The 249,521-nt window shown below is 33.2% G+C and overlaps 4 protein-coding genes across 44 annotated transcripts; 3 read left to right on the forward strand and 1 right to left on the reverse strand.

Moving 5' to 3' along the window:
• The first annotated feature begins 8,119 nt into the window (after nt 1–8,119).
• Nucleotides 8,120–50,168, forward strand: LOC143256260 (acetylcholine receptor subunit alpha-like 1). 3 transcript variants are annotated; one of them, XR_013031220.1, is made up of 7 exons: nt 8,120–8,550; nt 27,443–27,487; nt 28,819–28,928; nt 42,308–42,488; nt 43,860–44,687; nt 46,455–46,717; nt 50,087–50,168. XR_013031220.1 is itself a non-coding variant. In XM_076513231.1 (6 exons), exons 1-6 carry the CDS (start codon nt 8,341–8,343, stop codon nt 46,650–46,652), a joined length of 1,572 nt encoding a protein of 523 aa, XP_076369346.1. In that variant the 5' UTR covers nt 8,120–8,340; the 3' UTR covers nt 46,653–50,168. The 3 variants fall into 3 exon arrangements, 2 of the variants coding, with proteins under 2 accessions (XP_076369346.1, XP_076369360.1); XM_076513231.1 differs by having other exon boundaries at nt 46,455–50,168; XM_076513245.1 differs by lacking the exons at nt 8,120–8,550; nt 27,443–27,487; nt 28,819–28,928 and adding an exon at nt 29,589–29,762 and having other exon boundaries at nt 46,455–50,168.
• Nucleotides 36,820–74,690, reverse strand: LOC143256269 (regulator of nonsense transcripts 1-like). 15 transcript variants are annotated; one of them, XM_076513319.1, is made up of 12 exons: nt 74,553–74,690; nt 68,173–69,788; nt 67,819–67,894; nt 65,563–65,636; nt 62,208–62,380; nt 61,788–61,882; nt 61,454–61,596; nt 60,916–60,993; nt 57,787–57,989; nt 46,406–46,656; nt 45,439–45,521; nt 36,820–36,919 (listed from the first exon to the last, which is right to left on the reverse strand). In XM_076513319.1, exons 2-4 carry the CDS (start codon nt 68,243–68,245, stop codon nt 65,564–65,566), a joined length of 222 nt encoding a protein of 73 aa, XP_076369434.1. In that variant the 5' UTR covers nt 68,246–69,788; nt 74,553–74,690; the 3' UTR covers nt 36,820–36,919; nt 45,439–45,521; nt 46,406–46,656; nt 57,787–57,989; nt 60,916–60,993; nt 61,454–61,596; nt 61,788–61,882; nt 62,208–62,380; nt 65,563. The 15 variants fall into 15 exon arrangements, 11 of the variants coding, with proteins under 11 accessions (XP_076369434.1, XP_076369442.1, XP_076369405.1 ...); XR_013031234.1 differs by lacking the exon at nt 36,820–36,919 and adding an exon at nt 40,536–40,554; XR_013031231.1 differs by lacking the exon at nt 36,820–36,919 and adding an exon at nt 71,565–71,694 and having other exon boundaries at nt 44,898–45,521; nt 74,553–74,684.
• A 12,774-nt stretch (nt 74,691–87,464) lies between these two features.
• LOC143256306 (uncharacterized) lies at nt 87,465–183,573 on the forward strand. 23 transcript variants are annotated; one of them, XM_076513516.1, is made up of 18 exons: nt 87,465–87,505; nt 91,885–91,998; nt 102,269–102,396; nt 106,953–107,085; nt 111,504–111,559; nt 116,914–117,928; nt 120,558–120,606; nt 126,130–126,244; nt 138,907–139,071; nt 152,227–152,334; nt 153,015–153,170; nt 162,983–163,093; nt 163,996–164,197; nt 172,985–173,083; nt 173,387–173,520; nt 173,900–173,996; nt 174,873–174,994; nt 180,280–183,573. In XM_076513516.1, exons 6-18 carry the CDS (start codon nt 117,190–117,192, stop codon nt 180,511–180,513), a joined length of 2,331 nt encoding a protein of 776 aa, XP_076369631.1. In that variant the 5' UTR covers nt 87,465–87,505; nt 91,885–91,998; nt 102,269–102,396; nt 106,953–107,085; nt 111,504–111,559; nt 116,914–117,189; the 3' UTR covers nt 180,514–183,573. The 23 variants fall into 23 exon arrangements, 22 of the variants coding, with proteins under 22 accessions (XP_076369631.1, XP_076369511.1, XP_076369606.1 ...); XM_076513507.1 differs by having other exon boundaries at nt 87,473–87,631; XM_076513431.1 differs by lacking the exon at nt 111,504–111,559 and adding an exon at nt 88,929–89,031 and having other exon boundaries at nt 87,483–87,505.
• Nucleotides 183,574–209,637: 26,064 nt separating this feature from the next.
• On the forward strand, nt 209,638–231,160 carry Tim8 (translocase of inner membrane 8). 3 transcript variants are annotated; one of them, XR_013031333.1, is made up of 3 exons: nt 209,638–210,028; nt 224,903–225,545; nt 230,646–230,809. XR_013031333.1 is itself a non-coding variant. In XM_076513544.1 (3 exons), the coding sequence occupies exons 1-3, from the start codon at nt 209,921–209,923 to the stop codon at nt 230,817–230,819; spliced, it is 378 nt and encodes a 125-aa protein (XP_076369659.1). In that variant the 5' UTR covers nt 209,772–209,920; the 3' UTR covers nt 230,820–231,160. The 3 variants fall into 3 exon arrangements, 1 of the variants encoding a protein (XP_076369659.1); XR_013031334.1 differs by having other exon boundaries at nt 224,918–225,545; XM_076513544.1 differs by lacking the exon at nt 224,903–225,545 and adding an exon at nt 210,689–210,784 and having other exon boundaries at nt 209,772–210,028; nt 230,646–231,160.
• The last annotated feature ends 18,361 nt before the right edge of the window (nt 231,161–249,521 follow it).

Raw genomic sequence — 249,521 nt, forward strand, 5'->3', positions numbered from 1 at the left:
TACACCGGAAAGCACTGTTTCATTCCTTCCCAAAAGTGATTAATGTTTCAGTGGCATCACACAAATATTTTCAACATCTAAACACGCCCTCTACATTCCTACACTAAATTACACAACCGCCTTCAAACGTGTGGTCAGTTGTCGGTCAGTAACCCTTTCTTTCTTTGTGAATCTAACGATGACCAAAGAAGGTTGAAACGTTGTCCACTTCTCTACATAGTGCTTTTTCTATCCATACCAACCGTTTTTACATATATAATTTTCTCTGCAAGTGGGTTTTCTCGCCATCACGGATTATTATTTCATCACGGCGATTGTACGAGAAGTGTAATTCTTTGTATTTTCTTTATGTATTTGTATTATGTAATCATAACTATCTATGTAATCGTTATGTCTGAACTAACATACCTTACAACACTATTAACAGTACATGCTCATACGATCGTAAAGAAACTAAGAAACTTAAACCAAAAATTATCAACAGAAGAAATTACATCTATCTCATTCAACAATGTAGAAAGGAACAACTAACTACTAACTTTGTAATGGTAAAACTATCAAAAAATTCTAATCAATGCACTAACATATCCAAAATTTAAAGAAAAAGCTACTTAAACCCATGTTGAACACGAAATACAAAGAACTACATGACTTACAAAAACCAAAAATGAACCCAGACCATCAACTGGCATGCTGCATCAAACCAGAGATCTACAGACTTATACAACGAACCATAAACCAAATCAACACTAGGAACGACAGAGACAAAAAGATCTGCCACAACAAAAAACTAGAAAAACTAAGATGCAAACAACAGAAAAAACACCAAAACGACAAACCGTTGACTAACCTCATAATTAACAGATCCGACCGACAATTAAACACAGACGAGATACATCTACTTAACAAAGGACTCAACTTCGCAATAGCACCTAGGTACATCCCAACCTTAGAAATAAAAACATGTTTAGATGATCTAGCCAGGAGGCTTGTGATACTTTCCACAGAAAACAAAAACAAGAAAACAACCAACAGAAAGAAGACAACTTAGACAATTTTATTGACATTCAACAGCCAAACTTCCCAAGAAAAATTAAAAATTTATATTTTCGTGCAACACCTAAAAACAACATCTTAAACGATTTTTCAAAGAATTTTCTCACAAAACCATCAACATAATTTCACAAAACAGAAAACTAAAACACAACCTTACAAAAAGAGACATTAATTATATTAAAAACCTAAAACAAAACAGAAACATTAAAATTCTAAAAGCAGATAAAGGAAACGCTAGTCATAATGAATACGAATGAATACATCCAAAAAATGAAGAACATTTTATCAGACACAAACAAATTTAAACCAATGCACACAAATACAACAAAGACACACGAGACGCAACTAAACAAATTACTACTAAAAATGAAAAAAGCCAACACAATTTCAAAAACACTTTGTTCCTACCTACGCAAGACCGATTCACGCACATCACAAATATACGGCATCCCCAAACCTCATAAACCAGATTGTCCATTATGACCAATAATGTCCACATATGAATCGTTTAATTACAATCTTGGTAAATACATAGCATGGGCATTCTCCAAATATGAAACATCAGTCAGCTCATTCATCAAAGACTCTCTTAATATCAAATTTAACTTTAATCAACTTAATCATAAAGCCTTAATGGCCAATTTTGATGTCATATCCCTCTTTACAAAAGTCTCAACCGCTGAAGCCTGCAAGGTAGCCTTGGAACTCTATATCTGAGACCCTAACCCATCAATAGACATTCCCAGCAACCAATTAGCAACCCTCATAGAATTCACCACGATGAAGACAAACTTCATGTTCAACAACCACAACAATATACAAATAAATTGCCTAAGCATGGGCAACCCAGTATCACCAGTTCTAGCCAATATTTTTGTGACACAAGTTGAAACACAGCATTACGTCCACCACTATACTGGTACAGATATGTAGACGACACGATTGCGGGATTTACATCTACAGAATAGACACTTAATTTTTTCAATCACATTAACTCTACACATCCCAACATTAACTTCACATGTGAACAGGAAGAAAGCAGTCAAATATCATTTCTTAACCTCAAAATTACAAGAACCGACACACAATTTAAAACAGGAATTCACCGAAAAATCACCCATACTGGACTATACATTCCTTGGTAGTCAGCACACGAAACAAAACAAAAACACAACATACTAAGAAACCAAATAAACACAGCCATAAAACTATGCTCATCAGATAAAATTAACGATGAATTGGACAAAATAAAAAATATACTTAATCAACATCAATGTTTCCTCCACAAACCGTAGAAAACATTATACTCACACACCTAGACAAAAAGCAAAATCAACTAACAAAAGTAAATATAACCCATGATTTAAAAAAAATCACAAAACCATTTACTGCTGCATACCATATATTCCTGACATCAGCAGAAAAGTAACCAACATTTAGCAAAAACTAGTGATAAAATACGATATTCCAGTTAATACCAAATTTATTCCAAAACCAGGCACAAAACTAAGGTCTATACTGTGTAAAAACTACACTGACAAACACAACATCAACATTATTTATAAAATACAATGTGATAACTGCCACGACTTCTATATTGGAAAAACAAGTAGAAAAATGGAAACCAGATTCCTTTGAAAGTCACCTTCACAACATAATCATAGAAAACACCCAAATACTAAATAAAGAAACAAGCATAAACAAACGCAAAATTAAAGAAGCCTTACTTATATAACAACTCAAGCCCAAAACAAACCAATACAAAGGAACACCTTTGTACCTATATTAATAAATATATCCAAAATATGAGCACGCCCTCTATATTCCTACACTCAATTACACAACCGCCTTGAAACATGTTGCCAGCTATCGGTCAGTAACCCTTTCTTTCTTTGTGAATCTGACGATGACCGAAGAAGGTCGAAACATTGTTTGCTCCTCTACATAGTGCTTTCTCTACCCATACCAGCCGTTTTTTACATATATAAATCTCTCTATAAGTGGGTTTTCTCGTCATTACGGATTAAAAGGTTTTTCGTTCTCCAACTGGGAATTTATATTCAGACTCTTACCAACAAAATTCTGCATTATCTTTTGAATATTTTTCTTTTTTTATTTAATGTAACAAACATTCGTTTCCACAAACGCTTCTCGTAAAGATACAAATAAACTCGCTAAACTAGGTGACACGTTTGATATCATGATCACTTCGTTTACTTGCTCCCAAATCTTTTCATCAAACAAAAAATGAGGTTATTTAGAATTTGTTTGTTTGTTTTTTAATTTCTCAAAAAGCTACATGAGAATTATCTGCGCTAGTCATCCCTAATTTAGCACTGTAAAACCAGAGGGAAGGCAATAGTCATCACTTCCCACCACCAACTCTTGGGCTACTCTTACGGACGAATAGTGTGATTGACACTTACATTATAACGCCCCACGCTTGAAAGGGTGATAAAATTTGGTGCGACAGGAATTCGAACCCGTAACCTTCAACTTACGATTCAAGCGTCTTAACCACTTGGTTATGCCGGGGCTGGTTGCTTAGGAACTATTCCCAGTAACTTGATAAATACGTATTTGTTAAATCCATTAAATTACTGACTAAGAACTAAATATGTACTTACTTTAATAACCTCACTTAAAGTGTTTCAGTGAGTACAGAAAACTCAAAACTATCTTTTCGTTGATAATCCATGAACAATGTAGGGTTTAAACAATTAACAGAGAAAACTGTATGACTTGAGAGTATGAGTATCATAATTAAAAACATGTGGCAAACTGAAGAAAACACTACTGTGTGACCCAATCTGTCTAATTTGATTACGTACTTTTTAAAATATATATAATATCACCCCTTTTTTTAAAAAGGTAATAACAGTGTATTTATTTTATTTATTGGTTTTTGTAAGATACAATCTAACTGTAAGAGGGCGTGGCGATTAAAGAGCTCGACGACTCACAGTGTGAGAGTTGCGGGTTGGAATCCCTGTCATCGAACATGCTCGCCCTTTCAGCCGTGAGGACGTTATAACGCAAAAATCAATTCTACTATTTGCCGGTAAAAGAGTAGCCCACGAGTTGGCAGTGGGTGCTGTTCACTAGCTATTTTTCTTCTAGTATATCACTGTTCAATGATGGTTGACTAGCGTAGATAGGTCTCTTGTAGCTTTCAGCGAAATTCCAAAACAAAATAAAAAAAAAACTGACTCTAAAATTTAAATCTAAGTGAATCATTCGGATCTTACGTTGATACTTTTCGAAATAAATTGAAAAGAAATTATTTAGAGCTAGTTCCAAATTTTCAATGATAATATTATCAAATTTAGCTTGTATGTTGCGTAAAGTAATTAATTGAAGACTTACTGCTAAAAGGTGAGCCCGACATTGCCAAGCGTGTTAACGCAATCCGAGGGTCGCAGGTTCGAATCCCGATCGCACCAAACATGCTCACCCTTTTAGCCGTGGGGTATTATAATGTGACGGTCAATCCCACTATTCGTTGGTAAAAGAGTAGCCCCAGAGTTGGCGGTGGGTGGTAGTGACTAGCTGCCTTCCCTCTAGTCTTACACTGCTAAATTAGGGACGGCTAGCACAGATAGCCGTGGAGTAGCTTTGTGCGAAATTCAAAAACAAACACAATTGGTTTGAATTTCGCGGAAAGCTAAACGAGTGATATCGGCGCTAGCCGTCCCTAATGTAGCAGGTAGCTAGTCATCATCACTCACCGCCAACTTTTAAGTTACTCTTTTACCAACGAATAGTGGGATTGACTGTCACATTATAACGCCCCTACGGCTGAAAGGGTGAGCATGTTTGGTGTGACGGGGATTTGAACCCGCAACCCTCAGATTACGAGCCGAACAACTTAACCACTTGGCCATGCCAAGCATGGTATGAATATAACTTGCCAGGCTCCCTTTTTTTTTCGCTGACAATGCATTTAAGCTTAAATCCATCCCTGCTTATAATTTTTCAAATAAACGTTAAAGCATAAAATTATAACCAAAAATATTAAAAATAAAACAAGGCTTATCCACTACTTATGTGGAGTAATGAAGCTGTTTAATATAATGCGGAATTACTTTATTCGTAAGTTTCAAAGTTTCGGAAAGAGTTTATACATTTGTTGTTCATTTACACTTTTACGTATAGAGTTAACGGTCATGGTTTTCAACAATATAATTTTATTGCTATCCTATATTGGCAATAACTATTTGAAAACTAGTTACAGTCAATAAGCTTTTTGTTACAGATTATTTCAGTTGTACTGTGCTTATTTGCTCTCACCACTTGCAAGCATAACACTGGAGTTACTAACCTGTGCTGTTCGATGTACGAATCAGTTACATGATTGTATACACTGACCAAGAAAGAACGGGGGTAACGTACTGCATTACTGGAGTAAAAATGTCAATTTTGCTTTTTTTTATGTAATAAGTATTAGTGACCCAATCATCTTAAGTATCTCTTTGCTGTTCATAAAGGAATATCAGCATTACTGTGGCTGAAATACCAGCTTGAGGAAAATATGTTTGACATCTTTATTGGAAAGCTTTCAATACCTTGTTTTATCTCATTATTTTTCTCATTTTAGTTGGAAGTAACTACATTCGCAAAATTGGTTGCATTTATTAAATAATGATCTTAGATTTGGGACACTTTAAGTTTGATCAATTATATTGATTGCTAATTTGAATTAATTTTACACTTGCGAATAAAGGTTAAATTCTATAAATGGTATATCCCCATTGTTTTGTGGGTTGCACCTTTTCTAATACATTACGTTCTGCCATTTCCACTCTTGACATAGTTTGTATTCTACTTTTATTTGACTCTTCTTAGCAAATATTTGACATTATATGTTTTTATCCTAGTTACTGCATATTAAAAGTCGCCGAAACCATGAAGATGCTATTGCATTATGCTTTCTCTCTCTCTTTTTATCAATATGATCTAGTTATAATCCATATTTATATTTTATCTTTTAAGCCATGCAGTACTAAAACACGCGTAAGATCAAGGTTATAAACAATTAGACTTTAACATTTTTAATAATCAAGATGTGGAATGGAATTTTTCTTTAAAGTTGCTTAAAATTCTTTAATATGCAACATTTTATATTTTATATTTAATTTGCATTCAACAATAAGCAATATGGGTGTTATTAATTTAAATATCACTTTTAATATGGTTAGTTCATCTGTATTTTTCGTTTTTTACTTTTCTATACAGTCTAATTAAATTATGCACCAAATGTACGTATTATTAGTCATAACAAATGTGAATTAGCTTGTATGGTTTTTTTCACACCTATAATTGTTAAGTATGATTTAACTCAAATCTCTTTGGTTATTAGCAGAAATTAATTGTGTACCTTTTCAGATTATTCAAATGACTGATATAGTGACAACAAAAACATATTGATTGGCCAAGTTTTCGAGTATTTTTGTGTTATTTAAAGGACATTATAAAGGATATACTATAACTGACAGCTATGTCAGTATATTTTGTTTATTATTTATTACTAATACCTTTACAATTAATATATGTGGGATAACAGAGGACTATACTGGTGCACTGGACTGTAAATAATGAAAGGGCCTTTGAACTCAATAAAGGAGCGGGAATTCTGTGCAAATCAGTATAAACACAGACTACGAGATTTAAAGAATCAGCTTGTTTTGCATGTTGCTATTTTTTACGTGTTAGCACAGTGGTTCAACACAACAGAAAAGTTGATGGTTTATAAACGTTGAAAATCAGGTTTTTGACTCCTGCTATGGACACAACTATTTGAAAAAGACCAATTCATATTTATTCTGATTAATTATTTCAGTAACATTTTATATGTTTTAGCTTTTCATTTTAGTTCTGTGTTGTAAAATTATTTGTTTGTTTGTTTTGAATTTCGCGCAAAGCTACTCGAGGGCTATCTGCGCTAGCCATCCCTAATTTAGCATTGTAAGACTAGAGGGAAGACAGATAGTCATTACCACTCACCGCTAAATCTTGAGCTACTTTTTTACCAACGAATAGTGGGATTGACCGTTACATTATAATGCCCCGACGGCTGAAAGGGCGAGTATATTTGGTGCAACCGGGATACGAGCCCGCGACTCTCAGATTACGAATACAATTATTAATTCTAATGTTTTTCTTTCACTTTTAAAGTTTCTTTAATGTACAGCGCCATGTTTTTTGGGCAAGTCTGTAGCAATATTTATTTCACTTTTCTTAACCTTCTTCCTTTCACTTAATAAATAAACGATGTAGTTTGTTTGTTTTAATAATTTCGCGTGAAGTTACAGCTGTCCATAATTTACAATAATAATAGACTAAAAGGAATATAGTTAGTCAACACTAACGAATAGTGGGATTGATCAAAACATTATAACTCTTCTCTCTTCCCTCAGCTACAACTTTAGTTCGTCCACACTAGAAAAATTTAATTATGCTTTTACTTCAATAGCTAAATTTCCCCCTCAGTCGCACAGCGGTATGTCTGCGGTCTCAAGCCGCTAGAAATAGGGGTTAGATATCCATGGTGGACAGAACACAGATAGCTTTGTGCTCAACTCCAAACAAACGAAAAACAAACAGTAAGCAAATGAAAATTTCCTGATATACGTAATCAAAGTAGACTGATATAAGTTCAAGCTTTATAATTATAGTGCAGAAATCAAATACTCATAACTGAGCGAATTGTTAGAGAACAAAATCAGATAACTAAAGTGCGGAGAAAGAGAATAGCAACATTAAGTAGAATGCTTTACTCGAAAAGTGATCACATTCGGAGTGCATTTTTCGATAGTGAGATAGCCAATACAAGTATAACTCACCGGAGGCTATGAAATCGGTGAAAATTGGATCAATAAAGTATTTCGCTTAAACATAATCTATGAAGACAACTCTTTAATTATTCTTATATATAGGAATATGTAATTATATACATTTAAGTATGTATATATACATACCCTTGTTTTTGTACATTTATTATTTTTGTTTTTTATGTTGTTCAAGACAAAAGAAAAATCATGGTTCTCTCAACATCAATAACTAATAGAGGGCGTAGCAACAAATTCAGTTTACAATGCATTAACCGAAGGTTTAGTTATAGAAAGGTATCTGAAATGTGTTTTTATTACCAAATCAACAAAAGAAACTAGCAACATTTGCGATTTTAAACTTTGCTAAATAATTGCTATTATATAGGTACAAATGTGAAAAAAAATCCATCACTTTGAGTGAAAGATAACAATCGGAAAGTATCCCCACAGCAAGATGGCTGTTCGATTTGTTAGGTTCGAACAGATCAACCTAATACTATGGTTCATGCGAGTAACGCCATTTCTTACGGCAGGAAACCCTGACGCCAAAAGACTATACGACGATTTGATGAGCAGCTATAACCGGCTTGTTCGGCCTGTCAGAAATAACTCGGACACTCTCACTGTTAGGATGAACCTCAAATTATCACAACTAATAGATGTAGTAAGTATAAGTAGTTTAGCCGTTCTGTCTATTAGTATTAGACTGGTAAAGATGAATAGAAACACTGTTTTCTAATTTAATCACAATAGAACGCAACTAAGCTTTTCAGGAAACATTCAGCTAATAAAAGTACAAGTATTGAAATGTTATTTTATTAAACAAAAAATGGTGGTGTTTTGCACTTATTATAATTCTCGTATAACAAATTTCTGCTGGAGTGCTATATATCTAGATACTGTTGTTTACTAATTAAATTAGTTTTCAATAAATGAACATATATGTGATATACTTCAGAATATAAATACGATACTTTTTTCTTACAGTCGTCATTAAAACAAAAATCAGAATTTAAAGTCTGAGTTGAGCAAAACGCCTTTCAAAAACCTTCAAAATTTATACGACACTTATTATTACGATAGGGGTATAACTGGAAATTAGAATTTGAGTGTGTGTGTGTGGTTTTTTTTTTTTTTTTTGTAGCAAAGCCTCATCGGGCTACCTACTGTGTCTACTGAGGGAATCGAACCCCCTCATAACCCCCCATAAATCGGTAGATTTACCGCTGTCTCAGCGGTGAACAATTATAGAGTTTGAAGCATTAACCTTTCTACTCATACTCAAGATAGGAATAAGTGACAATGAAGGATCTGAAACAAGAACTTAAAAAAAGAGAGAAAACCATTATGTCATTGCATAATATATGTAAAAACGGCTCGTGTGGGTTGAGATTTTTTTTTTTTTTTACGTAGAGGAGCGAACAACGTTTCTACCTTCTTCGCTCCTTTACGTAAAAAAAAAAATCTCAACCCACACGAGCCGTTTTTACATATATTTTTCTCGACAAGTGGGTTTTCTCGACATCCCTGGTCATTGTATAATGTAATATTAATGTGTTTGTAAACTCACGACTCGTATTTAATATATTTATATGTAATGTTTGTTTTTGCGCAAGTGCTAGAAAGACTAACATTACAGTAGTATCTTCACTGTCGGAAACAATAAGTAAGCTTTCATCAGTAAGCACAGTTTGTGAGTATCTATATTAAAAATTGATTTGGTTAACGCATAGAAGTGACTCATTTAAATGTGTAAATGAGCTGAGCCCTTCTTTCTCTGAACATTAATAGTACTAACGTTTTCAATGTAAAAAGTTTTATATAAATACGTGTGTGTATAGGCGCTCAGTACGGGAACACCGCTTGCTCTGTTATTCCTACGGTTGTGTTAGAATGATATAATAAAAATACTGCGTCTAGGAGGCTCTTATAAACTAAATATATGTTTGATCTGAGTAAGCTTTTATATTCTTTTCTTTTCTGATGAAGGAAGTGGGACTCAGTTTTTTGATAAAGATCCAATTTTTTACTGCGAAAGCTATTTTATTTGTGCGAAACTGAAATATATGTTTATATTTGAAGAAAAGTTTCACTTTGTACCAATGCAGTTCGTAATTATGTTAATTATAGTTTCTCATTACTTGTCATTAAAATTTATTAGCAATATATCCGTGGTGAATTTTGAAAATTCAGTTCATGTGCATATATTTTAGTACAAACTTTATTTAAATCTAATAAAGCTTGTATAATTTCCATGCATTATTGTTGCGAATTATATGAATTAAAAATGAAAAATCGTAGCTTAATTTGTTACATATTAATATTTTTTCTCATCTTTCCAAGTGACATTGATATTTGAAAAGAAATAAAATTCCTTTTTCATTCATTACATGCTCATTGGACAACAGTTTAAACTCATGACGAACTATGGTATAAAATTTTAAATAAATTGTGTCGAGTAGAATACTTAACGATATAGAAACTAATACGCATGTACATTGACAAGTTGTCCAAATTAATTATACAAATTAATTAAGAATTGCTAACTTAAAAAGGGGTATAAGAATCGTCAAAAACGTACATAAACAAGTTAAATAATGCAAAGATTATATTTTCAAGCATACATCTGGGGACTCTATAAACATTTTTGAAGTAAACTCATTAGGCTGGTAGTAGTGTCTACGTTATTCTTTGAAGCTACAAATCCTTATTTTGACTCCACTGGAACTGGTAAGTACTGTAAAACATGGAGTAAATGTAGGGACTTGTAGGCTGATAAAATAATATAAACTATTTCCTACCTAGTCTGTTTAATTTTTTCGAGTCTCGAATTGTAGACTTCAAAATATAATATTTACATTTTGATTCAACTTTTTTCTGTACGTTTTTCACGACTCCTATTCCCCTTTTTAAATTAACAATTTTAATTGTTTCTTAAGTTTATGAAGAGTAAATTCTAAGCTTCATACGTTGAAAAAAATTGAACGTTACGTGTTTTTTGCTCCATTGGCTATTTTCTTCACCCAGTTATTATTTACTGAAGCGGATGGTTTTGTGCCCGAAGTTTCTTGTAAAGATTAGTTTTATAAGCGTCGAGTACAAATGAAGTCTCTTATAACAACTGTCGTTTTGAATTAAGCACAGATCTACACAATGTGTGCTCTTCCCACCACGAGTATCGAAACACGGTTTTTAGCGTTGTAAGTTCGCAAACATACCGCTGAGCCACTGGGGGACCTCGTGATTATAGCCCTGTAAATTAACTTTTTAAATAGGTCATGAACATTCACAATTTCATATCGTATATCTTTATAGGTGATTTGGTGAAAAATACCCAGCCGATTTTGCTGTAGACTAGGGAAACAAAAATATGAGTAATAATAATAAAATATGCTCTCACAATTTCAACAAAATATGAAAATCAGTAGAGTAAATCACCACTCACAAGAGTAGAGAAATCAAGTACATTAATCGTCTACCGTTAGAAAACTCACTGAAATAGTCGCAGAAAACCACTTAGAGACAAAGTACAACAGCGAACTCGTGAAACAATAAAAAACAACAAATTCTAGGAATAATGAATCCTCAACCAGGCAGTTTCTAGTTAATGCCTTACGAGTTGAACAAATTATTTTCCAATTAATGCCCAGTAGTAAATTACTAGATTTTTTCCAATAAAGTGAATGACTTAGAGAAATTCTTCAGGGAAAAATGAAGTCATTTGAATTAATTTTAAACTATGGCATACTCAGTATTACCTTTATTATTGTTGTCCAGATTTCAATAAAATATTCGTAGCCGTTTTTCTGTAGCGGCTTATAAAATTATAATAAAAAAATAATAAGGATAGATATCCTTATAAATGTTGCTTTCTCTAATAAAACGAAACGTTTCCGACTAGAATAACAGCGCTTAAGTGGCTCAGGAGAGCTTATGTTGGTAGCGATGAAAAATGAGATTTACTTTTTCTAAAATCAACTTTAAAAGAGTCCTACAACTTTCTCAGGAGTTTGTTTAGTATCTGTGCATAGATTTAGGCACGGTTTATCCAGCTTTTTTGCAGGGATTCGGTGTTTCAGCGGCCTCGAAGAGCAATTTGACTAGTACTAGTGAAAAAATAAAATCAATTCTTCCCTTTCAAGAATTAACAAAAAATTGTTGTGTTACCTGCATAGGAGTTTTTTAGCAGGTTTGCCTATATTATAGTAAAATACTCATAGCCATTTATTCCGTAGGCTTGGGAAACAAGTATAATATGAAGAACAAAGAATTAATGCTTATGTATAAAAGTACAGAAAATGGCCATTATTCCCTTCAAACTCTGCTTTTGTGACCTGGATAATGAAATTTAGAAATTAACCTATTTGCTTTATAAAAACTGGCAAATTTGCACATTTTCATTTACATAAAGTCTGAATAAAACAACGTATGAATCAAGATTTACATTTATTTATACTAAAGTTATAAATAAATATAAATAAGTCTAAAAATATTTAGAAGTGAGTAGTTTTTTGAGATTTGCAACCGTAATGTAAATCACTTTTACGTATTAGCTCCCAAATATAATCTCCCATCATGTTTTCGTTATACGCTCCTTGGTCGCGGCCTTCAAAGTTCAGTATATCTTGGTGGAAGCGCTCGCTTTGCTCCTCTGAATATGTTCCCATGTTTTCCTTGAATTTATCAAGATGAGCATCAAGGATATGGACTTTTAGGGACATCCTGCAGTCCATTTTGCCGTAGTTCTTTACCAGATCCTCAACCAGTTCCACATAATTTTCGGCCTTGTGATTGCCCAAGACCTCCCCAAAACACTGAGACAAAGCTGCCCCAAGCTTTTTCCCTTCTTACTGAGCTTCTTGGGGAATTCTGTGCACTCCCAGGATCTTCTTTATTTGTGGTCCAACGAAGACACCAGCTTTGACCTTTGCCTCAGACAGCTTAGGGAAGAAATCTCTAAGACACTTGAAGGCTGCAGACTCCTCATCAAGAGCTATGACATACTTGTTTCTTAAGATCCTATTTTATGTGCAGTGTTGGAAACAACACCTTCTGGAGGTCCACTAGTGGTTCACACTTGACATTGTACCTCCACTTTGTGAACTCGGTGTGCTGTGGCCAGTGCTTCCTGTTGTAGTGTGCTGCGGTGTCTCTGCTGTCCCAAAGGCAAAGATAACACGGAAACTTCGTAAAGCCTTCTTGGAGACCCATCAGGAATGCCAGCATTTTGAAGTCTCTGATAATTTCCCAACCATATTCATCATACTTCAAGGCTTCTAGCAAGGTCTTGACGCTGTTGTATTCTTCTATGAGGTGTACCGATAGATATTTAAATTTTAAAAGGTCTAAAATTTTTATAATGTAAAATCTTACTATTCAAACAAGCAAAAATTGTCCGTCTTAACTTCTAAAGTTATTTTGCAGTGCTCGCAGCTAAAATGAGGTGCTCAGGGTTTGTCTTGATTCCCGACAGGCATGCCATATGCCTTGTAGGCTTCACACATTTTAGCAAATGCTGTCACAGAGTACTTTTTCACTCTTGTCTTGATAAATTGGCCATATACATAGCAGAATGGGTCTGGAGAATGCTTGGAGTTTCTTGATGCTATCTCTGATAAAATCAGATAGGTCTATGTGTTCATTTAGGCAGCTAGAACTAAACTGAAGTGGTGAGTGGTGAGAGTTCTTGAAAATTTTCGTAATTTAGAGAAAATTTTCTATCAGCTACTCAGCACTGAATCTACCTGTACTGTTCTGGAAAATAGGTAAATTTGAAAATTTCATTATTCAGGTCACAAAAGCAAAGTTTGAAGAGAAAAATAGGACTCTTCCATTTTCTTCAGTCATAAGCAACTGGGAAATAACATTTTCTGCCCAGGAACAAGAAAAAGTAAAAATTTTGTTACATAGTGTTATTCGTTTAACGTCTATCGGTCGAACCTGAAACTTTGGTTTCTAATGCCCATCTTGCAACCCTAATGCTAATTAAGACTAAGCATAAAAAGTGTTTGTGATAAGTTAACCTTAAGTAATATAATTAGTAATAAGCGTCTTGCTTCCACAAAATTAAAAGAAAATCTAGTCAGTTTAAGTAAAACTAAACTTATGTAATTATGTGCATCAAACGTGGCTTGATGGTTAGCGTACCTAATCTGTAGATCCATGAGTTCGTGGTTCGAGTTCTGCATGCTTGAAAATTGTGATTGTCACTTTGGGACCAGTAATGTGTTACAAGAGTAACAGACAAATCTCATTATTCCGTCAGACAAGAATTGGGTACTGCTGATTGGCCGGGCATGGCCAGATGGTAAAGGCACTCGACTCGTAATCTGAGGGTCGCGGGTTCAGATTCCCGTCACATTCAAACATGCTCGCCTTTTCAGCCGTGGGGACATTATTATGTGACGGTCAATCCCACTATTTGTTGATTAAAGACTAGCAGATTCATTGGTTGACTTGCCTCAAGTTCCGGAGGATTCCTTTTAAAATTAATATATCCTACTTCAAATTTCAAACCTTTCAATTCAATTTCAGTGTTTGTAATGATTTCTTGTTTCATACCTCTAGAAATATTTTCCTTAAGCATCTAGATATTATCACCTTGGTTTCAGTCAGCCACTTTACAAACGTCTGCTAATAAGAATAATTTCTACTTTATTATGACAGTTACATTTCGAAGATTTTTCTGAATGTTGTCATTATCAATAAATGGATTAAGTGATTTTTAATGTATGTATGAAGATAGTGGTCGGGATATGGACCAAATCCACAAATTTCTGAAGAAGTTCTTAAAGAGTATTGGTTAATTTCAGATATCGTGCCATAATGTATTTCCCTTTCGCTTTTTATATATTTTAATATGTTTTTCAAACTATTAATTGTTATTAAAATACAATGCTGAAAAGAAAGTATTTCATTTCTTCTCACAACATGTATAATTTCTACATTCTCGTATGTATCATTTAATATTTTATTTTATATTGTTATATAAATTACATACGCATATTCTAAGTTTTTTTTTATAATCAATCTTAAAGGCCTAGTTCATTTCATCGAAAAAATTTTCAACCAGCTCAAAATAACTTTACTTCAGTTTGTAATACAGGAAAGAAATACTAAACATTCTTAACAATACGATATAAAAAGAATGGTACTGCTACACTAACGTCACTACTCATTACAGCGAGCTGTTTCCAACATCATTTACATCGTATTTCAGTTTTTTCTGTATTCTCTTCTACAGCATCAGTGTAATGAGCGAAAGTAGTTGGAGTAGCAGCTGCGTAATACACGTCTAAGACTGGCAAAAGACAAAGAGTGCGTTGCTAGGGGCGTGGAACTAGAGGGGGGTCGGCCCCATCATAAACAAAAGTTCTCACGATAAAATATTTTTGTTTGTTTTGAATTTCGCGCAATGTTACACGAGGGCTATCTGCGCTAGCCATTCCTAATTTAGCATTGTAAGAGTAGAGGGAAGGCAACTAGTCATCACCATCCACCACGAACCCTTGGGCTACTCTTTTACCAAAGAATAGTGGAATTGACCGTCACATAATAATGCCCCCGCGGCTGAAAGGGCGAGCATGTTTTGTGCGAGAGAGATTCGAACCCACGACCCTCAAAATGCTCTAATCATGTGGCCATACCAGGCCCTTTACGAAAAAAGAAGTTGCCCAAAAAATATGTTTCTCGTTCTACAAGGGGAAACAATAGGGCATACTGGTATGATGTAGATCAACATGATATTACAGTAAATAAGTCTGAACTCAATTATTTATTCTAATTTTGTAACAATGTTTTTACAGTTTTGTGTAATTTGTAAAGCACAAAATACTTCTGACAAGTACTAAAACTATTGTAAGACTGCATACTTAACTTATATTTTTATTCATAATTTTTTTTTGTGTTACATACGCTTTACAAAGACAGGCAATGCTACCATGGGTAATATTTGCACTGGCAGAAGACAATAAGCTGATTTTTCAACATGTGCTGAACATCTGTTATTCAATTGTAACAATACAAAATTCTTTACACAATATTCCACCAGTCTTATTTTTTCAAGTACAGTTTTTCTACCTGATTTACATTAAAAGATATATATTTCAACATGTCATCAATGGCTAGATGGAATTAAGTTCTAAAAGTAATACAGTGGTTTCATGTATAAAGCGCTTCACTGATTCATTACTTCTATTTTTAATCATACTTTTTACTGTTTTGAAGAGGTGGATGATGTTAATATCACATTTAACATAGCCAGGGAGGTGAAGGCGTTCGACTCATAATCCGAGGGTTGTGGGTTCGAACCCCCGTCGCACCAAACATGCTGCCCCTTTCAGCGGTAGGGGCGTTATAATGTTACGTGGGTGGTGATGACTAGCTGCCTTCCCTCTTGTCTTACACGAAAGTAGGGAGGGCTAGCTTTGCGCGAAATAAAAAAAAATAAATGTTGAACAAGACAGTTTGTTTGTTTGTTTTTTGGAATTTCGCACAACGCTACTCGAGGGCTATCTGTGCTAGCCATCCCTAATTTAGCAGTGTAAGACTAGAGGGAAGGTAGCTAGTCATCACCACCCACCGCCAACTCTTGGGCTACTCTTTTACCAACGCCTAGTGGGATTGACCGTCACATTATAACGCCCCACGGCTGGGAGGGCGAGCATGTTTGGCGCGACGCGGGCGCGAACTCGCGACCTTCGGATTACGAGTCGCACGCCTTACGCGCTAGGCCATGCCAGGCGTGAACAATACAGTTAATTGTATTTTTGTGATTTAACGTACTACATTTACTCTTGAAAAGGAAACTCATATAACCTTACTCTGACGGTTCACATATCGCGCTAGTCGACTCGCATTCAAAATTTTATTCAACAACTATTTTATGAATTTTTGTCCATAATTTTGGCATAAAGCTGTAGATTTAAATGCAAAAAATCATATACATTATTTAATTTCTTAATTTAGAAGCAAATATTCAAGAAACACACAAATATCGATTTTTGTTTCACGTGGATTTTTGAATGCAGCACTGGTTATGTGTTTTGCTTACAGCAAAGCCACATCGGGCTATATGCTGAGCCCACCTAGTGGAATCGAACCCCTGGTTTTAGCGTTGTAAGTCCGTCGACTTACCGCTGTACTAGCTAGGGGGGGGGATCAGCACTGATGAAATTAGATGTTTATAATATCAAAATACAATGTGTATAGTTTTGTACGGATAAAGAACTTAAAGTACCGATACTTAAAAGCTAGAATATAAAATAAAAACTTCGTAAATAGCTTTTTTGCATGATAACATATCACAAATATACTCAACTACTTCGAATTTTGAAAAGAGTCTTCTATATACACTTATTTGTGTATATGACGTAAATAACCAGTCGAAAGCTCAGAATGTGCCACAGCTGGTTTTCCCAACCGTGTTTAAATATAACGACGTTGTTTTTTTCTTTCGAGACAAACATTCATGCTGATGTGTCGAGTTTTTAGTCTCTTTAAAATTCCATTTTTTACTCACATATAGCTTCTTTACTAAACTTCATAAAATATAATAAATTTCTGTGGTGTCAATATAGTAATTTATTATTTTTTGTTTATTCAAATGCATATATAAAACCATAAAAATATTTCATTTTACGTCCTCCATATGAGAAATTTCTTAAGGCTTAGCAATTACGAGAAACAGCAACTGAATACAAAGGTCGTAACTGGAAGAGATAATTGTTTGCTTTACTTCCTTATTTACTATTCTATGTTAAAAAAAAAAGTTTAACATCTGATTTGTAAATAGTAATTATGTATATACATATGTAATGTATCATAACTGAAATGTGGTCGTATTCTGCAAAATATTAGTCCATTAAAACAAAGGACACTTTGTGAACACTAAAGGTCTGTTTCATATTGTTGGTGAAAGGAAATCAAGTTAGAGGAAAAAAGTCACATTTTATTTAAATGTCATAAGTAATTAAAGTACTAAAACCAAAAATAATTTAAATCAGTTATTAATTGACAGTACTGACTTTTGCATATTGACATCACAAATTATGTATGATGGTATCACACATACGCTAGTATGCAAAAAGGAACGTTTTAAAATACGTATTTTTAATGATAAATATTAAAGTAAAGTAAAGAAACTAAAACATTTAATTCAGTCATTTACTGACAATACATGACATTTACAGATTGAAAACATCTTATATAATATTGTGGCATTACATATATATTCAGCGTTTTTAATGTTGACGATAAAGATGAATATTCCAGCTGATACCAAGAAGAAAGTCTGTCACAGTCTTGCGGTTCTCCTGTCGAGCAACACACAAGTGCTTAGACGCTCTTGTATCTGCATATAGCGTCGACGAACTCTTCATTGAGGTGGTTGCCAATTGCATCCTCCTGTATAATGGTGTACAACTGATGAAAAATATTTTTGTTTTATTAGTATAAATATTTATGGTATTTAAATAAAATGTGATTTTTTTTTCCTGGGACTTTATTTCCTGGATTCTTATGATTAGATATCGTAACATGAATGCACGTTACCACGTCATTGTAACTTCTGTTTTAGCCAGCAATAATTGAAAGAGCAAAACGATAAATATATATTATTGTAACATTTAAGCTATTTGTATAAAACAATTAGTATTTTCGAGTTATACTATAGAATGAAAGATGTAACGTATATATTCCTTTTTTTATCGAACAAATAAAGTGATTCTGATTTGATACTGAAAATAAACAAACAAAAATTTTGTCTTAAAAACATTTGATAAGTATCTAGAACTTGTAAAGGATTCATATCTGAAATTTGAAAATTTTCTTGTGCATAAAAATATTTTGAATCTTAAAATGAAAATTACTCTGCATCTTGCTCAGTCAACAGTCCGAAAGAAAAGAATTTACGAGAAATTCATTAATTAAAATATCTTGGTACTTAACAAAAGCTTTGTGATATTTATTAATAACCTGCAAACTTTTATAGACTATAAAAATTATAGTATAATTAATCTCATAGATACTTTTATGGTCACGAGATAAGTGGATTCCACCCAACCCACGACGAAAGGGATAAATATCATGTATTTTCACTAGTTTGTTGTTATGCTATCCGTAAAATTTTATTTTATGTGTTCATACAGATTTTAACATATCGGGAGATGGTCTTACTAGGCATGTTGCATGCAACATGTCATCAATGTGTGGTTTCAGTATGTGACTAAAGTTAAGCCAATATTTTAAGAAAACAATTATTATATGATATGCACACATATTATCCATTACTTGATATATTATCTTTCTATAAAACACTTCACTAATTTACTAGATTTCACCTCTCCCTCTAATAATACTTCTTAACTTTTGTGATGTTTTTCATTTCTATAACTTCCTCAAAAGGATGCTTATTTTCATGTTTAGCTTTACAAGTCAGTAGAGTTTATAGGATCTATGTAAATGACAATTAAGTTGTTTCGTCTTTGTCTGGAGCTTTTTCTTACAAACTGCACATAGTCTATACATTTGCTTTGGTCGTCTCATTCAGCTTTAGAATATATATACAGGGCAGGATGTTAAGTTTCGAAAGTGTTTACTCTTTTTTGTTTACTAAAACTGATAATGCTTTCATTTGAATGTATAACACTATCTGACTCATGGTTTTACTAAAAGAAGAGGGTGATCAATATGGTAGATTTGGTTTGTGAAGACAAAAGTTGAACGTGTGAATTATAACATATTGTCGATATTTGCGTATTTACATTACACGGAAAGTTGAAAATAAATGGTTCAAAGTTTACATAAAGACATATACTTCTGCATAAATGTAATGTTCACCACACTTTATCTGGAGCTTTTTCTCACTTTACGTAGTGATACAAAACACTAATTATGTATTCACAGTATTTAATGAGACATTTTAGTTAGCATACAATTTTTCTGTATTTGTATTCAGTTAGATTCTATAAACTGACTATTCATGTTTATAAATAAACTATCAACACTCATACTGAAACGTTTTAACTTATATATGATTAACTTTCATGCAATTCTTTGTACGTTATATTCATATTACTATTTTAGTTAGAGTGTATGTTTTTCACTTATATAACAATATGTGAAAATAAACTTAAATAACATGAGACATTATACTAAGGACATGTTACTACATGAATGAATAAATTATTTCATGCAAAGTTATCATTTTGGATTTCAGTTAACAGGCTCAGTAAAACTAGTTTATTGAATATATCAAAGATTTCAGTTAACAGGCTCAGTAAAACTAGTTTATTGAATATATCAAAGATTTCAGTTAACAGGCTCAGTAAAACTAGTTTATTGAATATATCAAAGATTTCAGTTAACAGGCTCAGTAAAACTAGTTTATTGAATATATCAAAGCAGATATTCCCTCACACAGAATTTAAAACTGTAACATAGCTTATCTTTTCATAAAAAATATGCGTGTCAGTGTTCTGTGACTTTCTTATATAAAAATCGTTTTTACTCATAATATAATATACTTGCTACTTATATATATGTAATTATAATATCAGTCTTAAGCATGACACATACTGAAACATTTGTTAAAATAATTTTAAGATACACTACTGTACTATTTATAAAAACGTCTCAATTTATGAATACTGTCCTACACATGTCAAGCTTAGTCTTTTACACCTCACGAATAACAGTTTCTAATTATATATGCAAACATAGCTTTCTCTTTCTCGGGGCATGGTGATCCTGAAAAGGACCTTTAAGTTTTGTATCTTTAAAGAAAATCATTTTCTTCAGAAGCAATTACCTTTCGTCTTCACTACCTTCAGTATAAATCTTCATGTTATGTTTATTTTGTATAATACCAATGACTCAGGAATTTGGGAATATTTAAATGTCCAATCATATGATTGTATAAATAATGGAACACTCACCAAAATGATTTGTACGTAGTCGATGGCCATATTATTTTACAGTACTCTGCAAAAATGTCAAAACAAAGTCAAAAATTAGATTTCAGGCTACTTTCGAATACTTTGGAAAGTAAATCACAGGTGAAACATTAAAATTTTATTAATCTTATTTAAAACAACAGAAATTCAAGGGAAGTACTCGATATTTTGTATATTCTCCTTTTGCTTTAATAACTGCAAACAGTTTCAGGCATTGTTGCAACATAGTAAATTAAAATCTCCTTTGCAAGTACCTTATAGAGAGGTCATGCATCATTTGAATAACTCCAGCAGGGCCCGGCATGGCCAAGCGTGTTAAGGAGTTCGACTCGTAATCCGAGGGTCGCGGGTTCGAATCTCGGTCGCACCAAACATGCTCGCCCTTTCAGCCGTGGGGGCGTTATAATTCATCCAACTGTGCCTGGATAAGAAGGCCAAAAGGGACAATGGCAGACCATCTATTCTGAGAAAGCATGGCCCACTGAGAAAGGAAAACACAACCCCAGGTGGGATGCTGTGGTAAGAATAGAAGTTTGGCAGCATACAGTAGAGACAGTTGCAAACAGCAAAGGTGTAGAGGATGTTCATGAGACTCAGTGTACAATCTATAAAGGGAGAAGTGCAGAATGTCCCTGTGCAGAGCCAAAACCCCTGATGGTGAACAGGGTCCAACATCTTTAAAGACGGGGTCCTGACAGCGCCATAGTCCAGTTTTGACCAAATTAAGACACGATAGATTTTTAGCATAGAACATTGATCTGTTTCCTAAGAGGTGGAAGAGAGGACACATAGGATGTTCAGAGCTCTTGTACACTTGACACTTAGCTGCTTAAAGTATGGAATAAAGGTCAGCTTATTGTCAAAAATAAGCCCCAAGAACTTTGCATCAGGGACCACAAAGAACACAACATCTCTGAGATAGAGCTCGGGATTGAGGTTGAATACCCTTTGGTGGCAGAAGTGCATGCAAATGGTTTTAATACGAGAAAAGGTTAAAACCATTTGCTGTGGTCTACGTCAGTAAATGATTGAGTGCAGGCTGTAGCTGCCATTCAGTAAATCTCAAGCTTAATGACTGACATGAGATGTGGAAGACATCAACATAGAGGCTGTTTGTAGCTGTGGGGGAAGTTTTCCACTGATTGCATTAATCTTTATAATGAAAAGTGTGATATTTAAGATGCAGCCCTGGGGGACTCCAAATTTATATGGTAAAGAGCAGGAAAGTGTCAAATATACATGAATTTGGAAACGCTAGTCCATAAAAACTGTTTGGTAAAAAGGGGCAAATGGCCACACACACCATATGAATGGAGGTCTTACATGATGTCATACTTCCTTTCTTAATCCTAAAGGGTAAAAAATTCTTCATGTGTTTTTAAAGCGACTCTATTGGGTACACTGAGACATCTGCCTGCACTTCCACTGTAGCAGAGGAATGGAGAGCAGCAGCATACGTTAAAGGTGGAGTGGGGGACAGTAACCTTTTAGCCTTGTAGTAAGAAATGTTGTGAACCATTTTCAAATGCTGTACCTCTCTTTTCCCTACTCATCTAGGGCAAAAATGAAAGTAAAAGGGGTGAGAGCCACTACAGTTAACACAATGAGGGTCCATTTTGCACTCGTAGATATCATGGTCCTTGCCAGTGCAATGAGCACACATCAAGGAACCACGAAATGATGTTTTCAAGTGACCAAACAACTAACATTGGAAATATCTGAGAGGCTTTGAAATATATGGATGTACCTTGCAATATAGATAATCTGCCTTGATGGTGGCAGGCTGGCGTGGTGGTGTAAATGCCAAAATGAGAACATTGGTCAGCAAAATAATTCCATCTTTGGGAGTGGAGATATGCCTCCTGCAGAAGCTCCTTGGGTGTAGAAACCAGTGAGGGTCTCTGACTCGGGGATGTTCTTCAAATTCCTCTCAACAATAACTTCATGTGACGAATTCAAAGTAGCATGAGAAGTAACCTTTTCTGGAGGTTCCCTCACCGCATACAGGAATCCATACGAAGGGAAATAATGATACACAAAGCTAAATGTACATTTATGAAATTCTCAATATTTGACAGTACATCAGGAACTTATTTTCTGGTTCTAAGTTGTTACTTGTTTTTATTTAGAAGTCACACATTTTTCATTTAAAATTACCACCGTTTACATATATAACTCATAAAGATCTGTACATAGTCTTATTCGCTGATGTTGGATGAGACATTTAACCAATACCCGAGCTTGAGTTCGTTCTGTCATCTGTAAATGTCTCAACTGAATTTAAATACCATAATTGATATAGTTCTTGACCAATAGTTTGACACATTTCAATTTGACACACAATATGACTAGTCAGACCATCTACATTTTTAATCTTTGTAGCGCTATCATATCACCCTTTATAAAATTTATGGGGTTGGAATGAACAAATAATGCTATGGGCATAATGTGCATGAAAAGTAATCCAACAAAATGATGCTTAAAGTACCTACTGAGTTTCATGTTATCAGTACATTGTTCAAGATCTTTGAAATGAACACTTGATTTATAATTAAGGTTCATTTATGATTATGTGCATTTGGAAAACTAATAAACGTTAATGAAGTTTTGGAATATATGGAAATATAACTTCTTGTTTATAGAAGTGAAAGTACTACATTATTTAGGTGAACACAAGATTAAATTTTCTAATCTTTTCATCAGTAATATGTAATCATGTTGTACGTCGTAACAAACAACTGTCTTGAAACTAGTGCTCATCTAACGTATATGTGTTTCTATGTGATGACCCTTGTATTTCCTAATAAACAGTAGCACATCTAACATAGGTTTATCTCAACATTTTATGAATTTTCAATGTGTGGAATTTCAAGTGAGTGGTAAGTGTTGTTATTTTGAATAATAGTAGTAAAGTTAAACAATAAGTCACTCATTTGTTTTATTTAGTTGTGGCAAAATGAAATAATACTTTCCATGGTTATCATAACATTATAACATGCATTATATGTGAATATACACTTATAAAGTGAAACTGTATGTTACCGTATATAGAAAACTAAATAAGCATCCCTTTCAGGATAATAAAAGTATGTAAATTATTGGTTATAATAATTTCCGAATTCAAGTAATGGATAATAAAATCCGACGTATGTTATAATAATTTTCTTATTGATTTGTGAAACCAAAACAGTGTGTGTTATATGGTAGATTGTCTGCCTTAAATTAACACTATTCTTAATAATTATATCATATTTGGTCTATAGAAACACAGTAAAATATATAAGTGAAATAACATTTTGTCAAGAACAATAAAATTCATGGATAAAAATTAAGACAAAGTAAAGAACGTGTACGATATTTAAATAAGCATCCTTTTCAAGACAATATCTGTGATTGAATAATTAAATATAGACAGGAAAGCTAGAAAGTTCAACATGTTAAATCATGAAAACACAATCGAATGTCCTTTTCAATATTTATAAAAATATGTGTAATAAAAAATGTTTAGCAGTATCATAAATGTGATACCACCACTCTCCAGCTCTAGAAATAAGAGAAGGTGTTTTATACATCAAGCAAAAGTATTACTTTTATAACATAATTATGTCTAGGCACTGATGACATGCTGAGGCATTTATCTTTTAATGTAGATCAGGTTGAAAAATCTTAATATCAAGAATAATAAAGTGTTATAAAGAAATATTGTGTCAAGAACTTTCTATTATTATATTGAACCAATTATAGATGTCCATCACATGGGTAAAACAATGAGTTCACAATCTTATACTTATATAAACATTACCCTTAGTAACATTGCCCACCATTGTAAAACATATGCGATACAAATAAATATTAGTTGAGACCTGTATGCAGCCATATGAAACTGTCAGCCTTTATAAGTTTCATGTAATACTTTACTCATAAAGCAAAACTGTACACACATAGTGATGAAATTAGATTAAATTGCTAGTTTTAAGACTGTTACTATAATATCATTTGATATACATTATATCAATACACCCGTTTATTGCACTTCATGGAACTATGACGTTACCATCTCTGATGTCTACGAGATCAATAACCCTGTTGTCTAGACGCCATTGTCTCTACCCCTCCCTGACGCATCATTGCGTGAGGTCAACGCAGATATGTAGCCCTCTGGCAGAGTGTCATGCAAGAGCTGCATTAAGGAAGAATCAATCTAGAGTTAAAGTCTTATAAACTTTATTAAGTGAGAAATGTCAAATAAAGCAAATTCGAGCTTTTGGTTCGATGGAATTTTCTGGAAACACATTAAGCTTAATTAGAAGCCTGCAATTTTTCTAGTTAAAGCAAATACAGTAGTTATAACATTAATGCTTGTCTTCTCAACTTTTTAAATCACCTAGGTCATACATACCACAATAATTAACTTTAATTTCATCAAACAAAAGTATGTAGGGCTTATTATTGTTATTGTTATTGCACGCTCTGACATGGTAATGTACGTCACAAATTAAACTTGAAACAGAATAGCTATGTAAAAATATAGTACGTTGATTCATTTAAAATAATACCTTTACAGCTATGTAGTAGAACTGTAAAAGATTGACTGTGTTCCTGAGTAAGAACGTAAAAGTAGGAATCAATGCTGTCATTGTTCAACAAGGAAGAAAAGCCTTTCCTAAGTATTGGCTTAACCTGAACTTACTACATTGTACATCTAAATGCCTAGAATTCATCAGTCCTCGGAATAAATGTAACCTGGTAGATTTGTTTGTGGGAGAAGCATTTTGCTGGGATCATATAGTGGAAGTGACATGAGATAGAGGCTCAATAAATTATCAACAGAGGGTAAGACTGTGCAAATGGTTCTCCCTGGCGTGGAGATAGGTCAGGAAGTACGAACATTTGATACAGAAAACAGTGGTGAACATATTAGGCTGAAAGGTCAGAAAAATATCTAACTGGTGGTAAAAAGGTAGTTTCACATGATAAAAGAAGTGAAGAGCATGACTTTCTGGCACCTGGAGGCAATGATAAAAGTCGGAGAAACGGAAAGTCAGATGGTATGATTGTATTTAAGACAGAGTCAAATATGAAAATATTGTATATGTACAACAGAAAAAGCAGATTCAAACCCCCCATAATCCATGATAACCAATGCAGAAGATGGAGCTAGGAGGGGTCCTTTGGTTGATATTCAACATCTTTGCCTTTCAGACAATAAGTTTGTCAAAAACAACAAGTATTTGACAGTGTCCGTACTGAACGTGAACTCTTATAACTCGAACATTAAAAGAGAAATAGATTATGGCAAAGATAGAATTTATACCGAATATGACCAACACATACAGTTCTGACTTTGGTGGCAGCAATGGAAAGTGCCAGCAAAGGCATTTGTAAAAAAATATGTTAGCAACAGTGTGAAAACTTTATTGAGAGTGATCATTATTGGAGAGGTTGTGATAAAAGTTCTACTATTAATATATTGCAGCTGCTTATATACACTGCCCTCAATGAAGAATAATTTAAATATTATGTATATGGTGTTTTGAGATGTTATATTTACCACAAGGAATCTATATTTATGAATGATTTAAAGAATATGTAGCATTGGTGCTATTAATTTATTGTTGTGAATTATTTAGACGACAAACATCAATATCCACTCTACCATTACATGAAGCCTATCTTATTCTTTTGATTTGTTGTTGTCCACGGTTGCTGATGAAAGGTGTTATTATCTGAAACCATGATCATTCAGACAAGAGTTAAATCGAAACTTAAGTTGGGCTTCACATTTACTTTAAAACTTAGTTATAGTTTTCGAAAAGAAAAAAAAAAAAAATTTGGGGATTTAGGAAGAAAGAATAAGATTGTTTAAGCCAAAGACATATTTCAAATAATGAGTAAAGATCCTACTGATGATACTTGATAAGTTTATTGTGAGGACAAAAATCGGTGTCGTCCACCTAAGAGAAAATAATATATTAATTTATTGCGGACTTTGAATTTTCAAACAAAAAAAAAACAACAAACTGGAATTAAGAATTCGTAATAAGTAGATTGGAAGTTCTGTGAAAAAAAGTGGTATATGTTGAAAGAGTGAAAAATAAATGTATTATACTATTTTGGGCAGAATAAAGGATAGACTAATATTCCTGACTCTGAAAGAAGTACATTACTGCTGTGTATGTATATACTTTGTAGTTCTTAGCCAATTACTACTTGAGAAATCTTTGCTTGTCCCACTAAGATCATAATATACATTTACTTTGAATCTGTTAAAAGCAGTGTTATAGAGTGTTATAAAGTGATTTAATCTGCCTGGGCTTACTTTGACTAAAAAGAGACAATTATATAAAATTATAGATACAACTGGTGTAACCGTTAGTGTAAAGAAGTTTTGTACATGCGTTTGACTTTGTTTTGAATATATTGTTTTAAAATAAGTAGATTGTGTGCTGTCTGTTTATTGTTTGAATTTATCGCAAACAAGTCAAAGACCTACTGTAAATAATTCGGCCTATTTCAACCTCTACTGTTGATCGAAGAAGTGTTATTTTTATATGATAAGCGAAATACAACTATTTTGTAATATTTTTTGGATTTTTTTTTCAGAACATGAAAAACCAGATCATGACAACAAACATGTGGGTAAATCAGGTGTGTTTAAATTTTTGATTTCATAATAGACATTATCTTTAAGCAGGTAAGGTCTTATCATTTTTAAATAATCTTTAGTAATTTATTTTATGTGTTTAGTTGGTACTGAAATTGAAGATACTTAGATATACATTATATCCTATCATTATGTATAGTTGCTGTTGTTTTGAATTAAGCACAAAGCTACACAATGGGCTATCTGTGCTCTGCCCACCATGGGTATCGAAACCCGGTTTTTAGAGTTGTAAGTCCGCAGACATACCGCTGAGCCACTGGGGAGCATTTTGTATAGTATAATTAATGCTAATTCGAGCTGTATTTGTTAAAATTGACAAAATTTATCTAACATTGTTTCTTAGTGTAATGCACTTTCAAAATCTTATTTTTGTTTTCATTAATAAGTCTTTTTGTTGTTGTAAATATTGTTTCGGTTTGACAAAAATTCCATTTATTAAATGCATTGTACATGTCATTACAGATTGACTTTACAGTTTGAATTTAACACTGGAAAAAACAAAGATTTTAAAAATACTTTAGATCCTAATGTACTTCAATAGACTCGTGGGTTGTGCGGACAAGATTTGAATATTGTTAGTGGTTAATGTTTCATGCTGCGATCGAAAGAGCTATTGAACACATTCCGACATCTTAATTGTATGCGTGTTATAACGGAGGCAGGCTGTTAGTTTATGAATTTCGCGTAAAGCTAATCTGGGGTTCTCTGCGCTAGCCATCCTAATTTAGAAGCGATAAACTAGAGAAAAGGCAGCTAGGTCAATATCACAATATGACAATTTTAAGACTTCTTTTTTTTATCTGTGGAAAATGAAGATGGATTCATATTATAACGCCTCCATGGCTGAATAGTTGAGCATATTCGATAACGGTATACAGATTGACAGTAGACATCCCCAACTTTCTAGTCATGCTGGGCTCATCTGATGCATTCTCTTTCTCTAACTGATTTTAACGTAGCCTTTGTGGTGTGGGGACTATTGAATTGCTGTATTCTATCTTGTAAATTTTTGAAATTGGAAAAAGCTATAACTAAACTCTTGATTTTATTGATGTGATTATTAAGCACACGAGTGTATAAAGTACTTTTTAGGTTAAAATTTCCAATATTTTAAAAGTAATTATGTCACTGAACATAACATAAATTTTTCTTTTGATATTTACTATACAAGATTTGGTTCTATAAATTTCAAGTGGTTTTTTTTTGTTTTGTTTTTTTTACAGTTTCATCAGTATTTATTTTCCTTTTAGTAATACATTTTCTTTCCGTAAATTTTAACAAAACTCGATTTCCATTTAAATATGTTTTCTTTCAGGAATGGTCCGACCACAAACTTAGGTGGGATCCTCGAGAATATGGAGGAGTCCGTCAGCTGTATGTACCCGCTGAACAAATATGGTTGCCAGACATTGTGCTCTACAACAGGTAACGTTTTTTATATATATAAAAATGATTTATTTCGTTGAATACTGAATTAACGTTTTCATTTTTCATGGCTATGTAATTTTACATTTTAAATAGTTTTCAAGAGCAAACTTTCTTACAACAAACTTTGGTATACTGTTACTCAGACAGGAAGAACCACTGCGCCACTTATTTTAACAATGATAAACATTGTGGTAAAATACCATAAGAAGAAAACGGTTAAAGCTAATTTTAAATAACTGAAAAACACACATACACAAGGAATGAAATGCATGCTGCTCAGGGAAGAAATTAATAAAAATAAAATATTTTAAAAAATTAAATTTATTATTGTTGTTAACTTGAAACAAATAGAAATACACATAAATATAGGTTTCTTATCTTCAAGTAAACTCTTCAGTTCGGAAATAATATCTTTTCAAAATACTTACTTGACAATGAAAATCTTCCCACGTTTTTTAAATATATATTTTAAACTCTCTCACTGCGTTAAACTATTAATTTATTGATATTTATTAATCAAAAGTATTTTAATAAAATAATATCTTATTTTTTGCATAAGAATACCAAAATGGAAACATTTAGAAAGCAAGATTTTTGTAAGATACGATATTTTTAATAATAAATTTATTACTATATTCATTGGCATGTATTGGGTAATTTTTGCATTCTTGACATGATATTAAATATGAATTTGTGCCCCCTAGTGGTACAGCAGTATATATACATTGCTAGAAACTGGGTTTCGACACCCGTGGTGGGCAGAGCATTGATAGCCTTTTGTGTAAATTTGTGCTTAATTCAGAAGCAACAGAATATAAATTTGTCTTTAAGGTAAGCTTTCTTTTTCTTCAACATACATTCACCCACAACAAATACAAGATAACAAATAAGTAGCATTAAGTGATTTACAACTAAATCTAGACGTTGTAAAAATATTTTCTCTGGCAGCACTAGGGTATAATATATTCAGTGTATGCAATATTATCTTTCTCACAAATACAACAATTTGATTTATTGCAAGGAAAAACACCTTTGTTATATTTCTTTAATTTATTTTTAGGATTTAAGATAGCATATAAACTTTTAAGTTATTTTGATGATACTGTCATTTGTTAATTTTTGAAAATTAACTTTTAAAGTTATATCTGAATTTATTTCCAATTATTTATGGATTCTATTAATGTTGATATTAACTTCATGGCAATGGGTTATTATGAAAGGAATAGTTTGTTCTTCATTGATATTATCTTTATGTTTATTTTCAATTTCTTTTTTAATTTTAGCTAAGTTAAAACTTCTCTCTACAATTACATTTTCTGGTTAATGACATTTCCAAAGGTAAGATTTTTATTTCTATCAGTTTTTGTTAGAAACAATTCATTGAGTTAAAAAAAGTGGAATATGTAGTTTGGTATGTGTAGGAGTATTGCTATAAAATCTAAATACTGGGGTGAATTAATAGGTTTGTAAAATAAATCTGTCTAAATTCATTTCAAAAGTAAACTTTATGTTAGGGTTAATTTCATTTAATTTTTCAAAAATCAAAGGATCTATTTCATAATAAAAACGAACATCTAAAAATATTCCCAATTTGTGCTTTAAGCAACTAATATAATTTTCCTTTCATAGCACCTGTGTATATGAAAAGTTTGTAGATGATATCTGTTGGAAACTAACAAATAAAAAGTAACTTTGTACCTCAAAAGAAAGACATCTATTTGTCAAAATACATGTTATATTTTTTCAATTGAAAGTAATATTTCAATAAATGATAAAAATATATTAAAAACTTTAAAATTTGGAACAGTTTTTTGTTTAAAGAAGTAAGGAAGATAGTATTTGTTATCACGGATCAAGAGTATTATGATAATGTATAAAGATAAAATCTCCATCTCTAAAGATATTTAAAATTTATTAATAAAGTAAAAAAAAACTAAAATGCTTAAAATAATTTAAATATGTATACACTAAGAAAATGATTAATTGTTGAGTAATCATAAAAGAATATTTTATGTGTTACCCAAAATTTATAAAAGTAAAGAAAATAAAAGAGATTTTAGAGAAATATAAGGTGTCATATCTTTTGATAAAGTCCTTCATAAATTCTTGAAGACCCATTAAAAGTGAGAGAGAGCAAGGTGGTTGAATCATTGAGTTCTATTAATTGACATAATTAAAAAATTACTCACACCTAAAGTGTAAAGTTATATAAGAGGTGATATTCATTTTTAAATTACTTGTCAGATAAAATTCAAGATTTTTATTTTAATATCATTACAAATAATTTCTTTTTATCTTAGTATTAAATGTGAATATGGTATAAAAGCCCCTGAGTATTACTTAATGAGTGATATCCAGATTTATTTTAATAAAGAAGTGATAACTAAAGGCTCAAATCTTATTGTAGGTAATTATTACAAATCTCTGAATTAACAATTGGAAGAAAAGTTGCTACTACTTTTGCCATTTAGTGAAAGGATATTTTGAAATTCAAATGTTTAATAATTTTTTAAAATAAATTTAGAAGTAGCTATTTTAGTTAATTAAAGGAAAACTGAAAAATATATTTAGATGTTTTTGTTATAGAAGAGATTTTTCTAATTTTGGAATATTTTGAAAAAAATTGGATCAAATTAACCCTAATTTAAAGTACTTTTGAAATGAGTAATTTAAATTTATCCTTTTTAAAAATACGGATTATAAAAAAGAAGTTGGTAACATTGAAACGGATTTATTTGGTGTTTTTTTGGTACTCTTCCAACAAATTAAGAAACTAATTTTGCTTAAACTTTGCATTTAAATTATTCACAAATTTATCTTGTATTGTGACAGGTCAATGGAAAAATATTATTCAAATTATTCTACGTTTCTTTATTCATATTGGCATATAAATGGCCACAGATTCGTTTAATTTGTGTTCTTATTTTATGCATAATAATATAACTTTATTGTTCGCATAAAATTGTTTTATTTTTGTGTTTTTTTCTGGAGAGGGACTGTCAACCTAACAACAAGAATTCACGGAATCATTGCTAATTCTAGCATGCAAGTAAAGTAGTATTTAAAAGGTCATCTTAGAATTGGAATAAAGACTTAGAAGATTGTTTTATAAACCTTCAGAACTTCTTCATACTCTCCTGTACATACATGCTGTGAATGGCTATAATGTGTATCCATTATTTCAATGAACAATGTGAAAATATTGTTTTTATTTCTTAGTGTTTTCATTTTAATCTATGTTATTAAGGGTGATTTTTAGTTAATTCGAACGTTTTGCATGGGTAAAGAGAATTATTTTTCCAAGAACGAACACAGAGACATGTTATTTGTCATCGTAAACAGTGTATAATGCCAAAATACAGAGTGGTTATATGGTCAGCATGGTTACTTGAAACAGTCCATAAGGTGAAACATCGTTACGGGCGAGATATTTTGTGTACATTCATAAATGATCGTGACTGGCGCATCTCATTTATTCAGTAAATGACACTAGATGACGCTACTATGACAACTTTGTCATTTTCGGCTATTGTATCCATTCACATGATACGATGTTGCATCTTCCATGATCCACTACTATATGTAAATATACCAATTCTTCCGTATATTACACAGTTTGGTTTACAGACGGACGTAAATGTCCATACTGACTTTATAACGTGTAGAATAGTGTTAGAGATGGCTGAGTAAGTAAAACATTAAAGGTAGCATCAATAGACTGGAATGTACACCAAATACAGCCTCAGTAACTTAAAACATAAATTAGTAAGTCACTTAACTAAAGGTTATTCAAACCATTAAAGGAAAATATAACTCGAGGCACGATCATCTACGATTAATAGGAGAATAGAGTTTTTACTTATTGACATATAGTCAATGCACTATAATCGCATTGGAGTATTCTAAACACAAAATAATCCATTCTTACACAGCTATACTAAACTCTAACAGGATCGTTTGTATCATAAGAAAAGATCATTACAATTTTTAATCATCCGTTCAAATACTGGATGAAAAGATTTCTGGAAATGAAAAACACACGTTGGTTTTTAGTATCATGACAATTGATAGATGCAAACCATTTGGATGTTTTATCCTTTACATTGAATGTTAAAAAGCGGAAACAAAATTAGGCATAATGAAAGGTTGGATTTGAACGTAGTTTTGACAAATGAAAAGCAAAATGATTAAACAAAGACGTGTGTGCGTATCAATTAACGATAATTACACGCCCGGCATGGCCAGGTAAGTTAAGGCGTTCGACTCGCAATCCGAGGGTGGCGGGTTCGAATACCCGTCACACCAAACATGCTCGCCCTTTCAGCCGTGGGTACGTTATTATGTGACGGTCAATCCCACTATTCAATGGTAAAAGAGTAGCCCAAGAGTTGGCGGTTGGTGGTGATGACTAGCTGTCTTCTCTCTAGTCTTACATAGCTAAATTAGGGACGGCTAGCGCAGCTAGCCCTCGTGTAGCTTTGCGCGAAATTAAAAGGAAACAAACGATAATTTTAGTAATTTTTTTTAAATAACATGATTATCTAAGCGTTTCTTAACCTATTTAAATATTTCAGTTTATCTTCTAAAGGAGACACACAGTTTCAAAAGGTAAATATATCAACAAACTAGTAAGTTGTTAAAATGATTTATTATTTTGTGTTAATATTTAAATCACAGTCCCGTACGCAGAATGTTTGAATGAGGGATTCTAATCTGTGGTGTCATAAGCCAACTAGGTGCTACGAGATTACATCTGTAAGCAATATTACATGAAATATATCTAAAACAAACGCATGGCTATTCACATAAAGTCCCTAAACACCCAATGAAAAGTAAACAAATCATCATTTTGTTGGAACACTGTATAGGGAGCTAGATTTAATATTTGTTTATTATAATAAGGTACTCTACTATGTACATGCAGAGAAGTAACTAATTATAAATTATATTACTAATTTAAACAACTCTGTACAACAATAGCATATCAGCTATTTCAGTTATTGGTTATCATGAGCGTACATGTATGCAATACTGAAACAACATGTTAGTATGGTCCATTCTTCTAGCTCCCCAGTGGCTCAGCGGTATGTCTGCGGACTTACAACACTAAAAACCGCGTTTCAATACCCGTGGTGGGCAGAGCACAGATAGCCCATTGTGTAGCTTTGTGCTTAATTCAAAAACAACAACCATTCTTTTAGGGTGTTTTTCAAATAACTTACTGTTTCAAAGTTGATAGAAGTGATTATGTATTAAAGCTAGAAAATTTAATCTTTCTTCGGTTTATATACAACTCGGTATTTATTCAACAAGAGGAGAGAAAATGCCAAATGTTTACATGAACTTAGTGGAGGTGTGGCAAAGATTTGCAGTATTGTAAAGATATTTCGTACATTGAAATACGCTTTTAAGCAGTCATACAGTATTTGGGGCCTGTTTTGGAGAGGTACAGAGAGCCACGTTGCCTTCCATTTATCAAAAATATCAGAATTTGGCAAATCTTCCTTGTAAAAAATCTATAACGTGTGATATAAGAGATAAAAAACTCTTGTATGAGTTTTGATGAAATAAGTTTCTGAATTCATGTTGCTTGCCTTACAGTTACATTAATTGAATGTAAGATAACTGATAATGTGGTCAACAAAAGGAATAATTACTGTTTTCATAAAGTAATCCTCTAAGGAATTATACTTTGTATTATTATGCTGGGCTTGTCGTTGACTAATTCGTGGCATGCTAACATTTATTTGCAACTATAGTTGTACTTTGAAGATACGTTGTGAATAATCATCTACGTTCATTCTTAGTGAATTAGTTCTTTACATCATTGTTCTATTAGAGAAACACCAGAAATAATGTATTTGTTAAGACCTTGCAAATTTATAGAAACTTCTTTCAAACAGTAAAAGGAATGTTGCACAGCTGTTAAATAAAGAATAATAATTTAAAGTGTTTCAGTATAGCATTTTTATTACCTTCAGCAACCTAATTGTCATTAATATTTCAGAATTATCATCTCCATACACAGTAACCTCACTTGTTAAGTGAAAATGGATAACATAAAAATAGAATCTTTCCCAATCTTCAGTACTCTCTAGCCAGTGTTTAGTGCACAATTAGTAGTGGAAGACGTGATGAAGCTTCTAACTGCTGGATGATCTCTTGGTAGACTACCTTTAATGATATCTCATATTTAAGTAATCATTTTATCCAAATAGTTATTTCTTTAACTTAATCAATACAATTTTGTACTGGTGGAACTGAACAAATGAACAAGAATTTATAATAGTAAGATTAAGTGAGTGACCCACGCAGTGAGTCTACAATGCTTTGTTTTGCATGTCTCTAATTTGTTTTTGGACAACAACAATTAATTTAGAAATAATTCAACGTCATCAGTATCTTCATAAATTCACTCAGAGTATCTGTTACTTTGACGCTCTGTAGCTTAACAAGACGAATAAATTCTTCCCTAATTTCAGAGTTGTAACCTACAAAGCTGTAACATATTAATAAGTGATTAATGAAGTGATTAGAAGACACTTCATTAGCAAGAACAGAGTAGAATCCAGCTTTTTTACTTCATCAGTAATGCTTACTCTAATTACATCATATCCTATGACACTGCTGACATAATTTTGTGAGGGGTGAGATAAATATATAGCTTTTTTGCCTTGGGATGATACATATGAGCTCTTAGTATTTCATCATTTTCAACATAGAATGTTTCAGTAAAGCGAGAAAATTGCCAGGAGTTTTGGAAGAATTTACAACTTTGGTATCGCCGTGAAATGTCAAACCTTGTTTCCCTAAAAACGAAGTAATATGAACAACGTAATTAAAAATATGTTTATACGTGCTTGAATGGTACTGTTGGCAATAATATCAATTCTATTATATGATGAAGGCTCAATTGAAAAACCTTCAAGCACCAGCAAGCTGCATAAAATCACGATGAGAAACAAGTTTAGAACGGCTGATTCAAGTGCTACAAATTTTAATCCAGTTGTTAAATGATTTGTTGACAAGTACTACTTATACACTGGAAAAAGGATAGTACAAAGACCGCAAAAAAATGTTCTCAAATTTTGGGCTGCATAACAAACAAGCTACTTTAAATTTGCAGCTACACTAATGAGAAAAGGTAGTAGGAAAGACATTTGGTGGTGCAACATGCTTATAAAGATAGGAATACTCTTCAGCATTTGATAAATTACTAATAACTTGGCATTTTTCATAAGATAATTTTGTTGGTGTTACTAAATTGCCAATGTCAATGCATGGTTCAGTAACTATAGAAATACTTTATTTAAATCTCTGATGATTGCTGTAGTGCAGAGTGATGATGATGGTCCAGGAAGAACAGAGTTATCAGTAATTGAAGCAGTGTCAGGCTGAAGAAACCAGTTTACTTATCATCAGTGTCATCACCACAAGAATATATTTCAATCATCTTATAGTTCTGTTTCTGTGACACAACAAAGTTTGTTTATGCTCAAAATCACGTGTAGCTGTTAGATATACACCGTTGTTCCGGTTTAACTTTAATGCAAGCGTTATGTTTTGGATAGCGTATATAACATCAATGTCATGCATAGTATTTTTTAAAAGCGAGAGTTTATGGCAAACTTGTTTACGAATCACATGTTATATAGCGTGTCTTCAAGTGTTATGAATCAGCGGTTATTATATTGTTGTATTTTATTGTTAGAACTTTCTGAACTTTTCTCGTTCTCATAATTGAGCATTATTGTATTAGAATACCTAGTATTGCGCAGAATGTTCTAAACTTATATCAGAGTATAAATACGTGTTGATAGATTATTATTTAGACCTAGACTGCGTGATTATGAGTTTAGCGATAAAAAGCATATAGTAACGATTATTAAAGTGAAATTATTACAGATTTTATTGTAATAACATAACAGGGAAGAATAATTCGTCTCATCAGTTGTTTTCTGAAGTAACTGGACCATCCTATGTGGAATCTGACGAAAAAGAGACATTTATTTAAAGCACTGGATATAACTATTATAAACAAGAGTGTAACAAACATTTGTATATATGCATGACTTATTTTAAAATATTACTTTGAAACATTGGGCTATGTTACTGCTTATTTATCTCCAAGAAGTCACAGACATCCACTGTAAAGAATCCAGTCTATAAAATCTGAAAGTATCAATATGACTTCGGCTTCCTATTACAGCACATGGATCACTAAAAAGTAAACTTAATATGAAAAAAAACGATAGCTCAAGGTATTTTAAAAATTTAACCAGAAGATCCTAATGATTAAGAATTGTTTTGTAAATTGTTTCAGCTTTAAGGTTTTTCCAGCAAGTAATTGTTGAAAAGTATTATATATATGTACACGTATACCAAAAAGTTTGAGAATCACCTTTGGACTAGATGACTGCAATGGCCCAATAGTTTTTAAGATGACAGTTAAAATATTAGTAAAAAATACTAGGAAGTCTTAGCAAGATGATGGGTGTTCGGCTTGAACAGTTTAAAATCAAGTGATGCGAAAGCCTGCATCTGATTGATAACCTTTTCATTGATTGATGCTTTTACCGCATTAAACATCTTGCGTTTCTTACGTTACAATGTATTGATTGGTGCGTGTTGTTTTAAATGCAGTATCTGTATTTGAATGTTCATAAAACACGTCTTATAGAGTTGGTGCATTGCGGAAAAGTAACTAGTGAACCATTAGACATTTTTATCAGTCATTGAAATTATTTAATTTGCAGAGAATACGAAAATATTAAGCATTCGACTTCTAGATAGAATTTTATAAGATAAGACAAAAGTGCACACCCCACCCCTATAGGGAGTTCAGCAGTAAATCTGAGGATTATAATGGTAGAAATTGAGTTTCGATATCCGAGGTGGCCAGGCCACAGATGGACCGTTGGGTAACTTTGCATTTAACAAGTAAACAAACGACACAGTGTTTAATAAGAATAACTATAGACAACATGTTTGGTTATTTTATATTGCCTAGACTTTTTCCCGTACTTAAACAGTAAATAGAATCATTTTTAAAGCAAAAACGAATTAAAGTCTACAAAAGAAATTCAGAAAACATTTATTTTTCTAACACTATTTATTCGTCAAGTTACTTGCTTTTCCTTCGTTATCCTGTTAATTTAATCATATTTTTAAGGCTAGGACGTTGTATTTTATTTAAAATCCGTGTAGTAACAACATTCCTATATCTATACATAATTTCAAACCATTTCAGTAATTATAAAGGCACTATGCTAGCAGAATAAGCAGAGGGGATGGTGTCATATGTAAATGATGTGTAATTTAGTAATTAACATCTAAATAATGCTTTCTTAGTTAAAGGTTAATTGATTAGATGATTACTACGTAAATAATGTACAGACTGAAAGTGATATTCATATACTAATTAATATTATCACGTTGTAATATTTAATTAACATTATTATTATTTAAATGCTAATTCGATTATTGATATAGAGATAATAACCGAATTAAATATTTTTTAATGAGTAATATGCAAACCCTTGACATCAGCAAGTTTTTTTTCCAAGAAATCAGACTTGCTAGGTGACATCATGCGGTTACATCATCAGCGCCAAAAGGCACATTACTAGAATAGGGATGACATCATTAGATTTTTAGTTTTCGCTTTTATAGTTAATCTATAAGCGTTATTTTGTTTGAACTCTATAATCAATAAAGGATTCAGGCATATTGTGTATCTTACATTTTCAAATAAGTTTTTATTTGAAATGTTTTAAAAAGATATAGTTTATATATGCCAGTTAAATCACCAACTCAAACAAATAGTAACAGAACCGGCCTCATGTTCAGAATTGCTAAAACGAATAAATGAAGAACATCAACTCCAGATTTTTTCGACGAGTAATTATATCTCTCCTACCCCATGTAAAGTCTTGTCAGTGTAAACACGTATGAGTTAGACTTATTTTCTCTACCTTTCAACTATAGTAACTGTTTCGTTCAAATCATAATTTACTTGTTACTTTTTAAGATAAAATGGATAATTTTGACAAACTTTCATTGGAAGCCTTGTTTGTAGTTATGCACAAAACTACAAAATGTGCTATCTGTGCTCTGCTTTTCACGTTTATCGAAACCTCATTTCTTGCATTTTGAGCCCGCAGACATAGCATTGTGCCACTGGAAGTCTCTACCACGCTTAGAAATATGCAAGCATAAATGAAAATACTGTCTCTTACAATTTACCACCAAAGTCTCTCTATAATAATTATAGCTAGGGGTATGTATCTCATTGCACTGGTCATTACGATACGTATCTAGATATTGATGTCGCAATATGATACGCATCTAATAGAGAATATTTACAAACAGTTTTCTACAAAATTTGATGGTCTTGTTTGTAATTTATTAGAAATTCTTATTTTTTTTCTGTATCGATATAATGATATCATGGCTTCTCGATACAAAACTCGTATCGCTATACCTTTAACAATAATAACGTGACATAATGGCAGATTGTATTTAGTACAGAAAGCGATATGTGATCCTTATTTCTATTGAAAGAAGAAATCATCGTATATCATCATTTGCGAACAGATTGTTATTGTTTTGAATTAAGCACAAAGCTACACGATGAGCTATCTGTACTCTGCCCACCACGGGTATCGAAACTCGGATTTTAGCGTTGTAAATCCGTAGACATACCGCTGAGCCACTGACGCTTGCTAACGGAAGAATACTTAAATGTAATACTACGTTATTTATTTCAATTGATTGTAGTCTATCTAAAACTTCAGGTTTTATTACAATATGTTTCAGTGTCAAAAGTCAATGATTCAACTAACATATATTAACTATATTTTTAAAAACATATTAAGGTTTTATACGAGTAAAATGATAACTTATTTGAAAATGTAAAATATGCGATGTCTGAATCTTTTATTTATTATAGAGTAAAATTATAATTACTAAAATCACCCTATGTCTCCTTTTGAACAGAAAAACACGTATAGATTAATTATAAAAGGATACCATAAAATAATATGCAAAAATCAATTTTAGCAACCTGCCCTTTGGTGAAGATGTCACCTAGTGACAGTCTGAATTTTTGGAAAAACATCCACTGGCTTAAGGGCTTGAGTATTAGTTATAAAAAAATAATTTACTATTACATTTGATTATTAATTGTGTATTAATCATATAACTGATTAACTTTTAATTGATGAAAATATTGTTATATATTAAAATGTGAATATTAATTAATATACGCATAATAATTAATTAAGCATAATTCATTTCAATCTGTATATCACTAACGTAGTAATAATCTAATTAATTAACCTTTAATTAATAAAGCATTATTTAATTTTTACTTGTTAACGTGCATTTTACTTATGTATACTAATAAAATTTAACGGTAGTCTGCATCTTGAACAGTTGATAAATGAAAATGAGATCAATCAGAATGGCTGTATTATTTCTGAGCTGGATAAGTAAAAATTGGAAAGTTTAAAGATTGGATATGTGAGCCACTTACTAGTTTTGTTTTGTCTTGTCAGTCTCTGAAATAGTATTCCTTTAGAACCAGGGTGATATCTAGTCTGAATTCACTGCTGCTAGCAACCTTTTTTGTGTAATAAAGAACAATGATATTCAAGACACAGTGTTTGGATTTAATTACAACCTCTACAGCTGAAGTATAGTTGTGTGATAACAGTCCAGTTTTCAAATAAGAGTAAATATACTTACATTTATCACCTCTAACTTGTTCAGTAGCCAGGTTTTTTCTCTTAACATTAACAATGGCAAAAAGTTTAAATGATAACTATCAACGTCCAGTTCTGGAGTTTATTCTAGGGTGTCAATATAGGGCATCAGGTAACTGGTTCTCTTTATCAATTCAGTAAAGTATTTCAATTTTTAATTCCTCCAATTTTAATAACCAATGCATAAGTCTACCAGGTATCTTTGGAGCTGTCTGTAACCATTTCAAGGTTGCATGCTCTGTTATAAGTAAATTCTTCTCTCTCAAGGAATATCTTAATTTTTTTTACACAGAATCATTCTGACTATCCGGCAGAATTTCTTTCTGCGGAGTTCAGTATTATACTGAACATGTTCTAAATTAATAACAACATTGAGTGAGAAACAGCAATAATTAATTAAGTGTATCATTCGCTGTTTATTTCGTTAACGAAAATTGTAGCATAATCTACATAATTTTGTGCTGCATTAATAATATCTGTACATCACTGTTTCATAATACATACATATTTACTCAAAAGAAACGTGATCAGTTAGAAGATGAGTTAGTATTTTAATGCAACTAAAGGTTCATTGGTGAACTGAATGATAGAAGGAAGGAATAATATATAAATGATAAGCAAAACCATAATACAAAAAATAGAATTTGGTATTTCACATGACCTCAGTGCTCCTTCCTTCCTTTGATATGTAAAGCGTTTCTTCCAAAACACCAGCAATCCGAATCACTTTCGGCATTCCTTTGAAAATATCATATATTAAGATGAAAATTGTAATTGTACAACATTTGGTAAATAATTACATTTTTCACCCGTTTGAAGAAATTGCCAGATTTCAGCTTACTAACAAATAACTTTTGATAATCTTTAGTTACTAAAGTTTAGTATTTTAAACTTTTGTCCATGTGTTCATATTCTTTCATTTGTTAACAGTAAAATTTGGAGTCGATGTTAAAGAACTTGGTGGCTATTTCGGTCATCATAATATGTAGCAAAAACAAAAAACGTTGAAATAAACGATAACTTAGTATTATTGCTTTGGAACAATGCAAATTTTGTGCTCATTGATTCACTTTGCGCAGAGAAACCTTCGTCATATTTATATAAAAGTCTGTTGTCGTTCGATATGTACGTAAATATCAGCTATTTTTAGTGCTAAATTAGGCAGTATACACTGGGAGGATCTGTAAGTTATTCTTACTTTAGTCCCAGTTGCATATACAAGGTTGTAAGGTATAATGTGTGCATGAAATGCAGATTTTGTGGAACCATTCATAGAGAATGGGTTTCTCATTGCGTTTCTAGAAGCAAGAGAGATAATTCTAAACTTGTGCACAGTTTAATATCAGAAATCATGTTTGCGGATTTTCGCTTCAAGGTTTTATTTTTGTGCAATTAACTCACGATTTTAGACTTAATAAAAGTATTGACAGAATTAATGTAATAATTTATACGACAAATGTAAATGTTCGTAATATGAATTCTAAGGACGATTGTTTGTACGATCTATTATTTAAAACATAACAGATATACAAAAAAGGATATCATTGCGTAAAAGGTTTATTATTATTATGTAAAGTTTGGATTTTTTATTTTATATGTCAACTTTTTCAGTGCTGATGGAAACTATGAAGTCACAATCATGACCAAAGCTATCATCCATGATGACGGAAGGATAGTCTGGAATCCCCCAGCCATCTACAAAAGTTCTTGTCAGATAGACGTTCAGTACTTTCCATTTGATCGCCAGGAATGTCACATGAAATTCGGATCTTGGTCTCATGATGGTTACAAGGTATGTGACACATACATGTTTGTTTATGTGTTGATATTTACTAACCGCCTTATTTTGGTTGGATTAAAACCTCTATAAGCTTTCCTTAATAAGATAGCCCTTTGATTGCGAACATGGATTCATTATATGGTTATTTAATGTTGCTTCGTGACGTAAGTAATCCACTTCATTATTAAAATGTTTTGTAAGTTCTTATAACAAATTTAATTCACGTATCCGTAATGGTTCCATGCATAATTAAAAATAAAAGTTGGGTAAATCGTACCTATGTTAATGATATACATTTGTTTGATATCTGCGAAAGAAGGATTAAGATCCACAGTGATGTTCTACTTCTGGTAGTTTTTGTCTCTATTTTCAAACCATGTAATTTTAATTTTGTGAATGAAAGTTCATAGTAATAATATAACTGATAGCTGAAATGATAAGAACAGCAAAACAAAGGATACGTCATTGCAACCTTGAGAGCTCAAAAACAAAACATATTTTAGATTAAAACTTGTGAATTAAACAAATAGGGTACATTTTATATTCCACATTATAGCTTGTACCATGGAATCCTTTCAATTAGTGCAGCGTATTTTTTATTTATTTTTATTTTCCACATGTTTTTGGATATAACAAACTAATATATATACACATTGGCTTATCACTTCCTTATAACTTGTAACTAATAACAAGTTGGGCCACGTTTTCCGTATTAACAGTCATGATAAGACGTGACGCAGAATCTTTTAAAGTTCTAAAAGGTGTTCTGAAGGTTTTTCGCATTTAATTGTTACTATTGTAGGAAAATCATGGAACGTGATAGTCAAACGATGAGTGATGGTGAATGTGTGTTTCAGGTTCATCTCACAGATGCTAAATTGGATTGGTATTCGAGGACTATGGTGGCCAAGCAATGGTGCTATGGCTGGTCTTTGCTAATTTTTGAACTGTATGTGCTCATTGTAATCCAAATGTTGCATATACGACAACATGAATCTAATAAATCTATAAACTATATAAACTGGAAAACAAGTATAATACTTATATAAAATACCTAACAAAAATCATTCTTGTTAAATAGATGACTTTTCATTGGCTGACAACAATACTTTGTTCGACTCTTGCAATTTTATATCATTTAGTTATTTTTAGGTGTCTGTGTTACTTTGTATCACAAGACAGCATGCACTGTCAGATACTTATTTTAAAAATGTAATAGCGAACTAGCAGGATCAGAATACGATAACGAATAATTCAAAATAATTTTAATTATTACCTAAAGTATTTGGTAATTGCTTTGCTAACTTCCCTTCAGGTTTTAGGTTTACAAAAGAGTGTAGAAACTTTAACATGGAGAGTTTTAAAAGCGTAATTTCTTTACAGGTTGACCTAAAACATTTGAAAGAGATCGAAAATTCTAGTCTGGTACCCCTGGGAATCGACTTGAGTGAATTCTACTTAAGTGTTGAGTGGGATATTATGTCTGTACCAGCTAAACGCAAAGAAAAGTTCTATGCTTGCTGTACAGAACCATATCCAGACATTACCTTTAACATCACCTTACGACGCAAAACTCTGTTCTATACTGTCAATTTGATCATTCCCTGCGTGGGCATAGGCTGCTTGTCCATAGTAGTTTTTTACCTTCCTTCTGACAGTGGGGAAAAAATCACTTTGTGCATTTCCATACTTCTTTCGCTAATTTTCTTTTTTTTGGTTCTTTCGGAAATTATACCTTCTACATCCTTAGCTCTGCCACTTTTAGGAAAATATCTTCTATTCACTATGGTTCTCCTTACCGTAACTGTTGTCGTAACCACAGTAGTTCTAAACGTTCACTTTCGATCGCCTTCTACCCACAAGTTGAAACCATGGGTGAGGAAAATATTCATTCGCACACTCCCCAAAATTCTTCTCATGAGAGAACCACAGTACAAAAATTACAATGGTATGGACGACAAACAAGATGGGGCTGGGATCAGAAACGAAAATGGACAAGATCAAATTTCTAGTGTTTCTGAAGTACAACACTCCGGTAAAGAAAATAATTCCCAACCTTTCTGCCGCTCCACAGCTGAAGAAATCATTATTCAAGAACTTCAGTCAAGTCCGAGTTATCTAGAAAGAAGGCTCACAGAGAGATTGGAAACTACCATTCACAATGCCATGTTTATCGCTCAACATATTGATAATCAAGATGACTATGATAGCGTAAGTACATTGATTTCATTACAGAACAAGGGAAACGAATACCAAAACTGTATAATGATTACTAATGCATTATAAAAATAATTCTTCGCGTGAGGCCAAACAGATAAGTTATTAATGCATGAATATATAAATTAACTTTGTCCGCCAATTCATTTACTATTTTGAGATCTTTAAAAATCAGTGGATCTCATACATTAGTTTGATCATCAGTAAGTTTAATTTATGTATCAAAAGATACATACTTTAATCTGTTGAACTTTATATGGACCAGTGAATCCAAATTTTTCATATTAGGAAATGGTAAAAAATTGTAAAAACAATAAAAAATACCAAATCTCATATATGCCCCGATTTTCTTAAGTTATGTCTTATTTTATAATTGTTGGTGCTTTTTAAAATCAGTCTTCAACCAGTTTTCGAAACATACTCAGAATGAGAAATATTCACTTTTGTATTTAGTATAATGATCATTTTTCTCTGCCGTTGATGTTAATTCTACCTCTATTAGAACGACATACGGTAAACATTGTATTTCATGATATTAAAAAAAACATTTTATAACAGTTCTATAGAACATTTTATAAATGTACAAAAGTGCATGGAACTTTAAGATTACTGATGAGAACCACGTGACTTTTTGAAAAACTTTCTTCTCAACCATTACTTGTGAGTCCAGGACCTTGTATCTTTCAGGAACTGGAGTAACATGCGAATCACACAAAAACGTTAACATAAATATTATCAATATTACCTATAATCCAATTAATTCCTGCTAGGATCCTCTGAATATTTTGGTTGAAAATCGGTGACTTCACCCAGTATTTGTGGCCAGTTCTTTATACATAATTATAAAAGGAAAACATGAAGTTATGAAATATGTAGATTCGTTCCATCGACACTAATTAGTACAGAAACAATCTAGAAATTTCACGGTTATTGAGTAATTGTATTTATCCTGAACTGAGAACTTGATAGTAACAATTGAGACAATTTTCGCTAAAATGTGGAACCACCTTCACTTCAACTAAGTCGTTACATATATGGGAATAAAAATGTGTAGACATTCTAACGTAAAAATAATGTTGTTGACAACAATACTTTTTGTTAAGGGATTACATCAGGCACATGAACGTACGTTTGGTAATGAAACCAAAGATGAATTTACAGCTGTTGTGTCGAATCTAAATTTCTCTAGACTGATTACACAAAATATACTCGATATTTTGAGTTATTAATTATATATTAGCAATTATGCTCATTATTTCATCCTTTATAAAACTAAATTAAAATTTTCATACGCGTGGAAATACGTATTATTCAAAACATTATTCATTTGTTTCTACATTGTTCAGATTCAGTGTATCATGATGCCTGTTCATAAAAATTTAAAGAAAAACTACAAAACTTCGTTATTTAATTACATGTATATTAAACATGCAATTATTTTTCTGTTTTCGTTTTACCAGTCAGATTATTCTATCTGGTGTCTAAATGTTAACTCTACATCACAAAATTAATTACCTGAGTAAGTTAAGGTTACAAATTAGGGTCGATAAGTATAAAATAAGTTTCAGTCATGTTACATAAAGTAGTGATACAAACCTCAATATTTTTAAGTTACCAACCTGCAAAATATAAATACTAAGTTTTTCAGTAAATCTTTGACAATTCACAATAAATAGGTTTTAGTAAATGTATAATGCATTGTAAAGACATACGAAAGAATTGCCTGTGATATAACAAGTGCATATTTTATGGTTGTTCCAGATAAAAGAGGACTGGAAGTACGTTGCTATGGTACTCGACCGGCTGTTCCTATGGCTCTTTTCTATAACCTGCTTGGTTGGCACTGTTGGCATCCTTCTCCAGTCACCTTCATTGTATGATACAGATAAACCCATTGACGTTACACTGTCCAGGGTAGCTCAGATGCAGGAAAAGCTCCATGACTGGTTCGACATATAGTTTCCTTCCCAGAAAAAAAAAAAAAATATATATATATATATATATATAAAAATCTCACTACAGGCGTAAGTTTTAACATGTAGCACTTTTTTTGTATCGGCAATTCCATCTCTTTGTCATGATATAAGGACCAATTTTCATATGTTGTTATCCTCTATTAAGTTAATGACCCTTAAACTTATGAAAATGTAACAATAATTCATGATAGTAGTTGTGTAAACATGGTAGGTCGAACCTAGCTTAGAGAACACCGAGATGTAAATGACTATATTTTTTATCGACACTTACGACGATGGAAGGTAATAACGTAGGTAACAAGGGTTAAACATATTATAATAAAAGGTTTTTTTATTTTTTAATGAGATTCCTCTGGTGGCTTAGTGGCATTTCTGAGAACTAGTGATGCTAAAAGACGGATTACAATACTCACGGTGGGCAAAACGCAGGTAGCCTATTGTGTAGTTTTACGCTTAACAACAAACAAACACATTTTAATGTTTTGCTTATTTGTTTGTTTAGAGTTAAGCACAAAGCTACACGATGGGCTATCTGTGCTCTGTCCACCACGGGTATCGAAATCCGATTTCTAACGTTTTTGGTTCGGAGACGTACAGCTGTGCCACTGGGTGTGTGTGTGTGTGTTTTTCCCTTATAGCAAAGCCACATCAGCCGATCTGCTGAGCCCACCGAGGGGAATCGAATCCCTGATTTTAGCGTTGTAAATTCGTATACTTACCGCTGTGATAGCAGGTAGCGCCACTGGGGGTCAATTTTAATGAAAAATGGCTACATTTCAATTAGTCATACATTTACATAGTATTGCACAATTTGGGTTTAAATTTGGTATAATTAACTCTTTATAAATATTCCTAGTTGTTTAAAGCTTTCCGACAGCTTTCTCAATCTCGTTGTCACAATTCAATATTTTAAGATGGTGTACTACATTCACGCCATTAATGGATTTAACTTGTATTGAGTTAATATCAGCCAAATTAAAAAATAACTATATGCCTTAAGTTACAGAAATATTAAAAATATATCAAGAAATCAAAATACACTTAAAAATTTGAAAAAAAGTATTTAATGGCACAACTTTTTAAATAGAAAGATTAAGTAAATATTCTTTAATAGACGAAAGGCGGAAGACTTTCGAAACGTCGTCCTCTACACTTTTTTCTCCACAACAGGCAGTTGCTGCCCATTCTACAAAGTTTCATCATAGGTAAATATTATAGAAATGGAAAAGTAGAGTAACAGGCTTAAAAGTGCATTCTAAGTATGGATACTTTCAAACGAAACATCGATTTGTAAATACAGATAATGACTTATATTTCAAGACTTTTCTAGAAACAAAATTTCGAAACAGTTTATCTGCACTAAAGCAATTTTCTGTCTCGAATAAAGTAAGAAAAACCTGGTTTCACTGCATACATACATAAGTAATTAATTGAAGACTTACTGCTAAAAGGTGGGCCCGACATTGCCAAGCGTGTTAACGCGTTCGACTCGCTATCCGAGGGTCGCGGGTTCGAATCCCGATCTCACCAAACATGCTCACCCTTTTAGTCGTGGGGGTATTATAATTTGACGGTCAATTCCAGTATTCGTTGGTAAAAGAGTAGCCCAGATTTGGCGGTGGTTGGTAATGACTAGCTGCCTTCCCTCTAATCTTACACTGCCAAATTAGGGACGGCTAGCGCAGATAGCCCTGGAGTAGTTTTGTGCGAAATTCAAAATAAACAATAATAAACAAACATACTGCAAAAAGGGGTCTCTGGGTTCGTTAGTACCCAAGACTTTTAAAAGAGAGCCCTGCGGAAAGAGCTTGTGTTAATAAACTACGATTCAGGGATCCCATAAAATATGATTTGTTATTAATGTATTCCAAACATTTGTGTTTAATGAGCCAAGCCACATTTAAGGTTACATACCACTTCGAGATGCTATCTCTACTTACTTTAAGAGCGTGCATTTATCTTCAGCATCAGATTTCTGCGTCACTGAAATTTTGATTTTTCTGTTTTTTACTTTAAACTGAGTGTAATTTTCATGAAAATGCTTTGCGGTTTTTATACACTAAATTATATATAAAAAAGTTCAAATTATGTACCACATTTTTTTCTTCTTGTCTTTGCAACCAATCTATCATAGATTCTAGGAACATTGTATTGTTTCATGTGTTTCAGTTAACAACACAGTTTTTTCATGTCTACTTTATGACTTATCGAAATAATGGGATCTTTCTAAAAGTAAGCCCTCTAGTGGCACAGCAGTGTGTCTGTGGACTCACACCGCTAGAAACCAGATTTCGATACTCGTGGTGGGCAGAGTACAGATAGGTAATTGTGTAGTTTTGTGTTTAATTCGAAACTGACAAAATTCTAAAAGTTGCTTATATTCAGCTAAACATCAGAAACCTTCAAAAAACGCAAAATCAGTTCACATTTGGAATAACAGTTTTTAAACTTTCTAAATACATGTTTCAAAAAATTTTTTTATATATATATATAATTATTATTTTGTAAAAGGCATAACCAAGTTTCCAAGACTAAGAAGCAATTCTATATATTTTAAACTGTATAAAGGTTGAATTAGAAGTTAATTGACAAGGTTCTGGTGTGACAGATGCTTGTAGTCATTCCTATATTTGTGAATATTTATTAAAATACTTCTACTTTGCTTCAATACTTTAGTAAAATATTCACTTTGAGTATGTTACATGCTGACTGGATGATACCTAAGATCACTCTTAAAACGTTTAGTAAATCATATTAAAAAAAAACGTCAAATTTTATCGTTTTCGACAGGTTGACTTGTCTTCACAACGTAGAAAGCTCACCTTTCAAAAGTGATAGGGTTTCACGAATTTTTTTAAAAGGGGGGAGTATGGTGACAAATGCCAGAATCTTCAGACGAGTTTTTTTTTGTTATTTAACTTGACAGAACCAACTAGAAGATGCAGTGGAATATTATTTGAATTACATATATATGTTTATATATAGATAATATTAATACTGAAAAGTTATGGAAAATAAGGTAGAATCTTATATTTATTTTTATGTATTTTTTTCATTCAATTTTTATTATTTTTCTTATTTACTTTGGAGAGCAGTCACCTTCCCACAACTGTTTGCCTCCAGTGAAAAGTGATATAGATGTAGGACGTTATGGGCTTGAGCACCCACATCTGTGTCCGTTATTTTAAGTTGCTATTCCTTAATTTTATTTCTTTATGCGAGACTGGAGAACAGAGGTTAAGACTAATAAACGTTGCATCCCCACTGCAATGTAGGCCCTACTTATATGTATATATTTGGGGGGGGTTGCCTAAATATGTCAGGATTCTGTAAGTAAATAACATTTAATATCATTGGCTCTTATAATAGAGGTAGCTAGCTGTATTTAATTATTTGTTCTCTCTCTTTTTCCATTAGCTCTTGTCCAACTGTTAAGAGTGATAAACGGGTGGACATTTTGGATTTTATACCTTACAATAAAATCCCCATTTGTGTGGAATATCAAAGAGTACAATGTGTTATATTTTCTTTTTCTTAAATATGAAATATCAAAAATGTATTTGAGACTTGATTTAAACGGCAGCAGTTATTTAACTCTTTCTACACACTTTATTGTTTGTGGAATAATTGGCTTCATTTCCGTCCCTCAAACATTTCAAAATATAATTTTGAAACTCCATTCTAAGGTAATTCAGAATTTTGTTGGTAAAAATCTGAATATAAATTCACAGTTGGAGAACGAAAAACATTTTAATCCGTGACGATGAGAAAACTCACTTGTAGAGAGATTTATATATGTAAAAACGGCTGGTATAAGGAGAGAAAGCAATATATAGAGGAGTGAACAACGTTTCGAACTTTTTTGGTCATCGTCAGGTTCACAAAGAAAGAAAGGGTTACTGATCGATAGCTGACCACATGTTTAAAGGCGGTTGTGTAATTGAGTGTAGGAATATAAAGGGTGTGTTTAGATGTTGGATATATTTATTAATATAGGTATAAAGGTGTTTCTTTGTATTGGTTTATTTTGGGCTTGAGTTATTATATAAGTAAGGATTCTTTAATTTCGCATTTGTTTCTTTATTTTGTATTTGGGTGTTTCCTGTGGTTATGCTGTCATTTTTTGATTTGCAGTGTTCAAAAACGTGTGAAGGTGACTTTTTGTGTTCTTTGAATCTGGTTTTCATTTTCCTACTTATGTATCCAATATAGAAGTCGTGGCAGCTATCACACTGTATTTTATAAATAATGTCGGTGTTGTGTTTGTCAGTGTAGATTTTACATAGTATAGACCTTAGTTTTGTGCCTGGTTTTTGGATAAATTTGGTATTAATTTGTTCTGCTGATGTCGGGAATATATGGTATGCAGCCGTATGTGGTTTTGTGATTTTTTAAATCATGGAGTATATTTACTTTTGTTAGTTAATTTTGCTTTTTGTCTAGGTGTGTGCTTATAATGTTTTCTACTGTTTGTGGAGGAAATTTGTTGCTGTTGATGAAGTATATTATTTTCTCTAATTCATCGTTAATTTTATGTGGTGAGCATAGTTTTATGGCTGTGTTTATTTGGTTTCTTAGTATGTTGACTTTTTGTTTTGTTTCGTATGCTGACTACCAAGGAATGTATAGTCCAGTATGGGTGATTTTTCGGTGAATTCATGTTTTAAATTGTGTGTCGGTTCTTGTAATTTTGGAGGTTAAAAATGATATTTGATTGCTTTCTTCCTGTTCACATGTGAAGTTAATGTTGGGATGTATAGAGTTAATGTTATTGAAAAAAGTGTGTATTCTGTAGATGTGAATCCTGCAATCGTGTCGTCTACATATCTGTACCAGTATAGTGATGGATGTATATATGTCAGGCCAATAGACAGATGAGTGAATCAGTATAGATCGTACAATTTGTATATTGTATAGTTTCAATATGATTCAGGGCAACAGAAATAGCATATAATTTGGCAGTGAACACAGAAACTGTAGAGGTGATTATGTGTGCTACAACCGAACTGTAACAAACCATGACAGAGCCTACAGAGTAACCTGGTTTTGAACCATCTATATGCATGGGAATGGATGGATCGTTTGAAAGATGTTCAGCAAATAAAGAGTGATATTTCCAAACAGAAGTACTGGCCTTCCTCTGATGACTCAAAGACAGGTCACAGTTGGGGACAGTATTAGCCATGGTAGAAGAGGCCGATCTGTTGATACTGCTATGCTATTCAAAAGATAGATCCAAGTTTTCTGCTTGTGCCCAGATATGAAGGCAAAAAGGAACAATGGCAGATTTTCTACTGTAAAAAAATGTGACCCACTGAGGATGGAAAACACAACCCCAAGTAGGATGCTGTGGTAAAGAGAGAAGTTTGGAAGCATACACAAGAAACAGTTGCAAATGTAAAATATACAGAAGGGGTTCATGGGACTCACCATACAAACTTTGGACTGAAGAAGTACAAAATACCCAGTGCAAAGCCAAAGCCCCTGATGGTGGATAGGATCCACCATTTTCAGTACTAAGGTTCTTGCAGAATCATAAGCCATAGATTCATAGTCAAGTTTGGATCAGATAAGGGCACGATAAATTTTAAACATGGAGTCTCGATCCGCTCCCAAAGAGGTGGAAGAGAGGACACAGAAAATGTTCAGTGCTCTTATATATTTGAGATAAAGTTGCTTGATATGTGAAGTAAAGTTTAATTTACAGTCAAATATAAGACCTAAGAACTTCACCTCAGGGACAACAGGAAGTACATCATCATCAATATAAAGTTCTGGATCTGGATAAATACCCCATCGGCAGCAGAAATGTACACAAACAGTTTTAGGGAGAGAAAGTTGAAAACCAGTTGCTGTGATCCACTTAAGCATATGACTGATTGCAGTTTGTAGCTGCTGCTTAATAAACATGTTTGATGACTGACGTGAGATGTGAAAGTCATCAACAAAAAATCCATTTGCAACTGTAGGGGTCAGTTGTTCACTGATGGCATTAATCTTCATAATGAAAAGTGTGACACTCAGAACACAGAGGGACTCCAAGTTCCTGTGAGAAAAAGCAGGAAAGTTTTGAGCCCACACAAATCTGGAATCGACGATTCATTAAAAAATTATTAATAAAAAGTAGCAAACTGCCACATAATCCATATGAGTGAAGGTCTCGCAAGATGCCATATCTCCATGTTGTGCCATACACTTTCTCTACATAAAAAAAAACAGAAACAAGATGCTGTTCCTTCAAAAAGGCTTCTCTGACTGATATTTCAACGCAAATTAAGTGGTCTGTCATGGAGCATTGTCTTCACAACCCACACTCAGTGGGTGAGAGAAGGTTGTTTGATTCAAGAAATCAAACCAGATGAGCATTAATCATCCTCTATAAGGTCTTACTGAGACAACTCATCAAAGCAATGGGACAGTAATTCAAAGGAACCTTTGGATCCTTCCCAGGTTTCAGAATAGGGAGTACAATAGCTTGGCGCCAAGCATCAAGAAAGATACTCTCCTGCCATATCCTGTTAAAGACAGCTAGGAGAACAGTAAGAGAGGTAGGAGAAAGGTGGTATAGCATTTCATAATGTAAGTTATCAGGTCCAGCTGCCAGACCGATGAAGCGCAAGTTTCAGTTCCACCAGTGTAAGAGGGTGATTGTAGTCATAGGGATGATCAATCAAAAAGGAAAGAGGGAGATGTTCAAATCATATTTTAAAAGCTAAGAAGGAAGGGGATGAGTTTGAAGAGCTAGATACATAAGCAAAACATTCACCAAAAGTATTATCAATGCTCTGAGCACCAGCAACTTCATAGCCATTGAATATTAAGATAGAGAGGGGGGAAGAAGTATACCATCCACTCACCTTACGGATCTTGTCCCATATGACTTTTGAACTGGTGGATGAAGAAATGCTGGAGGTGTATTTAATTCAAGATTCCTTCTGGCTTTGACGTCTAATTCGCGAGCCTGTGCACAAGCTTGCTGTAAATTCATTGCAGTTTGAAAGTGTCAAATATCTACAAAATGTATCCCAAGCATGCTTCCGAGCTTTTTGTTATGGAACAAGCAGAATTCCACCAAGAGCAGAGGTGCCGTGGGAAAGATGTTGAGGTTTTGGGGATGCACTGAGCAGCTGCTTGGACAATACAGTTAGTTACTGCTGCTACACAATTATCTATCGATGATTTACATAAGATGACAGGATCAAGTTCCGAAAGAACAGTGAAAGAGGCACACGGGTCAGGTGGCACTGACCACGGTCAATCTCTCTTAGTATGGTAGGAAAATTATCACTACCCTGTGGAATGATGCCAACCTCCCAAGCAAAACAAGTGAAAAGTGAAGAGGAGTAGACAGAAAGATCTACAGCAGTAAATGACTGACTGGGTGCATGAAAATAAGTGTAAGAGCCAGTATTTAAGAAAGACAGGTTGTGATTCAGGAGCATATGCTCTATAGCACAACCCCTCATATCAATACTAGAACCACCCCAGAGAGGATTATACCCCTTAAGATCCCCCAAAATTAAAAAGGGGGTTGGCAGTTGCTCAATGAGGGCATCAAGGTCTGAATGGTTATAATTTTTAGAGGGATAAGGTACAGAGAGAAAACAATGATGGTACGACCCAAGGAGATATGGATGACTCAGTCTCCAAGGGTGTATTCAATGACAAGGACCAGGTGGGCACATGTTGATCAACCAGCAGTGCTACTCCTGCATGTCCTTGTCCCACACATGATTTGTCATTTTGGTATAAGAAGTATTGTCGAATTGTGACTGTATTAGTAGGTTTCAAAAATGTTTCCTGCAAATAAAGATATTTGGGATGATAAAAGTCAATCAAACCCTTGATGTCATTCGCTTTTGATTGAAAATCTCAAGAGTTCCATTGGATTAGCATGGTCATTTTTATTTATTTTGGAGGATAATATGGCCAGGAGACCTCCTGCTTGTGACTGTGCTTTTTTCTTTACTGGATGTGAGTTGGTCACTCTCTTGTGATCCTGCTTTGGATCGAGTAGGTACATTGGTGTTTGTAGACATACATTCCAATTGTTGAGGACGTGAACAAATGGTTTACTTTTTGGGGTGTCAAGAGAAGAAGACCCCATGGAAACATCTGGGCTTGAACAAGGAGAAGTTCGGCAATGACTGGAAGATGTGGTAGAAACAGAGATAGAAGTAGATACTGATTTGTTAACTTTGTTGAGTTTGGAGGGCATCAAATTAAGATGCCCTGTTAAGAATTCTGTATGAGGCATGGAAAGGTCTGTCTGGACTCCTACTGTAGTAGTGGAACAAATTACAGCAGCACAAGTTCGAGATGGAATTGGAAATAGTAATTTCCAAGCCTCTGGGTAAGTAATATTGTGAATTGTCTTTAGACATTGTACTTCTTTCTCTAACTATTTAGGGAAAAAAGTCATACAAGAAAGATGTGGACCATTACAGTTAATATAATGCAGTTCTAGTTGGCATTCTAAAGCATCATGGTCTTTACTTACACAACGGGCACATGTCTAGGAACCATTCCAAGATGTTTTGTAATGACCAAATTGTTGACAATGTAAATATCTAACAGGGTTAGGAATACAAGGCCATACCTTACAATTCAGATAACCTGCCTTGATTGTGGTAGGAGCACGTGATGTTGTAAATGTTAATATTAGAATATTTGTCGGCTCCATAATCCCGTCTCTATGAGTAAAAATGAGGTGCACGGCTGTAACTCTTTGGCTGGTGAAACCTGCAAGGAACTCTGACTCTAGAATGGTGTTTAAATTCCTCTCAACTATAACTCCTCTGGAAGAATTCAAAGTAGAATGAGGAGTAACCTCAATAAGTATATCCTTAATGGCCTTTGATTTCAAGAGGAGTTTGGAATGTTGTGATGAAGCTGTTTCTGCTAAAATGTCCTCAGACCGTAATTATTTTTTTTTACTGATTTAGGTGAGCCAGCAAGCCCTTCTAAACCCTTCTGAATAAACAAATGGAGAGATCTGCCCTAAGGGTTTTTCAGGTAAAGAATGTGTAGTTAAAAATCGCAGGACAGATTTAAGTTGTGAGTTTGACCATACAGTCATCAATGCTCGGTCATGTGCCAGCAGTCAGATTTTTCTCTATGCTCTCATGCTTTTTTTGTTTTTTTTATTTGAAAGGTATCCTTAATAAAAAAGAAGAATATTTTGATTCTTACTAACTCTACCTACCAAGGAGCCCTACAAGGAGACACAGTACAGTGCCAAAGGTAACTGCAGTGATGCTCGAGTTTTGTGAGCACTACCTGAACACCAGCAACAGATACAATGTTCACTACACCCGTTGATGACGTTCTATACTGGCACTCAGTTGACCATGGCCCAAATGGACTAGCCAATTGATTTGGGGGGGAGGCCACCCAAAGACTGCCTGTCTACAGGAATTCAAGGCCAAAGTGGCGAGTTGGAGTTGGACCCCTAAACCACCAGGATCCTCTCCTCCCTTTACAGGTCACCACACATGGCAAACGTTTAGATTCCAGGTGAACTGAAAGTAAAGAACCTTCTCTGGGAGGTTCCCTCACCACGTACAGGAATCCACATCAAGGGGGGGGGGGATGAGTGCGTGGAGTCATTATCTTCTTGGTAGTAGAATCCTTTACCAATAATATCCAAACCACTAGGTACACTATCACAAATCAGAAACTGGTGGTATTTATGCTGGTCCATTACTCAAACTATTTTCCAAATATCTCCTGTCACCACAGCAGAAAAACACCCCCAAGCCATCACATTCCCTCCCTCATGGTAAATGGTAGGTGCCAAGTATTGAGAGAAGTATCTCACTTTTCCTCTGCCAAATGTTCAACCTAAGCTTTGATCCAGATATTTCAATTTGGTCTCATATGTCTATAACACCCTTTTCCAAGAACAAACAGTCCAGTTTTGATACTTGGTAGCATGTTTCAGTATACTGACAATATTTGGAGATGGGAGTAAAAATTTCTAAACTGCAACATGACCAAATATTCCGTTCTTGAGTTTTCTTAATACTGTAGATTTGGATACTTTTCAGTCATTTGGTACATGGTAATTCTTATGCCTGACATCAGTGGCAGTGTTTTTTCTGTCCCAAAGGCCCCATAAGGTACTGAATATCAGTATCATTGCATTTAGATGTTCTCCCTCTTCCTTTCCTACTTTCAAAATTACTAGTCTCAGTCTCATGATTTAGGGTGTACTTAATAGTGTTTGGAGAGCATTTAAAAAGTTTGCAACAATTTGTTGAAGAATCCAATCAACATCACATGAAGCTTTTATGTGAACTCTTTGTTCTTGTGACAATTCTCTATACTTTTTGAGCTACTGCATAATAAAACTTAAAATATAGTGTTAAACAGTGTTTTTAATCAAGGTTTGTTTGTGGACTACTGTTAAAATGATTTCTTCTAGCATATACTAATACCACATGTTAGCTCCTTGCTAGCTTGTTTCTATATAATTAAACACAATGCATGAGGTACTATGACATGTTTGAACATGATGTTCATTCAAGCAGAACCATTACAGTATGTCCTTGGTTCAAGTATGAGAATTCTAGAGAATAATGAGCATTCTAGTCCTGGCTTATTCATTTGTTAAGAGCAATCAGTGAAGCATTACCATAGTGATAAAAGTTACATTTTAATAGCATAAAAGAATTAGCCTCATAAGATAGAAAGAATAAAAAATATTCCTTTGTTCTAACAATTTGCACAGTATTGTATATTTCTTTTTTAAAATAACTATTTCTGTAAAACGTACTGTATTTCTTCTGAAGTACTAAATAAACATAATAAAAATAATCAAATGAATAATATAACCAACCTATCTTTCAAACATTATTTTGAAATTTAGCGCAAATAAAGAGAAACCTGATATAATCTATCAGCAATTAAGATAATTATTATTTAATATTATCTAAAAGTTTAATTTCATCTTAAGTACACAGATGTGTCACATTGTTATTCTTCAACCTGCTATTTTTTAATGAGAATCATTCAAACATATATGGGAGGGAATACACAAAAAATCATAAGTAATAATGTTAAATTTCACATTAAGCTCGTCTAAAAAAGTATATGCATTGAAACTGTTAACTCACTTGAATTAAAGAAAGAGGTCTCTGAAGTGAATGCTTCACTGCATACACTTGAGAACGGTTCAGGCAAGTTTGGAGCAGAAAAATGTTTAGGTAATTGACAATGCAAAATGACATCTTCCACTTCATGTCCCAGAAGCTGATGATAAATATAAGCAGATACACAAGTCTCATCTATGGCAAATTTTCTCAAAGCTGCTTGCATTCTATGTTGAAAAATAAAATTACCAAAATTTAAATGCAAATATACAAGTCCCATTTATACCAACTAATTATATCAAAACAAAATAAACAGCATATAAAAGATCTATAAAACTTAGAGATGAAAAAATCATATGCCTCATTAACATTGCTCTTTTCTTCAAAATTTTATTTAAATCACAATATCAGCAAAATGTTATGAAGGCAACATTACACAATTTTATTTTTATTATTAACCATTTCACAATGGGCTCAGTATAGTATATACGAGTTAAGTATCCATGACCTTTTGATTCAGTATGTAAACCTTACAAAAACTTTGTATACATTTAGTAAAGATTGCAAGGCTTTTGTACACATAAAACCTTTTTTTTTTAATTGAAATAGTTTTACTAAAAATTTGTTCATGAAAGTAGTGTTTCATTACTAGTTTGAATAGAAAGTGATACAATTATTTTCTCTACCTTAACTATATAGGGCCTGTCAATTTAACTGACCTCATAACCACCATAAATAACTACGAAATAAATTAGTTATGATGACCTTTGCACTTGTATGCTGCTTGCCATAGGTTACTAAGCCTTTTCAAATTTTGCACATGTAGGATGCGAAACCAAAATATTTTGAATATATGTATACATTTGAAATTAATAACTCTACTTATACCATAAACTTCCACTACAAAACTTATTGACATAAATTTATAAACTAGCAGTTCAATAAAATTTTGAAAGCAAGTCAAAGACAATGGCAAGGCCTTTAACTCATGACCCATCAAGATACGATTAATTAGATGTAAATGAGTTATGGTTGTTTTATTGACCGAAATATACTCAAGGATTAGAGCTTTAAGTCTAATGTTTATATCTTAAAATCAATAAAAGATATTTTCACTAGAAAACTACGATTCATTTTGAAAAGATATTCATTATTTTCTCATGATTTTTGCTGAAAAGATCAACATTTAGAAATGCTACCACTGATGATGAAAAACTAGTCCATCAACTTGAAAACAGTTTCTTACAGCAAATGTTTGTAACTGAAGCAATTCTTCTTGTAATGTATTTGAAAATAAATATAAAATGTCAGTATAAATTACTGTAGTGTGACATACATATATCACAATAATATTCCAGATGAATGATCACACTTAAGACTATACAAAAAAACTAAAAAAATCATTTGTAGTGAAAAAATTAATTCAATAACATTATACTTATATTTTGTCTTTAATGCATCTTTTACTTTCTTACCAACCAACCATAGTAATGGCCCTAGTTGGTGAAGCATGACATTTAGTTGTGCTGTGTGTGCAACATCACAATAGCCCTGATAATAACCAAAATAACTTCTGTCTTTGCTGCTCTTACACTAGTACTCATTAAGAACAGTGTACAATAGCATTTCAACTATATATTGTTAACTGTATGTCACTGCCAACAAGGCTCTTCAGTACCAAAGGAGGTTACAAATACACACACACACACACACATACACAGTGTTCAAAATATCTTATATGTGCATGTTCAGTAATAAACATTTAATTCTTGCAAGTTTTGGTACGTACACATTTCATCTTCATTAAGGTACATTGAACATGGTAAATTATTGGATACAAACATTTTATAGTTTGCACATTATGTAAAAGTAACTAAAATACACACTAAAAGGTATAAAATAAATTAAGAGAATCAAATAAACATAGAACAGAAGAATACAATGATATACAGAAAAATTAAGAATTCAGAAAAACACTGTCGAATCTCATATGCAAGCCTGTAAATTTATTTTTTATATTTTTTTTATATATGATAAATGAATATTGTGAAATAGTTATATAATCTGTTCATTTTTATATGAAGAAAAAGCAATTTACCATACATATACAGGTTTACGTACCTGATTCAACAGTTTTATATCAAACTGCTGTTACTACACTCTTATTCTCTACTTTCTTAACAGAGCATATAACATCTTTTCTAACCACCTCACTTTTTATATTGAAATAACCACCTTACAAAACATTAAGAAGTAATGGTTTATCCATGCATTTCATTCAAGTTAAAACATGCAACTTCCTTTCTCCAAAAAAATCACACCAATGATAAATACCCATTAAAAAATGGTTATTCCTTCACTTAAATCACAAAATATTTGAAATGTTTTATCTACAACTTCAGCTATAAATGATATTGAAATCATCATTCAAAATACAAAATATATTCCAATCTAAGGACGTATTACCCAGAGTCCCACGTACTTCAAGGATCATACATAAATACACGTTATAGCTGTAATGCTATTTGCATTGGCAAAACTATGTGCTAATCGCACTTGCAAGCGAGCCTATAAACATATGGAGGGTATCAAGCTGAATTGGTTAAAATTGATCAAATCCATCATATTCCACAGTTTGCACACATAGTGAAAACACTAACCACCCTGATTTAATTATGAATTTCAAAGAACTGAACTTTTAATTAAAGAAAGTTTCCATTTTAAATGAGCTCCCAAATCTAAGTAATAACATAGCTTTACTACAATTAATCCTATTCTGAATACTTGTTTAGTATTATTACGTTATTTTATTTTACATTTGTTTATCTTTTAGTTTATTTTGTAGTTTGTATTTTAATTACTTTTATAGAATTTTTAGATGAAATGTATATTCCAGAACATCTAAGAATTAAAGTATTGTTAATGACCATGCATGTGTCATATTTTCTTGTTCATCATTAAACTTGATTGCAGTTGAATGAATATATTGCTAGTATTTGAAATATTTATGGATGTGGTGGAGAAAAAGTATAGAAAGTAAATAAAACAGGAATACTATTTCTTTATAATGTGAAAATTAGATCAAAATACGGCAGTATTTTGATAGTTTATGCTGTGAATGGTTGTTATCCAAACAATTATAAAATGACACACAAGTGTGAAGCCTATAATAGTAAAGGTAGACATTCTGTATCCAGTAGTAAAACATAGATCCAGTCATGGTTCCCAAACCTGAAATACAAAATGATAAAAATGTACAACTCAAAGTTTTGGCTGATCATGGATATTATGAAACACAATAATAATATTTGATAACAAAGGAGCTGATGGAACAACCACAACTACTGCTTGATCTACACAAAGTATCAGTATAGGCATTTTTAAAAGTTGTATGAGCTTATGCAAAAAATGAGAAAGTAAATGGTAGCTGAACAACTTAGTTGAGTTATTGGGAGTAAAAAAGGACTTCTGTAACATCACACAAACAACACAGCATCTACAGTACCTAACCAAATTCACAAATCCAGTTTTTATTAGTTTTCAGGGCCAACTGAAAAGATATGTAATATAATTCATAATGCACTAGTAATATTTAAATTTCTTTCACATCAATAGCTTCAAAAACTGATTAACAAAGTACTATAATGAAAGGAATATTAATATCCAATTAATCCAGTATTAAAATACACACCTTTATCTTATCAAAAACACAATTGATGAATTACTGGTCAAAAGATATTGATTTCCAGATAAAGTCAACTACAAAGTTGGATGTACATTCCGAAGGAACTCCCAAGTTTGTTTTCATTTCAATACCAACTTCTTCACTATAGTCTGTTACAAAGTCAGTAAAGAAGTACAACCATTAAGTTTTGTTTTAGTGGACTAAATTCAGTTGTTAAAATGGATAAAAAACTTTGAGAAAAATGCACAGTAAAAATTTATTTGTCTTCAATTTTGAAAATTTTAAGCCACTTTTACTCAAAAAAAATTATTTTAAAATAAATAACATTTTGGAAGGATACTGTCTGGAATCTTGATCACATGGCCAACCCCAGACCATGGTTTATGAAGTTCTCCCAAATATGTCTCAACTCATCACCATGCATCAGTCTCATGTCTAAAAAACAAAGTAATAAATACATTTCAAATCGTAAATAACTATTGAGTAATTTAATAATCCTATTTACAATACATGGATTTTAACATCTGAATAATCAATTTAAGTACCCGAAAAACATAAATCTCAAATAAAATATATGATAAAGTTTTTGAAGAATACAATAATATTCTTCTTGACATAAAGTTCTGAAAATAAATCATAGCTGTATTATCATTTGTAAATTTATAATAAATATATAAACCAAAATATGAAAAAGTAATTTAAATGAATAAATTGAATTACAGGCAATAAAAAAAGACAGATTTCAGTTACCAAAAAATACCTGTATCCAATTTGGCAATGGTAGAATAGGCAATAATTTTCTTGTTCAATCCAATATCCCATCGCACTTCAATATTATCTTGAGTCTGGGATTCCTTTAATTTCTTGTCATAATCTGCTTCCATTTTCACAAGTGGTCCAAATATGTTTTGATATTGATAACCATCTTCATATCTGAAAGTATAATATACCTCTACATTTATACACACAACAATAGTTCTTCAATTCAGTATACGAGAGAATAAAACCTTTTTCATTTAGCAATGATGCACCTTCTAATGCAAGTTATATCTGCATTTGTTATGTGAAGTCCACATTCTTTGCTTTTATATTACTAAATGCTTAGAAACTTTTGATATTACAATTAGACCAATTATTACAATCATAACCTACAAAAAATAAATTGTTTTATTGTTATTTATCACTTTAATTACAATGCAGTATAATGCTTAACTCTGTACAAGGTTGATAAATTTGACTAACCTTATAATGGCAAGAAATAAAACTGAAAATCTAAAATTCGCCTTTTTCTCTTTCTAGAATGACTTCAAGCTTTATAAATAGATGCATATTGTTACGAGTTTTACTTATTCTTGATGACAAGAAACCCACTTGAAATAAAAATGGGTCTCAGAACAGCTGGTACAGGTATTAAAACTTATTTATAAAGAGAGAACAACATTTCGACCTTCCTTGGGTCATCCTCAGGTTAAGAAAGAAAGAGTTTGAATGCGATCGTAAACAGACATGTCTTAAGGACAAGAATATAAAAGGGTACGGGGTTGTAGGGAACATTGTTCTCTCCTTATCAATAAAAGTGTTAATACCCATACCAGCCGTTCCGAGAGAGATATTTATATTTATATTTCATTCTTTCACTGCCCTCTGAACCACATCAAACTACCAATATTCACACCATTATGAATTATAAATCATCTGGGGAACATGGAGCTCATGATACATTATCAAATTACATTACCCACAATGCTACTCTGAAGCACTCGTATGCGTGTTGTGCCTTATGAAAAATTTTAATTACATTATTATTTATTTTACCTAATCTGACCTTAAATAATTTAAAAAGAGACCTCAATTATTTTTACATTTCAGTTACTTTTACAGAAATAAATAAAGAATAAACATGAAAAACAAATTACCTACCCGGGTTTAAATAAAAAGAACTCATGCATTAAATATTTGTTTTTAAAATAATCATAATTCTAAAAACAAGCAAGACACTTTTTAGTCTCCAACATACAATAAAATACCAGTGAGCTACTACATAAAATTAAAGTAATAAAATACACCAGATGAAACTTGAAAACAACCTCAAACTCTAGGGTTTGACGTACATCAAAGCATCACCCACAGTGGACTGTTTTGCAAGATTTAATCCTTACTTATTTAATTACCAGAAGACCAATTTGCATATTAAAGAACTTCATACCATCTACTGACAACATTTCCATAAGGTCCATCATCCTTAAACAATAACTTAAATTTACTTTTTTTAATATTTAATTGTCTCAATAGATTCATCTGTATTCATGCTAATTAAATTCATGGGGTGTGCTAAAATAATTATGATACTTAAATATAAAAAAAGTAAATTTTCAAGATGATCGATTTGATGGAAATGTCAGTAACACAGTATGAACTTCTTTAATATGCAAATTGGTATTCTGTTAATTGTATAAATAAAAGATAATATTTTGCAAAATAATACACCGAGGATGATTATTGATATATATCAAAACTGTTTTAGTCTCATCAGGTTTTTACTGTATTTTATTGTAATTTTGAGATTAGAAACTTTCTTATTTTCAGAATTATGTATTAAATAATCATGAATTTTTTAAACATTGAACATCACACAAGTGTCAAGGAGTTTTGAAACTACTTACCCAGGTCATCATATTTTTGACAATGGCACTTAACCCTACTTTTTTTTTTTAATTTTATATATTAATGGTAGTAACACACTAAATTTTTATTTAATTAAATAATGTATTAAATAAATAATAATAACAATTTCCCCTACCAATCATAATTTTTCTGATTTTCTAAATAAGTGACAAAAGTCATTAGAAATTCATCTAAGCTAGTCATTATCTTTCTCATGAGAAGGAAGCTTGTACTAGCAAAAAAAATGACAATTCTCTCTCTGTTCAGAAAACAATGCAATATAATAAATCATATGAATCATTTGAAAACCTTATCTTCCTATTAGTTACACAAAATGTAGTATTAAGTGTAAGACAGAACTATTAACAAATTCTGAAAGAGAGAACGTGACAGACAGGTATCACACAAGAGGAATAATTTCCTATTTGATGACTCGTTAACTATACAAGATTGAAGGTTACAAATATTATGGTTTGTCTCAGTAATGATCATTTTATATTGAGTAACTTGCATTAAATTTCATACTTAGTAGAGATGTAGTGAATAAAATACAGAAGATGGGATGCCTAGAGAAAATGTCATTTGTTACACTAGGGGATATTCAGGATTATTTTTAAATACTGCCTTATAAAATTAAGAAAACACATACCATTAAAATATGGATTATCAGCTACAATTTTATACAATACTATTTGGTATGATATAAACAATTAGTAGTTTAAATAAATTTTGAATTTAAATTATTAAAACATTTTGATAAACACAGTAAAAGACTCCTATGGCAATATGGTTAAAACCAAAAGTAGATAAATGTAACAGTTACATGAAAATATTTGGGTTATAACTGTAAGAATCCAATTATCTAATTTAGTCTATACTGCTATTACAATGCATTATTTAAAATGTTATGTGTTTAATTTAATTTCATTTGAAAAAAAAAAAGTGTGCTTCCAAATTTGTGTACAGTAATGTATGTCTGAATAACTGTGCTGAGCTTATGTACTAAGAGAATTGTGTGAACAATAAAAGTATCAAAAAAAAAAAACTTGGAATAAAACAAATAATGGGACACTTGCCAAATTTATTAATGAATACAAAAACAATTTTTCAGGGAAAAACTCTTCAATTTTCAGTGAGGAAAAAAACCCTGCAAAATCTATAAAATTTGTTAATATTTACACTTCTTAATAGTGTTAGAAAGTAAGTTAAATGAACCATTTGCAGACAAATGATACACACAAACAAACCCCATATGCACAGTGAACAGCAGAAAAAAGCTTTCATTCTAATACTTTTAAATCCATCTGCATCTGGTTAGTTTAAAGACTAGAATTTATCTAAACAATGTGTGTATGTGTAAGGAATTTATATAAAACTAAACATGCAGGTAGCGTTTTCTTTCTCTCTTTTTTTTTTTAGTACAAAATATTGAATAATATGCATGTTAATACCTTAATAGAACTTGTTGAGGTTCTTCATTAACACCAGGTTTCTGCAGATCTTGGAAAGTAGCATTGACATTTTCCTGTTAAAAACAAAAATTTTCATTTTTTTTGAATACATGTAGATTGGTTATCAAATTAATAAGCATTGTTTGATGTGTGTTTGTGTATAAAAAAACTTGTAGATTTCAAAACAGAATTTCAAAAATTAGCTTCCATAATTCTTCTAACTTATTTATCTGTTGCATATTGATCTGACATGCTTGAAGTTGTTCTTGCTCTTGTGTAACTTTAATCAACCAAGTCAGAATGGTGCAGTCATTAATTAAAGGTTTCCACTGCTCAGGATCCCTGCATCGCCAATTTCAAATTACCAGTAGCTTAGAAATGGATAAATAGTTTATATCTTTCACCCTCAGACAAAAAGTTCTTCATATGCAAGGAAAAAAGCATATCAATATTTCTACAAACACTTTCTTCTTCAAAAATTATGTTTTGTAGATATTTTTAAGTGAAAATTACAATCAAACTCTATTTTGTTTTTCAAATCTGATCAGAGATGCACAAGCAAAATAATATCAAATGTTACCTACAAATTTTCAAACTTACAATATTAATAAGAAAAAAGCTCTTATGATCTAGATTTCTGAAGAATAAACCATGTGGTAAAGTGTCTTTTTAGGTAAAGAGATTGAAACTTTTATCATTTATGTGATATTCACTGTAATTTTAGTTATTATAAGCACCTAAATAGTTACTAAAAAACATAATTAGCATGACAAATGATTTTTTGTAGCAATTCTATAGGTTTGAACATTTAATATTTTAAACAGTAAAACAGCAAAAAGAGGGATCCCATAATACCAAAGTACAATATTACTGGCCATACAAAAAATATATATATATGTTTATGTACTTGAAAGTTTCATAGATACAATAAAGTAACTAGAACTTTATACAGGTTGTGAAGTGAAGTAAGAATTTTACATGTCATAGTTCCAATCTCTGTTAAATTTACACAAAACATTTCTACAGCACTGAACGTATGCTTGAACAAGGCAATTTTAGGAAAATATTTTGTTTATTAGGTTACATGAAAAGCTGCACATGGGTTAGTTGTGCTAGTCTGTGATTTTGAGGTGATAAACATGAAAAAAGCAGCTAAGGAATAACAACCACTGTCAAATCAAGGGCTGTTTTATCAGACTGAATAGGGGGATTAGACCATTACTCCTACAATGCATCCAAAGTGTGGAGCATGAATTTTCGTTTCTTTTGGTAATAAGATAAAAACCATGGAACCTCAACTCCAAAATCTGGTTTGCTAATAATCTGGGTCCACTTATAGAAAGATTGACTCATTATTTTAAGTAATAATAAAGTGAAGCAACAGTAATTGCAACTGCATTTAAATAAGACTTTTCTTACAGATATCAGTGTGAACACTCAAATATGTTAACAATTACTTATATTTTAAAAAATAAACAAGCATTTATTCATGATATGATTCAAAATGCAGCAAAACAGCATATAAATGTTTACCATTTTACAAAAAAAAATTAAATTAATTTTTTTATAAGAATATGTATAATGGTTTCAGTATAATGTGTACCCACTTATGAAGCGTATATAGGAAAAACACCCTGCCAAAATATTAAATGATGTATAATTCATAACATTTATGGACTCACTACCATAGCTTTTATACTGCATATGAAATAAAAAAATGAGCAATACCAAGTTCATCAAACAAAAAAAGAATCACGCAATAAACAAAATGATGAGAAAACCAAGGTTAATGTTTTGATTAATATTAGTTTTCCTATATGTCACTTTAAAAACTTTACACATGGAATTAAATGCATAAATTTTTGGTTGTTTCCTATACACACAGTTGAAAAGGTATCCAACATAAAAGGTTGCTCATACATATTGTTTCTTTAAATAATTTTACTCCAAAATAAGTAAAATGTAAGTGCATCATGTACAAAAGTGAATTTAAAACATTTATTGTACACATTCTGAATGCTTCAAGTTTTACAAAATTGTAAATAAAAGCTTAAAGTAAAATTAAATTCTGATATGCATGTGATGACCAGTGTCAAAATATTCCACTTTATTTTAGATTTTAATTGGCTGGAAAACAAACGCCTATAAAACAAGAGAGTGAAAAATGAATTATTTATGAATATTCTGCAATAATTATTAAAACACGGAACAATTTGGTTTTGGACAATTACAATTCTTAAAATATAATTATCTTACCAATTCATATCTTTGAGGCTACTTTGTGCAGCACATGGTTGACGGCACAGAAGCATCACAACTGAATCGGCTTTTGCTGTAATGAAGCCAAGAACAAATACATTTCGGCAACCACAACTGTAATATCCCAAAACAATTTCTCCCAGAGGCCCATCTTTATGAAGAGTCACCTCTTTGCATTTGGCACGTACCAAATGATTGATTACATGAGTGCAAACAAAAAAATTGTTACAATAATGTCACATACCTTATCACTTTGTATTACAAACTGCCAACATGATTTTAAAATCAAACTAATATTTCCAGAAGCTATAATTATTCTATTGTAAAAATGTATATGCAGTAGATACTTACCTCTTCTACATAATAGCTTTTTTTGTTCAGCACTGTCTTCTACATGAATAAATGTTTTGGTCATCACTAGCATTCATACTCCAACATATTCCATGTGTTTAATGTGGTACAGCTGCAGTGTAGCATGTAAAAAAGCATGCGACAAGTCATCATTAGCAGCATGACGCACTGTTTTGGCACATCTAACTCCCTCTATACTGTATAATACACAATACTTTGAGATTAGGTTAAAAGATGTTTGGAAATAAGGAGGAAGGGTGGGAAGTGTGAAAAGAGGCAAGTCAGAAATACATTAAGTTCACAAAAATTATACCTTCTAAAACAATACCTTACGTCTTCTCACATAATAGATAGAATCTACTCGGAATAGGTGGAGGGACCAGCGCAAGATTTACCTATATGGGCAGCCTTCAGAAAGTGTCTGAAAAATTCTTATAGAATGTGATACCCTTTGATAGAGGAATATGCTTATGGGAAACCATATCATCTCTAAACCAAGTATGTTCTCCCATGTAACCATGACACAGATGATGTCATTCTCTTAAACCACCAAAGAAGAACCACAGAACAAACAGGAGATAAAACATGTCACATGCAGTGTGTATGGGTCATCTCACATAAGATAGAGAGAAAAACCAAGGTACAAGTATAGTAGAATAAAACACCAATAAGTAATGACAAAAACAAGAGACATGGATAGACAAAGAAGCAACAGAGAGGATGGCTGAAGCAGAGAATGAACAGGGAAAAAAAATAGTTGTGCAGACCAAAATGGGGCAAATAAAAGGACTCAACATGGTAGGGGTTGGATGAAAGGCATAACCCAAGAAAGAGGATGAATAGGAAGGTATGCATATCAGTAGTTGTCCATCCAATCCAAACCAACTGCAGTCACTTCCAGAACCAATGGATGAGAAACCAGCAATCAAAACAGAGATTATGGTTTTAAACATACATCACCCAATATCATTTTTAAATTCCTTTCCATTATATTCAAAATTTAATTAAACCACTTTACTACCAGCAAATTTTAACAAAATTAGCCTTATCAAGTATAATTCAAAGTCTTAAAGTTTTTATTTCTATATTTTAGGTCTCAACAAATATTTTCTGATCTAGAAATCAGTCCAAAAACAAGTGTCAAGTGTGCCTAACCTAATATCACTACAGTTTGTATTAGGAAATGAGGGCTACACTAACACCTTTGATTATCCACAATCCTTGATTACACTGGGGAACACTCATTTTGTTGCATTTAAAAAAAAAACCTGTCTATAGTCAATTTGAGTGTGTTAATTTCAAATCTGAAGTCGGTTTTTGATTGCAAGCTACAGATTTTATGCAATTTGACATTTTTATTTATTTTTTAAGGCAGACCATTGCGTTTTCCTTTGGTCCAGTCTCGAAGCATTTCTTCACAATTGTGGCACACAACATGAGGAGCCCATTGCTTGTCTTGATCACCAAGATGAACTTCAAAATATGCCTTGTAGGCACGCTTGATGAACGAGGATATGTTACGTCTCTGACGATTGAGTGTGTAGCATCCACATATGTAGTAGAAGGCATCAGGCTTGTTTCTGCAATGATATCTATTTTTGGAAGCCATGTTTGATCTGAAACAAAAGAAGAATGATCAAAATATTAGAAGCTATCTATATATATGGACGTGAAAATGCTTATACATGGTTTACGCAAGTTCACATTTGTACAATTTCATTAACCTCAAATTGCATACAAACTAGAGCTTGTAGAGAAAAACTAATTTCAGATTTGAAATCAGCACCTAAAACTCCTTCAGAATCAGTTAAAATATCCAATGCAACTCAAAGTTACTGAAAAAGTGTTCCCCAGTGTTATCAATGTTGTTTTTCCCTAAATCTTCTCAAAATAATTGTGCCATTACAATTTTAGACAATAATTTTGGAGAAACTGTGACTCAGAAATTAATTGTAGTTGTATGATATCCAGGGTTTACATGTGCAGTATCTGGCATGCATTCAAATTGTGAGTTAACTAGTTCAAGAGTAGCCTATTTTTATATGTTAAGACAAGAATAGAAAATAATTAGTTTGATTAACTATTTCATTGGTGTTTAAAAACATAATATACAACAACACAAAACATACACATTAACGTTTCTTAAAGATTTCAGTTGTCATTCACTGTTCTATGCTGCAAGGTGAGATCTCTTTAACCACAGATGCATGTCCAGGTTGTCTTGGGGTGTCACCCAGTTACACACTGTCCTCTTACCCACAGATAATTAGTACCTTCAGTCTGCTTTAACAAGGGCTTTATCATAGTAATTCTCAAGCACAAAATAGCAATACATTTTGATTTGTTTTTTTCAAACACTGATAGCATGTGAATGCATTTTGTGTCTATGATAGGAAAGTACCAAAATTTAAGAGCTATTTACCTCCATGTTAGCAATCAGATTCATCTAAAAGGGAACAAACAATCAAAATGGAAGTGTTACAGGTAAAAAAAAGTGTAACAAAAATCATGTAACTCAAGAAATTCAGAGAAATCAAGCATGACTGATTTTCATAATTTTTCATGATAATATGATAAAATACAGCACTTTTAATTATCTGCTGTTTCTCTTAACTGCAATTTTACTTATCCCAGACTGCAGCAGACAACTAAGGCACCATTTTATATACATATTTACTTTCACAGCAATGAATGCATGCAGATGATCACATATCAACTTCAGACTGTTGCATGAATTAACTGCCTTTCATCCTGTCCAAGTCTAAACATGCATAATGATGAATGAATTGAGAAAAAGAAAATAGTGTGAAATTAGTAATACACTGTATTACTGCAGCAATCCATTTCTGAAGAAAACAAAGTGCTGAATTCATTACTAAAATCTCAAAAACCAAGTTTGATTTAGGGCTCTATGAATGCAAAAATAGTTCTGGACTTCCAAGAGTCCAGAACTGTTTTAGATTCAAGTTCTATTTAGCACATTCTTACATAAGAATAAAATGAGAGAAAATAACCAAATGTGAAAATAAATTTTTAGTTGCAATGGCAACTTTGCATCCAGGATTTGTCAAGACCTGCTTTATTTTAAAATAGACTGCTGTAACAATAATTAACAATAACTGCTCTGACTTGAAGTGCAAAGTGGCTACAGCAACTGAACTTTAGATTTTATATACTTAGAAATGTCTTTCCTGTTGGCAATAAACTAAATGTACCTGCAGTTCTTTACCAGTAACATGATACACATTCTTAAAAATTAGCCTCAAAAGAGAAGCCATTGTAGAAATTCCCATGTTAAAACTATGCCATGCCCAACTACATAGTGAAAATTCTGTTACTAAACTACAGTTATGAGTTGAAGGACATACTTATAATCAATACAAAGAGCATACCTAATTTCTTCAAGGCCTTTACTGTACTAGAAAATATGGTTTTATATATCCCTTTTTAACTGAGGTGAAACGAGCCCGAGTCCATTGTTCAGTGCAGCATCTGTGGTGTTTGCCAATTTTTTCTCGCTTTCTATGTAATAATTTGATAGATTGCATTTAGATTTTTTTTTCATATTTTAGTTAATTATGTACATCTTTCTAAAATTTATATTTGAAATGTTTCATGATTTTTTGAAATTATCCTGTACATTGAATCTCTAGAACAGTTTTGACAAACTTAAAAGTGTATGAAATATCATTCACAGAGGCTAAACTGTACTGCCAAAGTTAACATTATATCACCTGTAGGCACTTTCTGATATGTCAACATAAAGAAATTAAAGATAAACAAGAGATGAAAATAAAACATTAAAAATAGACTAAAAATGAAAATATGAAGAAGGTGTGAAATTACGCATGTGTCTCCAAGAAGATATTAAGATTTTTCAATGACGAGTTAAAAGGTATGTACCTATTTCCATTTCTTAATTTTAAACACTTCACTGGATTATATATTAACCATAATAACTAGAGTTAGTTAGAAAAAATGACAAAAATATAAACATATTTACAAGTTTGTAGAGATTACATAAATGAAATACGAACATTTTATATAATCTAATTTTTATCATAAATAGTAGAGAAAATCAAAGTAATTTGTTTCATTTCTCTTAAAGTGCTTTATATTAAGAAAATTCTTGACAAATCTTCATCTACTAGTGTCATATTGGAACAAATGTAATGATAGTGATGGTACCATGATCATTAGTCACAGGGTTAATGAGGGTGGAAAATTTTATCTATAGAAAGCACGACACTCCAAAACCTTGGGACCACTCTGAGAATGATCTTCTTGGAATGAGATAACCAACTAGCAACAAGGATGAGAACAGCTATATAACCAGCCAACATGCAAATGTGCAATGAGTGATCTCACAAGATATTCAACATCCAAAAATAAAGACTGACACCAAATGCCCCCAGGCCAATAAAATGAACAAATGTCAAATAAAATGTATTATGACCAACTTGCTCCTTACAAATGGGAATATACAATCCAAAGCCCAGTTACCTGCAAAAAATTCCCAAAGAGTGATGTCGAGCCTTAACCTGACCAAAGAACAGCAACTTTGTGAAAAAGATGTATCTGGTAAAAGATACAACATCGAACAGAGAAGTGAAAGAGAAATGTTAGCTACTATGATGTCTCTGAGTCACTAATCAAAACTGACTTGTACAGAGGGTGAGAAAATAAAAATTGAATCCAAAGAATCCCCAACAGATCTTGCAATAACAATTTCAAACGTGATAAAATGTAGTTAGCAGTGAATGAAGGAAAGGATTTAGCACAGAAAACCATTAACTGCAACAATTAATATCAAAGTGGTGAAAGCCTGGTCCAAGCAAAGCAGGACATGAAGAAAATGCAAAGAAGAACAAGGTAATACTGAGTTAGGATACCTCCAGCCAGATAAGCTAACACATATATTTAGCTTTCACAAAAGAGAAGTGTGTGAGAGTCAGTTGCTTGAAGCAATGGAGACTAAGGTAGCCAGTCATCTATGTGACGAAGAAACTATATGTGTGAACACAACTGATGGGCAAAAGCATTGACCACCTAACAGAAATATTGGGAGTCACAATGAGACCCAGTGGTAAAATACAGATATAAACCTATTCCCCTAAGGAAAAAAACAAAGATAAAGTGTATCCTCAAGACTGCTGGTATGGATGTTAAAAGTTAATTAAAACAAAAGTACAGAACACATCAACCTTCTTAGGTCATCTTCAGGTTAACAAACAGAACACATTTTAACTTTAAGCAGGTTTCTTGTTATCACAAAGAACAAAGACAACAACAGGATGCAAAGGAAAATAGTTATGTGTAGATGAGTATCCACGATGTCCACCTTTGTCATCTGAGCAGAGTAAACTTGCACTTAAAAGGTGAGGAAAACTCCATAGTGAAATGAAGAAGGCTGAAGAAATGGTCAAAGCTGAATAATAATTAAGTGGTTTCAGACCTATTCAAATAATGATTTACAAAGAACCAAAAATAGAACCTCAGATAAGAGCAATGGACTGGTAAGATAACATCCTAGTTGAGAGGATGTTGTACCATTTCTAATGGATGCTAGTGAGAAAAATAATGCATCCCCAAGGAGAAGATAAGAAAAAGAACATAGGAGTAGTGGATAGACATGATGAGCAAAAGTGTGAAAGAAAGGATAATGAAGGATGGGAGGAAGGGGGTAAGCAACAAAGCAAACTAGGCATGGGAAAAGTACTTTACATTTTGAGAGTTTGATTTCTACAGTTGAATAAATGACTCACGGGTTACAGAATCCTCAGTAAAATGTGGTTCTAGCATGTAGCTAGGTTGTGAACTAAACAGCATGGATCATGAAATCCAAATAGGAAGGGTATAACTAACAAAGACAAAAGATATCAACAGGATATTATGTTAAGGAATAGTCAGAGAAAAATGTAAAAAATTCAAAAGCTTATCCTGTGATAGCAAGGCAAAGGAAAGATGTGGTAAATAGTTGTCCACAACGTCATTCAAACCAGACACCCCACTAAGTAGTACAACTGGCTCCGACACAGGGAACATGATATGTCGCACAATAGAATTTGCAACGAAAGATCAAAACAATGCCAATAAAATACTGGAAACTGAAGCCACATAAATGATGGTTATTGTATAATGAAACATGTTACAAAAGTATTAGTAGTTGTAACACATGTAAAATTCAAATAAAACTTATGGATATGAAACAAGTTCAATAAACAAATTATTACAAAATAAAACAAATGTAAAAACAACCAAAATATTTGTTTTAAACAAATTACATGACACACAAAAAAAAAAGAAAACGTCTGCACTCGAGTGTACCAAATAAAAAAAGGAGAGACTGTACTCTACAGTATAAAGTGAGCTACCTCTACCTGCATTAGGAGTTCGTGTGTCGTGCTCCTACTAGTGGAGGGTTTTCGCAAGCTTATTTACATACTCTTATTTACAGCTGCACCACATTAACCATGTAAAATAGGTGGGAGTATGAACGCTAGTAGCAAACAAAATATTTGCACATACAGAGGGCAGCACTATAAGAAATACTATTATGCAAGGTAAAGTATATCAAAAAATAACTTTGGCAATTATTTGGAAAATCATTTCCCTGTATTTCATCTCCAGCTTAATTTATATTAGCTCCATAACCCTCAATACCATTTTTAAAATGTTTTCTGTGCATTTCATAAAGAAATTAGTAAAAAACAACAGTAAACCATTGCTGATAGAGAGAGATCTGGATAGAATTGACAGAGATTCACAAATGGGATGAGTTTCAAACTGTGAAATAGTTTGTGAATGAATGATATCCTAAAATATTAGAGAAAGAAATAAAGGCCTGATTAAATATCATTTGATAAGTCAATTAAGCATTACTTTACTGCTTGTAATAATTATTTGAATTCCATTCCAGTATCAAAAGTATTTTTTAATGAAAACAAAGTGTTAATTTTACTTTTTTTTTAGCAGCTCTGTGAACATTCCATGATATTTTAAAGGGTGCAAAATAATTTGACTTTCCTTTGAAGGTTACTTGTTTGTTTGTTTTGGAATTTCGCACAAAGCTACTCGAGGGTTATCTGTGCTAGCCGTCCCTAATTTAGCAGTGTAAGACTAGAGGGAAAGCAGCTAGTCATCACCACCCACCGCCAACTCTTGGGCTACTCTTTTACCAACGAAAAGTGGGATTGACCGAAACATTATAACGCCCCCACGGCTGGGAGGGCGAGCATGTTTGACGCGACTCGGGCGCGAACCCGCGACCCTCAGATTACGAAGCGCACGCCTTAACGCGCTAGACCATGCCAGGCCATTTGAAGGTTACTAGCCTGTTCTGTTGTGTGGATGGATCCATATGATTAAACCATGAACAAAGGATCTGTAATTGTGTGGAACATGGTTAAAAACTGAATAAAATATACTTATAAAAAATATTTGCAGATCTTAAACCCAATCTGATCCTTCTGTCCACCTTGAGGCATTCAAAGTTATATTTAAAAAAGCTACACAAGGGTTATTTGCTCTAACCGTTCTTTATTTAGCAGTGTAAGACCAGAGGGAAGATAGTTAGTATCACCACCCACCATCAACTCTAGGTTTACTCTTTTACTAACAAATAGTAGGATTGACCGTCACATTATAACGTCTCTACGGTTAAAAAGGGGAGCATGTTTTAGTGTGACGAGAATTCGAACTTGCGAACCTTAGATTGTGAGTCAAGCACCCTCACCAGCTGGCTATGCCAGGCTTCTACAGTGAGTAATGTAATTATTATCAACTTTAGTACTAAACTGAATAAAACAGATAATCTACTCTAGCACCACGTTTAACAAAACATTATAACCCATTCTAACACTGCATTAAATAAAGTAGTTAAAACCTAATATAATAGTACATTGAATAAAGTAGTTATAACCAACATTAACAGCACATTGAATAAAATAGTTAGAAAAAATTAATACTACAATAAACAAAGCAGCTAGAACCAACTATATTGCTACATTAAAAAAAGTAATTATAACCTACTCTAATAATACTCTGAATAAAGTAGTTATACTTTAAAAGTACGTTAAATAAAATTAACATTTTGCAACACTGAAGCTGTATTTTGGATATATACTTACATACTACCTTTCTCGACTTTGTGTTATTCTCTATATGAGCAATTTTTCACTTACCACTGGCCTTGAAGCTCTAACTTAAACATATATTCCCGCTTGGTGTTGCTGTAGTGTATCACGCAAATGGGCAATTGTCAACATTCCACTAATAGCAGTATAACATACTTTCCAAGTTTAACTGACTCCCTTTATTCTGATTGTTCAATCAACATTTAGAGATTAGGCAAGAAAATATATACCAGTTGTAAGGAGAATTAGTGGGACTGGTGAAATAAATATATTTCAGTGCTGAAAAATGTAAACCTCCGTTACAATGCCTTACATTTTTTCACTTATTAGCTAAATTCTCACATTAAATGATGGAAGAACTGGCGTATGTAGAATGGTGATGGGTTGTAGAATGATGAAGAAGCAATGGCCAAATGATAATGTGCAATGAAAGTGTAAAGGGTTATCCACATGCCAACCTTCAGAGTCTCTTCTATTGGAAAAATAGATAAAAGAAAAAGTAAGGTGTCAGACTTGGTGAGAGGTTACATGAAAGAGTAGACATGAATCTACATCCAACAAAGCATAGTTGAGACTGATTAACTGTTGTTGTGAGAAAAATACATTATGATAACTGTAAAATATGAAAGTATTAGATAGTACTGCACTATACCCAGCAAACGTCGAAAATAATAAACCTTGTATGATCAGTCACGTAAAAATTTCAGAAAGATGAGGGGCAGAAGGATGAGAAGGAGAAATGCACAACGCCATTTTTGTTGACGTACAAGGAGGAAGGAAGAACAAACAGAATGAAAAAGAAAAAAGTCTACATGTGAAGAGAATACGAAATGACATGCAAGAGACTGGACAAAATTCATGCATAAACAACATTGCCAGATGTAAAAAGAAGGAGTGAGGTGGAACTAGTAGGGAGCATAACACAGGTAGAGGAGAAGGAGGGGACATTAAAAGATTCAGTAGAGAAAATCCTGACAATACTAGCCAGGAGGATTCAACATTTATTGTCCTCAATGAGGGAAAACACACGAGGGAGAAGACAAATAGGAGAATAAAAATGTGTATCAGAACGGCTGGTATGGGTATTAACACTTTTATCAATAAAAGTGTTAATACCCATACCAGCCGTTCTGGAATACATTTTTATTTCAAGTTGGTTTCTCGTCATCAAGAAATAGGAGGACAGATATAAAGAAAAAGTTGAGTGCATATATAATAAGAGTACTCAGATGAGGGCACAATCACTAGAATACCAGGTGATTAAGAAACAACTGTGTAGATAGTAACTTGTCAGGCCTTCTAAGATAATGCATAATAAGATTCAGGGCACCCAGAATATGATAAGCTATTAGATGTACTTGTAAAGAATGAGTCCAGAGAATGAGGTTGAGGGTGTGGAAACAGAGAAAATTAAACCGAGTGATTCCCAGGCAGTTGGTGTATGAGACAATCGTGGATTTGTCTGTATGAATCATAACTAGACATCCACAAACCATCATAAAATTATTCCTGTTCAACAAACTGCTAAAAAAGGGATTTCTTTGCGATATTGTTTTTGCCGAAACACCAGGTAAAGTCGTTGGAGGAGAAAGGATTGCAGTGAGATTTGAGATCAAAGACGTATTGTTAGTAAATGATCATTATCTAAAGTAAAATCGACTGTAAAATTTGTACTCTTTTTGCTAATTTTAGAGGAGCATATAGAAATATCCAACATATTGCTCAAATTATGTGAGAAACTTGTGTTTCTTGGAGTGTTCTCATGTAACAATACGAGGGCTGTTCAACAAATACGCGGACTGTTTGAATTGCGCGGCTCCAGTTGGTTCCAGGGGAATCCGCTTGGTGTCGCTAGGTTCGCACAGATCAGCTGATTACGACGCCATTTCCCGATTGCAGATATCTTCATTTGTGTATTAGCTACGCGGTTTTAAGTGAAGTGCGATTTTTTCGTTTGGCGGATTTCAGAATGAATGACCTGAAGGAGCAACGACTCACTGTGAAATTTTGTGTTAAACTTGGAAACTCTGCGACTGAAACTTTTGCTATGCTTAACACGGCTTACGGTGATGTTGCTATGAAGCGTACGACATGTTTCAAGTGGCATGAACGTTTTAAGGATGGTCGACAGTCCATTGAAGATGATGAGCGTCCTGGACGTCCTTCCACGTCAACTGACGACCCACACGTTGACAAAATCAACATCCTGGTGCATGCAAATCGACGTCTGACTGTCAGGGAGCTTGCTGAAGAGTGTGGGATCAGTTGGATCTTGTTACGAGATTTTGACCGAAAAATTGAAGATGCACCGCGTTGATGCAAAATTCAGCCCTCAGAACTCGTGAGTTTTTGGCCAAACACCCGATCACTGTTCTTCCCCACCCCCCTACTCACCTGACCTTGCTCCTTGCGATTTTTTCTTGTTTCCCAAACTCAAAAGACCCTTGAAAGGAAGAAGATTTGAGACGATTCCCGAGATTAAGGCAAATGCTACGAAGGAGCTGGAGGACATTACAAAAGAAGCGTACCAGGACTGTTTCAACAAGTGGAAACACCGTTGGGATAAGTGTGTGCGTTGGGAAGAAGAGTACTTTGAAGGGGTCCCACACCTGTAACTTCTAAATAAAGTACGTTTTGTTTTATGACGTCAGTCCGCGTATTTTTTGAACAGACCTCGTACATAAATATCGTTGTCTAAACTGACTTGGAAAAGTTCCCGAACTAGATGAATAGATTGGTGCTGAGGTTTCTGAGAGTCTAATAGCCCATGATGACTGATGAAAGCCCTTATGCTACTAAAACGTCTGCGGGAGTTCCCAGCATGGAAACATCAATGTTGATGCCATCTCATCTAAAGCAGACGAGCATCCAAGCGACTCAGCAACAGGATTCTTTCCACGTTGTTGACGCCATACATGGAGGTGATGATGAGAGTGCAGAGAAACCTGGTGAGATGACGACTCGCCAACAGTGGTAGATGTGGTTACACCCATAGAGGGACCTCTATATCTAGAACTCAAAGACGAATTTTCCAGTGCCAGATGCCTCCCAAGGGAAACACAACATTTTGAAATACGCCCTTAGAATCCGAAAAATTATCGATTGAGCACGACTTGACATGTTGATAAAGCAATCTCTTGTCTACTACTTTTACAGTTAGAAAAATAAATAGCACCATGCCAGTATTATTGTAGAAAAGTCACATTTGAAATAGTCTAAATATGTTTTATAAATTAGGTGAATAACTTAAACCATTACAATTAAGTTATAAATTTAATAAGCGACTTAAAACGTCTCCTATCTCGAATTATAGACAAGTAACCATGTCCATAATTAGTCATTGGAGTATTTTTCAAATTTCAAAAGAGCGCATGTCTCTCAGTGGCCGAACCATCCTCATATGTTGAACCTTCATCACCACACAAAGGCGAAAAATCCTTCTCTGATGGCATCTGACTATTTGACTTATCCCTACCGCACGAACTTCCAACGTATCACTGCCAGACGCGTCAGAAAAATTCGTAGTGATCACCCTAGCATAAATCCGACAGACATCTACAGGAATTGAAGTAGATTACTCGATATTGGGTTGCTGAATAGAATCATGTACTTCTTGGTTCACATTAACAACAGCATGATGAGCTTCAGCATTATCAAGCATGACGGTACAAAATATTACCCTACTTATGACGTCTTTGATAGATTAATTTAGCGCATTACTGATATAAATAGTCTTCACTCAAACATGGCCTGGCATGGCCAAGCGCGTAAGGCGTGTGAATCGTAAACCGAGGGTCGCGGGTTCGCGCCCGCGTCGCGCTAAATATGCTCACCCTCTCAGCCGTGGGGGTGTATAATGTGACGGTCAATCCCACTATTCGTTGGTAAAAGAGTAGCCCAAGAGTTCGCGGTGGGTGGTAATGACTAGCTGCCTTCCCTCTAGTCTTACACTGCTAAATTAGGGACGGCTAGCACAGATAGCCCTCGAGTAGCTTTGTGCGAAATTCCAAAACAAAACAAACAATCACTCAAACATACATATATTTCAAAACTTTCGCTTATGGTCATGTTTTATACACGTAAACACGTTATTACCACCAGATAGCCATTTTTATAATTACGTTAGGAAAGAAAGAACACCTTTTATCCACAAGCACAACATACAAACAATAAAAGAGACACGTACGTGGGGCGTTATTAAATCAATCCCATTTTCTCTTTTCCATAAAATAGCGCTCACAGTTTCATTTAGTGATCAAAAATGTTTCTGTATGCCTCCCAACAAAAAGAGAGAATAATTCTTATAACACCAGTTACAACATGAACACTCCGATTAACTGTTAATCCAGTATCTACTCCCAGCAGCTTGGCGTGGCCAGAAGGTTAGGGGTTCTCGACTTGCAATCTGAGAGTCGCGAGTTCAAATTCCCGTTATACCAAGCATGCTCGCTCTTTCAGTAGTAGGGACGTTATTATATGATGGTCCATCCCACTATTCATTGGCAAAAGAGTAATCCAAGAGTTGGCGGAGAGTGGTGTAGACTAGCTGCCTTCCCTCTTATGAGAAAAATATATTTTTTGCTTATTTTTCATGTAATGTGAAAGCTGAATTTCGTGAAAGCCTTTCCATTTTCAATGATCACTAAACACTATTTAATAATATCAGTTCTTTCTGTTGTCATCAATGTAATAAATTCCAGATTCTCAGTATTTCTATTTGATGTTTATTATTATTTTAAAATATAGTGTTTATTCTTATAGTTTATCTTAACAGTGTTATTTATTAAACGCGTATGCCGCACGTTTTATCTTATATTCCATCACATTTTTGCAGTTTTAATCTTATTTACGTAGTGCATATTGGTGTATAGAAGATATATTAATACTAAAAATAAACAACCTTATAACACCAAAATGTTTTTATTTAATTTAACATTCAACGTTTCACTTTACAGCTTCTTCAGGAGCGTTCACTGAAACACAAACCAAATCTGACAGTTTAATGTTATGAGGCCGTTTTCTTCTAGCGCCGTTTAAATCTGTTCTTTCTATGCCCGAGAGGGCCAAGTGGGTTAAGGCGTTCGACTCGTAATCTGAGGGTTATGGGTTCGAACCCCGGTTGCACCAAACATGCTCTCCATTTCAGCCGTGAGGGCGTTATAAAGTAACGGTCAATCCCACTATTTGTTGGTAAAAGAGTAGCCCAAAAGTTGGCGGTGGGTGGTGATGACTAGCTGCCTTCCCTCTAGTCTTAAAACACTAAATTAGATACGGCTAGCGCAGATAGCCCTTGAGTAACTTTGCACGAAATTCAAAAAACAAACCAACAAAGAAATGTTCTTTCTAAATGAGGCCCGGCATAGCCTAGCGTGTTAAGGCGCGCGACTCGTAATCTGAGGGTCGCGGGTTCGCATCCCCGTCGCGCCAAACATGCTCTCCATTTCAGCCGTGGGGGCGTTATAATGTGACGGTCAATCCCACTATTCGTTGGTAAAAGAGTAGCCGAAGAGTTGACTGTGGGTGGTGATGACTGGCTGCCTTCCCTCTAGTCTTACACTGCTAAATTAGGGACGGCTAGCACAGATAGCCCTCGAGTAGCTTTGTGCGAAATTCAAAAAAACAAACAAACAAACAAAATATTTCTGAACTTCCCAGTGAATGCTAAAACTCGCTTAATGCTAATGTTTTTGTTGATCGAATGTTACGATTTAATTTTTATTGCCACTGATGATGGAGTTTAAGAAAATTTCGAAACGTAGATATCAAAAATGTTTTTCGGCATAACTATGTTTATTTTGTTTGTTTTGTTTTGAATTTCGCGTAAAGCTACTCAAAGTTTATCTGTACTAGCCGTCCCTAATGTAAGACTAGAGAGAAGATAGCTAGTCTTCACCATCCACCATTAACTCTTGGGTTACTCTTTTACCAACGAATAGTGGGATTGACCATAACATTATAACTCCCCCACGGCTGAAAGGGCGAGCATATTTGGTATGACGGGGATTTGAACCCGCGACCCTCGCATTATGAATTGAGTGCCTTAATCACCTGGCCATGCCGGGCCGTGAAAGAGAGAACGGAAGATTTACAGAAGTATAGGAACGTTAGTGATATATTAAATAAATAATATGAAAGGCACAAGGATTTCATGAAATATATTAACAGTAAGCAGATTGTTATGATGGTGTAGTGGGTTTGAGGAATGATAAAGGAAGATTTGTCTAGGTTACTAAACTTTACATGATCTTCAATTTTTACTAATGAAGATTTCATTAATATTCTCAATCCTGAACAGTTGTTAAATAAAAACAAAATCAAACAAGAGAATGACATTAATTCTGAGTTTGTTAGGGGAAAAATTGTAAAGTTTAAAGAATGATATGGCTTATGGGCTAGATAATATTTCCCCATTGGTTATGAACGATTTAAAGGATTAACCACGTAAGCCACTTGCTACAATTCTTTGTAAGTTTTGCAGTAGGCAATAGGTGCCAAAATTTCAAGAATTTCACGAAGTAAAAAGTTCTGCTAGATAGTCAATATGGTTTTACAAGAGAAAAATCTTGGTTTGCTACACAATTGACATTATTTGAAGAGGCTATTGTTTATGTAGATGAGGAAAATGATTATGGATCTGATTTCTTAAAAGCAATTGACAAAAAAAAACACACTTAAATGGCTTGTTAAAATTATATTTGTAGGTGTGGATATAAGTTAACACTGTATGCAGAATTGGTTGCGTGGAGTTCAGCCAAACTAGATTAATGTGAGAAGTGAGATACCTCAGGGCTAAGTGTTAGGATAGTTGTTCATTTTGATTTGCTCATATTTGTGGATGATTTTAAGATCTTAGGGATTCTTTTCCGTAAGAAGGATGCAATTTCTTTACAAGAGGAAAGCCCTGAGCTGGTACAACGGTAAGTCTACAGAGTTACAACGCTAAAGTCAGGGGTTCGATTCACTTTGGTGAACTCAGCAGATAGCTCGATGTGACTTTGCTATAAGAAAACACACACATGCATATGCAAGAGGATATGAATTATTTAGTGAGTTAAGAAAATAAATAACAGATACATTTTACTTATAGAACATTTCAAGTAAGATATATAGGTTATATTAATTTAATTTGTAAGAATAATTTTGATAGGAATAACATTAACAACACGATGATGAAAACGATCTTGGTATTCTCGTTGATCAATTTCTTAAGCCATCTATCTAAAAAAACTCACTGTAAGTATAGAAACAATTGAATTTCATTGTATAGGTCATTTCTTAGGTTTCATTTGAAGTATTGTGTTCAGTCTTAGACTATTTATCTTAGGGAGAACATTGAACTGGCTCAGAGAAGGGCAACTAGAATGATACATGCGATGTAACAGTTGTCATACTAAAAGAAATTAAGATTTTGAAAATGTTTTGTCTTTTTAAAAAAGAAGAGTTTGAGTGAATTTTATTCAGGTGTTTAAGACTTTTAAGAGAATTTACAATATTGTTGCATTATATATTTTTTCTCAATAGTGAGGATGGTAGGACTAAGGGATGCAAATATAAATTTTGGCAGGATAAGAGTCATTATTAAGACAAGTTTATTTTTCTAACGGAGTGCTTGCCTTTTGAAATAGGTGTCATTCAGATAAAGTAAATTGAAGGGATTTAAGGAAAGCATAATAAATATTTGAATGATAAAGACTAATCTTGAGTTATTTTACTGGATAAGTTGGCTTAGAGGAGCCAAAATACTCCTTGGTGTTCTCAAATCTTATGTTATGAGATATAGTTACTTAATAATGCTAAAACTAAAAAGCAAGGATTTTTCAGCATGTTACCATGGGGGAAAAGGTTCAAACGATAACTTAGTTCTTAAAAGACACAAATCACCAAGTTTTTGTGTTAAAACAATAAATGAGGTGCCTGAATTTTTAAATATTTTATTTGTTTTGTTTACAAGAGAAGGTATTAATAATATTCATGTTTCTAAGCATTCTATGAAAATATTGGAATTAACATGAATCATATAGACTTTACACCCTTGGTTATAATACGTGTGTTTTTTTTTGTGTTTGTGTTTTTTTCTTACAGCAAAGCCACATCGGGCTATCTGCTGAGCCCACCGAGGGGAATCGAACCCCTGATTTTAGCGTTGTAAATCCGGAGACATACCGCTGTACTAGCGGGGGGCGGATTATAATACGAATATACGTTCTAAACTAATGAAGCATTATTGTAATGAATTATTTGTTTCATTGTACCCATTATATCCTTTAACAACACAACAACAAGAAGATTAGTACAGAGTTGCATTTCAATCACACAGTGTTTTCTCTATATCCATCACTTAAAATATACACTTCTCATAACAGAACTCCTGAGACAAGTTGGAACATAAAAACATAGTATTGTAAGCAAATTATTTGTAATATATATATAAAAGCCATTTTAACAGGAACAAATATTGTGGTGTGAACAGTTGTTTATGAATACAAATGATCTTTTCTTGACATAATGTAGTTGAAAGCAATTTCTTCTTCAAAAGAAAACATCATCTTAGTTTGTCAAGAAATAAATAAATTTGTATCTGATTCGCTGTATAACTGCACAGAAATTTACACATGTAGAAGTGATGTGACATTTTTTGAGTTTATTAGCATTTCATTTAGGTTAGTGTTTGGAAAAGGTGGATTCTGGAACAAGTTGTGCAATGCTTCCTAAGCTTAAGTATTATGACCTTTGTCCTGTTGATGAGATGCAGCAAGACGATTGCGAAACAGTCGTGAACACACTGCATCCCTAAGTCAAGACCTTTGCATCTATCAGGCCAAATTCAAAGATAGAAAGAGGATTGGTACAAAGGATTAGAAACATATGAAGACAATCCATGCCAATTGCATAGGAAGGTGTACCTGGCAACGGCCTCCACAGAAAGACAAAATGATCGATACTTTTACTGAGAGAAGTCACAAGGATCATATGCAACAACACCTGAAAGTGAGAGACATAATCAAACTTATGGAAGCAGTGTCCGTTGTAAAAAGATTTAAAGTGGTTACTTCACGCCAGCCATTGGATAGGAAAAAGCCTGCAAAGGAGCTGCAGCGGTAATCTAGCAAGATGACCATTGAGTCACTTTGCAATGAATGCTGCAGAATAAAGTCATACAACTTTTGAGAAGTGCTTCATTGTCTCCAGTAGTTATTGTCAGGCACAAGAAAAGTACAGTTAGGTTATGCCTGGATTTTGGCAGGTCAATGCGGTCACTCACGTTATTGTATCGTGTCTCTGAATACTGGCAAGTCAGGCTGGACAATTAAAGCAGGGCTAAGACTGCTTTTATCACAAAAATAGTTTATATGAGATCTGTGTCACGTCATTCAGTCTGTGAAATGCACCAGCTACTTTGAAGTGGCTGATAGAACTTACACTAATGGGACTGTATTAGGAGAGATACTTAATCTAAGTCAAAGGTATTTTGTTTTGTTTGAGTAAACTTTTGAATCTCTGTCTGAGAACCTAAATGTGATGTTTCATTGCACACAAAAGGCAGGCTTCTAACTGAGTTCAGAAAAATATACACACATGTGAACAGAAGTGAAGTTTCTTGGTCATATTGTGTGCAGAGTTCCAATGGATGCGGATAAGATAGCTGTGGTAATAAATTAGCATTGACAGTTTCTTTAGTTTTATATCATACTACCTACACTCTATAATCAGTTTCTCAATAGTAGCATCAATACTGAAAAGCACTTTGAACAAAACTAGAAATGTGATCAGGTATTATGACCCTTGAAGCTTATGTTGGTGAAACTAGCCTATTTATGCAAATATTGTGAACTTCGATTGGATACCATTGTCGGCAACATTTCAGTTAGAGCAGTATTGTCGTTGTTGCGAAATATATATTTTGGCGTCATGATTGCATGACAGGTATACATTATAAAATGAACAAAAATCTACTCATATTATGGTCTTCATGAAACACTATTACCATTACTTGTATGGTAGGAAGTTTACCATCTTTGGAAAACGGTGTTGTAAGAATATAACTTTGTTATAATTCATTGTCCACGTTCACAACACAGAAACATGGAAAAAATATCCTACCTCACAGTGAGACGTTGTCTGTTTGTGGAATATCCTGGCTATGAACACCATGTGTGAGAAGAAAACATGGATGTTTCAGGCATAAGGGAGATCATGAAGTAAACAACTCTATTGAAGTATGGGTGTTAAAGGCAATGCTTCAGAAGCTCCATGACGAACAACTGACGAATCCTGATCAAGATCGGAAATTCTTGTTATTCGATAAGATCTAGCCCAACGAACACTAGTGTGGGAGTGTAGCATAAATGCGTGTAACCTGTGGCACTTCTGTGCACAGTTACATACGCAATATGATGTCCTGTGCTGCTGGTACCAACATACTAATTTGATGCCCTGGTAATACTGCAACCAATGGTCTTCAGAGCTCTGTTGTAAAAATATCGTGGTCTTCGTACAGAAAAAGGATTGGAGGGTATAAAGGTGTAACTCACACTTATAATAACATTCGATTGTGGTTCTTCTAGCTCTGAGTAAATCGAGGTGTTTAGCATAACTCAAAATGGTGTATGTGTGTGGTACCATGCATGAAATCTATTGGGATTTGATTGGATTTCTCTGTACCTGAGAGTTTGACAAATTGGTGCACAGGGGCATAGAACACATTGTTAAGCTATATTCATGTGCCACAAAGAAGCCCTTGAGGCACTGATTTGACCAAAAGGATCTAAGCAGGTATCCATAACAGCCAATTGAAAAATGATAGGAACACTAGAGACTTTTCTAGTGGTATTAAGTAGAGTAGGGTGAATCGTCATACATTTTCTGAAGTTAGCTTATGTTTTGTGTATACTTAAGTTATTGTATTTTATAATGTATATTTTGTATTTTATTTCTAATATGGATGGTCTTGTGCATTGTACACCCATGATTGTGTTTGAAAGATAGAGGCACAATTGCTTTATATTGTTTTTCTGAGTGTTTGGAAGTATCTAATTGTGATTTGATTTTAGTGTCAGAGGGTATAATATGCAATTGTCTGTATTATAGGGTTCTTACTGGTAGGCCGTGCATATTAATATTTGATAAACACAAATATTTATGTTCCATTAACTGCAATACTTAGAGGGCGTTCATGAAAATAACGCGAGTTGTAGAAGGTAGTAGGTGTATTTGAATTACTGTTTTAACTTTAGGTAAAAGTTTTAGGTTGAATTGAAGCAATAAGTTTTAGTTGAGGAAGTTTCATTGAAGTTTCTCTTTGGACAAAGGAAGAGCGTTATAGAGTATTAATAAGTATTTGTTAACTTTTAATAACATCTTCAATCGTGTACATCTATCCCTGGCAATTAAATTCTAACGAAGTGTTACTGTTAGTACTAGTATAGCTTCCTACCATCAAAAACAGTTCTTATAACGTTATATAGAATTCTTCTCTACAACTTAAAAGTAAATCGCCTGACCTAGGTGTTTCTTATTGCCAACCGTCAAAGTTGAAAAAAGAGAAGTAAATGTTACAACATTGAAAATCATTTAATCAGAACCTGTTGAAGTGAAATTGAAAGTTACCGATACAAAAGATAAAGGTTATCAGAGCCATATCCAGGTTGATTTGGAAATTAAGTATAATTATATCATTAAGAAATAAGAAAAAAAAATGATTGACAAAAATGAGAAAAGCTATGGAACCACAAAATATTTTTTGATGTTTCATGTTTATGAATTAGAGTGAACATAATTAAAAAATTGTTAGAAAGAAAAACATTTGCAAGACTGGCAAGTTTTAGAAGTATGCTAAAGTGAGGTTTTTAATGTAATGTTTAAGTGTGTGGTAAAGTGTTGCAACTGGTAAAATGCTCTCCTTAGAATATTTGTTATTGAATAAAGCAAAATAGTGCAATCTGGTAATTTTCTTGGATTAAACACAAATGTGATGTTGAATCTGACTTAAATTCAGCTGGTCAGTTAATCTTGATGCATTATGGGAAGCTGCTAATTTATCGAAGTGTAAGATGTTTTTTGTTATCACTGTGTATGATCATGACAATAGGCCCAGATGATATATGAGTCTCACATTCAATGCACGAGTATTGTTAGCTCTGAATTTGTCTATGAATATAGATGATAAATCAGTTAATTTTACACTTGTATACCTTAAGTTACTGCCTTGTGACATATTATTACTGGTGGAAACAATTGGGGTAATTTGTTACTTGTGAAAAGTTAGTATTTATCAACTGTCAGTGAAGATGACAAACATTTTCTCTAAGAATGCACCATTTTTAATATCTGGTTTTGGTATTTCATGGTATATATATCTTATAAAAAATAGCTCATCACTTTATCAGAAAATGTCTGGAAGTCATTGATTATGTTATTCCTCTTTCAAATTCATTTATTTGTAGTTTTTCCTACTGCTGAAACAGCAATAAAAATATTGGCTCTATTATGTGTTAAAAGTATTTTCAAAAAGTTAATGTTTTTTCATTAAAATACTCACGAATTTCATAAAAAAAGTTATGCTAAAAGTAAAATTGGAATTTGCAAGCTCATTCTTAATTTACTATACTATAATTTTTTTAGATAATCTGATGAATTCTTTAAGGGGATTAAAAGAAAAAAACATATTTAATGTTTGATAATAATACCAACAAGTGAAACAGTGTGGATCATTTAATATTTAAAGGTAAATATATTTCATTTTCTATTTTACTATATCAGTAATATATTACATCATCCTGCATTATACCAATGCTATACTGGCTGTAATTAATACTTACCATAATTACATAAGGTTTTTGTGATGATGATTATTAGTGTCAATTATTTTTTTTCAAAAATAAAGTTTTGATATGGATACTGCTGATGGTCCATTAGTTGAAAATGTAATTTTGTTTTCTTAACAGTAAAAACTTTAATCATTTGTTTAAAACTGTAAAATTTTATGAGAAAAACATCACAGAATATCACCTAATAGGTTGCAATTTGTCATGAATGGATGGATAATGTTTATCTTAATTTTTCCAGTGTTATTTTCCCATATGCATGTATTGTGTTAGCTGTAGAACCTAAACATATTAACAAATCAGAATTGGATTTGTAAGTGTAGCTCTTTTGAGAGAATGGACTTTCAAGATTTTTATTTCGTAGTGCTTTGACAACAAATGGTAGATCCCTGACTCAATGAACATGTTTAAAGATTCTTGTCAATAAAATTATCATGGCACTGAGCCAGTACAATGAGCTGTACCTTATGTCATGGTTAGCTAGTTCTCTGTACTCTGCCATAATACATTCTGAGCTTTTTGTTTGATATTATATTCTTTTATAATGGATCTAGGCATTTGTTTGTTCATTCTGTCAGGTTTTTGTATATAGCTAAATTCTCTACAGTAGGCATCTATGACATGTTGGCATTAAATTTCAACAATAAACAGACAGTATACAATCCACTCATTTTAAAATAATATATATGTTCAAAACAAGTCAAATGTGTATACAAAAACTTGTTAAACCATTGATTATCACATTTGTATCCAGGTAGGTTCAGTTAAGAACACTCTTTGACAAGACATTATTTTTTCTCTCCTGTGTTAAATACATTTAGTGATAAATTCAAAGTAGATATTTTCTGTGATGACTAAACTGACAATCACACAGTCTGTCATCACTTTTACCTTCATTATCTTACTTTTCCCCTCACTCTGTCTGCATATATTTAGAACATGACAAAAACATCTAGAAATATCTAACCATTTAGTAACAACAATGTTAAAACAAAGAAAAATTTTGAAGCTGCTTGTTTCTTGCCAGCACCACATTTGTAGGCAGCTCCAGCTACTCTGTGTTGAGATTATTGCTGTTGCTTATGTGACAGACTTGCACACATTTACAATATGCCCATTTTATAATGAGCATGGCATCTTTTTTTTTTTTACTCAATTTTTTTCTTGTCATCTTGCTTCTGTTTGGCTACCACTGGTTTTGACTTTAATTGGTTTAATTGGATTTATCAATTATTCTCTCTCCATGAGCTTTCTGTTCTGTCTGATTGATCATCTTGTCCATATCTTTTGTTGCTTTCTTCAGAAAGAGTGACTTGTTAGTTGAGCATGTGATTATAAAATGTTCATGTATTAGATCTACCAGCTCTTCAAACTATTTCACACTTGGCAATATCAGTCCAACTTGTGAAATATTGCTGTAGGCATGTCATAAACCAAAATACAATTTCTTCAGTATTAGGCTTGACTTCACTGAATTTCTGGCAAAAGTGATTCATGATAAGTTCATAAAGTTTCAGCAGTGACACTTTTAACTTGTTATAGTCAATAGTGGCCAAGCAAGGCAAAGTGGTTAAGGCACTTGACTCGTAAACAAGGGTTGCGGGTTTGAATCACCATCATACCAAACATGCTCGCCCTTTCAGTTGTGGGGTGGTTATTATGTGATGGTCAATCCCATTATTCATTGGTAAAAAATAGCCCAAGAGTGGGCTGTGGGTGGTGGTGATTAGCTGTCTTCACTCTAGTCTTATACTGCAAAATTAGGGATGGCTAGCATAGATAGCCCTAGTGTACCTTTGCATGAAATTTAAAACAAACAAACCAAACCAAACCAATAGTCAATAGAATCTTCTAATGCCATGCCTGCATACACTTGTAGGCCTTTTCCTGTGAGAAGTTGGCTGAGGCAGACTGCCTGTTTGTCTTTTTTCCAGTTCTGACTTTGGACGAATCTTTATCTCTCCAGTGAAGCAGTCGTGTTTTTCTGTTCATCAAATTTTGGAAGATTGGGTCAGGTGGCCCTTATTCCATTGTTATTCTTGGGTCCTTTCTCATTTTGTTGGGCAAACTTTGCAATCTTAATTTGTGCTTTTATTCTTTGTATTTCCAGTTTCTCCTCTCTATCCATTTTTCTTTTTCCATTTGTCTTCCTATTTCTATTTTTTTCCTTTCTCCTTTCAATCTTTCTGTTTTCTGTTTATTCACCTCTCTTTTGTTGATTCTCTTCTCTTGGTGGTTGTGATCTCTGGTAGATCATTATTTCTTTTTAGTCCAAGTCACTCATTTCACTTGGTCTATTTATCAAAATCAGTCACCGTGGTAATATATTTTCATTTTGTGTGTTTTTTTTACTATTATTAAATAGGCAACAGATTTTCTTAATCTATTTGTTGATACATATATATTTATGTTATACATACATAAGCTTTAATTTACTTATTTACTAGTGACAATAAGAAGAAATAAGTTGATTGGATATTTGTTACAAATTTCATGTATTATGTATATATAGATTTTTTATTCATGTTTTTTTTTATGTATACAATTGGAAAGTTACACAAAATATTTTTTTTATCATGGAATCTATTTGTGTTTAAAAATTTTTTCTGATATTTAAAAGTTTAGGTCTGAAAGTAAAGTTGAAATAAACAGTAGAAGTAAAACTTAGGTTTTTTGCTACATGTAAATTCAAATTTTATAAAATCCTTAAAGGAGTAATATTTGCAAAACCATTGTTTTTTGTGTCTTTACAGAATACTTCCATATGAGGTTTGAAAATGTTTGAATATGGAAGTGACATTGCAGTTCTTCATGGTGCTTTGATTTCAACTATGAAGAATTATCTAAGCATATCTGGTGTAGATCAGGTAAATAAAGATTAAAGTAGATTCCAACTTGAAAGCTTATATCATTTTTATTTTCTTAATAACTTTTGATGAATTTAGTGTTTAATGACTATTTGTAATTGTTGTGGTGCAAGATAGATGAAGTGAAATACATTGGGGGCTTTTAAGTGTAACAAATGTTATGAAATCAAATTTCACTACAAATGTTGCTTATTACATTTTGACTGAAAACCCCAAAAAAATGTATATGAGGTTAATGACAATCATTATAGCAGTTTGTCAATCATGTACACAGTGCATAGAGAAGATAAAGATGTCAGATCTATATGCCATCTCTTTTCCATGTTGTTTCCCAGCCTCTATAAGGGTTCATGCCAGGTTTAGTGACAATCAGTCTGACAGCTCACTGGTTGTTCACCATTAATTTAGCTTGGGCAGTTGCACAAAACATTGTAATAATATTTTTTATTGAATTATAAAAAAAACATCTTTATTGTAAACAACAGAAAATTACAAATTCAAACATTTAAGATACTAGAAAACAACTTATTTACACTGTTCTTTTGTTTTTTGTTGACAATATATCTTAATGGCAATTTATTTTAGATCCACTGCTTCTGAAGAATACTAGAATTAAGAAAACAAAGTAGAAATTTCAGACAAGTTAACTTGTGAACTGATCAAGTTTCAGTAATTTCAACACGTACCAAAATAGAGTAGAAATTGATTTTGTGAGGAGAAGAGATTACTGTGACTATGAGAGGGCAGTGTGAAGAATAATAATTAAGAAAATGATTTGATGTAAAAGTTGTTGAAATGTATGTGGAACCAGTGATATAAAAATACATGCATCATCTTCTTGACAATAGTTTAAATGCATACAGAATTTTTTTACTACAGATCAAAGGATACTCCAAGTTTTTGCATCAGGGTTGGCCATTCAGTCCACATCTCCATCATTATTGTCCTCACAACCAGTAGTGTTTCCATCTCCAACAGATCTTAAGAAAGTGGACTTTCATTTCAGGACTATCAGAGAGTTGTTGGTCAAGGGGGTAGGAGAGAGAGCTGATACATTTCTTCTGAGGTTTTATTACAGTCTATTTATTGTGTCCGAGAAGATGGGAGATTGGCATCCAATCATCCATATTTTTCATCTTAACCAGTTCTTAACTACTCTCAGGTTCATGATGGAGTAATTTCTCACTGTAGGTTTATATATTTCATCAGACCTATGGATGACTAAGTTCAGTGTTGTTGATGCCTATCTCTGTGTTACCATAGGGCATCATCCTGCTGCTCTCTACATTTCATGCACAAAGGTCAGGTTTTATGGTTTGTGATTCTGCCCTTTGGACTATCATCTACACCATATGTGTTCTACAAAACTGTATGAGCTTTCTCTTGTCACCATCGTTCTTTGAGCCTGTGCATGCACATACCACTTTATAAACAATTTGTTAGTGTTGGCACTGTCTTGTCAGTTAGCAGAACATCACACCCAGATATGTTTTTCAGGTGTCACCAAGATAGACTTTCTTACAAGGTCCAAGAAATCTATTTTCTTGTTGACTCGTTACACTGTTCATCTTGATGTCTTTGTTAATATGTATTTTAGTTAAGCTCATTCAACTTCTATCTGGATCCATGCTATGGAACAAATAGTTGAACTCTTACTCATTTCTCCTACCATTTCGTCGATGGTTCTCTCTATTTGGGGATGTGAGCATTCTTTGTATCTGCAACTACTTTGGGAAGAACACACATGCAATCCTTTGAGTGAATGCTGTATGACCATTGGTTCATAAACAGAGATTTGCTGGATTACTCAGTCTCCTTACTCAGAATCAACATCTTAAATCTTGAGTGGTGGTTATATCAGAACAGTGCCACAATAGGTGTTCCTCTACCACCTCCACATCCTGAGATTCATCTCTTCGCAGATTATTTGTCTCGACCCAACCAAATTCTTATGATTTAAATGGATGCTACATCATGATGTTTTTCTGGTAGATTTTTCATGTTGAGACAGTAGCGAACAATGCTTTTGTATCTCATTGCAACTCTTAACTACGGGTGTTTTGGTTTCCAGTATCTCATCCTCAAGCACTGACAATAGATGTATTCAGCTAGGAAAGGACAGAATTGCACCCCTATGTCTTCTCACTAATTCATCTGTTACCCAGAGTTTTAGCTATGGTTTGATCTACCCATTGTTGAGTGCTTTTGGTAGTCCTGGACTGGCCAGCTCAAATATTTTTCCTCTTTTTCAATGTCTTAAAGATACTATTCTGCTACTTCCATTTTGGCCATCTCTGTTGAGGCACACCTCAGTGTGGATTCCTGTACATGGTAAGGGGACCTCCCAGGGGAAGATTCTGTTCTTTCAGTTTACCTCCTCTATGGTCAAAACTACATGTTTGCCATATGTAGTGACCCATGAACAGAAGGAGAGGATCCTGGTGGTTGAGAGGTTCAATCCCTACACACTACTTTGGCCTTGAATTCCTGTGGATGGGCAGCCTTGGAGTGGCCCCCAAGGATCAGTTGGTTGGTCCACTTGGGCTAGGGTCAACCAAGTACCAGTGTTGGATGTTCTCATCAGGTGTTATGGACATTTTATCTGTTGCTGGTGTTTGGGAATAGTGCTCACAAAACCCTGGCATTGTTGAAATGTCCTTGTTTGGCATTGTAGTGCATCCTTTCGTAGGGCTCCATGGTGGGTTGGGTCAGTAGGAACTGAAATGTTCTTTTTTTATTATGGATACTCCAATTAAACATCTGAATAAAATAGTGAAAAAACAGTCCGTAGAAAAACAACCATGTCTTGAAGATTCTGACCAGCAATCTTTAACATATGTAACACCTGTACCTCATTTTCTTATACTACATTCTCTTTCAGACAAACCTTTAGGGCAGATGTCTCTTTTTTTCATTCAGAAGGGACTAGAGGGACTTGCTGGCTCTCCAAAACAGTAAGGAAGCTTTGCTCTGATAACATATTGGTGGAAACATCCACATCTCAACACAGTGAACTCCTCTTGCATTCAAAGGCAATTGGGGATATACCTATTGAGGTTATGCCTCATGTTACTTTGAATTTGTCATGAGGAGTTATTTTTGAGAGGGGTTTGAAAAACATCTCTAACTTGGAGATCCTCGCTGGTTTGTCCACCCAAGGAGTTTCTACAGTGAATCGTATCCATTCGCAAAGATGGAATTATGATGCCAATCAGTGTCCTCAATCTAACATTTACATCACCACATCCATATGCCACCATCAAGGCAGATTATCTTAATTGCAAGGTATGGTCATACATTCCAAACTCTCAGATGTTTCCAGTGTCAGCAGTTTGGTCACTCGAAGACGTCATGTCATGGTTCCTTGATTTGGACCACGATGCCTGTGAGTGTGAAATGGACCCTCATTGCATCAATTGCAAGGGCTCTCACCCATCCTACTTTTGTTCTTGCCCTAAACAGTTGGAACAAAAAGAGGTGCAGCATTTGAAGATGATTCAAAACATTATTTACACTGAGGATTGAAAATTGCTATCCACCACTTCATCTCACTTTGTTCCACTACTACAGTTGGAGTGCAGATGAATCTCTGTGCCTCCAAAAGAATCATTCTCAAACCAAATGAAATGTCTTTTGACCTCTATGGTTAAAAAACTGGATGAATCCATTTCATCACTCATATCTGTCCCTAACATACATTCCAGCAAACCCCAAGATGCACTTCCTTTGGTTTCGGGTCCGGGCATTTCCTCGGGTACATCTTCTCCCACCCTATGATACAAAACTATCATTCATTCACATTCTCAGTTGTTGGAATACTTTTCCAACATTAAAGACCTGTCCAGTTGACCCAGGGCAGGATCCATGGAGGTCTATAGACCTACCTTGAATAAAGACAATAAAGAAAAAAGACATGGTTGTAAACAGAAGGGCTGTCCACCCAATTCATCTGCATGTAAATAAAAATGGCCACGTTGATACAATGGAACTGTCGAGGTTTACATTCTAATCTGGATGACATCAAAGCATTGATTGCTTCCTACCACCTCTGTGTGTTTCCTTACAGGAAATGTTTGTGAAACCTGCTGAAACAGTCACCTTTCATTAGTTTTCTTTGTACAGAAATGACAGGCTGTGTGATGGATGAGTGCACTGTTAGTTGATCAGCATGTGCCCACTCTGTCTTTGCCATTCAATACACCCTTGGAGGCCATCAGTGTTTCCTTGGGTCGTCCATCACTTTTTGTTCTACTTACCTGTTACATGGAGAGACCTCTTGGGGGACTTGAATGGACATCATCCCCTCTGGGGAAGTGTTTATTGATGAGAGGGGTCATTCCGTAGAGCACATGCTCTTTGATCACAACCTTTCTCTTTCCAATACTGGTTCTTCCACTTATTTTCATGCACCTAGTCAGTCCTTTACTGCTATTGATCTCTCAGTTTGCTCCCCTTCATTATCCTCCCACTTTTTTATGGAGGGTTGACAATAACCCACGAAACAGTGATCATTTTCCTATAATTTTGAGAGAGACTGGCCGTGGTTGATGCCACCTGACTCGTGTGTCCTGGTGGAAGCTGGATCAAGCAAACTGACCCTTTTTTAGTGCTATCACAGAACTTGATTCTGCCATTGTCTGTAAGCCATCAATAGATGACTGTGTAGCAGCAGTAACTGACTGCATTATACAGGCATCTCTCAGTGTATTCCTAAAACCTCTACATGTTTTCCACGATATCCTCATCCATGGTGGAATTTTGCCTGCCACATGGCACGGAAGGCTCAAAAATGGGATTGGGATACTTTTTGTAGGTATCCCACACTCTTGCACTTCATTGCTTTCCAGCAATCTTTTGCACATGCTCTGTGGATAATACGTCAAAGCCAGGAGGACTCTTGGATTAAGTTCATAACCAGCATATCTTCTACCACCAGTTCTAAAGTCATATGGGACTAGGTTTGAAAGGTCAGTGGGCAATACAATTCTGTCCCCCCTCTTGATCTTGCCCTCTGATGGCCAGGAAGTAGCTAATACCTGCAGCATCGCTGATATTCTAGGTGAAAGCTTTTGCCAGGCATCTAGCACTTCTGCTTCTTTCTCCACCTCTCAGCCATCAAGACTCAGGCAGAGCAATCACCTCTTTCCTTTCCATTTGATTGTCTCTATGCCTATAATCATCCATTTAAATTGGTGGAAATCAAACTGGCCCTTTATTGGTTTAGCAGAACATTGGTTGGACCTGATGTTGTACACTATGAAATGCTGCACCATCTAACTCATGCATCTCATGCTATTCTTCTGATTGTTTTTAACCAGATTTAGCAGGAGTATGTATTTTCTGATGCCTAGCACCAGGCTATCGTCCTACCTTTCTCTAAGCCTGGGAAGGGTCCCAAGATTCCTTCAAACTCTACCATCCAATTGTTTTGAGGAGCTGTCTCTGTAAGACCATAGAGAGGATGGTTAAGGTTCTTTTTGTTTTGTTCCTAGAATCAAACAACTTCCTCTTGCCTACCAAATACTCCACCATGGACCACCTCATTCAACTTGAAATATCAATCAGAGAAGCCTTTCTCACACAACAACATTTTGTATCAATATTCTTTGATATTGAGAAGGCTTATGATACAACATGGAGGTATGGCATTTTGCAAGACATCCATATATACGAGTTACATAGCCATTTGCCCATTTTTATTAAACATTTTTTAATGGACAGGAGATTCCAAGTTTGTGTGGGTTTGACACTTTCACGTTCTATCCTACAGGAACTTGGAGTCCCTGAGGGCTGTGTTTTGAATGTAACACTTTTCAGTATAAAGATTAATGCCATCACTGAACAACTCCTTACTGTTGCAAATGGGCTCTATGTTGACGACTTTCACATCTCATGTCAGTTGTCAAACATGAGGTATATTGAGAAGCAGCTACAGACTGCCCTCAATCACAGCAAACAGCTTTAACTTCTCTCTTTCTAAAACCATTTGCATGCACAATAGGGAATTCACCTTGCCTGTGGTCCCTGAGACAAAGTTTTTGGGGCTTATCTTTGACTGTCAGGTGATCCTTTATACCACACATCAAGCAGCTATGGGTAAAATGTACAAGAGAACTGAACATCCTTTGTTTGCTGTCTAACTAGTTCTAACTAGACTGCGCTTTGGTCACAGTTTTTTAACTTATTTTTTTTTATCTGGGCCTGATGCACCACTGTGTTGTGTATGTAACACTCAGGTCACAATAAGCCACATTTTACTGTCTTGCCATCATTATGACTCTCATTAGTGGCACCAATTTAAATGTGTTCTGTCCTAAGGTTTATCCATGATGTTAGACAGTGTTATTGGTTATGGTGACACTGTCCACCTTGGAAATGTTTTGAGATTTTTAAAAGCCATTCATCTTTTTAATGCTATTAAAGTTTTTTAATTTATGCATTAGACATTTTTTTAATGTGATTCCCTTTTAAGAATCAAAGTCTATCTAGTTTGATTTGAAATTTAAAATTGGCTATAACATCAAATAACTTGAAACTAGAACTGGAAAGTTTGGACTAGCCATTTGTCATCCTGATGAGTTATAATTAAAACTTTTATTACTTTCTGAAAATGGTCATAACATCAAAATCCTCAAACCAGGACTGGAAAGGCCAACTTCAGGTGATTTATGGTGGTTTTTCTACTTACCTTTTAGTCTTCCTGGCGAGTTATGATAATTAAAATTATACTACAGAAAGTCCTTTACAACTTGTATTACTGTAGTTTTTTCTCACTGCTATAGACTGGATGTAAACATTGGTTTTAATGTTATTTAGGTTTATTTTTTAAACTTTGTTTTGTTTTACATTAATTTTCTTTCAAGAATTTTACTAAATTTACTTTGACTTTTTATTAGATGTTTGGCACAGATAGCCAAGCTGCTTTGTGCCATAAAACACCAAACCAATCAACCAAGTATCTGATAATAGGCAGTTCTATCTATCACTTTCTGCCTTTTCTTTTACCTTAGAGTTTGTTCTTCATATGTCCTTAACACTTTTTTTCCATTCTAATTCAGGGATCCCCTGGTCTTAATCTCTTGCCCAACTGGGAGCTAAAGGTCATTCTTCACACACTCACACAGAACCCATTTGAAGCTCTTCTTCTCTTTCTTGCCTGTGATTTAAGTCATTCTGACATTATTCCATAAATTCCATCTGTGCTAACCTTCTTCTTTACACCAACTTCAAAGACTCAGTGTCATGGAAAGCAGATGCACCTTTCTCCTATATTCCTTACTTCTGTATCCCATGTTTAATCATTCTAACTCAGACATACTCCTTGTCCTATAGTCGCCATTCATCATTATCTCTCTTGCACCTCCTCCTTTCAGAGCACCTGCTACTATCTTTACATTCTGTGGAACCACAGAACCACTCTTCCACTACAACTCTCTCTCCCTCCTCCCTTACAGTTCATCAGTTAGTATTCCTTTTTGGGGGTGGATAATCTTCAACTCCTGCCTCCTCTCACCAGAACTGACACCTTGTACATATTATTGCAGTTTGCTTTTACCATTTGCTAATGCAGATTCTGCAGGCAAGCATGGAGACTAACCCAGCTAACCTTGTTAACTACTATCTTTACCACCTGGCTGTCTTGTCTTCAGAGAGGCTTAGACTTTCACCCATAGCTGTTTTTCAGTTCACTTTTTTACTTTAAACAAGTGAGTATACTTATTTTTCTTACATCTATTGTTGCTTCTCATGATATGCTTACCCAAAACTGCTTAGGATCATAATAACAAAAACTCGCACCAACTGCTTTAGCTGTCAGAATGACAACTCTGGGATGGGGCACTCTGCAAGACTACTTGAGATTTCTGTGTGGTTTTTTATTATATATGTCTGTTATTACATTTCGTACTTAATACAGACTTTACTTATTCCATGGACTGTCGTGGCAAAAACCAGCACTATAATTTTGTGTAATTTCCTACTTCTCTGTCTTGTGCTTTCCTACTTTTAAAAGTAGGGTTTTGAGGCCACTCTTTTCACAGTCTCTAGTACAAGACCTTTCTGAACTGGTAGAGATTTGGGCACATTTTTTGGGTCTCCCTTATGTAAATTTTTCTCTTACTTGAATGGATCACAGAGATATTTGTCACTTACACTCCCAACTGTTGAAGGTTTTGGACCATGAAGAATCCACTGATTGGGTCTTAATTGCTGGGTTTAGAACAAAGAATTCCTAAATAATGAAAAAAAGGACTGGGATAATTAATACTGGAGTTACCCCACATGTATAACCGTGATATATCACAATCTTCTAGTGGATTGATGCTATATATCACTATATTGATCCTTTATGTTCAACTTTATCTTCTCAATCCTCCTCTTGCAGCCAAAATCTGTTTAGTAGAGTCAAGGTTTGAACTCTATTCCTGGTTTATATTATGCTGCAAAAACAATGCTCCTGCTGCTGGTGTGTCTTGTAAAGTTTGATGATCAAGTGAAAATACCTTTAACATTGTGACTTCTTCCTGCTGCTGGCACATGTATCATTCATGTACCCTACTCTAACCTACAGATAAGGAGCCCATAGTGACTAGTTGTTGAGTAGAGGGCATATAAGTATTAATGCTGACATGATTCCATGTGGTGCCCTTTTTCAGAACTTGGCATGGGGCCCATGGTGACTGAGGAGTTGAGAATTGATACTTATAAATGTTTTTTATCCTACAGTTGATTTTGACCTATAATGTTTAACAGTAGAGAAGGTAAGCACACAAGATATGGTCTAAACAAATCTCAACATCACTCTGGATATTAGTTGCCTGATAGCTAGTGTACAAGTAATCAGATGGGCATGCTCTTATTCTGTCCCTTCTCTTTTTATGCATATGTATACCCTTAATGAAATGAGATTAGGTAGTCCATTGGGTGTCACACCCAATGGTAGGGGCCCCAGGGCTTTAGTAGCTTTACAGGTAATCTTTGCATGAGTTTGTCCACTCTCTCATTGTGAGATTCTAGCTATATGCAAAGGTGGGTATTTGTTTCAAAAGTTAAATTTGCCTTAACTAAAAATGTACTTTCAGTATATATCTTCATACATTTCCAACCCATTCTCTACACTTTTATGGTGCACATTTCTTTGTGTCATCAAAGGATGAGGATTCATGAGTACAAACATAGGTATTTTGTGCATGTGTGGCACATCTATGGGTGGAGGGTCTCTACTACGTGATTGTCATCATGCAGTGGTGGAAATTCAGATGGCTTCACTTGAGATGTGGTGGGAGTTTTCACAAGGCTGGTGGTTTGCAAGTCTTTTTCACAGATCATGTGAATTCTAGAAGAAAATAAGCTAATCTGTGTGTTGATGTGAGTATTTTTGAGAAGTAAATTTTTAAGAAAAATATTAACATTACACTATAGCTGGTTGTGAGCATCTTTAATACCAATAAAGATGTAAGAATGGAAATCTGTTATCATCAACTACACTTGTTTATGTCAAAAAATTCTGACCTCCACCTGTTTTGTTTTGTTGTTGTGTATGTCTAATAATGCATGCTTCTATAATTTTAGTGCTATAATAATATATATGGTGTTATAAACTATAGACCCATCTCTATTTCTGGTACCCCTGCATCTTCTCCTTGAACAAAAATCCAATGTTTCAAGCAAAACTGGATGAACTGAGCCAGGTCTAGTTGCCTGAAGTTAGTGTTTCCAATTGAGATACACCGAAAATTTTATTATTACTACTACTAGCTTTTTTATAAGATTTATGTACTAGTATCTTCTAAAAAACCATAATTTCAAATTATAAATGATTACATTAAAATTTTTTGTAAATTATTTCCCTTCTAGCAAGATAAAGTTATTATAAAATAATTTAGACTTTTACTAATTAAAAATTACTGTCTCACAAAGTTCTTTACAATGGTGAAAAAATGTGTGTGTATTTTCATGCAAGATTTATTAAATATCTCAATGTTGCTTACTCATGTTGTTAAGTTTGAGATATTATAGTTCTGTTTGTGTAAGAAGGAAACTTGGGTTACATCATAGTAGTTAAAGAAAAAGCAAAATATTAATTCTGTTATTTCAAAGTTTGATTAATATTATTGACTGTGTTGTGAGTTGTTTAACAAATCTCTTGAAACTATTAATATCTTGTAAATTTGAATATTACTTATCAGATTGAATTTTTTTGTGTTATTACAACAGCATTATTATATAATTGTTTTCCTTGGAATGTTAAAAATGAAATCACTTTTCAAAGTTAAGGAAGGAATATGCTTCCTCTTCAGCAAAGATGATAAAAGAAGAAATTTTTAAAGAGCTCTCACATCCAAAAGACTACAAAGTTCAAAGCAGAATGCATACATCTTTGTTTCATTCTGTGCTATGGTAAGTTCTTAATATCTATATATGGTAGGATACAGAATATATAACTCTGATAACATTAAAGTTTGTGAATTTTAAGATGTTCTAAGGTTTACTGCATTTACCATGAGATTGGTAAAAAACACAGACAAGAATACGCAAATTTGTTAAGTGGCAATAAATATATAAATTAATATTTTGTTTTCTACTGTAACATGGTAATACACTCATCCACATTTAAGATTCTGCTCTTTAGTGTTGATAATTTTATTTTGTGAAAATTCTTTGACTTTAAGTCTTTGCATATTCCTTTTCTTTTTGCTGAATTCAACATGGTGAGCATAATGTTATAAAAGCATTTAAAATATTTTCATATGTACTAGTCCTATTAGTAATTGTCATTATTTCTTTAAAGGAAAAAGAACACTTTATCTTCTAAAAATCAAATCTAAAAATAAATATTAAATCAAATTCTTAACTGACAAGTCTGTTTTATTATTGATATTCAATAATTTCTGATTTATATATAAACAGAAGATTTTGCTCAACCAATCTTTCCAGAAATTCTGGTAATTTAACTATAGGCACGTAAAGAAAATCTGCATGTCATTTACTTTTATAACACTTTTAAATGGGTCAGAACCTGTGCTGAATATTTTTTTTTAAATCAAAATTAACAACATGAAGTTTGATAACTGACAGTAAATGGCCAGTGAAGTTGAAAGTGTTAATTATTAAGGTTTTAGGTCAACCATTCTTAATTGATAGTAGAAAGATGTTTCTCATAAGATATGAGTATTTGTAAAGTAATAACATATATAAGATAACCCATATCTTCAACATACATCTTCATTTGCTCAATATTTCACTATTATGGCTTCATCAGGAGTGACCAATAACCTGCAAATTTGCTAATCCAGTTTCAGACACCTTATATATTCTAGATATTTTTCTATCTAGACATTATTTATACCTTCAAAATGCCTTTATAATTTTCTGTTTTATCATTTTAATATTTACATACATATACTGAAATAAGTTTAGAATTTAGTGGTATCAACTTAGAAATGTTGCAATTCAGCTAAGCTTCCCATGAAGTTGAAATGATTTTATTTTATGCTTGTCATTGTAAAGTGCTGCTAGCAAAGCCAGTTGGTCTAATACAGAACAAATTACTTCTGTTAATTAAAGCCTTATAATAGAGTTACAAAAAGCTATCAGATAACATTATACAGACACTGTGGAGCAAACTTATAGTTTAATGTTATTGCCTTTTTATTGGTGATATAATTTTGTGAGTGCATTATCAATTTGAAACAAAGCAAAAACTACACTTGTTATTAGGTCTTGCTATACCATCTTCTCTATTTTAAAGGCAGAAGCAAACTGTAGCTTCAAACTGAACTCTAAATAATAATTCAGACATGTTATTCATCTATGTTACACAAAACAAATAACTGGTATCTTGCTGCTGAGGTTGAGAAATGCTTTGGCCATGTGCAAAACGTATCAAAGTTCTTTTTACCTCTGTATGTGATATATGCATATACTAGTTTATTATGCAAATAGCAATAGACTACCCCTCCACACAAATATGATTTCTTTACATAGTCAAATCATAAGACTTGGGATTAGTGTTTATGATATTATAAATTGGTTTCCTTAACAGAAACAGTTTGCAGTGTAAATAATATTCTTCCTGCAGCTGGATTTTTCTACATTCCAATTTTATTTACTTCCTCTTCGTGTAAAGAGGCTAAACAACTTTTCAGGCCTGTCTTTTCCTTTGTGGAAGATAAGTTTTAGTTTTACCTCCCATCAACATACCATCTCATGATTTCTATTACCTCTGATTGTTGAAGTCCCCTTGATAAAATACTTAATTGTGACTTGGATGACCACATATATTTGTTCTACATTATGTACATCACATTGTGGTCTAGTAAGCTTCAAAGCTTTGTCTTGTAGTTACCATTATGCAACTTATTTCAATGCTCTATTTCAAAGGCAAAAGCAAATTGTAACTTTAACTCAGTTTTGCTATGTGAATTGCTCCCTCCCAGTTTCAACTAGTGAAGTGGAAAATCATTTGTTTCCCCAATACTAAGCTTATATGGAGGTTCAATGTGGTGAGTTTCACTTCGTAATAGAGTAATTCAACTGTTATGAGACCAAGTGGATGCACCTCTCAGTTGAAAGCTAGGCAGGAATGTTAACCTGGAGTAGTAGCACAGACCACTGCAACACTAAAACTTGTTCTTTGTGGTTGTAACCAGCCAGATGGATCTTGATCTTTGTTTTTGACACAGGCCTGAGATTATTTATTTCTGAATCTGCATATTTTTGTAAGTATATTATATAATTATTTCTTTCATAGTACACATCTTAATACATTGTTCTAGCTACACTTAGCCTGCAATTGAGTAGCCTCCATGTTTAGCCAACAATTGCACTTTAGCAACAAGCAGGAAATGCTTTGGACAGAATCAGAATCTTTTTGAACAACCACAATATTTAGTGAAGAGTATTCCCTGCCTGAGAGTTATCTTTTACCAAGTGCTGTTTTCATTGAATTATATTTTCCTCACCTCATTCTAATAAGAAAGACATTCTGTGAGTTTTCCTTGTCTGTTGCTATAGTCTCAGAAAGGTAATCCCCTGTTTTTAACTTTCTTCTTCACACTTGTCTTTCCACCATCTTCTCAGTGTGGGATTCTGGTTGTTGTTTATTCTGTGGAAAAGTGATTTTAATGTCATTTTAAGTTAACACTAGGTATAATACAAGCATGCACACCAAAAATTCTAGAGTGACAGCGAGTTTTACTTTAAAAGATGATTGTCACTGACTTTTATTTGCTTTTCTGTCCAACAAGCTTAAAATCAAGGCAAGAAACCATCTCAAAATATCAGACCAGAAAGTGACCAAACTACCTAATTGTTCATCTTTCTTCTTGTGTTTCAATCAAGATAATTCTACATTTTCTTTATCACTAACATCAATTTAAACCTAAATTAACTCTGTGTTTTTGGGCAGTGCAAAATATTATCACTTAGTTGTAATAAATAGTAGTAATTAAAAAAAAAATTCTGGTGCAAATGGTGTTATCATTACCTGTTGAAGTAAACTTATTTACATAATTCTGGTGTTCTTTTGAAAACTGAAGTATTAAATGAAACACAAATTACCAGCCAATAATAGATGGATGTTAGATGACTGTTACATGTAGAATACTGTATGCTTCATATACTATACACTTGGTGGTTTAAGGGAGCAAACCCCCCCTATATTATGTATTGAGTGGTAAAAAAAATCAATACAGATAATATTAAAATTTATTGTACACAATCATAGAATGAAATAACTTTAAGTTGTAAGAAAAAATGTCACAAAACAAGTAATATAGACATTTTGTAAACTTGAAATGATGTATGGATAGCAGTGCCATAAAAAAAAAAAAAGAAAACACAGATAAGATTATGGGGATGATACAGCTTATACATAGGTCAATCCTACATGAATTTTTGTGTGTTAAAATTTAATGTTATGCAATAAACTGTATACGTGACTTTAACATTCCAGCAGCTGGGAGTTATAACTGTGACTGTTGGTATGCAGTTTATCATAATATTGTGATCATACCATAAGCATAATTAATATAACTGAGAGTCTAGTATGTACAAAGAAAGAAAGAAAACCACATTAAGTCAAAATGTATCTATATTATTAAGAACTATTACAGAGTCTTGGTATGAGGCTGGTCAAAATTGACCAACCTCATATTCATTTTGTTCTTTTGCATTTTACATTAAATTTTGATATTAAAAATTGTTTATGGATGATTTTTGTATAGCTGCATCATCCCAGTATTCTTCTTTGCATTCTTTTTGGTACTTTCTGCCTCTACATCATTTTACATTTATAAAATGTTTAACTTGTTTACACAGTATTGTGCTAGGATAGCATGATACTCGCTTGAAGGAGGGTGAAATTCTGAAGCTATTTGCATAATAGAATAGTGCATTATATGTTATTTCATGCAAAGGCAAAGCATTTTCAAAGGTATTGTGCATTTACAAACATCTTTTCTCATCAGCACCAAGGGCACTATTTCTCGTGTGAAATACAGTTTCAGTTTAATTTGACAGTGTAACCATGGTTTTTAATTTAATTTTTGTTCTCAACTTTTTCATACTCAGTATTAAACTGTATATTATGATGCTGTTGATACTTATTTTTATATGCTTTTAGCAATTGTAACTTTCATTTGGTAACATAACAATAGTTGAATGACTACTTGTGTAAGAGTTTAGAAAACAAAGTGTTAAGTACAAATTTTTATAAACATTTTATAATTGTTTTAAAGTAATATACAAATTTTGAAATAACACTTTAAGAGTAATAGCTAGTATCTGTTAAAAGTTTTTTCAAGGTTGTAATTCTTTTGTTTTTCCATAAAGCCTATATGATTATAGATCCTACATTTATGTCACTTGTTAAAAACAAATCAGTATGGGCTTTATGAGTGCTTAATATCTGACTAAACTTTTACACATTTAAAGCCAAACCATTTGTTTTTCAGCTTTGAAGGTTTCAGGAATGAAGAAAATCAGCTATCATATAATGAATCAATTGAAAACATTTTCCCATTATTCAGTTGGCCTCTTTATTTTGAAATATTGAGAGCTTGTAAGTGGAAAGACTACTATTTAGAGGTAAAAGGAAGATAGTTTTAAATGCTGATATTTGTGGAATTTGTGTTTTCAACCATCATTTAAAATTTGAATTTTTTTCTTAAAGATCTAAAGTTTTTCAAAAACTCACTTTCACTTCCTTATAATAATTCATAAATACTAAACTTATAATACTTTCAGTTTGATTTCACTTGTGAAAAATATTCTTGCAAAAAATATTAAAATCTTTTTTTTGTTGCACTTTACAGTCTCTGAACATTTGCTATCCTCTCATCACTTTATTGGACAGATACTTTTAAAATAGCTATCTGGAAATTGGTTACTTAAAAATAAATCTGTTAACTCTGTCAGTATTGCCATTTTTAAACCTCTTCTTACATGTTTACTGAATTACATTCAAAATTTAGTTAAACCATTTTTATATGAATGTATTTGAATGTAATTACTATTATCAAATATGTTATAACTTAAAGTTTTATGTTATCTAACTTGTATTCATTATTTTAAAAGAAAAGATTTGAAACAGCAATTAAAACTGCAGGTTTTGCTGTTGTGTGGTCCACTTGCAGTTATAAACCTAAATATTTTGAGCTGTTATATATGATACTATGAAAATAGAATAGACTTGGTATACAAGGTCAACTTGAAGCTCCACCTGTTTTTCATTAGCTTCTCCAGTTTCCAAGAATTTCACAACTGGGGTTTCACATTCTAATTTTAAGCTTAATATCAGCCATGCCCACTTGCAAAGTCAAAACTGTGTTCTTAGGTAACAGTTTTAAGTTGAATAGCATGCTTACAACCAATAAAAAGAGGAGATTTCACTCTCTTTTTGTTATTGCCTGAAGAAACCTCTACCAGAATATGGATTTGTTGTATAAGAGAGAAAATAAGCTTAGTCCATTCTCTTGAGGCGTGCCTAACGTTTAGCAAGTATTTCTCACTTTTATATGTAATAATTTGCTAAATAGTTAGGTTGCATTTAGGTTTTATGTTAATATTTTAGTTATGTATTATTTGTGTTTATAAATGCATATATGAAGATTTTATAATTGTGTACATTTGACTTGTGAAAATGTCTAAGCAAGATGGCATCATTCGTGTGTGCAAATGTTAGAGTTTGTGGATGATCTATCCCTTGAAATAACTATTATAGCCATGGTGTCACATTGGCAGGACCAGATTTTGTATACCTGCATCAAGAATAAGACAAAGAACTGGAAAAGCAAATTAAAAATAAACTGTAATTGAAAAGATAAAGATATGATATTATGCATGTGAGAAAAAACATATTACAAAACAATCTATAACCATTTAAAAGGTATGTAAATATTCCCATTTCTTAAATTTAACCATTTTATTGCACTGTACATTGATGATAATATCTAGAGTTAATAATATAATAGAGAAAATGGAGACTAAAATGTAAACATTTACTTTAGAAACATTTCATATTCATTTAAGAGGTTCTAAAGATTATGCAAATGATATTTGAAAACTAGAAAATAATAATTAGTATTTTTTATACTTGAAGATCACATTGCCTATGAATCATTCTGATTTTTGGTACATATAACTACATGAAACTGATTGTTTTATTATTATTGTAGGAAAAAAAATCTTATTTTTTTTAAAAGCTATATAATCTAAGGATCGTATAAGATAAATTTAATACTATTTCATCAACTAGTTTCATTTTTATAACCATTTGCAAGAGTTGCATACCTACTTACATTGTAAGTAGGTTGTAGTCGTATGGTTGAACAAAGAATAAATAAATAAATACAAAATAAGTGCCAGTTTGCGATAAGATATTTTTTTCTGGAAAATACGTTTATATGTGCTGTGCAATGAAATAGGACTGATTACAAACAAATTCTATGTGTAGCAAAACCAGTTAAAAGGAAGTGATAACAATTAGCTTAACTTGTATGAAAATGTTATAGTTTAAAATATTTCATAATGTAGATATTTATAAGATTATTCTGATGTGGACTTTGTAGAAGTCTGAAAGCTTATATTTAGTGGAGATAGTTTTTCATTTTTATTTTAGAAGAAGGAAGTTTCAAATTTCCATTGATAATTTGTATTTAATATATGGGCTTGTCGTGTAAGTGTTTATTTATTTAATATGACCATAACAGTGTTATTTTTATTTAATATTAGGGTTTGTCGTGTAAGTGTTTATTTTATTAATATGACCATAACAGTGTTATTTTTATTTAATATTAGGGTTTTGTCATATAAATATTTTTTTTCGTTAATATGACCTTTATAGTGTTATATTTTATACATATGGTTATTTGTTGTTTATCAAAAGTACTTGTATTTGCCATCATCATAGCTGCATCAATTCATCTCAAAGAATATTAGTAATGCTGATGGAAGAATATGTTAATTTAAGATTTCCTATTTGGTCTAGTAGCTTTGAAAATGTCCCAAAAAATGTGACATTGTTGTTCAGTTTAATTAATTTGAAATGATGGAGAGGACCTGTAATGAACAAAGCCTCTATAAAAGATCTTAGTCATTCACAAGCCTTGTGAACATTAAGACTTGCATTTAAAAAAGTGCTATAAATTGCTTCTACTTAAATAAACTGATGTAAATTGTTATGGGCCTTAAGCTATTTAAACTAAATAGTTATAATTTCCTGTTATAATCTATAGTCACTTAAGAAAACAAAAAAGGATTTAGATTGCATGTTTTTGTTATTATTAGGTCAGTAAATTTGACATTTCTGTTTAGTATTAGGGTAGGGAAAATGAGATACAAAGTTTAACTGAAAAACAAACATTTGATATTCATTTAGAATGTTTTAGTGATTAAGCAGGTGAAACTTAAAGTTTAACTCAATAAGAAAATCTTGTGTACATACTAGTCACACTAACAGTTAAATATTTGTTTAAAGAATCTAATTTTTTTGTACAAGAGGCTTGTATTGTTTACTGAGAGTTTGTCCAATTTTGTGAGATGCATACTATATTAAAACTTGTAGTATAAATACTTTAATGGTTTCCTGGTGGTTACAAGGTTAGTCAAAGGGACTTTACTGATATCTGTCAAGTTAGTGGGATTTTATTTGTATGAATTTTGATTATTTATTTAGGTATAGAGATGGTGGGTTAATTGATGCAATCAGTTACCTGTGAACACCAATTACATTGATTGGCATCACCTAAACTAATTGATAAATTTTAATAATGAGTAAGTCATTCTTGATGACAAGAAACCCACTTGAAATAAAAAATGTATAAAATCTATCAGGTTAACCTGAAGATGACCTTGGAAGGTTGAAAATGTTAATACCAATACCAGCCATTCTGAGATACAATGAGTAAGTCAATTAATGTCACTAAAACTAACGAATTAATCAAAAGTAGTGTTTCAGGTTATTATTATTTTCTGTTATTTCAACAATTGACAAAATGAAATTAAGATTAATTGTCATGAAAACAACTAAGAGAAATAAGTGTTTCTGGTTAGTACAATTTCTGTTTATTCAAATAGTCAATTAGCTGAAGCTATGATTAAATCTATTGTCACAAAAAGAATCAACTAATTGGAGTTATTAATTCTAAATACTACTGTTTTTGGTTATTACCAAAATGTCAGTAGCTCAGAATTAATGGCAGTGGCACATTAGTAGATTTGCTATAAGAAGGACAAGTTGATCAAGTTTGATGGCATTGGGATTTGAAGCAACCCCATCATTGAACTACTAAAACTGAACAAATGTGAAGTAAAAAAGGTATCAAACTAAAATTAGACAGGTCACAAATAACACATATCTTTGAGATTAATAAAAAAAATGTAATAGCACTATATTGATTCCTTTAGTAGTAAGAATAATAACAAAGGTTTAATTGGAAACCACAATTTCAGTTAGTAGATTTTTTTTCATTACAGTCAGTTTAATCAATTTTGATTCATCAATTGTTGGAATAAACCAAAATCTATAATTAGAATTTTAATATTTTGCCTATTTTTGTTGTAGTCAATGTAATTGGGATTTCAGTTGAAATACTAAAAGCAGTAATAATCTGAAGCAATAATTTTAAATAGTTGATTAATTACACTAGGCAACAAAAAATTTGTTACTGAAGAAAATTCAATCATTCATGGTAATTTGATGGCGCTGATTCCAAAAATATACACAGAATTTGTTCATTGCTTCTAGAATTTGAGTTATTGTAATATCTCCATATTTTATCTGTACTATGTAAAATATCATGCAATCAACTCAATACAGTAGATTTATGCTGTGAAATTGGGACATTTTAATGGGCAAAAGATGTGCATGTTTGATAAATTTAAACTTTGATTTTACTTAATTGGTGTAAAATTCCATATACATTGTTCATATATACTATTTGTTCTTGATATAATAGTAGAAAATTTTATTACTTTTACTTCATTTACACACTTATTTTTTCTAGTTTGGAATTGTGTAACTCACATGCTCAGTTGCAAGAACATTTGAAAGGTCTCTCAGGTGAGCATAAAAGGGACAGATACTTTTCTTTCAGTTGATTCACATTCATTAAGTTGGTCAATTTTCCTTGCTTCATGTACAGGTGTGCTAGGCTGACAGTTTGACTTGCTTCCATATTTTTTAAATCATTCAAATGCTTAACTGTGTTAAGCTCAACATCAGGCATTACATCCTTTGGTCTTCAGTCCATCCATAACAGATGATTTTTTGCTTAAAACTTTGAAGGGAAACAGTCACAATTTTCCATACTCTTAAATATTAATTGTGTTATCTATATCACTTCTTTGCCATTGACCAGTAATAGCAAATACAGGTAACTACTGGTGTAATATCTTGGTTGTTTGCTTCTGTTGCAGTTCAAAGGCTCCAACTTTACTATATTGGCGAAATGGCATTCATCTATGGTAGATGTATTATTACTTTATTGTGACAGAGCACCTGTATATTTTGTAATACATTTTAAAATGTGGTCATGAGTTTTATGTTTAGCTTATTACAACTTGCATTGTAAACCTTTATGAAGAAGAAAGTATCATTTGAATATGTAAGTGTTAGTAAAAATTTGTGCATGGAAGTTGCCATGTGATAATAGTAATAATAGAGCCACATGGGGACCAGGTTGTGTATCAGGAAAAATTATAAAAGACAAAGAATCATAAAGGAAATTACAGATGTACACGAGTTCATCTACACATTTGCACACATTAAGTATTTGACCATAATTTTTGATGTAGCATGTATATCTTCACAAAATTTGGTAGACTTTTAGTAAAGATTACAAGTATTATGTATACAAAATACATTAGATGTTTTAATAAAATATTTTTACCAAATATTTGTTTCTAATAAAATGTCCAATGTTTCATTTCTAATCTGAGCAAGAAGTGATTTTCATCTTATTAAGAAACTGTTCTTCACCCCAACAATCTTAAATATTCTTTGATAGATTGTTTAGGCAGAGTATTCATGATGAAACTTTGTAGAATGAATGATAACTGCCTGTTGTGGAAAGTGTAGAGGACAATGTTTCGAAAGTCTTCTACCTTTTGTCTTCCGGACCTGAAGATGAAAGGTGTAACAGTTTTGAAATATTGTCCTCTACACTTGAATCTTAAATATTATTTATGTAATTTCTAAAACCTCCTAAATACATTTCAAACATTTGTTTTCAATATAATTTTATATTTTACCTGTTATTGTCTCAATCCTTACTATATAGGATTTATCAATTTGACTGGCCTCGTAACCACAATAAAAAACTGGGAAATATAAATTAGGCTTTTTCTATTCAAGAATGATTGCAAATTATAACATGAAAGCAAAAATGTTTAGCATAATAGCTGAAATTTCATAATATTATACATTTATATATATATTTTTATTATATTCACTCTCCAGCCATGCCTCACTCAAATTGCAAACACTGCATTGATGAGCCACACATGCACTCAGACAACTGTATCCAAGAGTATAAAACTGGCTTTTAAAAATGACTTGTTTTGACTATTTTAGTGTGAAAAAGGTGCATTTCATTTATGATACGTTATTACTATTTACAAACAAGTAAATTTACATTTACATTTCTTAAAGAAGTGTAGCAAAGTATTATCTCATCTAGTTGTGAAATTTGTTCTCATTCTCTATTTGTCATAGGTTGCTACGTCTACCAAATTTTGCACATTGAGGATGAAATGATAATTTTTTTCTCTTTTATGTGTGTATTGGAGCTACACAGACAGGTTTGTGTGCATAAGGAAGTACTTTTGACAATGGAAAGTGATGGGGCTACTGTGTGCATTTCAGAACATGGTTGGTATCTCAGCATATAGAAAAGATAGGAGGTTCTTACTGTGTATTCTATCTTGTCATTATCAGTACTTTGATTTCCTAATTCATATAAAAGTATAGTTTTGTATTTGGAAATCACAAACATACAAGTTGAACCAATGCTATATTCAACTTACCATGTGACACACTAAACCCAGTATTTACTTTTAAGAAATTTACTGATATATAATACCAAATTTGAATTATAATCTATAACTTGATACCAGACTGATTGGCATAAATATACAAAATAGTAGTAGCTTGATAAAATTTTGATGTAAGTCAACAAACATTATGACATGGCCTTTCCTCCCTTACCTGTCACAATAGGGTTAAAGCAAACCAAAATGAAATATCCAGCAGCACCAACTGCACAAAGATTTAGAATTGCTAACAGAAAATTCTCCAGACAGAAGAACAAGGTCAGCTTTGGTTATAAAGTTCGTTATTTGCATGTATGCCATTGGGATTAAGTGTAAGGATTTTGTAAATAATTAACTTTTTAATGTAGAAGAGAAATAACTAACTCGATGTGTTCGAACAACAGCCTCTAGGTGTGGATTTCTGTAGTGGTGATGGGACCTCTCAGGGAGGGTTCTGCATTTTCAATTTACTTTCTCTGGGATCTGAACATTTACCCACTTGTTTGCCTTGTGTGGTGATATGTAAAGGAGAGGAAAGGATCCTGGTAGTTGATGGGACCAACCCCAACATGTCACCTTGGCATTGAATTCCTGTGGGTAGGCTTGGGATGTCCCTCATTCAGTATCAGTTGACTAGTCCTGTTGTGCTGTGGTCAAATGAGCACCAATTTTGGAAGTTCTCAACAGGTGTTGTGGATATTATGTGTGATGCTGGTGTTTTAATATAGCACTCGCAAAACCTTGGCGTTGCTGCAGTGTCCTTGTTTGGCACTGTAGTCTGTCCCCTTGTAGGACTCCATGGTGGGTAGGGTCAGTGAGCATTGAATCTTCTTTTCTTTATCATGTACTCCCCAATCCTTGAAAGAAAAACCAAAAAAACATATAATTGGTAAGTGATCAAACATAGATGAGTGTTTCACAGTCACCACCACCAGTGGACCAAGTACCTCAGTTTTTAATCCATTGTTCTTTATCTGACATTCTTAAAGCAAATATCTCCCTTTTTCATTCAGAAAAAATTAGAGAGGCTTGTGGCTCTCCCAAGTCTGTCAAGATGCTACATTCTGGGGACATCTTGGTGGAAACATCTACCATAAAACACAGTAAACTCCTCCTGAGTTATAAGACCATTGAGCATATACCCATTGAGATTTCTCCCCATGCTACTCTGAATTATTCCCAAGGAGTGGACATTGAGAGAGATTTGAAGAATATTGTTCAATTGGAGATCCTCACTGGATTCTTCAGCCAGTGCTGTGCACTGTACCTTCACTCATAAGTATGATTTTATGTTGCTGACCAATATCTTAATTTTGATGTTTACATTGTCATGGCCACTTGCCTTTGTAAAGGCAGGTCATCTGAACAATAATGCATGGTCACACATTCTTAACTCTCTGGTGTTTACAGTGCCAGCAATTTGGAACTTTTTGGCATCATGTTGTGGTCCTTTGATGCATGTTTGTTGTGATAGCATAGACCACAGTGCTTATGAGTGCAAACTGGAACTGCATTAACTATAGTGGTTTCCTCCCACATTTGAAAATGGTTAACATTTCTAACCCCGAGGGTCAGAAGTTATTGGGTCCAACTCCATCTCAGACATATGCTGTTGCACTGTGTTCCACTGCCACAGTAGGAGTGCAGACACATCTTTTTTTGCCTCCAACAAAGTTGTTTTCCAACCATGTGAAGAGTCTTTTGCCCTCTATGTACAAGTGAGTTGACAAATCTGTATACTACTGTCTCTCCCCACCATTCCTTCCAATGACTGCCATTATTATTTATACAGATGTCCTCTTTTCCACTTCTTGGGGAGTGGATTGATCTTTTGTGCTCACAATCTGTAGTGCCTTCATTTGCTTTAAACTGAACTATGAGTCTGTGGTTCTGACAGAACCTTGGTCTTGAAAATGCTGGACCCCATTTGCCCTCTGGGGCTTTGGTTCTGCACAGAGGCATTCCACACCTCTCCAGTCCAGAGTTTGAACACTGAGTCTCACAATTCCCTCTTCATCTCTGCCCATCCTGCTATGGCATATTTCTATTCCTACCCATAACCTTTCTGTGAGTCATCTTAAGAAGGCTGATACTTCCAATTGGAAGTATAGTCTGTTCCTTGCCAAAAATATTTCAAACCATTCTTCCATTCCCATTTATACAGATGGTTTGAAATCAGGTGGCTGTGGGATCTACCATGGTTTATTGTGGCTCAGTGGTTGTTCACAGGATTCCCTTCTACAGCTTTTGTATTCACTGCTGAATTGTATTCCATTTCTCTTGCCCTAGATCATGTAGAAGCTATGCAGTACACCAGTTGTACTATTTATACTGACTCTCTTAGCTCTTTACTTGCCCTGAAATCACTTAATGTTTGTTTTCATCAATATTCTAAAACCACTAACTCATTTTTCTTCATCTTCTATTTCTATCCAGTTTTTCTGGATACCTGGTCACTTCGATATCTGCAGGAATGAACTTGCTGACACTGTGGCAAAGCCTGTTTCCTCTGTCACCATCACAGCCATGTTTTTATATGGTCTTGTATTGAAGGCTTGGCTTTGTGCCAAATGGCAGTCAAGTTGGAGTGAGTAATATCATAATAAACTTTACCAGATCAAAGTTTCTGCTTTAATCTAGCTCTCTTGTTTTTCCTTAAGGATCAGAAAAAGAAAGTTGTCCTAACTAGGCTACACATTGGTTACAGGTTTTAACTTACTGTTTTCTTTTATCTGGGATTGATTCATGAATGTGTGGCCCTTGTGACTTTTAGGTCACAATAGCCAACATTTTACTGTTGTGCAGTTGTTAACATCCTTGAGTGATGGCACCATTTTCTCCATGTCTTTTCTATGAGTTTAATCCTGGTATTGGACAGTGTCATTGGTGATTGTGAAACTGTCCAACTTCATTATGTTTTTTAATTTTTTATGAACCATTGGCTTTTTTAATTCTATTTAGATCTTTTACCTGCATTTTGAACATTATTTTAACATTTTTGCCATTTATAATAATTTTAGTTTTGTTTTTTTTACTGGTTGTTTTGTACAGATTGCTTAATTGCTTTGTACCAGTAAATACAAATCAAACAACATAAAACTGATATGCTCAAATCTAGTCATCCACACTGATAAGTACAAGTCCATATCTGAAAAATTATTATTTTAAAGTATTAGCTATTTTTTATATACAACTACAACAACAGAGTAAGCTAAAGTTTAATCTACCTTTTATAGGCATTGTCTTTGCTATTATTGAACTTTTGATGGTAATTGAAATTAGCATTAAATGTAGCATGATTTCATAATATTTTTGTCTATTAACTGTGTGTGTGTGTGTGTATATACATATATATATATTTTTTTTTTTTTCTCTCCCTTTAAGTGTATAAAAGACTTGGACTGCCATGTTGTCTTGTCAGTACTTCAGGCATCTCTTGCATATCAAGATGACTCAACATATGATGACTGTTACCTCTTACTATGTGTTTTGGAAGCAGCTGTAAATCTTGGGTGCCTAAATTCTGGGATCAAGTTATACAAGGAAAATCCCCTTCAGGATTCTACATCACTTTTCTCTTTCTGTAAATGGGAAATTGAAAACTCCCAACCTTCTTTTTTTAGGGATAATGGATGTACATTGCAATTTAAAGAAACACTTATGCATTGGAGGTTTCTTTTTAATAGAGTTTTAAAGCTTTTAGATTCAGAATTTAATAGAAGCTTAAAGTGTTGGCCAAAACCAATTTCTTTCTTTAATATATTCAATGCAGTTTTAAATTGCTTGAAAGCAATTTGTGAAACATTTAGCAGGAAAATAACAAAGTTAACAAACCAGAGGGAAAATATTAGCAGTTTGAAATTAACTGCACATGTTTTGGAAGAAATCAATGGAGAGAAAAGCATTTTATTAGAAAAGGTGAATCAAACTCTCAACAAGCAGATTGTGTCCTTTTCTTCTGAGGAGTATGGTGCTGCACTTGGGCACAAGAATGTGGGTCTTGATGATTTTGTGTTGTTTTTTAATTTTTGTAAAAATCTGTTGTCTGATCCCATAACATGTAAATACTTTCTTCAAAACACTAAATTATGTGAATTGTCTCACTATGAAAACAAATGTGAAAACCATAAAGTACTTTCAGATTTTAATTGCACATATGTCTTTTGGCACAACATTGATCAAACTTCTGATTCTATAAAAGAACTTTTATCAAAGATTTCAGTTGATCAAGGTGAAACAATGAAGACTTCAGTCAAAATGCTGAAAGCAGTGAACTCCTTTTTATGTATGTTAAAGAAAGGTTTTCTATTAAAACTTCAAACAGAATGGGAAAAAGACTTGTCACTGAATGCAAAAAACTTGTTGCAGAGAATTGAAAAGAGATTGTGTGGATTCAGAGGTAGATAAATATTTGTTTGTTTAACCTAACAAGTTTGTAACAGTAATACCAGAGCACAAGTCATTGTCAAATTTTCAATAAGACACAAGTAGAGTTTTTTGTTATGGTTAGTAGCTTGTAATGTAATTGTAATTATTAATTAGTGACTAATTCTCAGTTTCTTTATTTTTATCACTAGTTATTAGTATTTGATTAGTTTGTATTCTGTATTTTAACTGTTCTTCCACTGTCTTCTGGGAAGTCCTAACAAGGATTGTGTAGATGGGTTTTACAATTCATGTGAGGCTTTCTTTTAATTTTTTGAAGTTTGCTATTTATTCACTAGGGATGTTCCACATTAAAACTTGAATCAACTGTATGAATAGTTTAAATAGGGGTACCAGAGCTTCACTGTCTTTTGTGTTAGGATGTGTGAAGATGTCAAGAAGAAACAGAAGACTTCTTAAGTTTTTGTTGTTGTTTTTCATGTGTAGTTTGCATTTCAGAAAAACCAAATAAATGGACTACACAGTATATTTTCCAACAAAAAAAATCCAGAATTGAATCCTGGTTCTTGAATATGATAACAGATTAGATACCAAATATAGAATATAAACTAATTGATTAGTATTTTCATTGCCATATCATTAATAAATAGTGATATAATATACTGAAACTTTTGTATACATGGTAGTTAATGGCCTCTGGTATCATTTGTAAATTCCTTTTTACATATGGTACTGTTACATTCAAAATTTAAATAAACCACTTTACAATCAATTTATGAAAATGAAATTAAGATTATAATGTATTGGGTTGAGGAATAATTCGTGAGCGTTTTTTCAAGTTAACAAAATATATTCATAAATGAAACGCTTTCGCAAAATATTTCATGTCATTTGGTAGATAATTTTTTGCTCTAATAGATGGTGTGTTTGATTTTCATATGTCTTTAGTTTTTGCTTTCATTTTCAGCTCATTATATGGAATGTCAAGTGGACAAAATCGAGCATTTTCGACACCATCTGCTTTTTGCATTTAATTTCTTGCAATTTCGTTTAAAACAATGCATACTATATACCTAGGTATTACATGAAATAAAGTATCATAATAAATGTTTTGGGTGTAATGTGTTCATGCATTGAAGTATTGTATAGTCTTGCATGTAATGCTTGAATGAAATTATTTAAAAACGCTCACAAATTATTCCTCAACCTAATATAACGTATTATATTAGTATTTTTATATTGTTTTTACTTTGTTTCAATGAAAATCTTTCAAAAAAATCCATGAAATGCAGTTTTCATGTCACATGATCCATGCACTTTGAAACATTTAGTGCATTTTTTTCCTTTATACACACAAAACTGAATTTATAGGAGCTTTTTCATAGAAAGTGTGTATGTGGGACTTAACTGGCATGTGGTACCTGATGTATGCAAGCTGGGTTGTCTGGGAAATGAAGATTGTCTAACTTGTTGATTGCCAACATTCTATACTTTGCCTAGAGATGTACACTGTGTATATAATTATTAAACACAATTGTATATAGTTGTTAGAGCTCAGTTTACACTGTAGCAGTGGTTAATTTGAAATTTTGTACACTGTACATGTAACTGCTGGTTGTGTTGTTGTCAGTTTGATTAAGACACTAGCCTGTACAGTGGTTTCTTACCCAAGCAGGCTATAGTTAGAGAGACAGTTAAATTGTATTTAGGTCTTACTGTTATTTTAGTTAGTTCTGTATGCCTTTTTTTTTAAGTCATATTTGAATAGCTTAATGATTTTTATAAGTTTAACTTGTTTCCTGGATTTTGAAAGGTTATAAGCAAGATGCCTTGTATAAGCATCATTTTGTTTAAGTAGCGTGTCTCTGTGAAGAATTTACCAAAATAATTTTGTAAAAATCTGTAGGCATCAGTTTTTGTAAGGGCATAAATGATGAAAGATGAAGAATTTGAAAGGGGATTTAAAAAGTAAACTAAGTGAAAAGTTTAATTAGATACAATATATATATATGTGTGTGTGTGTAATATAAATAGAATAAACAAATAATATAAATATGTAAATATGTCCATCTATTAATTTTTTAACATTTCATTACACTGTATGTTGATGATATTAAATGTAGTTAGTGATATAGTATAGAAAATGAAAGATAAAATATAACCATTTAATTAAAAAAAACATTTATTATTTATTAATGAAGTTCTACAGATTATATCAATAAAATATGGAAACTAAGACAAAAAATAGTATTTCTGCATTTCATATAAAATTTACCTTACAGGTGAAACTAATCAAATGAGTGCACATAACTACATCAAATAAGAATGTTTTATTAGAAAATTTACAAAGATTTAATATTAATTTCTGCTTTTCTAAAACTACATGCAGTTGTGAATATTCTTGTCAAATTCTAAATTTCATTAACTAGTTTTATTTTGATGAAAGCTATGATAATACTAAAAATTAGTAGCCAGTAGTCATAGGATTAAAAAAAAGTATCACAATTTACATTTTATCTAATTAGGATTATTTGTCTTTCTTTTTGCTGTTTTGCAATAGTAAGGATTTGCAAAAACCACTGTATGATAGAAAATAAGACAAGTAGAAGCTTGTATGTATACATAATTTATTTTTTCAACAGTGGCCCTTCAGTTTGTTGCAACGAGTTCTAAAGCATTAAATTACTTAGGGTAAGTAAAACACAAGTTTGTATGCTTATAAATACCAAACACGATCATGTTGTTGGATGTACAAGACTTCTTGACAACGAGAAACCCACTTGAAATAAAAATGTATCTCGGAATGGCTGGTATCAGGATTAACATTTTTATTGAGAAGGAGAGAACAACATTTCAACCTTCCTAGGTCATCTTCAGGTTAAGAAAGAATGTGAACTTTTACGGACACGTCTTAGAGAGGAGAGAATAAATGGGTGTGGGATTGAAAGGGACGTTGCAGGTGGATGTTAGTTTATTAATTAGCATATAGGTATAAAGGCGTTCCTTTATATTGATTTAATTTTGGTTTTAGTTGGTGTATAAGTAGGGCTTCTTTGATTTTGCATTTGTTTATATTTGTTTCCCTAATTAGTTTCTAGGTATTTTCTATGGTTATGTTGTGTTTGATTTGCAGTGTTCAAAAATGTGTGAAGATGTTTTTGTGTTATTTGAATTTAGTTTCCATTTTTCTGCTTGTTTGTTTTTCCAATATTGAAGTCATGGCAGTTTATCATTAAATTTTATAAATTATTTTGGTGTTGCGTTTGTCAGTGTAGGTTTTACATAGTATGGACTTTGGTTTTGTACCTAGTTTTTGAATAAATTTGGTGTTTACTGGAATGTTGTGTTTTCTTTTAAGTTTTTTTTCAAATGTTGGTAATTTTTTTTACTTATGTCAGGAACATACGGTATGCAGCAGTATAAGGTTTTGCAGTTTGTTGTATCTCGGGATTTACTGTTGTTGGTCTAAGTGTGTGCATATATAAAATTTTTTGAGGAAATTTGTTGATGTTGATGAAGTGTTTTATTTTGTTGATTTCATCATTAATTTTATCAGGTGAGCATAGTTTTGTGGCTGTGTTTTATTTGGTTTCTTAATACATTGAGTTTTTGTTTTGTTTCATGTGCTGAATCTCAGGGAAGGTATAAACCAACATGGGTGATTTTTCTGTAAATTTCTGTTTTGAACTGATTTCTAGTGACTTTGAGATCAAGAAATGCTATTTGGTTAGTTTTTTTCTGTTCACAGGTGAACATAATGTTGGGGTGTATCAAGCTATTGTGATTGAAAAACTATGTGTGTTCTGTAGATGTGAATCCAACAATTGTATCATAAACATACCTGTACCAGTATAGTGGTGGGTGTAAGGCTGAATTGATTGCTTGTGATTCAATCTGTGTTATAAAAAATGGTGGCTGGAACTGGTGTCATGAGATTCCTCATGCTTAGGCCATTTATTTGTAAGTAGTTTTGGTTATTGAACATAAAGTTAATTTTGGTGGTAATGAATTTAATAAGGGTTGCTAATTAGTTGCTGGTGATGTGTATCTATGGGTTGGGGTCTTTGATATTAAGTTCTAAAGCTATCTTTCTTGCAGGCTCCAGTTGTTCGGACTTCTATGAAGAGGAAGATTACTTCAAAACTGGCCATTAAGACTTTGTGATTTAGTTGATTAAGAATATATTTAAAGTTGAAAGAGTGTTTCAAAAAGGAGCTGGGTAATGTTACATATTTAGAAAATGCCCATGCTATATGTTTATTGAAGTTGTTGTAAAATGATTCGTAGGTCGACATTATGGGTCATAGTGGACAATCGGGTTTGTGAGGTTTTGGGGTGCCACATAGTTGTGGTGTACATGAGTTGGTCTTTTGTAGGCAAGAATAAATGTTTTCTGAGATTGTATTGGTTTTTCATTTGTACTAGTATTTGTTTAACTGGTTTTCACGTGTTTTTGTTGGACTTGTGTTTAATAGTTTAAATTTGTTTGTATCTGGTAAGATGATGTTCATTTTTTGAATGTATTAATTTGTGTTCATTATAACTGTAGCATTGCCTTTATCTGCTTTTAGAATTTTGATGTAAATCATATTGTAAAATATGTATACTGACTTACTACTAACAGATCTGATCGAAAATTAAGCAATGACGAAATGTATCTACTCAACAAAAGATTCAACTTCACAGTAACATCTAGAAATATTCCATCCATTGAAATGAAAGCCTACCACCTACCTTAAAGACTGGTGATCCACTGTACATAAACTGAAAACACCAACAAAAAACAACCACCAGAAAGAAGACAACTTTAATAACAGTTCCCCAACAACCTGTCTTTCCAAGTAGAACTGAAAACATCTATTTCCCTGAAACACCTCAAAACTGTATGTTAAACAACTTTTTCAAAGAATTTTCCTATAAAACTATCAACATTATTTCACAGAAATCTAAAAACGACCTCACACAAAAAGATATTAATTCTATAAACAATTTAAAACAAAACAACATCATCAAAATTCTAAAAGCAGATAAAAGCAATGCTATAGTTATAATGAACACAAATGAATATGTACAAAACTTGAACATCTTATCAGATGCAAACAAATTTAAACTACTAAACACAAATCCTATGAAAACACATAAAAACCAGATAAACAAAATACTGCTACAAATGAAAAAAAACAACACAATCTCAGAAAACATTTATTCTTACATACGAATGACCAACTCATGCACACCACAACTATATGGTACTTCCAAATCTCACAAACCTGAATGTCAACTATGACCCATAATGTTGACCTACAAATCATTTAACTACAACATCAGTAAATATATAGATAGTGTGCATTTTCTAAATATGTAACATTAGCCAGTTCCTTTTTGAAAGACTCAACTTCAAATATATTCTTAATCAACTAACTCATAAAGCCTTAATGGCCAGGTTTGATGTAATCTTCCTCTTCATAGAAGTCCAAACAACTGAAGCCTGCAAGATAGCTTTAGAACTTTATATCAAAGACCCCAACCAATTGATACACATCACCAGCAACCAATTAGCAACCCTTATAGAATTCACTACCACCAAAACTAACTTTATGTTCAATAACGAAAACTATCTACAAATAAATAACCTAAGTATGAGGAATCTTGTCACCAGTTCCAGCCAACGTTTTTATAACACAGATTGAATCACAAGCAATCAGTTCAGCTTTACACCCACTACTATACTGGTACATGTATGTTGATGATACGATTGCTGGATTCACATCTATCGAACACATACTTAGTTTTTTCAATCATGTTAACTTAATACACCCAAACATTAAGTTCATCTGTGAACAGGAAAAACTAACCAAATAGCATTCCTTAACTTCAAAATTACTAGAACTGATACACAATTCAAAACAGAAATCCACAGAAAGATCACCCATAGTGGATTATATATTCCCTGGGACTCAGCACATGAAACAAAACAAAAACTCAACATATTAAGAAACCAAATAAACTTAGCCACAAAACTATGTTTACCTGATAAAATTAATGATGAAATTAAAATAAAACAAAACTTCATCAACAAATTTCCTCGAAAAACTGTGGAAAAAATTATACGCACACACCTAGACCAAAGAAAAACAAACAGTAAATCCCAAGATACAACAAACTACAATACCTTATACTGCTGCATACCATATGTTCCTGACATAAGCAAAAAATAACCAACATTTCGAAAAAAACTTAAAAGAAAACACAACATTCCAGTAAACACCAAATTTATTCAAAAACTAGGTACAAAACCAAAGTCCATACTATGTAAAACCTACACTGATAAACGCAACACCAAAATAATTTATAAAATTTAATGATAAACTGCCATGACTTCAACATTGGAGAAACAAACAAGCAGAAAAATGGAAACTAAATTCAAATAACAAAAAAAAAACACCTTCACACATTTTTGAACACTGCAAATCAAGTAAACACAACATAACTATAGAGAAACACCCAGATATTAAGTAGAGAAACAAATGCAAAATCAAATAAGCTCTACTTATACAGCAACTAAAACCAAAATTAAACAAACATAAAGGCACACGTTTATGCCCATACTAATTAATAACATCCACCTGCAACATCCCTTTCAATCCCATACTCCTAAGATGTGTCCATCAACATTCACATTCAAACTCTCTTACCCTGAAGATGACCTAGGAAGGTTGAAATGTTGTTTTCTCCTTTATCAATAAAAATGTTAATACTCATACCAGCTGTTCTGAGATACAGATATACAAGACTGTTTAGTTTAAAAAGTATTTTATTTAGTGTCTTGATTTGTAATGATTATTTAGCATTCATAACAAGTGCTAAAAGTAATTATTTTAAAGATAACAGCAATGACAAATTTTGTTACAAAACTTGGTAACGACATCACATTACTTTTTTTTTATTTTTCATTACCTTAAGTAAGTTGTTACATCATACCATCTTATACTTTGTAGAAATTTCTGGGCCTCTGTTGGGGAATGTGTATATAGGCAAACAAGTGACTTTAAGTTAAGTCAGAAAATCTCAGCTAGTGAAAGTGACGATATTGTGTGATTATTAATTTAGTCATAACAGATAATATTTAAAGTGAGTTTTATGGTGGTATTGTGACAACAGAAATAAATAATTGTTTGTCCAATCAAAGGTTATTCTGAAATAATTGAACTTATTTGTTTGTACTTTGATGAAAAGGAAACAATTGTACAAGTTCTGGATACAACTGTGATAACCCATGGGGTAATGTAAGTGAATTTATCATGGGTTGTATAGTAATTAAAATAGAAAAAAATTAGTGCCAATTGGATTCTAAAGTAATGGAACCAATCTGTTTAGATTTTGACAGGAAAAGAGAATTATTTGAAGTTTTAAATACAATTGATATCCTGTAATGTAAAGAATTGTTTGAACATACATTTAACTTGTTTGGAATATAATATTTTAAAATAAGTAGATCATGTGCTGTCCACTTATTGTTGGAATTTTATACCAATAAGTCACAGACACCTAATGTAAAGAATCTGACCTCTTCATACAAGTTAAATTTCAGATAAAAACAAATAGAATTGATGTTGTTAAACCAAACAAAAAGTATTAATATATGCTTGTTAACCCTATTTTCTCTGGGTTATTCTCATAGGTTTTTTTTTTGCTTCAAAGTATCAAAACTTAGTCATCAGAAGTGTAGTAAAAGATTAAACAAAAAGAAAATGAAGTGACATCAAATTACTACTTTTTTATGCAGTACTGAAATTGCAACTTACAGTAGTAAAGTTTAACAGCTTTATAATTATTTATTATTTTTAAGATAATAATTCAATTTACTTTAGATTGAATATTAGTTGATGGTTGGAATAATAATCTGTGATGACGAGAAAACCCACTTGCACAGAAAAATATATATGTAAAAACGGCTGGTTTGGGTTGAGAAAATTTTTACATATATGATGGTTGGAATGTTTAAAGAAGGAATTTAGTAGGGTAAAGTTATTATATAAGTGATTATCCTAAATGCAATTTTTTTTTACTATAATTTCATGAATACTTAATGCAACACTGATTCAAGACTTAAATGCTATAATATGATATATTTAATTTCTTTACCCTTGCATACTTTACACTTTATGGATTGATTAGTAACAGAATAGTTTTGTTATTGTTTTTTGTACACAGGGTGTTGGATTGTTTAGAAAAGAACATTGACTTACTGAATGAGGTTTCATATCTCTCTCCTATGATGAAAATAGTAGCTGAGGGTAGGCTTGTTAACCAAAACAGATTAACAAAAGTAAGTTTTTGGCATTTGTTGGTATAAAATTCATCTATTACAGAATCAATATTAGGCTGCAATATAGGATGTGCTTTAAATTCTTTTTCGTAGCTAAGATTGAGTATTTAATTTGATAGAATGCTCAAACAGGAAAATATTTATGGACTTTGATGTTGTGGGCTTGAACACTCACATCTCGCTCTTCTAATTTCTAATTTTCCTATGTGATACAAGCAAATTGGAGGTTAAGATGGACAGATGGTGTATCCCCACTGCAATGTGGGTCCTTCTTTTTCAGTCACCTCCAAAACCTAGGATACATTTTATAATCCCATGTTGTTGCTTGTACCCTAGGATCATTTTTAAAAATATGCAGCATATTTTGTTTCATGTTAATGTGTGTTGTTTATGGCTTAAAAATTTATGATTTTAATATGATTAATCAGAGGTTTGTATTTGCTGTTTTTAATACAGTTCTTCCTCATGATTTTGTTTATTCATGTGGCTTCATTTAGATGTAATTAAATTTTACTAAAAATTATATATATACAATTACATTTTATTGTTTTATTGATTCTCATTTGAATTATGTCTAACTATCTGTGCCATTGTTAGTTTTTAATCTCTTGGGGCATATACAGCTCATGTTATGCTGTCAAATTACATTCCCCATGAGCTACTTGTTTTTAAGTGTCTTGAAACATTTTTGCTATTAATATTATTTATTTTATTTAATTTAATCTTAACAAACCTAAAGAGAACCCCTATTTTTACATTTAAATTACTTTTACAATAAGAAATAGAGTATTTTCCAAGTGTTTTTCTTTTTCAGTTGTCAGTGAAACTTAAGTTTATTTTGTTATATTAATGGTAGTGATGCACAAAAGTTTTATTTAATTAATAAGATGAATGAAATAATATAAACTAATAATATACAAAAAGTAAACAATTTTCTCTTACTCTTACAAGATTTCTGGCTTTCTAACTATGTGACAAGAGCCATTACAAATTCATCCATTCATGCATTAAGTTTCTCATTGGAACGTTGCTTGTACTCTGAGTGAAATTGACTATTATCTGTTCAGAATATAACCTTATGCAGCACATCATTTGATGAATGAAAACAAACCTTCACTTTCTGTTGATTTGAGGTAATATATAATTAAATGTTAGAGAGAACTACTAACAAATCCTGAAAGAGAGAATGTGACAGATTAATGTGGGATGAGGGTTCTGATTTTTCATTCGATAGTTCTGTAACCATAAAAATTGTTTGCTGTAAAAATTATAGTGAGTAATTTATGATTAATTTCATACTTTTTGAAGTAGTGTTGAGTAACATAGAGAAAGCAAGATCCCTAGAGAAAATGGATCATGTGTGTTGCACTAGGTAAAATTCAAGACTTTATTAAAAACTACCTTGTAAAATTAAGAACTTAAAACTTATTCACTATTAAAAATGGATTATTATATAAAAAAAATAATTATGCTATAGTATCTGGTATAATGTAAACTAAATATAGATTGATAAAATGTTGAATGTAAGAGGGTTGAGCTGGAAACTGGATAGTTATGGAAAATTGTCTGAACACAGTAAAATAAATCTTTTTATTTACAAGGAATGAAAAATAGGTGACAGAAGGTGCTTTTAGAGATTCATTACAAATATTTTGAATTCTGTCGAGCTCTGAAGAAATTTGTTCTAGACTAAGAGATTAGTCATAATTCTCTCACTAGAGGCTTAGTTATTTTGGTTGAGTTCGTGACCCCAACTTGACCATGAGAGTTTTCATGCTATTACTTCTAATATGTTTCATGTATCTTCATGAAATTTCATAATAATTTAATGGACATTTTAAGTTGTTTGTAAACATAAAATCAGAATTTTTACTAAAAATCTTTCTTTGAATATATGCTGTCAAAGTATTGATTGATCTGAGTATAATGTGATTTTCATGCTAAGATTAAAAATACTTTTTCATTTAAAAATTGTCAAACTTCATTTGCATAATCCCCAAAAAATGTTGGTATTACTTTCCTAACCTTAACTCTTTACGGAGTTGTTCAGTTTGACTGACTTTAAAAACATCATAATAAATTTTCAAAAGCTCTTAATTACTTTCCTTTCTAGAATAATTGCAAATTGTAAGATGGAACTGGGTTTGTACATCATTAATAGCTTAAAGCCATTAAATTGTATTACCCTTTGAACCATTTCTATCTTATAGTACTGCCACACAAGTTGTAAATCACAGCAAACGTGTAGCACAAGTTACCCTATCGATTTACCCGCTGTGATAGCTGTTTTGAGTGTTTCTTGTGGAAAAATGTTATTTTGCTTTATTGTACCTAATCTAACCTCATAAATTTGTAATTTTTATATATTTACTCTTATGATAATAGGTAAAGAATATACATGAAAAAGAAGAAATACAGTACTGAATCTTTAATTTTGCTGTAAACTGCTGCTGGAACTTTATTATACTAATGGTACTGCTACACTAAAATTGTTATTTAACTAAATAATATATCTAAGAACACAAAATGATAACACATAAGAAACAGTAAATGTGCTATGGTGATCATAATGTTTTTATTATATGATAAAAATTATTAAAAATCCAACTAATCTCATTGATGTGTTCTTGTAGGAATAAAGTTTGAACTTGAAGTGAAACAGACAATTCCCTCTACAGAAAACAAAGTAATACAATGTGTCATTTAGCTTTCTAGTTGTCATAAATAATATAGTACTGAACATCAGATAGAAATATTGTCAAATTCTGAAAGATAGGCTTGCATGTGACAAGTGGGTTTGATTTTTTAGTTTGTCTCCATAAACAAACAAGATTTAAGTATATAAGCATTATATACTCTGCTGAGTAATAACTATATTGTAGTAAGTGATTTGTTAAATTTTTTACATTTTAGAGGGATGATAGATAAATTAGAGCAAAGAGCCAGAGAGCAAATGCCACATTTCTATTAATAGAAGAGATTGAGGATTCTTTTAAATATTTACTTATAAAGTTAACAACATAAAATTTAGATAACTTTAAAATTGTATTCATTATGCATATTTTGATTCCACAATAATTAAGTAGTTTTATTACATTTTGAATGTAACTCTAAAAAGTTGCAACATGAACAATTTGGCCTGCTTGTAGTGAGAGGAATAAAGAGAAACATAAATTTAATCTCTCTCAATGCATAATTGCTATCCACATCATTGATTATCCTAGATGAAGGTAGGGAGAGATTAACCATCAGACATTTCTAAACTTAATGACAATAATGCTATGAGAGATTGGAAAATAGATTACCACCAACTTTGTTCCAAAGAAACATTTAAAAATGCACAAGTGGCACAGTTTTCATGACTGCAAGCAGTACTGCAGAAAACAGGCTTACAGAAAGTGAGAGTCTACAGATGGTCTAATAACTTGAATATTTTAAAAATGGTAAGCTATACATTTTAAGTATCTAACCTAAACTGGAAAAGATTCAATGTATCACAGTTTTTCCTCTCTACATTAGATAGCTTTTTCATTTCCTGCATTTTTACTGTAATTTTGGATAATGTACCATATATATATTGTACATTATCCAAAATATATATATATATATATATATATATATATATATATATATATTCTGTAGACCCTAAAACCATCAATTTGTAAACATACAAGTAAATTTATGAATACTTAGAAGTTGCAAATACCAGAAGTGGTATGTGTAATAACTTAACATTTGGTGGTTTCAAATTAGGTAAGCTTACCTCCGAAGCATTGTAAAACTTTCTTTGTTGAGTTTGAACTCATGCTACAAGCTAAATGCCCTTGGCACATAGCACAGCATGCTTCACTTGACATTAATTCACTACCCTTCCACCTTCCAAGTGACTTACTATGCAAACATTATAGGATGTTACTAAAGTTGTTGTTTCCCATCATAATTTAGATATTCTTTTTAGCAGTTGTGCTGTTAACTTTGTAACAAAATTTTTTTTCTGGTGCAGTTATTACTTCTACTATCAAATCCTAGCTTATGCAATTCACCTGTAGTATAGAAGAGTAAAATTATTAATGTATTGTCAACCCTGATTGTTCAACATATTCTTGATGTTATTTATTGATGATCATGTTTGATATAACTATGTAAATGCTGAACTTTTATATGTCTTCATTTTCTGTAGATATGCATTTGTTTTTGTTTTTTTGTTCAGGTGTGCTATATATTTTCAATACTGAAACTACTTTCATTACATTTGAAGTGCGTATGTTATGTTATATGACTTCTTAAAATCTTTCATTTCTTCCACCTTTGCGTATTTGAGCTGTGTTGATATTTTTTGAAACTCTGTCTGTATTCATACACTGTATTCCTCTTCAAATCTTTCTTCTCTTGCTTTCGACCCTCTTTAGTTATTAGAGAAGGTTCTTCAATGTAGGTTTTTACTTCTCTTGCTTTAGTTTTCTGCCATGCACTCAACAACTTTTCTGCACAATTATAACTTAATTTCATTTTCCTGATTATTGTAATCATGATTACATATTTTTTTCATTATTACTTGTTATTGTCACTGCTGTTGTTTCTTAGGCTTCTTTGACCATCTGACTGTGTTACAAGGTGCTTATTATTCAAGCACTAGACTGACACAGCCACATATATCTTACAAATGAAAAAAAAAACTGCTAAAGTTTTGTCTTTATAAGTATTCCAGTTTTACTTGTTTCTGTCATGGGATGCTTGGCATCAGGGTTTATCTTCTTGTTTCTCTTCTGGTTATGTGTGTAATATATCTGTACATTACACCTAAGAAAATCCACTTCATTTCTATTCTTGCAAGTACTTTATTTCTTTTCCATTCCCTTCAGTGTGGATTCCTGTACATGGTGAGGGGGACTTCCCAGAGAAGGTTCTGTTCTTTCAGTTTACTTCCTCTGGGACCTAAACACCCACCTATGTGTTTGCCGTGCATGGTGACCCATGAAGGGGAGGAGAGGATCCTGGTGGTTGAGGTGTTCAACTCTAACACACCACATTGGTCTTGCATTCCTGCAGACAGGTGGCCTTGGGTCAGTTGGCTGGTCCATGTAGGCTAGGCTCAACCTACTACCAGTGTTGGATGTTCTCAACAGGTGTTATGTATATTATACCTAATGCTGGTGTTTGGGTATTGTGCTTATGAAACTAGACGTTGCTGCAGTCTCCTTATTTGGCATTGTAGTGTGTCCCCTTGTAGGGCTTCATGGTGGGTGGAGTCAGCTGGTACTGAAATATTCCTTTTTTATTATGGATTTTCCAAATAAAAACTTGTATAAAATAGCAAAAAAACAGTCCATAGGTAAACATCCATGTCTTGAAGATTCTGAGCAGTGCTCTTCAAAATCTGTAACACCTGTTGTACCTCATTTTCTTATCCTGCATTATCTTTCAGACAACTTTTTAGGGCAAATGTCTCCCTTTTTCATTCAGAATGGACTAGACGGACTTGCTGGTTCTCCAAAGTCAGTAAAGAAGCTTTGTTCTGGTGACATATTGGTGGAAACATTCACATCTCAACACAGTGAACTCCTCTTGCATTCAAAAGCATTTGGAGATATACCTATTGAGGTTACACCTCATGCTACTTTGAATTCATCATGAGGAGTTATTGTTGAGAGGGATTTGAATAACATCCCCGAGTCAGAGATTCTCGCTGGTTTCTCCATCCAAGGAATTGCTGTAGTGATGCGTATCTTCACTCACAAAGATGGAATTACGATGCCAACAAGTGTCCTCCTTCTGACATTCAATCACTACATCCACCTGCTACCATGAAGGCAGGTTATTTTATCTCAGGGTATGGCCATACATTCCAAACCTTCCTATATATCTCCAGTGTTAGTGGTTAGGTCACTCAAAGACATCATGTCGTGATTCCTTGTCGTGCTCATTGCGGTGGCAAGGACCTCGATGCCAATGAGTGTGAAACAGACCCTCATTGCGTTCTTATCCTAAATGGTTGGAAGAAAAAGAGGTGCAGCATTTAAAAACGATTCATAACATTACTTACCCTGAGGTTCAAAGGTTGCTGTCCACCACTTCATTTTGGATGTATGCTGCTGCACTTCGTTCCACTACTATAGTGGGAGTGCAGACAAATCTCTCTGTGACTCGAAAAGAATCATTTTCAAACCAAATTAAAAGTCTTTTGATCTCCATGGTTAACAAAGTTGATGAATCAACTTTAACAGCCATCTCTGTCCCAAACATACATTCTAGTAAATCCCAAGATCCTCTTCCTTTGGTTCTGAGTATAGGCATTTCCTTAAGACATTTTTTCTTCCACCCCAAGATGCAAAACGATCATTTGTTCACGTCTTCCAACAGTGAAGACCTGCCCAATTGACCCAGGAAGGATCCATGAAGGTCAATTTACCTCCCTTGCATAAAGATAGTAAAGAAAGAAGACATGGTTGTAAACAGAAGGGTTCTCCAACCAATTTGCATACACATAAATAAAGATGGCCACCTTGATACAATAGAACTGTTGAGGTTTACGTTCTAATCAGGATGACATCAAAACTGATGTCGCACTGATTGCTTCCTACCATCTTGTATGTCTTTCCTTACAGGAAACATTTCTGAAACCTGCTGAAACAGTCATCTCTTGACAGTTTTCTTTGTACAGAAATGACAGGCTGTGTGAGGGTTGAGTGCATGGAAGGGTGGCACTGTTGGTTGATCAGCATGTGCCCACCCTGTCTTTGCCACTTGACACACCCTTGGAGGCCATAGTCAAGTGTTCTGTTCTTGGACCATACCATCACTGTTTGTTCTCTCTACCTGTCACCTGAAGAGATAATGATCAATCAGACCTTGATGCTCTCATTGAATAGTTGCTGTCTCCCTTTTCAATCCTGGGATACTTTAATGGACATCATCCTCTCTGGGAAAGTGCTGATATTGATAGGAGGGGTCGCTCCATAGAGTGTATGCTCTCTCATCACAACCTTACTCTTTTCAATACTAGTTCTATTTATTTTCATGCACCTAGTCAATCCCTTACTGCTATTGATATCTCAGTTTGCTCCCCTTCACTATTCTCCCATTTTTCAAGGAGGGTTGATAATAATTCACGAGGCAGTGATCATTTTCAGAGAGTCTGGCCATGGTCAGTGCCACCCGACTTGTGTGTCCCAGTGGAAGCTGGATCAAGCAAACTGGCCCTTTTCACTGCTCTCGCAGAACTTTATCCTGCCATCATTTGTAAGCCATTAATAGATGATTGTGTGGAAGCACTAACTGACTGTATTATACAAGCAGCTGCTCAATGAATTCCTAAAACCTCCACACATTTTCCACAATATCCTTGTTTATGGTGGGATCCTGCCTGCCACATGGCAAGGAAGGCTCAAATATAGGCCTGGGATACTTTTCATAGGTATCCCACTCTTAAATCTAGAAGGAATTTTGGATTAAGTTCACAACCAGCATATCTTCTACCACAGTGGATCACCTGATTCGATTTCAAACATCAATCAGAGAAGCCTTTCCCAAATTACATCTCGTATCAAAATTTTTTGATATTGAGAAGGCTTATGATACAACTTGAAGGTGTGGCCATTTGCCCATTTTTATTGAAAATTTTTTAATGGCCAGGAGATTTCAAGTTCATGTAGGTTTGACAATTTCAGGTTTTTTTCTACAGGGCTGTGTTTTGAGTGTTACACTTTCAGTATAAAGATTAATGCCATTATTGAACAAATCCCTCTTACTGTTGCAAATGGGCTCTGTGTTGACAACTTTGGCAGTTGTCAAACATGAGGTATATTGAGCAGTAACTACAGACTGCCTTCAGTTATTTACTGAAGTGGACTACAGCAAATGGCTTTAACTTCTCTCTTTCTAAAACCATTTTCATGTACTTTTGCTGCCAAAAGGGAATTCACCCTGGTTCTGAACTACATATTGGTGAAGTTGTGCTGCCTATGGTCCCTGAGACAAAGTTCTTGGGGCTTATCTTTGACTGCAAGCTGACATTTATACCACACATCAAGCAGCTACAGCTCAAAATGTACAAGAGCACTGAATATTTTTTGTGTCCTCTTTTCCACCACTTGGGAAGAGGATTGATGTTTTTTGCTAAAGATATATCATGCTCTTATTCGATCAGAACTCGACTATGGATCACTGGTCAATGGCTATACCAGGACCTCAGCCTTAATGATGCTGGACCCCCTTTATCATAAGGGATTTTGGCAACTGTCTTTACTATATGCTTCAAAACTTCATTCCTTACCAAAGCATCACACCTGGGCTTGTGTTTTCCTTTTTCAGTGGGCCATACCTTTTCAGAACAGATGATCTGCTATTGCTCCTTTTGGCCTTCATATTCAGGTGCAGTTGGATAAATTGGGTCTGTCCTTGGATAACATTGCTGTATCCACTGGTCAGCCCATCTCAACATGGCTTCTTACAGTCCCCAATTGTGACCTGTCTTTAAGTCATCTGAGAAAAGTAGACATTCCTGGTTGGAAATACTGTCTGCTATTTGCTGAACATCTTTCAAACCATTCTTCTATTCCTATTTATACAGATGGTTCGAAATCAGATAACTGTGTGGACTCTGCATGGTTTGTTGTGAGTTAGTGGTTGCATGCAGAATCCCCTCTGCAGCTTCTGTGTTCACTGCTGAACTGTACGTCATTTCTCTTGTCCTGGATCACATAGATGCTAAGCAGTACTCAATGTGCACTATTTATATTGACTCGCTTAGTTCCCTACTGGCCCTGGAATTGCTTCACGTTAGTTCACACCCTGTTCTCACCAATATTCAAAACTGATTGGCCCATTTCTCTTTAACATTTACTTCTATCCAGTTTTTCTGGATACCGAGCCACATGAGTATTCACAGGAATGAGCTCACTGACATTGCAACTACATCTATCTGCTCTGGCACGATCACTGCTGTGCCTGTCCCATACATGACCTGTGGTCCTGTATTCAAGTCTTGAGTCCGTGCCAGCTGACAGTCGACTTGGAGTGAGCAACGTGAAAACAAGCTTTTCCAAATAAAACCTTATATTGGACTTTGGCTGTCTTGCTTTTATGAGGATTGGAAAGAGGAAGTTGTTCTAACTAGACTATGCATTGGTCACAGTTTTTTAACTTAATATTTTTTTTTATCTGGGACTGATGCACTGCCATGTTTTCTATGTAACACTCAGGTCACAATAAACCATACCTTACTGTCTTGCTGTCATTATGACTCTCATCGATGGCATAATTTTAATCGTGTTCTGTCCCAAGGTTTATCTATGATGTTTGTGTTATTGGTGATGGTGACCTTGGAAATGTTTTTAGTTTTTTAAAGGCCATTAATCTTTTTAATACTATTTAAGTTTTTTAATTTATACATTAGACCTTTTTTAATGTGATTCCCTTTTAAGAATCAAAGTCCATCTAATTTGATTTGAAATTAGAAAATGGCTATAATGTCAAATAACTTGAAACCAGGACTGGAAAGGACAACTTCAGGTGACGAACGCTGCTGTTTGAACTACCCATTAGTCATCCTTGTGAGTTATAATTATAATTTTGGTGCAAGTCTGTTAAAGCTTTTATTACTTTTTGAAAATGGCTATAGCATCAAATAACTCTGAACCAGGACTGTAAAGACCAACTTCAGGTGACTGATGGTGTTTTTTGTTACTGTTAGTCTTTCTGGTAAGTTATGATGACTACAATTATGCTGTAGAAAGTCTTTTACAACTTGTATTACTGTAGTTTTTCTCTTACAGCTATAGACTTGATGTAAACATTGGTTTTACTGCTATTTAAGTTGATTTTTTAAACTTTGTTTTGTTTTACCTTAATTTCCTTTTATGAATTTTACTACATTTACTTTAATTTTAACTTTTTACCAGATGTTTGGTACAGATAGCCAAGCTACTTTGTACCATAAAACACCAAACCAACCAACCAATCTTTTCCATTCATCTTGGAAATCTCAACACCAACATCACTGGAAGAACTACCTTGGTGTTCTCTATTCTTTGTGTCAGACAAAATTTAGAGAACTTCTTGCCACATAGATCTGGGGTAACCACTGACTACAGCACATTTGGAGAACTACAGCTTGGTTATATTAACATTGTAGTATACTTTTGAGTGTTATTCATATCAACAAATGGATCCTTCAGTTGCATTCTTAGTCTCATTCCTTCCTTAGTTTTTTAACACATCTTCCTGCTAGAGCTGCTTGCAAGCATAATTTCTGAATAATTTTTATTTATTTATTTTTTTTTATTGTCTTGTCTTACACAGTAAGTTCCTAACTTTTATGCTGTTGTTACTTTTATAAAAAAATGTACATGATTACACTGGTACACTAAGTAATATTTCTTTACTTATCTTAAAGAATGCATCAAGAAACAAAATAATAACTTGTACAAAACAATGTCCTGTAATTTTTATAATTTAACTGGCTTTTGAACTGAGACTAGAGGGGCTTAAAATAAAATGATTCCCTTAACTACTCAATTTGAATGCAGGAGATAAACTTTCAAAGTGAAAATCTAATTAGCAATACTCTGTAATGATGACAACATAGGATGCTACATCATGTAATAGATAAAAAATGTGCTTTTCTATTGGTTATAAATAATATAAAACAATAGAGAATCATTGGCAATTTGTGGGAGAGACGATGTGATAGGTGATCATGGCAAATGGGTATAATTTTCTAGTTTATGACTGTAGATGAAGAAGATTCAAAGCTATAAAAATTAGAATTTGCCTTAGTAATATGTATATTATAATAAGAAATTTACATTAAATTCCATTCTTCAAAGTGTGGTGATAATTAATTATAGAATAGTAAAACCTAGGAAACAAATGTCATGATTGCCATACTAGGGAAGATTGAGGATTTATTTGAAAAGTTCCTAAAACATTTAAGAAATTAAAAGTTACATCAAACTTTAAGTAATTTTTTGATGGCAAATTCATTTCAATACATTGTGAATAAAGTAGTTTAAATTTTGAATGTAACTGTGTAAACAATTATGATAATCCTATTTTGACCTTCCTTATAGTAAGAGAGCTAACACTTTTAGAAATACTTAAATTGTCTGCTTTGATTTTTGGGTGTGCACACATTTCCATCTGTGAAACATTTCCTCTCTGATTTGTGAATAATAGTTTCTCATTGTGGCAATTTATATGGATTGTATTTACTTAAGATACCTTAACCCCCTCATTGTGTCTATCCTTAGACCTATTGTTATTTTAAATCTACTCTTCTTGGTTAATTTCAAGAAGTTTCATTGATGAGTTTTTCAGCATAGGTACCTTTTTTCTTCCATCTCTTCTGAACTTTTTTTTTTTTTTTTTATATATATATACCAATACCTTTTTCTGGGACAAGGGTAAAGTGTTGGAGGATCATTATTTTTATGGTCTGTAATCATGTCATTTTTAAATCATTCTGTTATGCACTTGGACTATTCTTTGTGAATATTTGGTGATTCTGGTCTTATTACACTACTACTGTGTCTCATTACTCACAAACACTTTGATTTTGGTGATATACATCAACAAGCAGTGTAGCACTTAATCTCACAGCCTTTGCTGTAATTTCTTTACTTTACTTTTGGCTTCATTCATGCCATGTTTTTTTTTTTTCTTAGCAGGTATTTTTTTGATTGTGCAGATGGTTTAATTTGCTTCATGTCTAATGCATTTGCAATGGCAGTGTATCATGTATATCAACTTATGGTTTACTGGTTACATGTTCTTTGTCCAGCTTCCCTTTCAGTGGATGCTTTAAGTAGTTATTTTTGACTGTTACAATGTTATTCTAATTTTTGTTTAGTTTTTAATACACAAATATTTGGCTCAATTACCTGAACTTTTTAGAAGTGCAAAAACATTGGTAGAAAAAAAACTGAAATAATGCAGTGATAGTCCAAATAAATTATCTAATATAAATACGAGTACTCGCATTGTAAGGCTAAAAAGTTTTCTCTTTGCCAACCCATTTATTTATGTTCCCTCTTGGGTATTGGCCCAAATCAGTTGTTCCTGTTGTCTAGTTCTTATTATTGCTCCATGCTGGCCTGCTTCAAAATAGTTTCCACTTCTCTTGTGTGTATCACAGGAAGACCATGTTTCTCTTTTTGGTACATCTTCCACAATTACTTTCATTATCTCCAGCTTTATAGTCAGCTGCTAGGAGATATTTTGATAGTGAAATTAACTTCTCTTCTTGTATAGTGTGAATGTTGGTTCATTATTGACTGTGCACCAATTTTTTTTATTTGTTTTTGAATTTGATGCCTGCATAATGTAGTTTATCTTTCTTGAACTCATTCACAGTTTGCTTCATTTTATTTCACATGCTTTCAACTTTCTCAAAATAAGTAATGGTAGAAAAACTAAAATTACATGAATTTGATTAAACAAACCTAGATAAGATTTAGTATTTTTCTTAACTTCATGCAGTTTGGTTCATTCTTTCCATTGTGAGGAAGAAGTAATCAAGGAATATCGGTGATTATTTTGCATATTTATTGCTCTGGGTTACACATTTATATGCAACTGTAAAGTAAATATTTGCATACTGCAGTGTTTTTAAAAGCTTGCAGATCTCAATAAATGATTTAACTTGTTTTGTGTTTTACTTTCAGCTTTTCCTTGCAGCTACTAGTCTTCTGAACTCATCAGGTCAAGAAGAATTACTCACTCAAAGATTGAAACAATATGGAGTATCAGAATTGATTAAGACTGAAGATTTTGTACAGAATTTGATTGTTATGCTTAATCAAGCAGTGGAAACCGACCATTATTCTACTGTAAGTTTTTAAATTTCATTTTGTTGATTACTAAAGTATTAATGTTTCAAATGATTTCCTATTTTAAATTATTTGAGATTGTCTCTAGGATAAATAATTCTAGTAGAAACAGAAATAGCTGTTCCGTTATTTAACAGATAATACATACTGTATTTGGTATAAATTTATTAACAGTTGTCTATTCTCCATGTGATTTTTGTTGCTGCAGCTTATACACGAAATGCTACATTTATTTCTTAACATCAACTAAAGCAAAAAATATGATACATATAACTAAAAATTCATTATCACCTACCATGTACTGCTTATCAGGAGAAAATGTATTAATATTGGTAGCACATTGTTTAATTTTATCTGAAAATACCAAATACCATGTCATATATGTCAGTGTTCTGCTTCTAACACATCTGGTTCAATGTGAAACTTAATTTTGATGCATTCTAACAAATGGAATTTACAATTTAGATACATAGCTCAACTGTAACAGAATTAAGGAAATGAAGATTGAGGATTGCATAGAGAAACATGAGTATTTGGTTAATTACACCCTTCAAGGTAGATTCCTGTATGTGGTGAGCAAAGTTTCCAGGGAAGGTTCTGACCCTTCAGTTTACCGCCTCTGGGATCCACATGTCCACCCATGTGTTTGCCATGCATGGCATCTCATGAAGGGAAGGGAGAGGATTTTGGGTGAGTGACATCAGTAGCACTTTGGCCTTGAATTCTTGCAAACAAATGGCCTTGTGGTGGTTCTCCTAGGGTCTGTTGGCTGGGGTTTTGTGGGTACTATACACAAACAACAGCATAAGACAAAAAGTTCAAAACTCCTGCTGTAGCTACAATGTCATTATTTGGCATTGTAGTGCATCCCCCTGTAAATCTTCTTGGTGAGTAAGGGTCAATGGGCAATGAATATTCTCTATTTTTTATAGATCCCTCACCCAGTGCCCCCATGTACATAAAATATAACACTATTAAAGTCATATTAACAAAAAAAAAAAACATTTACGTGACAAACCCTAATATTAAATAAAAATTATCAATGGACATTTGAAACTAAAACTATTTCCACTGAATATAAGCTTTCAGACTTCTACAAAGTCTACATCAGAATAATCTTATAAATATCTACATTATGAAATATTTTAAACTATAACATTTTCATACAAGTTAAGCTAATTGTTATCACTTCCTTTTAACTGGGTTTGCTACACATAGGATATGTTTGTAATCAGTCCTATTTCACTGCACAGCACATATAAAAGTATTTTCCAGAAAAAAATATCTTATTGCAAACTGGCAGTTATGTATTTATTTATTTATTCTTTCTTCAATCATATGACTACAACCTACTTACAATGTAAGTAGGTATGCAACTCTTGCGAATGTTCATTATAAAAATGAAACTAGTTGATGAAATAGTTTTAAATTTATATTATATGATCCTTAGATTGTACAGCTTTTAGAAAAATAAGACAATTTTTTTCCTAATATAATAAAACAATCATTATTTCATGTAGTTACATGTGTCCAGGATCAGAATGATTCACAGGCAATGTGATTTTCAAGTATAAAAAATACTAATTTATTTATAGTTTTCAAATATCATTTGCATAATCTCTAGAACCTCCTAAATGAATATGAAATGTTTTTAAAGTAAATGTTTATATTTTAATCTACATTTTCTCTTATTATATCATTAACTTTAGTTATTAACTTTAACTTTAGATTAACTTTAGATCTCCAACATACAGTGTAAATAAATCTCACTACAGTGTACTCAGAATATATTTTTAATCTTCTTTTTCTCATATACATAATTTCACACCTTTATCTTTTCACTTATATTTTATTTTTATTTTTTCTTCCCAATTCCTTCTCTTTTATTCTTGATGCAGGTATGCCAACTTGTTCCTGCCAACATGACCTTATGATTGTAATAGTTATTACATGGCAGAGATTGTCCACAAAATTTTACTAATGCTTGCACTCAGAAATGAGGCCATCTTATTTAGTAATTTCCACAAGTCAAGCTGCATCAAATTAAATGCATAAAATTGTAAAATTTTCAAATATGCATTTATAAACAGAGACAGTATATGACTAATTAAAATATAAACACAAAACCTAAATGCAATCTGTTTAGCAAACCAACACATATAAGGTGAGAAATACTAGCTGAGCACTAGGTACACCTCAAGAGAACAATGAACTAAGCTTTTTTGCTATCTCATACTTCAAATCCATATGCTGGTGGAGGTTTCTTCAGGCTATAACTGAATAGTATGAAATCTCTTCTTTTTATTGGTTTTAAGCATTCCATTCAACTTCAAACTGTTACCTACCAACACAGTTTTGACTTTGCAAGTGGACATAGCTGATCTTAAGCTTAGAAATATTAGAACATAAAACCCCCATCAAGACATTATTGTAAATTTTCCAAACACTGATGAAAAATAGGTGGTATTTTAATTTGACCTTCTATATTGACAGTCTTTATTATATGATCATAGTATGTAAATAGTTTGTAAAGTTTTGATTTGTAACTGTGACCAGATCACATGACAGTAAAAACTTGCATTTTTAATTGCTGTTTTAAATGTTTCTTTTTGAAATGAAGGAATAAAACTTAGATAATATAACACTTCAAGTTATAACATACTTGATAATAGAAATTTTATTGAAATACATTCCCTATTAAAGTGGTTTAATTAAATTTTGAATGTAACTCAGGAACATGCACAAAAGGTATTTAAAAATGATGTCATTGACATAAGGTTAAAGAACATCTCAGAGTGAGAGATCACTGCTGGTTTCTCTAGCAAAGGAGTTTTTGCTGTGCAAATTATCTTCACTCATAAAGATGGAATTCTGTAGTCTGCCAATGTTCTTATACTGATGTTTACATTACCATGTCCCCTATTGATGTTAAGGTAGGTTATCTATATTTTTAACCCTCTTGGATATTTCCAATATCAGTAGTTCGGTGTTTTATGGTTCTTTGACTTGTGCTTATTGTGATGGCAAAGATCATGATACCTACAAATGTTTACTGAACCCTCCCTGGATCAATTTTTTTTATATATATATATTTTTGCCCTTACCCCTATCCTCCTGAGTATCCTTTACTGGACATGACACAGTTTTAATGTCTGTCTCTCTAAGTTTAATTGAACTACATTCTCTTTATATTATGCTAGTTGGTATGGCATAAACTCTTAGCTCGTAATCTATATTTTAATAGTCTATATTTAAGTTCTTAATTTTGCAATTCAGTATTTTAAAAAAATCCTGAATTTCACCTATTGTGACACACTGCCCATTTACTCTATGCTTCTTCTCTTCTCCAATTTATCCATCACCCCTTCAAAAGAAAAGTATAAACTTGCTATAAAATCTTCAATTTTATTTGGTTACAGAGGTATCAAATAGAAAATCAGACCACTGCTGCTACACTCACTTGTCACTTCCTGTCTTTCACAATTTGTTAATAGTTCTCTTACACTTAATTATGTATTACTTGTAACCAATAGAAAGTCAAGGTTTTCATTTATCTAATGACATGATGTGTTATGTTGCATTCTGAATAGATGAATGTTCATTTTACTTATAATACAACTTTGGTTCACACATGAAGTATAACAGCTAGTATAGGTGAATTTATAATGGCTCTTGTCACATAGTCAGGAAACCAAAAAACTGTGATTGTTAAAGAGAAAACTGAGATAACCACCAAAGAAAATTTAAATTTGGTGTTTTTGGTGTTTGCAAAATTGGTCAAATTGACTGATCCCATTTTGAGATAGGGCAGAGAAAATAATGGATAAAATTTGAAGATTTACTGAACAAAAGCATTTGAAATGTTGTTAGGTTTTAGAGACTATATAAAATAAACTTGTTGTTGAGATGAAAAGTATTTTTTATCTCAATCTGAAAATAAATATGCACATGGACTTGTTGAAAACAAATACTCAGTGTATTTCTGGATGGACAAATATTTATTTTAGTATATTAAAATACTTCAGTAAAAATGATTTTGGGCATATGAAAAGCTACCTAATTTTGTGGAAATATATACACTGTACTGAAAGTTAGAAGTATTAAATCTATAAATACTTGAGTACAAGTAGGTTACATGGTCAGTCAGATTGACCAAGCCCATTTTGAGAGAGTTAATTGTGGAGGAAAAAGAGGTAGAACTTTCACATACTCTAAATAAATCTCATCCTAATGCCTAGAAGTTGTTGTACCCTGGTCTGTCTTGGATTTCTGCAGCTGTCTTTTATTCTACTGCCACAGTGGAAGTGCAGACAGATCTTTCCATTTCTTCAACAAAATCTACCCCTCATTGTATCAAGAGTTTTTTGCCCTCTGTGAATGCAAGACTTGACAAATCTGTGTTTTTTTCCTATTTCTGTCCCCATTGTTACACCCTGTGACTGTTTTGGTCCCTTTTCTTTGACAAACTATTATTCAATTATGCACTCACTCTTTGGATTCTCTTTCTGACAGAAATCTGCCCAATTGGCCCATTTATTATTCATTTTCTCTGTGACATTTTTAAATATTATCATCAACTTGAAGTGCAAGGAGATGTTTTTCATTTTTTTCTGCTAATGGTAATAGAACATAGACTAATAAAATGCAAAAAGCAGACAATTTTCTCTAAATATCACAACCTTTTGGCTTTCTAACTGTGTTACAATAACCAATACAAATTAACCAAAGTTATAAATGTAATTGACACTTGTATATTCAGAATATAAAATATGTCATTTGATAGACAAAAACCTTGACTTTCTGTTGGCTATAGGTAATATATATATTTAAATGTAAGAGGGAAGTACAATAACCATCACAAATTAACCAAATTTATAAATGAAATTGTCACTCATATTACATTGTATTCTGAATATACGTCATTTGATAGATAAAAACCTTGACTTTCTATTGGTTATAGGTAATATATATTTAAATGTAAGAGGGAAGTACTGACAAATTTTGAAAGAGGGGATGTGATGGGTGGGTGTTGCAGGATGGGTCTGATTTTCTGTTTATCTCTGTAATTGAACAAAATTTAAAAGTATAAAAATTGTGATTTGTTTGAGAAATTACAGTTTTTCAGTGAGTAGTTTACATTTAATTTTATACATTTTGAAGGGGTAATGGAAAAGTTAGAAAAGAAGCTTAGAAAAAATGGATCATGTGTGTAACATTAGGGGAATTTAGTACTTTATTTAAATATTTCCTGGTAGAATTAAGAACTGAAAACATAAAGTATGGATTATAAGCTAAGATTTTATGCTATACTAATTGGTATAACGTAAAAAGAAGTTTAATAGAATTTTTAATGTAAGACACTAAAACTGTGTCACCCACAGTAAAGGATACCCAGAACAAGAGGCATAAGTTATGCAAAAGATGAAAAAGTGAATAACTCTCTAAATTGATGCATGTCCTGCATTATTATAATTATATTCTGAATGTAAGTTACATATTTATGACATCATAAGAGCTGTTCAATAGGAAAAGCATTTTTACTTTTCAGAGATAAGTATGTATTTGAAATTAATTTTAATCCTAAATATATAAACATTTAAAAGTTCTTATAAAACTCTGCCTGTCCACATCTTTTTAAATTTCTATACAAGTTGAAGGACTTAGTCAAGTTCTCTTCTTTGTGGACTCTGCTTAAATACACCTTAAGCATACCAAAATCACACCTAATTTTATTATTGTTTTGTCATTTCTGTTAAAAACATGATTAAACTTGTATTTTAAAGTCATCTGGAATTGTGGCATTGCACAAGAAAGCATGGTTGAGTTAATCCTTTCATAAGGGGCCGTGCATCCTTTACAGCAAGTCAAGTTTTTTGATGACTTGTATTCAATATTTATTATTCTGCTTTGTGTTATACCAATTAGTTTTGCATAAAATCTCAACTAATAATTCATATTTTAATAATATATATAGAACATCTTAATTATATAAGACAATATTTAAAAAAAAAAATTCTGAATTTCCTATGGTGTAGTGTGAAATATTTTATATTTTTCCACCATTTCTCAACATAAATTACTCACTATAAAAATGTTGCTGCTCAGAAAAACCTTAATTTTTATAGCTTTTCATTTTGTTTGGTTACAGAGCCATGAACTAGAAAATCAGACCCTCTAGAGCCACACACACACACCTGTAACATCCTCTTGTTTCAGAATTTGTTTGTAGTTCTTTCTTGTTTTTAAGTCTATAACAAATGAAAAGCAAAGGTTTACATTATCAAATAATATATTACATTATCTTGTTATTTGAACAGAGAATTGTCAATTTCACTGTTAGTAAAAACATTCATTCTCGTGGAAAAGATAACAACTAGCCTGGGTGTTTTTGTAACGGTTCTTGTCACAGAAATAGAAATCCAAAATATTGTGACAGTGAAGGGAAATTGTCTACTTTTCCATTTTATTATTCTATGTTTTTTGGTGAATTATTTATTTTAGTAAACATTTTGTATTACTACTATTAATGTAAAGAAGAAGAAAATAGTGTTAAAACAATTTCTCCAAGCCTGTTCCCTAGGCTGTGGTTTTACTAGTTAGTAAATAGGGATAGTGAGAATCTCATTAATCCATTCATGCACATCACTAAGTGGATGACAAGGTATATGGTTTTTTTTTTTTCCAACAAACAAGTTGTTATGGAAATGAGGTGTTCCTCGGGACTCATTTCCAATGCCCATGAGTGGGTTTATTGATATTATTTAAGTTTTTACAAGTCTGTACATAGTAGTTTATATTTTCTTTATTTATGATTAATTTCTTGAGATGTTAGATAGAAATGATTTGTATACCCATAAATTCCTTTCCATTGCATGTAAGATATGTAATTGAATTTGACTATATTTTATGCATAGTTCATACATGTTCAAAAGGTTATTATTTGGAATACCCTCTTTACAACCAATGGATATTGCTTTGTAATATACTTTCTTATTAGGCCACTGTTTTTGACACCAAGATTCAATACTTGATTTTCCCCTGTAATAATTAATTTTGCTATTATATCTGGTATCTAGATATTTTTATCAGTCTCCCAAGATACTGCTACTTTGATATGGATGGTGTTATCATCAATAGTTATGAGGTCCAGCTTACATAGTTCTCTTCTATATTGGTTGTATATACGGGGTTCTTGAATAATTTTAATGAATCTGTTGTTTTTCCTTAAGGTGTCATAAACCTTCTTGCATACAGAATCATGTCTAACAATTCATGCATTGTGAGTAGAACTACAGCAACTTGGAATATGTGCTAAAGTTTCTACTCTTCCAATACATCCAGCTCTACAATTACTGGAGAATGCTGGTCTTCCTCAATAGATGTTACACCGAGTAGGAAGAAGTCTGAATCTCAGTTTAAGGAGTGAGATAAACATAGAAGCTGTAACTATTATTTTCCTGGGAAATTAATAAATTGTGCACTGGAGATCTTTCAGTTTTGTCCAGTCCTCTAAACTTGACATCTTGTTGATTTTGGATAAGCTTTGTGGCAAGTAGGGCTTTTATAATGGGAGCACTTGTCTTTTCAATACTCTGGAGTTTTTTTATAATAGTAGATGGTATAATGTCACAGAAATTCATAACTCTCCCAGGCCTCCTTCAGATGCCTTAACATAAAATACTTCATTGATTCAAACTTTTAGCTTTGAGTCGAGATGGTGATATAGGTATAATCTGAGGAATGTAGAATTTGGTGATCAGGAGTAATTTCTGTTGGGGCTTCAAACTTGCTTTATGAATTAAGTTCTGCTGGTTGAACCTGTCTGTTATCTTGATTGTGAATGGTGAACTGATTGTCAGTGAGTATTTTCACTCTTGTACTCTTTCTTTCGGAATGAAGAGATAGTACCAAACATTTATCATTGTTGACATGAAGATTCCGTTCATCAAAGAAAATAGATGAAATGTTCAATTGGTCCCTCATTCCAGCTTTACTTCTGCCTTGCAGAGTGACATCAGCAAAATCCAATGCAGGTATTATTTCTTGATTAAAAGTGGTGATAATGGATCACCCTGTCTCACTCCTCATCTCATAGGGACATCAGATGATATAACATTCTTTAAGATGATATTTGTACTACAATCCACATAAGTGTTCATGATATATTTTCTCATTCATAGCTATGTTGAATCTGTTTAATGCTATTTTGATAGATGAATAGGAAATAGAATTAAAGCTTTTGCTAGATCCAAGGACACGACGTGTAATTGCGTACTTTTATTTTGGGTTTATTTAATAATATACTCCAGCATTAAGATGTTTGTAAATGTACCATCACATGCAACAAAGGCCATTTGGACTGGATTAAGAGTGACATTTCTCATAATTCTAGAGGTGAGCAAATAATGGAAGGCTCACACTATGGTGGACATAACAGTAATAGGTCTCCAATTAGTTGCAAATTATAGATTTCCCTTTTCTGATATTAAAATTGTCTCACATTGCTTAAGTCAATGAGGAAGATCTTTCTCCCATAAAAAGCAATTGAAAAGTAACATATAATCATGGGCGAGATTGTCTTTGAAATCTTCAGTGTAAGACCATCGGGTCCAGGAGACCTATTAGAAAGTGTTTTGATAGTCTTCTTGATTTCATCAGTGGTGATGATAGCATTCGAGTTGTTCATTGTAGATCCATTAAAATCTAATATCGGATAATTATCTGGGGGAGATGGCGATGTGAATAAATCCACAAATGTATGAGAAATGTCATTCTCAGTTGGCATAATTTCCTGATTATGGGGTTTAATATATGATCCAGTGTTTCCTTGTTGCAATTTCTTGAAATTATTTTGATCTTGAATATTTCTATTGTTTTGAGAGTTTGGGGTCTTAGATTTGCCTCTTTATTTCTTTGATGGGGGTGAAATCTTCTGCTGGTGTCTTTTGTAAATTTCATTTAATGTAAAATCACTGACATGAGTAATAACATTAGCAATATTGTCCCACCCAGATGGCAAATCACAACATAATGAACTAATGTGGTCATTAAAGGATAGTAATGGGATGTCTTTCATATTAAAAATTTGAGGATTAAAAATATTTTCAGGTTCAAGTGAAGAAATAGAACCTATGTCAGAACTGTATACAACATCTCTGGAAAATTTTCAGATTGTTGATGAACTCCTAAATGTATCTTTGGTAGAGTTTATGTTCTAAACTTGATCTCTTACCTTTAATAGAATCACAAGTTTGGCTGGGAAGTTTAGAAGCTAAGATGATGTTAATATTTGCCATATTTAGAGGTAATTTGGTGCTCTCAAATGCTAGGTAACAATACTTTCACTATATATAGTTATTCCTGCCATTTACCCACACTTGGTTGAATTTCTTCACTTTGATGCTCAGAGCACTGGGCAGAAATCACATTGTGTCAGCACTGTCCAATGGCCATTTACTAGCATGTTTTGTTAGTACCTTGGATTAAGTTCACAACTAGCATTTCTGCTACCAGTTCCAAAAGTCTTCTGCTGGTATAGTGGTAAGTCTACAGATTTATAATGCTAAAGTCAAGGGTTTGATTCCCCTTAATAGACCCTGATGCTTGGCACTAGGCTACTGTTCTCCCATTCTTTAAGCTTGGGAAGGATCCCAAAATTCCTTCTAACTATCATCTAGTTGCTTTGATTGGCTGCCTCTGTGAGGTCTTGGAGAGGATGGTTAATGCTTGTCTTGTTTGATTCCTCAAATCAAATATCATCCTTCTCTCTTCCACCATGGACCACCTGATTCGACTTGAAATCTCAAACACAGAAGCATACCTCAAGAGGGAACATCTTGTTTCCATGTTCTTTGACCTTGCAAAGGTTTATAGCACTATATGAAGGTATGGCATTTTACAGGACCTCTGCTTCTATGGGTTATGTGGCATTTTCCAACTTTTATCTGTAACTTTTTACTGGACAGATGATTCCAAGTCCCTGTGGATTCAACACTTTCCCTTCCTTTTCAACATGAACTTGTAGTCCCTCATAGCTGTGTCTTGAGTGTCACACTTTTCAGTATCAAGATTAATTCTATCACTGCATTGGCAACAAAAACCTTGCCTTCAAAACTGGCAGAAGTATTAAAAATTGTGGTGGAATGTGTGAACTTTGTGCGAAATAGTGCCCTGAAGCACTGCATCTTCAAAGAACTGTGTAATGAAATGGGCTCTGAATTCGAGGTACTTCTGTACCATTCTAACGTTCATTGGTTATCCCTGGGAAAGGTGCTGAATTGTGTTTTTGCCATGCATGTGGAATCAGCCCTGTTTTTGAAAGAGCACCAACATTGTCATGCAGATTGCTTCCAAAAATATGTGTTCATTCTCATTTTGGCATACATGGCCAATATCTTCAATGCTCTCAATCATCTCAATCAACAGATGCAGGGCTGTGGAGTCAACATCATCCAAGCAGAATAAAACCTGAAGGCTTTTCAAAAATGCTACCATTATGGAAACGACAGCCAGAGAATGATAACTTCACAAACTTTCCCCTGCTGGACGACTGTGTAAGTAAGATCGAAGATGTGTCTGAAATAGGAGACATTTCTGTACCTGGGGAACTGAAGCAAGCAATTGCCATGCACTTAGATGAGCTCGCAAAGTCACTCGACAGATACTTCCCCACCAGAGAATCGTATCCAGCATGGGTGAGACAGCCGTTCATGTTTAGTGTTATGACAGCAGATGTCAATGATGAATACGAAATCATTGAACTTCAGCAGAGCCAGGTTCAACAGCAACTTTTCAGAACAACAATGCTCTCAACGTTTTGGTGTCACCAAATCATAGCGTAACCTCTTATTGCTAAGAAAGTCCTTGAGATACTCATACCGTTTGTTACAACGCATCTTTGCGAGCAATCCTTTTCGAGGATGATAGACATAAAAACAAAGAAAAGGAACAGACTGTTGCAAAAATGATATGAGAGTGGCATTTGCCAAGGTGAAGCCGTGCATTTCTGAACTTGCCTCTGAAAGGCAACAGCAAAAGTCACATTGATTTGCAGTAAATATTCATTGAGTTATGTTTTTGTGTGAAATTCATTTTTTGTTGGTTTTGTTCTTTGAACACTGATATTGTGTGCAACTGATTCATGGTTCATTTTGTGCACTAGTAAAATATCTACTTATGTTTTGAATTTGAAAAAATCATATTTTAGTTTTCCAATTAGAAAGGGCTCAGTGAATGCAAGTACGAAACTTCCGGGGTTCAGTACCTCAAACAAGGTTAAGAACCACTGACGTAGAGACTATGCAGTACACATATTGTATTATTAACTGGCCCTAAAATTGCTAAGCAATAGCTCCAACTCTTCTCATCAATATTCAGAAATGACTGATTCATTTTTTTTATCTTCAATCTGTATCCAGTTTTTCTGGATATGTGGCTGTGTTGATATTAGTGGAAATAAGCTCACTGACATTGCAACCTAAGTCCATCTGCTCTAGTGTCATCAAAGCGATGCCTATCCTGTATATGTACTATGATCCTATATTGAAAGCTTGGCTTCTCATCAATTGGTAGTTGACTTGGAGTGAGCAATATCATAAGAAACTTTACCAGATCAAACCTTCTGTTGTTCTTTGACTGTCTTGTTTCCATGATGATCAGTTTTTTAATGTTTTTAATGAAAATTACAAATTCAGAAAATAAGATGTTTCAGTAACAGAAGCAAAGACAGGATATTATAATGACTGATTGAAGCTTTAATTTTTATTGATGTTGGGTAACATCATTAATTGAGGTAAAGAGAAGGTAATGATAAAATAATTGTTATAAAGGTAAAAAAGGTAATGAATAGGTTTTTATGGAAGTTATGAGAAGTCAGAGCTAAAAAGGCTAATGAAAGGGGTAAAAAGATAGCATATACGTTCATTTTGTTTTTGTTTATATGTTTTTCCCATTTTAGTCTTAGTTGCAGCAAATTGGGGTCAGGGAAAAATTGCTGTAAGCTGAGAAAAATTTACATGAGGGGCTAGCTCGGTCAGTTTCCATGTAAGAGGAGCATGATGAATGGTGGGGATTCAAGCTTGTAACTCTTAACCATCAGGCCACATGTAACAGTATGCATACCACTAACACAAGTGTAATCTTTATATGACATAATTTATCATATAATTATTATGATATCAATATCACATATAGCACTTATATTATTCTCTTGTGTTCAATGTATATATTTTGATTAACAAATATAAAAAAGAACCAGAAGTTTATGATGATTAATGACAGAGTAGAGAATGTACTTTCAGATGAAAAGGAAATCACTTTGTTTTATGTGGTAAAATAATCTCGTATTACTTTTGCACTCTTTTTATTTATGTCATCTTATTTATGAACAAATATATGCTAAAACTTTACTGATGGCTTTCACTGGTAATGAAGAAAATTAGTATCCATTGAAAACTAATAGTTTGCCTGTAATCAACAGTTGTTAAATTAACACAACAGCCTGTTTCTTACCTTTGAATATTTAGTATATTAATCAAACCAATAGTATCTGCAGACTTTATTTGACAGTCATTAATGTCACATCAATATGTAAAAGTGATTTTTAACTGATCAGTTATGGAAATGCCCATGTATGATTTGTTCAAGAATCAAATTTTGTTGGTCTCAATACATACCATATTTTCATTGAAAGATGGGTATTGAAAAAATTTACCCACTTTTCATTTCTAAATAAATCAAATTACTAATTAGAAGGGGAATTGTATTACTGCTGCACTCTTAAGTCAGATATTATTACTAGAGCAGGTGAATTATGCTTTTAAAAAGGTACAACAGCAAAGTTCTCAGAGTTTAGTAATTTCAATGAAAGTTTTATTGACAAATTCTTGAAATAATTTCACAAATTTCCTACAAACAGCCAAAAAAGCATTATAGTTTTGAGCACATACTTTCTGTATGTTATTTGAAATATGTACTAAGTTTTTATGTTCAAATATTATTTGCCTTCTGCTTTGTATTATTTTTTGTCACTTTCAATATTTTTATGTAATTTTTTCACTGTATTCTCTTTTATATTGTTTTCAATTATTGTAACTGTATATTTTCCATAAAGTCTTTTTGTTTTATTAATTGTTAATCATGAAATTTTTCTAATAGATTTTTGGTCAGATTTTACCTTTGTGCCTTCAGTGTCCTCGAGAAATTGTTAAAATAATTATAACACAGGCTGTTGAAAATTCAAGACAAATACCAGTATTAATAGAGGTAAGCATTGCATATACTGTTCTTATGTAAGTGGCTGTAATTTCTTGTATACATAAGGTTGTTTTGGTTAATGCTACTATTTAAATCTTTTAAGTAATAACCTTTTGTAAAGTTAACTAATTTTCCTTGCAGAACATATATTTAAAAATATCTTTTTAATACAGGGTGGGTCAATAAAAACCAACATGTAGTTTCCTTTACTTAGGCAAATGTATTATATAAGGTACCTGACATTATTCCATTTTTTCATATTGAATACTCAATTTTTATAGTTTGTTTTGACATATTTGATTTACCTACAACACCAAGTAATAATAAGTTATACAGAAATTATTATATTATTGAACCTTTTTTTTATTTCTTTGTTTCTTTCTTTCCTCCTCCCCCTGGGTAAGTAAACTGAAATAGTGGTGATTTATTGAAAATATAATATTTGTAATAACAAACTACAAAAATAACTTCCCATTTTTAATTTTAGAACTTAGCTTAATTTTTAAATCGAGGAATTATATGGAAGGTGATATTGTTAATAAAATTCTGTTGTAAAAATTGTTCTAAAACCATTTTATCCAAATGATTAAAATAACATAAATTCCTAGTGAAAGTTGCATATTCTAAAACTATATTGTTTGCAAATGATATTTTTGTTATACACAGACTAATGACTAATAATTTTTAAGATGTTGGAAGCAATACCAGCAGTCTGTCATTACAAAGATTCTGTCTCCTCATGTGAATGTTTGATTGAAATCTTGAAAGACGTCATTATCAGTGCTGATCTGTCTATAACGTCTCAGGAACAGAACATTATTACTATTGTTCGTACACTGTTGCAGGTAAAATTTATATTACACTTCATAAACACATCATTTTTTGTTGTACATGACTTGGAATGTTTTGATCTTTTTTTCAGATACTGTTTTTATTTTCTCAGCTAACATGCTATTGAACATAATCATTTGAAAGTAAACGTTTTTTTATATTTGTTATATTAATATGATGTTCAGAACAGGCACAAGCAGTTTCTCTTTTTGTTGGGTACAATTCTGTCAACATTGGGTGACCTAAAATTCTGAATGGTTTTGATGCATTCATACCTATCCATAGTTCTACTATCCACCCACTCCCCTTTCCACTTTTTTCATACTTAAGAGGAGAGGACATATTTATTCATTTGACTGTAGGTGTGTAAAGGGATCCTGTGGCTACTTTATTTGCCCTGATTGATCAACTTATTCAGGCCATGCATGCTGAATTTGTTTGCTTATTTCTGTAGGATTTTAAAATTGATGTAGATTTTAATATCACAGAACATTGTCTTTACTTGTCTGCTGTTTAAAAACCTGATTTTTTGCCCAAGCTTTTTGGTTGTTTTTGAAGAAGTGGACTTATCAACTGACTGTTTTTCTTTGTATCATTTCTACTGACTTGATTTATCTTATAACTTTGGGGCTTATGTTAAATGATTATGTATTACAATATTTTTCCCACCTTTTTCTGATACTAGAATTAATGCTGATTTCCAAAAATCATACTAGCATTCATTTTCTCCATGCTATGTATTTTGATAGAGTCTTCTCATTTGAATTCAGAGGCACTTGAAAGAGAAATTTCTTTTTTGAGGGGTGGAGGTTGTTGCTACATGTACTTCTTTGACTTCTTGACATTTTCCATATTGTGATTGATTATAGTCTCATTTTGAGACTGTTTTCTTGAAACAAGCTTTTAGGTATAGGCTATTCAGGTCTCCTGATTCTTTTTTTTTAACCAGAACTTCTTTTCATGTTTGCAGTCTACTTTGTCATGTGTCTTTATTGATTTTTGTTGTCTTGGATGCTTTTCTCTTTCGATATAATAACTTGTATTACCATTTTACGAAATGTCAGTATCTGATAGGTTTAAGTCTAGCTACAGTATTGCTTGCAGATGTTTCTAACAGATTAATTTCATGTATAGGAGAGGTAATTTAACAGGAACTCATTTGTGCATTGATATCTTGTTCTTTGAGTAGTTTATATTCCCTTTGTCAAATTGTTCCTAATTGCTCTTATTCCATCAACCTTTTCTATTTCTTGAACTACTTTCAGTCTCTCTCATTATCTCATTACATTTAGTGACTCCTATGGCATCCACATCTTGGTACCTTTGTTCATCTGTGGGTCCCTTTGGTTCAACAGATTTTTTAGTTCAGTGTTTTTCTCCTCTCTCTTTCCATCTTATTCCTTTTTGTGTTTACATGGTCCTGTGTTATAGAGGTGTGCAATAGATTTTTCATACTCGATTGATATCATGTATCCCATTTCAAAATGAAGAACATGAAGATGCTATCGAAATTCCACTGACGAAATTAAAGTCAGTTTGCAGTGTAGTTACCCACACCACCCATACACCAATTACCCTGCTGATTTCTGAGATTTTTCCATTTGGACATAGTAAAAGTATCTCAAGCCCTTCCTTTTTGCCTAGTCTCTACAAGTCTTCTGTACTCATTCTGCATAGATTTCCATTACTTTTTGGATGGCTTATTCATACTACTTTTATATATGCATAGACTTAGACACACAAGTAGTTCACCACACAGTTGGCTACATTTTTTGGCTGAATTATCCACACTTTCAAGTTTTAGTTGATTCCTACAAATATATCTCTCATCTGAAATTTTTCATCAATTCTAGGATTCTTCAACCTTCTTTTCTGGCTATTCAAGCTTTAGAGTTGTGAGTATGCAAGCTTATGTTTGTCATACCTACAGCTAAAGATGCTCTTTGTGTTGAAGACTATAGCTTTCCTATTTCTGCATGCTCTCTTGCATATAATTTGATGTCTTAATGGAAATATAGCTGTGACCTATTATATAGGAATATGTCTGTACTTTACACATACTCGCTTCCCTCCAGTTCTGGTTGAATTGGAAACTGATCAGTGTGAGGTATCCTTTTCACCCACCACTGATAAATCTTAATATTTTCACAGATGCTTTGTTGGGTTATGGTGTGGTTTTAAGAGATCAATTATTTTCCAGCAATGGGGATCCCCTTTTGAGGCAGTATATCAAACAATGGACTGTCCATTATGTGCATCATCACTTGCTAATGTGTCTCCAACACAAAGGACTGTCACTGCATAAACACATTTCAAATTAGTATGTTTTGTCAAATGTTAAAAGGGAGGCATTTGTTTTTGTGGTCTATGCCAAATGGATATCTTTGGTTACCATGGCTTTGCTCTCATATGTTCATCTTCATGTGTCAGGTCTGGTGGATTCCCTCTTAAAATTGATCAAGTTTTTACTGAATTGACTCTTCTTTTCTGTTTTTTCCTTGAGTATGTGGTAACCTTGGACACTCTCATAATCAGTGCATTTACCACTTCAGAGAGTTATTTTTTCCTCATTTTTAGTTCTCATTCCATAATCTCCGTAAGTCAGGGTTGGAAGTTTTTGATTATTTATGCCTACTCTCCTCTGCACCTTCTTTGTGTTGTTCTTGCTAAGATATCTTCCACATATTGCTGAATTCAATCTCAGCTTCAGGCTAGAGCAATCATCATTTTCTCTTTCATGCCTTTTCTCTCAGTAAGATCCATTTTATTTTTCATCCACCCTTCATCAAACTTAAACTTCTATCTTTTACTCAAAGTCTACATACTCACAGTTTTTGTTGTCTGGTCCTTTGCAAACATGGAACACTTCTTCTGTTTCTCATATTTTACAAGGTATTGCAACTACTCATCTCTTGGAGTGTACAAATTCTTGTTTGGCTGTTTCTTCTATCTGGAATCATCAAAATTCTGTTTCACTCCTCCTACTCCTCAACGTGTGATATTCTTTTACATGTATCTCTTTCATGGAAGAGGTGGTTATTTCTGGATACAGATGTGCATTATTGGGCACCTTTCAACGTATAGTTTTTGTTTGTTTTTTTACAGAATTTTTAATTTCAGGCATTTCATTGAGAGCATTCTCACGTGGTCAGTGTTGCTTTACTTTGCTGCTTTGAATCATTAGTAGATTGCACTTAATCACGTGCAGATCAAGGCATATTTTCTTTTTCTTGAATTGGGCACAAGATGTTTGATCTTTTTACTTTTGATTCACCTTGCACCTTGTTTTCCAACAGATTTTTCTGTTTGTATCTCATTGGAGTATTTTTGCCTCACATTTTGGTTTCATTTCCTGCTATTATTTTACCTGTCTGCTTAAATTCTGATATTTTTTATGATTAACATTTTCTTCATCCTGTTCAAGGCATCAGATGTTACTTTGTTAGCCATAATTCTTTTGAGTTTCTAGACATAGGTTGTATTTATGTCTTCTGGTGAGACCTAATCTTTGAATTTAGTCTCTTTTGTTTTGACCAATTATCTGAGTTGATTCTTAGTTTAACTATTTCACTATGGATAAACTAAAATTTATGTAATGTTGTGACCTTTTATTTTAGAGTTACATTCAAAATTTAATTAAACTACTTTGTTATAAATGTATAAGCATAAACATGGCATTAAAATATTCCGTGATGACGAGAAAACCCACTTGCACCTGATGATGACCAAAGAAGGTCGAAACATTGTTTGCTCTTTTACATAGAGTTTTCTCTACCCATACAGTCATTTTTACATATGTATATGGCATTAAAATATTGTTAATAATTCAATGTTTAACATTATACAAGTTTAAAGTTCTTAATTTTATAAGAAAATATTTTGAAAAAATCCTCAATCTCTTATTGTATGAGATTCATGACATTTGTTCTGTGTCTTCTACCTTCTATAATTTACTTACAACGTCACTCAGAACTACGAAATATAATGAATTAGAGTAATTCACATTATAATATAGGCATTGCTTAGACAATTTCTAATTTTTATAGAACCATAAACTAGAAAATCAGACCCACCTACCATGTCACATCTTCTCTTTCACAAATTGCCAGTAGTTCTCTCTGACATGTTATAATATGTTGAAAAGTTTTAATATATAAGTGATGTATTATGTTGTTTTCAGTACAGAGTATTGTTTATTTCGTCTTCAGTTTAAAAGCTAACCTCATTACAGATAAGTTGGAGATGGTTCATATGAAGAATGTGTTCAGCAATACATGTAATAACTTTTAGCTGTAGTAACTTATCTTTATGAAAATTTGTAGATTTTGTTAAAGATTACAAACATTTTGTACATAAAGAATGGTGTTATATTACCTAAGTATTTCTAATAAAAAAAATGTTGTTTATTTATTGTTGTTATTGACATGCAGACCCTGAATAGCTTGAGTGCTAGGCAATTTTTCATGTTAAGTGCAAAATCTTTCTTCTCTTATAGTTTTTACATTTCATTGTTATAATCTCAAGAGCTTCCTAAATTAATATAAAATGTTTTTATGATAGTTGTTTATATTTTATATTTCATTTTCTATGCCATATAAATGTAGGTATTATCACCAACATATAGTGAAAGGAAATATTTAAACTTAAGAAATAGAATATTGTACATTTCTTTTAATTCCTTTTGTCAAATAATTTTAAAATATCTTCATTTGGTTATATGCCAAATTGCAGATTTTTACTTTTTCGCATGCATTTTATTTTTAATATTTTCCTTTCCTGTCCAAAAGCATTTATTATTATTCACCTCAACACTCATCGATAGGCATGTGTGTTATATTGCAGCAACAATGGCAGAGATACTTTAGCCTTGGGCAAAATAGTCTTGCAGTTTCATATTACCTTAAACTTTGTGAACCAAGGTTAAGTTGAGTTATATTAAAAAATTATTAAATCTTTCAAATACACATTTTAAAACACAAATAACACGTAATTATCTAAAATATGGGGAAAAAAATTCTGAATACAATTTAATTATCTAACTAATATGTTTCTAGGGAAGAACTAACCATGAGCACTAATGAAGACAAAAAAACCAACCGATACTGTCAGCAGTTAGACATACTTGATAATAAATACTGTATGAATTTTAAAATAGCTGTTAGGATATTGTAGTTTCTCTTTGTTATAAACATGTACATCCACCAAGGATGTGTGTAGCAAATCTCAAGTTTAAGTATAGATTGTGGGTGTGATTTTGTTAGGAGTTGCTAAAATTCATTTCTTATTTCTGGAAGTTGACAAAAGAAATTTTAATTCAGACAGGTATATCTAAACAGCAAAATAAACCTATTTTGTATCTAGATACAAGAGGTAAAGTTTAGATCTGGTAGTATTAAAGTCACAGAAACTACTGTCATGTGACAACAAAGGTGGACTTCAAGTATTTTTTAAAGGTTTTGTTTGAAATAAAGCTTCTTAAAAGTAGAGAATATGAAACTTTAAAATATATTTTACATTATAATGCTAATTTCATTGACATGTTTTATTAAGTTTTGAAAGTAACTCAGCCAAACCTCATGACATACACAAAAAAGTGTATCTTAAACTATAGGGTTAAATTAAGATAGTTATACGAATTTGTTTGCTTTGTACATGTTATTATTCTATATTCTTAAGTGTATTATATGTTTAAATAAAAATAATTTTTTTACTAGTAATATTAATAAAAAAAATTTTTATGAGCAACCACCAGCAGAAAATGATATTAAAGATTAGTACTTTATTTCATATAGGTTATATATCTGTTACTGTATAAGTAATTAAATTATGTAAGAATTGAAAACGTATTAGGTGATATTACATAAGGTAATGAAAATAATAATAAAAATTATTCATGAAATATGCTCATGAGCAGATTGTATTATGTCATTTACGAATTGATTTGCAACTTATGCTAGAATTACTTGTTAGACACTGTTCAAATAGCAATAAAATTATGTATAAGCAGACTGTTACAAGCCTTAAGCAATTAGAGGCAAACAAATTTAATTTTTTCTTACTATTTGCAGACATTCCTGACAGAAAAAAAGGGTAATATTTTATTTCATGTATTACCTGGTGGTTGCAAGATTTCTCAAATCAGCTGAGTTGTAGAATTAGGGTAAAGAAAATAACAGGTAAACTCTAAAGTTATACTGAAAAAGTTTGATATTTGTTTAGGAGGTTTTAGAGGTAAAGTAAATGAAATTTGAAAATTTTTAGATGAAGAAAAAACATGAAAAATCACGTTGCACTTGGATCAGTCAACCTTTTAACTCTATATTTTCATGGACAAGTCTTTAGTAAAAATACTTAACTAAAAAGGTTGTTTTCTTAAGTACAAAGACTTGTAATGTTTATTGAAACCCTGGAAAATTTTGTGAAGGTACAGATAGAAATTTATAAAAATACAATAAAATGATTAATTTGTTTACATTTTATAGTACAGGCTGAAAGAAAATGTACAGACATGTTAGCTAATGAATCAATATATTAAAAAAATTACTGCACTAAGCCATGTTTATCTGGCACTTGTACAAAGCCATGTTTGAGTGGCACATAACAGCCAGACTTGTTTTTCCTTGCTTTATATCTAGTGATAAGTAAACAGTAATCCTGTTTAAGTAAATAAATTAATAATCTGTGTTGCATATTGTCAAGCAGTTATTAATCCATGTTTAATTATTTATCACTAACATGATAAACTGAACAAATTATTCAAAAACTAACATTTTCTTTGAGTGGATAAAGAATAATAAATATTAGCATGCTGTAACTTTGTGAAAGCAATTGTATCCTAAAAGGTTTTAATGATTAACGTATTTTATCACATTTATACCAGATATTACCTTCATTGTACATGCAGTTGTAAATTTAAGATAAATTGTGTTTTTTATGTATATAATGTATTTTTAACATAATCTGTCTTTAATACCTACTTATGATCATACTGACATCTGTTACGATGGTTTTTAAATTTTAGAGCAGTCTAGTAACCCAGCACTGTAAAATCTTATTAGCTATAAATTCTTAAGCAAAATTTGCAACTCTGCTGCTGGAGATGCATCTATAAAGTAAACTGTGAACTATTTAGCATTTAAACTTTAATCAAGTGCAGAATGCTTAAAAAGTTCAGTAACATTTTACCAAAATATGTCATACTAATAGTATAAGTATCACTGAAGAAAGTTTATGCAAAATCTGTATTGAAATACATTAATCATAAAATGTAAGCAAAATGAAAGTCTTGAGACAAATATCAAGAAGAACTGTTTACACATTGCTTCCTGTTACTTAATCGTTGTCATGATTCATAACTGCAAAAATGTTTAATTCATAACAAGTTACAATGTTGTAGGTAGAAGAGACTATTAATTAGACATTTGGAACTAAGCAGAGGTTGTACCTCTCCACTTTCTTGAATATGTTTAAAGTTGTAGGTATTCTTTAAACTCTAAAGTCACACTTTTTATACTAATGGTTAATATTTAAAAGAAAAAAAATTTTTCTTGTCACCCATATATCGGTTTTCTGGTAGCAATAATTAAAAAGCAAGTAAGAATAATTTACTAAAATAAATATAAATGATAAGTATAATATTAGGTATGACAGATCACTGTTATACATATGTTGGTTGTATTTTTGCACCAAACAAAGGAAATTCATGATTGAAAGACTGACAAAAACTGTCAATATCTTCCATGTATATTGTAATAGTTACGGAGCAAATAGCAAATATATTTCTTATTGTTTTAAACTACTTTAGATTAGAGATAAGTATTTAGCTATTTTAAAATGGCTTTTCCTTGTCCTTACTTTTTCCTGACATTATGAAATTATAGGGTTTAATATATTTGTATAGATGACATGAAATTTCCTCAAAATATCAATTAGAAATTAATAATAGATCTCTTAATAACTGGTTTGATGTAAAATGAAATAATAAGGCTGGATAAAATGTTAATATAAAATGAGTAATCTGAACACAAACACAGTGCTTATTTTCTTGAATAAGCTTAACAGGCTGTTGCTTTTTTGCTAGTTAACTGTTATCCAGACTAGGCCATCTTAAGATGATAATTCTGGTTTTACTGACTAAATTTAATGTTTCTTAGCATGTAAGAACCTTTGCGTTATCCAGTGTGACAAGCACTAACCTTTAGATATTACCTCAGCCACTAAAATAAATTGCTTTTGATATTTTTACACAAAGTGTAGGGTCGAGCAATCTCTTTTCTGAAAGAAACAAAGGAATAAATGTATCTTAGAACGAGAGGAAATAACAGCTTTTTTGACCACTGGTATGTGAAATCTGCATATACTTACAGAACAAAGATAAAATTAAAAAGACAATAATAAAACTAAAAGATAATGTGTTATCTATTCAGATACTGCAGTAGTTAATAGGAGGATTCAAGTTCCCTAAGCTTTCTTCTTAAATGCATGCTTGCTTTGTAACACTACTTACATTTATATCAGATTTAACCCCTCTTATATAGTTTGGCTTTTATTCTGTGTTTTACTTGTGTTATCCATCACCTGGTGTTGAAGTGCTTTAGTCTGTACTGTAGATCTGAGCAAATTAATCAATTACTTATGAGTAGTGACTGTGTTAATTAATTATGATTGAATTGATTAAGCAAAATTAGTATTTATTAATATAGTTTGTTGATTATTCCAAACATTGAAATAAATTAATCAAAATTAGACCTTCTCATTATTATTGTTTTTAATTATCCTAATACTCAAGTAGTTGAAATTAGGGTTTCCAATTCTTACTATTTCAAATGTTTCTAACTGTTCAATTAATTGGAATATTAATTTTGTGTTTGTATTAGGTTATTTTCAGCCACTTACAGTTTATTTAGATTTGGTGATTCAGGGGGACTTGTGGTTTGGGGATCTTGGGTTCAATTTCCATTGGGTTTGCTAGTCTTTTCTTTGTTATACCAAAGCTGTTGAAACTATCTGCCAATGTCACTAATTTTGGACTGCTTACTAGAGGAAAGGCAATTGTGTGTCAACATGCAACACCAGGTTTTTACATTTATTTTCTTCTTGAGCTGTTGAGAGAGTAGGCAACTGGCTGCTAGCATGTTTGAAACATTTCATTTTTGAACAGCTGATAAAAAGGAAAACAACTGTTTGACAGCGCTAGCTGTAAATTGTTGTATGTTGAAGAACACTGTGTTAACTGATCTGTGGAGCCATGGATTAATTGAATAACAGATGTCACCAATTGCCTAGCACTAGATTCCATTGCTTGTCATGTTGTGTTGATCATTCCTCACTGTCATTTTGAGTATTCAGACAAGCTGTGTTTCACATGTAAGTTGACCTGGTTTTAATTTCACATTTTTAGAATTAAAATGAATTTTAAATAGACAGATACTTCTGTCACATATTCCTATCCAACTTCCCATATTCATGAGGTTTGTGACTCCACATTATGACAGTGAAAGAAATGTGGCTTTGGACATGAAGATTCAGCTTAATTAGCCCCTTAACACATGTACAAAGTGGGAGAATAGAGAAGTATGAGTAGGTATGATGTATGTACTACACTGCATCAAGAACATTTAGAATTTTAAGTTGCATGATGTTGACAGAGGAAGTTTTACTCAACAAAAAGAGGTAAACTGTATTTCAGAGCTACATACCTGTTAGAAATTTATTTTAGTTTTAATAATTAAAATTTTAGGATACATATTGACAGTTCACATGTTGATTTTGTTCCTAATGCTTTCATAAGTCCTAAGGATTATTAAAAATATTTTTATTTCTTTAGAGACAGACTTGTATCTTATCAATTAACCAGTTTCTTGAGGAGTGTGTATACCCTTTTCTGGATCAGTCTTTATCTGATTATCATGTGGAACTTGCTCTTAAACTCTTGTTCGTAAGTAGATCTAATTAAATGAATAGAAAATTAAAGTATGTATAAATTAATTTAAATTTTTGGTGTAGAAATACTGTTGTGTGTTACACTTAAAAACAGTTTAAGGCTGAGTTAATAATAAACTAGTAGTTATTTATCTGAGAATCATGCCTAGAGTTTATCCTCAGTTTTCTTTCATGAATTTTTTGTATCATATATGTGTTAAAACCAAACAATTCAGACCATTATTATGTTTCTTACATTTGTAGTTTGATAGTAAGCTTTATATCTTCATGCCATAACCTTTTGGTTTTTAGTATTAACATTCTATGAGTATTGCATGTTTGTGTATTTACAGATTCTTAGGTCCTTAAAACAGTTTCATAGGTTATTTTATTATTGTGCTGTTATTTCACCTTTATTTTTTATAAATTTGTTTATAAGTATATGAAGCATGATATAAACAAAGGTGTGTGATTAGTTGTCAGCTTGTACTGGAAAATATATATTGAAGTATGCCCTTGTTCTGTTCACTTTTATTTCCTCTCTTTGTTCAGCCAATAACTTGTGTTAGTTTTCCAAAAGGTTGCCCAAAGGCTGTCTGGAGGAGTTGCTTATTTTAACCACTTGTACCACTATACAGTAATGTGTTATTTCTCAGTCAGTATACACGAAAATGATATCACATAACAAATACTTGATGTTACAATTTGTACTGTTATGATATTAGTAAAATGTGTGCATGCCATGCATCACGAAAAGAATTATGGACTCTGTGGGCTACAACACATCATAATATATGAACTTCAAAAGCAAGAAATAAACATTTGTTATTCTTAATATTAGTTTTATTTACTTTTGAAGGAGAACACCTGGGGACCCTGCAGAAGTAAACCTAATTTGTATACTTTTTTTTTTTCAAGGTGATCTGGGACCAAACTAACCAAGTCAATACATCAGTTTATTCATCAATGAAAAATGTAAAATTTGCTCCCCTTGTATACTGCCTTTGTAAATTGTTGAACTATTGTATCTTAGAATGGAATGGTCAAAGAAAAGAATTAATTTTGGATTTACTAGATACAGTTCTTCAAGTATCCAGAGATTCAGAATTTCTGTTGATTAGTAAGTATTATTTTCTCAAAGTTTTAACTGTGAAATACTGATAATAAAGTGATTTGTCAAGACACTAGCAGGTGTAACAGCTTAATTTGTATAATAATTAGATTTAACTGAAATTCAAACAATAGGATTATCACCTGTTAACTTAAATACAGAGGAAATTATTTTAAAATAACATTTGTATTAAATTTTGAGTGTTTGTAGGTCATTTAGTGACTTTCCATACAAAACACATTTTGCAAACAATGTTTATTACAGAATTTTGCCAGCTTCTCTATATCTGTGAAGTATTTAATCTAGCCAAACTATTGAAAAACACCATTTGAATTTTAAATCTACTAGTTAGATTATTTAGAAGTTAACTCTCTAGTGAATCTTGGAAACTTGGAAAAACAATTTTTAAAATAGTCTTTCCTTCAGAAGGATGCAGGCTCCTTTTGGGTGCCACTTGACTAGGCAACTCCTGGTCTCACAGAAGTTGGATCTTATGAGATTTTTTATTTATTTCACACAGAAGGTAACATTTGTAATTGGTCTGCATCAGCTCCTCCACCATTTTCAGTGTGTTATAGAGAGATAAAAAACATTTTTGAAATTAATATGTTCATCATATGAAAATGCATTTTGAAAGGATAAATAGATACCTCTTGGAATCACCTGCCATTCTTCCTCCTCCTTTCAGTACATGTCATTCATCTTTTAAAGAATAAGCCTGTGATCATGCTGGGCCAAAAGAGAACAAATTTTAATGAAAAACTTGTGTTAAAATTGGGTTTTAATATTTTCAATGGACAGTACATAAAAAGCCTAATGTGTTTTATTTTATTAATATACCTAACACCAAATAAACATGAGGCCACTATTTTGATAACTTGGATAGATAGGATAATCTGAAATTATGATTGTTATAGGTTGATTATTTTCATAATTATCAATTGAATTTTAATTTAGTTTAATCTAGTGTTATAATAATGGTAAGGACTAATTCTGATAAACATGCTCATGTAACATGTGACTCCCTCTACATTCTTATATTGAACCATCATTTCTTGTTTGTTAGCATTCAAATTTAAGTATGATTTTTTTTTGTGAATGTTTGGCTTTATTTTCCTTGTAAAGTGGTTCATTTTCAACTTTGTTTGATTTATTCAATCTTTTTTTTTTATCAGTTAATTCATGTCACTATTTCTGCACTCAAGTTTTGTGAAACTTCTTTGCACTGTACCATTTTGGGGGTTACAACAATGACTAGAGTTCTTTTAGGTGACATGACAGTGAATTTATCTGCTGTTGTGTGTTGGGAGATCAAATGTTACAGGGTCTTGCCATGACTCCTACTGAAGCTGTGGAACCTTTGCTGGCTATGGAGAACTTTGTTAATTTTTTTCTGCTTCTAGAGTTTGCCTACCATTCCATTCCCAACTTGGGGATTTTCGTAGGCCTAATTCTATCTTTTAAGTTCTGTCTCAAGTTTGAGTTGTTTTATTCCTGTTGCCTATTTCTCTTTCATTTCATCCTTCATTTTACATATACTATTGTCCCACCATTGGTTTTTTTTTTTCCTTCTCTTGATATCTGGGTTATTATTCTCAGAGGATCTCCACAAATATCCTTAGGAATTTCAGCCACTACTCTTCACTTTCACACCTCCACTTTAGCCTGTGTTTTGTCCTCAACTCTGGCCTTATTTGGTTTCTTTGTTTTGGGGACTTCCTAGGTATTAACTTAGTTTTGACTTGGGTCATTTTATTATACATGCATCTCAGAATCTTGCATCTTTTTTTTTTCTGAAGCTTCGTGTATTTGCTTTAGTTCTTGACAATATTGAGATATGGATGATGTCAGCCTGATGGTAGTCTACCCTCACAACTTCTATGGCCTCTTTGTTTTTGTTGTAACTTCATATGGCACCTATTCTTCCCAACTTTCATTCATTTCTTCAATTTTGAATACTTCTTTTCATCAGTTTTCTCAGTGGACTGTCACCACCATTACAGGAGACTACCCTGAGGGTTTAGTTACTATGGGTAGTTTGACTGTTGGTATTTATACCTTAATGACTTCACTTCTTTGATGATCAATGGGTACTAAGGGTTTTTTCATAATTTTAATTTTCCAGTTTTCCTTCCTTCTCCTTGAGATCCTGTGATAAGCCTGCATTTTCCAGAAGCAATTTTTTTTCAGATTTATTTTTCACTGAGCAGTTGAACCAGTTCATCATCCATCTGTTGTTTTGTCTTTCTGTTTTTGTTCTGCCCACAACAATTGTGATTGAAGGCCCAGTCCTATTGCCTTAACAGCTTCATCACAATCAACCATCATTGACTTAGCATTGGAATGTGGTAAGGACTCCCATTACTAGAATCTACCACCAGGTGAAAATACCCATGGAGAACACATACACAACCAGGGGATGAATTAACTCCTGTGGAGGTTACATTTCTTCTACACCTGCAGAACATTGTTGCCCTTTTGTCAACTGAATGGTTAAAGCCAACTTGTTTGTGGAACCCATTCAAGAGGGTGACCTCCTGAAACTATTTACACAATCACAGGAATTGACCTGTTACATTACTGGATGATGATGTTCCTTTATACTGTTTACAGATTCAATGACATCCATAACTACTGGAGTTGATCCATCACCTTACAAGATGGTATGATCTCCTTATACCATTTAGAATGCTGTGGAGTTGATCTCTCACTGAACTGGTTGACCAGGGCTCCTACTGTTAATTTACATACACAGTTGAGTTGATGTGGTCTCCTTTTACACAATTTATACCCACCAGAATTAATTCGTAGTAAATGCATTTAACCCCTTATAACTGAGAATCCTCATCCTACCTTCACATAGACACTGGTTCCCAGCACTGAGGTGTTGGATTTGGGTGCATCAGTCAACATAAGTCCTCACACAAATTGAATCCATTCTCTTCGTGCTGGATGGCCAGTTCCAGATTGTTGTAAGGTATTGATCCTTGTGTAGTACTTGGTAATTGGAGGTTATTTTAATTTCAGATTACTGGCTTTGAGGTGAAGATGTTATGGTCCTCATCCTACCCTTGCATGAATGTTGGTAACTCGTAGTAGAGGTTTTGAATATAGTTGACTTGCCATAGCCACTTTACACCTTGTGTTTTCCAAATTATATGCATGGGCAAAAAGTATACCTGGCTCAGAACTGATGTGGCTTCAGATCTTTTTCTCTCATAGTCACGAGTATTCTTCAGATGTTTTTGATTTTTTGGTAATGCTTTTGTTATTCCCACTGTGAGGTTCTAGCTAATCTAGTGAGAGAGATGGTAAGTACTGTATTGGAAGTTATAATTTTCTTATATTGAAAATGTGTTTCTGATAGATAGGTACTTCCTTTCACACTTTTCATTCTTTCTTCCCACTTCTCCAGTGTACATGCCTACTGCCAAACTTTGAAGTGAAAGTTCAATAGAAGAGTGTAAAGGGAGTCACATGCATCACATGAGCATGCTATGCTACTATTAATTGATGGATGACACATGATGATTTGCATGAGAGACTTGTTGGAATATACTAATTCCAATGAGAATGGAGCACAAGGCCTGTGTCATGCATAAAAATAGTTTATTTGTGGAGGGCAGCACTGAACAAGAGTAGTTAATCTGGTGAGGAAGATAAGTATCTGTCAGAAATACATTTTTAGTATAAGAAAATAAATCTGATGCACTGATTATTTTTAATTTCTGTTAAGTGATTAGTTTATTTGATATTAATAAGTGAAACTACTGTTCATGGGTAATTGTTAAGTTGACCATCTCTAGTTAAAGCATCAGTGGCTGTAGTTTCAAGTATCTCTGATATTTTGATATTCTTGCCATGATGTTGTTGTTCTCAAATTGAAACCACTTCTGTTCTCAAAATGTGTAGAGACTTGTTGAAACTTGTACCATAATATTGAGTCATCTAAAAATGCAGTATCGTAAATCAAATAAATATACCAAAAAAACGGTTGTTACAAATTTGAATTAGTTGTTATTCATATTTTTAAATTTAGTGTGTAATTTTTATGACTAGAGCTATAGAAGATATTAAAGTTATAAAATAAACTTGGCATGACATAAACATGAAATGTGAAAAAAATCACCACCACAAGAGCAAATTCAGAACTTGTGATTGAATTGGCAAGAAATTATATTCCTGGGTGTAACTTGTATGCTTGTTTTGGCAAATTCATTTGTCATAAAAAGTTTGAAAATGTTGAATGTCTATATTGTTTTTACCTTTCCTGAGTTTAATGTCAATTATTGAGCATTTGCTAATTAATAATACCCATCATTATCAGACATGGGAGGCCATCCAGTTAGAAATCACAAGTTTAAATACAATATTTTTATAGATAAAATGGTGCTATATTTTGACAAATAGTTTTTACCTAGTCACATCTAACCTTATGAAAATCATTGGTGATGGATATATTAATATTTATAAATAGGAGAATCTAAATTAGACATTTTTAGAAAAACTAAAATAATTCTTAAATTTCTTTCACCTAAAAGTATGAGAATCCTGAGAGTAGGTACTGGCAGTTTACTAATTTTACCATAAAGTTGTTGCAAATATAAGTTTTAACCACATTATTATTTTTACAGTGTATGACACTGAAAATAGACATTTATCCTGCTGACTGTTTACATGTTAATAACATGAAATTTGTCAAAACACTGATAAAAAAAAAAAGCACTATTTTCATTTTTTCAGCTTATACTTTAATAAATTTTTAATAAATAATTGTCTAGGAGCTTAATTACATGCATACATATTTTGGATTTACATTTGGAATCACTTTTGCTAAATTATGAACTTCTGTTAGTGCCTCTTTTAATATTGCATTGATACATGATACATGCTGCAAATATTGTTGTAATGTGTTCTTTCATTGGCAGGCTATTTTAACTTGCATGGTGAAAATTCAAGATATAGTTTTTGTTATGACAAACTAGTTTTTAATGGTTTTTTTTTGGGCTTGTACATTTTGTAACTTTTAAGTTGTAAACCTATGCAATTTTATACATGATGTTCAAATGAAAATATTTCAACTAACATGGAAAGTAAATTCACTTCTCAACTGATTGATTATTCTGAATAATGGGAAGACAAAACACTGGGAAGATACTCTAATTAGTTAACTCTATTTATGCATCACTTATTCACTGTGAAAGTTCATTCAGTTATAGTCTCACTCACTCATATTTATAACTAATCCTTGTTTTGGATAGTGCAAAGCCTCTAGGATTTTGTATGTTAACTTACAAGATTTTAGTTCTACTCTCGCAAATTTACTTGATGTAAACAGCATATGAGCTCTAGCTAACAAATATATAAACATGAAAAAATATAGCTTATAACACTATATTCTTCCTGGATTTTGAAATCCTTGGAACAATCTTTACTACAAGAGCAAAGAAATTAAAACATTGCACTAAACTGACTGTAGTTGCTAAGCCTTTTTGTGTATGTGAATCCATTGGCAACTCCTTCCTTAATGATTCTCTGGAAGTATTCACTTAAGGAATTCTAGACTTCTCTGCAGAATAAGGTTTCACTGATAAATTCTTCTCTGGAGTTATTGATGCACTTCCAAATATGATCATGATTGATAACCTTTGGGTTTGGATTATCTATCCTCCAAACACCATCTTAACTTTGGATTTGTCCTGTTGTGATAAGAACTTTTAATTATTACTATGTCACTTTTATGAAATCTAGTTTTATCAGCATTTTACATCATAATTACAATTTGTTTTATCACAAATTGATTTAAATCTTACCTGAATAAATCCGTGTATAACATCTATTCTCCACATCCATGTAAGGTCTTTTTCCAACCAACTGGTAATCCATCAGGACACAGTCAAGTATTTGTTTCTATTACAGCCCAAACACTAGATGTTCATTTATATTTAACATGTCTTGGTATAAGTATTACACTTTATGGTGATACAGTGACTGCTGTCCTTGATTGCACTCAAAATTTAGTCTTTAATGTAATTATTGTCACGTAGTACATAAGGACTTTGTCTCACATTAAATCATCTTCTGATGTAGTAAGAGTAACTACCAAGTTTCTTTTTAATAGAACTTTGTTCATCTACTGTGTACATCAACCCCCCTCCTTTCTTCATCTCTGGAGGTAGTTTTCCATGTTTCATTAATACAAACAATAGAACAGTTTTAGCTGTAAAATCATTGTCATTCAGCATACTACAAGATTTTTCATCAATAAACCCCTTGACTTCTGGATGATTTTCATCAAATAATGAACTTCTTTTCTCTTGTGGGTCAGCTGAACTTTGCTCCAAAATTCCAACTAATTCCTGTCTTTATGATATCTGCTTAGCCTTAGTTGTTCCTCTTATCTGGTTAAACTGAAAGGCTCATCCTTAAATTATTGTCTTCTTGACTTGATAACATATAGGCTTTAGTCTACAGTTCCTCATGATATTTCAAGTTATACTTGAAACATCTATTTACTTGTGATCTATTTCCTACATTCTGTGTGATTAGTTATCTGATTAATTATGTTAGTTCTTGAAAATTATATGGTGGAGTTTGATGTCTCAATACCATAGAATCTGATACTCCCATAAAGTTTCTTTCATAGTTTTCTGTAACTTTAATGTTTTCAATTTCATTGTCAGCTGCAAAACATCCTTTAAAAATGTACACCTACCTGAATCTCATATTCTCATCTGTTTATGGCATCATTAAATTAGTCATGTGTCAACAAGCCATTGTTTCATGAGAAGCATCTGGGTAAGATGATTGGAAAGGCCTTTCCAAATGCTCTGGAAGTCCAGCCTCTTCTTTCATACATACTTTAGAAATCACTGGTATAAATACAATACTTTTGTCAAAATATAGAACCATTTTTTCTATAAATATTTTTCAACTATTTACACTTAACTCTCTTTCTGGTACATTACTCTGAACTTGTTGTATGAGATAGCTTCCAACAATTGGTAATTGTTGCAACTCTAGGTTACTTAATGTGGTTAAAGCTGATTCTTTAAAATTGGTAACAAGACAGCTTGTTTTGTAGAATTATGCACTTACTGTTCTTTACCTTAAAATAATTTTCTTCTACTTGCAAGTTTACAGCCATCTTACCTGAACAATAGTTTTTGCCTGATGAAGGCTCTGGTAAGAAGGCTGAAAATTTGCAAATATTCCTGCATATTAATTTACCTTTATTATGAGTTTGAATAAACAATGAATATCTTCTTGTTCACTATTTCATCAATTCACTTTGCAAATTATTTTAATCAGAGCTGGGTAGGATGAACATGCTTGGTATCTCCCCAGTATTAGTTTCTTTAATAACCAGTATTGAAGTGGCCAATTATATTCTAGAAATAGATTAGTAGTGTTTTGGCTGGAGTAGTTGAGGAAGGTTCTTCAGTAACAGATGACACAGCAGTAGCAGTAATAGGTGTAGACCAAATAAGTTCTATTCCATATTTTGTATTGTATACTATTTTTAAATGTTTTATTCTGTCACTGATGTTTTCTACCTCACTAATATTTTTTTTGTACCTTTTCATTTTAATAAAAACAGCTTATTTGTAAATCTCGAATGCTTTTAGTGATTCTTGTCTTCAGTTAGATTTATTTTATATTTTAATTAATTTTTTATAATTTGTTCATTTCTATTAGTTTCTTTAAGTTCCTGTCATAGTTTTCTAATTTTATACTTTTTCTTCTTGCCTTTAATTTTCTGTTTGATCTTGTCTTCATAATTTTATCTCAAGGAACAATTCAGTCTTATTCTATAACTGTGTGATCACAATTTTTACAGTTAAAATTCATCTCAGTATATTCAAAGCTGTATTTTATTTTACCAAAACTATATCTCATTCCTAAAATTAGTGTTGTAATTTTCTTTTATTTACAGTTTTTTTAATTATCTCTTGAGAATATTGCAAAATCCAGTTTATGCAACAGTAGCATAGTTTTTTTTCTTAGTTTTTTTTTAACTTACAATTTGTTGATCTAAAAAGTTTTCAGTTGACACTCAAGTGGAAGTATCTTGACTAATGTAAACTGTAAGCTTACATGTACAATGTCATTGCTATCAATAAAGTATCTTAAAACACTGACAAGAATATCTTCTGGCTGATTACTATGCCTATATGTCACTGATTTGCTCTACATGCTTGCAAAATTATTGACTAACTCACCCATTTTAAAATGTAATCCTTGTTCTAGATATTTTGCAAAGTTCAATATAAAATATTCTAGACCTATTGTCACAAACTTGATCTTAACTTCATATGCCTTCTAATTAATAAACAAATCACAACATTGTAAAAATATAACAATATATTTATAAAATGGTTGGAAACTTGTCACTTTTTCAGAATATTTCTAGATATACTTTTAGATTGTAGAGCTGTGTGACTCTTTAACATTGCAGATTATTAAGATAGATGAAATAATTTTTAGCATCTTTAAATCGAATTGCCCTTTTAAACTTGTGCTTTGATGTTAAACGTTATCAAGTATCATGATAAAAAATAAGGGCTTCTACAAAGTTTTGAAGCTGCTTTCATACAGTTTCAAAAGCTGTTTATTGTAAAAATATTTTGTTCTTGGCAATTAAATGTAAATGTTAGTTAACAGAAACAAAACTAACAAGTGGCCATAACTGACTTTATTTACAATTAAAATGCCTCAGATTTTCATAATTTTGTTGTATTTTAAATAGTATATCTTATAGAAAGACAAGTACCTTATTTATTTTCAATTTTACAGAAAGAGATAAGACTTGGATCACTTGGAATCTCAGAAATTTTCATCCTTCAGTGTTCCTGTACTTCCAGTTTCTTGCTAGTTTGCCATGTACTGATGTTGGCAAGTTTTTCTGTTATATTTTAAAATTAAATTATATTGTGACTCATAATGAAGTGGATGCAGAAATAGTTGTAAATAATACAAAAAAATGCTGTGGTTGATTGTTTTGTTTTTTTCTATCTAAAACAAGCTCTGTTTCTACTTGAATTGGTCGTGAATATTATTTCACCATCATATTCATATACAGTTCTCAGAAATACAGACAGATTATTATCAGTGAAGTGTTAAATGTGTATTAGTTTACTTTTTCTTTTTTTTTTGACAAGTCGTTTCTACCATGAAATGTTCTGAACTTTTATACAGAGATTCCATCAACCATGGAGATTTTACTGGTACGTGCATTGCTGGGCCAGGTTACTGTAAAGGAAATTGCTTTACATTTGTTAGATGTTCCTACAAGACTAAAATATCCAACTTTAATTGGAAACCTCATAAAGGTAAAATTGAAGATCATGTGTGTGGTAAATACAAAGATTCATAAAATGCAAGCTTTGTCTTCTTGAGTACTTGCAACTATTTAATCTAATTATAATATGTTTTTAAATCCTTTATAGCTTGCCAAAAGTCTAATGATGTTAAATTCAAAACATAACTGTTATATCTTTAGTTCTTTATTTTATAGAAATGTATGAGCTCTTCTGAAAAGTTCAGTGAGTATTGTTGTATTATCAGTTACTACTAGTAAGAATAACATGAAATTCTTAAGTTTTCTGTGAAATTTGCTGGTGGAATAAGAAATTGTTTACTGAAAAATGAAAAAAACAAAATCAGAGATTGACAATTTTCTAACAAAAGCATTTTTATTTAAATCAACAGGTTATGGTACATAGCACAAACAGGGAATGGAAAACTTTAGTTCAACTTTTATATCAGATCACAGAAAGAGTGGAATTTCCCATATGGTTAAGCAAAGGTACATCAAACTATAAGTATAATAAGAAAGGATATATTGTTTACAACTTACCTTTACATACATTGCATTATTTTTCAACAGAGGAGAGCTATTGTTAAATGGAAAGAAATACTTTAACTGTATGTCTGAAAAACTTTATTATTTAGTAAACATAGTATTATTTTTATGGTTACTTTTTCCTGAGTTTAACCTGGCATCATCAGATATGTCAACTAAAATGAGTGAATTGGTAATTTAGGTGAAAAAATAGTAGATTAATTTTTTGACATTTCACTTATTAAGCTTAACAAAAGTTAGCTAGTTATTCTTGGATCAGAATGTTGTAATCTTTACTTTGCTTGTAATCTGAGGGTCACAGGTTTAAATCTCCATCACATAGAACATGCTTACCCCTTTCAGCCATGGGAGCTTTATAATTTTATGGTATATTCCACTACTCCTTGGTAAAAAAGTAATCCAAGAGTTGGTGGTGGATGGTGACAACTAGCTGTCTTACATTGCTAAATTAGGGATGGCTAGCACAGATAGCCCTTGTGTAGCTTTGCAAAAAATTCAAAACAAACAATGATCAGCAAATAAATAAATTAAACTTTGATGAAATGCTTTAAAATTTAAAAAAAGAAGAAATGAAGGTTTAATGAACAATATGGTAAAAACAAAAGTTCAAAATAAACATCTCTTTCTATATACATAGTTATAAAAATATTTGCAGTTATTTTGTCATCAAAAAATGTACACTTGACATTGTATTTGAGAACATGTAATTTTTAAACTAAGTAACCAAAATTAATGGACATTTTTTGATATAATGTACATTTTTCCAAGCTTCCTTCAAGTGTTATGAGTCATCACTAAGAAATACTGTTATTCTTCTAGGAGCAAATTTTCACAGTAAAGTTTTGCATATTCTTGTTGATGGATTACTGCTGATTAGAAGTATGAAAGATGATAATTTGCTGTGGTCCTTTCTTATTGGATGTCTTGGAAATGCTCTAAAGGTGAATATTAATAGTTTAAATTTACTATATTAACCCTTTCACAACAGTCTTGGTAATATCCATGAGTTTATTTACACATTTGCACAAGTCAAATATTTGCACTATAGCTTTTGATACAACATTGTGTACCTTCACAAAATTTGGTAGACTTCTAATAAAGATTACATGTTCTTTGTACACAAAAAAATTGATTTTTTTAATGAATTATTTTTACTAAAGATTTGTTTGTGAAAATAGAGTTTGTTTTGTTACTAGTTTGAGTGCAAAGTGATTTCACGTTATGAATAAGGAAACTATTCTTCATCCCAAAAATCTCAGACATTATTTGTATAATCTGTAAAATCTCCTAAGTACATTTCAAATGTTTGTTTAGAGTAAGACTTTACATTTTGCTATTTTCTGTATTTTAACTATGTGGGATCTGTTACTTCACCAATCCCATAACCATCATAAAAAAAAAAAGGAAATAATTTTTTTTTCCTTGTGAGAATGACTACGTATTAAAACATGAAAATACAAACATTTAGTCTGAGTAGCTTAATATTTAGCTAACATTACATAATTGCACTGAATCAGTGCATGTGCACTAATGTATCAAATAATATAAAACTGACCTTTAATATTACCCACCTTGGCTGTGTTTAAGTGATCTAGTATTTTGTAATATACAGTCACATTTTAATTATTATACATTATATATGTGTACAGATTATTACTATTTAGAAATAAATGATTAAACTTGTATTTTTTTAAATTATAATAATAAATCAAGAAGTAAAGCAACAACTATCTCTTCTCACCACAACCTTTGAACTCAGTTGCTGCTGGACATAGGTTGCTAAGCATTTTAAAATTTCTCATGTGGAGGACATTAAAACAAATTTTTTTAGGTTTTATATATGCAATTGAATAACCAAAACATCATAAATAACTATACTGATACCATAGAATTCCACTTTAATTTATTAAGCTTGGTAACTAAGTTGTATTTAGATTTAAAAAAATATAAAACTTTGAGTACACTAAAGACACAACCTACCTTCTTGAAATCTTGGATTGAAAGAATGTGGTAGCCTTTTCACAAATTAAAATGGCTGAGAAAACCACTCTGGGGACATTATAAACTGTTGATTAAATATTCACATGTCATATATTGAAGTAAGTGTTTATAAGGGACCATTTTCAAAAATGGATAGTGGTAAACAGGCTACTATGTTTGATTCAGTACATAAGACATATCTCAGCAAAATAAAAAGTTATAATGTTCTTATTTTATATTCTAGCTTGTTAATATTAGTAATTTGAGTTCCTAATCTGCACAAAACTATAGACTTTAGTATTTTGACATCACAAACAACTAACTTTAAACAGTGCTGCATTCAACATAGCATGTGACTAACTAAAATCTACATTTAGGTGTGTTCTTTCAAAATTTACTTTTAAATTAAAAAATTAACTTGTATATGGTATTAAAGATTCAATTACAATCTACAATATTATTCCAAACTTATTGACATAAATTCATAAAATAGTAGTTCAATAACATTTTGAATAGATGTCAACAAATGCAATGGCATGGCCTTTGACCTGTCAAGAAATGGTTAATAGTAATACAGTTAGAGGACCTATCATTTGGAGCATCATCTTTTACACACACTTCATAGAAGTGACCTTCATATTGTCATGAGAAATTCATTCACACTGTTTGTTTTAGTTTCAAATCGAAAATGTTTTCCAGCATGATGAATACTTGTTCAGTCTAGTTTATGATTCAAGGGAAAATACTGAAAAAAAACTTAAATATTTTTTTTTGTTTTTCACATGACCTCTTGTCCATAATGGTAAGTGAATTAGGAACTTTCATACATTGACAAGCTGGATATTTTCTTAATTTTAAGTTCTTACATTTTCCTATACAATTTATTTCTGATGTTTTATTTTCCTTTCCTACACTTTAGTATTATTACTTATTGTAATACACATCAGCAGGCATCCTTGAGCAATATTAAGGAATCATTCAACAAAGACACATTTGTCTTCATCAAAATATTGGAACACTTACTTACCTATTACAATAAGTCTGATGAACCAAGATAGTTTGGCTTATATTTTAAAAAATTAATAAATGTTTCTAATATTCGTTTTAACAATGTTCCCACGGGCCAGGTACCCAGGATTTGGGCTGTATGGCAGACCTTAATATATAACATTGTTCCAGAATGAGCTTGAACTCTGTTTTTAGCATTTTTAAGTTAAACTGAATTCCTCACAAAGTTTTACAAAAAAAAAATTTGATTTTGTGACACTGTTGCAAGTTTTTAACTCCCATGATAAACAGCAATAAAGTTGGAAGATTTATGTTTGGTGTTGTGTTGTTGACTTACCTTCTAGGCACCTTGGCTAAAATCAAGCATAGTTTTTTGTGTTCTTGACTATTCGTTCCCATTATTGTTAATTGTTTTTAAAGTAGATATGAAGGCATTGACTTTGATGATGGTGAGATAATTCTCATCACCTTGATCAATGGTACTCTACTGCTTTCAGTGCAGCTCACCTACAGTAATTTTGGATAAATTGTGCTGTAAGTTCTAGCTAAACATTAGACTTCAGTAAACAAAAATACCATCTAACTGTTTTAGAAACTTGTTTTCTAATCTTCAGTTCCTCTTACTTCTCTGAATGTCATTGACGAACATTGCAGTGCATATATAACTTTTCTCTTAAACATATTTCTGTGGTAGAGCTTGTTGTACATTATTGGCAGATAAAAATAGTTTTAAATCATCAGATTTCTTACAAACGTTGTTTCCACTCATGTTCATAAGACCATCTGGATCTCCTGGGAGTAACATGGTGCATAGCATTCTTAATACAGTCATGCAGAACAAAATCAATCAGTTGTTCTTGTTGAGGGTACTGAAACTTGATGCCCTCCATAGAGTTTCTTCATTTGCTGTGGATTCAATACCAAAAAACTACTGATGAATTTGATATCATTCCATGCCCTATTGAAGTACTACAATACCACCATGAACTCCTTGCTTTCACACCTAAGTTCTTGGATGACCTGAATCATTTCTTTGGAGTTACAGAATCCAAAGGATTCTCAGAAGTAGTGCTAGACATTACATCTTCATCACTCTTCAGTAGAATAGTGTAATCATTTCTTCCTTTTCTCTTTCTTTGTGCCTATAATTTACTCTGTGGTTGTTTCCCACCTGCTTTTTGTGCCACTTTGACCTGTAGGTCTAAACTGTTGCATCCACACTTACGTTGAAGGCATTTCCCACAAGTACCACATATTTGCACTTTGCACTTACAAGCCATTTCTTTTTCTGTATGGATATTGTTTTATCAATAGAAGATCAGTACACTTATTCACTGAATGTTGATATTATGTAGATATCTGTTTTGTGACCAGTCATGGATCCAGTTTTCACAAAGGGTGCAGCAATTGCCTGCTTTTTTTGCAATTAGAGTTTGGTAAAAGTGTTAGTCAATAAACAAACAATACGGAATGACTTGAAAAATTAGAATCTGCAAAATCCTTGGTGCCTGGTAATACATGTAATTACTAAATTATACATTCCTACTGTTAGGGTGAAGATGCTAATAAAATATGTCGTTAAAGCAATTAACCCTGCAGGAGGAAACTGTGCCCTGGTGTTGGAAACTCCTATTCCTTTTTTTTTTTTTTTTTTTCCTTGTCAGTTGCTTTTAATGAGTGAAGTAGCAAGTAAAGATGGAATTAGAACATAATTGTTTTAATGTTTTTCAAATGATTGTGAAAAGTGTGAATTACTGAAAGTGGTTAAGCGGTAGTTGTTTAAATTGAAATCTTCCATAATGCATATTAAAATGAGTGGTTTATTTTGTAGAATTAAGTTTTAAGAGAAAGTACATAGGTAAAAATAAATATTATGTATAAAATGTTTTTTTTTATTTTAAAGTACTTATGTGATATTAAGTAAATATTAATGCAAAATGAATTTTGGATATTTATGAAATAAAAAAGTGAAACAGTCATCCAGTATGAAATGACAGAGGTTTGTAGGTGTGGTGCTAAAAAGACTAAGTACAGGTAACTGAAATGTAAGCATTATTTTTGAAAAATTCATGTAGATTTATTACATTACCAGAAGGACTAATATGAACAACAAATTACATTTAAGTTTCTTCTTTACAACTGAAATTGCTTAAGAATAATGCTAAAGAGCCTTTTATATAGCCAAATATATTGTTATCAGTTGTTAGTATAATCAGTGATGTTGAGAAAACCCACTGGTAGAGAAAAATATATATGTAAAAATGGCTCGTTTGGGTTGAGAATTTTTAACGTCGAGGAGCAAACAACATTTTGGCCTTCTTCGGTCATTGTCAGGTTCACAAAGAAAGGAAGAGGTAACTGACGGAAGCTGACCACATGTTTGAAAGGGGTTGTGTAACTAAGTGTTGGAATGTAGAGGACATGCTTAGATGTTTGAATATATAATTTTACATTATATATAACTGCCATGACTTCTATATTGGAGAAACAAGTTGAAAAATGGAAACTAGATTAAAAAAACACTAAAACATCTTCACACATTTTTGAACACTGCAAGTCAAATAAACACAACATAACCATAGAAAACACCCAAATACTAAGTAAAAAAACAAACATAAAATTAAAGAAGCCTTACTTATACAACAACTTAAGCCCAAAATAAGCCAATACAAAGGAACACCTTTATACCTATATTAAAAATAATAATAATAAAATATAATAATAAATAATAAAAAATTATATATTCAAACATCTAAGCATGCTTTCTACATTCTGACATTCAGTTACACAATCCCTTTCAAACGTGTCAGCTTCCGGTCAGTTACCTCTTCTTTTCTTTGTGAACCTGACGTTGACTGAAGAAGGTGGAAATGTTGTTCGCTCCTCTATGTAAAAAATTTTCTCAACCCAAACGAGCTGTTTTTTACATATATAGTTGTTAATATAGTTCTTGAAGTATCCAGATGAAACAGCTTTCCTCAAATATGCTGAAGTATCTGAGTCTAAACATTGTTATTTTGTTCAAATCAAGAAGGTTCTTGAATAAGCCAATTTGATCATAGTAAAATTTCATTATTTTATTAAAAATTAATAAGCTTTCAAAACTCTTCAAAGAAGCAAAACAAAAAAAAATTTAGTTATAATTAGAGTCAAGGTTTGCCCCAGAAGTACTTCAGTTGTTAAATTAAGAAGTCTAACAGTACAGAAAATTTCTTAAGGAAAGTCCTGTTTTTTTCAGGATATACAAGATAAAATAGCTTCAATGGAAGTAGTTTGTGAACTCTGTCGCCTTGCAAGAGATGTTCCTGCAGATTTTGAACCTCAGATTGTACCTTGTCTTCTTAATGCTCTAAAATTCCCAAATTGTCAGGTGCCAGTTGATCTCGTGGTCTCAGTCATAAGAACAGTCCCTTGGAGTGAAAATGTAGATTCTTTCCTTCTGAAAGTAGAATTTATCCATAAAAAAAATTAGTTTAGTGTGTGTGAAATTATCAAAATTGTGCCTAGAAATTTTCTTCATAATTAAGTATTTTTAAATCAACCATACGTTTAAAAAGTGCTGATTAATGTTATTGTATTTCCAAAGTTTCAAAGAAATTAATCTTGCATATACAGAATTATTTCATTTCATAATCATTATGAAGAACTCCATCAAGATAATTAGTTATTGTGGTTATCAATTGTACATTTGCTATTACATTTTCCAGTTTGTCTGTTTTCAACTGTATTAAATATTAGAAAAACATCCCTCTCTCTTCAAATAGAATATTGTTTTGGATAGATGCTGTGAAAATAAAATGCACTTATAAATGGAGCAAAGATTGATAAATACAAACAAATATAGTACATTACACACCTGCTTAGATAAAAGAAAAAAAAAGACGTAAACACAGACAAAAGTTACCTTTAAATAGCATAAATGTTATCAACAGACACTAGATCAGTGGTTCTTAACCTAGGTTCAATCGAACCCCAAAGTTTTGGTGAGTCAGTCTCAGGGGTTCAGCGGAGGTCAAGACACGCACACTGTGTGTGTGTCCATTCCGTTCACCCACTTGTATGATTCATGATGTCATACTCCACTTGGCCATCATTGGCTATGGCTGATCACATCACATCATTTGTTCTTAATATCTGTGCTGCAGGGAACTTCGTGCCCTTAGCAGTCAACTTGTGACTGTAGTAATCGTGCATCATTTGTAATTTTTTTTTCCTAATCTTTCAATTCCTTCATATTAACTATGTCAAGCAAAAACAGAAAGTGGTCGGACTAATACATACAATATGGATCACGTGTATAACGGAACATGATGGGAGTCAGCGTCCTCAATGCATGATTTGCAATGCCAAGTTGAGCAATTCTAGTCTAGCACCGGCAAAACTAAGAGAACACTCCCTAAAGCTGCATGAAGATGGGAAATACAAGAACACAACGCTTGCTGAATTCAAGGTAATGAGAGCCAGGTTGGATAAAAAGGCTACTTTGCCTGTTCTCGGCTTTGTAACCATTGACAAACCAATCCTCCCAGCATCGTACGAAGTTGCATACTTGATCGTAAAGCAGGGCAAACCACACACCATTGGTGAAGCACTTGTAAAACCAGCTGCATTGAAGATGGCAAATATCATGCTGGAAAAAGCTGCTGAAAATAAGTTACCCCAAATTCCTCTTTCAAATGACATCATCAGCAGCAGAATAGATGACATGAATGATGACATCTTGGCTCAAGTAGTTGCATATCTGATTTCAAGTTCAGCAAAATTCAGCCTTCAACTCGACGAGACCATCGACGTTTCCAATCTAAGCCAGCTTGTTGTATTCGTGCGCTATGTGAAGAATGACGAGATAAAAGAAGATTTTTTATTTTGTAAGCCTCTTACAACAACAACTGAGGCAGCTGACGTGAAGAAACTTGTGGATGACTTATTCAGAGACAACGATCTTTCTTGGGATATGTTTTCTGCAGTTTGTTCGGACAGAGCTCCAGTCATGCTGGGATGAAACTCTGGTTTTGGTGTGCTGGTGAAAGCAGATGCACCACACATCATTGTAATGCACTGTGTTCTGCACAGGCATGCATTGGCAACAAAAACCTTGCCTTCAAAACTGGCAGAAGTTTAAAAAATGTAGTGGAATGTGTGAACTTTGTGTGAAATAGTGCACTGAAACAAGAGCACCAACATTATCATGCAGATTGCTTCGAAAAATCTGAGTTCATTCTCATTTTGGTGTACGTGGTCAGTATCTTCAATGCTCTCAATCAACAGATGCAGGGCGGTGTAGTCAACATCATCGAAGCGGAAGAAAACCTAAAGGCTTTTAAAAAAAACTACCATTATGGAAGCGATGAACAGAGAATGATAACTTTGCAAACTTTCCCCTGCTGGACGACTGTGTAAGTGAGATCGAAGATGTGTCTGAAATCAGAGACATTTCTGTACCTGGGGAACAGAAGCAAGCAATTGCCATGCACTTAGATGAGCTCACAAAGTCTCTTGATGTATACTTCCCAACCAGAGTCATATCCAGCATGGGTGAGACAGCTGTTCACGTTTAGTGTTGCAACAGCAGATGTCAATGATGAATACCTCGATGAAATCATTGAACTTCACCAGAGCGAGGTTCAACAGTAACTTTTCAGAACAACAACGCTCTCAACGTTTTGGTGTCACCAAATCATAGCGTATCCTCTTATTGCTAAGAAAGTCCTTGAGATACTCATACCGTTTGTTACAACATATCTTTAGGAGCAATCCTTTTCGAGGATGGTAGACATAAAAATGAAGAAAAAGAACAGACTGTTGCAAAAATGATATGAGAGTGGCACTTGCCAAGGTGAAGCCGTGCATGTCTGAACTTGTCTCTGAAAGGCAACAGCATAAGTCACATTGATTTGCAGTAAATATTCATTGAGTTATGTTTTTGTTTTTGTGTGAAATTCATTTTTTGTTGGTTTTTGTTCTTTGAACACAGTGATATTGTGTGCAACTGATGCATGGTTCATTTTGTGCACTAGTAAAATATCTACTTATGTTTTGAATTTGAAAAAATCATATTTTATTTTTCCAATTACAAAGGGTTCAGTGAATGCAAATACAAAACTTCCAGGGTTCAGTATCTTCAACAAGGTTAAAACCACTGCACTAAATGTTGTAATTTAAGATTTGCTTTATATTGCCTTTTCTAGAGTTTGACTATTTTTACATAATTTATTGTGTCACCTGTACTTTATACAGATACTGTACCAGTTGGAATATTTATTTTATTACTGAAACACAAGCCCTCCCCACATCCCCAAATGACTCAGTGATAACCCTGAAGGTTTTAACTGAAATCTGGATGTTGATACCCATGAAGGGCACAGCACAGATGGCCCATTACAGTTAATAAGCTTATCACTGTGCAGTTGTTTTGATGTTACAAGAGGTACTGGAATGCTCCAATAGTTAACAAGTTTGCTTAACATGTCAAAAAGAAGTTTCATAGGTTTTCTTCTGTTGTACAATGTATAATAAAAGTTGTTTCTCTTTATGTTTCTCTATGTTAAATTGAAATTTTGATGCAAAGAGTGTTTTAAACTATTATCTAGATAAAACATTCTTTTATAATTGGCTGTACTTTATAATGTTTTAGGCTAAGCTTATAAATTAAAGCAAAAAATTAACTTTTTCATAAAATTCAATTCATGTAGTAGATTCATTAATAATTTTCAGCAATTTAGGCAAAAGTTAAAGACTTACTAATTTATAAGTTAGTGACCTTTGACTTGTGGCTTTTGTTCTTTATTCAGCACAAAATTACCCAATGGTTTGTTTGTACTGTGCCCACTGTAAATATTATAACATGATTTTCAGTTTTAAAAACACTAACATGACTACTGAGCCACCAACAGGCAACTCATCAATAATTCATGAGGATGAGAAACTCACTTCAGGTAAACTAGTATGGTACTAAAACTTTAATTAAAATAAAGTACAGAACAATGTTTTGATGTTTTCAAGTCATCTTTTGTTCATTTGAATATGACTTAAGAAAGTCAAAACATTGTTCTAAACTTCAATTAAAGTTTTAATACCCATACCAGTCATGAATAATAAATTACAAAAAATAACTTGTATTATTATTCATAAACAGCTATATATAAAAATTCTTTGAATTCCAAATTATAGCTTGTAGTTAAATATATCTGTTGCAAAATATACATGTATTTTTTAATAAACATGCATACTAATAGTTATACATAATATTCTAATGACCACACTGTAAGAAAAAGTTGGTGTATTATATTCAATAACAAGTTAAACAAGGTTATTTCCTCCATAGAAAGGAAATATGAAAAGTGATCAAATATTACTTTTCAAAACTCTTTTACAAAGTTTTTTAGATTTAAGAGCTGTCTATATTTAAAAATGTTAAGAGTAAGATAGAGAACTTGGAAGCAAACATTCACAAAAGCTGAAAATGCTAGGCAGTGCATTGTGTATTATCAAAGTTAGTCATTATTTCTTGCACCTTTGATTGAAAACATAATCCTGGAGGAACCCATTGTACAAAGAAAGATATGAATATTAGCTTTATAATCTCATACCTAAATGTATTAAAAAAATAAAAATGTATGCTTTCAGTTGTTTCTTAACAGTGAACAAACAAACACGTTTTACATGAAATATACATCAATAAGTTACATAACTTGAAACGATTAACTTTCAAGTATTGTAGCAGTTTTTTGTAGCTTAATGCTAACATTTAACCTTTAACTAACATGATCTGAAACCACATTGTATCCTTAGGCTTTAGGAAGGTTAAATCTAACTGTCTTAAACATGCTTATTATTATAAAGTACTGAATTAGTTAACTGTTAGGTAAACTTTATAGAAATAAAACTGTGTACTAGTATTAAATCACTAGAGATTTTAGTGAGAATTCAGAAATTTGTAACTGCCCATAAAAGCTGTAAGTATGAGGTGTTGGCTCTTATAGCATCAATACTGAACTTGAAAAGTGATAAAACATCAAGTGCAGTAATGAATCCCAATATTGACTGTTTCCTTTGGTTAGATAGGGCTGGGTTTGATGGTGCCTTGTATAACGCTTTGGAAACTGTATAATTTCAGCTGTGAAAAGTGGTGTGGTATTGTCATGGTGTTGATTTAAACTTATTTTAATGAAAATAGTTAAAGATTAAAGATTGTGTTGGTTGCATTGATAGATTTACACAAGGAAGGCATACAATATTCAGCATGATAATGAACTTTATATTATATGCTGTTGTGTTCAGCAGCTGTTTTAGACAAGCATTGTCCAAAATCTGCTTAAATCAACCTAACACTTTGATCTGAATCCATCGAAGGGACAGACCAGAAAATCTGTACGTGAAAGCAAAAGATATGATTAAGTGTTTTGACAAGTATTAGTAACATAATATAAGATACATTAATACAAAATATGACTTTCTTTTTTTAATGTGTGATGTCCCAATGGCTTTGGGAATGTATAGCATTGTTACTCCAACTATTATATATTTTGAAAATGTCTAAACCATGAACAAGTTTTACAGGAAGCCTAAACCATATATTTAATTAGGAAGTGTCCTTAACGTAAATTATAAGATAATCTTACCTTAATATGCAAGATTATTCCAAGTTCATTTAAATATTTACACCAATCTGTGCTCAATAGAAGTTTCAATATAAAATTTAAAATATAATTTTAGCTAAAAGCTGTACCTCAGTGTAGCATTTGAAAATAAAACACTGAGCATTAATGAAATGCTTATTGACTAAACAAGAAGAAGAAAGTGTTGTACTATTCCAGATGCAAGAGGAAATGCTTGTGAAAATATTTCTAATCTATTAAGGTCTTGAAAGCTATGAAACTTTAAAATTTTGTAACATTTATAAGTTATACAATATATTTTATTAAAAAGCTTTAATTCATAAGCTAAAATGCAATGCATGTAATAAGCCTAAATGAAATAACAAGAGTTAGAAGTAGTGTTTGGAAATTGATTAACTTCCACTAATGTTAATTACCTATGTTTAAACTTTCGTTTTGCCATTAAATATTTTCATGTTGCTTGCAAACTGTTTCCTTAGTAGTATACTACTTGTCAGTCATGCTATATTGAGCTACTGATATCCAGGAAGAAAAGTCAAAACTTCCCACAAGATGCAGATTAATGATTGTAAACAAAGATTAAACTTTTTGAAAATAAGTTTAGTTTGAAACGTGCAAATTCATTTTTACTAAAGACAGCCAACAAAACTGCCCAGGCTTAATAGCACTGGAAAGATCAAGAGAGAGGGAGCTGTAGGAATACCCTATCTAAACAAAGAAAGTTAACACAGAAATCCAAGGTTAAATACTTCAACCAATGTTTTGCAATCAACCTTAACCCAAGCTAGTTTTCAGGTGCCTGTCTAGCTTCATTAAATAAGCAAAATTTAAAGAAAGCCATACAAAAGTGTGTGTTATTCTCACTGGATAGAGCTTTATCTGGAAATAAGAGGTTTCTCTGAAGAATAAATGTACAAAGAAGTGTGACTCGAAGACTTAAAAATTGCATTATATATACAGTCATGTGAAAAAGTTAAGACACCCTATGAAAGCCTGTGTATTTTGTAACATTTTGGATATATAGATATTTAATCTCAATTTTAACAATACTGAGAGATTATAGGAATATAACTAAATTAAAACTGATGAAAAGACTTCAAGAACTTTTGTAAATGTAATTCTACAAAAATGCATATTCTAACTGAGGAAAAAGTTTGGACACCCCCACTTAAAATGACTCAACTTGCACACAGATGTATCACACCAGGTGCACGTGATTAGAAGATCGTTACTCAGCATTTTGAATGAGGCTTGCCCTATTTAAACGTCAGACATTTAGTTTGGTGTGCTCCTGACTGTTGAATTGAGAGTGAGCACCAAGGTGAGAGCAAAAGAGCTATCTGAGGCCTTCAGAAAGAAAATTGTAGCAGTTTATGAGTCTGGTAAGGGATTTAAAAAGATCCTAAAAGATATTGAAATTAGCCATTCCACTGTATGGAAAATAGTTAACAAGTGGAGGACTTTCAAAACAACTGCCAACATGCCCAGGTCTGGTCGTCTAAGCAAGTTCACCCCGAGAGCATACCACAAGATGCTAAAAGAGGTCTCCAAACACCCTAGCTTTAGCTACTGTTGATGTGAAAGTGCATGCCTCTACAATCAGAAAGAGACTGCACAAGCTTGACTTGCATGGGAGGTGTGCAAGGAGGAAACCTTTGCTCTCTAAGAGAAACATCAAGGCCAAACTGAGGTTTGCCAGAGAGAAAGTAGACAAAAACTAGGACTTCTGGAATAATGTTCTTTGGACAGATGAGTCCAAAATTGAATTATTTGGACACCAGAACAGAGGTCATGTTTGGCGTAAATCAAATACAGCATTCCAGGAAAAGAACCTCATACCAACTGTGAAGCATGGAGGTGGATGTATCATGGTTTGGGGCTGCTTTGCTGCAGCAGGACCTGGACAGCTCACAATCATAGAATCCACCATGAATTCTACTGTGTATCTGAGGGTGCTTGAGGATCATGTGAGACCATCTGTACGAAAATTAAAGCTGAAGCGGAACTGGACCCTGCCACAAGACAATGACCCAAAACATACCAGTAAATCCACCAAGGAGTGGCTGAAAACTAATAAAGGGAGAGTCCTGGAATGGCCGAGTCAAAGCCCAGATTTTAATCCCATTGAGATGCTATGGGGTGACTTGAAACGGGCTGTACATGCAAGAAACCCCTCAGACATCTCACAGCTGAAAGAATTCTGCATTGAAGAGTGGGGCAAACTTTCTTCAGACCGATGTCAGAGACTGGTAGATGGCTACAAGAAGCGTTTCACTGCAGTTATTTCAGCCAAAGGGGGTAACACTAGCGATTAGGGGGGTAGGGTATCCTAACTTTTTCCTCAGTTAGAATATGCATTTTTGTAAATTACATTTACAGAAGATCTTGAAAAGTCTTTTCTTCAGTTTTAATTGTTTAGTTATATTCCTATAATTTCTCAGTATTGTTGAAATTGAGATTAAATATCTATATATATATATATATATATATACACACACACACAGGAAACAACAGTATTAGTTCTTTCAGGGCACAAGAGTAAACCACCTGGCCATTCCCAAAGGTTATCCTCGAGGTAATTCCTAACATAAAAGTGAGAAAGACTGCTATTTATATTCACATAATATATACAACTTTACAGTCATCTTTCCCACAAGAAAACAAAAGCGATACATTAGTTGAATGGCCTGAAACGATAGAGAGAAACCTGATGATTTCCTTCACTTGCACTCTGTTAAAACTGCATGCACATGAATAAATGAAGATTTAGAAACAGTTTTGTATTAAAACAAGAGGATAGTAAATAATATAGTTTATCTGCATATCACATGCTTGTTTGTTTTTTGAGATTAAGCAAAAAGGGCCGTCTGTGCTTTGCCCACCACGGGTATCGAAACCTGGTTTCTCACTGTGTGTGTCCGCAGACATGCTACATGCTAGCTTGAAGGTCAAGAAAACTGGTAAAGGTTATATACTGCAACTGTAAAATATATCTTTACACTAGTTATAAAGAAATAAAATTTGTCTGTTTCAGCGGTATTTTTGCCACAGACTTTGAGATTAATTTTAATAATCAAGTAATTAACTGATCGCCGAATGTTGTAATAATTTTTATCAGCTAACGCCCAATCAAAGATGAGGGAAAAACAAAAGATAAAATTGACCCCCAAAAATGATGTACACAGAGATCATATTACTATACATTTAAACCTAAAATGCAATGATCTGAAATTAAAGTAATAAAATACAAGGAAAACGAATAAATTGAGTTGTTAATAATCTCCAGTGTTAAACTGCAACTTTTAAATATATCAGTAACACATATCATAAATCAAAATAAACACATCAAACTAAATAATTAATCAATTACAAAAGAAATACGGAAAGGATCACAAAAGAAAAAGCACAATTCGCATTAAATTGGTTTGATTATTTAGAATTAAGCACAAACCTACATAAGGGGTTATCTATGCTCTACCCACCAGGGGTATCGAAACCGGGTTTTTAGCATTGTAAGTCTACAGACATACCGCTGTGCCACCATTAAATTGGGTTATTTAGAATATGTATAGCGTGTTACTACAGGTCTATGTGTCTTTCTTCTTCATAATGTTATTTTGTGTCACTAATGCACTGTGTAATGGATAGTAAACTGTCGGTTCATAAAGCCAAGTATGAAGGTGTTTAACCATAGAAAGGGTGAAAGTTCATACAGCAACATACCGTTGAAGACACAACATGAAAGTTCTAATAAAAACAAGATGAGCATAGGCATAGGTGAGCAACATCTTGTCATATACAAACAAATTTAAACTACTAAACACAAATCCAACAAAAACACATGAAAACTAGTTAAACTAAATACTATTACAAATGAAAAAAACAGTACAATATCATAAAACATTTATTATTACCCACGAAATACTTACGCACACCACAACTATACGGTACCCCTAAACCTCACAAACCCGATTATTCACTACGACCCATAATGTCGACTTACAAATCATTTAACTACAACCTCGGTAAACATAGCGTAGGCATTTTCTAAATATATATCATCAGCCGGCTCCTTTTTCAAAGGCTCTTTTAACTTTAAATATATTATTAATCAACTAAATCATAAAGCCTTAATGGCCAGTTTTGATGTAATCTCCCTCTTCACAGAAGCCCCAGTGACTGAAGCCTACAAGACAGCTTTAGAACTTTATATCCAAGACCCCAACCCATTGATACACATCCCCAGCAACCAATTAGCAACCCTTATAAAATTCACTATCACCAAAAGTAACTTTACATTCAATAACCAAAACTACCTAGAAATTAATGGCCTAAGTATGGGGAATCCCTTGTCACCAGTTCTAGCTAACATTTTTATGACACAGGTTGAATCTCAAGCGATCAATTCAGCCTTACACCCACCACTATACTGGTACAGGTATGTTTATGATACAATTGCTGGATTCACATCCATAGAACACAGAGTTTTTAAATCACATTAACTCCATACATCCCAAAATTAAGTTCAACTGTGAACAGTAAAAAACTAACCAAACAGCATTTCTTAACCTCAAAATCACTACAGCTGATACACAATTAAAAACAGAAATCCACAGAAAAATCACGCATATTGGGCCAGTGTCATTGAAAGACCTTCTCAAAAACGGAATAATATATACACTTCTGTATTATCGGGCTCGGCATGGGCAAGTGATTAAGGCACTCAACTCGTAATCTGAGAGTCGCGGGTTCGAATTCCTGTCACAACAAACATGCTAGCCTTCTCAGCCGTGGAGGCGTTATAATGTGACGGTCAATCCCACTATTCGTTGGTGAAAGAGTAGCCCAAGAATTGGCTGTGGGTGGTGGTGACTAGCTGCCTTCTCTTTAGTCTTACACTGCTAAATTAGGGACGGCTAGGGCAGATAGCCCTCGAGTAGCTTTGCGCGAAATTCAAAACAAATCAAACAAACTTTATTATCGCAACATACCTTTTAAGAATCAAAATTTAATGTTAAGATCCTAGTGGGTCAGCGGTGAGTGAACGGACTTACAATACTAAGATCCAAGTTTCTGTTTTCGAGGAGGAGAGATTGTAAATAACTCCTTGTATAACTTTGCAATAAGTAAAACAACAACAACAACTATTTAATCTGATTTCGCATATTCTTTAAACAGTTAAATGTTAATATGAATTACCATTTTTCTATGCAGTTTTCTTCAATAATGAAAATTGTAGACAACGTTCTATTCGTTCTTGAAGGAAAATAACATATGTCTTGTGTGGAAAATTGCATCAGTGAACATTTTGCAGGACTATAAGAACTAGCAGGCGAACAAAACAAAATCAAATAATCTGAAAGTCCAACTGTAGTCGAAATTCAAAATTACCTAAGTATTTAATTTTTCCACTTTAATTTTTTATAATTATGTGCATTATTTCATTAAACAAAATAAAAGCAAAATATATGCACTTAGTATGTACAATAATAATAGTAAACGTGATGACAGAACTAGAGAAAACTTGTTCGTTTATGGTTAATTACAAAGCTACAAAAAGGGTTATCAGTGCTCTGCCAGCCACGGGTATCGAAACCCGCAGTATAAGTTCACATATCTTTTATCTTTATTAATCCACCTTCATCAAGAGGGTACGAACATAAATACTTCATATTCTTAGAACATAATATGTTAATAACATTATATAGCAATAAAATACACAACTAGTTACAATATTCGTATTATAACTCCCCAAAAGAATAATGATGAGAAATTTGTCAAATAACAAGACAGTAAACACCCACATAAAATATTACTGTAACTTCTCTCACAGTAAATATCCCTGTTAGACTCCTCACTCACCAAATCGCCACGATTAGTGTAAATATTATAAAAGTATGACAGGAAATCAAAATAGATGTTTTAAGCGCTTTAAAAATGTACAAAATGTGCTCGAACACCACCACGTCAAAATCTTAGCACGTACAGAATATTCCACAAATTTTGACAAACACGTAGAAAAGTGGAACACTTGTTACGATGTAAACTCAAACAAGGTAAATAACCAACCAAAACTCCCGTCTGTTTCTCTTTATCCAATAAAAGACAACCCAAAACTGTCTCCAACGAAATAAACTTCAAAGCACACAAATCCTGTACATTAGAACACTGAAAAAACAGATGAGCTATAGTGCAAATACATGAGGAACATAACCCTGTCGGATGTTTGAACAAGTGAAATAATTTAACATGTAGTTACCATATGATACTAAAGAAGATAGTCTAAATTACAATACTGATGACTGACAAATGAATCAAAACAGCTATTCTAGAAAGACGACCAATCAGTATCAGATACATTCTCTCTTCAAAACTGATGTGGTACGTGAGGATGAAGGTTATTCTGCAATGCACAAAATATCCTCCTCAAATAAACACTCGGAAATAAAGTAAAATCCAAACCAACAATATATGTCAAATACAAACCATTCGTGGGAGAACAGACACCTGAAGGTAATCCAGATATAAGTAAAGATACCCAGCCTAAGGGTAACGTGGAATAAAGTTGGCGGAAACGTTTAGTAACAAACTCCTTAGGTAGCCTAATATTATTAGAGGAAACCAACTCAATAACAGCCTATTCCAGAAGAAAACGAGGTGTACCTCCATAAAGTAAATGTCGAAGTCGAGTGATTCCCGCAGCAACAAATTTAGAAGAATAAAATGTCTGCCCACAGTTATTCACAAGATTAGGATTAAGACGTAAAGATTGTTCCAAAATATCAAAAATATTATCAGTTCGCAGATGATGAAATCTACCCGAAAAAAGTTCCAGTCTTTAAAGATCTCAGCAAGATAAAAGTCGCAAGAAACGTGGGACTGCTTGACAAGATAAAACATCAAAATCAAGCTGCACATCATCATGCAGTCCAAAACAAAAGTCCAACACCGACGATAATACCCTATGGCACTGTCCTGACAAACAATTTTAAAGCTGTTTCAATCTATAAGCACATTTATAAAGCCTAATATATACGAAATTAAGCCCACTCTCGCGAATTGGTTTAATCAACACCTAATAACGAACATTGTGAATACCACTATCCCATAGAAACTTCATAAATCTCTCTGTAATAAAGCAAGAGAAGATTCTTTAAAACCTGAAGAGGATACCATAACACAGATGCCACTAAAGCATTAACCATCAGCACCCTAACCTTAAAAGATAAATCTCTGTGAAGCCAGGGTGTTAAAATGCGCGTGACACGTCAACACATATCATGCCAATTTATAGGATATATCAAAACATAATGAGGTTGAAACAGGATACCAAGAACCTTTAATGGTTGGGAAGATACTGTAATTCCTTCAAAAATCTCCACTCCTCGAAAGACACAATTCTCCAGCCACAGATCCTTACTCTTATCATAATTTACTAAACTACCCGACATTCTCCCAAAACGTTGACACATTTGTGTAACTGAAGCTATAGAAGTGGCATCACTGAGTGTCAAAGTTGTATCGTCAACGTATTGATATACCTGACGGAAATGGAAAACCAGAAATACCATTATGTTGAATAAACATGTCATGGAGAGGTTCCACACAAACAATGTACAACAAAGCCGACAGAGATCACCCCTGGCGGAGGCCTCGAGTTATACTAATAGAGTTAGCAAAATATCCATTATATTTTACAATACTAGAAACTCCAGAATAACAGATAGTAATCCATCTGAGGATGTTATCCCAAACCCACTTCTCTTAAACAACAAGAACAAGTGGCCATATTGAACACCCTCTAGCGTGAAAACGTGCCGTATTTTCAATTTCCTGGCCCAAACCAGTCCAATAAGTAGGAAGTACTTATTGGAACGTTTAATCTCTTCAAATCACCTCACATGAGACTTTAATGCTATACCCTTTTTTTTTTTTTCACATGTATTTAAATATGCCCCACTTGCGTTATTAGCACGAACCCGGCAAGCACCATAAACTACAGAAAGTTGTTTGATAGCATTCTTCGACCTCACATACCACTGACAAATATCCTGAAGATAAATAGGCCGACCTCGACTTCATTGTATTAAGATAAAAACCGTTTCAGTATAATCGAAATCCCTCAACAAACGATTACTAAAGTGTCAAAACTTAGGACAACGAGGAAGACTATCAAATTGAAAATCAACCGTCAAAAGAGCATTATCTGTCACACCAATTTACAAAATCAATGGAGAAGTGAAGACTATTTCCATGTGAACGGTTACAATTGAAAGAGCATCAGAAATTGTTTCTTTATCAGTTTTTGAAGTAAAAGCAGTATGAAGATGGTTTTCATGCCAATATTTGAAATAGAGAAAGTATTGTAAACCGTTTCATGCCAATGTGTGGAGTGGAGAGACTATTGAATACTCATTCTGTGAGAACATTCAGAACATTATTTCTATATATATTTGCATAATGAAAGTAAAAGTAAAATATTATAAATCTGATACATATCGACATTCAATCAACTTCTAAATTCATTGCATAATCAATCGAAAACTCGTTTTGGATAAATTACAGTACGTAACACAACCAGGCAGAATCATTAATAATTGTTGGCTTTATTACTGTTATATGTCCATGAATTCTGCAGAAGTTGAAACATATTCATAATAATTTGTTAAAAGACCAGACACAATTAATGACTGGATGCTAAAAGATGTATTGAGGTCATTTTCAATCCTTTTAAATGACACAAAGCGTACAGGACATCAGTGTAGTAGTTTCGTATGACTGTGTGCTATGAGCTCATAACAGTATAACCATGGTTCCTTGTACCTATAAATATTATGTTGGATAATGAAACTCTGAAATGACATGTTTACTGGAACTACCAGTTATGAATTACGAAGATAATTTGTGCCATTTGCAATTGGGTATTAGTCCTCTGCAAAATGTAGGACCAATTCGAATAGCATTTTTCAGTCAGTACCTGAATAATATTTCTTCCAATGGCTTTCCACTGAAACCATGGAAAAGTATTTCTTCCGTGATAATTTGTGTCATCTATAATAAAGGGCATCTAATGAGAACTGGACCAATATACGTACCTATTTCTCACATGTTGGATAATTAACCTCTGAAATAACATGGTTACTGGTTCTACCAGTCATGAATTAATAACTGGTTTCTAAGCGATACACTGAGGTACTTTTAAACACATTCAAAGGGGTGGAAATTATTTTATACTAATATATAATAAACAGAATGTATGGGTGATACAAAACTCTCATGAAAACCATAAGAATCTCTGGGCAAATAACGTTGCAAGTGGGCATTTCAATACCCAATCCTTGTACCAATATAAATATTACTAACTCATGTGTAGAAATTAGACCATTTACGCTATTAATCATTTCTAGATCATGAAACCAGAAGAACCCGAAGTGTATTTCTTCCAATGGTTCTCTTTTAAAACTATGAAGAGTATTTAATACATTGTGATTTGTGTCACCTAAAATAAACGATTTTTTATGAGGTCAAGTCATTGGATAACTCTCAAACTGTGCTATATCAGTATCATAAGCTCTCACTTAAAATAAAGTTAATCTATAATCTGATAATCATCATTTATACATGTCAGTGTAACAGCTATTATGACAGATAAGCTCTGTTACCTTTATGTGGACATGAATTCTAAAGAATTTGAAACACATTCATATGTATTTGGTAGGCGCTTTGTTCATGAGTCTACACATCTGCTGTAAGGTGGTTGAACATACGACAACTATTGCAGATAAAGGAAATAAATTTACACAGATACATTACAAAGAAGAAAAGAATGCACAAATTCTGACAGATAAAAAATAGAGAAGCTAATAGAGACAAGCTCTATTCAATCTCATCAGTATTGTAGGCAACAGAATGGCAAGATAGTTGTATATATGTTAATAAAACCATAGTTACTGACATTTGCCTACATCAGAGTTTGAGAAAAACGTATGTATGACACAAATATGATATATTCTAGACTTGTAGACCTACAAGCAAGTAGGAGAGAAGTTGAAATAAAGTTGTTTTTTAGTTCATGAATTAGCATATTTAGCAAGTCCTTTGTTTGTAGAGAATAGGTAAATGATAATTACTAATGGAAACTCCACAGTGAAAAGGATTCTGCGAAATAAAGTGTAAAAACGACGCATATCATCAGACACTATTTATAATCTCATAGGTGAATATGCCCTCATGTTGATAATGCATTAACCTACAAATGACATAGTCCTAGACTATGTTAATAATCTCAAGGCTGTAATTCCAGAGACGCTGATAAAAGACAATGCATACCTTGTGTTTAACAGATTCAGAGTTTTCAACGTAAGAAGTAGAAACAGATAGAGACAGAGTAGGCAAACTGAGCCCACAAGATTCACTAAACATGTGAATTTCTGTTTAGAAGGTTATTCTCAGTGACACTGAAAAAAGCAGCTGACTGATATCAGTAGTTATCACTTGATAATCGATCCAAATGTACAAGTACTCAAACAAACCAACGGACTTGTAGTTACAGACAACAACGAAATTCCAGCCGTGATTCACAAAAGTGCAGTAACTCAGAGGAATTATACACTTGTCTCTCATTGACAGTTAGATACAATCGTTGTACAACAGATTATTGTGACAGAAAAATAAAGTGAGAGTAGGACATCTTAAACGACAATTATGCATTTGTTTTGCTTGTAAATCATTATATATATCACAAAGTCTGAAACCTACATTAATCATGGAGTCAACAGTATCTAACAGAACAGTTTTGAGCATAGGAACATCATGAGCTGAATGTCCAGACTTGTATCAGAGTTATTAGTATCTCATAATCTTTTAGGGTGTGACACAGTAGCAAGTTAATTTGAAAATTTGAGTGCATCATTTCCAAACATTTTTCTCCAGGTTTCTTTCTTCATATCAACTTTCCATAGACAAAAAAGATGTAACAATATGTCTGAAGAATACCAAGCTGCCAGAGTGAAAAAAAATATGGGTACTTTTACAATTCCCAAGATTTGAATACTTTCCCTAACCACAGGAGTGTTTCATAATATGTTAAAAGAGCCCACCTGTAAACATGCCATTAAGCCCAATCTACCATATTTTGTCTCCCTGGGCTATGGGCGGCTTCCCAGTTAAATAGCAAAAATCTTGCTTCTCTTACTCGTGCTTGAAGATATGTATTTTTCCAGGAGAATTTTTAAACTTGATAAAATGTATCTGTATATCAAAAATATATCCTAGCACACTGGAACATCGTCTGCAAAGTAATACGAACGAATGTGGATCATTACTGTAAGCAGAGAAACATAAATAAAGCTAACACATCTGATGTGACTGTGTTCGATTTAAGCCCCAACAGTCTCCTATCAATACACTAAGTTCTAACATAAATTGCAAAACAAACTAGTAAAACAAACAGAATAAGCCCACTGGCTTAAACTTTTTAATTCTGCTAAGATACAGCACATGGCAAAAATCTATTTTCAGAAGCAGAAAGGAAATGAGCAAATAGCATGTTTTAACTGTGAAATGAAAGACCACATGGCTAAATATTTTAGTTGCCTGTCAAAAGTATGTAATGGAAAAGCCCCAAAGGATGGAACTTTCAGAAGGAAGTTCCCTAAAATAACGGTAGCACTACATTCACTGTAGAGTCTAAAAACGTAACTCTAGCACAAGTAGAGGTATTTCTGGCAGTTTGGAATAAGCAATTTGGTATCTGTAGTGTTAATCCTCTCGTTCTGAATATCATTAACTGCACATGACACAAGGTTTTATAAAATTAATTTTTGTTACTGTTATAACAATTAATATAGTATAAAATATTAGCTAATAATCCATATTTTAATAGTATATTAGTTTTAAGTTCTTAATTTTATAAGGCAATATTTAAAAATGGTGGATTTCCCCAACTATAACAAGTTATACATTTCTCTACGTATCATCTCATCTTTAAATTATCCACCCCACTTATTAGAAATTACGAAATTAAACGTGAATTATTGCTATCAAATCATCATTGCTCAGACAAACCATATTTTTATAAAACTCAATTTTGTTTGGTTACACAGCTATGAAACAAAAAATCAAACCCCTTCTGCAAATTTCACTTTACACATCTCTTTCAGGACTTGTTAAAAGTTCTTTCCTATGTTTAATTATATATCAACTGTAATCAACAGAAATTCGAGGTTTTCATCTATCAAAAAACGTACGATATACATAACATTGCATTTTGAACACAGAATAGTCAGTTTTACTTTAATTTTAGTTTTGGTTAGCAACGATATCGCAACGGCTAGCTTGTTTGCATTTGTAATGGCTCTTGTCACACAGCTAAAAAGCCAGAAAAATTGTATTTGTTACAAGAAATTGTCTGCTTTTTTCATGTTATTATTTCGTGTCATTGAGTGCATTATTTAATTAAATAAATATTATTTAATGCACAACTACCCTTAGTTTAAAAAGGTAGGGTTGATTGTCATCAATAATTGAGAACAACAACAACAAAAAGAATACTGGGGTAAGTATATTATTGTTTTTATGTCCATTCTTTATTTATCTTTATAAAAGTAACTACAGTATAAAAATATAGGTCTTTTAGGTTACTTAGGGTAGGATTAGATAAAGTAAACAACAATAATAATGTAATAAAAGTATTTCACTAGGCATGCACGCGAGCAGCTTGGAGTAGCTCGTTTGTGATGTAATTTGACAACATAACATGATCTACACGTTCTTTGGGTAATTTACTACTTCTAATGACACAAGCAGCACTTATATACTGTTAAAAGGGAAAAGAACAATAAAATTTAATTATAAATAGATTGTATACTTTTACAAGTTTAAAGCTACTTTGGATAAACACAGTTTCATACTACATCTCAAGTTATTCCAAAATGAAAGGTGCAGTTTAGATATTTTTGGTGGTTAAGAGTCAGTCAAATCGACCAACTTTGTATAGAGTTAGGGTAGAGAAGAACAGATAATATACAAAGTTTTAGTAAAAACAAATATTTGAAGTGTATTTTGGAGGTTTTGGATATTACAAATAAGATTTGATATTTTTGAGATAAAGAAAATTATTTTTGATCTTAACATAAAAACACTTTGCATGCGGAATATTAAAAAATACTCGATATATTCAAGGACAAATGATGGTCAATCCCACTATTTGTTAGTAAAAGAGTAACCTAAGAGTTGGCGGGGGGTGATGATGACTAGCTGCCTTCCCTCTAGTCTTACGCTGCTAACTTAGGGACGGCTGGAACAAATAGCCCTCGAGTAGCTTTGTGTGAAATTCAAAAAACAAACAAACAAACATTGTTGGATACGAACTCGGCGAAATCCATGCATACCATAGTAAATTGCTTATAAAAAAGAAATTCTTATTTAGCTTACATTAGCTAGCCAAAGTTGAAAACCTTCTGAATAATGAATTGAAAATGCACGAATTTAGAGATCAACTTCATATTTGGTATGTATTTGCAGATAAAATGTGAAATTTATTAAAAGTTGACACCAACAAGGTGATAACAATACTTATAGCAAGACAACAACATCTAGACACAGGCTGGCGAACAGAAGATTAAGTATGGTCCTCGTGTTGCTTAGATTTAGGACTGTGTGACAATAACAGAAATAGAAAGTGGCATGCAAACAGAAATTCAATAACAGGAAGAGTGGAATCATCATCTGCTCATGCTGTTCAGATTACTACGACTGATATCAAGCACTTCGCTCATTCTGAAAGGTTACCTCATGATGGTCACCACGAAGTCTATGATAATAACGAAATGATAATATCAAGAAATCTCCTAATTCAAGTGATTTTCATGATCGCAATGATTATAGTGATGAGTATATTCAAAATGATGCCATTAACGTTCTGAATAAATCTGATGATACGAAGTGTTTATTAAATTCAAGAATTTATGATAAACATAATAATGCTTTCTCATCCAAAACTCTATGATAGTGACAGTTTTGATAGGGTGAAAAAGATAGGCCATTCACAAATTCATGACGATATAACGATCTCAAGTGTGGCAGAATTGTTATAATTATGAAGTAATGATGGAATAAAGAAATGGCCCGGCATGGCCAAGCGTGTTAAGGCGTGCGACTCGTAATCTGAGGGTCGCAGGTTCGCATCCCCGTCGCGCCAAACATGCTCGCCCTTTCAGCCGTGGAGGCGTTATAATGTGACGGTCAATCCCACTATTCGTTGGTAAAAGAGTAGCCCAAAAGTTGGCGGTGGGTGGTGATGACTAGCTGCCTTCCCTCTAGTCTTACACTGCTAAATTAGAGACGGCTATCACAGATAGCCCTCGAGTAGCTTTGTGCAAAATTTAATAAAACAAACAAATATAAAGAAATCATTTGATTCAGAAGTCAACGACGATGTAAAAAAGTGACCTAAGAGGCCATGGTAATAGCTTTGACGAGAAGATTGATAAAGATGTGCCAGATAATGATGACTCGACTGTGCTGAAGAAGGGCATTGTGGATGACAATGATGATGATAACGACGACGATAAATCAAAATAAAAAATAATGACCACGTTGATCGACTAATTCTTTTTTATGCCAACTTGATAAAAATGACGTTAACTTATCACTACTATTTATGGCGGAATCCGAATGTCCTAGCCATATCAATGGTTTTATGTGATTTTTCTCCACACGGAATGTTTCCATTTCTCCTGTGTAAATTACATTCACACAATATGCAATAAAAATGATCCAGAAATGTGTCTCCTGTTTGTAATTCCAAAGAGCAAACGTCTATTTGAGAATACTGGATAATTTTTAGAATACATTGGAAATGCTTTGCAAAAAATGGGCAGTTTGGCAGCTTTTGATCACATTTAGGATACTGAGATGTCGCCAGCACATGACAATATTGATTTAAAGACAGCCTTAAATGATACAAGCCATGTTTCTATCAATAATGATTCTCAAAATTCTCAAAGCAAACCAAGAAAAGGACTAACAAACTCAAAATCACTTTTACTCCTCAAGAATGAAAGGGAATTCTGCTGTCACTCAAGAAAAAATTGGTGAAAGGTTAGATTAATAATCTAAGCCCCAAGTTTGCAAATAAAAGTTCATACTGCCTTTTGGCATTCATATTTTTGCTGTACACAAATTTAATGGTTGCTGTTGCTATGTTTTCTTTTCGAAGAAAAGCCCCCAGATTATTAAGATGTACTGGCTAAAGTGAAGAAGGAAGGTGATGTTTTCCACTCCAGTACTGAAGTTAATACGCGATGCAATAGAGGAGAAACCCAAAGAGTAATTGCCCAAATCTTATCAAACAAGAATGCTCCTTATTACTATGCAACACAATTTTTATAACTTGACAGTGAGGCTGTACTATAGGCAAAAATTTCAAAACCTAATGTGTTAAATGTTTCGCACAAAATAAAGTCAAAATGGAAACTTCAAGGAACTCTCTACACTGACATTTTTGAAGAACTTAAAAAATTTATAAGAAACGTTTCTGAATTCATAATTTTGTTTTCCTACCACGCTTTTGCTCTGTACGTGTTTATGGACATGCACCTAGAACTGCATATATAAAACAAGTCTACTCTCTATTTGGATGCAACGGCGGTTCTAGTTTAAAGAAGTCTGATCAAAAATCAACAATAATGCTCTACTCACTGGTATATGGTTTTCATATCTATGAAATGATAATGATTTTTTTCATATTTAAATTTTGACAAATTCTTTTTAAAAGTATGTGAAAGTATGATATGTTATCAGTTTATTATAATTTTAAAAGTGGCATTAAATTATTCTAAACTATAATATAATTCACTTAATAATGATAATTGTATATTCAAGTGAAGATCTCCTTGATAATATTTTGTTCATTAATTTGCAGTTTAGTCTTGACAATGCTTTTTTAAATCAAAACATGCTATAAAATAAGTACTACAAGGTAGAATTCACCATAGAATAAAATATTGTCTAAAAAAATTGGTGTGTTCTCCCACATTTACGAAATATACATATTTTATTTTTTTATGAACTATATTGTGGGACATCCTGAATATATTTCGGGGTAGGTATTAGGAAAAGTATTGACATTAGTTTGCAAGCTGTACAATGTAGTAAAACATCTTTTAGAGATACCCTGTTGTAAACCGAAGATGTTATTATAATAATAATATTTGAAGACATTTTTTTTTTTTTCATTACAGGTGAGATGCATTTTGTGCGTATAGAGTTTAGAAACGCACATAGACTCATAATGAAGAATATCTCTTCTTCGGAGGATCTCTACATTGAATGTTTACTATAATCAGTGTCATTTTATAAACTTAATACTGTAATCCATGTAAGATTAGATACATCAGGACACAGACTTCCCTTTATAATAAAACCTTTCTATCGCACTCAAACTAACTTGCAAATGACCTTTCTAATAAGAATTCCTGTTTAAAATGATAATAATAAAATGTATTCCTAGTAATATTAATTTGGTTAAGGAGTATTGTCAGTAATGTACATAATGTTATCTTCATTTTAGTGAATCTTCTAAGGAAAGCAGCGTACAACAGACAGTTGAAGATTTCATGAGACCAACTTTGTTCCATGTAGATTGGAATAGAAGTTGGTACACTTCAAGGCGCAATTATTGGTAGAATTATTATCACATCAAATTTTAATTTTTCGCTCTACAGTATATTGTAAATTCTATTTACGAACTTACACTTGCAATAATTAAAAACTTTGCTCTTAGTTTTTACTTAATATTTTATTTGCAGGGACGCATCAAAATGTAACGTTAGAGGAAATGGACAAAAAAAATTTTTCGAAATTCAACGAACTATTCTTCATTCCTCGTGTTTTCATCAATCAAAAGTAATACCTGCAATTATTGTACAAGAGCACTGGTAAGAATTGTTTTGATTAGTAAGCGGGCCCGGCACGGCCAAGCGTGTTAAGGCGTTCGACTCGTAATCCGAGTGTCGCGGGTTCGAATCCCGCTCGCCCCAAACATGCTCGCTCTTTCAGCCGTGGAGGTGTTATAATGTGACGGTCCATCCCACTATGCGTTGGTAAAAGAGTAGCCCAAGAGTTGGCGGTGGGTGGTTGGTAACGACTAGCTACCTTCTATGAAGTTTTACACTGCTATATCAGGGACGGCTAGCGCAAATAGCCCTCGAGTAGCTTTGCGCGAAATTCAAAAAACAAACAAACATGATTAAGTCTTCTCCAAAGGTAAGGTGGAGAGGCTACACAGATTTGTCATTTTTTTCTTTATTCTATCGCTTCATTTTCGATTAAAACTTAGAAATGCATGAGATAAACTTCTCCAAAATTTTACAGATGATTAGTCTAAACCACTACTGATTTTAAGTTTGGTCCCATTTTCATTCTTTTATCATTATTGCAATAAGTCCGAAACGAAAATTGGTATGCTTGCCACGCGAACGCAGAAATTCTAGTTTTAATAAAAGTTTGGCTTCGGGTACGCTTCTTTGATCGCATCTGAGCGACCAACTTATCCTCTTTATGTCATATAATACACAGATGTATAGTAATAACAAATTAACTTCCACTTCTTTTTCAATATTGATTTGATAGAACACTTATCGGTAGGTCTCTAATACCAAATCATAGCATGTAATGCTCTGTAGATACTAAAAGTAATATGAGATGAAATTGACACATCTCTTTCATATTTACTTTAAAAATAGTGTTCAGGTATGGAATACGTATATTCCATCGTGTTACAATTACCCTGTGACACACTACTGTATATGGTGTAATATACCCAAACCAGATGGCGCGCTGAAAATAATTTTTGAGCATCAACTCAAGAAATCCAAATGTCATCATTTGCAATCTGAATTACTCCCTGCTACAACAAATATTGCTGATAAATGAATATCTTTTTTTCCTCAAAGACCTATTCATGGTTAATATATTTCAAGCTATATAATTTTATTTTTGAAAATGTAAGTTGCATTTTAATTGAACATAGATTTTGTAAAGATAACAAATCTGGAAATTCTGTGAAAGAACAAGATATTTCAAAATTAATTTTCAAATACCCTTTTCCAACTATGATTTGTTTGCTGGAATACTTGTGGCATCACTGGCTCTGGTACGATAGACTATTCAATCCAACGATGGAATTCATTAACCACCTTCCAGAAGATTTTCCTCTGGTTGAGCATTATCTGTTCGAATAAGTCTACTTTAATTTAAGGTATTGTAATTGTTAATTATATTTTCTTGTGTTTAGTGTAAGCGTTATGAATTTGATTCTATCAGATTTAAGTATTTTTGTGCATAATAGATGAAACCATGTTGAGAAGAGATTTAAATCTATAGAAGGAAATCTGTTACATCGAATTTATTTTAATAAAATATTGAAATGAAAAGTCAAATTAAATATAGAACTACACATACCAAATCAATTCTACAAAATTATTTAGATAAAGTTCCTCTATCTATAAGCTGTCAACAATTGTGCTCTGAAGTCAGGTCATGAGATTATAAACAAAATGTACCAACATAGCCTAAATGGGGTTATTAAAGATTTCGAAAAATGAAAGTGGCACTTCAGTTTGAAGTATCCACTCTATACTTGTAATATTTCTGGTAAATAAATCATGTAATTCTTGTCACTAAGAATGGAAGGAAGAACACGTGGCCCTTTTGTTGAAGCAAGTAGTAAAAGCAAGGAAGTGCATAGAAGAATAACTAAGTGTTAAGTTTGAGTTGAATAATGGTACGTCAACCGTAAATAGTATCACGTCGTTTTTATGACCGTTGTGACAGATGTAGCATTGTTAGACTCTGTATAAAGGAGTGGCTACAGGATACGATGATTCGTAAGTTAGTTGAAATAACATTAAGCATTGCAGAAATAGTCAGCTCATGAACACTGACTGTGTTTTGGCATCAGAAAACCAGTTAGCTTCAACACACTTCTCACTGGTCAAGAGAACGATCCAAATAACAGGCATACATACGACAAGAGGTTCTACCAGTTACCTTAGTCTTTCAATGGGCATGCATCAAAAACATAGTTTTTCCATATTACAAATTCTATGTCGAATGTTAACATTTCTAACTTTTTCGGAACACCCAATGGTGGACAAGAACCACTGTTTCATGTATTGCCCAAGGAAATTCTGGTCATTACAAGACTTAGATGTGTTAACCACTTGGAGAAAGTTGAACCTATAAATGTGGCAACAAGAGACAATTCACCCATTAAATGCATGATCTCTGCACTTCAACCCGACACCCAAAGTACAAAATGAAGGTGTGTTGTATATTCTATGCTATAGGATTGTACACTTATGGTTCCACATGCCATTTTATTCATTGCAGTGAACAGGCACCCAAAACTTTGATCTGAAATCTCCAATCAGGCATACAAACAGTTATACACTAATAATCTTTTATTCCCACAAGACCATAGGCCTTGTATCTAAGTAGCTTCAGCCTAGTTTTTACAGACCTCTCGCCTTCGTCTAGCATGTTAGGAAGTCCTATAGCTCTTGATTATCTTTTTCAGTAACAATACTTTTGAAAACGTTTCTCATAAACTGCAGATTTAATCGTTTTCTAAGGATTTTACGAAATAACTACCTCATCACTTCAAATACTGGACTCCTATGTTTAAGATGATTTTCTAGCCTTCGAGTTGGACGGATTAGGAGTGTCTATTGGTAACCAAACAACAGTTTTTAGTTTCCTCCTTTACGCTAATCATGGTCTTCAATGTCTGTTTATTTTTAGTTGATTGATAAGAATCGATTGAGTTTTGTTTCAAGCCGTATATTCTTAATGTATATTGCTTGTTAGTTCTGAATTCGGCCCAGCATGACCAGGTGGTTAAGCCATTCGACTCGTAATCTGAACGTCGCGGGTTTGAATCTCCGTCACACCAAACATGCTCGCCTTTTCAGGCGTGGGGATGTAATAATGTGACGGTCAATCCCACTATTCGTTGGTAAAAGAGTGAACCAAGAGTTCGCGGTGAGTGGTGATGACTAGCTGCCTTCCCTCTAGTCTTACATAGCTAAATTAGGGACGGTTAGCGCAGATAGCCCTCGTGTAACTTTGCGCGAAATTCAAAACAAACCAAGCCAAACAAAAGTACATTTGTCAATGTTTATTCACAGATATCTAATAATTTGCTCTAACACGTACAGTAAGTGAGAGTAAAAACAGTTTGAGGTCTAAAAATCTCACTAACTAATAATTTAATTCAGTTTGGTAATAAACGCCAATTCCTAAAGTCGCCAGACTTGAAATAGGTCTACTTTAATCATGCATATTTTTATTCAATGAAGGTTACAGATGTAAAAAGTCCATTTGGAAGCCATACAATGTCAATTGATAAATTGTTAAAATGCATTAGAAGTATACAGAGTATTTTATGAACATTTTATGTGTATAATATTTCTACAGATGCATAAAAATATACGTAATTTAGAAGAATATTATTTCCTGTGATTTAATTATTTGCATACCACATGCGCTGCTATAGAAAAAAGTGTCTTAAAGACAAGGTTATAACCATCTGATGATCCCTTTCTCATAGAAATTCTTAACAAGACTGGACTTTATGTGAATTAAAAGAATAAGCTAAATACTTTAGCAACAAGTATAAACAGTACTTTTTCATTAGGCATATGTAATGACTTTCAGATATGTTGATAAGACATATAAACAATAGAAACTACACGTTTTCTTAAAATGTTGGTCATTATTGTTCTTTTAAAATTTAAATATCATTAAAATACAGGACTTATATTTCTAGATGTACTTTTTATTATATGTACTTGTTTCAGCCATTTTTCTTCTACTACAGGAAAATTACAACTTACTTGTTTGCTGGAATAGAATCCCATATATAGGAGGAATACAAGAAGTATCATTTCTTAAGAGCAGAAACTACTGAATGCAGTAGAAAATGATCCTTGAAGCACAGGTAACTTAATCCTAGTTTAGGACATGGATGTTGTAGTTTACATGCACAGTGTTTATAATTAAACATGCTATAATTTTTAATAAATGACAGGCTTTGTATTTTACAAATTGTATGTAAAACTAGTAGAGTAAAAACCATACAGTAACCAACAGGAAATGAATTCAAATCTCTCTGATGAATCTACCATTAGTAAAGGAATAAGCAAGAGAGCATCCCAACGGGAGTGTTTGAAACACAGAGTACCTATACATTTAGCTAATATTACAAAAGTACCTTCTAGAAGTTAAATTATTGTAGAGGCTAAGGTTGAGATTTTTGAGAGAAATGATGACATTTTTATTAAGATAGTAGGAATAGAAGAGACAGACATTTATGTAGCTTATTGTGTGAGTAAACTGTCAAGAGTGTACTTTCTTATAGCAAAGCCACATCGGGCTACCTGCTGAGCCCACCGAGGGGGATCGAGCCCCTGATTTTAGCGTTATACTAGCGGTGGACGAACTCTCAAAAGACAGACACAGTCCCAATAAAGATGTTAAATATAAATGAAGAAAAAGCAGTACTACCTAAACAATTAGTGTTTGTTTTGTTTTTGAATTTCGCGCTATCTGCGCTTGCCGTACCTAATTTATCAGTGTAAGACTAGAGCGAAGGCAGCTAGTCATCACCACCCACCGTCAACTCTTGGGCTACTCTTTTACCAACGAATTGTTGGATTGACCGTCACATTATAACGTTCTCACAGGTGAAAGGGCGAGCATGTTTGATGTGACGGGGATTCAAACCCGCGACCCTCAGATTACGAGTCGAGTGCCTTAACCACTTGACCATGCCGGGCTGGCAAACACTTAGTGGTAGATAAAACTATCAGTAGAGAGAAGATTAGAGTAGTGGGGCAGTCTAATAATACAAGGGCCTAAACCCATCAAAGATACTTGAATTCTGTGTTAGAAGATGCGGAAGCTAAGCAAGAAAATAATTTAAGATTACACAACAGTATATCCAACTAATAAAACACTAATTAAAAAAATTAATTTAAAATATTCAGTTATGTAGATTTAAATGTAAAGGCCAAATTATGCAGGTAAAATGTGTTCTATCCTCTGTCCAGAATCCATACCCTATGTATACTACTATTATTAGTCTAAGGCTGATAGTGTAGTTGCATTTATTTATGATGTTAGCTGAACTTCTCAAGACACAATTCAATCTTTATAAAGTCTTTCAGCTTTGAAACTAGTTGAAATGAGTATATTTAACAGGAAACTGGCTGAATTGATCAAGTTGAATGTGTTCTATCCATTATCCAAATTAAATCCTCTATGTCAGTGTTTCCCAACCTTTTTTTATGCTCCGCATCCCTAAAAATGTGAATATGTTCTCGCACCCCTCACAGTAATTATCTATTTAAGAATAAAGGTGAAGGTGACCAAAACAAATGTTATCTCGCACCCCTGGTTGGGAAACACTGCTCTATGTATACTACCACTAGTAGTAGTACTGTAATGACGACGATTGAAACTGAAAGCTGTATTACAAACATTGCAACGTTTTACGTCGTGCTACCCGAAGTTCTCTAGACCTAGTATTAATAGTTAATTCGATGTTTATAAACTCTTACACACTATTCATTTTAAAATACATACTTTACTTCGTAAAATTTATAATGCAAATAATATTAATAATATCCTACCTAATGCTAATATTGGTACAACTACAGTACGAGTAGTATGCTACACATAATTCAATACAGTGTACTACTGTGTATCTCAGAACGGCTGGTATGGGTATTAACACATTAACTGATAAAGAGAGAACAACGTTTCGACCTTCCTAGGTCATCTCAAGGTCATCTTCATCTGATGACAAGTTAATGTGTTAATACCCATACCAGCCGTTCTGAGATATATTTTTATTTCAAGTGGGTTTCTCGTCATCAAGAACAGTGTACTATTTCTGGTATTAGTATAGCAAGTTTAACGTTAAACTTCTTTTTGCGTTGGCCTGGCATGGCCAAGCGCGTAAGGCGTGCGACTCGTAATCCGAGGGTCGCGGGTTCGTGCCCGCGTCGCGCTAAACATGCTCGCCCTCCCAGCCGTGGGGGCGTTATAATGTTACGGTTAATCCCACTATTCGTTAATTAAAGAGTAGCCCAAGAGTTGGCGGTGGGTGGTGATGACTAGCTGCCTTCCCTCTAGTCTCACACTGCTAAATTAGGGACGGCTAACACAGATAGCCCTCGAGTAGCTTTGTGCGAAATTCCAAAACAAACAAACTTTTTGCGTTTTTCTTCACTGTTAGTTTACACCGATCTAAACTTAGCCGTAAGGTACATTCTAATGCACAAAAGTTCGTTTAAATAATAATAACTATTAATATGCTGATTAAAATTAAAATTCAAAGTTAACACTAACTCTCTAGCACAGTGGTTCCCAACCGGGGGTGAGAGATAACATTTGTTTTGGCCACCTTCACCTTTATTCTTAAATAAATAATTACTGTGAGTGGTGCGAGAACATATAAAAATTGTTTAGGGGTGCGGGGCATAAAAAAGGTTGGGAACCACTACTCTAGCATATATTAGTAATACTGATACTGTTAGTGACCTTATGATTCGCATTTGATACTGAACGACAAAACTACAAATGACAAAAAACAAACACTGCAACAGTATTTAAGAACTAAATCAACTATTTAAACAAAATTACCTTCAAAAAAGGAAATAAACAATTCTAATTTTCTATTATAACGAAAAAATCAGCAACAATACGATGTAAAATATTTGTTTAAGACACGCTAGTTACAACTACAAAAAATTATACGGAAAGAATTTGGAGGTCATCTCATTCATGTTAAACGTAGGTGCATATCTACTACAAGTAAGGCAGGGATGAGAATTCACATTACAATATCAAGGCAAAATATACACATTTAGAAGTATTAGAAACTTTTTTTTGCTTTTTAGTTACTAACTGATTTTATTTTATTATTTAATAAGTGTCTTATTTTTCGAAAATACTTTACCAATTTAAAAACACCTAGAGTGTAACTTAAATTTAATTTACCTACGAGGCAGATAATCTGGTTTTCTTGAAAGCAGTGTATCGCGTGTGTCATTGATGAGTGAATACTTATTACGACACAACTTGCAAGTGAAACAAGAATTGGAAAAGGAGAGGGGAATATTTGCTGCCATAGATTTTAAAGCATTTAGTTTTCCAGACTTATAGTTGTAATTTTATTTTGTACTTTTAGTGATGTCTTTCGATACTGAAGATCTTGCAAATATAAGTAGTGTATCGGGGGAGAAAGAATTGCAGGAATTCTTATTAGTGGAACAGACAAAAGCAAAATTTCAAGGCCAGGTAGTTTATCTCAGTCATCCTGAGTTATGCTGCTAATAGTAATAGTATTACTAGTAAGCCTAAACTCTTAAAAGAGTCCTAATAAGATTAATTTTTAAAGTTGAATTGTGGAAACTGTAAATACGGTAATAAACTTTATTAGAAAGTTAGGCAGTTTTCAGTATTTTAGGTATTTGTGTTCTGCGTCGTAGCAAGTTCCAAAATTTTGCCATTTTGTAATTCTAAGTTTCGCGCTTTTCACCATTAAATGCATTACTGACATAAGATATAAATAAATAACCCTAGGGGGAGTAATGAATTCAATGGTTTGAAGCTAAACACACCTGCAGTTGCTGTTGTATTTTACTGTTACTTTTAGTTTTAGCCATTTTATATCTGATTATGGTATCTTAATCTGGAAGGTCATGGTGTAGCTTGTATGTATTATACTATAGTATAGTGTACAAGTAAAACTAAGATGTTTAGATTATTTGGTGCTTTTAATACATGAAATACAGTTTAAAGTAGTAGTAAAACAAAGTATAAATCTCTCATTTTATCTTAACTTCTTTATTTCACAAGTACATGCTTGCAGTCATGAGAATTTCAGGGCTTTAACAAAATTTGTTTATATATATGTAAAATTGGCTCGTTTGGGTTGAGAAAATTTTTTTTACGTAGAGGAGAGAACAACGTTTCCACCTTCATCGGTCATCATCAGGTTCACAGAAAGAGGTAACTGACCAGAAGCCCTTTCAACCATGTGGTCAGCTTCTGGTCAGTTACCTCTTTCTTTCTCTGTGAATATAATAAAATTTATAGTAAGCCAATTATTTGAATTAGAAAATAAAAACTTGGATATTTAGCAAAATATATGCTAAACTTTGAATTCAAACATATTCATATTAAAGATTTAATTATATAAATTTAATTATGATGAAATTAAATACCAAAAAATAATTCTTTATTAAACAAAAAAAATAATGTAATTGAAGTGTGAATATGTAAATTACATACTGATTTAGCTCTACCTTTTCTAAACCATAAAAATGTTCAAAATATTTTTCATATTTGAATCAGTTCTACATATAGTCTGCTTTATATTTAATAAACCTATAGAAAATCTTACCTTCAACTATAAAAAACAATTGCTGGAAACTTTAATCTAACAGAACTTGATAAATTGCTTTGTTACTGTAACAATACTAATATTTAGGACCCTTTTCACAATTGTATAGTTACATATAATATAGATGTTATCAAAGGCATGAAATTATGATAAATACTGGAGAAAGGTACTAAATTCAGAATTGAAAAAAGACAATGTGAAATCTTAAAATATTTGGGAAACAAAATATTGAAAACAATGTTATCAAAATAAGTGAAAAGAATTTACTATCTGTGTTCCTTTTTGAATGTAAATTATATTTTATCAATTCTATAAAAATTGAATAATAGCTTTAAATTTGCATATAAAATACATATTTCTTTCAATATCTTTAAAGATAAAAGGAATTCAAGAAAAATTTATCATCCTGACTGGTAAAGCAGCACATGATTTTTTTGCTTAGTATGTTAAAAAAAACATTTTAATTAAAGAAATTTATAAGTACTTTAAAGAAATGTACTATTACTACTGACATAAAGAAAACTATTAGAAAATATGTACAGATTTTTTTCTAAATTGCCTTCTGTTTTGCACAAAAATTTTACAAGTTTAGATTTTATAATTCTTTAAATACAGTTACTAAATTTGTATCTGTTGTTCTTAATTATATTCTGAATGTTATGTTTCAAAAAATATAAAATGCTGGCTGTTTTCAAATAGTTTGGATAAGTATTTTTGGATTATTAAAAATAACATTCCATTTTGGGGTATTTAAATAAATGTTTCAAGTATGAACAACTCTGTTTCTACATATGATTTTTACTACACTGCATGTTATATTGATTGTTTATCTTTCATACTAAGTTTCACTTCAATATTTCTTTCATGCCTTGATAATTATTAGTGATGTTAAATTGAATAACTTAAATAGTAACTGACATAGTTTAAATTATAGAAATACCTCCAGTGATTTTATTTTGTGGTAAAGAAAATATTTGGGAAATTCTTTTGAAATTTTTCTAATGTTTTGGTTGTTGCACTGTTTACAAACAAAACAAACTATTGTTTCATATTCTTGTGAACTTTTCTGAATTTTTTTTTGTAAAATCAAAACATGAATATAATAGTAAATAAAAAATATTTTTAAATTTAGAATATTAAATTTGCTAAAATAGGATTTGCTATGTTAAATACATTTTTACCAAAAAATATAAACTATTATAAAGCATTATTTAGTTCTTTTGGTAAGGTTTTATAGAGAATGTTTAATGCTTGTTTTGGTGGTTCCTTGAATTATACCTTCTCGTGCCTACTTATTTTGGGTTTTGTCAACAGCTTTCCACCTTATTTGACTTTGACTTGAGAAGGGTTATGATACTACTTGGAGGTACAGCAGTTTGCATGGTCTCCATTCATGTGGTTTTTGTGTGGCCATTTGCTCATTTTTACTGGTAACCTTTTTACATAACAGAAAATTCTATGTCTGTATACTTTTGATCCTTTCTCATTCTTTTACATGGAACCTTGGAGTCCCTTTTGGACTGACAGTTTTCTTTGTACAGAAATGACAGGCTGTGTGATGAACGAGTGCATGGAGGGGTGGCACTGTTGATTGATCAGCATGTGCCCACCCTGTCTTTGCCATATGACACACCCTTAAAGGTTGTAGCCATCAGTGTTTCCTTGGGTTGTACCATCACTTTTTGTTCTCTCTACCTGTCGCCTGGAGAGACATATGATCAATCGAACCTTGATGCTCTCATTGAACAGTTGCCATCTCCATTTTTAATCCTGGAGGACTTAAATGGACATCATCCTCTCTGGGGAAGTACTGATACTGATGGGAGAGGTCGTTCCTTAGAATGTATGCTCTCTGATCACAACCTTTCTCTTTTCAATACTGGTTCTTCCACTTATTTTCAAGCACCTAGTCTGTCTTTTACTGCTATTGATCTCTCAGTTTGCTCCCTTTCACTATTCTTCCACTTTTCATGGAGGATTGACAATAACCCACGAGGCAGCGATCATTTTCCTATAATTTTGAGCAAAACTGGCTGTGGTCAGTGTCACCTGACCCACGTGCCCCAGTGGGAGCTGGATCAAGCAAACTGGCCCTCTTTCACTGCTCTCACAGATCTTGATCCTGCCATCATCTCTAAGCCATCAGCAGAAAACTGTGTGGCAGCAGTAACTGAGTGTATTATACAGGCAGCTGCTCAATGTATTCCAAAAATTACAACACATTTTCCACAACATCCTTGTCCATGGTGGAATTCTGCCTGCCACATGGTATGGAAGGCTCCAAAACAGGCCTGGGATAGTTTTCGTAGGTATCCCACACTCTCGCACCTCATCGCTTTCCAGCACGCCCATGCACATGCTCAGTGGGTTGGACGTCAAAAACAGAAGGGCTATTGCATTAAGTTCACAACCAGCATATCTTCTTCCACCAGTTTCAAAGTTTTATATGGGATAAGATTTGAAAGGTCAGTGGGCAGTATAATTTTGGCCCCTCTCAGTCTTGCTTTATGATGGCCAAGAAGTAGCTGATACCTGGAACATTGCTGATACTCTAGGTGAAAGTTTTTGCCAAGCATCTTGCACTTCTGCTTCATCCTCCACCTTTGTAGCCATCAAGATTTGGACAGAGTGATCACCTCTTTCCTTTTCAGCTAATTGTCTCTATGACTATAATTGTTTCTTTACTCTGGTGGAACTCAAAGTGGCCCTTCATCAATTATACCTGATGAGGTACACTATGAAATGATACACCATCTATCTTGTGCATCTATTGCTATTCTTCTGATCCTTTTTAACCAGATCTGGCAGGAGAATGTTTTTCCTGATGCCTGGTGCCAGGCTATTGTCCTACCTTTCTCTAAACCTGGAAAGGATCGCAAGATTCCTTCAAACTACCATTCAATTGCTTTGACAAGCTGTTTCCATAAGACCTTGGAGAGGGTGGTTAATGCTCATCTTGTTTGGTTCCTCAAACAACCTCCTCTCTCCCACCCAATTTGGGTTATGATGACAGCACTCCACCATGAACCACTTGAATCAACTTGAAATATCAATCAGAGTAGCCTTTCTTAAACAACGTTTTGTATCAATATTCTTTGACATTGTAAAGGCTTATGATACAACATGGAGGTATGGCATTTTGCAAAACCTCCATTTATGTGGGTTATGTGGCCATTCGCCCAATTTTTAATGGACAGGAGATTCCAAGTTTGTGTGTGTTCAACACTTTTCAGTACAAAGATTAATGCCTTCGCTGAACAACTCCCTCTTACTCTTCACATCTTTTCAGTCATCGAACATGAGGTATATTGAGCAGCAGCGACAGACTGCCCTCAATCATTTACTGAAGTAGACCACAGCAAATGGTTTTAACTTCTCTCTCTCTAAAACCATTTGCATGCACTTTTGCTGCCAACAGTGTATTCACTCTTATCCCAAACTCCATATCAATTAAGTTGGGCTACCTGTGTTTCCTGAGACAAAGTTCTTGGAACTTATCTTTGACCATAAGCTGACCTTTATACCACACATTAAGCAGCTACAGGTGAAATGTAAAAGAGCACTGAACATCCTCCATGTCCTCTCTTCCATCACTTGGGGAATGTATTGGTGTTCTGTGCTAAAGATATATCGTGCTCTTATTCAATTGAAACTAGACTATGGATCACTAGTCTTTGGTTCTGCCAGGACTTTGGCCTTGAAGATGCTGTACCCCATTCATCATCAGGGACTTTGGCTCTGCAATGGAACTTTCTGAACTGGGGAACCTCCCCTGCACCTCCATTCTTTACAACTGTCTTTACTGTATGCTCTGAAAGTTTGTTTCTTACCAAAGCATCCCACCTGGTGTTATGTTTTCCTTTCTCTGTGGGCCATGCTTTTTCAGAACAGATGATCTGCCATTGCTTCTTTTGGCCTTTGTATTCAGGTGCAGTTGGATGAATTGGGTCTGTCCGTGGATAACATTGCTGTATCCACTGCTCAGCCCATTCCACCATGGCTTATTACAGTCCCAAATGTGACTTATCTTCAAGTCATCTGAGAAAAGCAGATACTTCTGATTGGAAATACCGTCTGTTATTTACTGAACATCTTTGAAACCATCCATTCATTCCTATTTATACAGATGGTTCAAAACTGGATGATGCTGTGGGCTCTGCCATGGTTTGTTGTGGTTTGGTGGTTGTGTGCAGAATCCCCTCTACAGCTTTTCTGTCCACTACTGAACTATATGCCATTTCTATAGACATGGTTCACGTAAAGATAAGCAGTACTTAAATTGTACTATTTATACTGACTCGCTTAGTTCTTTACTGGCCCTGGAATTGCTTCACAAATTTCACACCTTGTTCTTGCTGATATTCAAAACTGACTGGCCCATTTCTCTGTAACATCTACTTCTATCCAGTATTTTTTCATACCAGGCCATGTTGATATTCATGGGAATGGGCTTGCCAACACTGCAGCTAAATCTGTCTGCTCTGGCACTGTCACTGTTGTGCCTGTTCCATACATGGACTGTGGTCCTGTTTTTGAGGCTCAGCTTTGTGCCAAGTTGCAGTTGACTTGGAGTGAGCAATATGAAAACAAGCTTTTCCCAATAAAACCCTCTGTTGGACTTTGGCCATCTTGCTTCCGTAAGGTTCGAAAAAAAGTTCTAACTAGACTATGCATTGGTCACAGTTTTTAACTTATGGTTTTCTTTTATTTGGGTCTGGTGCACCAATGTGTTTTCTATGTAGTACTCAGGTCACAATAAGCCACATTTTACTGCCTTGTTATTGTTACAACGACACCATTTTAAACATGTTTTCTTGGAAGGTTTATTCGTAATGTTGGACAGTGTTATTGGTGATGGTGACACTGTCCACCTTGGAAATGTTTTTAGTTTTTTAAAGACAAATAATCTTTTTAATGCTATTTAAAAATTGGGTGACGCTGGTGGGTCTGATGCTCTTTTATCTTCCATCCATCAGTTCAGTTTGGAATTATAGCTGTTTTGTGAAAGGAGGTAAGGTGGCATTTATGATCTAGTTTTTCAAATAATTCACTACTATTTACCATCTATATTCCCATCATATACTTTCAACCTAAATTATGCTATGGGTCTTTGGTATATGGTTTTGCTAGGGCCTCTTCCTTGAAGATGTTGGACCCTATTCACCATCTGGAACTTTAGCTCTGCATGGGGGGTTTTCCTCATTTCTGTAGTACAGAGTTTGTATACTGAGTTGCATAAACCTCCACTTCATCTCCATCACTGGCAACTTGCACTGGATTGTGCTACCAAGCTTTAATCCTTACCAAAGTATTCCACTTGGGGTTTGTTTTCCCCTGTCAGTAGACTATGCACTTCTGTAATAATCAGTCTGCAGATCCCCTCTATAATTTCTGTGTTCACTGCTGAGTTGTATGTCATGGTAATGTTCTTTCTGTGGTCCATGAGGCAAAGTATTTAGGGCTTATCTCACAATCCCAAATTAAGGCCTGTCCTTAATTTATACATTAGACCTTTTCTAATGTGATTCCCTTTTTAAGAATTAAAATATATCTTGTTTGATTTGAAATTAGAAAATGGCTGTAACATCAAATAACTTGAAACCAGGACTGGAAAGGCCAACTTCAGGTGACTAATGCTGCTGTTTGAACTGTCCATTAGTCATCCTGGCCAGTTATAATAATTAAAATTATTTTACAGAAAGTACTTTAAAAATGTGTATTTTTACTGTCTGAAAATGGTCATAACATCAAATAACTGGAAACCATGACTGGAAAGGCCAACTTCAGGTGACTAATGCTGATTTTTGAACTTACCTATTAGTGATACTGAAGAGTTATGATAATTACAGTTATGCTTCAGAAAGTCCTTTAAAACTTGTATTATAGTTTTTCTCTTACTGCTGTAGACTAGATGTACGAATTGGTTTTAATGCTATTTATGTTTATAATTCAAATATTAAACGTTGACTTATTTTACCTTAATTTCCTTTTATGAATTTTAATACTTTAATTTTAACTTTTTTACCAGATGTTTGGCACAGATAGCTTTGTTGCTTTGCACCATGAAATGCAAAACCAACCAACGACTTGTTCAATTGAACCACAGCAAATGGTTCTTACCATTCTTTTTTTTAAAACCTATTTGCATGCATGTTTGCCATCAGTGGGGTTCACATCCTGACCCTGAGCTCCATCTTGGTAATTTCTTTCTGTGGTCCATGAGGCAAAGCATTTAGGGCATATCTTTGATTTTAAGTGTTTTTTTTTTCTTACTTTAACCAACTTCAGGCGAGTGTACAACAACAGCAAACATCCTTCTTGTTTTCTCTTTTGCCCCTGGGTTGTGCATCGATGTTCTAGGATCAAAATGTATTGTGCCCTTGTTCTTTCAATCTAAATTAGGCTATGGGTCTCTGGTATATGGTTTTGCCAGGCCCTCTTCCTTGAAGATGTTGGACCCTATTCACCATCTGGAACTTTAGCTCTGCATGGGGGTTTTCCTCATTTCTGTAGTACAGAGTTTGTATACTGAGTTGCATAAACCTCCACTTCATCTCCATCATTGGCAACTTGCACTGGGTTATGCTACCAAGCTTTAATCCTTACCAAAGTATCCCACATGGGGTTGTGTTTTCCCCTGTCAGTGGACTATGCTTTTCTCTAATAATAAGTCTGTAGTTCCTTCTTTGTATCCAAGCAAAGATGGCTCAGCTGAATCTTTCATTGTATGGCATTCCTGTTTCCAATTATTAGCCTGTCCCACCATGGCTAATAATCATCTCCACTTGCAACATTTTTTGTCATCTGTGGAAGGTAGGTACTCCTAATTGGAATTACCATCTTCTCTTTGCCAATCATCTTTATGAACCATTATTCTATTTTCATGTATATATGGATGGTTCAGTATCAAGCTATTCTGTAGGCTCTGCTATGGTTTGTTGTGGCTCAGTGGTTGCTCATAGGATCCCCTCTATAATTTCTGTATTCACTGCCTAGTTGTATGTCATTTCTCTTGTCCTGGATCATGTAGAAACCTGGAATCTATGCAATACACTGATTTTGCTATTTACACTGACTTTCTCAGCTATCTGTTGGCTCTATTTTTTTCAGCTTTAGATTACTACTGCTTTCTGGACATCTTGTTTTCACAAGAATTCAAAGAAAGGAGTTGTTTTGGCTAGGTTATGCATTAGACTCAGTTTATAACTCCACATTTTCTCTTGCTTGGTACTGGCCAATTGGTGTATAGCCTTTTTGACATTAAAGCCACAATTGTGCACATTTTGTCATCTTTTTAACTATAAGAAATGACACCATTTCAGATATGTTTTCTAAGAATGTATTCCCAATATTGGACAATATCAGAAGCCTTTTAGTTCTTTAAGGTTTTTTGCACCTGAGTTATAGTAAAAACCAGTTGTTTTGTGCAGAAAATCTAGTTGCTTTGTACCAGAAAATACCAAACAACCAGTCAGTATTTGCTTTTGATTCTCCACTTCCTGGTTTCTTTTTTGGTGCTTTTTAAAGGGGATTTGTACTTTTTATCTGTCATCCATCAGTTCAGTGTGGAATTATAGCTGTTTTGTGAAAGGAGGTAAGGTGGCATATCAGAAGTTAGCATTTTCCTCAACTGGAAGTGTATTTCAGATAAATACTTTATACCTGTTTATCTTTGAGAGCATCTTCTCCACTTGATTTTTAAGCATATTCTTTGTCTTTGTCTGCACAACTGTTCTAACCTTTGTATGATATCACATCAAGTGGTTTGATCATTCATATACCAATGAAAATACAACTTTAAAAACAGATACAAAAAGTTTCAGTATGATTGAATTAAACTGTCATGTCATACTAGAGTAAAAATAGTGCTCTGAGCAGTATACATGGTTTTCGAGAAGTTTCTGGTTAGAGCTACAGTAGCATTGATCAGAGGTATTCATTGTAAAGTTTTGAATATTGGACAAATTATAGAACTGTGTGTTTTTATATAGTCTTTGCAAACAGTCTTTTCAGTTGTGTATTGTGAAAATGTCTTGTTTGAAAGTGACAGAACTTTTCTTCTAAATAAGATGCACATTGAATAACTTGATAAAATACATTTGTACAGCTCAGAGAAGGGGTGAAAAGATAATAAAAAAAACTATTACAGTTTTAACACAGTAATAAGTGTTTAATGACTGGAGAAAGCTTTGCCATCATAATGTACCAGTAGTTTACTTAGATAAGGATCATGTGTACAGTATTAAAGTAAGTTAGATGGCTGGAGATTGTTTTATGGTTTAGTAAATGTAACTTGGTACCCCAGGGCACTGGTTTGTAGGAAAAGATGTCTTGTTCAGTTAAGATGGCTTCTTTGCTTATCCCCTCGGTGTGGATTCCTGTATATGGTGAGGGGATCTCCCAGGGACGGTTCTGTTCTGTCTGGTTACCTTCTCTGGGATCCAAACATCCACCCACGTGTTTGCCGTGCGTGGCGACCCGTGAAGGGGAGGAGAGGATTGTGGTGGTTGAGGGGTCCAACCCTAACAAACCACTTTGGCCTTGAATTCCTGTAGACGGGCAGCCTTTGGGTGGCCCCCCCCCCCATTGGGTCAATCGGCTGGTCCACTTGGGCTAGAGTCAACCAAGTACCAGTGTTGGAAGTTCTCAACGGGTGTTGTGGACATAGTGCCTGATGTTGGTGTTTGAGTATAGTGCTCACGAAACCCTGGCGTTGCTGCATTGTCCTTGTATGACATTGTAGTGCGCCCCCTCTAGGGCTCCATGGTGGGTGGGGTCAGTGGGTACCAAAATTTTCCTTTTTTTCTATGGATCCTCCAACAAAATATTTAAATAAAATAGTGAAAAACAGTCAACAGGTAAATGACCACGTCTTGAAGACTGAGCAGCAATCTTCAATATCTGTAACATCTGTACCCCATTTTCTTATATTACATTCTCTTTCAGAAAAACCTTTAGGGCAAATGCCCCCCTTTTTTATTCAGAAGGGACTAGAGGGACTTGCTTGCTCTTCAAAGTCACTAAAGAAGCTTCGATCTAGAGACATATTAGTTGAAACATCCACAACCCACCACAGTGAACTCCTCTTGAATTCAACAGCAATTGGGGATATATTTATTGAGGTTACCTCATGCTACCTTGAATTCATGATGTGGAGTTATTGTTGAGAGGGATTTGAAGAATGTCCCCGAGTCAGAGATTCTCGCTGGTCTCTCCGCTAAAGGTGTTTCTGCAGTGAGGTGCATCTCCACTCGCAGAGATGGAGCTACACTGCCAACAGATACACTTGTTTTAACATTTACATCATCACTTGCACCTGCCACCATCAAGGCAGGTTATTTAATTTGCAGGGTATGGCCATACATTCCAAACCATCTCCGATGTTTCCAATGTCAGAGGTTTGGCCACTCAAAGACATCGTGTCGTGGTTCCCTGACATGTGCTCATTGCGGTGGCAAGGACCACGATGCCTATGAGTGTGACACGAACCCACATTGTGTCAACTGCAATGGTTTTCACCTTTCCTACTTTCGTTCTTGCCCAAAATGGTTGGAGAAAAAGAGGTGCAGCATTGAAAAACGACTCATAACATTAGTTATCCTGAGGCTCGGAAATTGCTGTCCGCCAGTCCATCTCAGACATATGCTGCTGCACTTCGTTCCACAACTACAGTGGGAGTGCAGACAGATTTCTCTGTGCCTCCAAGAGAATCATTTTCAAAACAAATGAAAAGCCTTTTGACCTCCATGGTTAAAAAGGTTGATGAATTGACTTCCACACCCATCTCTGTTCCTCCCATACATTCCAACAAACCTCAAGATCCACATTTTTCAGTATCAAATACAGGCATTTCTTCTGATACATCTTTTTCTCCCACCCCAAGAGGCAAAACAATCATTCGTTTTTGGCCTCAGTCACTGAAATCCCCTTCCAATAACAAAGACCTGCCCAATCGACCCAGGGCAGGATCCATGGAGGTTGATAGACCTCCTCCGACTAAGGACAGTAAGGAAAAAAAGACGTGGTTGTAAACAGAAGGGGTTCCCCAACCAATTCGCCTACCCGTCATTAAAAATGGCCACCTTGATACAATGGAACTGTCGAGGTTTACGTTCTAATCTGGATGATATCAAAACACTGATTGCTTCCTACCATCCTGCATGTCTTTCCTTACAAGAAACATTTCTAAAACCTGCTGATACAGTCACCATTCAGCAGTTTTCTCTGTACAGAAATGACAGGCTGTGTGATGGACGAGTACATGGAGGGATGGCACTATTGGTTGATCAGCATGTGCTCACCCTGTCTTTGTCATTCAACACACCCTTGGAGGCCGTCGCCATCCATGTTTCCTTGGGTCATACCATCACTGTTTGTTCTCTCTACCTGTCCTCTGGAGAGACATATGATCCATCAGACCTTGATGCTCTCATTGAACAGTTGCTGTCTTCCTTTCTACTCCTGGAGTACATCATTTCCTCTGGGGAAGTGCTGTTATTGATGGGAGAGGTCGCTCTGTAGAGCGTATGCTCTCTGATCACAATCTTTTTCTTTTCAATACTGGTTCTTTCACTTATTTTCATGCACCTAGTCAGTCCTTTACTGCTATTGATCTCTCAGTTTGCTCCCCTTCATTATTCTCCCATTCTTCATGGTGGGTTGACAATTATCCACTAGGCAGTGATCATTTTCCTTACTTTTGAGAGAGACTGGCCGTGGTCGATGCCACCCTACCCGCGTGTCCGGTGGAAGCTGGATCAGGCAGACTGGTCCACTTTCACTGCTCTCGCAGAACTTGATCCTGCCATTGTGAATCAGCCATCAATAGACGACTGTGTGGCAGTGGTAACTGGCTGTATTATACAAGCAGCTGCTCAGTGTATTCCTAAAACCTCGACACGTTTTTCACGATATCCTCGTCTGTGGTGGAATCCTGCTTGCCACTCAGCATGGACGGCTCAAAAACAGGCCTGGGATACTTTTCGTAGATATCCCACACTTTCGAACCCCATCGCTTTCCAACTGTCTCGTGCACATGCTGGGTGGGTAAGACGTCAAAGCCAGAAAGAATCTTGGATTAAGTTCACAACTAGCATATCTTCTACCACCAGTTCCAAGGTCATATGGGACAGGATTTGAAATGTCAATGGGCACTACAATTCTGTCCCCCTCTCGATCTTACTCTCTGATGGTCAGGAGGTGACTGATGTCCGGAGCATCGCTAGATACTCTAGGTGAAAGCTTTTTTTTTATCTAGCACTTCTGCTTGTTCCTCTACCTTCTTGGCCATCAAGAGTTAAGCAGAGCGTTCACGTCTTTCCTTTAGAACTGACTGTCTCTTTGACTATAATTGTTCCTTTACATTGGTGGAACTGAAAATGGCCCTTCATCAGTCTGGCAGTACATCTGTTGGACCTGATGATGTACACTATGGCATGCTGCACAATCTATCTCCTGCTTCTTTAACTGGATCTGGCAGGAGAATGTTTTTCCTGATGCCTGGCGCTGGGCTATTATTTTACCTTTCTTTAAGCTAGAGAAAGATCCCAAGATTCCTTCAAACTACTGTCCAATTGCTTTGACGAACTGTCTCTGTAAGACCTTAGAAAGGATGGTTAATGCTCATCTTGTTTGGTTCCTCGAATCAAACAACCTCCTCTCGCCCACCCAGGGTGGGTTCCAATGACAGCACTCCACCACAGACCACCTAATTCTACTTGAAACATCAAACAGAGAAGCTTTTCTCAAATGCAAACATCTTATATCACTGTTCTTTGACATTGAGAAGGCTTATGACACAACATGTAGGAATGGCATTTTGCGAGGCCTCCATGCATATGGGTTATGTGGCCATTTACCCATGTTTATTAAACATTTTTTAATGGACAGGAGATTCCAAGTTACAGATACAGGAACTTGGAGTCCCTCAAGGCTGTGTTTTGAGTGTCACACTTTTCAGTATAAAGATAAATGCCATCACTGAACAACTCCCTCTCACTATTGTGAATGGGCTGTATGTCAACGACTTTCACATCTCATGTCAGTCGAACATGAGATATATTGAGCAGCAACTACAAACTGCCCTGAATCGTGTACTGAAGTGGACTATTGTGAACGGCTTTAATTTCTGTCTCTCTAAAACCGTTTGCTTGCACTTTTGTCGCCAACGAGGTATTCACTCTGATCCTGAACTTCATATCGGTGAAGTTTTGCTGCCAGTGGTCCCTGGGACTAAGTTCTTGGGGCTTATCTTTGACCGTAAGCTGACCTTTATACCACACTTAAAGCAGCTACGGATCAAATGCACAAGAGCACTGAACATCCTCCTTGTCCTCTCTACTATCAGTAGGGAGCAGATCAGTGTTCTATGTTAAAGGTATATTGTGCTTTTATTCGAATATGGATCAATGGTCTATGGCTCTGCCAGACCCTTGACCTTAAAGATACTAGACTCCATTGATTACCAAGGACTTCGACTATGCACTGGGGCTTTCTGTACCTCTTCAGTTCAAAGCTTATACGTTGAATCTCATGAACCTCCTCTGCACCTTTGCTGTTTGCAACTGTCATTACCATATTCTTCGAAACTTCGTTCCTTACCAAAGCATTCCACATGGGGATGTGTTTTCCTTCCTTAGTGGCCCATACTTTTTCAGAACAGATAATCTGCCATTGCTCCGTTTGGCCTTCGCATCCAGGCACAATTGGATGACTTGGGTCTGTGCTTGGATAACATTGCACATTCCACAGGTCAGCCCATCCCATCATGGCTTATTACAGCCCCCAAATGTGACCTTTCTTTCAGTCATCTGAAAAAGGCAGATACTCCACATTGGATGTACCGTCATTTATTTAATGAACATCTTTCAAACAATCATTCCGTTCCCATTTATACAGATGTTTCCAAATCAGGTAATTCAGTGGGCTCTGCTATGGTTTGCTATGGTTCGGTGGTTGCGTGCAGAATCCCCTCTACAGTTTCTGTGTTCACTGCTGAACTGTATGCCATATCTCTTGCCCTGGATCATATTGAAGCTGAGCAGTACTCCAACTGCACTATTTATACCGACTCGCTTAGTTCTATACTGGCCCTGGAATCGCTACACATTTGCTTACACCCTGTTCTCGCTGATATTCAAAAACAACTGGCCCATTTCTCATTAACTGCTACTTCTATCCAGTTTTTCTGGATACCAGGCCATGTTGGTATAAGCGGGAACGAGCTTGCAGACATGGCAGCTAAATCTATCTGCTCCGGCACTATCACCACTGTGTTTATTCCGTACATGGACCATGGTCTTGTATTCAAGGCTCGGCTCCGTGCCAGCTGGCAGTCCACTTGGAGTGAGCAACGCGAAAACAAGCTTTTCAAATAAAACCCTATATTGGACTTTGGCCATCTTGCTTCCATAAGGTTCGGAAGGAGGAAGTTGTTCTAACTAGACAACGATGAGTTAAAAAACTGTGACCAATGCATATTCTTTTATTTGGAACTGATACACCAGTGTGTAGTTTGTGTAACACTCAAATCACTATCAGCCACATTTTACTTGCTTGCCATTGTTACGATTCTCAATGATGGCAATATTTTAAACATGTTTTTTCCCAGGGTTTATCTGTAACATTGGACAGTGTTATTGGTGATGGTGACACTGTCCACCTTGATAAAGTTTTTAGTTTTTTAATGGCCATTAATCCTTTTAATCTCATTTAAGTGTTGGATATTTATTCATTACACCATTTTAATTGTGGTTCCCTTTTCACAGTTTCTTTCTCTCTAGTTCAATTTGACATTGGAAAATGGCCAAAACATTAAATAACTTGACACCAGGACTGGAAAGGCCAACTTCAGGTGACTAACGCTGCTGTTTGAACTACCCGTTAGTCGTCCTGGCAAGTTGTTATTCTAATTTTGCTGCATGTCTTTCCAACTTTTATTACTTTACCCTTTGGTACTGGCCATAATGACACATAACTCAGAACCAGGACTGGAAAGACCAACTTCAGGTGACTGACAGTGGTTCTGGTACTTACCTCTTAGTCTTCCTGGTGGGTTATGATCATTACTATTCTGCTACAGAAGTTTTTTACAACTTTATAGATTGGATGTCAACATCGGTTTTATGCAGTTTTCTGTTTTTAATTGCTGTTTCGTTTTTACCTTCATTTACTTTTACAAATTTTACTACATTTACTTTACTTTTACCTTTTTACTGGACATTTGGCTACTCATTATTACAATTTTGCTATGTCTTTTAAAACTTCTATTATTTTACATTTTGATAATGGCTGCTATGATGCATAACCCAGAACCAGGACTGGAAAGGCCAACTTCAGGTGACTGATGGTGGTTCTTGTACTTACCCGTTAGTCTTCCTGGCGGGTTATGATCATTACCATTTTGCTACAGTAAGTACTTTACAACTTCTTTTATTCTGCTTTCTCTCTTACAATTGTAAACTAGGTGTAAACATTGGTTTTATGCTTTTTCTGTTTTTCAATGATGTTTTGTTTTATCTTCATTTTTTTTTATGTATTTTACTTCATTTAATTTATTTTTACCTTTTTTACTGGACGTTTGGTGCAGATAGCCTAGCTGCTTTGTGCCATAAAATGCTAAATCAATCAATCAATTCTTTGCTTATATCATATGGTTTTTGCTCAAAATTAGTGTTTTTAATAGATATACTCCATTTTGTTTGATTGAATTGCATTATTTAACATGTTTTCTTACTGCTTTCCCCAAATCAAATTGTCATTTAGTCTGATAAGCATAGTTAAGTTTAACATGTGCAATAAGTGATGAAAAAATATTTGTATGGCTCAAATCTTTACTTAGTGAGCATTGTTTGTTTGTGGAATGTAATAAGTAAATTACCCAACTGCCTACTTAATTAGTTTTAATTTCAGTAATGATGTCTCATAAAATCATCACTACTGTCAGTAATATTAAGGGAAGTTTTTATTATTTGACTGTTAAATTATTTGATTTGCCCATGATTAATTGGAGATTTTTTTTTCATATATTAAAATATGTAAAGACCACCATATGGTCATTTATAGCTGACATTAGTAATTCATAAAGTAGGGAATGCACAGAGTGTCTTTATTTAAAAAACAACAACAAAAAACAAACATAAATAGTAACTGCTGGAAGAAGTATCTACTATGAAACAAAGGGTGATTTGAAAATTACTTTAAAAAAACGTTTAACTTGGTTTGAAGAACACTAACAATTGGGTGGTTAAAACACTAATTGGCAAACTCTATTATAAAAGGTAAACATGCCTGTTGATACCAAATAACTTGATGTTCAAATTTAAACATTAATTTGCTTTGGAAAAGCTCTCATTTTTCTTGTTGGGCATTAGTTATGACTACAGTTTTGAAATGTTCAAAGATATGATATTAGGAGTTGAAATGGCACTACTGGTTTACTAGTAAATATAAGTTGCATGCACTTTGAAACTGAAGTGCTTATCCTTTGTTCAGATTACATACTTAATAACAACAGAAAAATAAAATGTGGGTATGGGTGCTTTGATAAATAACATAAATCCTAATTTTTAACACATTTTATAACAGTGTTACAGTATTCATTATTAACTCACCAAAGGTATTGAGCTCCTAAAGTTTATACAATACCTTTTGAGTTAATAATGAATAGGAAGAGCTAGCAGCCAAAGTTATGACAGTAATGGTGCTTTCTGTTACCCACTTTCAACACCCAACTCTTAATGTATTTTCTCATTGTTTAATTAATAAGTGATTTAATTAATTTATGGTCACTGGCCTCAAAAGTGTTATGGGCTGAAAGATCACGGGTCGAAGTGGGTATAAGTCAAGAAAAGGATCTTCATATCAACCTTATGGTGGCTGTTGGATTAAAAATTTCAGCTGAGTTTGTGTAGCATTCCAATAGTCATTGTTATTTATTAATTACATGATCTGTGAAATACACAATGTCCCTACCTACTGTATGTATGTAGTAATAGAAAATTTGAATGTTTTTGGTGTAAGGACATAGCACCATTTATGAATGTAGTTGATGCTAAGTTACATCAAAGATAATAAATGTTAAATATCAGCAGTAATGGGTGTGTAGGAGATTAATCCATATTAACATGCCTAAACTATCATTTTGCAAAACTTGGTTGAGATTGGCTTAGTGATCAAGGAGTATTTAGATTAGACATGCATACATAATTTCTTATTTTAATGAAAAAAAAAAAAAAAGCTGCATCAACTGAAAAGATCCCAGGGTACAAGCAACAAAATGGGATTATAAAATGTATTCTAGTGTTTGGAGGTGACTGAAGATGTAGGACCCACATAACAGTTGGAATACATTGTCTATCATTCTTAAACTCCATTTGCCAGTCTCACACAAGAAATGTAGGGATGGATATGAAATTATAAACTGAAATGAAAATGAGTAAAATACCAAATCTACATACCTACGATTATCTATCCATATTACATGTTTATTTGTCATTTTACACTAAATTCAAGAAAACAATTTTATATTAAAATTGACAAGAAAAATTATGGTAAAGAGGATTTTTTTTTGTCTTGAACATTATTCTTCTGCATTGTACACCATTATCAAAATACAGAACATTTTTATACACTTATGAAACAAAGAATTAAGTTACTTTAATTTTTCATAGTGTTATACATACGTGTTTTTTTTATGTGCTGTTTTTCCATTTTATAGGATATTTTCTAACTATAGGCTGAATTCCTTGTTTTTTATACACATTCCCAATTGCCCAAGTACTTTCAATAAAAATACATTAAAAAAGAAATAACTTATTGATTTATGTGCATCATGCCAAATCCTATTAATAACTTGTAATAGCTAGAAATCAGTAAATAATTAATGCAGTTATACAATTTAGTTATTATTAATAATTAAACTTGGATAATCATTTAGGATACTTACCCTAACAATGAATATTTCATGAGTTGTCCTGTAATTTAAAGGTATGTTTAAAACTTTAAATCAGTAAGTCATTGTATCAGTACATTGTTTGAAACTTAATGATTTTCATACTGGGAGTCTTAACAAGTTAAATCTTACAAAAGAACTGGCATGTTGACTGTGAAATGCTCATCTTATCAAAAGTAATTAGTAGAGAATTAATCATAGTGAGATCTCAACTTAGGATGTAAATGATTCATAAACGAACTAAGTGGAATACTTTTATTCAAACTTGTACAACAAGTAATTATATGCTCCCCTCCAGCTTTTTTAAGCAGTGATCTTAGATCTGATTGTTTTCAAAATTGATCTTAAAATTTCTTAGCAAAAGTTTCCATATATTGCATTTCATTTCATGTTCTCTGTTCTAGCAAACTGAAACTTAGTAATGTATCTCAGAACAGCTGGTATGGGTATTAACACTTATTGATAAGGAGAGAACAATGTTTCGACCTTCCTAGGTCATCTTCAGGTTAAGAAAGAGTTTGAATGTGACCGTTGATGGACACATCTTAGGGACAAGATTATAAATGGGTATGGGATTGTAAGGGGTGTTGCAGGTAGATATTAGGTATAATTAGTATAGGTATAAAGGTATTTGTTTATATTGGTTTTAGTTGCTATATAAGTAGGGCTTCTTTGAATTTGTTTCCCTGTTTAATATCTGGGTGCTTTCTATGGTTATGTTGTGTTTGATTTGCAGTGTTCAAAAACGTGTAAAGGTTTTTTTTTTTTTTGTTCCTTCAATCTAGTTTCCATTTTTCTGCTTCTTTCTTCAATATAGAAGTCATTGCAGTTGTTACATTTTATTTTATAAATAATGTTGGTGTTGTGTTTGTCAGTGTAGGTTTTACATAGTATGGACTTTAGTTTTATAACTGGTTTTTGAATAAATTTGGGGTTTACTAGAATGCTGTCTTTCTTGTAAGTTTTTTTCCAAATGTTGGCTATTTTTTTGCTGATGTTGGGAACGTATAGTATGCAGCAGTATAAGGTTTTGTAGTTAGTTGTATCTTGGGATTTTTTTTTTTTTTGTTGGTCTAGGTGTGTGCATATACTTTTTTTGAGGAAATTTCTTGATGTTGATGAAGTGTTGTTTTATTTTGTTGATTTCATCGGTTGAGCATAGTTTTATGACTGTTTATTTGGTTTCTTAATATGTTGATTTTTTGTTTTGTTTCGTGTGCTGAGTCCCAGGGAATGTATAATCTAGTATAGGTGATTTTTTCTGTGGATTCCTGTTTTGAATAATATTTTAGTTCTGTTGATCCTGAGGTTAAGAAATGCTATTTGGTTAGTTTTTTTCATGTTCACAGGTGATCTTAATGTTGGGGTGTATGGAGTTAATGTGATTGAAAGAACTGTGTGTTCTATGGATGTGAATCTAGCAATCATATCATTAACATACCTGTACAAGTATAGTGGCAGGTGTAAGGCTGAATTGATCACTTGAGATTCAACCTGTGTCATAAAAATGTTAGCTAGAACTGGTGACAAGGGATTCCCCATACTTGGGCCATTAATTTCTAGGTAGTTTTGGTTATTGAATGTAAAGTTAGTTTTGGTGATGGTGAATTTTATTAGGGTTGCTAATTGGTTGCTGGGGATGTGTATCAATGGGTTGGGGTCTTGGATATAAAGTTCTAAAGCTGTCTTGTAGGCTTCAGTCACTGGGGCTTCTGTGAAGAGGGAGATTACATCAAAACTGGCCATTAAGGCTTTATGATTTGGTTGATTAATAATATATTTAAAGTTAAAAGAGTATTTGAAAAAGGAGCCGGCTGATGATATATATTTAGAAAATGCCTACGCTATGTTTACCGAGGTTGTAGTTAAATGATTCGTAGGTTAACATTATGGGTCGTAGTGGCCAATCAGGTTTGTGAGGTTTGGGGATGCCGTATAGTTGTGGTGTGCATGAGTCGATCTTTCTTAGGTAAGAATAAATGTTTTCTGAAGTTGCATTGGCTTCTTTCATTTGTAGTAGTATTTTGTTTAACTGGTTTTCATTTGTTTTCATTGGATTTGTACTTAGTAGTTTTAAATTTGTTTGCATCTGAAAAGATGTTCATTCTTTATCTGCTTTTAGAAATTTGCTGTTGTTGTCTTGTTTTAAGTTGTTTATGGAATTTAATATCATTTTGTGTGAGGTTGTTTTTAGATTTCTTTTCTGTGAAATTATGTTGTTGTTTAAGATACAGTTTTGAAGTGTTTCAGGGAAATAGATATTTTTAGTTTTATTTGGAAAGACTAGTTTTTGGGAATTGTTTTTGAAGTTGTCTTCTTTCTGATGGTTGTTTTGTTGGTGTTTTCAGTTTGTGTAAAGTGGATCACCAATCTTCTAGCTAGGTGGCAGGCTTTCATTTCAATGGATAGAATATTTTTAGGTGTTACTGCAAAGTTGAGTCCTTTGTTGAGGAGATGTATTTCTTCATTGCTTAATTTTCGGTCAGATATGTTAGTAGTAAATTAGTATAGGTATTTTACAATGTGATTATTGTTTTTTCTTGTCTTCTGTCATTCAGGTACATCAGCTTACAGATGTTTGCTGGGATAAATGTATTGACAAACTTGGAGCAAGATTAGATGGTCGAACTGAAACTTGTATGATCAATTGTGTGGGCAGATTCATTGATACATCGTTAACAATAGCAAGCCGATTTACCCAGCTATTGCAGAGGTCTTCTAGCCATATTTGACAAAAATTAATCATGGGCAATATTTGTTGAAAGAATTAAGTAGTAATGTAACGTATTTCAAAATCTTTTAGAATAAATTGAGATAGATATCAATAGAAAACCTAGAAAGTTACATGAGAAATACTTTCATAGATGCCAATTTATACTGACATATGCTAAGTCTAAATTTTGCATTATGATTAAGCTAATTTTAAAGTGAATCAAGATTTTTAATTTAATAAAAGGTGATATGTTTCTACACATTTATGATATGTAATTACGTTCCATTATTCAATTGTATCTGTCTTACAATGCCAGGTAAAAATGTAGTATTTTTAAAATTAAAATAAGTTTTACAAACATTTAACTTGTTTTATCTTTTTAAAAAAGTTTTTCATGTTACAAATTCTTCCTTAATTTCTTGCAATACTTGTCATGTAAGGTGACTCTGTTTTGTTTGTTTTCTGAGACTAATAAAAATCAAAAGAATGTTTTAAGATCCTGAACACACATTTGCAGTTATCAGTATACAGCTTAAGGATTGTGAAAATGGCTATTGGGTATACTGTGCAACCATTTCTTTAAGTGTTAAAATACTACAACTTTTCTCTGTGTGTAATAGTCAAAACTAATAATATGATAAAGGGCCTTCATATTTAAAGATGAGGCTACACTTTACATATGTGTATCATTTAGATAACTGTTAACTCAAATCTTTAATTTTTAACAATCACATGTACTGATTATTTGTAATAAGTATGAATATTTGTTTAAATTTGTTAAGACAATTGGCAATTTTACCTTTCCATTGAGGTAATTTCTATAAATGTTCATGTAATTGTGACATCTGTGTACTAAAATGTTTGCCATTTGTCTACTTCCTGAAGAAAGAAAAACCCATCTCAAAAGGTGAATCAGATAATTGTATCAATTGATAGGAGTTGGAGGTTCCTCCTCTTTTGGAATAGCCATTCATGTAAGTAATCAAATGATTGTCAGTGTCCTGATGGATTTAGAAGGTCCAATATGATTCAGTATTTTTGTCTTGTGTAAATGTTTGGAAATCTTCTCTTACCCATACAGAAGGTGAGGAAGTTGCAGCAAAAACAGAAGCTGGCCAGTTATTATAAATAAAAATATGGCTTATTTGCTCACTTGTTTTCATTTGCTGTTCAATTTCAATATTACTTTCTGCATAGCATTTCCAGAATATTTTTTGTGTTCATGATTTCTTCTCTGCTTAAGCCTACCATGTCACATGAGGCACTTCTGGTTTGTTCTAAAATGTTTCTTTATATTGAGAAATAAATAGTGCCTATAAAATACATATGTCAACAAAGAATTCGTGTAGCCTGCTAAAAGAAAAAGTAATATAATTGTTAGATATACACAACTATTTTATTTAAAGTTAATACAAGAGTTATGATTTAGATAATTATTAAGCTTAAGTGTTAAATTTAGTATTTTTAGTTGCATTATATTTATTGCAGATTTGTTTATGTACCTCAGTGGTAAGTTTTATGTACGTCATTAGCCAGTGTTTTTTAATTGAGTATTGTTACATCATACCATCTAGTAGTTTCTGGAAAGTTTTTGGCCTCTATAGAAATTTAATACTCAAACAGTTAAGCAAGCCCATTTAAAATATGCCCTGGGTTTTTGAGGTGACTATGGAAATTCCTCATTGCTGTGGAAATGTACCATCTGTTGGTATTAACCTCCTTTTGCAAGTCTCATATGAATGAATTAAGAAAAATAAATAAATAAAATAATTAAAACTAGAAATTATAGTGAGATGTAGGTGCTTGAGCTACTCCACCCAAAGTCTGTCACTCTCCACTACCTGCAGACAGTTGTGTAAAGTTAACTGCTCTTGAACTAAAAGAAAAATAAATGAATAAAAATAAAATAAGATACTACCATACCACTTAGGAGTAAGGTAAATTTAATTTCCAAGATTAGCATTTAGGTTTATTCTAATTACCAATTTTCAGGCTCTACATAAGCCTGTATGTGTGTTAAGGTGCTTCCACATAAAAATAGTGCCAGGTTATTATTTAAATGATGTTATTAAAACTAAAAATGTTTATTGGAAACTATCAACAAAATATCTTTTAATGTTAATATTTATTTAATACATCCTTTATTTATCACAGACTACTTTTGATACTTTGTACTAACTTTTAAAAGTGTAAATTTATTTGTAGAATGTAACTAAGTAAGCACAGTACACGACTCTTAATTTCAAGTCCAACCTTAATCAACTTAATCATAAAGCCTTAATGGCCAGTTTTGATCTCTCTTTACAGAAGTCCCAACAGCTGAAGCTTGAAAGATCGCCTTAGAACTCTATATCTGAGACCCTAACCCATCTATAGACGTTTCCAGCAATCAATTAGCAACCCTCATAGAATTCACCACAATGAAGACAAACTTTGTGTTCAACAACCACAACTATATACAAACAAATGGCCTAAACATGGGCAACCTAGTATTACCAGTTTTAGTCAATATTGTTATGACACAAGTTTAACACAAGCAATTAACATAGTATTACATCCACCACTATACTAGTACAGATATGTAGACAAGATTGCATGATTCACATCTACAGAACACACACTTAATTTTTTCAATCACATTAACTCTCTACATCTCAACATTAACATCACATGTGAACAGGAAGAAAGCAGTCAAATATCATTTCTTAATCTCAAACTTACAAGAACCAATACACAATTTAAAATGGAAATCCACCGAAAAATCACCCATACTGGACTATACATTCCTTGGGACTCAGCACATGAAACAAAACAAAAACTCAACATACTAAGAAACCAACTAAACACAGCCATAAAACTATGCTCACCGGATAAATTTAATGATGAATTAGACAAAATAAAACAATACTTCATCAACATCAATAAGTTTCTTCCACAAACCGTAGAAAACATTATACGCACACACCTAGACAGAAAGCAAGATCAACTAACAAAAGTAAATATATCTCACAAATCAAAACATCACGAAACCATATACTGCTGCGTACCATCTATTCCTGGCATCAGCAGAAAAATAACCAACATTTGGCAAAAACTAGTAACAAAATATGACATTCCAGTTAATACCAAATTTATTCAAAAACCAGTCACAAAACTAAGGTCTATACTCTGTAAAAACTAAACTGACAAACACCACACCAACATTATTTATAAAATACAATGTGATAACTGCCACGACTTCTATATTGGATAAACAAATAAGAAAATGAAAACGAGATTTAAAGTACACGAAGAGTCACCTTCACGCGTTTTCAAACACTGCAAACCAAATGAACACAAAAATTAAAGAAGCCTTACTTATACAACTTAAGCCCCAAAATAAACCAATACAAAGGAACACCTTTATACCTATATTAATAAATATAATCAAACATCTAAGCATGCTCTCTACATTCCTACACTCAATTACACAACTGCCTTGAAACATGTGGTCAGCTATTGGTCAGTTATCTCTTTCTTTCTTTGTGAATCTGACGATGGTCGAAGAAGGTTGAAACATTGTTCGCTCCTCTACATAGTTTTCTTTACCCATACCAGCTGTTTTTTACATATATATTACAATACATAACTAATACAACATTGTCTAACAAGTTACAAAATGCACAAGTCTATTGAAAGTTAGGGAAGAAATAAATGTTATGTGGACTATATTTTAAATTAATTGAATTCTTAAGTCTATTATTAAAGTAGCTATACTATAGAAAAGTAATAATGTAAAATGTGAAGCATATATTTACACTGCTAGGCTCTCTGAGTTCTAAAATGTATCGTACAAATATATGACTAAATTTAATTTTGTCAATTAAAGCTAGCTGTATGTATCTTTGGTAATAATTATTCTATAAGTCTTAAAGGTATGAAATCTGACCACTCTAGATTAAAAAAAAAAAAAAAAAGTTACCTTTTTCAGACTTGTGTGATGAATATGTAATTTATGTAAAACTCGTATAATCTGGTAATGTGCAAGCACAGCCACACCTTCCAAGATTTTGCCTTTATTCTGTATCTAATTTTGCGTGAACAAGTTCAGAAAACAATAGTTTTATTCTAGCCACCATTGTTCATTTGTTCAGCAGAGGTGTACTCTGAGAGACATTGCTGTAACATAGCACATTGTGCAAGAAGTTCAGTAACAGGCAATATCTTTTACAAATGGAAATGAGACAATATGTTGTGAGCAACTATGATACGTAGTTTAGTCGTTGAAATACAATAACAAACGTGAAAAAGTATTTCACAATTATTTAGAATGTGAAGCTTTCTGCAGACAAAGAATTCCAGAAACTGTAGTAAATTGTGTAGCATTATGCTTAACTTCAAACAAACAAGACCATGCAATGGGGATGTATGTAAATTTCAGAACAGTGGTACAAGATGATTATCAATTAACTGAAGGTGAAAAACCATGAATCTAGGTGTTTTAAAGAACATCCATATGAAAGTATTTTGTGTTTTCTGTTACTATAGGAAATGGTTAGACAACAATTGAAAACAAATTACACTACAAAATAAAAATTCTAAGTATACAAGGAGGAATACAAAGAACATCTCAATACATGTGCTAACATCATGCAGACATTGATTTGCATAAAATGTATGGAAAACTGGCACCAACGGAAAGTCAGCTTTCAAATTTTTCTTCAGCAACTTAATTTTCCCTACAAGAAGTCTGTCATTTGAAATTTCTCCATAAATTTATGCATAAGGAATGACTCGGTAAATCAGACTTTTTATTGCCCAAGATATGTGACTGTTCACTGCAGTTGAAAAATTCTTATTTCAGATAAAAGTAATTGATTTGAGACCCATATGTATGAAATGTTAACTTTATCATTTTGGCAAAATTACAATTCTGAGATAGAATAAATTGAATGAAATTGAAGTTACTGGTGATTTTCAAAAGACCGTATTAACCACTGATGCTTCAAGATCAATTAATGTTTCTTTAAGGGAATTTCTATACCAATAATTTCTCAGACCAAAGAGCCTAATTCAAGCTTAAAGTATTTTATTAATATTGTACATATACTTCAATCAACTACACAAGGTCCAGTTAGATCAGGGGTCAGCAAACTTTTTTCACAGGGGCCAGATTACTTGGGGAATGAGAAGTGTGGGCTGCATGATCATTATGTTCAATACTCATAAGCTAGAACGAAGTCTCTCTGTAAAAGACTTAACACTACGTTTAGGATGCTCCATTAGCCATTGGCCAAGCGTGTTAAGGCGTACAACTCGTAATTCGAGGGTTGTGGGTTCGCATCCCAGTTGCACCAAACATGCTCGCCCTTTCAGCTGTGGGGGCGTTATAATGTGACGGTCAATCTCACTATTCGTTGGTAAAAGAGTAGCCCAAGAGTTGGCAGTGGGTGATGATGACTAGCTGCCTTCCCTCTAGTCTTACACTGCTAAATTAGGGACGGCTAGCACAGATAGCCCTCGAGTAGCTTTGTGCAAATTTCCAAAACAAACCATTAGCCATGTGGGAGTAGCTTGCAATACACACACTTAATAAAAAACAAACAGAAATACAACCAACATTTTTGTTTACCAAAAGGTTATCAAAGAAGATGACATAAGCAAAAACAATTGTCACATCGTACAAAGTGAGTACATGTCTGAATTTCACTAAGCCACAAAAAAGTTAGTGAGATTTATGAAATTGGCATTTGGCTTTCAAAATATCTTCAATGTTCGGTTGTGAATTGCTGCATCCAATCATTAGAATTGCTTTCAAGTGTTCATCAATCAACCTTGATCTATGTACCGACTTCACATACTTCATTTTTGTAAATGCTTGTTCACAGACATAAGTTGTTCCGAACGCTGATGGCATACCAGATGCGAACTGCTTCAGATTTGAAAAATCATCTTCAGGTATGCAGTTGTAAAATTCAATAAGTTGCCCCTCTCTTTGTTTTGCTTTCAACAAGTCATTTCCTTGCAAATCGATAACCTCTAGCTGAAGTTCCACTGGCACGTCATCAATGACACAATCAAAAGGATTCTGAAAAAGGAGAATGTCACTTTTGATTCTGTTGAGATCCAAAAATCTCTCTAAAAATGCTTATTTAAATCGCCAATAATCTTTTTCTGAAGCTCCAGGTTGACATCTTCTGTGATTCTAGCATGAAACTCATTGAAACACTGAAAATGGGAGAAGTTTCCTCCTTCCACATGTGCTTCAAACAATGACAGTTTTCTCCGAAATACTTTAATGATTCTATAGAGATCACAGACAATGTCATTCTTCCCCTGAAGTTTCAAGTTTAATTCATTCATGGGGGATGTGATGACAACTTTGACAACCAGGTTGGATCCAACAGAAGTGGATTGGCTCTGTATTTCTTGATAAGAAATGTATCTATTTCTCTTCTCAGCTTATAAAAGCGAGACAAGGCTTTACTGCAGCTGAGCCACCTCACTGCCACGTGATAATGCAAGTCACAGAAATCTGAATCAATTTCTTCAAGAAACACTTTCAACTGGCGATAATTTAGTGCATGACCCCGAATAAAGTTCACTGCAGAAATGACTGGTTTCAGTGCGCAAGAAATATCTAAGTCTTTTCCACAGAGTGCTTTCTAATGTATGATGCAGTGTATGAAAAGAGCGCTTGGGAGTTGAAGATCTTCCAACTGTTTCCTGAACAGCCTCACCAAACCCTTCTTTACTCCAGCCATGTTGTTTCTTCCATCATCTGTTACACCTCTAAGCTGATTCCACTGAAGGTTACAGTCTTGCAAAGTTTTATGCACTTCCATGAAAATGTCTTCTCCAGTTGTTTTTCCGTGCATGCTGCAAACTGATGCCAACTCTTCCGTGATCTGAAAGTCCAAATTAACTCCACGAATGAACACGAGAAGTTGTGAAGTACTCAAGAGATCAGTAGACTCATCCAGTATCAGAGAATACCATAGGAAGTTTCCAGCTTTTTGGCGTATCTGTAATGTGATGTTCTCTCCAAGTTCTTCTGCTCTCCCTACAACTGAAGTTGCTGAAAGGCTGATACTTTCAAAGAAATTGGCTTTTTCATCATACACTCTTTGATGAAGTTGCAGTCAGGAAAAGGTTTTCCTCACTCTGCCTTCCTATGCACTATTTTGTAACTTGAACGAATGACAGATACATTTTCAGCAAACTTTCTTGTGAAGAGATTCTTTTGAGATTCAAAAACACATTTCATGAATTCAAATTTCTCAGAATGGAACTTTCCTGAAAATTTCAAATATGTTGACAGATGTTTTGTTTCATAGTGACACCAAAGATTGTACTCTTTCAAAATGGCAACACTTTGGGTGCATATCACACAAGTAGCTTTCTGGTTTTTTGTTTCTACAAAGAAGTACTTTTCTCCTTATTCTTCATTGAAAGCACCACACTCAGAGTCCACTTTTCTTCTTTTAAAAGCAGCCATAACAATGGGTGAAAAAAACAGGATCTGAAAATGAAAAACCCAGAGTGCTGTGAGAAAAGTATTGTACTGGCCCAAGAATGCACCGACAAAATATATTGAAACGTACGTTTGCCATGACACTTACCTAGGAACGAGTTACGAAAAGTGCATAACCCAACTACTAAGAGAAATTAGCTTGCTGAAGTGGTAACCCTAGGCCACTGAATTTACAAAACAAGTCGATAGGATGAGGGTTAAGTCTGTGCTTGTTTTTGAAATCCTAATGCTTTCATAGATACATGCCTCAATATGAATAAACGGACAGCAAGGACGAAAGAAGAATTTTCCTATTGGTTAAAAAATATTCGTGACAGACTTGTTTCTTTTTATCATAACATCTTGTTTACCAGCTTAAAGTGACCATCGGTGTGATTTAATTTGTTATGACAGTCGGACATTTGATGAAATATCGTTTTTTATTAACAAGCGACTAGCTGCTGGCAGGCTGGACAAAATGACCTCAAGGGCCGTATCTGGCCCATGGGCCGTAGTTTGGTGACCCCTGAGTTAGATGGAAGACAGCTATCCAACAACACTCACCACCAGGTAAACAAATATTAAGTGTAGACTGCATTGTGGTTGAATTAGACTACAAACCAATGAATCTCGAATTCACAGTCCAACACACTAAGTATTAGGTCTTGCATGGCCATAATTTGCAATTAACCAGTTTGTCTTTTCCTTTGCTATTTAAATATCATTCTCTCTGTTATCATATCTGTCGAACAATTTCTCTCTCTCACTCTCTCTATTATATATACACACACACACCACTGGGTTGCTCATTATTTTATTATTAACTTGAGTCTTTCTTAATAATATTGTCAGTTGAAATGTTGGCATCATAAGTCTTGAAGCTTTTCAATAAGATTAGCATTAGATCTAGAATAAACTAGCTATACATTAATTTTCAACTTTTTTATGGGAAGTCAAAAACACGTTTTGATAAAACCATTGTGAACTTGGTAGGTAGACTCTTGACTCTCACAGAAACTCTGTGAATAACCTTTTTCAGGAGTCATTAGGTAACCAAAAAATGTAGATCAAGAGGTTTTTGGGGGGTGAAGGGCTATTATTTATCTTAAGCAATCTTCCTGAACACCAAATTTTAGACTCCTTGAGGACTTGCACCTCACAGGTTAGTAATTGTAAATCGGTCGAATGTGTATGTATTTTTAAATTTTCAAAAGTTTACATGGGATCTTCAAAATGTTGGATTACTGAGTTTTTTGAGGATTTCAGAAGTGAATATGGCAACTTAAATGTGCAAATGTTTTCATTTTATTGTTGTTTTCCATAAGTTTTAATGAATGTTATTCTTCATTAGTGAAAAAGGTACAAGGGACCAATAACAATACTCTTGATACATTTCCAAGAACTAGGCTTTGCACTAAACAGTGTAATGATTAGCCCAGCACTTACAGGGCTGGGTACATCTTTATGTGCTTTTTGGATAACAAGAATGAGAAAAAAATTCCTGGCCCATGGATGAGTAACCAGAACAGATAGATCTTTCAGTATATCAGGTGCTCTGAGTAAAATCACCACTGGGTTTTTTTCACATAGATTTTTTTTTCTGAATAATGAATGTTATATATATATAGAATGTTTGTAATTTTTCCAGAACTTAGTCCTGGTATAGGCATTATTTAGATGAAGCTGCTCTCTAGGGCCCATTAGTCAGTGTCACCTGTATAATTTGTGAACTTAAGTTGCATGACATATTTGGCCAATGTGTATCAGGCTGGCGCAAAAATAATGCAAAACATGAGTACATACAGGGTAAGTCTCAGTACTCTCATTTTCCTATGTGCTATACAGTATCTAGTATGTTGGTGCTGTGTAATGTAGTTATGAATTCCATGCATTAGTGTAGGCATTTATCTGTGAGTGGTGAGAAGGTCCCCTTGTTCTTCAGTCATTGGATGATTTATATCTAGTTTTATGTTGAAATGGTTAAGAACACAGTAAGCAAAGTTGAAGTAGTTAATGCTGTTGCAACACTAGTTAGTCCATTACACTCCATTCAAAAATATACACTTAGTTATCAACACATATCATATCTAGTTGAGAATTATGTGAACAATATACACTCAAAGCAGTAGAAGCAAATCAGTGACTCTCTTGAATATACTGACAAAGTTAGGGCGATGGTTGATTTCGTTTGGGTGTATTGAGAAAGTTTACAATGCTAGAAATTACTCCCATGCAATTTTGCACAGGAACTTCTTTACAAGCATCAGAAATTGCTAAGTTTAGAGAATGGGCACTGCAATGTACATAGGGTGCAAGTAGGAATTTATCAGTTGTGTCTCTGGACACTATTAAATTTCCCACTCAGAGGCAGCATCGTCGTACCCTTGTCCTCGCAGGTAAGCCATGTCAATACCATATTTTGTCATATTGGTTATGATAACATCAGCCACGTTTCTGCCCATTACATCATAAACAGGTATAAATTGCAAAAAATCTTCTCTCATTGGAACAGAGTTATCATTGGCATGCAAATATTTAACACACAGCAAAAACTGTTCAATGCCTGAAATATCTGTTGTTTCATCAGCTAATATTGAGAAATACTTTGCAGCATTAACCCTGTTGACCAAAGCATAAAAAACATGAGTATTACAGGCATTGATGATTTCATTTTGAATTTGAGGACTCAGGTACGTAGCATTTCTCTTTGCACTCAAGGCTTGCTGAAAGCTTGACATCACCCTTTGCCCTGTAGCGCAAAATTGCCCGAAAATTCCCATCATTATGGATGGGCTGCTCATCAGTTTCACCAACAAATTATTGGACCAGAATCATATTTTCCCCTTTAAGCTACACCCTGTCTCCCACACAGCAATACAGTATCAATAATAGGCATTAAATATTGCCGGTTCTGTTCAATTTCTTGCTTGTAAGTTGCATCAACGTGTAAGTTCACAGGTGAACTTGTGTTTACGACCTGTAGAAAATTGTTAGCTTTTTCTTTGCTGTCTTTGTGGTACCGTTTCAATTCATGTGCCTTGAAGTCTTCAACAGCCTTCTTCCAGTTTCTGTATGGACATTTCACTAGTTGTCCCAATTTCTAGCTTCCAACACCAGCACCATCAGGAGCAAAACACAGCAGTACTTGCAGAAAACACCCTTTGCATGTTGATTTTAGAGTAGCTATCTCCACTGTGAAAGCCAACGATGCTGAAAACGCAGCTTTCTTGGACCACACTGGGGGAAAACATGATCATACCCTGGCTTCCAGGCATTCTCAAGGAGGCATTTTTTGGTTTCAGCGTTTATTTAAAAGAGACAGAAAGACATAGTTCTAATTAAGTTATTTTGCACATAGGAAAGTTTGTTATGAGAGTGCAATAACCTCGAAGAGAAAGGCTTAGAGCTGTACTTCAGAGAGCAGGCCTAACATCCTGTGGTTGTAGGCCTACAATCACTAGCAGCAATGAATATTCAGTCTAAAACTCATCAGAGTGTTTGCATGATTTTTAATACAAAATGAATATAATGAGGAGTCGACTTACCTGTTTACCAATGCTGACATCATCAGAAATGTAATTTCCAGTGTCCCAGACTGGAACTGAGGTGGTAGTGGCAGCACTGATTGAAGGCTATGGTAATGACTGACAATTCTGATTAAACCTGATTGGCTGTAGTAGATTGACCAGGTTCTGCCTCATGAATGGGTTTAAAGAACCCATGCAGTGTCTTGTGCTTTTTCAGGCTTGATATAGTGAATGATTGTTTATCGCAACTTCTGTTTGTCAACGTGACATTCACAGTACCATTGGCGCCATCTATTTGTGAAGTTAATTCGTGAAATCCAGGGAATCTGAACATACACCATCCATGATATTTGAATACAGATTATAGACACTGTACATATATTTTGCACTTTCCTGAGTGACTATATTTCATATGTTGATACAGGAATGTAGGCCAACTTTGCTGGGCCTGATAATTTTAAGTTATATATATAGGCCTATATATTTATTTATGATTAAAAAACTAAAACAAACACCTCAGTGTGCAATTCTGAAATTTGCCAAAAAGTTGGTCTCAGAATGCATAATTCAGGCTTTTCTTTTATGTTTTTATTTTAAAATTTCCCCCGGGGGCATATCCCCGGACCCCTAGCATGGCTTTGCGCCTGCGGCGTTTGCATTAAGCACAAAAACTAAACCCCCAGTGGTCATTTCTGGCTGTGCCCCTGTTTTGCAGTATATTTCACTGACAAAAAAATGTTAGTTTTTTCTCTGTAAAATATATTCCTGTATATCATTGGTTCACTCCCAGAAATGAAATGATGTTACTTGAATATACTAACATTCATTGATTACTTCACGACTTGGGCCAAGAGTTATCGATAGCTCTTCACAGTTTATGGTTTGTACAATTTTGGTGCACTGTATAGCCTGGTTGGAGTACGTGAAGAAATCTGCAGAGATCATGAAGCTACCGATAGTAGCTAATTGTTTTCCGGGATGTGTTTGGTGTATAGAAGATTCATGCTTCGCCTCATCAACCCTAATCTCATAATTTAATACAACAAATAATACATATTGTCAATCATATGTTAAATTCGAATGGAGTGACTATGCAAACTCTTATTCTATGTATTGATTTTGTCTCATTTTGTGCTCCTATGAGTCAGTTCGTTCAAATATAAGTTATAGCAATCGATAGGCATGCAAGAGCATGAACTAAATGTCAATGAACTTCACAACTCTACATAGTTATGTAGTCTTTTACAGGGTTTATGTATACATTCACGCTATCTACACTACAATAACGTAAAACTCAATTTGTCTACAAAGTAACTTAGTACTTGAGATAGCTAACACAAATCCAGAAACATAAGCACACTGAATGAAAACAAATCTATCTTGCTGACGCTTCACTGTTTCATTGTAAACTTACTTAGCTAGTTGGCTGGTTCTCCAGCATTTATAATTAACCCTAGATTTAAGAAATTTGCAAAACCTCGTTCATTAGCATTCTCAGATATTATAGGACTAATATGATTATGGATCTGCCCTCTAGCAATCATTCAAATTACAACATTGGGAAAATGTAGGTTATATTATCACGTATATTGATATGGAGGAGCTAATTGTTTTTGCAAAAAGCTACCCCCTCGGTGGGCTCAGCAGATAGCCCGATGTGGCTTTGCTACAATAAAAAAACACAAAAAGCCACACAATAGGCTGTTCACTATTTGTTCAATGTGCAGAGTCGAACGCTGGATTTTAACATTTCAATTGACCCACTGGGGAGTGTAACATAAGGTGAAAGAGTTATTGAAAATATAGCACGTTTCTCGTAAAGATATCTAAAACTACCAAGACGAAATCAAAACTCGCATCCAGCATTTTAAAGATACTTCCCTGTGTTATAAAAATAAGGAAATTTAAAATCGCTGACAACAAGAAATAAATCCTAGAGTGAAACAGTGTATTTCTACAGTTAGTATACTATAAATCTCGAAAGCTATGAGTATAATGAACTATTTATCAATTAAGGAACTACAGACGTTTGACCAGGAACGTTTATTATTTCGAACAGTATAAACCACTTAACGTCAAAGAATTAATTTCGGACGTTATTTTTACGAGGACATTAGATATATTCCTCGGTGAAAAGTCAACATTTAAGCGGCGTGAGGCCAGCCAAGAATGAAACTAGCTAGCTACACGTTAAGTGAACCATACCAAAGTCAACCCAAAATAAATTCGCTTATCTCGAACCGTCGACAAATATACTGTTACAGACCTGATAGACGACTCAGTATTGTTTGTAATACTTTTGTATATAAATCATTATTTGTAATAACCGTTATTAAAATGTGTATTATCATTTGTATGTTGAAATGTATTTGTATTATGAAACAAAATTTTATGTATGAAATTGATGCATATTGACATTCGATTAACTTCTAAATTAAAATTTCAGTTTATTCTAAATTGTAATATCTAATGGAATAAATTGGAAACACTCGGCCTGGATAAATTATAATACGTAACATAATACATCGAAGATTTGTCCGAGATAAAAAACGTAACAAGAGGATATTAGTATTTCTTTACTTCTCTATGGGTAGACAAAATGCTTGTCAGATACATTTGAATATTAACTGGTGTGAAAACAAAAAATTCCTCCAATTCAGTAAGAGGCATTTGAAACGCATTATAAATATAGTGTTCTGTTTGTTTTTTAATTTCGCGAAAACCTACGCGAGAATTATCTGTTCTAGGCGTCCTTAATTTAGCAGTGTAAGACTAGAGAGAAGGCAGCTAGTCATCACTGCCAACTCTTTAGCTACTCATTTACCAATGAATAGTGGAATTGACTGTCGCGTTATACCGCCCCCACGGCTGAAAGGGCGGTTATGGTTATGACGGGGCTTCGAACGCGCCCCTCTCAGATTACGACTCCCATGCTTTGATCACCTGGCCACGTTTGTTTTTGAATTTTGCACAAAGCTACACGAGGGCTAGCTGCACCTAATTTAGCAGTGTAAGACTAGAGGGAAGGCAGCTAGTCATCACCACCTACTTCCAACTCTTGGGCTACTCTTTTACCCACAAATAATGGGATTGATCGTCACATTTTACGCTCCCACGGCTGAAAGAGCAAGGATGTTGGTGTGGCAGGGATTCAAACCCGCGACCCTCAGATAACGAGTCCAGTGCCCTAACTATTTGGCCATGCCGAGCTTGTGTCCTGCATGTGTGGTGCTGAATGACGCCTTAAAATCAGCGTCTACTTGTCCCACAATTAAACACCACAATGGATTTTCCTTAGAGTGTTATAAAAAGGCAAATATATTTACTCTTCTTTCTTTAAAAATAATTGTTCCATAAAAAGACGAAGTTTGCAATTTCCATTCTTTACCGTGATTCAAACTTACAAAATACTTACTTATGGGCAACATTTTTATAACTATTTGTAATCGATACATAAAAAAACGAAATAGTAACTCAGTTGCAAAGAATTACTCTAATAAATGACGGTGAGAGATCATCTAAACGCCAAAAATACTACAACGCACTGAACACGATTTTTTTGCGAAATTCCTGGCACATCTTCAACAGGCAAGTAAGTTGAGCCTTGTTTGATTTATAATTTTAATAATAAATGGATAATCTGCGGAACTTAAATTTATTTAGGAACTTAAGTTTCTTCTTGTGAATATTACTTTTGTAATAAAAATATTAAATGCAAGTTCATATCATTCTGCTTTTATTCCTGGAATTACTGATATTTTAGGAGTGAATATGACATATATATTATCGAAATCTTATTGAACTTTCAACTAAATAATTAGTTTCAGTTTAAGACCTTAGAGAGGTCTGTTTATCAAAGTGAAATCACTGAATACTTTTATAAGTAGAGCTTTGTTTGGTTTGTTTGTTTGGAATTTCGCACAAAGCTACTCGAGGGCTATCTGTGCTAGCCGTCCCTAATTTAGCAGTGTAAGACTAGAGGGAAGGCAGCTAGTCATCACCACCCACCGCCAACTCTTGGGCTACTCTTTTACCAACGAATAGTGGGATTGACCGTAACATTATAACGTCCCCACGGCTGGGAGGGCGAGCATGTTTGACGCGAACCCGCTACCCTCAGATTACGAAGCGCACGCCTTAACGCGCTAGGCCATGCCGGGCACCTTATAAGTGAAGCCCTGTTGCTATACTTTTGAATGCGTTGTTGAATATATATACATCTACACTACATAGCCAAAAGTATGTGGACACTCCTAATTAGTGGGTTCTGCTATTTCATCTACACCCATTGCTAAGAGGTACATAAAATCAAATCTACAGCCATGCAATTTCCACACACAAATATTGGCAGGTAGGATATGTCATACTGAAAAGCTCACAATGCTCTAAGCAAATATTTTTTAATAAAATGTGTCGTCTGTTAAACACGACTCTTAAGCTAGAGAGATACTGCCTGTAGAAGTATAGTGTTCACATTTAAAGAGTAAAAACAGTAAAAAAGACAACTTGCATTAAAATGTGCCGATATGTTTTAGAAAAATCAACCAAAAAAGAAGAGAACTCGCTATCTCACAACATGTACTTTATCTCACCATCTCATTGAGATTTTGTGTCATAAGTGGAAGTGCAAAATACCAAGTAAATTCTTTCCAAATTTGTTAATCCTAGCGAAACCAAGAGAGATCAACACTCATCTTATGTTATAATAGCATATAGTTAAAAGTTGTTTGTCTACATAGTCACATGGGGATGAAAAATACTACGTCCTATGTATGGTCCAAAAATTTAGCCAAGAACAGTTGGAATGATTAAAGTATTAGTCTATGCACTAGGAAAGGCTGCTCAATGACAAAACATGCATTATAAAAAGACATTTAAAGAAGAGATGTATCATACATAAAGTAAAATGAAACTCTTTTCAAATTACTTTAGCTATATATTACGTAACAGGGCTAGATTAGTGGAATTTGCTAATCAAATAATCATCAAGCTCAAATATTGATTACATTCAACTAATCATCATAGAGATTATTATTGGCACGCACCAAAGCCACCATAGAAACAACATGTATATTGTTGGAGAGATAGGTACCATTTAAACTGTGAAGTTAGGCTAATGGAGTATAAGTTACAGTAGATGTAAAGCACCTCAAAGAAAGTGTTGCAAGTTAATAAGCTGCATCGAGACCATTCTGACAAGCATCTTATGCACGGTCCTAATCAGGAGTTTGAGGTTGAGATAAAAATTCAGAAGAAGAGGAAAATGTCACTTCAAATCATATCGGCTCATCCAACATGTTTGTTTTTGGAATACAGTAGTAACCAAGCACTTATGACCCTTTTCCACCTGCAAAATTTGCTGAATATTTTACTAAGTGGAATGTGCATGATATTATGTTATCAACCTGGATTTACCATTTCATATAAAAATTTTGACTATTTTTGTTCTTGTTCTCTTCAAATAGCCATCTCTTGTTCTGCCTTGTTACCAATTCACAAGGTTTTCTAACCTGTATTATGGACTGTCAATATGACTAAAACTCGTACGCCCAACAAAGAAGTGGACTAAACCATCAAATCTTGTATTGTAGTAGTTTCTATGGTTTGTTTGTTTTTTAATTTTGTACAAAGCTACACGACCTGTTTCTAATTTAGCAGTGTAAGACTAGAGGAAAGGTAGCCAATCATCACCACCCACCACCAGCTCTTGGGGGCTACTATTTTACTAATGAATAATGCGATTGACCGTAACTTTATAACGACCCTCCAGTTGAAGGGGTAGACCTCCATATACAAGTAACATTGTTAAAATTAGGGCCCAAAGCTTAGGCCATCTATAATCAAGAGAAGACAAGCTAAGTAGGAGAGCAACATCTGTATTACAGCATGAAGGAAAAGCTCACTGCTTTTGGCCAAGAAAGTAGATACCAAGAGAATCATAGTAAAAGTTTGGGGCATGGTGTGGGCTGCTCAACTATGCCATATTTGTGGTCTTTCCTGGTTAGTGCTCACTATTTCTTCCTGAAGAAACAGTTCTGACTAATGGATTTCATCTGTAGGCAATACATTTAATTATTCTTCACTGGTCTTAACTAGAATTGATGTTGAGTTACTCTGGCTGGTAAAAACCTGGGATGCCAGTATAGACCATTAACCTGTTAACTGCCAAGTATTTGAGCTGCTACAATACAACTGTAATGCTTCTTCATTTTGTAACTTTTTTCGTGACGCCATTTTGGATCGAAAGTAAAACAATTTGTAAGTAAGTCAAATGCATGTATGATGCTGATATCCTGCGTTGAAGTTAGGTATTATTGAGAACGAATTAACTCGTCCGTGGCACTGTGTCACCGATCGGCTTGGACGAGTTATCTTGTCTACGGCACTGAACAAGTTAAATTTTGGATTCATCAGATGCCATTTCACCTTAATCACATGTGTTTTTATTGAACCTAGATGGATCCTTGGGGGCAAGTCTGATTTGCTGTTCTATGTACACCAGACATTGTTCTAATACTTTTGATTTTGTAGTTGTTGAAAGTTTGAAGTCAATAATCTATGTATTACTAGCAAAAGTCCAATGTATAGTAGAGGACTTTTAGTTGCAGAAAATGCCGTTCTTGAGTTAAAAGTTGTTGTTCTTTAAATTCAATAACAGTTTCAATAAGTTAATTGAAAATAGAAAATCTGCAATAATATCCCATGGTCAGAGTACCAAAATTTCTCCTTCCCAACTACTCTATGATACATTTAGATGAATCTGATTTAGAGAAAGAGATTAAATAAGTTAATCCTATCATAGGAAATAAGCAGAATACGTCACGAGATAATATTGAATTAGTTTAGCTAAAACTGTGCTTGAACAAAAGTGAAAGCTGGAAATGATGTGTAACAAAAACAGAACAATCTATACTGATCAAAGACAAAAACATAGTGTGTGTACTTGCTCGTATGAATACTGAACAATCGCCTTTTACTGGATTAGAAAATTCAATTAAAATGACGTCTTCCTTCGAGATATCTTTGCTAACCATTTCAAAGAGAATTCGTACATTTCAGAGACCCTAAAGTATGACCATTTCAATACAAAGTGAAAATCTACTCATTGCATATAACAGTAATATGTGAGATCAAGATAACTTCTTTGTACAGAAAAGAACAAAATGAATTTATTTATTAAATTCGTTGGAGAATATTGTGAATTGTTCTTTACTGCTATTTTAATTTATGCCAAGTGAAAAACATTGGCCACTAGAGGAAAAGAAAACCAAACTACGTTTTTGTTTTTTTAATGGCATCCCTTTATTGTATGCCAATAACAGCAGTGGTGAAGTAGGCTTGGCAGTACTGTATCAGGTCTCTAAATTCAAGAATTCATAGTTCACGTCTTTTTCGTCGCACGAATGTATTCTGCACTTTAGGACCATGGGGTCGCTATAAAAGTTACTCCTAACTTCCACTAATCGAGAAGCTAAGTGTAGTCCAAGATTTTATAGTGGGGTTGTTGGCTAACTACTGTTGTTTTTCGTCTACCAGTTCAAAATTAGAGATGGTTAGAGCAGATAGTTAGAGAGCGCCTACGTACAAAAAGTATAAAATGTGTTGAATGCATTTTACTAAAAAGGAGAACAAATCGATAATGTGTATTTAAAATCATGAATATTGTATATATGCGATTTACAATTTTGCTTTGGCCGACGAT

Source organism: Tachypleus tridentatus, chromosome 1 (genome assembly GCF_004210375.1).
Source record: "Tachypleus tridentatus isolate NWPU-2018 chromosome 1, ASM421037v1, whole genome shotgun sequence".
NCBI classification, from domain to species: domain Eukaryota; kingdom Metazoa; phylum Arthropoda; class Merostomata; order Xiphosura; family Limulidae; genus Tachypleus; species Tachypleus tridentatus.

What these genes read in the sequence shown, in the direction of transcription:
- LOC143256260 (XM_076513231.1), top strand. Translation starts at nt 8,341, where the DNA reads ATGGCTGTTCGATTTGTTAGGTTCGAACAGATCAACCTAATACTATGG. An exon ending in CAAACATGTGGGTAAATCAG is followed by an intron (nt 27,488 to 28,818) that starts GTGTGTTTAAAT and finishes GTTTTCTTTCAG; the next exon opens with GAATGGTCCGACCACAAACT. An exon ending in GACATTGTGCTCTACAACAG is followed by an intron (nt 28,929 to 42,307) that starts GTAACGTTTTTT and finishes CAACTTTTTCAG; the next exon opens with TGCTGATGGAAACTATGAAG.
- LOC143256269 (XM_076513270.1), bottom strand. Translation starts at nt 68,245, where the DNA reads ATGCTAGTGATGACCAAAACATTTATTCATGTAGAAGACAGTGCTGAA. An exon ending in AAAGCTATTATGTAGAAGAG is followed by an intron (nt 67,991 to 68,172) that starts GTAAGTATCTAC and finishes CCAAATGCAAAG; the next exon opens with AGGTGACTCTTCATAAAGAT. An exon ending in AGCCTCAAAGATATGAATTG is followed by an intron (nt 65,637 to 67,818) that starts GTAAGATAATTA and finishes TGTTTTTAACAG; the next exon opens with GAAAATGTCAATGCTACTTT.
- LOC143256306 (XM_076513396.1), top strand. Translation starts at nt 91,909, where the DNA reads ATGTTTGAATATGGAAGTGACATTGCAGTTCTTCATGGTGCTTTGATT. An exon ending in TTTGCCATGTACTGATGTTG is followed by an intron (nt 173,084 to 173,386) that starts GCAAGTTTTTCT and finishes ACTTTTATACAG; the next exon opens with AGATTCCATCAACCATGGAG. An exon ending in TAATTGGAAACCTCATAAAG is followed by an intron (nt 173,521 to 173,899) that starts GTAAAATTGAAG and finishes TTAAATCAACAG; the next exon opens with GTTATGGTACATAGCACAAA.
- Tim8 (XM_076513544.1), top strand. Translation starts at nt 209,921, where the DNA reads ATGTCTTTCGATACTGAAGATCTTGCAAATATAAGTAGTGTATCGGGG. An exon ending in AAGCAAAATTTCAAGGCCAG is followed by an intron (nt 210,029 to 210,688) that starts GTAGTTTATCTC and finishes TTTTTTACGTAG; the next exon opens with AGGAGAGAACAACGTTTCCA. An exon ending in AACCATGTGGTCAGCTTCTG is followed by an intron (nt 210,785 to 230,645) that starts GTCAGTTACCTC and finishes TCTGTCATTCAG; the next exon opens with GTACATCAGCTTACAGATGT.